The following is a 280,345-nucleotide window of genomic DNA, read 5'->3' on the forward strand; positions in this document are numbered from 1 at the left end:
CTAATTGGTCTCATTTGAATGAATGAAACCCACAAAATATTCTTACATTTGTTACATTTGTTGCTCTATATGAGTAAAAGTTAACACTTTGATAAATGTTATTAATGTGAGAACTAATGTAAGGTACTGACAGTGACACCATTGGAGATAAACAGAAAAATAAATATGATGCAGGAACAAGCTGAAGTCAGTGGTAACCTCTGATTGGGCTTCAACACCAACTTTTGCACTATCCTCACTCACAGTGCTTTTCCCTTTTTTTTCTCCACACATTTCTAGATTCCTCCAGAAGAGAAACTGTTTATGTGAAAATACACAAATCACCATCACCAACCACTTTACCCTGTCTGAAAGAGGCCAAAGAGCCAATACACAAATATCCGATGAGCGCTTGAGTGTACATAAATTTCCTGACTGCTGACGTAAGTCTGAGAGTTACTCAGCTGGGCTTGCATAAGCCGCCAATTCACCCCATTCTTCCGTCCATCTCTATCTTGTGGCTGACTCATAGATAATCGGCATGGAAATCAATACCACAAACACAAGAGAGCTATGAAACCGCCAGTCTGGCCTTGCATTGCCTAGGGCCTCTGGCAGGAAAGGCCATGTTGTTTGTGTCCTAGAGTAATGTGTCACAGTGCATGATCTAATTTGGCTAATTTCATACTACGTGCCAAAGCAATATTCTAGAAACTGCAACGAGCTCATTTTCCTTTGCACATCGCACCTTGACTTGTTTATGTAATGCAATTATGGCTGACATTACATTGTTCAGCAAAGGGCAACAGCATGCTATATCCCTTACTCTGCATCCCCACCTCTCCTTCTGCATGCTGTTATGGGCTGGTATGCGAGTACTTTACTCACTGCAGCCAGATTGAATAATATGCTAGTGCTCTGTTTTATCAGTCAGTGCATCAATACCTTGGCTCTAGACTGCTTACTGCTAAAACTCCTCCAAAGTACAGTAACAGTCTACAGTCATGGCTACTGACGTCTGGCAAGCCTCTGCACTGAGTGACAAATTTCACCTTTGTGACTGTAAGAATTAAGCTGAGTGGGAAGATGCTGCCGTACTGTATGAAGTTTCCTGTCGGAGCCCAGCACTACTGAAGGCTGCATCACCAACATCATAAAACCACAGAGGACGTCAGTGGTTACCACAGCCAATCATATTTCTCCTGCTGTCTCCATGGTGACCGTGGCATTAGATTGTTACTGTAGTAACAGCACCAGTGGTAACAGTCTACAGCCATGGTCGCTAGGGGGCAAAACATACATCTGAACCAGAGTGGTTCACATGAGGAAGTTTATGAAAGACACATTAGACACATCATACATCTAAGAAACAACAAGGAACTTATTAATCACAGTAATAAGAAGATAGATAGATAGATAGATAGATAGATAGATAGATAGATAGATAGATAGATAGATAGATAGATAGATACTCTTGAGCTGCATGTTTGAATCTTACCACTGTATGGCTTCTTATTAATAAATTATTTAAACATGAGCACACGCCACTTTGTGTTTTTAATGATTGGAGCTGCTTTTAAATAATCAAGTCAGAGCTCAAATTTAACCACACAGGGGTGACTTTTGGTTTAACATAAATTTGGTGCTTTGGGGAAGGACACAGGCTGGATAAATCAGTTTAAAAATTTAGTCAAATCAATCAGATAAGAGAATGCAATCACCATCAACTGTTTTTTTATTTAAAAGGTGATTTTTGTCTTTTGTCTCTGCGCTGTAGATCAACAAATGCTGGGGTTTTTTTTTCATCATCACAAAAATTTACTGTTCAGAGACCAAGACTCAGATCAGGAAATTAGCACAGTAATAGTAATCAATCAGATTTTAATATCTGCAGATGTAGTAATGTGGAGATATTAAAATCTGATTGATTACCTTTACTGGGCTAATTTCCTGATCCGAGTCTTGGTAAAGATCTGAATATTTCTTTCATGCTTTGCAGCATTTTTGGCAATTTAAAATTAGAAGAGGGTGATTGTAAAGGGTTCAAAAGAAGACTCTAAATCATGCTGTGTCCTTGGTGCCAAAACAAATGAGAGGAAATGAATAAAGTGAATGATGTGATGTAGGACTCCATAAATAAGCGTCATTCGGTGAATTGCGCTCAAGTGGCCTCATAATTTCATGGTAATCTTCTGTTCCACAAGGTAGTCTCAAGGTAAAACATGTTTCTTTTAGAGCTAGGATTCCAAGTAACAGAACGTGTTCAGGAAACTGGCTGAACAATATGCATGATATTTTCTGAATCTGACAGCTAGAAAGGATAAAAAAGGTATACAGTTGAAAAGATATCTCCACATTCAGAAAATATCATAAATATGGCTCAGCTAGCTTCTGTCTCTCTTTTTCTTTTTTTTAAACAAACACAACTCTCTTACAGTCTTGGAAAATAAAATGTTATAGTCTTTGAAATGAAGTGAATTTCCACTGGCCTTGTTATTTGTAGCTTATAGTGATATATTTCGGACCTTTACTAACTTTATATAAGGGCACAAAAAAGTGCAAAATTAGATAAACAGTAACTATTAATTTATTCCACCCAGAGAAATCACATTCAAAAGGATCACTTAAAGTATCAGAATGCAGTTTGATTTTGCCGTGTGGGCTTCAAATCAGAATGCTGTGCAAATATAATACAGAGAAACTGCCAGTGATGAGTAAAGATCCATATGGAGTCTGCAGGTGGATGCTAGAGTGGTTAAAACACCAGGCAGCAGTGACATGTCAGGGTTAAAGAAAGGACATTTTACAGTTTAAATATACTACCAGACTGGGAGGATGTGTTTGGTAACTTATGGCGTGACATGAAGTGAGTGAGTTATGTCGCATTGCTGCTCGAGACGCCTTCCTGAACTAGCTTGCAGACTATGCTCCATTTTTCATTTGTCAGTTATTAGTCATTCATGGCTTTGCCAGTCTTAGTAACTATTCAGAGACTTTTCGATCTCACATCTGCATCGATGACTAAGAGGTACAGCGCAAACAAAGACAGGTTGAAACTGTGTGGGTGTGTGTTAACATTCTTAATCTTGCCAAAAGTGTGTGTCCAAGGAAAACGACTGAGTTGAATTTAAGAATCTACAGGTGTCAGTTAGCATGTTAAACAGCTAAAGATCTTGACAATACAATAAGAACAGAACAATTATGACTTATTTAAAAGGGTCGCTACATAGGAGGCAGCATCTGCTGTTAGGTGATGATTTGGATTTGTTTTGCAGCCACAGGACCTGGGCACCTTGCAGGCATTGAGCCGACCGCAAAGTCCTCTGTATACCAAAGAAACAAATGTGAGGGCATCTGTCCAATAGCTACAGCTGAGTTGGAAATGAGTCATGCAAGAGGACAATGACTCCGAGCACAGCAGGAAATCAGAAATATAATGACTGAAAACAAAAAGAATCAAGGTGTTGCAATGATGCAGTCAGTCCAGACATCAATCTTACTGATATGCTCGTATTTTAAAGGTAAAAGTCATTAAAAAAATATTTTAAATAGAATTCTATTGCATCCATTAGCTGTTCTCCAAATCACTGTTAATGAGAAACTAATAAGTGACTTAGACATTTTTATAAAAGAAAATCTTAATAAAGCACTTATATACTTATATGCAGTGTTATCTTAAATTTGTCAAAACTACTAACAAATCATTTATGTAAATTCATAATAGATTAGCAGAAAAATAACAGTGATGTTAAATTATTTATTTATACATTCACTGGCTCTACTGAAAATGCCAAGATAAGAACTTTTGTCATGACAAGAGTTACAAATGCTTCTTTGTATGTTTAGATTTCAAGTGTTCATTCAAATATGAAATATTCTTATTTTCAGTAGCTACCACAGCTACAAAGAAAGAAACATGTGAGAAAAACTTAATAACTACGGCATGCTATCAAAACCAAAAAAAGTTCTTAAGAGTCGACTCCTAGACACTGTGGTAGTGATTTTCCGAGATGAACCAGCTGCACTCAGTCTGCTTTTGGTTCTGAATCTGCATGCTTACCACTGCCTTAATGGATTTTCCGTTGATTAACTTATAATCAGATGCAAATGCCATCCCACCAATAATTATAACAATCACAGCTTTCGCTAAGAAAGCATCATTAGCTCATGAATGGCACAAGGCAGATGGCTGAAGTGTATAAAAAAGACTCAATAATGTTCAGGGCGTTTTATTAATATTCACATCCATATGTTATATTATTAACTAACAGATACTGATAAAATTACATGACGTATGTTTGGGGCGAGCTACTGGATTAACATGTATTTAGACTGAACTGTAGATAAATTGGGTGTTGCTGCTCCTGGATGATCAAAATCTTGATAAACCATTATGAAATAATGTTTTCACGAAAAGCCAAAAAGTGTTTGAAGGTTTTTAATAGGACTCGTTTGTCCTCACAGCATGGCTATAAAAGACCTGGAAAAAAAAATCAACAAAAGAAAGAAGAAAACTGTAACAATTGGTACCTCATTCGTTCAACAGGTTTCCCCCACTAAAATGAATAAGAAAGGACTGAACGAAATGAGGACAAGAAAACACTCAGAATAGAGTGCAGGACGTGGACGTGTTGAGGAAGAAGGTGACTTTGTGACAGCCCTGTGCATGGGTGGTGCTTGGCCAGATGATCATGGACAGGCTGACCTCCCACGCAGAATTAGTCATCACTTTACACCACTTTTTTTTTTCTCCCACAAAAGACTCTTATTCAACCTTCTAGCAACCTTTCTTCACATTGCTGCACAGCCTTCTTGTCTCCCCCACACACAACGAGTCAGCTTTATTGTTCAAATTTCCCCAGGGATGCTGAAGGGTGATTTAATCAAGATGTGATTAAATAGATTGAAGAAGAGCTCAATCTTTTTTTGAAACCATTTTAATCAAACTAATTCAAAGAAATACTCAGAATTACAGCATTTGAAACTTTACATAATAAGCTGTTTTGACAAATTTAGCTGTTCGCTTTTATAATTCTGTCCTCAATAGAGCAGTAACCTTTGTTCTGAAGGATTTGCTTTCCTCATTGTATTACAGATTTGATGCTTCTTAGCAAAATCCAGAAATGGGAAACGACAAGCCTTGCTGCGTTTTGGTTTACACACGCTGTAAGGAAAATGATCCTGGAAATGTCCAGATTATGCAGAAACATCTTGCACAGTGACAGCATGCAGCTCTTCTTCCGAGGGCCATTCTTCTGAAATCGAAATCGCACGTGCATCATCTCACCACACGCATATTATTACACAGCAAACAACGAGAAATCAGCAGTCTCAATCTTCCAAACAGTTTTTTCACCTTCATGCCTTTATAAACAGTTTTTTGCCCACCTACGGTGTCCTGACAGAAGTAAATACAGGCAATGTAAACAAAATCATTTATTTTCTGTTCTAATGTAATCCAATAAATGGTAGAGGGAGAAAAGTGTGAGAGAGAAACAGGAAAAAACCAACAGAGACACAGGAGCAAACACTGGAACACAAACATCCATCTGGATTTTATATACATGCCCTCTACTGCCCCACCTCCCCCTGCCCACCCTCTAATAACATGCAGTATGTGTTAAACTGTACATCAAAGACAAACTGGTATATATATATATATAAAAAAGAACACACAAAATCAAACTTGCAAAGCAAATCTACTCCTCTTCATTTTTATTTTTGTTGTGGTACCATACACCATAAGCCTCTACCCCCCTCCCCCACTTACACCTGATTTCCTTTTTGGACAGAAATAAGAAGAAACAAATAAGCGATATGAAAAACACGAAAGATGAGTTTACTCTGTGAGTTACCTAAAACGCATTAAGGTGTTGGGGCTGGTGAAAATAAAGGTCGGATGAGCCATCTGTGACTCAGCCTTTCCCTAGATAAGAGAAACAATGACTAAATACATCACAGGTGCTGACATGTTTTTCTCTGCTTTCACATAGAGAGAAAAAAAATCCCCAAAACATTAACCCAGGTAGACAGTTCAGAGTTACTAAAAATGTGTTTTCAATCAGTCTTCGGCTTCTGAATGATGAGTGGTTGTCGAGAATGCATTAGCCGATGACTTTTGAGTCACATCACTGCGGGCTACACAAACAAATGCTGGGCACCAATGGCAACCAGCTAACCATCCAGTCAGGTTACATCAGTATCACTGCGCATGGTACGTGACCTGAGCACCTGTTGTCCAGGATAACTAAATCGTGTGGCCTGTGTAGTCATAAGACCCATAATAAATACATCATAAATTCTCCGTGGGACCAGACACTCGATGTTGACACAAAACAAAGTGCGATGGCAAGCACACTCAGGGCAGAAGGGATGCCAAGCAGGATGAAGGAGCGTGGAGTCAAATTCCCACCACGTCTGGAAAATAATTGCACACACCAGCAACCAAAGGCACACTGGGTACTTGCACTCAACCAAGTACACGTAATCACGTGTGATCATGCAGTGTAAAGTTTCTAGAATGAAAAGTGAAAAGTGACTTGAATGGCTTAAAAGAATGCAAATAAGCTGTGCAAACAGCGCCTCTGTGTGGTCACTCAGCTTTTGGCATGGAAGAGAAAGTACTTGAGGTAACAGGTCAGACTGGGAGAGGCTGGCAGAGCTGTGGATGAGAAGCTCATTGACTTTCAGGTCTACCTCCCCCACAGCCTTGCAGCTATGTGCACAAATTAAGCTATCACAATATGTTTTGAAACAGTTACAGCCAACTAGAATAATACAATCCCAACTCTGAAAATGTTGGCATGATGTTTAAAACATAAATAAAACCAGAATGCAATGATTGGGAATCTCATAAACCCACATTTTATCCACAAAAAACACATAAAACATGTAAAATATTTATACTGAGAAAATGTAGAACTTTAAGAAAAGTATTAAATCGTTTTTGACACTTTTCAAAACAGCTGGCACAGGCCTGTGTTTTTACCACAGTGTAGCTTTGCCTCATCTTTTAACAACAGTCTGTAAAAGCCTGTAAACTGAAGAAACCAGCTGCAGGCTTTTGGACAGGGAATGCTGTTCTGTTCTTGTAATATAGGATTCCAGCTGCTGAGACTGAGAGCTGATAACAAGAGGTTCACATTTCAATTTGAAATTTGATCGGTCTGATTTCAAAATAATGTGTCTGACCATAGAACCGTTTTCCACTTTGTTTCAGTCCATTTAAAATTAGCCTTGGTCCACAGAAGATGGCAGTATTTCTAGATCATCTTCATATTTGTGGATTGTGTGCCAAATTCTGTTCACAGAGTGTGCTATACCATCCACACCGTAACATTACAGTATCATCACTACTATCTGCTGTACCATTCCCCATTCACAGCCCATGCAGTGATTTCCAAAACACAATACAGGGTTTTAACTTCAACTTCATTGCCCTCCAAATCACAGCCATTCAAGTGCTGATTTTCTGGCTTGACCTTTGCGCACAGAGATTTCTCCGGATTCTTTGAATTTGTGTCAGTTAACTTTTTTTGCCATGTTCTATTGTGAATAAAATATGGATTTATGAGATGTGCTAATCATTACATTCTGTTTTTATTTACATTTTACACATTTTCACATATTGGGGTCGTAACAGGTTTGTGTTTTTCATCATTTCAGCTTCTCTTTTCAGACTGGTTAGTTTATAGAGAGAATTTAATTTCTCCTAGTTATTTGGACCTTTTACATATAAAACTGAGCATCAGCTTTGAACATTAAAAAAAAATAAATCGTAAGTCTTCATGAGGGAAAAGGAAGCAAAAGCAAAATGAAGTATAAGGTGCTTAAAAATCAAACTAGAAAGTGTCAAATTTCAAATGATATATTTAGTATGTTAAGTTCTTATGTAAATATACAGTGATGGGCATAAAGGTGATATTATTATCATTACCATAGTATTGATACAGCGTATTTCATGTAGAAGCTGTAAATGTAATTTGTTACTCAGTGAAGATTTAAATGCATCAGAAAAAAAGTTATTATTGATGATTTAGTTTGTTTGTTACAGTTAAATAATCAAACAATAACCTTCACTCGCTGATTAAAAATGATTTTGTTAGCTATATATGAACTTTATCTAGATAACTATTCCCTGTGTGGAAACTGGTGTTTTATAAAACTTGTAAATGGCTAATAAATACAGTGGATTGCAAATATAAAAATATTTCATTTCTTACTCTAAATTCCAACAGATTCTTCACATACCTTTTTTTAAGGGGTCTATAAGCAGGGAGGTGAGGCGGCATTACAAAACATTACAAAACCTGTGAACCTGGAGATTTTTGTCCTGTTTCACTAACTGCCATCATCATGAAGTTTAGATCACAAGTCTGATTATTGTCATGTCACACTTGGAACCTGAAGGACTCACTGTGTGGAGATTTCAGCAGTCAGTATTTGATGTCCTCATAATTTTTTAAGTTTACTTGATTAAGAAAGTAATCATGATGTAATTTAACAATTTTGTATTTAAATATAAGGGAGGCGTGGTGGTGGTGGAATGGTTAGCACTCTTGCCCCACAACAAGAAGCACCTGGGTCCTTTCAATGTGCAGTTTGCATGTTGTCCCCATACCGGGCTTCTCTCTTGATACCCCTTCACAGTCCAGATACATGCATGTTAGGCTAATCAGCAATTCGAAACCTGCCGTGTGTGTGAATGCTGAGCTGTTGTCTGTGTTATCATGCAGTAGACAGACTGACAACCTGTCAAGGCGGTACACCGCCTCTCGCCTTAGCTGTGAGTGGCCACATCACCTTTGTGATCCTAAATCAGATAAGCAGCAGAACGTAAATGGCTGGATATTAAATATTAAAATATACAGTTTTTCTAGCTCTTGTTTCTATTATGGTTAAATTTAAAACCATAAAGTTCAATGTATATGATCTGTATTTTAAACAATCCAAAAAAGCCCTTTTATTTATGTTGTAATCAGTAAATCATTTCTGATTTAAATCATGACAAATCTTTAGACTGGGATAACAAACCTGAAGAGTTATGAGAAGAGGAAAGGGCAGATTATTAACATTCTTCCTTTTTGCCTGTGAAAGAACAAACTAGAATATAAATCGAACATCAGCTGAAAGAGAGCTCTGCTGGCCAATAATTTATTCCCGACTGCTATGCATCACACACAGTACTGTGGCAAATACTGAGCTCTTAAAAAAATGTAGCTGCTAGCGGGACACGTGATGCATCCCGGATATGTCTGGCAGTATCGCTCTCTCTCACTGCCATTTGCTGCTGAAGTGATACAAAGGTGGAAAGCAGAGGGAGGATGTGATTGGAGAAGCTGGGTAGTTGTTTAGAATTAAAACTCTCCAAAAATCACCTGTCACACTGTGCTGCCACCTGGGGAGGGTTCTTGGGATCAGCTGAGGCCACGGTAGGCTCCTGTCAATCAGTTTTTACTGTAACGGCCAAACAGCAATAGGAGGATTATTTATTTATTTATTGACAGACTCCACCATCAATAAATAATGAGAACGGAGAGCAGTCGTGACTAGCTCTGCACGCATCTAGGAACTCATACCACTCAGCTTTAAAAACAGGCTCATAGCTTCAGAACAGCACTGCATTTAGGGAGAAAAAAACCTGCTCACAACAAGAAAGGTTTCATTTCTGATTTACTGTTTTCACAATTTCACCACAAAAAGAAGAAAGCAAAACAGGGTCAGGTCGCATCTCAACTGCTCATCATATCGGCAGAAAATCTATTTGAAAAAGAGGCTGAAAACTCCTCTGAAGTTAGACTGACTCAAATTCCAATTGTTCCTCTTCTGGTCTGACTTCTCTCTGCTTGTTAGCGTGTCATTCCCCTTGGCAGCCACAGGGGGCGCACTGGTTCTGCTCACAGTGCTTGGCAGGAATGGCTGGCTCCGAGCCTTTTTTCTGCAGGCAGGCAGAGGGATAGCATTAACACTTGGAGCAGTGACAGTACCTACCTCAGGAATACAAATGATAATACTTGGAAATGCAGCTACTGTATGATGTATCCGCAGAGCAGTAACTCAATCAATATCTATGCACCTTTCTTCCTTTTTAATAATTAAAAGGAACATCAAGGTCAAGGTCATAGCCACGCCTTACAAAGAGATGTTGAGATACATGTCCTGTTGTCACTGTGCCACTGGGTGTCAGTGTGGTGACATTCTGATAAAGACCATCAAGCATGAGTTGAACAGAGTGTAATCACTTTTTATCAGCGTTCCCCACCCGTCACTCATTCTTTTTTTATCTCCCAGCTCTATTCACCTGGGTCTGTCTACGAGCAGGCCTCACAGGTTGGTTGTCAGGGTGGTTAGGTGCCCACGGACCCAGGCTCTGATTGGAGTAGAAGTCCATGGGGTAGACTTCCTTCCAGCCCACCTCTTGTAAAGCAACAGCTGCCTGAAAGATACCAAGAAATACAGATGGCGAGACAGTGACAAATCAGAACCAAATCAAAAAAGGACAAGAAACGATGAGCAAAAGGTGCAATAATGGCACCCTTCAAGGTGTTATGGTACATGATTCCGCTGATGTTCACTGTCACCTAGTACTGTATCTGCAGTTTTCAGCGTTTTGGACAAACAAGCAGCAGGAAACCAAAGAGTGATGAGAAGACACAACAGACTGACTATACCGACAAGACAGGTGTCATAATAATAAGCTTGGATAACAGGCAGAGTTGTCATGTTATCCCTATGCAGCTGCACTGAACGCTACAACAGCTGTTAGAGAGGAACAACAACAGTGGCATGACAGAGCTGTGACTTAAGTGAAGACTGCTCCATATGGAAGAGAAATGCCTGTGAATACTGATTCCGAACGAAAGAAAAAGCATACATAACAAGCGTTCTGAATGAAAGAACAAATCATTTGACTGTTCATTTATTCATTTATCCGAGTACTCGTTCATCTTTCAAGCTGTTTAGATGCCAAGACCTAACTTCAGCTTTGAACTATTTGGAATAATTCCGATGATGTATGGAATTATGATGAGAAAACAAGTCATAGAAATTTTATAAAACTCCAAATACACCCGTTAGAGAATTTAGTTCAAAGGAGACATGAAAAATTCAGCTTCAAAGTGATGAAATCTTTCTTCTAGTGCGACATAATTCATCACTTGCGCAGCTTGTGACTGTCGTTCGTTAGTATAGCACGCACCCAAACCGACAAGACAGTGTTCTGTTCTCTTACGCAAAGGCTGAAGTTTCCTGAATAAAACCAGAAGTAAAAACACTGTTTTTCTTTAAAAGAAAGTACTGGAAACTTAATAAAGCTTCTTTCTCTTTTAAGATATAATTGCATCCCAGTTATGTTAACCTGTTGTAAAAAAAAATAAATCTCCTAAATATATGTTTTTCAGGCAAAATAACTTTCTTCATATCCAGATTTTAAAACACAATCTATCAGAAAATAAAAACACTACAGAGTAACCATCCCTTCCTTTCTCCAGGCAGCCTTCTACCAGAGTCTCCTCCTCTCGTCTACCCCTTATTCAATCACTTCTCTCTCTTTTCCCCACTGCTCTCGTTCCCCTCTCACACCAACTGCCTCTCTCTGTGGAAGCTAGCTTCTCTTGCTAATCCCTGCTCTGACAGGAGAGCCAAGTGTGTCTTATTGACTATAAATATAACATGAGACGCACTGAAAATAAATCTCATTGCTCACTTCACCCTCCCATCTCGTTCCTCTTCATCTTCCTCCTAAATGCCACAGTGAAAAGCATAGCGCACCGAGACGTGTAACACTCATAGGTATGAGATGCGGGTGAATTAAGACTTATCACAAGCGCACATATACAGACACAAGAGCAGCACCAAATTATTTAAATGCACAAACATCGTTCCCAAATAGCTGGCGGGGAGAGCAAAGCAAACTGTAGCACAAAGGGCTTAAGAAAACAGATTGCTGCTTTCCTCATTACAGCACGCGCCGTTATAGACCTCAGTCAAAAACAATGCAAAATAACCATTACTTCTTCTTCTAAGGTGAATGCTATCATTATTCTTAATGGCCCCTTTCTGAAATGTAAGTGCTTTCACGTTGTGTGCGGCGCACAAAGATGTGTAGTCTGAATATAACAGCAACCATTTCAAATCACAATCCAATATTCAAGACAGCAATTCCCCTTGCAGCCATTTCAGTATTCAAATCAGTGGCATACGTCTGAGGAAAAAAAAAAACCCCGTTGAACGAATTAATAGTTGACTTCAAGTGCTAACCAGTGAGGTCACATAAAAGCATAATGTGACATAACTGCCAAGCTCATCACAAAACAAGCCTGCTTTTTTTTTTTTTGCGACAACAGCTGCAGACAAACAAACACATGTTTTGAAATGGATCTTTATGGGATGCTGTCCGATCCATTTCTCTCCCTTTAGAAAAACAAGCTGAAAGGGGTGGGGAGTGTCTATATGGTTCTGCAGCCAGCAGGGGGGGCTAGTCTGCTACTGATGGTGTTTTATATGCGTGTGCTGGTGTGCTTTATGGCAGGGAGAGGAAGAGGGAGGAAGAACTAGACATAATTCTTCATCTACAGCACAAGCAAGGCCTTGATGAGTCTTATACAACGTGAAAAATCACTTAACAATGTAACTTTCTCCTTCTGCACTTTGATGAAGGCTTCAACACGACATCAGTCAGGTTATGTGCAGACAGGAAGGTCTGTGTGTGTGAAATGTGTGACACTTGTATGAAAAGCGATTAGCGGCTTGTTGAGAGGCTGTAAGGTTGATGCTTACCTCATATGGAGAGAGAAGGGGTTTGGAGAAGGCAGTGCCCCAGTCGATAGAAAGGCGTGGACAAGCGATCTGAACCCACCTGTAAGGAATAGGTGCAAATTTTAGCTCAAACGTACACCTCAGAATCAGTGCAAATGCGAGTGTAACAGTTAAGCAATAACGTTGAGAGACTAAGATCCTATTAGACAGGCAGAGCACATCTACAACTCCACACTGCATGTGGGTACGTGATGCAGTGGGTTAGTGCGAGGAGACTCCCTCCACCTGACCTCCAGCATCTGTTGGAGAGATCTGTCCTGATTTGCAACAGTTCTAAAGACAGCCATGCTACACCATCTGAATGCATAGTCAGAGGGAGGCTGAAAAGACAGGGATGAAGGTTTCAAGTGGTCTAGTGGTGCCGACTGGTTGCAAGAGGCAGAAACAGAGAGGAAAATAAAATACTGCAAAAGATGCAAACAGGGGTACAAAGAAATGCTGTGAAAGAAAAGAGGAAGAGGTTAGGTGAGTGTGAATAAAAAAGCCGCACCAGCCGGTCTCCACGGAGGTAGCCTACATTGCTCGCAGACAGGGTGGCGGAGGGATGGGGTGGGGTGGGCGTAGGTTTAGTGGTGAAGCGGCTGTGTATTAAAGAGATGGGGAGGGGGGTGGGAAAAAAAAGAGAGAGAAGGACACAGATACAGAGAGATAGGGAGAATGAGCAATGAAGATGAAAAACCGGAGGGGGGGTTGAAGAGGCGCAGGCAAGAAGAGAAGACAGAAGTGAGGCAGAAGAGAGGAAGAAGACAGGCAGGGAGGAACGTGTTTACTCTGGAAAATGCATAGGAGTAGGATGAGGAGGGTGTGTGGAAGTAAACAGCTGCAGGGAAAACTGAACAATGGGAAAATGGAGACGGAAAGTGGCTGGGGCTACGGGGGGTTAGCTTTCACAGATCAATGCTATTCACAGCTCCGTCTCTACTGAGGAAGCATAACATTCCCTGTCCCTAATCCTTATGATGAAGATCCATCAGGATGATTGATAAATACAAAATGAACTGCAGTGTATATAAAGACTAATGATAGGTAAACGTCAATAAGGACACACCAGTTTGAGATTTAGTTTGTGAGTGCTTGACTACTTTCAAATATATGGTACTGCGTCAAATTTCCTTTCTGTCTTTCCCTCATTTTCCAACTTTCACACAGTTTCTCGGCTGCAGAATTGATTGCACCGCTGACGCTCACTCCACTCTGCTTTCTGTCACAGAAATATTCCACCCCCTCTGGGCAAATGCATGGCATTTTCTCATTTTCAACTAACACTTAAAAAAAAAAAGAAGGAAAAAAAGGCTCCCCCCAAAGAGTGAATTCTGATTCATCCTCCTAATTTGAGAGCCAGCTGAGTCAGAGACATTTCAACCAAGCACCAATCTCCTCAGTCCTAAGTTGGCCAAGTTTAGATGGAGATTGGAATCTGAAATGTGACCTTTAGGTCTATCAGCCGCTATTCATAACCTGAGCCTTTAAACAGACAAACACTGCACGTGCATCAAAGCGGCCTTAGTGCAGGAAAACAGTGGGGGAAAGGGCTAAATATAGGAGAAAAACCAACAGTTTGTATATGTGTGTTTTTATATGCAACATGTTTTTGAATATGCAAATTTGCAGTGCAAGATTAAAAAAGAACACTGGAAGTGATAAAAAAAAGAGGGAGGGTGATTAATAAGCAAAGAGTAAATCCTCAGGGCTAACTCAGTGTAGAGAGGGAAGCAAGACAAAAAGCATGAAAAGGGAAGGAAGAAAGGATTCGTCCTTCATAGGGAGAAGATAGCTGATTGGCACATGAACTGAGGCGGGACTTAAAAGTGTTAGCAATGAGACTTTCTGAATGTTGCAGTGTGATAAGGTGCATAGTACCACTGTATTGTTCCTTAAAAGCAGTGGAAACAGTATTTGTAGCCGCTATCTTTGAAATCATTTTAGCAAGTGTGGAAGAGAACTGGTATCATCATGACGTACAGCAGGGGTGTCAAACTCAAATACACAGTGGGCCAAAATTTAAAACTGGAACAAGGTCGCGGGCTAACATTAATATTTATTGAAAAAAAGATCTTCCTCCAGATTTAAGAATGAATCTCTTCTTATGGACTCAAACAAGTTTTGCTGAAAAACTGAACATGGAACAAGCAAAGCTTAATACTAAACAATATATATATTAGCTGTATAATACCGGTAGGCCAGCTGTAATAATAATTTGGTATGGCTTCGCGGGCCAAATGTAATTAGGCTGCGGGCCAAATTTGGCCCGCGGGCCAGAGTTTGACACCTATGACGTACAGTAAAACACAAAGACTTTAAAAAACAGGAGAGTTACACAGACACTGAAAGAGGTGGGCTTTTGTCTCATTTGACCCTTGTTTCACAATTTTCTCGCAAACCAAGAAAAATCCCCCAAACAAACAGTGGAACAGACTGTGGGCGGGGTGTGGTTTGTAGCTCAGCTGCACGGGAGGGGTGGAGCAGTGGGTTTAGGGTGTGGTGTCAGGGGAGGCTGACCTACAACGCTGTTTTCCATCACCTGGTCATGCCTTCCCTATTTTAGTAGGATGCAGGGACCTGACAAGAGAGCTGTGTGCTGTAAGGGGACAAGGCAGTGCGAAAGTTGCGCAAGAAAAGGAAGTATGGCAAATAAAAGCACCCATGTTGTGTGCCTTGGGTACTTCATACCACAATGGGGCCAAAACCCAGTCCGGTGAAGGATGATGGACCGGCGTCTGGCACAGCCATTGGAGGGGCTGGCCCATATGGTGGTGGAGCTAGCTGCCATGCATATGGAGCAGGCGACGGTGCACTGGAAACAGTTTGACCAGTTGCAGCACCTGGCCGAGCACTGGACCAGAGTGTTGGAGGATCTGGTACCACAGTGGCCAGCAAGGTACTTGTGGCAGCGCTGAGCCTCCCCACAACGGTGAAGGTCAGCTTCCAGTGTGTTCGCCAGGCGATACTGGATTGGCTGGAGCTCGCACCGGAAGACCATTGCTGCCATTTCCAGGGAGACCTGATGAGGCTAGCAGATCTGCCCTCGCCAGGTGGCTGCAGCCTGGCCCAACCAAAGGAGAGGCATCGCTGCTGGATATGATCATGCTCTAGCATTTCACGAAGAGGCCCCCAGTGGACACAGCAGAGTGGGTCCGCTACCACCGACCAGTCGGCCTGGTGCGGTGACGCATGTGGAGGACCACCTGTCTGGGCAGCTGAGAGGATTGGTGGGGCAGCTGAAACCAGCAGTGAGTAGTTGGCTGGTCCCGGCTCCATGGAGGCAGCTGTGGAATGCATCACCATCGAGGCCCGCCACCAGCATCATCTACCCTTCACACCTGTCTGTCTCTTTGCAGGTCCCACCGGCTAAAGACGGCACACCTCACTCACCGGGAGCTGCATGAGGATCAGGGCAGGACTGCTGGAAGTGTTCCGTGTCGCCAGCCCTCCAACACACTCCCTCGGCCAGGCTATGGTGGACTCAGGCTACATACAGAACCTGGTCAACCAAACCCTAGTTTGGCCCGGGGCTTTGCTGGAGGCAAAGTGGGTGGAGGTTAGGTGTTTGCATGGGGACATGCACAAATATCCCATAGAGCCACTTCAAATTAATTAATTCTGGGGACAGGTTGACCCGGGGTTTAATAACCTTTTGGCATAGCGTGTGAGGATGCGTTTAAGGCCTTTAGCAGAGTGTAATGTCTTTGACCATGTGATAAAAACTGATGATTACATGGGGAACCCTGAAGCAGCGCTGACCTACCCGCATTTTGTATTGATTAAGCATAGGCTTTATCGAGTTAGTCGTGACACCCTCACCGAAGAGGAACACACCCAGTTGTTGGTGCCTAAAAGTCACCAGGAAATTACTTTCCAGGAGGAAAGTGCTTTGAGTCTTTCATACCACACAGACTTTTGTGGACAGTTGTTTAGTCAGCCTCTCTCAAAATGATCTGTGTGCTCTAAAAAACATGATGCTTTCATTACAACACAACATATAAAGTTTAGAGGAGCAGCATACAAGTGATGTATAAAGGTAAAACTGCCTGACATTTAAATCTGGATATGCTATGTGAGCTCCAGCCTGAGTTCATTGCATTACCCACTGTGGCCCATTACACCGCAGCCTCCCTCCACCTGTGTGGCTCTGCTTCAATTACACTCACAAACTTGACCTGCCAAGAGCAAGAACAATTAACCTTTCAGAACTCCAAGGAGAGAACAATTTCTTCACCTTTGATTGCAAACTAGCTAATTGAATTAAAATAAACAATTTCTTTTTTTTGTGGAGCCCCCCTCCCAGACCCCAAAAATATTCGAACAGAGATAAAAGGCTGAAATGTAGCGGATGGCATTTGCTGTCTGGCTGAGATAAGTGTGTGTGCTGTGCAGATGTCTGCACAACAGTTTAGAACCTGCTTGGGGACAGCCTAATTACACTCTTAAGAGCATATGTTAATGGTGCCTCTCACTTTATATGAGTGAGTATGTGTGTGTCTAATGACAAAGAAAGCCTGAGGGTGGGATCTGTACAGTGTGCTATGTTGGTTAGTGCTGAGCAGGAGTGAGTCTTTTACCGACTCACCATCTATCTTTCAATCTCCCTCGCTTTGTCTCTCTCTTTAATTCCTCTTTTAACACAAGCAGATTTGACACAGCTTCAAACACTTGGTGAATTGTATTGTCTATAATTGTCTCACAAACTATTTGGAGGAGCAAAGTGAAAAAATACTAGAGGTGAACAAACTAATGGTTTGATAAATAAATAAATGTCAAATTTATCATCAGAAGAATTCTACTTAAAGTCGTCACCCCCAATAAATATTTATCACCAGTAATATGGACAATGTTGGTAGCAAGTCATCTTCAAATGTCACTGTAAATAATCATTCTGTACATTCGATAATCTTTAATCCTACAACTGTTTACAACTTGCATAGTTCCCATTTCTGTATAGCTGTATATCCCAGATTCTGTAAAGTTATTTATTTCATATTCTGTATAGTTTTTCATATTTATATCCTGTTCATATCCTGTACATAGCTTGTACTCACTACAGCCTGTACATACTTATAGTTATAGAATATTCACAACATACTTCATACCGTGTACATTATAACATACCATAATAGACCCATTTCTGTAATATACTCACATATCTATATTATTGCTAATATATATTGTAATATATCTATATCACTAAAGCACTTCTGGATGGATGCAAACTGCATTTCGTTGCCCTGTACCTGTGCATGTGCAATGACAATAAAGTTGAATTCTATTCTATTCTATTCTATTTTTTAGGCTTGTTAAGGAACAATTTTATGATTACAGACAAAGCCACATTATTAAAAATGAAGGAAATGGCTCTAAATAGCCTACAATCATGCATCAGTCCTGTTTTTGTTCTTTTGCACTTGCTGAAATGCATCTGCAGCAACAAGTGTCCATAAAAAGCCTCCTAGTACAGCGTTCCAATCCCCGGCCCAGGGAAACCATCAAGCCTAAAATCCTCCACGACTACCAACCGGGTGAACTCCAGCTTCTATCAGAAATGAGTCTGACTTATTATTGGTGAATAAATGTCAGCAAACCATGCTGATGTGACAGGGTGTACAGGGAAGGAATAGCCCATAACCACCGGCCCAATAGTAACTGGAACTATTTAACCAAACATGAACTTTTTTTCTAGACAAGATTCTCGGATACCTTTTATGACCAGCACAGAAACTCAGGTTTTGTGTTGGCTCCAGCACTCGGAAATGATAAACAGCCCTAGTCTTCAATAGTACAAAGGCAGACTACTCCAGCACTATTTTCTGATGTATATACACTCCATGGACAGCTTATTAGGTGCACCTAGATAAAACTATTACAAACCAATAAAACAGCATAGCAATAAATCATCACCCTGTAGGTTAATAATATTCTGGTTTTGTCTCTAGTTCCAGACCTGCTGTAGTATGGCGCTAATTCAACTTCATGGTCACTTTGGGTAATAACATGAATTTGTCATCTATTTAAAGCAGTTTTTTTTTTTAATATAATTAAAGGAAAATAAAATCTAGGGTTTACTGATGGGATAAAAAATTGGTGTAAAACCATACAATAAATTCCTACCCGAGATACATGTGCAGATTGGACTTTAGTTTTAATGTTAGTGAAACAGATCTTGCTGGAAACCTTTTTGTCTGTAATGAGGGTTTGTTTTGGTTCAGTGAATCGTGCCTGAATTACATAATGTTTGAGTTGTACTCATACGTCAGTCTGAAGACAAGAGCCAAAAAAACAAATAAAAAAATAATATTTTTACTGTGATCGCTCGCTTTCCAAACACAGCCCCCTCAACTACCTCTGCATCTCTCTCTCTCCCCAACTCTCTCTCAGACCTTCTGTCCCTTTCTCACCCACTCCTCCCTCACACATCACACCTCTCATTACTCCACAGTGAGAGGCCAATCTGAGGGAGTGTGAGTGCTGTGCCTGTGCGAATGTGATTGGCGCTGCTGCACATCAGTGTTTCACTAACCCCTTATCCATCTTCAACTCTGCTCTTCTGGTTGGAAGTCAGATAAATCAGACAAACTGAACCTTGGAGCCAGAGTACTTGATATTTCATTGAATAAAACGTGAGGAGTCCATGTCTAAAAGACACCTGTAAGTTGCTGAACTGGGTTACAGTGCTACACAGCAGAAAATATTTCAGGACCTACCACTACAAATATCAAGATGTAAAAGTCAAGATCTTAGTGTATGAGAGAATGAGAATGTCTTTATCAAGTTGCTTCAGGTTTCTTGCTTCAGAAGTAAAATTCTTACATAAACAGAAGTAAAACCTAAAGAAAAAACCCTGAATCTTCATCAAGGGCAAGGTTGATGTACTTTCTACTTTAACTTTACTGCAAAACAGACTAAAAGTATGCACTTCAATGTATGATTTGTATATAAAGATCCCTTTTCAATTCACTTTGTGCCAAAGCTTAAATTTTATGACTCGTTCAAGTTCATTACATTGGACTGTTTGCTTTTATGCCATATGCAAAATCATGGACTCTTCCCAGGACTTGAATGCCAATTTTGTGTATAAAGCTATAAACTCTGTTTGTCAGCTCCCTGTTATAGCACCCACTTGCAAATTATGCTGACTACCCAATTAAGTGTGCAGTGATGCTTACAGAATACATTTCAAATGCTGTTGATTGCAAATTTTAGGTGACTACTAGCTGCTGAACACTAGATTTCTGGCAGGGTCCTTGATGTGAAAGATAAATTACCCAGCCTTTATATCAGAGAGACACAGCAGTGATAAAGAATTGGCAAATGAAGAACACAAAGAGCCAAAGGAGGAGTTTTAGGGATGTGTGTAGGTTAATTAATTTTTGGATTTAATGTTGCTGTATGGCATAGCACACGAACAAGGAAAAACAGAGCACAAAACAGAATGAAAAACAGTGCAAGAGAATATGAGAAATCATTTTGCTTCATCTGCTTTGGCTCAGCATTTCTAACTAAATAAAAGAACGCTTTAATTAGGGCACGCGTTAGCGCATGTGTAAATAAGTCCATATTTATATTTGTTGCAACGCATATTCAGGAATTTGGGTTTAAAGGGCAGAGTTTCAGATTTAATTTGAGAAGTTTACCCACAACACCACAGTGAGAAATTAATGGCTGTTTCATACATACTCATACTGTGTTTCTAGAGTGGTATGCATTCCCTTGACCATATATATGTCTTTAATATGTCTGGGCAAAAAATATATATATATATATTTCTTTTAAAATGTGACAGTGTCAAACAAACCATCAAATGAATAACATTTTGAAAAAAAAAAACTGTGTGTATGCATTATAATACTCACGCATCTACATCTGGTATCAGAGCCAGTTTGCTGGGAAAGATCTCCGAGAGAAGCACTCGAGTGAAGGACTTGCCCAAGGACTGGAGCTTTGACTCCAGGTGCTGGAAGAAAAAGAGATGAAAACATTTTGCCTTCTAGACATAAAATAGGCTGTGAAACTCAGCCACATATAATAAGGTATAGGTCACATGATTTATGGCATTAACATGTGCTGATAATCACTCCAGAGGTTTTGTGCTTTCACAGTTTCAGCTTGACTAGACTTTTTCATCTGAACATCAAGCTTTGAACTATTGCATCTCCGCCTATTTATTTTTTCTGCTAATGCACATTTACACATTGGAAACAACATCTTACACTCCCACCAGTATAATGTGATTCTTCCCTTCAATCTCTTTCCAATTAGCTCTGGCCTCAACACCTCAACAGGGAAGCTTACAGATTAGACCCCCAAACTATGTTCAGCGCTAAGTGCCTAGTGTACTATTCCAGCCTCTATACAGACAATCAATCTCTTCATCCTTTTGCCATGTGACCAGGCACACTGTAAAGATAATTCTTTATTGGGCACTTACAACTGAAATCCCATTCTCGCAGTCTCCACCTAGAGCTTAAAGCTGTAGGAGAGGGCAGGAATTTAGATTGAGCATTTGTGCCTCAGATTGGCTCATTTAAATGTTTTTTACAGTGTATGCATTCCTGTGGTGGATTAACTAACTCATCTGTCAATCTAATATAAGAAGACCATATGATCCCACTCCTTTGATTAGTAATAAAATTAATTACCATCCCCAAAACCAGTGTTTTCAGGCAGAGTCTTACATCGTCAGACATGGAAGTGTTGAATCTCGCAATCACTTCAGGCTTGGCAGTAAACTGTTAGATCGGGTGCTGAACAGTCTGATGAAACCTACACAATTACATCACCAGCAAAGCTGCAGTTCTAATGTGCCTGGTTTCTCTCCACTCTTTAAGTCCACCTGAAGATTCTGTCCATAGATTTGACAGAACAAAGGTTTAAAACAAATAAATAAATCAGCCCAGCTACAACTAGGAACACACTTTACTTGGTGAGGTATTGTACACAATAGTTTTGAGCTTTTTCTGCATGGAAAGTTTCCAACACAGTTAGCTACTGAATCATCAGTGTCCCCCACACCCATCTGGTAAAATTCACTTTGGCAGTTCTGGAAAAGGGCAGTCTAGCCAGAAGTTATAAAACATTATACCATTATAAAGACATTTTTCACAACAGAAAACTGACAGACAAGCGAGACAAAGACAGTGTGACTGGCGAGTAGCGGTGTCACATGTGGCTATCATTCCTCAGGGTCGGTGAATAAGGCCTGATGGGCACAAGCCCAGTCACCAGACCTTATAAAACATGTCATTAAATTAAACTGTTTAGCCAAATCAAGGAACTTGGTTCTTTTTCTCACTCTGTCTTTTTAGTTGTGGGTAGCGGACTGAGGCGTTACTTGGGAATCCAAAAGGCAGACAAACCAGAAGATATCCCATAAATCCTTCTTTGATGAGATATAGGTAAAATGTGACTGTTATCCGCTGTCCTTGGGAGTATCTTGCAACATTTAGATCACTGTGCTCTTATCAGATAGTTCTGCCCCCTTACTTGAGAGGTTATCTGACACTACACTTCCTAATCTTAAAAGATCTCTGGTGAGTTTGTATTCAAATCCCTTTTTTAAATCCACCCCCGAATGCAACACAAAGATTAAACTTTTCACTCTAGTTGACATTTATACATCAGTGCTAACATAATCTCTTGAGTCTGGATATTTGCGAACAAGTCAAGTCTATGCATGTACACTCGCTGAGGAAGTATTAAACCATTTACATCTAGCATTTAGATGGAGGCTCCAGTTTTTCATACAGCAATCCATACAGCACTGAATTATTACTGATTAAATTATGATTTAATTAGTAATAAGTAAAATTCAAAACAGTAGGGAAAAGAAGGGGAAACAAAACAAAGAAAAAGGAACAAACAGGAGAAAAACAAACTGGCAATTGAAGAGAGGGCAAAGCAGGAGGACCAGCTGCAAGTTAAGAGTGACTAGAGACCTTCACGCATGCTAATACATAATATTTTGTACTTGCAGAGACTGAGCTTCTCACTTATGAGTCTGCACCAAATATACCAGCCTTTGACTGTGTGCATTTACTATACTATTTATGAATTCTCATGCCAATAGTTCTTACCTACAAAGTGTGATGAGAGCATTAAACAGGTACCGATAGATAATTTAAAATCATTTATGTATAAAAATACCCCACATTTCACTGAATTATTACAATTAACCAGTTGAATACTGCTTAGAAATGCTTGCTGAACAAGAACGTGAGCTGCATTTCTAAGTGGCTGAATTTTCCAGAGTTAATTTATGCAAATAATGTGATGGGACTGTGCTGCAAAAGCTTTCACCAAGGAAAAGTATAGACTGTTCTTTATGCTTTGAGATGTTTATTTGTAGTTGTTTATTTAATGTTTGTATTGTGGAAGCAATAACAGAAAACGCTCAAAATCATACATCACTAGTAACACTCCAACACAGTCATGCTTGAAGCCAGCAGCGAGATCAAGGATAAGATTTCCATGGCTGTTTGGCTGCATCATCCTAAATTTGAAATAACAAGCTCCCAGTGTGACGACTTCTTGTCTTATTACTACTTCATGTCACCAAATCACTTGTCAAAAAAACTCGCGCTAAGAAATATTACAAGCCGTTGCACAAGTGGCCTCGGGACATGTAGAGTGTTGAAATGAGGATGCAAACTCACCTCCAGGACTTTAGGGCTGCCCTGTCGGCCAAGCGTGCCCAAGATCAGTCCCCATCTCTGGGCCAGTCGAGCCTTGTCAATAGCCTGGAGCCTTATAGCGCGCATGGCCTCGTGGTCGTAGTATTCCCTGGAGAACACCTTACTGTAGGGGTCGTATCTACAAGCATAGCCAGGCAGAAAAAGGCTGAAAATCACAGATGTGAACAGGACGTGTCGATACTTTTGAAAGAATGAACCTGATTACACATATTACAATCCATTGTTCTGGCATCAATCTCAAGGACATAAATGCACCAAAAAAAAAAAAAAAAGAAAAGAAAAAAGGTGAAAAATCCAATCACAAAAAGTCATCAAATACAACAGGAGTTAGTGTATCTGAGGGAAAAATAGATGTATTTTTGAGCATCTAATCTCCTTTTCTCTGGTACAAGGGGTACACTTGAGATTAGAATCTTGTTTATGAGAGAGACCTGTGATCTGTGCAGCAGTGCATATGTCTATAACAACACAATTTCACTTTGCATGCAAGCAAGCCTTATCAAAACAGAACTTGAGCTTCACATAATGTTATCATGCCACTGCGATAAGGTGAATAATCAGGACTGCAAGCAGTTTTTAAATTTAAACAGCACTAAAAAGCATCATAAGATTCTGAGCCTAGAACATAAATTGAGGATCCAAAAAGGTGATTATGAATGTTGATCGCTTCCGTACTTAAAAAAATGTTTTACTTTTTTCATTGCAATTATTACAAAAAGTTTATTTGACATCATTTGCCCCCAAATGATCAAACTAACACTAGTTCTATAATAAACACTATTTTGTATCATATAAAGAGAGATATACATGAAATATGTGACAATACCTGTAGGCAGGAATGTCTGGGTTTGCAATCATGATTGATTCCAGGTGAAATCTTCCATCTCCAAGATAACTGTAGAAAGATACCAATCAATTCAATGTTTGAGGTGAATGAAACGAGAGGAAAAATAAAGTGTGCAAAGAAAATTCCCTGAAGATGATTAAAATTCATTGTGCAGCCATAAGAAATGCTGACCTATTCTCTTATTCTCTCCATCAGCGTTTTCTCTCTGTTTTTTTTTTTTTAACATTGTCTTTTAATTTATGTCTGCAGCCTCTTAACAGAAGACCAAAGTGTTTTCGGGCAGAAGCCTTACGGCTTGGGTGGAGGGTCTGCCCACTTCTGCTGTTTGGGAATGTGACCTCAACGAGCGGAGCACGCTGTTTACAGAGAATACAAGCTTTCCCAATTAACCCGGGGTCTGGTGCTGGGGATTCGCCAGAGCGCAAGCAGACATGGAGTTCACAAACCGCAAACACTGAGTGACATGGAGGTGTCTAAAAATGCAAGGTCTCTTACATAAATGCCCCTTGGGGTCAGGCTGAGAACAATCCTGTTGTTAGTTTGAGGGGGACTCAGGTCAGTACCCCTACTTATTACTTAGCAGGTGTCTCAAAAGGCCTACTGTGCCAGGACGTGCAATTAAACCCACTAACTGGTCAGTGTTTAGAGTGGCTCAAAGCAGGCTGTGGGTGGTTTGCCATACAGGCTACCAAGAGACACGACTAGCTGAGGCTCTATTTGTTAGCAAGTGCATGGTTGTGTGTAAGCACGTTTGTCTCTGTTTGCATCTGTGTAATAACACTGAACACAAAATGAACTCAAGGAGAGCCTCTGTTGCACTGCCTCTCTTTGCTTAGAAACATCCAAGGCCCTCGTATAATTATGTTCCCAACAATAAGCCTGCTGCATTTCAGTCACGGTTGTCCTCAGCACTCTGCGGCTAAAAAAGGTTGGTGTGCTTTAACGCTCCCTATGACCACAGTCCTTCTATCTATATTCTTTATTTTTCAAAAGTGCTCTCACTAGAATGGCAGAATGCTGTGTGCCTGTGCGTTACGCAACTGCCTATTTTCACATTCACATCTTCATATTGTTCTATTATGAGTGAGAGCTAGAGGTGGCAGATCGAAATGGGCGAATGGCCATTTCAATACACTTTAAAAATACTTTTCATTATGGAAATGACAGAGACTAAGACCTTTTAGAGCTTCAAAATCACCCTTAAAGACTAATGCATCACTATTCATTCTTCATATTGCTCAAGCGGGTCAAAACTTTGATAAAATGCAATTACAGCTTGAGCACACACCACTTTTTGCGGGAACTTGCTCATTTCGAATTCATATAGGATGACTTGATATTAAATATTCATTTATTGCTATAATACAGGTGCTGAACAAAACCATGCACTGTAAAAAAGAAATCATATTAAGAGCAGATCTGCTCTGCTTTCGTTAGTGACAGTGAACAATCAAAGCGCTATTACCCGAATAATTCGTTAAAGTAAAAAGAGACTGATCAGCAGAGGGAAACCATTTCGCTGTAGCTGCACTTCTGATATAGCTTTCACATCAAAATAAAATGTTTCAGCTATATATTTTTAGACTGAAATTTAACACTAGGGGATGGTGCTACCAGTGAGGTTAAAGTCCTCATCATTGCTCATGTGTTCAATGTAACACGTGTGGATTAAATGAGAAAGAGAGCAACATACATCCCTCAGGTAGGCTAATCGATTTTCTCTCCCAGCACACCTCTGCACAAGCCAGCTGACACATCAAAGACAACGCACATTGGATTAGAAGGTGAAACACACTCTGACCCTTCCACAGCTTTCACGCATACAAAGAGACACACTGAAACAGACACACAGTACACATCACTTTTGTATCCACTTATGCATATAGCAAAGCCCGTCCTTGTGCAGCTGTTACGCACTGGGAGATTTTAATCGCATGGACAAACATTAGATGTGTGCAGATCAGACATATGGGGCTGTGCACCTCGGCATAATTATATCAAGGGAACATCATCTCACTGTGCACTACAAAGCATAAGATTTATCTACTGCAGACCAGCACCAGATGTATAGACACACAGTAGCTGCGGAGGTGTTGTTTGTTAGTTGGACCTGTTACTTTGCCAAGCGTTTTCCTCCCTGCAGCACAGGCAAAATAAGCATCACTTTGACACATCGCACATGAACGGTGTTTTTGTGAAAATACACAGGAAGTAGTCTTTTAGGGTACATGCAGCTCCTGACTGGATGCATCATCTTTTTTTTTCTGATTAAGATTAAATAAATGGGGAAAATAAGAAATTAAAACGGGCAATCAGACAAGCTGAAACTAATATATCAAGGAAACCTGTCAATCCTTACTATGGCAACGTATAGTAGGTGTTATATTTTGCTAAAGCGTTTCCTTAAATCTAAACTATAAAACATGTGAATATGTTGACTCTGGCTTGAAACAAGCCAAAGGTGTCTGAATACATACAATTCAAGCTATTCAAGGTGGCCGTTTCTGGCTCCTTATAGCTCACAGATATGGCTGGTTATCACAGCCAGCTCTGTCTGGTGTGACAGGCATTATGGCATACAGATTATTACTCATGCCACATGGGTGGGCATGGCAATAGCAGGCTTTACTATGGAAGGAAAGGAGAGAGAAGACAATGGCTGGATGAGCCAATGCTGGATCTCTGCAGCTATCTAATCTGTGCTAACTAAAAAAAAGGAACTGGGCAGACACTGTAAGGTGGGAGACAGGAGGAATAAGATTTCTTACACAATGGCATTGACATGGCGCTCCAAGCGAGGGGAGGTGCAGCCTAAAATTTCTCCTGGTGACAGAGGGCGACACTGTGGGACATGCACATCATACTCTGTCTTGAGGGCTGCACTCACAGCCTAGAATATGGAGGAAGGAGAAGAGATTATATTCTCTGTGCACGTATTTAATCAGGTTCTTCACTTTTGATGGTTCATTTTTACATTTTTAATAATGGAAAGATAACAAGAGATGCATTGAATATGAATGTGGCTGAGTCTGAACCTACAGAAAACATACAGACCAAACATTTTTCTTCATCTTCCATCAGACTCTGTGCTGTAGGACATTTAAGTAAAACAAAACAATAGATATTACATTAAAGCCAAGTCTGCCTTTTAATGGGTTTCGAGGTTTGCATTGCAATTTTACATTTGATGTAAATCAAGTGATATTAATGCAGAGACCTGCACTTTAATGTAGTGTCCATTGTTTTATTTTAAATTGAGCATGCTAAAGATATGAACCAGAGGAATAAAAACGTGCAACTGTCTGTGGTCTCGATTCAATGTATGCAAAAGGGAAAAACAGAATTAAAAGTCAGAAGATAGGGGATTACCCACTATTACCACTGGTGCAAATATATAGAATATTATAATAATATAATATTTTTAAAAGACTGAAAATGTCAACTTCAAGTGATACTGAAAGGGTCATGAATGATTTTCTGCCAGAAGTGTAACTCTTAACACACAACTGGTGTTTAAATCCTCATGCTTCTGCAAAGCACCAAAAAAGAGTGCTTTAATTTTTAGAAAAATGAACTAGTTCATGTGTACTCATTTAGATGAAAAGAGAAAACGAGTGAACAATTATTATAAGAAGAAAAAAAAAAGGGAAAAAGTGTGTGTGTTCTGAGGATAAACAAACGATTTAAGGCTAATTTAAGGCAGTCCACAAGGAATACGGGTGAACTTCTCCTGCCCGTACTGTGTGACCCCAACAAGCCTACACACATAAGACACGAGTGAGAGCAAGCATGCATACAAAACATAGAGACTTATGCAGACATATACACATAGGCGGACTCAAACATCCCATCATATAATGTGACCTGTTACGGTAGAGCTTGATTTAAAAATAGCAGTGGTTGCATTAGTAAACGTCCAAAGTGGTGCTGGTTCAACACAGCATATGAAAGCAGCAAAATGCATTATAGAAAAGGGAGGCAGCCAGCCTGAAAGAAGGCTGCTCGAGCTTAATACTATAGCTGCTGCCACTGCTTATATAAAGAGCACTACTGAGCACGATGCTGAACCGAGCGGCCTTCCGAGTTCATTGCACCTTTCAAATCCAAAATAACTGCTGCCGGATTTGTCAAACCCACACTTGAACTGAGCTTTAAGAGCGGCGTGTGAGCTTGTTCATAAAAGCCAGGAACTGCAAAAAAAAGTATACTGTACAAATGCAGAGATGTGTGTGTGTGTGTGTGTGTATTCCTGTACTGTACAGAAAAATATACTCTTTATGTAATATGGAAAATACAAGTGACAATAACTGTGTGCGTCAGCTCTCTCCGACGCGAGAATCACACACAAATGCACACAAAGTCTGACAGAACCGGCGCTTAATCACCTGCAGCGCCGCCACAAACTGAATAGTGCTGACGAGTGCAAGAGACTGTCCAGGAGAGAAGTTGAACTTGATTGTGTCCAGGAAGTGTGCATTGTCCATCTGGATATCCACAAACACATACAGCATCTTGATACCTGCAGTCGAGTCTATGGGGACTGCAGCAAGACAAAGACAAAAGAAAGACAGATGAATACTTCAGTCCTGCTTCTTTAGACTGCTGTATATGCAACATCAAAACATAAACATATATACACAGCAATACAGCTACACAAATAAACCGTATGTGAGCATACTGCAAATATAAAGATCCTACGGTACGCACCTATGTGACATAACTGAAACATGAGTGAGAGTCTAGCACGTGCAGGAACTGATGCAAAGACCTCAATTATTTAGGGAAGGAGAAGGACACACGCGATTACTATTAATGCCATTAATTTCACAGACCATTTACTACGCGCCCGGGCCTGTGAGACGTAGCGACAGACATGCTGAGTTAGATGCTGAATAAAGCAGGGGAGAGTCCAAGAAACAAGGGGGGAAAGGGTCTAGATAAGAACGAAGAATTATTGTTTGTGTTGATCATTATAATCGGTCTTCCTCTCGTGCTACAGTTAATTTGCAGATCAGAAGCGAGGGGACTTTTTTGTTACAATTAAGCAAATGGCCCATTATGGTTGAAATGCTTTATGAACAAGTGCAGCTCACTTGATGGCCTAGATTAAAGCAACACTGAGAGAGAGAGCGATATGGGAGCAAGGCTCAACAATGTGCAGATAATAGGGAGTGAATAAAGAGGGGATAGTGGGAAAACATAAGAGCCGTCTTAACAAAGGACTGAAGGCAGCTGTGATGGAAATGGGAGAATAATGAAACATTCCCATGAAAGTAGGCTGGAAAATAGAGAAATTTAATTTGGGGGTGTGGGCAGATGATTTTATAATAAACTGTATAAAGAGCAAATGCTTTGGAATGGGAGGCAGGAGTGGAAAAAGTAACAGGATACCGAGCGTGTGTGTTATGGGTATTTAGTTTGAGTGTGAAGGGTAGGTTGTCAATTAACTGGGAACAGAGGTGATGAATGGGCTCACATTTCAGCACCGAGTAAAGGAGAACAGATGGATAGATATTTAAAACAGTGGGGTTTGCTGCAGGCCACACGCTGAGTGAGAAACCAAGGAGTTAAATACATCATGAGGGGGAGATAGGTAAAAATCTAGACTGAGACCAACAACCGTCTGTTGCTTGTTTATAGACACTCCCAAAACATAAAAGGGCAGAGGAAAGTGACATCGATCTGTGTTCACATTAGCATGGTAGCCTGAGAGCACTTAGGTGCTGCAATCAGAGACACAGTCAATGAGACAGACACGACTCACTTGCACCATCACTGGTTTTTATCCTTTTCATGGCAATAAGCTCACTTAGCACAGCTGCTTATTAATGCCCATGAAAACAAACACAAATGCACACTCAAATTGAACAAAAGGGTGGACATAGTGCTATACTGGCTTGGTTACAAATGGTCTGTTAAAAATCAATATGTAAAAACAAAATCTATTCTGATATTGTACCTCTGTATAATTCATGAACAATAAGCCAATCGTTTGGCATATTGAAAATGTGGTCCTGAAATAATCTGGATTATCTATGTGGGGAAACGTGATAGCATTTAACTTGGATTGGAGAATGGATTTAGCATTTATATAATGAAATAAGAGACGCTTGCTATGCTATTATGGTTTAATAAGATATGACATTTATTTGACCCAAAAGTTGGTGAATTACATTGTTAAAGCAACCTAGCTTGATAAAATAAAGAACTGAGAATGGCACAAAATACACAAACGAGCTCAATTTAACAAGAAAACGGATGTGAGTGAAGAGGGCAATATATAAAAATAGAAATGTAATACAATATGGTACTGTGGCGTTGTAGAGGGCAGTCAAGGTTATATGTTTATTAAATTTATTATCTAAAGCTATTCACCATAGCCACAATCATCTGAAGACTTCTCTATTACCTGATGGAGCAATCCAAACAGTGTATTGATTCACAATGAATTCAAACATTAACAGCAGGACATGAGAGGGTTCTCACTTAAAGTTAATGTCATAATCTGATACTGCTGACAACATTTCAACTGCTCAAAACAATCAATACAGTCGTATACAATAACAATCCCACAGCAAGTGTCTACAGATGGGAACTGTTACCTGGGCTGTTATAAAAATGACAAAACTGTTATCCAGTACCACACAAATACGACTAGCTACTCTAAAATCAGTGCCATGGCCATGCTCTGAAATGACTTTAATAGTGAGGATCTACTCATGATGTTTAAGGAAGACCAGTAAAACTTTCCTGCCATTATCGGAGGAGAGCTTCTATCTCCTGACAGTTTTCCTTCCTGGAGTTCAATTTTGGATTCTATATTTTGATTCCAGTATGTTCCCCAGTTTATCTCAGGCTGTTCTGTTCCAACTACTATGGTATTCAGGTTAAACATCAACAAAAAAGTCCCCAAACTCATATCTGCAAACAATGTTAGAACTTTAAAACACGGTTTTATGATGTTGCCCATATTGTCCGGCTCAAACTGGAGGTGCTTTATGATGAGGAAATATGAGAGGACACCACTACTCTCAAAAGCAGATACTGCAGAGGAAATGAAAGGGAAATGAATGAATGCGGGAGAGAGAGTTCCTCTGTAAGTCAGACAAAACACCGTGTCTTTCATCTCCCACAGGTGGCTGACATCTTGGGGAAACAGTGCAGTGATGTCCTCACGACTGAGAGATGAAGGTCAGGAACGGATGCACGACACCACCATTACATTTGCATTCTCTCAGGATCTGCAGTCCATTTGGGTTTGTTTGTTTTTTTTAATCTCTTCCATCAATTAATATCTGATCTCCATCCCAACCCGCAAAGACTTTAACGCCTTTATCCTTGCATTTGCTGGGCTACTCTCAGCAGAAACAGGTACATATCTTATCTTTTGTAAACATACATGCCTGCATACATAATTGCTCTATGATAATCAAATTATAAATATGCCAACAGCACATACACAAAGACTAACACAATGAACACAATAAAGCCAAAGAGCGAAAGAGAGAGTTTTTCAGTAGTATTAAAATTCTGTTGGTCATTTCTGGTATTTGGGATAGGTGAGGTCGTTCTGGCAGAGATATATCAAAACTATTGATTTAACATTTCCTCCCATGTTCTGCGAAAGGCAGACAGTGGGGGCGAGGGTGAAGGTCCTCGAGAACTGCTTGAGGTTTTCAAAGAACGGCTCTAATGCATGTCCTCCATTGATCTGCTGAGTAAATGTGATGCCCAGGCTCCAAACATCTGATATGCTTTCCAAACTAGAGTTGGGAAGAATGCACCAACTAGTAACATTTTCCATTGATCGATGGCTTTGTCTGTGAGTCTGTCGTTGTTGGTATGTCTATGTTCTGAAGCTTCTTTTTTTTTTAATGCAACCCACTCTTAGTAAGTGGGTGTCTTCGATGCTAGATCACTTGACATTCTCTACACGAAGAGTCATGAAGAGAGAAAAAAAAAACAGAGACTCACTTAGGCAACTGTGGCCATAGTGCACCATGAAATCTGCTCCCAGGGCTCGAGCAGTGAAGTCATCCACACAGCAGGCGCCGTACGTCACATCCCCCATCACAAATGTATCTGCATCTGTGAACCTGGAATTTGGGCAGAGGCTCTAATCACTGTTGTTACAGACCATATATGCTGTTGCTTGTTACCATAGCGAATAACACACATAGCATCCAAGGCATGGTGTGATTATAAGCGAGCTGAGTAAGATCAACTCCTATCCACTTGCTGCAGATTGAGTAGACTATATAGCATCTGACAAAGCTACCAGTCAATGACTGACTCACAGTACATCAGGGTGACACACTGCTATTCTTTTGCTCCTTATAACTGGGAGCCAGCGGCCAAAGTACAGTACAAGCTGTCTGATAGTTAAAGCCCTGCCAGACGAGGGTTAATGGGTCATCAGTTAGCCTGGCCACAGACAGAACGCTAGACGAAGAGGAGAAGCACAAAAGGAAATGTATGACTGATACAAATAGATTAGAGTTTGCAGAGGTCTTTAACAATCTATTTCCCAGATTTGCTGTGAAGGCTGTGAAATACACAGACCATGTGGGCCCTAATGTTCCACTTTGCAGATGTAAAAGGAGAAAATAATCATGGCCTTCTTGAAAGGAACACTAACAAATTACACAGGCATCTGTGGACTCAGTACTGTTAAAAATAATTGCAGATTGTGCTACTGAAAAACAAGTGCCTACACATATCACCCTTTATGGGCAAATAAAATGCTAAGTAAACCCATAAAGACTAAGTAAAATGAATAAAAGCGGGTAGTAACAGCAAAAAAGAGCTAATGAACAGAAGCTTCAGGCATTGTAAGGGAGGGAAGATGGGTAGACAAGGGGGTGTTTGTAAAATGAAGTTGTTGCCAGGTATTCGTGGCTGTATTCTGACAGATTTAGGCTAGACAGAAGAGGTAGAACTGAGACGAGAAGGAGGACTTGGGGAAAGGAGAGGAAAGTGATAAACAGAAATGGCTGCACACAATACAACATCTGTAGAAACCCACAGATTCTTAGTAATACGTCTCCTGCTGCCCAATCTTTCAACCAACATCTACTCTGTTTATTCCTCGCTCTGCACCTCGCCAGGGGCTTCACACAAAGTTTCTATTTAGCCTTTCCTCTCTCAATTTCTCTCATGTAATCTCTAGTTTGTGCTCTCTCTAGGCCCCTCATCATTGTCCCCTGGATTTCTACGTAGTTCCTCTCCAAATGTCCCTGTCCCTTCTCCTATAATAGCAGCTCTCAAGTGAAAGGAGTACAGGCCAGCTGAGCCCAGGAAAACACAGACAGAGCAACTCATCTGATAAATAAATATTTGCATTCAAAGGTTTGAATCAGTGGCTCTCTCTCTTTCTCTGGGTTTTGATTTTGTCTGCATCCATCTGTTTGTGCACCATTGGATGTCTAGCCAATAGCAGGAAGGTAATTAAGGATCACTAAAAATGATACAATAACAGGGATCATTTAAGGTTTCTCACTCACTGGAAAGATTATTTTTCATAAACGTGCAACAACCTTTCAGCTAAAAATACTGTCCACCAGAAAAAGAAAAAAAAAGATTTCCCCTGCAATTCACTGCAGACCACGCAAAACCATCTACAATGCAAAACACAGCACTACAGAAGATTATTGTATCTAATCAGCCATCTATCTGCCAGAAATATCATTACTACACTGGCAGTGCAAGCTGTATCTAGTTATTTCCAGGGTAAGTACATTGAAATTTTATGGTAATAAATGCTAAGAATCTGTTTAAGAGGCTGATATGAGATGTGTAATGCTACTGGGACATGGACAGAGTAATTACTGGGAAACATATAGTCCCATATCCCAATGGGAGAGCGAAACAGAACGAAGACGCATGATGAGAAAAAACAGAGAGAGGACAACAACTTGAAATGTGTATCAGTGTAAATCACAATCATATTATCTCAACACAGGACACTACTGTACAGACATAAAGCCAAAATGTCCTTCGATCCATCCCTATTTAGATTTTTTCCACTTTCACATCCTCAACTATCACTCCTCTCCTCTATTGCTTCGCATACTGGTGTCCCGTGTCTTGCACAGTTCCGATTTCTCTCTGCATATCAGCAGTGGTTTTGCCTCATCTTGTGGTACTCAGTTCAGCCATTCCAACTGAAATGTCATTAAGATCTAATTAAGATGTCAGAGGAGCTTGTGAACTCTATAACAGCCCTTGTTAATTAGCTCTTTAGCATACAGCTCAATATGTGTGAGAAATTGCCAACTGATTTGAATCTCCGTTACAAAAACCACTGTGCTGGTGTGTGCTACAAAAACAAGCTTGAGTCTGCAGCAAGAATGGAATACATGCATCCAAGTACACATGTGCACACACGCGCACACGGTGTAAAAGTATTGCCAGCTGATTGTATCACCACTTATCAATAGTTTAAACAACTGATGTGTTTTTACATAAATGGCATTTTTCTTCACTGCATCATTGTCCTAATGCAGTTGAGTAAGCATAAAAGTAAATGCATCTTTCTGGTCTGTGCTCTGATGCCAATTTCCTTTTCCTGACTTTGACAGGAATTTCTTCTGATGTCACAATAAAGCAGAGAACTTGTCGGTACCAGTGCATTACACCTCAAAGATGTTGCAGCAGACAAAGAGAATGCAAAACTTCTCTTGTCTCTGAACAATTCGATTGCGCCACACAAAGCCATTCTGTCACAGATGACACTTATCTGTTCATGAAAATTACCAGACTAAATTAAACTAACAGGCTTCCACCATCTGTCTAGATAACATTTGATTTAAGGTTCTGAGTATTTTGCGATGTGTTAAGTTGCAGATATATTTCATTGACAGTTTTACTATTGGGCCCATTAGCCTGAGAGAAAAAACAAACGACTGTTTAAAAAATGATATATAAACAACTTTCCATTATAAAACTCCATTGTACCACAGCTAATATGTCAATGACATATTTAAACTCTGAGCAAGCTGAAAACTATGATTACATTATACATTTTATAGTATTAACACTGCTTGCTCTGGTAGCGCGTGTTAATTTCTATTTGTGTCTGTGCAGCAGATAAAGTGTTGAACCCATCACCAATTTTCAGTGTAAATATAATTCTAAAAGGTGCTATCAATATGAAATTTTCACCAGATGTTGGCAACAAACCATTCAATCCACATATGTAAAGAAATCAAACCATTGATGTCCATACATTCAGTTATGTGTAATGATGAGAAATGACAAAAGGGAAAAAAACTTTTGAATACCTGAATAAAGGGAGGTTTAAAAAGGCATGGGAAGTCACAGCACCAGCTGAAATCTATCAGTAACTAGGCAAAGTTGAATTTCCTGCAAAAATGCAGTGTGAATGCCGTGTAGTGGAATCTGAAAACAGCAGGAGAACTATCTGCTGAAAACACTTTGTAGAAACTGAAGTCTTTGCTGAAAACTGTTGTATATGAAAGGGTACACTGAACAATGTCAATAAAGCACACTGAGTGCAAGCAGAGAAGAAGTATGACAACCGCCACAGGTAGGATTCAAACCTGCACCACCAGGTCTCACGGCAGCTGCTCATCTCACTGAGCCAAACTAGTTCTTGTCCCAAAGACAGATATGGTGAGAGAAAAATGTGAAGGGTCCATTAGAAGCTGAATCATGCTGAAAAGAGGTGAAAGAGCTGAAATTTCTGCTGAAAAGGGGTGTAGAAGCTGAAATTTATTCTGAAAAGTGTTAAAAAAAAGTTAAAGTGTTTACTGAAAAAAATGTTGCCATAAGTAGGATTCGAACTCCGGCCTCCTGCTCTGAAAACGGCTGCTCATCTCACTGAGCTAAAACACGGCTCAGCCTGGCAAGCTAAACTGGTAATCACACTGATAATGTGGTTCCAGTCATTAAAATGGGCCCAAAAATGGCATAAAAAGCTTAATTTTCAAAAAGTATAAAAGTTATCAGCACCACAACATATAGCTGACATTAGCAGAATGAGCAGAACAGCTTAAAATTTGAATGGTGAAAATCGGATGAAAACTGAGGGAGTAGTGGCAAAGAAACTAGAATAAGGTAGAAGAATCCGGTCGTTAAGTGATGACGTGATGAATCCTACTTCCGGGCCTAAAGTAGTCTGCGTTTAATATGGCTTTTGTGTTGTTAACGTTATGTATTTTCTTCTATTTAATCTCAAAAAGCTCCTAAAACAGTCAGTCATCACTGTTGACCTCCCTCGGCTTTTATTACTGCTAATCATTTGTTTAAGCTCAGTTTTTAAAACCTTAGGATGTAACTACAGCCCAGCCCATGCAACAGTATATGAATGACTAACCTCGTATTATGGATGGATTATCTCAGTTGTTCTCCTGGCTGAAGTTTGGTCCTTTTACAGCATCCTGCCATGCGATTACATTTGTTCCTGACCACCGAGAACACTCACGTTAACTTTTATCGAGTGGAAAGAAAGTTATCTTGTTTATATTATGCTAACATAGCTGTGTCGCTAGCGGTCACGTAGCACATCATTATATATCAGCTAGCCCAACTTCAGTAACCCTACAAACGTCACTGCTGTTTAGTTTTCTGTCTTCATTTATGTTGGAAGTGATAACAGAGCTGTACGTTTTAATTTGTTTCCAAAACCCCGCAGTCAGGACATGCTATATTGTATTTAGATAGAAGCTAGCGAGCTAACTTCCTGCTAACTTCTAACTCCGTTAAATGTCATAAATTCCGTTTTCATGGATGCCTGGATGTTAAACTCAATTGTTACACCTGGTAGAACAGAACGCTGATCATTTTATTAAAGATGAAAGACTTTAGACCGTTTTTCAACTCTCAGTAATGCCATAGTGATCGTTTGATATATGGACCTGCAGCGGAGTTTAGGCCCAGACACGGCTAGTGTCAGACTTAACGACCGGATAAAGTTTAAAGAGAAACAGGAACACAAATAAAAAGCAATCCTGTCGCATAGTGCAAATTAATATCAGCTGGGTCAGTCCCAACTGATGCCTTTAAAGAAGTGCCTCGTTACCAAGGTATCAGACAAGAAACATCTTATTGTGGGTAAAACCAATGATCTCTCTCAAGACCTCACTGTTGAAAAACATAATGATGGCAATAGTTATGGAAGAATTTAAGACAGTGATCACTGTCAGGACCATAAATCTGGAAGTGCTTCCCGCAAGATTTCAGACAGAGGAGTCCCAATTCGTGCTAGTTAATCTTTTCTAGGGACACCTTGGGCCCCTTAGTATCAATTTAGAATAATCTAAAAGCAATAACCTACCTGAATATTGGTGACAACTATGTCCATATATAACCATATTTATAACCCATTTTCTGATGTCTGTTTTCAACAGAGTAACACATCATACCACAAAATGGGAGAAATGGGAGAGTTTCCTCATGGATGTAGAGTAACTGTGCCATCCTGTTCAATATGGACTCAAGTCTTTGAGGAAAATTTCTACCTTGTTGAATTTATGCCAATAAAAACTAAAGCAATTCAGAAGTCAAAACAGGGTCTAACACGCTAACATCAACATGTACCTAATAAAGCAGCTGGGGAGTCTAACTACAAAATTATAGCGTTTTCTATTATATTCTTTTTTTTTAATGTATTGTATTGTGATTGTATTGTATTGTTATCCTATATATTATCTATGTGCCCTAACTGTATCGCTAACTAACATCATTACTTTTCTGTTTTGAGAAACCAGTAAATTTAAAGGTAAAATATACAAAAAAAATTTTGAAATTTGACCCAGGGGTAATTAAAATGCTTATCTGCCAAACCCACATTTTCCAACTTACCAAGCCTGTTTCACTAGAATAACATGTATTCCATGAATTACTCAGCAAGTGTGGGAACTGTCAACTAGACTGTCAGATCTTTTTGTTTTTAAGGGTGATAATGTCCGTATTGTGTGTATGTGGGTGGGGTGCAGTAGAGTGGAGTGGGCTGAGGGTGGTTAACCGCTGAATTTATCACAGTCATCCATGATCATCAGGTGGGCTAATCCAATTTACAAATTTGCATGCCTCCTTATTTCCCTGCTGATGTAAATGAATTTGTTCAGCAGTAGCTTTACAAGAAGAGCAAAATGAGTAAGAACATAATGAAAGTTTGTCCAAAATTGCAAGGTTTTAAATGTTACATATTTTGTAGTAAAACATCAGTAAACAACAGTTTTTATGCTACAGAAAGGTTTCTTTCATTATTTTATTTTATTTTTTAAATACAGCTTATTGATTTAATTTAAATGGTATTATGACAGTGAACATCAGCAACCCAAAACCTGTTACTTTGGCAGGAGAGTTTAATAGTTAGCAAGGTCCTTTTGCAAAATAGAGTTCTATTTTTAATCTTCAGCCAAAGCCCTTGCTATAATAGGTGTGCATTCTCTCCTGGTGGGTGTGTGGGTTTCCTCCAGGGTCGCTGAATTTCTTTTACTCCAGAGAAATGCAAATAGATTTTGACTCTAAATTGCCAAGCGGAACTGTGAATATGTTGACCCTGATGTATTGGATATCTGTCCAGACTGTCTCACTGCCTTTCACTCGGTGTATGCTGCGGTGGACTCAATGGGATCCTCTAGACTGTGGTTTTCAGAAAACCAAGTATTACTATATGTTCTTTTGTCAAGGTGACCAATATACGAGTCTTGTGGTTTTCTATATTAGGATGCATTACAATACACTGCAAGCTGTACCATTTTCAGAAAAGCACTATAGAGGAATATCTTGGAGAGTAATATCTTTGCCACACTGAAACTAATCAGCAGCGTCTGGCAACTTTGTTTTCTTTGGCATGCACGTACTGAGCATTAACAGTACAACAAATACTTAATTGTTATTGAAAATAAACAGTTAGGCGGTTACTGATACAGATGGATATTAAACAAGATTACTGATTGATCTTAAAGAAATATAAAGGGCAGGTAAGGCTTAATGGCAGTGCTTTTCATTTTGCATCAAAATGGTAATCCTAATTTATAACCTTATAAACTGAAACGTGTTCATTTTTGAGATTTCGAGAATTGATATCCATTATCTCTAAGGGATAGCGGTGGCTATTTCTCAGCAGTATAACTATGCATGCATATTTCAATATTAATAGTATAATAACTTATCAACCAATATCAATAAGTGTCTAATTGATCAAAACACCCAACTGCTTCTCTGTTGTGTTTTCTTATACAGTGTCACTAAACATATTGTAATGCCCATGGTAATGAAAAAGCTGTTGCAGCAAAAACTGAAGGTGAGAACATTTTTTTAGCTTATCACAATGAATTATAATGTGCATCCAACCGAAGTCTTGTCCTTACATTGGTTATTATCCCAATAGAGCACATGTGGTTCCTAGAGTAGAACAGTAGGAAGGCCTATCAGCTATCAGGCTGCTCATCCTATGGAACCAGGTCCCAGTTTGGATTAAGGAGACGGACACACTCTCTAGTTTATAAAGATCAGGACTGAAAAACTTTCCTTTTGATGACGTATGTACTTACAGCTAGATCGGTGACCCTGAGCCATTTATTAATTATGCTGGCATATGCTCAGGTTACATGGGGTTACTTCCCAAGATGCACTTAGCCATTCCTTTCCATTCCTAATGCATTTACATGTCGCTACTGCATGTCAAGTTTTCCCTACAGTTTGCATTTTGTCCTTGTCCATGCTTTTTATTTGTTTTTGTTTCTAATATCTCTGTAAAGCACTTTGAATCACCTTGTTGTTGAATTGTGCTATACAAATAAACTTGCCTTGCCTTGTATTTATTTATTATTTATTTATTGTACTTGTCTTTCCCTTTCCATCACACCTCAACCGATTGCTCCAGATCGCTGCCCCTCTCTGATCTTGGTTATTCTGGAAGTGTCTCCTAGTTAAAACAGAGTTCTTTCTTTTCACTATCGCCAAGTGCTTGTTCACAATGAACTCTCTAATTGTCGGATTTTTCCTCCCAAATTCTTGGGTACTTACTCTTGCAATATGAAGCACTCTGAGACTACCGGCACTGAATTAGGAAAGGTGAATTGAATTGAATTTTACAACAGTTTTTTTGTCAGGTTCACCTTATGGTATGAAGACCAGCATAAAACCCTGCCTGTCTGTATTTACTAAAGCGGCTGAGTGTCAATTTTGCAACTGATGTGTGGAAATGGGATTTTTCCAGCAGGCCTTGGCATACATATCTGTAAACATTTCCCTTTCAAAGCACACAATATGGTGAAAATATGATTAAAATAAATTATAAAAACATAATTTACTAATGTCTGCACCAGACAACTTTCCACAAATTATGCATAATGCTAAGAAAAAAAAAGGCTGTAACAGCTTCCACTACAGGTGTAATTTCTTTGAAAGCCAGAGGAAGAAGTTTTGAGAATAAGCAGATAAATGAATGGGTGGATGGCTCAAAGCTTTGAAGTCCTGACCCTGAGTATAGCCAAAACCCCTATATGGTTTTCTACAATACTAGTATTTTGATGAAGCAGAACTTAACTGAAGTTAACAACAGAGGGAAGTGGGTAATTCCAATACAAAATTCATACATGTTTTAACTTAGATGTCTGACATGCCCATTACATTACATTAAGTTACATTTTACAGTGAGAGATGATCTTGTAGTGTTTCTATGTTTCAGTCAAACAAAGTGATTCTGATTTACTTGCCTCTCCTGGATCTGAACTGTCATGCTGTTACCGAAGGGAAACATATGCTTAAAATCAGCACTTACACTCTATTATTTCTGATAGTAGATTAACATTCTCCCTCATTATATCTCCTTGTTGTTGTCCTGCTAATTTGAACTGCTTTTATTTGAATGTGTCAGTCATGGCTGAAATAAACTGCCTGTGTCTTTGTCAGTGAACCACCCACAGATCTTTCCTCTCCCATCAACCCAATTCTAAAAACTGTATCCTAAAGCTAATGTGGCCTCATTAGTAAATCTGGCCCATGATCTATGCAAGGTGTGCAGAGGCACTTAGCTTATACCTTCATCTGCTATTTTCCATATAAACAGTAGGGTCAGAAGGCTACTCTGAATTAGCTGGCTCAACTCATAATAAAAGAAATGCCTCAATAAATTGTGTTTGAACTATATTGCTGGTTAAAAATGAAAGCAATGAGTGGCTGCATTTTACTAAATTTTATGCAAGACACGCAAGACACTCTTACACATACTAATAAATCCTTCTTAAATGGTTCAAGGCTTACCTGCCAGAGTTATTATAGCTTTGTATTTTCTACTTAGATTCTATTTTGTAATTCAGTTTAGTTTCAATTACTTTCCAGAATGGATTTTGTTATTTCTGTTTTTCTGAATTTCTCAGATTGTGGACTTCATAAGTTTTGGTAAATAATAAAAAATAAAACACTCAGAGATTCTGGTGAAATCTAGAAAGACAAGAGGAAGATCAATTGTTTGACTATCAAGAATTTGAAAATGCACATCACTGATCTTCATAATTCCCCCAAAAGAGCTCAAAACCTGAATCAAGCAAGAGTTGGAATATTTAAGTACAGATAATAAAACATTTTTTAAAGCATTTTAAAGTATTAATCACAAAGTTTTAACATAAGCTTTAAAGTATTATAGTATAATCCATAGCACAAAGGCATAGCTACCCTTACACGTGTTTGTGTTAACACATCTGAGCGATACAGCAGAATTAATCATTATGTAGCATGAAGAAAATAAAAGAGCTGAGGGTTGAAAAGGGCAAAGTGGTATTTTATCGGTTCTTGACAAACCTGTGCATTCCAAGTAAATGCATCAAAGAGGTCGGTGTAACATAACATGCATTAATTAAATAGGGTTTGGCTAAAGCATAAACACAGAACTTGCTCCAGACAGGATAGTCTGTATTGTTATAGTCTACCCTTGGAAACACTACAGTGCAGCTGCAGAATACAACACAGTAAGTGTCCATAGGGCTGTCCTTATGACTGTGTTACCATCGACATTTTAACATCTGAAATCTAATAATAGCAAAGGCAGCACAATGGCCTCATAGGAAACAAAGTGACAAGCAGGTTGGCAAGGTGGGTACAGGTGCAGTAACACTGCTCTTACACAGTTGCCACTGAGGGCAGACAGCACAAATGAGAATATGTGGTGCGTTTGCATCCCAAGACAAAACACACACAAGCTAATATGTGTATTAGGACACAAACTTGACTTTCCTATACACAGAAAACACGTGCATTATTTCCTATGTCTGGAAAAAGTGCATCTTTTAATTACATTACATTTCAGATATCTGCCCCCATTAGCCCATTGTTACTGTGTGAGTAAGCTTTGGCAAGGGGAAAAACAGACTGGCCCAGGAAAAGAAGCTTTTCCCCAAAGGCAGCAGGGGGGCTAACTAGAGATGAACCTCCATTATTTCTTAGTTCATTTTAGGCAAATGATGACAAACACGTGTGTTGAAAGGCAGAACGAGAGAACAGGAGTTCTTGCCACAGAGCACCAAGAGAGCGCAGGTCACAAAAGATGAAAATGATGATACTGACAAAGAGGAGATGACAGCCTATGTAAGACAGATGAGCTGTTTTCTGCTGGGCTCGTAATATTAGCAAATCTGATATCTATAATCTGCTTTCTGCACATATAACATAGATATCCTAACAAACTATTCCCTTCCAAAATAAATTTGGCATGGGGCTCTGAGCAAGAGGATTAAATGATTTCCACTCCTTTTGCTTGCAGTTGATGCCTCTCCCCTTACATATTTCACTTCATTTCAATGTCATATTGACACAGGAATCCTGGGCTGCCTGTCTTCCACAGAAAAAAAAATAGGAGAGAAAAACCCCCAGTAAAATATGACAGTCTAACCAGAGTCATTGAACATCTGCCAGGAATGAGTAAATAGAGAGAAGGGCAACACAGCAAATATGGGATGATGCTTAGACAGATGTTTTCAGTAATGCTATTAGATAATCCTTTAACTCCCTGCAAAAAACAGCATCATTACCACTATTTCTGTGAGTGTATCTCATCTATTTGTCATGGCATTTATTCAAAAGCCTGAGCCATGGGTCATTATGGAAAAGCCTACAGCTTTATCAAGATAGAGCCCCCAATCTATATAGCATAGCATTGCACAATTAAAGAGCTGCAATCCAATTTCATAAAAAGAAAAAAAATGGCAACAGCTATTGTAAGTGAGTGCTGTTGGGCTGGTATTGCTTAAGGAGGAAAGGAAAAAAATCTCAGGGCCAGGCCTATAACCAGGAATGCATCTAATCTCTAGGGATCTCAAAAGAAATAATACAGACAACTAAATTGAGTTTGATACAATGTTTATCAGATCTGCAGGGCATAAAGACAGGAATCAGTGTAAGTACTAAGGAGGACAGATAATAGGGTATTAAATTCCACTGCACTATCACAGGAACACCAAAGCTTCCTTGAAGACACAGATTACTGCCTGGAACTATGCATTCATCTCTTCTTCGACCTAATGTAATTAATCCCACCAAAGGCATTCATGGGAAGCCCACATGTAAAAAAAAATGTGGGGACTAAATCAAAAAATTTTTTTTAAATGAACCATTTCTGAAAAACATGCAAAAACATGTTAGAAGGTTACAATTCTAAGAAAAAAATGGAAGAAATCCTCAATTTATCAAAACTGGATTCTTAAATATCTTTGGTTTTTTTACCCAGAAATTGTTGATTACAGAGCACTCTCGCTGTGCTGTTCATAGTTGATTTTGGTTACAGTCCACTGAGCAAGTCCAGTAGGGTGAACACTGTGTATGACAACACAGGGATGTTCACTCAACACCTTTGCTAATCTAATTCAATATTTAATAAATCACATCACAAGCAAATAAACTATAAACATCGTGAAACCAAGGCTGAACCACATGAGTAACATTCGAGGTAATTTCCACAAGGTTTTCTAGTGCAAGAACAAAACTTCAAGATTCCAACATTTAGAAGACAACACAAACTCACCAGCAAATGTGTCTGAAACTGTTGAATTTGTTCCAGTCAAAACTGGTTGTGATATAACAGCAAAAAGTGATCAAACAGTCAGAGAACATCTTCTCTGCCTGTGCAGACAAGTGTAAATTCTGTTTCATTCATTGCATGGTGAACGGGAAGCTCAGCTGAGTAAGAAATGGACAACAGAGCAAGAGTTAGCCCTCTCTTGTGGAGAAGTTTATGTTTAATTTTGTTAATATGTTGATATAATAATATAAAACATAACAATAATAATAATAATGTATACTTTATAGATCCCCGTGGGGAAATTACTTTCTCTGCATTTGACCCATTCACTCAGTGAAGCAGTGGGCCCGGGGCAGGCACCCGGGGAGCAGTGTTTAGGGACGGTACCTTGCTCAGGAGTACCTCAGGGTAGCCGTTCAGTGGATTCGAACCCCTGACCTTCCAATCATGGGGCGACCACTCTACCTACTGAGCTATCCCTGCCACTAAAACATTTAATGAATACAAAATTTCCCTTAATAGAGCTGGCACAGCTGGCATGCAAAGGGTTAACTTATGTCACAACCATAGCTGGACTGGCCATCGGGCATACCGGGCATTTGTCCGTGGGCTGATGGTGATTTTTCGTTCTTATGATCCGACAGGGTTTTTTTTTTTTTGTTTGTTTGGTGTTTTTTTGAGGGGGGCTAACAATATAAACAATGAAAGGTGGTGGATTGGCCAGATGGTGGCCGATGTGTAAAAATAACTCAGTTGTTTGGTGGTGGTTATGGCGGAGCTTCCACAGAGGCCAGCAGGTGGATGAGGGAAAGGGGAGGCAGGAGGAGAGACCCAAGCCGGCCACCGTTCCGATTGTCAGGTGAACTGAACTTCATAACAGGTAAGAAATTATGAGCTGCAGTCTATCTGGGTCAGATATAAACCAAGTTTAGGTGTAGCTTATTTATCGCCCACGTTGTGCCAGAAAGAAGAAACCAGCGGAGGTCGCATTAAACAACAGCAGCACCTTTAAGCTTGATAAGCTGTTGTTAGAATTTATTTAAGCCACAACTGTAAAAGCTGCTGGCCATGATGTCAGCTGGTTATCTGGTGAGAGGGAAACATGAAGATGAAACCAGGAGATGTCCTTACTGAATCATCAGAGCTGAACAGGTGACGGAGAAACAGGTTTACCTTTTAGGTGACATGAATGAGTTGAAGGGAAGTTATGAACTGTTTCTGAGAGACAAATAACACCAGGATCCTTTTCTATGTAGCTGACAGCTGGTAACTGTGCAGGGGCGGGTCTAGCAAAGTTTTGCCAGGGGGGCCAGGTAGGGCATTATCAAGGAAAGGGGGGCACAAAGAAATACTTTTTTATTCTCATTTAAAATATCTAGCTTTTAATAAATAATTATCTGAATCTTACAACCAAAGTTTTCATCTGATGTAAAATGTATAGAAATCCTACATATGCCAACAAGACAGTGTACATCAAGGCTTTATGGCATTTCCTATAATACCTGGTTGACCGGTCTCTAGTCAAAATGCCCGGACGATTTTTTTGTCCCAGTCCAGCCCTGGGCATGACACGCAGTGAATTAATCTGAGAGGGTGCATTAAAAAAAATAAATGGCCGGGCCAGCGGTGCACATCACAAATTAGCTCGCATAGTTGTGCCGCTTCTTAATGACAGTACCTTAACTAACAACCCCAACTACCAGATTCAACTTGTAATTGGCTAAAAACAACTTAGCCTACAGGTGAGAGGGATGTTGCTAGCTGGCAGTTTTTTCAAGTGATGTTGAAATTTCCACATTACAACACTTCAAAAGCTTCAGGAGCTGTCGGCTCAGTGCCGCATTAGCACCGCGGAAACACACGGATACATCCGTAGACTCGAGACAGAATTCACAATGTGTTTTCGGGACTTTCAGGTGTGGACCAATATTTTCTTTCCTGATCAAACCAGAAAGCTTTAATAAGCAGCTGGATTTACCTCACATTAACTGGCTAGACACAGAGGACATCGAAATACAGCTGATTGAACTGAAAAGCTTGACTCAAAGTTTGCAGAACTACGAATGCAGCTGGAATCCATAGCTAAATTCTATTTCAAATTCAAATTTTATTTGTCACGTACACAGTCATACACAGTACGATATGCAGTGAAATGCTTAGACAACTGCTCGTGACCTAAAGAAGAAAAAAAAAAGAAAAAAAGGGGAAAAGGCTATGAATAAGATAGGAAATAAATATGAAAAATTAAAAAGGGTAAATTTAACTGGGAAAGAATAAGATAAAATATATAAATTAAAGTTGAAAATAAAATAACTGTACAACAAAATACACAATACACAGTATAGAACTATATAAGAACGTATGAAAAAATATAAATAAATAAATAAATATATACACAATAACAACAGCTGTACAAGTATTAACTGGAAATTAAGAATATAGTGACCAGTGTTGTGCAATCCACATTATGTCTTGTGCAGTGCAAATATGCTTAAAGTGATTTAAGTGATGAAGTGAAAACAATGTCCAGAATGTCCAGTGTGTGTGTAAGAACCATATGTGTGGGTCAGTACTGTGTGGTGGTGTGATTGAGAGACCGTATCGCCTGCGGGAAGAAGCTCCTCCTCAGTCTCTCTGTGTTGGTCTTCAGGGAGCGGAATCGCTTTCCTGACCTCAACAGAGAGAACAGTCTGTTGTTGGGATGGCTGAGGTCCTTCACGATCTTCCTGGCCTTGGTCCAGCACCGCCTGCTGTAGATTGAGTGCAGGTCAGGGAGCTCGGAGCGGATGGTGCGCTCAGCTGATCGCACAACCCTCTGTAGAGCTCGTCTGTCCTGCATGGTGCTGTTCCCGAACCAGGTTAAGATGTTTCCCGTCAGGATGCTCTCTATGGTGCACGAGTAAAAGTTCCTGAGCACCTTGGAGGGCAGTTGGAAGTCTCTCAAGTGTCTGAGGTGGTAGAGACGCTGACGGGCCTTTTTCACCACGGTGTTGATGTGAGAGGACCATGACAGGTCCTGCGTGATGTGAACTCCAAGGTATTTGAAGCTGTCCACTCTCTCCACTGGGCACTCGTTGATGACGGGGGTCTGGTAGTTCCTCTCCTGCTTAGTGCTGAAGTCCACTATCAGCTCCTTTGTCTTACTGACGTTTAGAAGGAGGTTGTTCCTCTGGCACCAGTTCTCCAGATTCCTAATCTCCTTCAGGTAGGCCGTCTCGTTGTTATCAGAGATCAGGCCCACCACGACAATGTCGTCAGCAAACTTGATGATGGTGGTGGAGCTGGTAGTGGCCACACAGTCATATGTGTACAAAGAGTACAGCAAGGGGCTCAGAACACACCCCTAGGGGGCTCCAGTGCTGAGAGTGGTGGAGGCTGAGACATGTCCGCCCATCCTTACTGCCTGTGGTCTGCCAGTTAGGAAGTTGGAGATCCACTGACACATAGATGAGCTGAGTCCCAGATGCTCCAGCTTGGTGGTGAGTGTGGAGGGAATTATGGTATTAAATGCAGAGCTGAAGTCTATGAAGAGCATTTTAACATAATTCCCCCTTCTAGTGTCCAAGTGAGTGAGTGATGTGTGGAGGAGATGAGAGATGGCATCGTCTGTGGAACAATTTGGACGGTAAGCGAACTGTAGTGGGTCCAGTGTGTCTGGTAGTGAAGAAATGATGAAGTCTCTGACCAGGCGTTCAAAGCACTTCATCACTACTGAGGTGAGGGCTACAGGGCGATAGTCATTGAGAGAAGCAGGGTCGGGTTTCTTCGGGACAGGAACAATGATGGACTCTTTGAAGCATGTGGGGATCACCAACTGAGATAAAGAGATGTTGAATATCTCAGTGAACACAGGAGCTAGCTGGTATGCGCAGTCTCTGAGGATACGAACTGGGATGCCGTCTGGTCCTGCTGCTTTCCTGGTGTTCACTCTCTTGAAGGCTCTCCTTACTTCATGCTCGGAGATGACGAGAACGTTTCCGGTGCTGGCAGTATCTTCCTGTCTGCAGCTGTTAGCGCCGCTAGCACTAGCATCGTTGGAGTCCTTAGCTGCAGCCTCGAAGCGAGCATAGAAAGTGTTCAGCTCGTCTGCCAGAGTCACGGCCGCGTTCGTCATACCGGTTGTTGGTGCTTTATAGTCCGTTATTGTCCTTAGTCCCCGCCACAGGCTCCTAGAGTCACTCTGTTGGAGTTGTGACTCTAGTTTCCTCCCGTAGCGCTGCTTCGCCTCTTTCACCGCCCTCCGCACGTTATATGACGCGGCTTTGTACGGGTCCATGTCCCCCGTCGTGAGTCCCGTGTTGTAGGCAGCGGTGCGGGATCTCAGAGTGTCACGGATGGTTTTATCCACCCACGGCTTCTGGTTGGGAAACGTTGTGATAGTCTTTGTCTCCACGGTATCATCCGCTAGTTTCCCGATGAATCCCACAACCGCTTCCGTAAACACGTTGACATCATCGTCTGAGCTGTTTCTGAACATGTCCCAGTCTGCGTCATCGAGTGCGTCCTGTAACGCGGCCACCGATTGATCCGTCCAGCGCGCGACCTTTCTCTGAACCGGAACTTCCTGTTTCAGCCTTTGTTTGTATTTTGGCATGAGGAAGATGGCGGCGTGATCAGATTTGCCAAACGGAGGGCGAGATTGTGCCTTGTAGCCGTCCTTGACCGTAGTGTAGCAGTGGTCCAGCGTCCTTTCACCTCTGGTGGGGCAGGTATGTGTTGATAAAAGTTCAGCGCTGCGCGTTTGAGGTTGGCACTATTAAAGTCCCCCGTCACAATAAGCACAGCATCCCGGTGTTGTGTCTGGTGCTGTGTGAGTGCCTCATGCAGCTCGCATAAGGCGGTGACCGTGTCCGCTTGTGGTGGAATATAAACGGCACTTATAATGACCGATGTAAATTCCCAAGGTAGATAAAAAGGACGACACATGATGGACAGTAGTTCCAGATTTGGTGTGCAGGAGCGTGTGAGAGGAACAACGTTCGCACTGTTGCACCAGTTGTTGTTCACCATTAAACACACGCCGCCTCCCCTTGACTTCCCCGAGTCTCGTGTCCTGTCCATGCGGTGAACCGAGAAGAACTCGGCCGGCTGGATGGCGTGGACCGCTGGGTTCAGCCATGTCTCGGTGAAGCAGAGGAGATTGCAGTCCCGAATGTCTCTCTGGAACTTTATCCTGGCCCTGAGGTCATCAAGCTTGTTCTCCAGTGACTGGACGTTGGCAAGCAGGATGCTAGGCAGAGGTGTGCGGTGTGCACGAGCTCTCAGCCTGTTCCTGACGCCGGCTCGCTTCCCTCTAGGCCGCCGCTGCTTCCCTTTGTTCTCCCTCAAGTTCTCACTCGGCCAGCTCGGATCCGGAGTTAAAAACTTCGAATTGTGAGTACATTGTACACCAATAGAAACAAGAGTGTCACTGTCATACCTAATGTACCCAATGGTGATGATTTTGCCGATTTAGAAACGCTGAAAACTAACTTAAAAAACAAAGAAAAAGTGGTCGGAGCAGTTGTGACGGCAGCCGACCTCACCGGCGCCATCTTGATACTAGCTGTGCGTGTTCATGGAGCTTGCCTTTTCACCTGCTGGACATCACTACCTCACAAGTTTAACTGCCTTCAGAATATTGCACAGGCCTTATTGACAGTATTTGGCTCTACATATCTGTGTGAGCAGATATAATTCTATATATATAATTCTATAAAGTTGTTCTATATAGTGTGTAACTGTTCATATAGAGCGTTATTAAATTTATTGTTAATGTAATCATATGGCACACTGACTTCTGAGGAAATTTTAGATGGCACTCGTTATCAGAAAGGTTGCCGGCCCGTTTTAGAGGTTTTCCAGCCATGCTAAACTTGGGAAAGAGCCCAGGGTATAACCCAGAACCTACTGGAGAGATTATGTTCAGATATCTCAACTGGCCTGAGAAGGCCTCAGGATTCCCCAGGAGGAACTGGAAAGCCTGACTGGGAAAGGGGATGTCTAAAATATCCAGGTTAGCCTAGTGCCATCACAACTAGGGCTGGGTATCGTCACTGATTTCTAGAATCGATTCAATTCCGATTCACAAGGTCCCGAATCGATTCGATCCATGATTCGATTTAATTCGATTCGATTCGATTTGAATCTGGGAAATTTTGACAGTCGGAAATATTATAATTCAGATCAGTACATTTACATATTTTTGTATCTATTAAAAGGAAGCTGACACATGCAAGACTTTATCAAAGGTGTGAGCATCACACCAGAGGCCTTTGTGTCAAAGTAGCTGAAGATAAAACACAGAAAAACATGAAGGTGATTTTCCTGGCCTGGGATTTTATAAAAATAATCTGCAGTACAGCAAAAACGAAAGAAACCCATTAATCAACACATGAACATTACCTCTGAAGTTACAGCGGTTTTATTAGAGACACGGCTAAGCATTTTGCATTTTGCTTAATTTTAAAAAGTTTAAATTTGTTCAAAATTGAACGGCAGAAATTAGGTTTACTTTTCGGAAGTAAGTAAAAGGGAAAAAAAAACGTCGGCCGACAGCGCTGTAAACAACGGTAGACTTGTGCGTAACAAGCAAGCGAATAATGCAGAAAAGAGAGAGAGAGAGAGAGAGAGAGAGAGAGAGAGAGAGAGAGAGAGAGCTGTGCATGAAGTGTGATTTTTATCCTGAAAAGTCAGCAAAAGTCAGAGGGAATTCATGACGATGTTTATGTGAAGCGTAGTTTGGATCTTCTTTTGCTGCTGGTTCAGTCAATATTGTTTGGAGAGAGATAAAACTAACAGCCATATGATCAGCGCAAAAAGGGCGTAAACACACAGCGCGGACCCGCGGATCAGAATCAGCGAGCTGTCGGCTTTCAGCCCCGACCGTCAGCTGAGAAAGGCGACATCTCACTGATTCTGATCCACGGGTCCGCGCTGTGTGTTTACGTCTTTGTGCAGAAGCCATGTACCTGCTCTCATTTACTGACTTAGCTGTTTGGTGGTTGTTGAAATTTTGTGATCTTTCACCTGAGATTCTGGCATTTCGGGCAAAATAAATTAATATTAAAAAATCGATTCAGGATTTTAATGAATCGATTTTACGTTATCCAAGCCAGAATCTATTTTAATCGATAAATCGATTATAAAAACCCACCCCTAATCACAACCTCACTTTAGATAAGTGGGCGATGGATGGAATGCATGTCAATTTTTTAATTTGAAAATAGGAAACAAAATTGAGCTACCCCAATCCGTCTGTCGATCTCCAGCTCCCTTCTCCCATCACTCGCGAACAAGACCCCGAGATACTTGAACTCCTCCACTTGGGGCAGGAACTCATCCCCGACCCGGAGTGGGCACTCCACCCTTTTCCGGCTGAGAACCATGGCCTCAGATTTGGAGGTGCTGATCCTCATTCCCGCTGCGTTACACTCGGCTGCGAACCGCTCCAGTGCGAGCTGGAGGCCCTCACCCGATGAAGCCAACAGAACCACATCATCCGCAAAAATCAGAGATGAGATTCTGAGGCCACCAAAGCGAAAGCCCTCCGCCACTTGGCTGCGCCTAGAAATCCTGTCCATAAAAATTATGAACAGAACCGGAGACAAAGGGCAGCCCTGGCGGAGCCCATCACCCACCGGGAACGAGTCCGACTTATTGCCGGCAATGCGAACCAAGCTCTTGCAACGGTTGTATAGGGATTGAATGGCCCGTAGCAATGGGCCAGACACCCCATACTCGCGCAACACCTCCCACAGGATGCCCCGAGGGACACGGTCGAATGCCTTCTCCAGGTCCACAAAACACATGTAGACTGGTTGGGCAAACTCCCATGCACCCTCAAGTATCCTCGAGAGGACAAAGAGCTGGTCCAGTGTTCCGCGACCAGGACGAAAACCGCATTGTTCCTCCTGTATCCGAGGTTCGACTAGCGGACGAACCCTCCTCTCCAGCACCCTGGCATAGACTTTCCCGGGGAGGCTGAGGAGTGTGATCCCCCTGTAGTTGGAACACACCCTCCGGTCCCCCTTCTTGAAGATGGGGACCACCACCCCGGTCTGCCAGTCCACAGGTACTGCCCCTGATCTCCACGCAACATTGCAGAGACGTGTCAACCAAGACAGCCCTACAACGTCCAGAGCCTTCAGGAACTCGGGGCGGACCTCATCGACACCAGGGGCTCTGCCACCAAGGAGTTGTTTAACTGCCTCAGTGACCTCGCCCCCGGAAATTGGTGGGTCACACCCCTCATCCCCAGACTCTGCTTCCTCCCCGGAAGACGTGTCAGTGGGATTAAGGAGGTCCTCGAAGTATTCCTTCCACCGCCCGACAATTTTCTCAGTCGACGTCAACAGCGCTCCGCCAGCACTATACACAGTGCAGGTAGAGCACCGCTTTCCCCTCCTGAGACGCCTGACGGTTTGCCAGAATCTCTTCGAGGCAGTCCGAAAGTCTTTTTCCATGGCCTCTCCGAACTCCTCCCACACCCGAGTTTTTGCTTCAGCCACTGCCCGAGCCGCATTCCGCTTGGCCTGTCGATACCTGTCGGCTGCCTCCGGAGTCCCACAGGCTAACCAAGCCCGATAGGCCTCCTTCTTCAGCCTGGTGGCTCCCTTCACCTCTGGTGTCCACCATTTGGTTCGGGGATTACCACCACGGCAGGCACCAACCACCTTGCGGCCGCAGCTCAATGCAGCAGCTTCGGCAATGGAGACGCTGAACATGGTCCATTCGGACTCAATGTCCCCAGTCTCCCTCGGAATGCTGTTGAAGCTCTGCCGGAGGTGTGCGTTGAAGATCTCGCGGACTGGGGCCTCTGCTAGACGTTCCCAGCACACCCTCACTACGCGTTTAGGTGCACCAGGTCTGTCCAGCGTCCTCCCCCGCCACCCGATCCAACTCACCACCAGGTGGTGATCAGTTGACAGCTCAGCCCCTCTCTTTACCCGAGTGTCCAGAACATATGGTCGCAGGTCTGGTGATACGATTACAAAATCGATCATCGACCTACGGCCTAGAGCATCCTGGTGCCACGTGCACTTATGGACACTCTTATGTTCGAACAGGGTGTTCGTTATGGCCAAACTGTGATTAGCACAGAAGTCCAATAACAAAGCACCGCTCGGGTTCAGATCAGGGAGGCCGTTCCTCCCAATCACGCCCCTCCAGGTCTCGCTGTCGTTACCCACGTGAGCATTGAAGTCTCCCAGCAGGACAACAGAGTCTCCAGGTGGAGCACCTTCCAGCACCCCCCCCAGGGACTCTAAGAAGGCTGGGTACTCCGAACTGCCACTCGGCGCATAAGCGCAGATGACAGTCAGGACCCGTTCCCCGACCCTAAGGCGCAGGGAACAAACCCTCTCGTCCACCGGGAAAAACCCCAACGTACCGGCAGCAAGCCGAGGGGATATAAGAATACCCACCCCAGCCCGCCGCCTCTCACCAGGGGCAACTCCAGACTGAGACAGAGTCCAGCCCCTCTCCAGGAGACTGGTTCCAGAGCCCAGACAATGCGTAGAGGTGAGCCCAACTATATCTAGCCGGTACCTCTCAACCTCACGCACCAACTCAGGCTCCTTCCCCACCAGAGAGGTGACATTCCATGTCCCTATTGCCAGTCTTGGCAGCCGGGGGTCGGTCCGCCAGGGCCTCCGCTCCTGGCCGCCACCCGGCTCACAATGCACCCGACCCCTATGGCGCCTCCTGCGGGTGGTGGGCCTGCGGGAGGATGGGCCCATGTCTCCTCTTCGGGCTGTGCCCGGCCGGGCCCCATGGACTAAGGCCCGGCCACCAGACGCTCGCCCTCGGGCACCCTCCCCGGGCCTGGCTCCAGGGCGGGGCCCCGGTAACCCTATCCCGGGCAGGGTAAACTGTTCCCTCGATATTCTTTTCATGGGGGTCTTCTGAATCGCTCTTTGTCTGGTCCCTCACCCAGGACCAGTTTGCCATGGGAGACCCTACCAGGGGGCAAAAGCCCCCAGACAACATAGCCCCTGGGATCCCTGGGACACACAAACCCCTCCACCACGATAAGGTAGCGATTCAAGGAGGAGTAATGCGGACGCTGCACCGGTCAGTCGTGGTGAAGAGGGAGCTGAGTGTAAAAGCGAAGCTCTCAATTTACCGGTCGATCTACGTCCCTACCCTCACCTATGGCCACGAGCTGTGGGTAGTGACCGAAAGAACGAGATCGCGGATACAAGCGGCGGAAATGAGCTTCCTCCGAAGGGTGGCTGGCCTCTCCCTTAGAGATAGGGTGAGAAGTTCGGCCATCCGGGAGGGGCTTAGAGTAGAGCAGCTGCTGCTCCACATCGAAAGGAGCCAGCTGAGGTGGTTCGGGCATCTGGCAAGGATGCCCCCTGGGCGCCTCCTGGGCGAGGTGTTCCAGGCATGTCCCACCGGGAGGAGGCCCCGGGGCAGACCCAGGACACGCTGGAGAGATTATATCTCTCGGCTGGCCTGGGAACGCCTTGGTATTCCCCCGGACAAGCTGGAGGAGGTGGCTGGGGAGAGGGAGGTCTGGACCTCTTTGCTTAGGCTGCTACCCCCGCGACCCGACCTCGGATAAGCGGATGAAGATGGATGGATGGATGGATGGAATTGAGCTACTACTTTTCTATAGCAAATAGAAAAATATGCCAGACATTGTGTCCACCTGACCAGTCTATGTTCATTTAATGGGGATTTGAAATACTAAGTTGATCCCACAAAACTTTAAAATATATCTTTATACATTTTTTTATTCCTCCCAGTTTGCAGATTATGCAACCCCACTGTGTGCCCTTCAACTGCCACAGCAATGTCAGTTTCATTACTGTAAAAGGACATTTTAAAAGCATGTGTAATATTCTTCTGATACATTCTTTCTAGGGTGTGCATAATATTACACGGCTCTTTGTGAGTACAATTACATGGCACTGCCTGGGACTGCGCCATATGAAATGAGAATGATTATGGCCAGTCTGAGTGGTTATGTTGGGGAAAGAACAGCGGGACTGTAACCTTCAGCACTAGGCATTGCTTATCTCTTTGACACACTGGGGAAATGTGCTAATATAATTACTTTATAAGTATAAAGTATCCATGCTAAGATAATCCCAGTGGTCTCATCACTGTCCTCACCCATTACTATCTTCACATTTCATTCAACAGTCAAAGGTTAGATTTTAAAAATAAACACTCCAACATCCATCTGGCTTATCAAGTCTTGTCTAAGTCCAAAATGGCTACTTCTTTTCTTGCTCTATCTGCAGATGGAATCAATTGTACTTTCATGACAGCTAAGGCAATTTCCAAGGTGCTATCTTCGAAGATCTCATATTACACAGTGTAAGTGTGAGCACCTATCAGGATTTCCACTCTAGGACATGATGCCACCTACACCGCACCAAAACCAGATGAGATGTGATTATGGTTAGAAAAGACAGAACCAGTAGTTTTTTTAGGCTTTCGTGTGCGTGTGTGTGTGTGTGTCTTTGCCTCTAAGGATCACATGGACATCAGTGTGGGTCTTCTAGTTTACCTTACCCCATACACCAGGGGTTAAACTTGAGATAAGTAATGTTGCAGCTTGCTTTCTTCAAATACAACATAAAATATTCAAACCAAACGCCTGTTTTCACATACAAAAGTAAGAAGGGGTACAGGGCGGGAGGTTTAGATTTTGCCGCCAGGATTATAAATTCCAAGTCTTTCTTTGCAGAGATGTCACAAGTACAGAAAGGTAGTGGATACTGAGATATTGTTAAAGCATATGTTTCGGGTAGTAAAGGTATAGATAGCAAGAGAGCTAATTAGACAGCACATGTCTTTATGGGGGGAGCTGCCAGCTAATTTATGAGAATGTCCTGTTTGAATATCTTATAAAGCTGAATAACAGGCAGAAGCTTGAATCACACAGAAACACAACCAGGGTGTGTGTATGCACAAAACCAGACAAATATGCAGATAAAAAAATAAAAAGTTCTGGCACATATACACATTCACTCACTCATCTATGCCCAGATCTGATGCTACAGCTCAGCTGTGCTGTGGGAGCTGTGAAGACTGTGACGATGTGAGGGCAAAAAGGCGTTGGAGGCTCCTACCAGGCTCCTTCCTAATGGTGGATTTGACATTTACCCTGGGAGGCTGTGGGCTGTGGCTGCTGCTCCCACAGAAATGATTCAACTTGTTGTGCAGCATGTAGAGCAATCTATTCTGATGGATGAAGATAGCTATGGTGAAGGAGCTAGAGATGTCTCAGGGCTCTGTGTGCCTACTGTACCTTGATTTACCAACAGACCACATCTGTCACAACTCTTACCCGAGCCATCTAACACCTATGTTGTCAGTTATCTACGTTAGTACATGATGGAGAAAGACAGAAAACATTCGAATCACGAGATAAGTGCCTTCCATCTCATGGGTTTATGCAACTTCTGCAGACAGCTCTACAATGAGCATCCCAGAACCAACTGTCACCACATCAGCTCCCCTAACTGGTCAGACCTGACTGAATCCTATTCTTGCTCAGACAGTACTGTTAGTGCACACTTTTTCCTGACATTTGTCTTTTGACTTCTTTACCTTTTCTGAAAAAAAAGTTTTAAACACACGCATCTGGAAAAATCTATCCATGTTAAGATGTGAAAATATATTCCATCTATATACCGTTTATAAAAAATAAATTAAGTCAATGTCTTTTTAGAAATTTGACATGTTCAAACACATAAGGAAACTGAAGGATGTGTGTGTGTGTGTGTCACTGTGAGCTAAATACTTACATTGGCATGCTAGCATTCACACTGCATTAGTCATTTTCTGTGACATCACTTTCTTCTTCTTCTTCTTTTTTTTATGAGTTAGACACCATTTATTACGGTGCACTGTTGTTACAAACTGCAAATCCCTGACTCATCACTGTAAACTAAATGCCGTGGTTGGCCATTTTTGTCAATGCGTAGGCTCAGTCACCGTTCTATCTTTATTTCTTTTGCCACTTTTGGGAACGCTTCCTTCATACTCATGTTTCTATAAATATGGACCTCATTAAAAGGCACTATAAAAACCTGGAACATTTTTTCTGTCAATCTGCATAAAAACCTGAACCTGAGGTAATCATTTTAAGGCAACTGCCAGGTCCACTGGAAATGAACATTTTGGTTACTGCCAAGATTTTCTGTAAGACGACACTTATCTTTACTGATTCCTTGACCTAATTTTTGCCTGTCTGTTTTTCTTCTCCTTAAGCATTATGCACTCAATTGTTTTTAACAGATGTTGTGCTATATGTCATTCTTTACAGCATGGGGGGAAGGGGGAGATGATGTCATGTGATCAGTAGAGTGCAAATCCTGATATTGTCCACTACATTTAACTTCAAATTAGGGCTGGGCCATATCATACCGTTCACAGTAATACCGGTATAATGTTGGCCAACGATAAGAAAATGAAATATCACAATAGAATATGGGTAAAACGCGCATGCGCAGTGCCTTTGTTTTCATACACACATGGCAGAAAAAAGCATGGTGGCAACGGAGAATGAGAAGGGCGAAAGCGGATCGTTGAATGAAACGGATGAACCAGAATTGGTTTGTAAAAATGCTGCAACTTCAGTGGTGTGGAACTGGTTTAGCTTTCGTCCGTCAGATACACAACAAAGCACTATTTTTGGTAACGCATGCTAGCGGGCCGTTGTTATTACCGTGTTTTTTGGAAAATAAGGCACGCTTAAAATTAATCCTTTGATTTTTCTGAAAATCGACAGTGCTCCTTATAATCCCGTGTGCCTTATGTATGAATTCTGGTTATGTGGTACATGGCGCTCGAAAATCTGTCAAATGTTTTAGTACGAATTTGCTAAACTACAAACCCGCACCGCTTGATGGATTGTCGGAGCATTACGGCTATCGTAGGCAGGAGCCTCGCGGAGTGATACGTACTGTGCTTCAACATAATATTACCGTATTGTGTGTGTATAACCTCTTTTTAAGTTTTGTGGATATTATACATGGTTATGCTGAGGATATGTTGGCCAATTTCCACTGGAAATGCCTTTTGGTTAAACTGTCAGCGAGGAATTTGCATTTGCACTGTTACATTTTTATATAACTTTAATGCACATAAAAAAACAGCTGCTTGTTTAAGTGAAAATACATTGGGGTTTTTTTGTTTTTTTGAACTAATAAAGTTGTGGAGTTGTAAAGTGTTTTGTCTAGTGTCAATTATATCGTCAGTTATATCGTTGTCGCAAATTTTCAAATGTATATCATGATAAATATTTTTGGTCATATCGCCCTGCTCTACTGCTCTACTAAATGTAAATAACGCAATTCTAGGCTTTTTTACATGACGCACTGCAGAATCACACTGGTTAAAGACTAGTATGCATAATTTGGATTAGAACTTCCTATGCCAAAACCAGATTTTCAAATGCAGCACTAGAATAAATACAGTTAGACTCCTAAATATTTGGACAGAGACAACTTTTTTCTCATTTGGGTTCTATATTGAACCAAAATGTATTGTACTGTATTGAATTTTAAATGAAAGAACTCAGATACAGTTGAAGTGCACAATCCCTTCATTTCAGGGACTCAAAGTTGGACAAATGAAATAACTGAAACTAAAATGTTAATTTCTAATACTTGGTTGAAAACCTTCTACTGGCAATGACAGACTGAAGTCTTGAACTCATGGACATCACCAGATGATGGGTTTCCTCCTTTTTAATGCTCTGCAGCAACTTTCAGTTGTTGTTGTTTGTTTGTAGGCCTTTCTGTCTGAAGTTTAGTCTTGCTCAATTGAGTTAGGATCAAGTGACTGGCTTGGCCATTCAAAAATATCCCACTTCTTTGCTTGAATAAAGTCCTGGGTTGCTTTGGCTGTATGTTCTGGATCATTGTCTATCTGTATTATGGAACGCTGCCCAAACAATTTGACTGCAATTAGCTGGATTTGAGCAGACAGTGTCTCTTAACACCAAAGTATTCATTTGGATTCTTCTGTCCTGTGTCACATCATCAATAAACACTAGTGTCCCAGTCCTGCTGGCAGCCATGCATGCCCAAGCCATCACACTGCCTCCACTGTGTTTTACATGTGGAATGCTTTGGATCATGAGCCGTTCCTCACCTTCTCCATACTTTTTTCTTGCCATCATTCTGGTAGAGGTTAATCTTGGTTGTATCTGTCAAAAGGATGTTTTTCCAGAACGGTGCTGGCTTTTTTAAAATGTTTTTTGACAAAGTCTTAGTGTTAGGTTTTGTATTGTTGATTGTCATTTATGCTTAGAAATATTTACTTATGTATGCTTAGAGTTTTATAAGTAGTTTTAGATTGATAGAGGTTTGATCCTTAATAGTCTGCAAACTTTGTGTGCATTAGAGAGCACTCTAGGAGCATGAGAGAGGTCGTACCTTGCCTCTGTCAGTGCGCCCCAGGGTGGCTGTGGCTACAATGTAGCTTGCCATCACCAGTGTGTGAATGTGTGTGTGAATGGGTGGATGACTGGATATGTAAAGCGCTTTGGGGTCCTTAGGGACTAGTAAAAGCGCTATATAAATCAGAATCAGAATACTTTATTCATCCCGAGGGAAATTAGGGGTTACAGCAGGCAGCACGCTAATGGCGCATGCGCACTCACAAAGGAACCTTCTGACCAACTTTACACAAACGTCACATTGGGCAGACATGTCAGAAGGTAGGCTGATAGGAAAAAAACAACGAAAATACACTACATGAGGTAAGAGGAGGAGAAAAAAAAAACTCCACTCAGACTGAGCTCCTAGTGGGAGAACAGTTTGATAAAAGAAAAAACACCTCAGCACAAAAGCACATGACTATCAATACACCATAGAAACACGAGACAAGCAACAGGGGCGGGTAAAGGGTAAGAGAGAGCCGGCGTAGACAGCGCATCCGGTCCTGCAGCATCTGTGCTGGTCCAGTTGACTGCTATCATCCCCGGTAGGGCACAAGCATCGAAGGCGTTGGAAAGGGAGGGGGATGAGTGAGTGCTTATCAGTGTAAGTGTGTGTGTGTGCGTGTCCATAGTTTAGCTGAGACAGTGTCCTTCGGCCTATCAGGCTAAGTAAACAGTCCTCCAGCCAATCCAGGTGTCCTTCATGGGGCGGGAAGAATAGTCATCACACAGTCGTTATCAGGGAGTTGTTTTGGTGGGCTCCAGCCTTGGGCCTGCAGCTGGGGCCGTGGTGTCCAAATGTTGAATATTGTTGATTTCTCCTTTGTGAGCAGCTCGAATTCTAGCACTCCGAGGCTGGTCTCTCGATCTCCCGTTGAAGAGCTGCGAGCCTCCCCATGATGGTATCAAACTTCTGTTCCGTGGTGTTGTCAGTCTTTTGATTCTGAGACCTCACAACTGCAGTGATCCGTTCCGCGATGTTTTCCAACTGTCGCTCAAGGGTCTCATTTTGAGCAGGCCTCTCTCTGATGTTTCCCCTCATACGCTCAATGGTGTTGTTTTGAGCCTTCACAGCAGCTGTAAGCGTCTCCAAGGTGTTGACCATATTACGTTCGTTGTGAGAGGTCGCACCTCGTCCCGTCGCTTCGAATCCAGCGGGCAGCCTTGTGGGGGTTTGAACAGCCGGTTCCGCTTTCTTATTTCTCTGATAAACCAGGGCTAAGCCAACGCCGATCAGCATGAACCCTGTTATCATGGTTCCGAATAGGTAGATATCTTCAGCGTCCTCGATCGACAGTCCCGCCAGGCACACGGTCCTCCAGTTCTCCACCCGTCCATCGTGTAACCGGCAGGGAAAGTCCCTCCAGGGCACTCAGGCTCTCCCGAGCCCCGACTTCTCGTTAAGGGTGTCAATAGCACTCAGAGACCAGTTGATCAAATCCATAATTCTCTTTTAGGTTTAGAGAACGAAAGTGAGAGACTGTTCCAGGGAAAGTAAATTCACACAAGACAAGACAAGGACATAGAGGCGAAGCAGGGAAGATAAGGGTGAGGAGGAGAGGAGAAAGTGCGACCGCCTTCGCTGAGAGCTCAAGAAAGAATGCTTAGAGATATAAATACAGGCCATTTACCATTACAGGCCATTTATTGTTTTATGGTAGGATTAACGTAGCTACGTCTGTTCTAGTCTAAGTGCTTTTTGTTTAGATGAACTGCTGGACTTCCTCACCGTGTTATCTAGGGTGAACCATCTAGGGTGAGGGGGAGACTACCCTCTTCCTGACCAAGGATGTACCCTTTTGTGCTTTCATGTTATATGTTATATATATTTGATCAGCAGGACCACACACACACACACACACACACACACACACACACACACACACACACACACACACACACACACACACACACAGTACTCTTTGTTTGTATGTAGACGTCATATGTTAATGACCCTATGCATATTCATGTAACCACAATAAAAGGAGTGCTATGGGGAACCTGGCTGAGAGTCTGACGGAGGTCAAGTGGTGGAACGACACTTGGCTCCAGGCAGGTCTCCCTCATGCATGAGTAACAAGAAGAACTTTGCCTACTTCGTGTCTTGCTTGCTGTGTAATTATATTGCCTTTAACGTTCCAGGGAATAGGTTCAAGCTACAAACCTATCACTTAGTCTTTCTATTCTTGAGGCTCATGAGAGGCTTGCACCTTGCAGTGAACCCTTTTTATTTTCGTGCGATCTTCTCTTTGTGGTAGACTTGGATTTCAATACACCTCCCTCCTGCAGAGTGTTTTTCACTTGCTTGGCTGTTGTCAATGGGTTTCTCTTCACCATGAAAACGATTCTGCAATAACCCACCACTGTTGTCTTCTTAGGCATCCAGGTCTTTTTGGATTGCTGAGTTCACCACCACTCTCTTTCTTTCTCATGATGTACCAAACTGTAGATTTTGCCACTCCTACTATTGTAGAGTGGCAAAAGAGAGAGAGAGATACCTGTGCATGAAGTGTGGTGGAAACAAAACAGCAAAAGTCAGAGTGAATTCATGACGATGTTTTTGTGAAGCGTAGTTTGGATCTTCTTTCGCAGCTGGTTCGGTCAATAATGTTTGGAGAGAGATAAAACTAACAGCTTTAGAACCAGCGCAAAAAAGGCGTAAACACAAAGCTCGGACCCACCGAAACATCAGAATCAGCGAGCTGTCTGCTTTCAGCCCCGACCATGTCCATGCCGTCAGGTGAGAAAGGCGACATCTCACTGATTCTGATCCATCGGCGGGTCGCGCTTTGTGTTTACATCTTTGTGCAGAATCTGTGTACCTGCTCTCATTTACTGTTTTAGCTGTTTGGTGGTTGTTGAAATTTTGTGAGGTTTAACCTGAGATTCTGGTGTTTCGGGCAAAATAAATTAATATTAAAAAATCGATTCAGGATTTTAATGAATCGATATCACATTATTCAAGCCAGAATCGATTTTAATCGATAAATCGATTATCAAAACCCACCCCTAGTTTAATTCAATTAATATCAATGAATTGAATGAATATTAATAAAAATCAAATGTTTGTTGGATACAAAAAATAATAGAATTGTTCATTATTTCATCAGATTGAAGCACACACTTAAATACTGCTTTATCGGAAGACCTTTTTACAAATTAGGCACAAACAAAATTATATAATGGATGTGTTTGAATTGTTCTATTTTATATTTTGCGATTAATATATAGTATAAGAACCTTGTGTTCAGACACAAAAAACTGAATGTTTCATTTTTCATTTCAGCTGTTAACAATAGAAGCTGTGTGTAAATTCCATGTATAGGAGATACACATGCTTTTTCCTTGTCTCTTTATAGTCATACACTGTCAGAAAAGCAGCTGAAGTAAATAGTGTTTTAAGTTCATGAAAGTATGTTTAAAACCTAGAACGAGACAGCTGGCATACCGTCAAAGGCAAAAAAAACGCATTGAACTGTGACAGGACATACTTCACTGCTGCCTCTAAACAAGTCTCTCTTTTGCTTTGAAAGCTTTTCTTTGCTCACTTCGCATCTGTGAATTCACATAGCTATGTCAACATTTGCAGAGTGTTGTAGGAAACTACAACGGGCCACTATTAAAGAGCTCTATTTTCTACAGATACAACAAAGTCAACATATGATTGGGATTAGCGTGGCCAAAAAATGTTGCATTCTGATAATAAAACCTAACTGATACAGAATTTATACAGAGAGGGTTTTTTTTTTAAAATTAATGACAATACAGGGAGTGCAGAATTATTAGGCAAGTTGTATTTTTGAGGAATAATTTTATTATTGAACAACAACCATGTTCTCAATGAACCCAAAAAACTCATTAATATCAAAGCTGAATGTTTTTGGAAGTAGTTTTTAGTTTGTTTTAAGTTTGAGCTATTTTAGGGGGATATCTGTGTGTGCAGGTGACTATTACTGTGCATAATTATTAGGCAACTTAACAAAAAACAAATATATACCCATTTCAATTATTTATTTTTACCAGTGAAACCAATATAACATCTCCACATTCACAAATATACATTTCTGACATTAAAAAACAAAACAAAAACAAATCAGCGACCAATATAGCCACCTTTCTTTGCAAGGACACTCAAAAGCCTGCCATCCATGGATCCTGTCAGTGTTTTGATCTGTTCACCATCAATATTGCGTGCAGCAGCAACCACAGCCTCCCACACACTGTTCAGAGAGGTGTACTGTTTTCCCTCCTTGTAAATCTCACATTTGATGATGGACCACAGGTTCTCAATGGGGTTCAGATCAGGTGAACAAGGTGGCCATGTCATTAGTTTTTCTTCTTTTATACCCTTTCTTGCCAGCCACGCTGTGGAGTACTTGGATGCGTGTGATGGAGCATTGTCCTACATGAAAATCATGTTTTTCTTGAAGGATGCAGACTTCTTCCTGTACCACTGCTTGAAGAAGGTGTCTTCCAGAAACTGGCAGTAGGACTGGGAGTTGAGCTTGACTCCATCCTCAACCCGAAAAAGGCCCCACAAGCTCATCTTTGATGATACCAGCCCAAACCAGTACTCCACCTCCACCTTGCTGGCGTCTGAGTCGGGCTGGAGCTCTCTGCCCTTTACCAACCCAGCCACGGGCCCATCCATCTGGCCCATCAAGACTCACTCTCATTTCATCAGTCCATAAAACCTTAGAAAAACCAGTCTTGAGATATTTCTTGGCCCAGTCTTGACGTTTCAGCTTGTTTGTCTTGTTCAGTGGTGGTCGTCTTTCAGCCTTTCTTACCTTGGCCATGTCTCTGAGTATTGCACACCTTGTGCTTTTGGGCACTCCAGTGATGTTGCAGCTCTGAAATATGGCCAAACTGGTGGCAAGTGGCATCTTGGCAGCTGCACGCTTGACTTTTCTCAGTTCATGGGCAGTTATTTGGCGCCTTGGTTTTTCCACACACTTCTTGCGACCCTGTTGACTATTTTGAATGAAACGCTTGATTGTTCGATGATCACGCTTCAGAAGCTTTGCAATTTTGAGACTGCTGCATCCCTCTGCAAGATATCTCACTATTTTTGACTTTTCTGAGCCTGTCAAGTCCTTCTTTTGACCCATTTTGCCAAAGGAAAGGACGTTGCCTAATAATTATGCACACCTGATATAGGGTGTTGATGTCATTAGACCACACCCCTTCTCATTACAGAGATGCACATCACCTAATATGCTTAATTGGTAGTAGGCTTTAGTAGGCTATACAGCTTGGAGTAAGACAACATGCATGAAGAGGATGATGTGGACAAAATACTCATTTGCCTAATAATTCTGCACTCCCTGTATATAATGATTTAAAAATCTAATATATAAGCTCATATTTTCTTTTCTTTCAGACACACAAAACTTTAAAACAGACTTCCCTAATATTTGTCATGTGAAGTCATTTATGAGTCCTTACTGAGATAATATTCCAATGTGGTTTAAAAGTTATGTGTTTTAAGGTCACAATGAGTTGTTAATTACTCGTTTATGCTCTGCTCCACTGGTTGTTGTGTTGGTGACGTTCCAAATACACGCTGCCAACAGGTATGCAGACTGCCCTATAGTGAACAAACTATGCAATATCAGTACTTGTAACATAGCTGAAGGGTGTTTCTAAGATCTCTTCTTTATTTTTAATATTTTCATTTATTGGTCATCATACATGTCAATATCAATATATTAGCAAATAACTAATATAAATAATATCTGTATATGTACAAAGACCTTTTAATTTTCTAACACCACCTTTTAAGATGTTCTGAATAAATTACATTACAAAATGCACATGAGGGAACAACAGTTTTCAGCCCTGAATAGTACAAGCTGGTTTCCTCTTAGGTTGATTACAACTCCAAGATCCTACGCCAAAGACAATGTGCCAATATATAGTCTATCTCACCTTGTATAATGCCTTAGGTGAAACCTAGGGCAGTTAAAGTTCACAAATGACTTGGTACTCAAGGAAAGGTTAATTTCCTCGAGTGCATAATAACAATGAAGGTGACTTGCATGAGTTACATTAACCACTCAGAGTATCATTTTGGCAGCTGGACAGTAAGAGGATAATGTTTAAATAGATTTTAATACTAGAGCCAAACGGAAACTCTAAACGTTGGAGGAGGGACAAAAATACCATTCTGAACATTAAGACGGATATGCCCACCAATCCCCAGTGGAAATTACACCACTGTTCATGGTACATATGAGACTGGCTGATCTGTTAACTCTATCAGAGAGCAGTGAGTCATTCATTCATTAACATTTCTAGGTACAGATCTCATCTAAGTTCTATTCATTCACTATTGTCTCTGATTTGTTGACTGTTGGGCTTTAATTCTTTTGAACCATTCAGAAACATGTAATATAGCAATATTTTTAAGGTGTTTTAGACACTGTAGTCTGTGGTGCTGTGTCTATCTATCCATCCATCCATCCATCCATCTATGAATTGTCATGCTACTCTTTTACAGTCACAGTGGGGCAAGCTAAAAGTATGCATTAATACAGTTTTGGCCGAAGTCTATTAACTGTGCCATGGGAATGGCCATAATTCAGAGCAGCTTGTCCTCATTAAGACTTAGCAGTCCATCCAGCTGAAGCTTCTTACTCTGAGGGCAGCTTAGGCCTTTCATCCCCATTTTCATATGGACCTCAGCCCTGTCTCACGAGTACAGGGGTGATAGTGATGGTGATGGCAAAGCTGCCCTGTGAGACCTCTGGTAGCCTTTAGCATAAGCTGTGTGACATGAGGTCAGCTGCAAGCTGTGCAAACTTCTAAAGGTTCTTGTCATTCATCTAATTTTGTCCTAGATTCATCTTAGGATGCTTATGGTGATTTGCAGAATTCCGATCAATAAAACATTTGTCCCGAATTGTAATTGCTATAGAGGGATTTCAGGTTATATTGCAATTTTAAGACCTTTATCGTGACTGTACGTAATTGCTGGGCACAAGGTTGTTGCAGCAGTAAAAAAGAGTTAAACCATGGCCACCTTACAAATGCTCCAATTACTATACAGAGTATCGACACACCAGGATCAAAGATTATACCCTAAGGAGCCCCCAGATGACGGTTCCTAGATTAATTGTTTGATCCAAAAAGCCTTGTGGCTATCACATAATTAAAACAAAGTATGTCTAAGAAGATTCTCAGTCAGCCAGATCAGGATATCGCTATATAGGGAAGTGGACTTCTTGTGTGCTATTAAATGACTTCTGGGAATCACCAGTTTCCTATTTAGACATAGAAAAACTGACAGATTCATGGTGACTCTGTACTTATGAGTCAGCCACAGCTAAGCCCTGCCTCTCAGGGTGAGATGAGATATTAAAAAAGTCAGAGTTAAAAAAACAAAACAAAACAGTACCTATTCTTCACAACTTTTTATGAATTCTGGTCATCATTCTCAACATAAGCGAACATTTAACCCGAGTTTTGTAAATATGAAGATATCCATCATATTTACTCTACCTAACAGAAGAAGAAATGTGAAATGTAAATGTAAACTCATTGCAATGTGACATTAACGGCATGTCCGGCATGTGCACCAGAGGAATTTGTAGACTTGTAGTACCTGACCACTACAAATAATGGCCAAAAAAAATAGTAGTCAAACTGCAATAACGTTGAAACCTAAGACAAAATCGCATTTTTGGGCTCCTTGTGACCAACATGGATGAGCATCGTTGAGAGCGTTTTTTTTTTTTAAGATTTTGCAGAGAAGACTATGTCAAAATAAGTCGATGCACTCAAATGATACTTGTCAACTTGTCAATCTGTTGGAAAGATGGCAGATACTCAGTACTTTGAACAGGCTCTGATGTTCATCCAGTAATCAAAGAACCCATCTGTTAAATCTGGAAAGTATGGAGCTGAAATTCCTACTAAGACAGCAGAGATAGAAGAAAAAGTCTCTGGAGGCAGGGAAACTATAGCGCAGAACCTAATGAAGGAAAACCGTGAGAACCATGTTGTACTCTGCAGCCTGGAAGACAAATGTGGATGGTGAGGAGGGGGTGAAAAATACACAGACACAAGAGATAGAGAACGAGGTAGAAGACAGCGAGAAAAGCAATTAGTGTCTTCTAATTGCTCTGATTAGAAGAGATGTGGCCGATTTGGTAGATTTATGATGAACAGTCATAACTTGAACATATAACTGGACTATATAGCTGTGTGGTTTAAATTTCATGAAGCACACAGTAGCAGCTCTCAGTCTGATAGCAATACGACTGATAAGATCAGATCCTATCATCAAAACTTCACTATCATCTTTCTTGTGATAAAAAAGTAAGAAATGTCTGTAAAGAGAATGACAGAAAGATAAAGCCGGAGTCTGGATAGAGGGAGAATGATACAGCAGGAGAAATGATGAACAAAAATGATGGTGTCAGAACAGAAAATGGAAACGACGTAAAGCAGAAACACATTTTAGCAAAGAGTTTTTTGCAATAATAATATAAAGTATGTCTAATTGTGAAAACCATAATAATGGTGCACCCTGCCTGAAAAATTTATGGTAAATCCTACAACTCTTCTTTATCTTGCCCATAACATAATGAAGCTGCCACTGGCTAAACACATATGAAAGGAATCCACTCCGAGTGTTTAATCATAACAGTCATTTTCTTAAAGAAGACACTTATACTAACAAATTCCAAAGCAGTGCTCTCACTTGAGTGTGCTTTATGATTTGTGTTTTCCTAAACATTGAATAACCAATTTTATTTAGCAGAGAGCAGGGTAAACCACAGGGTAGCTTCAAAGACAAACTATTAGGTCTAGTGGACATTATTGCTTAAGCACTGCTCACTGTGGGATGGAGGGGGGAAAAAAAGTTGTGGTGTCTGTGTGATTGAGTGCTGGTGTGTAATAGGGAATATGCAGGCTGAAACGCACTGTAATTAACAAGAATAATATCGCTTCCCTCCTCCGCTGTGGGCTATGAGCAAGGGAGGCTGTTATCTGCTCTGTCCTAAACCTGAGTAATGCCTTAGAATCTCTGATTGAGTCAAAGGTGGGGAATTATGATAAGGCTGTTGCTCTCCAATACCAAGTGGACATGATGCTGGTTTCTACACCAGCTGTAAGTGGAAGAGAATGTATGGATATTTTCTTATGAAGTGGTTACAGTGGACCTCGATGCTGTGCTAACTTTGCATTCTAAAACTTTGATGTAGAGGAATCACACAAAACAGAGTGTGAACATCTACACACTGGTGCATAAGTACTTTGACAACGACACTTGTTGTTTTGCCTCTGGATCAAACACGATATGACTGAAGTGGAGACTTTGACCTTTCTCCACCACATAAACTACAATTATAGTCATGTTTATATGGTCTACCATCTACGAAATAGGACAAATTATAGACAAAAAAAAAAAGCAATGGCTAACTGAAATTCCACCATCTTGATTATTCATTTCAAGTCCACTGTGATGGTTTATCGAAGCACAATTTAGGTATTTATTCCCCAAAACCTATGAGCTAACTTTAGGCTTTAAATAAGCTAACTGCAGCTTTCCAAACAAATCCATCTAAATTTGTTCTCAAATCTGACAGAAAGGTGAACACAGAAATTAGTTGCATGGGGCAAACAAGTGCAAATTATAACAGTGCAAAGTTAGAATGGCTTTTAAAACCACAACACAACACATGGGTGGGAAGTCTGAGATTGAAATTATCTTTCAAGCAAGTATGAAATCATTTTTTTAAATTTTTTTTTTAAATGTGGCTTACCGTTCAATGATGTCACTGATGATGCAGGCAAACATTTGCAGGCCCTCTGGAAGCTGCAAAGCAACTGGAGAGAGACCGGAGAAAGAAAACAAATAGAAAAGTTACATGCTTGCATTAGAGGGATGACAAGATGTTATTTGATACTTTCTCAACTGTACAGCTATACATAGCTGCTGCTTCTGGTTCAGAGTGCTCCACTGACAGCAAACAGTGACATTTCATAGGATTTGTCCTCTCTCCACAGTAGTGCTCTTGGTTTATTTTTGTGGGTGACAGGTTGTTGGAAATATAGTCCAAACCAATAACCCCAGGTCTGTCTCTGCAGCTCAAGGCCTGCTACTAGATCTTTTCTTTTTTTTTCCCCCACAAGGTGGGTGGATATGACTGGTTGAAGAAAAGAAAAATCACTTTTCTACAGGTTGATGCTTGAACAGGTGTTGTGATAAATAACTCTTTTTAAGGCTTTTTTACTTACAAAGGCTCTCATTTTTACACAGCCTGAGGTTGTTTTTTTACCCCAGCAAAACAATATCTTTATGTTCACCTGCATTCCTTACTTGGATTCACTGTCTATGCCACAATCCTGTGTATTTGCTGTCTGCAAATATGTGTATGAGTTTGAAGGCTGACATATATAAAGGGGAAACTTATGACACAAATGATCGGCAAATTGTTTTTGTGTTTTTAACCATTTCTTTTTTTTAAAAAGAGAGAGAGAAAGACTGGTGGAGTTTAATTTTTTTTTAATACTTTTAAGTCGAGTATTTGTTTGCACACATTAAATTTATTCCCAAATGCGAGCAAAACACTTGCACTTGCGAGCACTGAAGATAAAACGAATCAGTTAATTTGCACCGATACCTCTACTGATATGCTACACCACCTGAGATGATAGGGCAACATTTACCAAAGTGCCTAGTGTCTCATTTCAATCTCTGGGCTTTTTTTTTCTCCCCTCTTCTTAAACTGCTCTCTGGCTGCAATCAGTGAAATGAAACACGTTCATGCATATTCATTTTTTAAAAAATAAATAAGACAAATCAGTGTTATATGAGAGATTCTTAGCCACTAGAAAGCAGACACTTTTATTAAATGTACTCTGTCATAGACAAGGAAATTTGAAGTGTTTTTTTGTTTTCTCAATAATGATGACTGGACATCATACTAGACACAAGTCCAAAGGGGACTGAAATAAATTAGCTTAAATGAACATTTTGTAAGCTTTTAAACTAGAAATATACCAAACCTAAGAAGCAAAAGCATAAAAATCAATAAAATGTCAATTGTATCTGTTTTTGTGACATTTTTTTAATGTTAAAAACAATGACACCAATATACAAATTCTTATCATTTTGTTTTCAACAACACAACATTTATATTCAAAATATATCCCAGCCACTTGCCAGCTATATTAGAAACAGTTGTGGACTGTGATTACTGGTTACAGGGCAAATATACTTGGATTTACTTGGAAAACAAAGTAACTACAAATTGAAACTGGGATTTCTTGACAAACAGGCTGTGGTGTTTTTGCAGTACGTTTCCTACATAATTCACTAAGAATCCAATGATGTTCCAGTTACATTAATCCTATCATTTCCTCACAAAGCAAAAAAAGCTAACATGCTGACATCAGCAGAAGCAAACTCAAAGAGAAACGATTTTCAGTGATTTAAAAAAAAAAATGAGTTGAGAAGCCGACAGTTTGTCTGGATAAAGGATGCAAACATTTAATCTGTTATTAAGATGCTTGGAAACCAATTTTCTATTTATATTACAGCAAAGGCTGACTGTGATGCTGAAAGACTTGACTTGCGTATAGATATTCTAAAAATCAGGAAAAATGTGTACCTGTGATGGTAACAAAGGATTTTTTTTGTGTGTGTATATGTCTGTCTGAAAATTCTGAAACACAGGTGTTGGCTACAGTAGTTTGCTGTTTGGGATTATATTAGTCTACACTGTTTGTATACTAGCAATATCTCCTGTCAGTTGTTTTCTTTTTTATTTATACCTTTTGTGGAAGTTAATATTGCAGACATGCAGGCACAAGACTTCAACAGTTCAGTGTGAAGTCTCTGCCACCAAGTCTGACACACTGAGCGAGTATCTGGGAACAAAGGCGTTATTTCAATCAACCGTGACATTTTCTTCCCGTCAAACTCTGTCACACCTTAGTTCAATAAATCCATCAATGTCTCAGTGGAGAATTACAACTCGAAGACCTTGAATTCAGTGTAGAAATGTTTTCAGATGACTAGCCCTGAAACCATTTCAAGACTTCGGCGCCAGTGACGGCATTAAACAATAAAAGCTGGGACAAATAAAAGACTGAGCAGGCTGAAAGTGAATAGTCATGAGATGGAGTGATAGATAGAGCAGTTCTAAGGAGAAAGAGTCAGAGAAGTTCTTGCTGATGAAAGGTTAAGGGATCACCAAGTGTCATGCAGGCTGTGAGAGGCAGGTCATTACCCAGGAAAGGCCAAGTTTATTAACAGAGAAAGGTTTCAGACCACACCTCTGCCACAGCTGACAGAAACGAAGAGCTTTCTCCATCTACTCCATCAAATGAAAGGTGAGTCAGATAGAAGAGGTGTGTTAGGCTGTGTGAATGCATGTTGTTGTGTTACATAAAGATCCTGCCACTTCCCTCTTGCTCTCGTTTGGACATTCTTGACCAAATAAGAGTAACAACCCAACCATGTGGCCAATATAAGCGATCAAATAAGTATATTACAAGGCTAAATAAAAATGCAGTTCATATATACATGCCCCTTTCTTAACTTTCTCAATAGGAAAGAAAGTAAACATCCCCTTTATGAGTGAAATGTCAATCAACAATCATCTAATTTTGTATACCTATTGTTGCAACACTAATGGCTGCACAGGTAACTAAAAAGCTACACGTGGGATTATGTTAACAATCAAAAGTAGGAGGCAAACTGCGAAAGTGCTGGAAAGACCAATTTATCAGTGGATGGCAGAGAGAATGAACAAAGCCAAAGATTACATGAAGTTTTCACAACAACAGACCTGACCAGAAGGATAAAAACACACCATAGACTGGGTTTATCCCATAAAAAAAAAAACCATGTTGTATACATGTGATTATATGAGATGTCCCTGTGTTTCTATCTGTACAGTATAATGTTAAATTCCAAGATGAGTAGTATTAAAAATAGGAAACAAAATAAAGTTTTTTCATGAGTTTTTATAACACATCTGACTTGCCCACTTCATATTGAAATAGCACTTTTACTGGTACAGTTTTACATATCTTAGATTAAGCTGAGGTATGTAAAGCTTAGATTAAGCATAAAAAAAATATTGTTGACTAATAGTATATACATAGCAAGTGATTAATCTGGTGACTGATTTGTGTGATCTGCCCTCTATTGGCACTGCCATTAACGCAGTGGTCAGCAGTACTAAGAGTGTCTTCCATTGATGATTGATGATGAGGGAATGACTAACTATGTGGGTGTATGTGGGTATAAGGTTTGTCATAATTTGAGCAGCTATTCTTCACAATAAACAATTAATTTAAGTTTGTGCTACAACCCCAGCCCACAGAGAGCATCTTGGTTTTCACTTTGACTAGCTAAGCAGTGTTAATTTAGCAGATATTACCAGTTTACCATGACAACCCAAGCAGCTACATTGTAAGACGGAGTACTGTTAACCAGAACCTTGGGCACAATGGCATGGTCCTCAGCAAATGATATGGTTTCAGATTTATTAAAGCTGTAATTTCTTGTACTATTGAGAGCTGTAAAGTCATTAAATTTATGTAAACTGTATTTAAAGTGCAACTCTTAAGACTGCTTATATTTTACTGCTGCTTTATTGTAGTGAGACACCACTGGAGTTGTAGTAGCAGAATGGTTTATTTTGCTGGGAATTCCCCAGATTCATTTATACCTACAGTGTAATAGGTGTGTGAATTGTCTAAGTGTGTGAAGAGTAAATGGAAGACAGAAAGAAACATTGAATTTGAACACAATGAGCACAATTCCTCTGTGTGAGAACTCTGTGTCATCCCTTCAATAAAGGCAAAAACTGTTCAGACAAGAGGAATGGACATCTTGTACTTTTTAAGTTGGCATTTATTTTGTATTTAGTATTTAAAAAAAAACATTTTTAATTGGGGAAGGAATTAAAAAAAACTTTTAAACAAAAATTTAATTGCAAAATAATTCTCTAGAAATGAACTTGCCTACAGTCACAAAAAATAAGTATATCACCTTGATATTGTTGTCTACTTCAAAATATCTGGACCAAACAGTAACAAATATAAATATCTGATTTAGTCATTAATTCAACAATGATATCAACCGATCAAGTAAAAAAGAATATCTTTATCCTCCAAAGTCACTTCCAGCACAAATGGATTCATGCTGGTGTTTTATATAAATGTCCAGCAGCTTTTCTATTTCCCGGTATGCCTTGAATTTAACAGGCAAAATCTCTTTATGATTATGGGCTCATCCACTGTGACAACAACGGTTCCAAGCATACCTGCAGATCCACTGATTAAATTTTGGATGTTTCTGAGACTTTTCCTCTCATCAAAACGCCCTGGACAAATTGTCAGTTATTTGAAATGTACACCACTTTTAGATGACTTCCTTACACTGAAATGATTTATTTCAAATAACTCTTTTTAAATCCCTTGTCAGATGACAGACTCTTGGCTCGAGAGAAAATTTATACTCCTAAAAGATGAGAATTTTTGTGCAATTTTACAGCCAAAAATGACAAAATAAGTTGCTGTGACCCAAAGGGTTACTCTTTAGACTTTTTATTCCTGCAACATTGTGAATTCTGGGAGCATCTTGTGAAATTATTCTTCTTTTCTAGTCTGAACTACTGTAATTCCTTGTTCTAATGATGACCAAAAGCTATTTGAGTGGCCTCTAATTAATCCAAAAATGCTGCAGCTGGAGTACTAAAAGAAACTACATAGAAAGATGAATCATATTTCTGCTATTTGTTTCTAGTTTCTTTGCTTCTTCTTTAAAAAAAAAAACCAGGCCAGAAAGTCTTCATTGATCCATATTATTGCATTGGAGTTTTCAGTAGTACAATAAGAGGTGACTGCTTCAGCTATCAGGCCCCACTCCTGTTGAACCAGGTCCAGTTTAGGTTTGGAAAGCAAATACCAAATCATCAAGTTAAAAATCCTCTTTTTGATTAATCTTTTGCCTAAGCGTGGTTAAGATGGCCCTGAATTGTCCTGTACCTTTATGTTTATACCCTCAAGGCTGCAAAGAGACCTCCAAGCCTCAATTTTCCGCTGTTTCACTCTCAATACATTCTCACATCACTATTGCAGCTCAGTTAATGTAGTTTGTTTGCAAACTTTTGTTCAAAAGTGGGGGTTTTTTTCCATAAAGTATTAAGTGTTTTTATTTGCAAACAATAAAAAAAACATAACCTTTTTATTGAGCCGTAGCACAGATCACTGCTGTATAATGATGTGATTTAATTTCGCAATACACAAGCTTGGAAAATCAAGTTAAAACTGAAGATTATACTTTGTGTAAATTGGAAGATAAAGGGTTTGAGCTTTCACTTGAGAAAGCATTATGCCAAAAAAGAAGAAATTAGTTTAGACTTGAGAAAAAGAATTGTTCACAAAGCAAGCAATGGACATACAAAGTTATCACAGCATATCCGAGTGTCAAGAACTGGAGTGAGAAGTATAATCTTCAAAGAGAGCCACTTAGTATAGAAGAAGCCTGGTAGGAAAACTAGTGAGAGATGTGTCTAAAGACCTCAAAAAACTCCTTAGTTCAATACTGCAGCTTCCTGTGCCTGAACAGCAGACATTAATATAAGTGACTGCGTTATGATGTTGCAACAGTGCACAAAGCGACCAATGCGGACTGTATACTGGTGCTTTAAGGAGTTTCTGATCATTGACACCTAATAATGTGTTTTATAGTTGCCCATCTTCATAGATAAAGAAATACAAATGCTCACTATTGACTTCAATCACTACTACCCAACAACTTTCATGGAGAATGTAGAAAAAGGTGGACAGAGATGTACAAAAAGAATTTTAAAGGATTTTTGAATTTAGGCCTCATCTCGCTTTTGCAATTGTTGGTCCTTCAGCCAGCCACGGAAAAGACAACAGGCAAAACATACAAAGAGCTCAAGTTAAAACAATGCAAAATGTCTGCTGGAGTCTCTAAGCTTCTCACGCCGTTCTTGGATATCAGGTTTTTTACATTTCTCTCTTTAGGTGGTGACCTATGCTCCTTTTGCTGCCCAGGCCCAGTTTTCAACCTGCTACGCTGCCCATCGCATAATTCCTGTTGGGTTAAGTGCTGTTGTCTTTCTGAAGGACTAGTTTACATGCATATAATCCTTGTATCTGTGTAGGTAAATACAAATAGACATAAACACAGTACCATGAATTCCACATAAGCCCGAATGTGAAGCTAACATTGTTTGTGATTATAATTCAAAATTAATTCATAACCTAATTTTAAAGTTTAGAAAATTAATGACTGCAATGAAACCAGGATTGTTAGTTTTAAGATATTATCCTATTTTGCTTGAGCGTGCCTCTAACTGCAACATGGAAGATTACTGTAGAAACTAAAAGATGGTGTTAAATGCTTCACTTAATTCTTGTAGCTCACGCAAACATCAAAAAGAAAATGTCAAATGTACTCATTTAATTATATCTGGCTTTTTTACATGTTTATTTACATGGAAACTAGTATTTTACCCCCATCAAAAAAAAAAAAAAATCACATTTAACACAATGCAAAAATAATTACCAGGATCCACATACAGGAGTTAATTTATACTGAGCAATAAATCATCTGCTTCAATCCATTTCCTAACCAAAGTTAGAAAATGAACTATTCTTATCTATTTAATTTTATAAATATAATACTTGAAACTCAACACCAAAGACATAGTTGCCTCAAGTCACCAAGTTAATATGACCTGTTATTACTTTTTGGGTCTTTATTTTAAGTGAACGGATGATGCAATCGCAACAGCAGAAGTTAAAGTTGCTGAAAAACTAAATTGTTCACTTGCCTTTGTTTTCATTTAATGTATGATGTAATTATGATAGAAGACAGCCAACAGCCAAAGTTGCTGAAGAACAAAAATGTTCTGAAAATTGCATAACAGATTAGATTTATAAAAAAAAAAAAAAAGAGGCTGGGGAACCAAAATAAAATTTTATGGTATGATGCTCAGTTCTCAGTTTTAAAAGAACACTATGAGACCACTGCAGAGTTCAAAGGAGGACAAAGAAACAGATGGACACAAAGAGGAACAAAGAGAGACGGGGGTGATGAGGTGAGTTATGCCCTTTTCACAGTTCAGAGACAGAAGCTCTGATAAAAAGAAGTCACTTAACAGAAAAAGCAAAGAAAGCAGGCTGCAATAAAACAAACACTTCCCACGGGGACAAAAAAAAATTATATCCTCTTGGCATGCCATCTGCATACTACTACCCAAAGCATGAAGGAGTAGAAAAAATACACATTTTGACATGTATATTAGTGAAGGATCTTTTTTTTTAGGCTGGAAGCAAATACTGACACATTATTCCTATACCGCTGCACTAGAAAAACTGGCATCGGGAAAAGTCAGACGATACATGCAGCAATGCATGATGGTAAAACCACAAGTCTGTATGTGAAAGCATGTAAGAGAAAAAAGTATTGACATTTTTGACTGGCAATCTTAATCTCTAAATTGTCTGTGTGCAACAACTCATTTAAATTTGAATAGAGTACAATGCACACAAAGCACAATTTGCATTTTCAGGAAAACAAAAATTAAAAACCTTACCATTAGATTTGTTGCTAACCTACTAAGCACTGATAGAACTGAATGTATCTGCAACTGCTGTTTATGAGAAGTTCAGACACCCGGTGAAATGCAAACAAACTACAATGTAATTTTTTGCAAGTTGTTTAAACCATATTCTTAATAGAAACTTAAATCCCTATATTTGATCCCAGCAACACTTTTCACACAGCATAGATCTTTTATTAGCATGGACTTACAACATTACACTTTTATAACAGAATCAAGGGTAAAGATGGTCAGTAAGAAGTAAAATCAGAGGTGTAATATACATATTTACATGATATAAAGGTGATATCAATGATATAGCAATGCCATGTGTCATGTTCCATAGTACACGACAATAACACTAACCAAGACACATCTAAGAGCGAGAGCTGTGTTTCAGCCTCCAATAAAAACTTAGTAAAAAGGGAACTACTTCATCAGCCTCCAACAGAGCACAGCGCTTTGCAAATTACTCCATATGACAGGAAGAGCAAATGTGGATGGAGATTACAGATTTGGTTACATGATGGAAAAGCAGGGCTTTAAGCAACTGGTTAAAAAGTTCAACCAAAGCTACAAAATCATAGGCAGAAAATATTTCTCAGTTTTATGATGTGACAATATTGTGCATTCTCCTAACAAGTTAATTACTTTAGTCATTGTGGAAGTGTTAAGCAGTTATACATTTACTTAAAATTTCCAGGGAAAACATGACCTAGGCTACTTTTGTTCTCATATTTGACTATGCTGCATCACCACTGTCATGTAATGGGGCCATTATGCAGCTTTCGATTTTTGTAACCTTGCACTATGGCTGCCACAGCAAGGTGGAAGACACGAGTGTACGATCATGTTTTTACTACCATTTTATTGATATCAGAAACATACAGACAGCCAAAGGGAGATAATGGAACAGTTTGAAAACTTTGCAAAAAACACTCAAAGTCTTGGTTTCTAGTTTTGATTACTTCTATCAGCACTTATGTTGCGATATTATCCGAGTGGTGACACCTAGCGTTCAAGAGAATACCGTAGCAGCTTCCTGCGCCTTATTAGCAGGTATAAATACAAGTGACTGTGAAATGAGGTTGCGCTGACCGTAGAGCTGGGCGATATGAGATTTTTTCATATCACGATATGTTTTTTTCATTTCAGGCGATAACGATATCTATCACGATATAAGCCAAATAACTATATTTGTAAGATTTAAATGTGCCGTTGCTCACAAGTAAAATGTGAAATTATCAGCAGCTTGTTTTTAAATATTTATTTCCCATAATAAGTTCAACAGGGTAGATGTACTTAAGGAACATGAGACTTTTTCCAGATAAATAAAGGCAAATATTGCAAACTACACAAAAGGCAGCCGCTAAAGCGTTTAAGTTTCAAAATAGAACAAATGAAACAGACTAAATTGTCAATTCCACTTAGAAATAAAGTATTAATTCTAAAAATAAATCTTAGTTTGTGTTACAGAAGAACAGACAAAACTGACTAACTTTTGTCAATATCAAATAAACTGAGAACTAAAAGGAAATTCTCAATCTCTCCTTGTTGTATAGCTGAGCTTTTCAAACAGTTTTAACAGTTACTTTAGTCTGACAAAAGCCGAATGACGAATTAGCGCTTCCAGTCAGAGACTGAGGCTACGTCCACACGTACACGGGTATTTTTGAAAACGGAGATTTTCCGTTTTCGTTTTAAAAAATAATCCCGTCCACACATAAAGGCAGAAATGAAGGAAAACGCTGCTATGAACATGCCAAAGCAGCAGGTGGCGCTAGATTCCTAACCGTGCAGAAATGTTGGCCAATCAGAAGTCTAGAAGCCTCGGTGGGAAAAAGTAAACAAAGCTGGGGCATAGAAGCAGAACCAAGTCGTATGTGTGGAGGGACAGTAACTGTGTGTATATGTAAGCATTTAAACACTGCAGAGAGTACAATTAACAGTAACAGTATTGTAGAAATTCATTTCACCGAAACAATAACGTGGCGCACAGTGTGACGCATGCACCAGTTTATTGTATTTCCAGACTTGCTTTCGGCACAATTTACAGTGCACGCTACTCTGTTTTTTGTCAGACTTGAAATAGCCGAAATACCTTCACACTACGGAACTTCTATGGCTCTTCCGTTCGACAATCTCTCCGGCATTGGAACCATCATCTGTTTTCTCTTCGGTCACGCTCGGTTGATTTTTCTAGTCGGCACACTCATTTCCTCCATTACGCGCTGGCTCCATTACCCGCTGGCTGCTTCCCAAACAAACACACGTGCGGCTTGGCACTTGTGCTGTACCTAACAAGTCACGCGACGTGACGCTGCGGCTGTGATTGGTTCGGCTCTGCGCTACTGAATTTGGATCGGCTGACCTTTTTTTTTTTTTTTTTTTTTTTTTTAAGAGGACAAGAGCGGCGAGGTCTATCGCGATAGCTTAATTTCTCTATCGAGTAAAAGTTATATCGCGATACATATCGTTATCGTTCTATCGCCCAGCTCTAGCTGACCGATAAAAAAATAACACTGTTCAGTATTTTTTTCCTATATCATCAGAAATATTCCTGCTGCGAATTTCCTTCAAATATCTGATGTCATTTTGAGGCTATTGCATCCACCCATAAAAGACTCAATGAGACAGTCCAACTTAGGATCATAGGCTGGATGCTGTTCCAACTTAATTTTTATAATTTATACCAATACAGCCTGAATCTGCTGCCCACACATGAGAAGCTAAATGCAGCAGCATGTATATTACATCTGAAGGCATGCGGACCTTGTGTTGATGTATTTTCTTCAGTTCCCTACACTGATGCTGATTTTAATGACAGTAACTGTGGATGATGAAGGGAACCTTTTTCGCTTGTCCCAAACTGGATAAACCTGTATAAATCTTACACGTTAACAACTGAACAATAAAGTCTTCAAACTAGGTCAAAGCACAGATGCACCCAGGGACGACATTTTGAATGAAAGCATGCATGCATGGTATTTCTGTATATAAATGTTCAATGCTCTGCTTCCCACACGTTCTAAAAGCTTTCAAAACAGCAGTAAAGCAAAAGAAAATTCTTCTTTGTGGAATTGTTTCATAAACCTTTAGGTAATATTAGTCGTATGTTAAGCTGACAATGAAATGAAACAGACATAAAACAAATATTTTTCAGTTAAAATAAAGGAGGGCGCAATGCACAGTTGCTCGTGTCAGGATATGGAACAGATATTGTTCAAGAAAAGCATCATTTCTGCTCACGCTGGCCAATAATTTGGGCTACATATTAGAACCGTTTCTCTTATGAAATCCCAGGCTGTGTAAAAGACAGCTACAGATCCTTTACGTCCAAATAACTTCATCCAAACTCTGACCCAATTCAGCAGTTAAATCAGAAGCCTGCCATGCATTTTAAAAGCTTATAGCACAAGCAATTTAGGCATTTGTGAATCTGGGTGAGGGCACAGCTGTACTCAGACTGAATGTGAGAATTGTAACATTGTGGAATTCAACTACAGATTCTGTTTCCATTAAAAGCTTATGCAAAAAAACATTAAAAAAAAAACAAATAGGATGTAACAGAAACTCACCTCTCTTAGATTTTGCTTGTCTCACTCGCCAAACTGTCTTGTGGATCTCAAAGTTGTAATTCGCAGGCAGGGCTTTGATTGCCTCCTGTAACTCAGGGTCTTGGAGGATTTCATCTGGAATTTGATTGGCTACCCGCCGTGGTCCTCGAGCTAAAAAGAGAAAGTTAAATTATCGACCTGTTAGCAATGCGGTGAACACAGTCTGAAGCATATATAATGTACCTAGGTCTGTATAGAAAGTTCACTAAAGTTATCACAAAACTAGACTTTAAGTGAAGCAATACGCCAGTTTTTGCCTTAAAAAGAAACTACAGGAGTCCGTCTCTACAGAGTATTTTTAATAAAAGCAATTCAACACAGCAGGAAACATGCCCTTCTCAAAAACTTTATTAAAAGCGTTGCTGACAGTAATTAAAATGTGCATATCTTAAATCTGATATCATATCTTTGTCCTGTTTTCTATTACATGGAGTATTTTAATTATTTTCAAATAACTGCATTTAGAATTTATTTTAATTTTAAACAGTGCTTTAACCTCCTAGGACCTGGCGTCCACATATGTGGACATCACATTTTGGGTTATTTAGATCAAAATACTCAATTTTACACTACAAGGGCCTTACTCCACTTACGAGGACATTTTACTGCCACTGTTCTATCGAAATTTTAAACAAATATCCTTATATAGGGCTCTCATTTTTCTCAGAAACAAAAATAAGGTTAAAAAAAATCTGGTAATTCTTTGTTTTTACATTCATCGGGTGCCAATATGCCCAAATATCAAAGAGAAATTAAAAATGCATGCTTTGGGAGAGTTTGGGTCTTAGGAGGTTAAAGAAGTTGCATTATGTGCTCTCTTATGTTTGGAATTTTTTCAGTTTAGTTTTCTATTACTCATTGAACTTGCAGAAACACTGAAAACTGGGGAAGTTTAGAGCCAGAATTACAGTCACAATGTCCAGTATCATTCGAAAGTTTTGAGCTGCCCTTCGCCTTCTTATAGTTTCTAGGAAAGTGTGACATTGGTGCAGCAATTTGTTTAAAATGTGCAAACATTTTTTAATAAATAGCTAATAGCAAAGGCCCTAATAACAGAATTTAAAATATCTGTTATGTATAGACACAACACTGGCTCATCTCTTGAGTTTGGTGACCTTTTCATGCTTGAATGATTCAGAGGTCTGTGTTAAGTGGCTAAACAAAAGAGAGAAAAAACATTCCTCTGAAAATCGACAGAGACAATGAATAAGCGAACAATGTCCTAAACAAAAACTTTGAAAGACCTTCAAAAAAACCTGGAGAACTATTGCTCAAGTCCACTTTAAAAAATTACAAAAAAATATGGCTCCCTTACAGCAAAAACATAAAGAAATGATCACTGGCTCAAGACATACAACATTACCATATAATTATTCAACTTTGACACTGACTATTACTTGTCCTTATACTAAAGAACACTTTATTTTCCTAAATTTTTTAACAATAGATTTGACATTGAGTTAGAAATGTGGCATATTTAAAAAAAAAATGCAAAAACCTTTTGCCTTAAAGTGATGAATTAGCTTTTTTTTCCATTCTGTAGGAACATTTTCCTGACATGCAATAGGCCAACTTATCTTCTTGAAGATAAAGGTCACAGCAAATCAATACAAAGCTACTCTGAGTGATCACCTTAGTGCTGGGATGAAACAGCTCTAAAATTTGTGCAGTCATGCATCAACTTTTCATTTAAATCTGTCGTTTCAAGAAGAGGCAATTTCTTCTTGGCAAGATGAGTGACAAAACTTTTAAGGAAACACAACTTGATAACATCTAACCAAATCAAGAACACTCTGAAAGAAGTAGGCGTACCATTGTCAAGGCCTACAAACACAAGGTGGAAACCGCTGGGTTGTTTTTTTTTTGCTTTTTGTTTTTTTTTTGTGTCCCATTTGGATCTTTAGCCATCAGAATTGTTGTCTTAAGGCCAAGAAAGATGCCAAGCGGATTTATTTTACCAAGTGGATCATCATGGCCTTGCCATATTGGTCCATTTGATTGACCTTTATTATAATTATGAATTTATTTTATTTTCAGTTGCTACAAACGGGACAGACATGACTGGGGGATAGGACAGGGAGAAAGAATGAAAAAAAGAGAGGGATAGAAAGAAAACCAAAGGGGAGAAGAGACGGTGAGAAGGGGGGGAAGAAAGAAAGAAAAAACAAACAAAAAAAAAAAACACCTGGATCACCTGTATGGAGAAAAAAAACAGAAGAGAAAGCAAACAACAAAGAGCAACATAATAAAAAAAACGGCACCATCACAAACTAGCTAGCAGTAGATATCAGTAGATACTAAATAATAAACGATATTGTGCAGCACGCAAGATAGACAGCGCACAATGTGCTTTGAGGCAGCAGCCAAGAAAGCTGTAGTCCGCGTCTGTGAATACCCGTGTGTACACCTGTGTGCATACCTGTGTGGATCAGCATGCCAAAGGTTTCTCCATGTAACGATCTGCTAGGGAGTGTGGGGAGCCACAGCCCCGTCCTCCAGGGTATGAAGCAGGTATGGAGGAGATCAAAACTCCAGACATCCAGAGGCCCCCAGAACACAAGAGACCAAGGAAGACCAACAGAGGGGCAGCCGCGCCACTGTTCCAGTAAGAGCTGAGGAGAGTCCCAGATGAGGGCTCACTCAGCAGCCGCGGAGCAGAAGCCAGGGGGAGTTGCAGTGACGCGCCCGTGAGCTCCGCCGGCAGCCAGCCGTGCCTGAGTGACCGAGACCCCACCTCCGAAGTGGCCCGAGCGAGCCCCAGGCTCCAGGCCCCGATAAGCTGCCGCCAAGGAGTGAGCCGGTGTGCGACCAGTACAAATCCGGACAGCTGACCCGAACATTTAACTATCTACATTTATTTCTAAGGGTAAAATCTGATACCATGTGGTCTAAGGAGCTTGGGAAGAAAAGCGTCTGGACTTCTTTAAGTTGCTTGAAGACGTTTCACCTCTCATCCGAGAAGCTTCTTCAGTTCTGAAGGTGAAACGTCAGAAGTCCAGACGCTTTTCTTTCCAAACTCCTTAGACTACGATGACCTGGATGACTGAGAACCTTCACAGACTGATACCGTGTGCAGCACCTATAAATGGTAAAATGGTAAATGGCCTGTATTTATATAGCGCTTTACTAGTCCCTAAGGACCCCAAAGCGCTTTACATATCCAGTCATCCACCCATTCACGCACACATTCACACACTGGTGATGGCAAGCTACATTGTAGCCACAGCCACCCTGGGGCGCACTGACAGAGGCGAGGCTGCCGGACACTGGCGCCACCGGGCCCTCTGACCACCACCAGTAGGCAACGGGTGAAGTGTCTTGCCCAAGGACACAACAACCGAGACTGTCCAAACCGGGGCTCGAACCGGCAACCTTCCGATTACAAGGCGAACTCCCAACTCTTGAGCCACGATCGCCCCGTAACCCAACGCATTACAAGGCATCAGAGAAATTTCTATATCTGAAATGTTTCTCTGCAGACACTCAGCAGCGATCTCAGGAAGTCACATCGACAAGTGTAAACGTGGATGGGATGCTTAGTGTTAATATACAAATGCTTTACCACGTAAATGTATAATGAACACCTCTTTTATCTACTTAACGTCATACAAGCTGGACGCGCTACTCACTTTCTTGTTTGTACTATAGCCATATCTGTTTTCGTTGCGGAAACCGCATGTCTACAAAACACTCACACGAAACAGAATTTCTTCTATATGAATTAATTTACAGACGAAATTAATGTTACCTGGGGGCTTTTTGGCAGGAACAAGTTGCACTTCACTCGAGGGCGCAGCCATCTTTCTTTTCCTCCAAAACACACACACACACACGTGTGAGGAACAGAAAGGCGAAACCAATCGATTACAGAGAACAATGAGGAGAAGCGGAGCACCGATGCAACCGATTTAGCTGATCGGGACAAGAAGACAGGGTGACCAGACTTAATTGACCTGAAAACTTGTGTATAAAACTTTTCTATACTGCAGGTTAAACAGCAATAGCAAAGAGCAAGAGCCAATACTCGGAGTGGGAATAAAATCTAATGAAATAGAACTAATGTTATGGTCTATAACCTATTTCATAATAATAATAATAATAATAATAATAATAATAACACAATAGAAGAAAATATACAATAGAAAATATAAATAGATCATATAGATATAATATAAATAAATAGAAAATAAATACAAGGCGCAAAAAAATACTCAAAGAAAATCGTTTAAACAATTATTTCAATATCTCAGCTCCAAACTGCTTTAAACTGACATTTAAAATTAAATAAAACCACGCATATGACTATAATCTGAACCAAGAACTGAAAACATTCCTGACTTGCATTGCAATTGCACACACCTGCTGCTATGTATATATTTTTAGTATTTCTTTTAGCACTATTTATATTATTATATTACTATTTATTACCTTATTGTTAGGGCTGTTTTTGTTGTGCATCTGCACCTTATTGTTGTCAATGTCTACGCATGGGACAGTGTGAAACGTAATTTCAATTCCTTTGTATGGCAAGTACATTTGAAGAAATTGACAAATAAAAGTATTCTATTCTATTCTATAATCTGTGAGTACTTCGTGCACGTGTGTGTATATGTGTGTGCGTGAGAGTGAGAGAGGGGGGGGGGGGGGATCGGGCTGTTATCTATAATATATACAGTTGGGTGGATGAATTTCTTTAGCAAATGAGTTTCTTTTATAGCACATCACCTGGTTTTCCTGACATTTTGTATGCTGATTAAGATTATTGTCGGAGATTGAAGTTTTTGTTGTTGTTTTGGGTTTTTTTCTCTCCTTGTGTCATTTCATATGTTTTACGAAGCCCGCTGGTGTCAGGGAGCAGTGTGTCTGACAGGGGCAGAGGCACTGAGAGCGATGGAGCAGTGTGCTGCCCGGTGGAGGGAGGCTGAGGCGGTAACATACTTCTCCCTCCTTGAGCGCATCAGCAAGCCCTGAACCATAGGTAGAAAGCAGAGAGAGAGAGGGAGGGAGAGAGAGATATTCACAGACAAGATCACAGAAATGTAATAATTACGAGGGGAGAGCGGAAAAGTGGGGGATTTTAAGAAAAGCGACGCCATCAAAGTCTACACTATTAAGGAGGATTTGAAGAGTCTACGTTTATAGGCTAATCCGACATCAGAGGCGAAATGTGAATCCAAATAACTTATGTTAATTAGAGATTTTAAATATGGTGAGATTTGAACGGCACCGAAGCACCGAGAGAAGAATTTGAGATTGGCCACTTGAATTGAAATATCTGTGGGTTTTTTTTTAATCGGAGTCTTCCTGTGATCACCGTCGACTTGCCCCCCAGAACTGATTTGAAGCTTGCACGGTGATTCGGGTTTGAAAGGAGTTGGCTGTAAGGGGCTGTGTCGGACTGTACTGAGCGTTTGCGGTCATCACTCACATTGGAGTTAACATTATTTCGGACAGAGGGGGGACGCTTTTAGTTGGTCTGCTTTCCCGGTGATTTCTGCCTCATTTCCAGATCTGCCAGACTTTATGAAAAAGAAAACTGTTGTTTGTTAATATTTATCAATCCCGCGGCAGCCATCCTGCAACTACAACTCAATACAGTGGATCGCAAGAAAATCCAGAGGAGTGACAGCTAACACTCGCACGACGAGCCACGAAAGCTGTGGATCAACTTCAAAACTAAAAGGCACAAGTTCCAAGTCTGGAATATAAGAATAGATGATTCTCAGAGGACATAAGACGAAAAACACCTAGGCCTGCAAAAATGTTCAAAAGGGGTGAGTAAGTCTCAACTTTTGCCCCCCAAAATTAAGTCGTATTTTAACCACGACGAAGTCTGCTTTGTCGTAATGCCCCACGGTACGTGGATCTACAGCGTGCACTTTTTAGCGTTATGAAACAGATGTTTAAATATGACACAATCATAATGCACCACACTGCCCCGCAGATGTATTATTACAGCCGATGCGCCATTCTAAGCGCATCTTTAATTTGCAAAACACGCACTGAAGGTTTCTGGCAATGAAATATTCATCTGTGTAAGGATACACGGGGACGAGTGTGTGATATTAATACAGCTGATGCCGCACTGCAGTTTATGAGTTGTACCCGGGTCACAGGGCTATCTCTCCGAGCACTTCCCTCGGTTGAAGGATTATTATTTTGCTCTGTGTCAGTACATTTAGATGTGATGGATCAAATCGTAGTTCACAAGGTTATTCTCCGCTGGCTACACACTATATGAGCACTCAAGACCTTTGGCACTTAATATAAAAAGGAAGAGCTCCTGAAACTTTTAATATCGAGATCCCCCCGGTAGATAGCTATCGTGCTCTCTTGCTTTGTCCCTATCTTTGCTCCAAGGAATGGTTTCTTTCATTCAATGCTTCAACTGACCAGTCAGCTGTATAGCTGTCTGCACTAGATGTGTAACAGTAGGGAGACTAAAACCTCTAATGAGAATGGATTAGAGCACTATGCTCCCACTGTGCTTTTATTGAGGGAGTGGAATAGTGAAATTAAACTGTTTCTCATTTTGCTGTGGCCCCTGGAGACCCTTTAGGGACCCCTGGAGACCTCTAGTCTCCACTTTTCCAGCCACTGCATTAGGATTTACTTTTCTCTGACTTTGCCATGGCATACAGCAAATGGCTTGTGTTGTATTTTTAGCTATTTGTTCTGTCTTGTGATAAACTGTCTGTTTAGAGGGTTTGTTTCTGTCATGTTCCTCCAGGGCAGAGAAAAACAACATGTTTTTTTAGCTGTCATCAGATCGATTATTGCTGTTCCAGCAGTTGAGATGAAACACGCTGTGTTTATAGCTGCTTATAGCTCTGAGAAGAGGTTTAATGTCTAAGCTTGTATCCTGACAGTTTCTCATAACTGATGTGGCTACACACGAAATAGACAGTTCATTCACAGCTTTTATGAGAAGTGTTACAGCTGGATATCTGGGAGAACTGGCGTGAGTCATGATGTAGGTTCTACAAGAAGCTCTTTTCCAGAAGAGAGTTTAACACATGCACAAATATGTCTCTCTCTGTTCTAACTAACAAGCACACTGGTAAGTGCCGAAGTGATAACATGTAATTATAACGAGCAGATTCTCAACGAGAAGATTCCCCAGAGCACGCATTCATTTTTTTTCTCTTTCAGTGTATATAGCAAGGGTTAAATTAAGAACTGAACTGTACAGAGGTGATTGGCCTCTGAGGATTTGGTACTCATCCTACATTGTCACTTGTGAATCAGCTGTCCAGCCACTGCACAGTGGCGGACAGAAAATCACTTAATTCAAAACAAATGACTTGCCAACATGTCTGGGTCTACAATAGTGAAGCAGAGATGCGTCAGCTTTGGCAGGAACACTGCAGAAGTTCTGTGGTGAATTTGAATTTTTTAACCTAAAATAACACATTCCAGGGAGCCTGTCTGATGCACCGGGCACAGCATTTACTGTTAGACACCCACCATTCACATACACATAGAAGGAAAACATCTTAGCTGACCCATGTTGAGAGCACACCTCAGGATGACTCCATATTGTAGTTTGCTGTGGCTAATTACCATCTTAATGGAATGGGCACTTAGAATTTACAATGTTGATCTCATAAGCTTCAGGCAATGATTTTGTACAGGTTGTTTATTGTTGCAGTGAGGTAATATTTGTTTGGCTGTGCCCATACAAACAACAAACATGTCTGAAAATGTGCAGGTGTTATAGTGTATATTCAACTGAGACAACACGGTCCACATATCTTTGTTTGACTGCTGTTTATGATTCTGCTTTGTGTCTTTTCTGTGACTTCGAACAACTTAGAGCAGCTATGAGGTTGAGTCTGTATCTGGGTTCAGTACGTGTCTGCTTTTACGTAGCCATGCAATACATGTCACTCCATCTCTGTCTTGACTCTTCTGTCTTTCTCACTTGCACCGTCTTTCTTTTTCTTAAAACCAGTCAGCCATAGAGTGGACACAAGGGATGATCTGTCAGAACAGCTCTGAGATGGAAAGGACAAGATGTCCACTGAATATACCATGCCGCGGCATGCTGTAATTGCTGCTACATGTTATTCAGGATTATTGGAAGAGGCTCAGCTTAGGCTTTTTGAACTTGGGCATATAACAAATGATCCATGCAGACAGGCATAGAAAGGCATGCAACTTATGTACTTGCTGACTCACTTGTGGAATTATTTTAAAAAAAAATCTACTCGCTGTAAAAGATAAAGATGCACATACCCTTGTCCTTTCATAATTACACAGATAGATTTGTTTATGCTGCTTTAGCCCATTCATGATGCAGACCTGCATTTCATAGATTATTTCACTTCAGTAAGCAGCCATAAGTTTCTGATCATTTTGAAGTAGTATAAAAATCAATTTTCAATGGCTTGAACATTGTTGAGAATATCACAGGCAACATGAAATCACCTTTATTAATTAATCACGCACGTTAATTTTGCACTGCCATGCTATTTCACACAGGGAACTAGATGGATGTGTTTTTTTCTTTTTCTTTTTTAAACTGGTTATCTATGGCCAGGAAACATAAACAAAAAGGCTCTGTTAATCCCCAGTGCTTGAAAGAATGCATTATCACATGACAGGTTTGATGCTTTAGAGCATGAATTCTGCAAAACTCTGCCTGCATATGAACAGGGAGAGATCAGTGCAGGCAATATGTATGGATAAATAAGATATTGACATACTTCCCATTTTATTATGGAAAAAAATGAAAGCAGTCTTTTAAATGCAAAAGAAAAGGGTGACTCATTCACTTTCAGCATGCACTGATAATGCAAAACATAAGTGGGGCGACCGTGGCTCAGGGGGTTGGGAAGCGTATCTGTAACTGGAAGGTCGCCGGTTCGATTCCCGGGTTCTCTGTCCTGGTCGTTGTGTCCTTGGGCAAGACACTTTACCCTACCGCCTACTGGTGTTGGCCAGAGGGGCCGATGGCGCGATATGGTAGCCTCGCTTCTGTCAGTCTGCCCCAAGGCAGCTGTGGCTACAACCGTAGCTTGCCTCCACCAGTGTGTGAATGAATAGTGGCATTGTAAAGCGCTTTGGGTGCCTTGAAAAGTGCTATATAAATCCAATCCCTCATTATTATAAGCATATATAACTTAAAACAGAGCTTGTTTATAGTTTCTAGGAGTAGCTCTTCATCCTGTACTGAAAAGAGCCACCTACAAACTTTGTCGTGCTTTGAAAACTGCTATGCTTTGGCTGTAATGAAGAAGAAAAACATGCAAAATCACTGATAAATATGATCACTGTAATAAGTCTGAGGCAGCAGTCATTTACCAAAAACGTATTAGAGAAACACAGAAAACACAGAAAAAATGTCTTCAAAATCTCCTACTTATGTGTTTACACAGAACACCAATCCCCTCCAGACACCTCCCATTAGATTGCTTCCACCATTATTCCCATTTAGTATTGCACAAGTTTCCACAAAGTGACATCCTTTTCCCATTAAAATATTCCCAGAGCAACGTTTGCTTCCCCGAAAGCTTCGTAATTTGCACAAGGAGTTGTTTTTCAGAGCAAAACACTCGGGTCAGCATGTACTTGGTTCAGCTTGTCGTTTGGACAGGTTTAACACATCTGATCTTTTCCTGCTGTTCACCTACTACATTTTGTTGCATCTGTCTCTCGCATAGTTTAGCCCAGCACACATAATAGCAAACTGCATGAGGAATGGATTATGTGTTTCCTTGGAAATTCTATAGCATAAGCAGCACAAGTTTTACCTCACTGATACCTTATCTTTACGCTAATAATTCATGACCATATATTCATGTTCTAAATCTAAAACAGGATTTTCACTGTCTCCCGAAAACAACTCTACATGTGTGCACAAACACACTTGCAAACACTGAAAGTATGGTAAGGTTTCCTTTTTTGTGTCAGGCTTTCAAGATAAGACTACTTAGGAAATGCATTTGCACTGACTTCATTTAACATGATGAGCTTCTTTTTTTTAAAAATAGAATTTAGCTCAAAAAGAACAAAGGGAACTGGAAGAACACCACAGTGCATGGAGGCTTTACGCTGGTGAGGACATGCATTCACATCAGCAATTATATGAATAGTAATTAAATGAACATTTGAACATGGTAAACTCATAATTGAAAACAACAACAGCACAGTGTCCTCTTTAATCTCCCAACTACAGTGATTGACAATATATAGAGGGATAATTGCTTTTTTGATATGCTGTAGCATTTAGTAATCATATTTGGAAAATCAGCTGCAACTACAAGCACCGACTTTAAAGTAGCACATGGCCCATGTTATTTTCAGCTCTACCTAGCTGGGCTGGAGGATTTGCTATTAATGATTGCAGCACAATGAATATAGTGTAAGGGGAACACCTGTGGCCTCCGCTCTTTAGCTTTCCAGCTCTGCTCACTTATGCAGGTTATATCTTGTGGACCTGTGTCAGTGGAATCAGAAATGCTCTTTAGCCACAGCTCCAATAATGCCCTCCACAATATCAAATAACCACAGATGTCAAGGGGCTACTCTTTTTTTTCTTTTGGCAGGAATTTTTTTAACCAGAGCCTGGTATGACTCATAGACATCAAGTGCTATGCTGTTGATCATAAAGCAAAACATTAAAGGAAAAAGATGTCTTCTTGGCTTTTCCTGAATAAGAAACATGGGTTGTGCCCTTATCCATCACAAGTGATTTGAAATGTTTGCTCAGAAATGCCCATCCGTCATTGCTGCAAAAATGCAACCATCCTCAAGACTCAAAGATAGTTGAGAATAGATTCCTTGCTCACATTATCACCTTCCTAATCCGCTCACAGTGTCAGCCTTTTGCTATCACTCCTTGTCAGCTCTGCATTGTTGTACTTTTCAGCGTGACTTGTGTTTCTGTGCGGGTGTGAGGCAGTGCGGACTGATGTCTGAGGGTTTGGAGGAGAGCAGGTTTGAGAGAAGTGAAGAGGATAATGTAGAGAGGAGCAAAAATATAAACCTCAAACTGATCCTCTAAGTCTTTTCTAAGCTGCCTGAAAAATAGAAAGCAAATCTGAGCGGAGGACGACATTTCTGGTTCTCTCTGACAGTTGTTTAAGGGTGTAAATTTTAAGACCTTCTACACATCTGTTTAAACTCGCAGGGTAATCAAAACATGAAGTAGATGCGTGAAAATGAAATAAACCGAGAGCAACTTATTTTTGTGCCGTTTTGCATAAGCTTTGGTGCACGCTATGAAGGCAACGAAGAAAAAAAATCAATAAAATGGCCCATTGGTAGTCTTAAGACCTATTCTAGAAAACACAGAGTCTAGGGTAATTGACAGAGGAACATTACCAATTATTGGATAACTGAGTCACATTTATTATCCTGCCACAGTGCACCTCTGCATTCCAAATATCTGATTTAGCCAAAGGAGACTGCTCAAACCCAAAAGCCATTTATTTAGTGCCCAATACTCAGGAGTGCTTCCAAAAAAAGAGTCTGGCACGTGACATCTAACAGAAGATGGCAAATAATTAACAAGTGTTTATGTGTGTGTGTGTAGGTGCTGTGCCTGTTAAAGAATACAGCACTCGCTGGTGTGCATGACACTTCTTTGCTATGAATTGTTGTTGTTGTTTTTTTTTTCTGGGAGCCATTTCACACTTCCCTGTCAACCATTTCACATTGAATTAGGTCATGAGGGCTCTGAGTTCAGAAGTGGATGCTGTGCTCTTACGCAGCTGAGAACTCTCTTATTAATGCGGTCTGAAGCGACATCTGAACGATTAACTCCGCGCAACATTTTGAATATGAGTCAAAATTACAGAGTGTGCAAAAAAAGTCTGTCCATCTCTGTTTGCCCTTTAAAAAGTCACCTGATTCTTGTGTGAACGCCATTTCCTCACTCTTTGTGGTGGAAATGAGATGCAAGGTTGGTCATTAGCGGATGATAATGAGGTGAAAGAGACAAACAACCTAAGCCCTGTTGGTTTTTCTAATATTAATAATTAATTTGTGATTAAGTGGCTAATTGGAGTTTAAAGGTCAATGTCGTCGAGAATGCCATGGATCTTCGAAGACAGGAGGGAGGTGGGGGAGAGACAGAGGGAGACAGTCCAAGAGACTGTTGACAGTAATCCCAGGTGCTCTCCTGTTACTGTGACAGCTCTCCCCCTTCCTGAGCTATCCTCCCCAGGCGACATTGCCTTTGTGTGCTGAGGACAGCAATTCAGTTACACCAGCACCTGGGCATCTGCCCTTTTGCCATTGAGAGTTAGCAAGTTCTCAAAATGGAGTGGCATATCATCAAGACACAGCAGAGGTTAACAAGAGGGGAGAGGGGGATGTCTATCGCACATGTTCGTTCTTCTTATCGGAAGGGGAACATATTTGTGTTTTGTGTGGTTGAGATTAGAAACTATACGTTGTAAATGGTCCATTAAGTGTTTGTAACATTGGCTTGTAGGTGAGCTCAGTATAATAAGCCTGTGGGGTGATCGTGGCTCAAGAGTTGGGAGTTTGCCTTGTAATCGGTTCAAGCCCCGGCTCTCGGTCGTTGTGTGCTTGGGCAAGACGATTCACCTGTTGTCTACTGGTGGTGGTCAGAGGGCCGGGTGGCGCCAGTGTCCGGCAGCCTCGCCTCTGTCACTGCGTCCCAGGGTGGCTGTAGCTACATTGTGGCTACAATGTAGTTTGCCATCACCAGTGTGTGAGTGTGTGTGTGAATGGGTGGATGACTGGTTGTGTAAAGCGCTTTGGGGTCCTTAGGGACTAGTAAAAGCGCTATACAAATAAAGGCCAATAAAGCTACCTTGAGCAGGTCCTTTCTGATCGCCAATCGGTTGCAGAGCTTCTTGTGTTACATAAAATAATCTAATTCCTGGCATTGATTTATCACGCTTATTATGCCTCAGATTATTCTCACACTCCATCCATATCACCGTCAGAACTCATTTGTTTCAAGGTGCTTGACGTAAATACAATGGCTAATTCAGTTTCCCGAGTATGCAGGTTTGAAGATGCTTCCACATAAAACTTCTGGCAACTAGGGAAAATTAAAACACTCGAAAGGGAATGAGATGAGGACAGTAACAACCGTCATCTTTTCATTTTTCTCCTCCTGCCTCCCGTCTCTGGCCCAGTAGCCATCTCCTGTAGATGTGGCCTGCTCATCGCTGGCATTAATGAGGCAGGTTACTGTCACAGACACATCTGAGCTTAGTGCTTGTAATATCTGCCATGTCTGTGTTCTGGCTAATGTTATCTATGCTCGTAGGCCTGTCATGACTTTTAAGAACAGTCAGGGTTCAGGTAATTGCTGCAACGAACTAATTCAGGCCTGAAATGTGAATTCACACTGTGGCCTACAACTGCAGCACCACTTAAAGAACAGTCTCACGCTATCCAGTCACAGGATAATTTGGCTAATTATGGCTAATCTTGAAAGAAACTTAGCTTGAACCTTTATTTTGATTCATCTACTTTCAAAAATTGGTATATATTTGACTCTTATTTGAAAGCACCATTTTCTTTTATTAAATATTTCAAGAGTGAATTGATGTGATACAGCCTGGTACAAGATGTTGTCTCATATAATCGCTTGAGGGGGACAAGAGGATTTACTATAGAATCCAAAAAATAGTTGAATAGGGAAATGTGCGAGCATTATTTAAAAGGCAGGACTGAGAGACAGATGGAGTTGTAGTAATTACAGAATATAGGCCAAGGTCTTTTCTACAATCGCACATCTTTTTATATGCAAATCCCTGACAATTGTCTTAGAATGGTCTTAAATTCAGTCATTTACAGCAGCATAACCATGTTTTGACCTTATTAAGACTCATAGAAAGGGGATAAGAAAGGATTGGAATTACCAGATTCAATTTACCCTCCATTTTTTTCATATCTGGCTAAATCTGAGTCAAAAATGTCCTACTGCTTTTGCAGCAACCTTACTCAAATTGAAATCTATTTCTGGTGCAGAAAGGACCTCTCTTATGCTCCCTCCTTATGTACTGGAGTCCTTGACATTTGTCGGCTTTCCTTCCCTAACAAACACTGTTCTTCTGAATTGGCCCTCACTCATAGAAATCACTGAAGCCAAAAAGTGCTTGCATCATAAACACTGGGCAGCAAACTCACAATAGAGGAGCAAGGTGCCGTTTTGTGTGGCAGAGATAAGCGTTTTAATTATTCAAGTATTTGGTAAAGAGTATAGAGGACTAGCTAGATTTAAACGACACGCTGAGGTGGTTTGTGACACATAATGCATGCGGCGAATGCTTATAACATGTTAGTATTGTGCTGCATTGCAACTCCAGCCTGCTTAACTGTTGTTGCTGCGCCTTTTTTTGGGGAGAGGTGTGGCTGGGAAGACTGTACTTCAGGATGGGGGAGTTGAAAGAGTACGGAGGACTTGTGAAATTGGGAGCAGGTTGTTTTACATTCCAATCACCTTGATCCTGCTGGAATTCAGTTGTGCATTTTAATGAAGCAGTTTCCTTTGCACGTGGCACCGGATAAAATCCAGGTGCCTTTCTGTTTAAGATGAAACTGATTTGAAACAAGCTGCTCTTGAAACATCTCTTTGCTGACCATCATTTTGACACATCAAAGGGACAAATATCACAACATTGCGTTCTAAAAGCAAAGGCCATTTGTATAAAAACACTTTCAGATACGGATTTTTCTTTCTTTCTTTCTTTCTTTTTTTTTGGCCTGGGCAGCGCAGAAGCATATTTTCTGTTGGGATTATAATGGTAAGCAAAAGGGGAAAGCTCAGAGCTGTTTTTATGAGGTTTCCACCCATCTGCTGTGGTTGGCAAGGGACCTTGAAGAGAAGGCTGCATCCTGCTTTGCCCGCAGTCAAAAAAAAGAGAAGAAGCAATAAAAAAAACTGTCAGGCTAATAGAAAGCCACTACCATGTATGCTGTGTCTTGTAGATGCTGCTTCCAGTCAAGGCCTCAATCACACACTGCTCAATTCGCATGGGAGACCCGGGAACACAGAGATGCCACAGTCTGACAGTGAATACTGCAACTGCTGTGCCCCAACACCCCAGTATAACATCGCTGTCTAAGCTGTGTGTGCACTTCTGACAGCTCCAGCTCTTGCTAAAACTACAAATCACTTTATTCCCTTGAAGGCCAAGAACAGCCTATAGTTTGCCCTCAGCAATCATGCTAATATGTCCCCAGTCCGAATACACAGACACGCCTGACATTAACGTATTGTTTAGAAATAGAGCGTAATCTAAAGAGTAAATATAGCAGATGTCATCTGCTGCCGGCTCTCCGATGAAACAATAAACAGAACACGCTGGTGGAAAACGGACTTTTTCTGTTGCTGAGCTGGGGTTACATATGATTTATGAACCGCCACTGCGGTAACAATTCTATGTAGGGGGGATTGATAGCGTTTGGTACTAAAACTCCTCGGGCTGGGACATTAACTTAGCAGATTTGTCCCTGTCTTCACAAGCAGAGCCTTGTCAATTATTTAAAAGAGCAAAACAACAGCACAGAAAAGACAGCACTTGGTGTTTGGAGCTCATTTACACATCTCTATTCCCAGAAGTCTGCTCATGCGTTTAGGCCATAATAATTTGGTCTTTCATCCCTATGTGTCTATCTGCTAATTCACACCATTTCCAATGTGGGTCCCTTCGTCCCTTAAAGACGAGGGCATCAAGGGAAAACAAAAAGGTAGTGAGGAGAAGGTAAGAAAAAAAAACTATTATTAAAGACTTGTTTAGTTTCTCACTTCACAGGAGCAGAAAGAGGCAGACAACTTCATTATAGTAAGTGAGCGATCCAGGGCCAAAGAGAGAAGGAGAGAAAGTGCAAAGACAGGCATTAAGGTCCGTCAGGGCTCTAATGGAAGAAGCAGGTTTTTTGTGTCACAGCTGCACTCTCCAATGACGGATGGAGAGGTTAACAGTCACTATGAGTTAGGTAGCCCGGTGCACAACATCCTCAGGAGCTACATGACAGATAAATCCCTCTTAAAGCCAGCCAAACTGACACTTTAGGTTTTAACCCATTGTGATAATAAACTGTAGCCAGGACACTTTGCCCCCCATGGCATCTGTTATGCAGCAAAACATGCATTGTTTCAACATTTCTGAGAAATGTCATGCATTGTCTTTAAGAGACCTCAAAATTTACCAAAGCAGTCGAAGGTAGGTGCTTATATGCACTGGTAATAAAGCAGATCTCTAACCAAATGCATTCACAGGTTGTGTTGCAGTGGGAGAAACAGAAGTTCATAGATTCAATGACATTGTCAAAAAAAGAACAAAAACAGCAGAAAGAACTGATGGGATGGAGATTGGGTAGATGGAGGGAGTAAAGGGGGGGGGGGGGGGTGATATAGATGCTAAAATGTCTAAGGGATTTTGTGAGCCTAAGATGGTATCATTGAAATGAAAAAACAGCTGACCCCTAAAACTGATGCGCATTTCCATGGACCAGGGCATGTGAGACTGTTCTACTGGAGACGTTTATTACAAACATATGCTCATATGCAACCAGGTAATACACATTCAACCCCATGCACTAAAAAAATGCACACTGCTCAAAGACATTGAGATACATGTGTTAAAGTCATATGTAGAATATGTTATAATGGAGCATTTTGATGAGGTGTGTGAATACCTTTTTTAATTCCAGTCAAAAATTTTCACTTCAAACTTATTTATCTAAGCTCTATTGCCATTCATCTATCCATCCATGCATTTTGTGCCACTTATCCAGGTCCAAGTCATGGGGCAGCAGTCTAAGCAAGGATACCCAGACCACCTTCTCCCCAGCCGCCATCTTTCAGCTAGCCTTTAGATGTTCCAAAATCAGTTTGGGGAATAATTTCTCTTGGATGTTGTGGGCCTCCACCTGGTAGCACAGAAACCAGAAACACCTTACCTGCACAGGAGGTGGAAAGGAGGTGTCCCAGCCAGATGCTCAGGTGTTTGTAGTAGTCTTTCCTCTGAGTTTATCAAATACATGCTGCTCTTATGGTATCACTAAAGCAGCAGAATAGGCACGAGTATGTTCAAAGTTGAGAGAGTTCAGCGCATTTACAACAGCAGCAGTAACTTCAATATTTATAACTATTATTAATTATTGCCAGCACAAAGTCAGACCGGATCAAGCCCTATAAAAGGGGATCAAAGGCAACTATTGGCTTTATTCTTTAGCGTGAAATGATTAAACTATAGGACAACCTTTTTGTTTATTTTAAATGTTTTTTTAATCAAATCTTCTGTTTTGCATATAGTTTTCTACACTTTTATGAAAACTAAGCACATGTCAAGAATTAGTATACAAATCAATTTAAAGCAAAAAAAGAGCCGTTGGAGCATCACCTACTACGGAAGCTTAGAAGCTGTGGATATTACTGTCAGGCAAGGTGTTTCATTTAATTTCGCTTTGGTTATTTTGAGTAAAAAAGTAAATTTTTAATACTCCACAATTTGATTTGCTTGATGCATTAAGAGACTTACAAAATGCATTGCCATCATGCATAAACCTCAGGTAGCATTGTAAGAGTGATACCCATAAACAAAGGCAAAATAACTCTTAGTTATTCGACTGGAAAATTAGATTTTGATTTCTTAGGGATCAAAGAACAAAAAAAATTTCACAATCATCTTAATAATCATTTTCCAATTTTTATTTTTCTACAAGTAAGTTTGCTGCTTTCACGTTTACAAGAAAATAAGTTCATATTAAAGTGATAACTTGAGCAAATAAATAATATATAGAAAGCCACTGAAACTTTTTTAACTGCACTGGATGGATTGATTCATTTCAACCAAGTGAGTGTTGATTATTTGCTTCGTTGTATAAGAATAATAAGGACGTTATGGCACCTGAACTCTACTAATTTGTTTCTTTGATTAACCAGATGCTCACCTTTGCCATCCTCTGGATGTGACCAGAAAACAATGACAATGCTCTTTGTTTTTTATGATTCATTTTGAGACTTATCATAAGGATTTATACACACAATGTTCGTAGCCAAAACAACTACTCTTAACAAGATTAAAAATGCTTTACATACCTTCAGCCCAGTTCTGTCGTTGCCTCTCTTCTTGCGGGCTCTTTCATTATTGCTTTTGTTGGCATACCCGATTTTTATGGCAGTCAACATAAGCTGGCACATCTAGTGTGTCCCTGTGTTTTTAGGCAGCTTTATTGTGCAGCTCTTTCTGCAGTTTGGCTTCTTTGGTATTCAGATTCATTCCCTGCAGAGAACTTTGCAGAGAATTATTAGTAAAAGTGGCATCCATTAAAAGAAAAATGATTTTCCTTATTTTTTATTGTTTTTCTTTTTTCTGCTTAATTAAACAGCACAGAAACAACGTGCTCTTTACAATAGTCATTTAATTTGTAGGGAAGTAAATAGTGACAAAAAAGCCTCTGAAAAGGGAGAAAGATTACCTTTCAGTAACCCCTCCCTTTTCTAGAAGGAGAGCACTCCATCAGACCTATGTTTATTTCCAAATTTCACACCTTGTTTATGATGTTAATATCATCCTTTTCCCAAAGTCTCCACGCAGGACTAGCAACATGATGTGGCAGTGAGAAGAAAGCGCACCCACATCCCAATCTGTCAGCGCCCCTCACAACAGGCCCTGCCACACACATGCACACACACAGCACTGCTTTGCATCTGTCTCTAAGAATGCATACATTTAGTTGGTTTCTCATCTGTGCATGGTGCCTCAGCTTATGAAACCATGAGATGATGGCGCTATTATCCTGTTGATCGGAACAGCTCTTGGCACTGTGTGGGAGAAGTTGGGCGATCTGGCTGCAGGTGTACACGCACATGCACGCACATGCATATGTACGCTCTCTGTCTTGTGCTCTCTGTTGGAGTTTCACACTGCTGTTGTTACATCCGTATATGTATGAGCCCTCTTCAGCTCTCTGCCTCCCACCTAGCAGGTGCAAGCACTTCTATAGAACTAAACAGCTCCAGTTTTTTTCTCTCTACGGACTATTCATCTACTTATCGTGAACCACGTAGCCATCCTGAAGGATGTGATATTATCACGCATGTGGGAAACCAAACAGTTTGTACTATCAAGTTTGTGTGTGTGTGAGTATTCACAATTGAAAGTATAACAGCACAACTTCTTTGTTTTTGTTCATGTTTTTGTTTTGCTGAAGACCCAAGAGCTGTAAAAAAAAAAAGAAGAAAAAAAAAAAGCGTGCTTTAAGTACAGTTGGTGGTATGGTGGTTAGTCCTGTTCCCTCACAGCAAGACGGTCCTGTGTTTAAATCCACTATCTGGCTGAGGTTTTCTCTTGTGGTGTTTGGAGTTCCCTCCAGGTACTCTGGCTTCCTCCCACCGTCCAAAGACTTGCACTTAGTGGTTAAATGCTGATTAGAAATTGCCCATAGGTGCAAACAGCTGTCTCTTGCCAGCTGGAATAGGGATGGGTGGACTGTTTTAGTAAAGAATTAGTAGACAATACAACTAGAACATAATCCTTTAAAAGCAAATATGTTACCTGAGATCATTTTGTTGTGGCAAGTTGTCCTTAGCGTTCTGCCTTGTGACTCTAGTTTGTGGTATTAAAGATACAGAAAACCTCTTAATAATGGAATTCTTGATTATTATAAGCTGAAATTCACTTGGTAGAAAAATGAGAGACATTCTAGAAGTCAAAGGCATTGAAAACCAAATAATCCAGATACCTAATGGCAGTCAGGGTGCCGTTCCCTAGCCAGAAGAGGTCAGTGCATCCCTCAGTGGTAATGCCTTCCCAGACAATCATTGATCCACCACCAAAAACCAGTCATTCTGAACGATGTTACAGGCAGCATAACGTTCTCCAGAACTCTTCATGTCCATCAGATGCGCTCAGGGTGACCCTGCTCTGAGCTGTGAGAAGAACAGTGGGCCAGTGATGGACCTGCCAATTTTGGTATTCTATGGCAAATGCCAATTGGGCACCACAGCGAAGGCCAGTGAGCATAGGGCCCATTACAAGACACTGGACCCTCAGGCCACCTGCATGAAGTCTATTTCTTATTGTTTTGTCAGAAACATTCAAACCTGTGGCCTGCTGGAGGTCATTTTGTAACTCTGGCAGTGCTCATCCTGTTGCTCCTTGCACAAAGGAGCAGATGCCTGCCCTGTTGATGGGTTAAGGACCTTTTACGGCCCTTTCCAGCTCTTCTAGAGTAACTGCCTGTTTCCTGGAATCTCCTCCATGCTCTTGATCTTGTGTCATCCTGGAGGAGTTGGATTTCCTGAGCAACCTCGGTAGGGTCCAGGTATCACTTTATGTTACTAGTAGTGACATTAACCGTAGCCAAATACAAAATTAATTTGAAAGTAGTAAGAAAAGATCAGGAGGGAAAACCATTCCTGTTTAGAGTCTCATCCTTGCCCCTGTAGTGCAGCTGTTGTCAACACTATTTTATTAACACCAAAGCATTAACAACACTCTCTGCTACTTAACTGACCAGATCAATGTCCCAGAGGTTTATTTGACTGGATGCTATACTCTGATTAAAAGGGTTCCTTTGATTTTTTACTTATTTGTTTGTTTTTTTTGGGGGGGGGGGGGGGGGGGGGTATATTTTAAGACCTTGTGATGAAATACAGACAGAACCCAAGTTATCCAACTGAAAATAACAAACCCTGTTCTAGCGTCGTTTAAATGTTTTTTTTAACCCTGTGTCTGACATAAATCATAGCACATTTTTGTCAAACTGATTTCATAATTTACACTTCAGAAAACTTCATTCCATAATGAATGTTAGACTTTTTTATGAGTACAGCAGTTGTTGTAACTTAAGACAGAAGTAAGTAATGGACTTGTTCTATCCTTGTTTGTGCAAATTAGTCTCCTGTCTTGAGAAGCAACAAGTATGCAACATCTGTCTGGGTTGCTGATGATTCATTGCTCGGTCGGCTCCCTCGTTCTGCAGCCAGCTCAGTCCTGCTGTGTGTATTCGCTCCCTCTTCTTTGGCTTATGATTAATAGGACACGTCTAAGAAGTGTGCTTGTGTGTTAGCATTTGTGTTTTTAGACTTATGCTGGGCAAAGAAAGTGTTGTTCCCTGAAGAGTCTGTCGGAACATAAAGGCCATGACCTCTCAGCACCAGTTCTGTGACCCCCACATTTCAGCACGCTCAGCCCCTGCAGCCCTTTAAACACTCACAGATCCAGCTTATCTCCAGTCACAACAATAAAAAAGGTATTGTTGAAAGAAGATAGAAGTATTAACAATGAGGCAGGCAAGGTGTTCTTCTTTTTCTTTTTTTTTTTCTTGTCTGATCCTTGAGGAAAAGTGTTTTTTGTCTCATCCATCACCTCTTGCTGACTGCAAGAATTGCTGGCACTTTTTCATTCTGAATGCAGATACAAAGGAACAGACTAAACACGTAACAGAGGTCACGGAAATGTATTTTGTCACCACCGCACAAACCACACAAACATTATTACAAAAAGCATCCAAAAATTTGCTTTCTTTCTTTTGATTCTAGTTGTTGTTGTCCGATACACAAAGAGATAGCCTTTAACGCGCCATTACAATCTTATCCAGACAGCCAGCCATCAAAAGATAGGACAGCAGACATACCAAGTGGTGGTATTTGAAACAGGACAGCATCAACACAAATGATCGGATCTCACCACAGCATTTCCTCTTTCCTTCTGGCAGGGATTGTGTGTGCCGCCTCAAAATGAATAATTAATGTAAATTGGAATTGTTAGCAAGAGTGGCAAAATCACAAGGGCTCTAACTAATTGGCAAATGTTTTTTCCACTCTCTACCTTCTTGCCAGTGGTAAGAAATTAAGAATACCGGAACGCAATGAGATGTTGTTTGGGCCAAGTTCGAGTGAAGTAGAGAAAAAAAAATCAAATGCCCCAATTAATTCGACACAAACTTCATTTGGAATTTGACTTTGTACTTAAAGGAAATTCTTGTCTGATAAATTTCTTGTTCAAATTGAAAGATTAAACCACATTAATTGTAAAAGTTCTCAATTATAGTTTGGTGGCAAAATGTGTCCTTAGGCACAAACATAACATAGTCCATCACCCACAAAGAAAATAAATGCATATTTATACACTGATCTATTTTTATTTGTAAAATGCAAAAATATAAACATTAATGAGCCAAGACCATATATACAGCTAAAAGATATTTCTATACTCTGACATAGTACTATAGCGTAACCATAAAGCAGTAATTTAGACATACTGCCCAGACTGCTAGTTTTTATACAGTGTTGGATTCTGTTTCTCCCTGTCATTTCTTTGGCTTCCTTGCTTGCTGCAGAATTTTTTTCTCCTCTATTCATCCTGAATTATTAAAAGGTGTTGTGATTCCCAGTATGATTGTGAATCTGGGGCTGCAGCTCTCAACTGCGCAGTCACATTTGCTTGTTTTTCTCTCTCCTCACAGTGCTTTCCCCGTCTTTCCTCGTGCTTTCTCGCTTGGTTCACGAGCCAGAGCGTGATGATGCAGTCTCTATACCCCAAATCTCACCTTCAAGGGCAAAGGGGGAAGGGGGGGAATTTTAGATGATGAACACTCCGAAAGTCGTGTCAGCCCTCATCTACGGGGCAAGTGTTTTTCATGTGGATCTGTATTCAGGTCAGGGTGCTTTTCACAGGGTAGCGGAAAAGGAGGGAGGGATATTTTTCTTTCCCATCATGCACCAGCAGTAGGACCCAAATTGGCACAGGGGGTTGGACAGTTTCTCCAGGGATAAGCATGCTGTCTCTTGCCTGATTCCCTCTGAGGGAAATCTGCCAGGGATGTCCATTCACAGCAGCACACATGTCTGTTGTCTCCTCAAACCTAACCAAAGACTCAAGAGACCAACCCGTTCTTCCTCCCACAGCTGACCTGTCACCATAGCCAGTGACCCCGCCTCTTTTTCTTTCTGTTTTTTTATGCTCCTTCAGATTACAGTTGCTGCCAGATTTGATGTGCCAGTGACTCTGGCACTGAGGAAAACCACAGTAGTTGCCCTGTGAAAAGGTTATGAAAACAGCTGCTGGCAAATGAAAGATTCATGCAGTGTTACCATATATTTGAGTATCCCTGCCTCATCCTCTTCCTCTGTCTCATTCTCCTTCTCTCTTTCTGGACGATGCACAGATGACACACCAGTCAGTACAGCACTTGGGTCTGTGGCTCTTTTGTCTCTGATCTGTGGGAGAATATTAATGTAGTGTGTGCTGTCTGAGATGGATCAAACTATTCAGTAAAAAAGGAGGGATCTTTATCTGAGTCCACAAGCACTGGGTTGTAGGGATTTTAATGTGGCACAGCCTGGATGTACACTCTAATAGGACAGTGGAAAACATGAGAGGGATCCTTAGAGAGCAAGTTAGAGGAAGATATGGAGAGAGTTAGATATGGATGGCTAAAGGAGCCTTTTCTATTGCTGAAAACATTCCTAGCTAGTTGAGTTACTGAATTTGGAGCTTTTTTTTTTTCTTTCTTGCATTCAGTTCCTGGCTGTAGCTCAGGTAGTAGAGCTACCTGCTAATCGGAAGGTTGGTGGTTCAATGTTAGATAGAAAGCACTTATGTAGAAAGAGCACCGAAAATAAAGTGCTTGTGTGAATGAGGCAAGTTGTATAAAGCGCTTTGAGTGCTCAGAGTAGTAAAGCACTATATAAGAACCAGTCCATTTACCATCTGTGTTGCTCCCAGAGTACATGCATGCAACTCCTCAGAAAATGTTGCACTGTAACGAATGTTCACCATTTAATGAGCTCAAGATGTATCTGGGAAGAACATAGAATAGCAACATAAAACACAGACAGCTTTGTAATACTGTGTGAGACAACCATCTAAAGTAAACTAATTGCTTAATTAAAATACTCAGAAAGCCCATGAGTATTAGATTGCAAAGTTCTGTAACGCACCAAAATGATTATATTGTGCTATTCTGTAAGTCTGACATGAACTAGCACCCTCTTCAAACAGACACTTGATCTTCAATCTCATGCGGTTTTCTTCATACAAATCCTGCCTCGGTCCTTGGAAGTAAGATTTCTTTGACATCAGAAATATCATTTTTTGAAGAAAGCACAAAAACAACAAAAACAACTATTCCTCCAGCACGTTTTGTTTTTGTTTTTCTGTTGTTTTTTTGTAGACCACTGTCCCAGGCTGAGGTTTATGAAGGAGTAAAGATGGCACTCAGGAATAAAAAAAAAGTGAAAATTAAAAGTTCACTGAAAAGAAATGTTAATTAAAAATTACCAATTAAAAATTATATTGCCAAATGTAACTTTAATTCTTTATAGCATTGATAATAATTAGTAAACAAATCTATTACCTTGACCCATGTGATTAAATTCCATCCATCCATCCGAGATAAGATAGGCTCTCTAAGAAAAGAGTATGGATGGATTCAGTATGTTTCAGTACACAGTATGCATGCATGCTTTCAGCGCTCTAAAGGTCATAAGCATGGTTTCGGCCTTAAAAGAAGTAGTGCCAATTTAAAATATAAATCACATATGCTTGCTCAAGTGCTCAATATTAAAGATATTTTACAAAAACGAAGAGGGAATAAAGTTAACATTAAAGGCCGCGGGGATTATTAATAGTGGTTTAATGAGGCAGTAGGTAGATATTGTGGGACTATGTAGCCCAGAGTGCCTCAGGGTGGAGTCCTTTTTTCCAATCAATGTATGGTAATGAGTGAGAAACAGAGTTTGTCCAGCAGAAGGATTGGAAAATGAGTACAGGGTTCCAGGTTGTTAGGGCTGCTACAGTAAGGAATAGGCAACATAATGATAATGATTGTAAAAGACCACTGAAAGACTGAGTCTCCTTGTAGTATGCACCTGTGGTATTACTTATAATGAAGTACCATGGGACTGGGTGATAAAGTAAGACAAAGGATGGTGTTTTTAGCTGTGATATGTCATGAAACGTTTCATTCTTGTAGTGGGAATTGCCTGTGGCTTAACTATTTTGAGTGATAATCAACAGGCTTCTCAGACACAGCCATGCATTTACTGTAGTCTTTCATAGCGATATTAGATAGCATCTATTCTTGCTAGCTGCCAAAGGCATATTATTGTGAATACATTCAGCCTCTGCGCACATAATCACACCCCGGGAGGAGCAGAAGCTACCGAGATAAATCATCAGAGGACCAGCGAAATCAGAGCTCTGCAATGAAATCCAGTGGTCTCTCCTCCCCAGAGCGTGCCTCCAGGCCTGGATGTGTCCACACCGAGACAGTCTGTGATCAGCTTCAGTGCAGAGAAGACTATGTGGTGGTTGGAGTGGAGGCAATTTCAGATGGACATAGTATAAAAGTGGTGCAGAATAGAAAGGCAACATATGAAACCCTCAGGTTTTTGCGCTTAAAATTTTCTGTATCACTCTGCACTGTAAAAGCATTTAAAAACGATATCTTTCTTTTTTATGGGTATTATTCAAGCTTCTCTCCATTGATCTACACTGTCTTAAGTTAGCTCCCTCTTCTCTGCCTACCACCATCTCAACCGCCCCTCTTTTTTTATTTTGTCTCCCACACTATCATCCACTGCACTTTTCAGAGTGGAGAAAACTCTTGTTTTGACAGCTATGATAGCTGACTAAATGTCATATGTCTGTTCGAAAAGGTTCTGTGTAACATTTGAATTTATTGCACTTAGTTTCATTCTTCCTCCTATGCTAGGTTTTTGTGTGTATAGGTCGGCTTAGTGTGTGTATTTTGGCTACCGTTTTGTGTGCTTGTCCCTTGTCTCATCGTGAATACATGAACAATAATTTGTATCTTTGCATGTTTGAAGCTCAATTACAAATGGGTTCTTGTTTAGAAAGATGAATGGGGACTCTATGATTTCTGCCTGCAGTGTTGCTGCACCCATTTTTGCTGTTTATTCACGAGTAAGTGTAACCTTCCCTACAAAATAAATCAATCAAAAGCAACTCTATTGTGTGCGTGTCACACAATCAAGTTTAATGTAAGCACAATAGGCAGTTTAAATTCACACTCTTTGATGTGTCATGGGGGACAAGTTTAAAAGAAAAGGACTAAGGTGGAATAAATTATTTAGCTTGTGTAGAATTCATGGCAAATAAACATGTACTCACTGTTATTATAAATATAGCCACCCCTTCACTCATCAGGCCTTGAGGAAGCATTAGAGAACTATACCTACTGACATTAGTGAAGAGGAGGTATGTGTAATGTATGTCGGGAACAGCCTGAGTCTTTTTTTAAAAATACTGAATATATTGTTATATAGTACATAAATATCAGATGATAGAAGGCATGTTTAAGTAAAATCAGATCATTGGTCATGGTGTCTTTTTTTTTCAGGCTTACAAGGTTGGAAGGTTGGAATATATATATATATACACACCCAGCACGCCCCTGCGGGCGGTTTATCCTTCAAGCTCGGGTCCTCTACCAGAGGCCTGGGAGCTTGAGGGTCCTGCGCAGTATCTTAGCTGTTCCCAGGACTGCGCTCTTCTGGACAGAGATCTCCAAGCTCTGAGTACAAGATCCATAGAGGCTGGGGTCTATCACACCAGGCAAGACCCCAGGTGCAGGCTGTGTAAAGATGCCCCAGAGACAATCCAGCACATAACAGCAGGGTGCAAGATGCTAGCAGGCAAGGCATACATGGAACGCCATAACCAAGTGGCCGGCATAGTGTACAGGAACATCTGTGCCGAGTATAACCTGGAAGTCCCGAGGTCAAAATGGGACATGCCCCCAAGGGTGGTGGAGAATGACCGAGCTAAGATCCTGTGGGACTTCCAGATACAGACGGACAAAATGGTGGTGGCTAACCAACCGGACATAGTGGTGGTAGACAAACAGAAGAAGATGGCCGTAGTGATCGATGTAGCGGTTCCGAATGACAGCAATATCAGGAAGAAGGAACACGAGAAGCTGGAGAAATACCAAGGGCTCAGAGAAGAGCTCGAGAGGATGTGGAGGGTGAAGGTAATGGTGGTCCCCGTGGTAATCGGAGCACTAGGTGCGGTGACTCCCAAGCTAGGCGAGTGGCTCCAGCAGATCCCGGGAATAACATCGGAGATCTCTGTCCAGAAGAGCGCAGTCCTGGGAACAGCTAAGATACTGCGCAGGACCCTCAAGCTCCCAGGCCTCTGGTAGAGGACCCGAGCTTGAAGGATAAACCGCCCGCAGGGGCGTGCTGGGTGTTTTATATATATATATATTCTATATCTATAACTATGGCCTATTCTTGCCCTGGAATAACACTGTTTAACACTGCATTTCTAAAAGGGGATTGAATGGGTTTTCAAATACAATTTAGCAAAGCACTATTTTCACCCACATTTAGACACAGTATAAAAGCGAGTCCCTTTGGAGTATAAGTGGCTCCCACAATGCAATATAAGCAAAGCCAAACACATTTTATCAGTATCATCGGAGAACTTTACATTGCCCGTTCCCTGTAGAAATCCTCTGTCTATGTTACTCGCAGGTAGTTGGAAGAATTCATAGAGGTGCCATCATATTATCACTGTGCAAAAACACTTTGAATCTATTTTTGAATCTGGCAGAACCTCCTGTGTTTAAAGTGTGCCTCTTCACAAAACAGATAAAAAGAGAGATGCTGCAAAAGCAGATGATAGGTAACATTTCTCCAGAGAGGGAAATCAAGCATAACCGTCATTTTCAGTCTTGCACTGGGTAGGGATATTAAAAACTTTTAGCTCTGTGAGATGAGTTGGGACTCTTTTGTGACTGGAATGCACAGTTGACTGGCACAAGAATAAATCTATTAGATATTTTTCCCTGACTCACTAACGGTCAAAGTTGAATCAGCATTTTTGTGCTTTACTTTGACAAAAGTGGTTAATTATAGTTCTTAACGTTCTCCCTGAATTTAGAGTTTGACCCAACTAATCACAACGTAACACTCGGGGGCTGTGCGGCGCAAAATGGAGAAGGAAGCAGGGATGTGTCACCCAAAACTGTGGATGGAGTGTGAGAGACACTAGAATAATGTGGCCTGATGCTGCAGCCTCCTCAAATGGCCTGGTCAGTTGTCTCTACTGTGATATATGTGAGATCAAGTGCCCCCTCACAGCTGATAATATGACACTGGAGGACTACACAGGAACAAGAAGGAAGTCTGACGAAGAAAGGACGAAACTCTTATGCTGGTGTGTTACCATGACAACAACCATCAAGTGCGCTGTCAGTTGCATATGTGCAAGGTAAACTACAGTAACTTAACAATTTTGTCTCTTCAAATTGTGTATCTGACTCACACAAGGCAGCAAGTTATGCGATCAGGTTGCTAGAGCATTATAATTTCCCCAAAGTCTCCTACGGCAACCTCAGACAACCCCAAAATAAACAAATGAGGACTCGAACACAACTGGAGCTTGCTAAAAACATTTGATTTCATGATATAAGTGGATTATTTTATTGCTCTGTGTCTAAAGAGCTTCTGTGAGCTATGTTTTGTGTTTAGCTAAAGCTTGAACACATATTAATGAATTATTCGCATTACACAACAATGCAAGTTGCACACTCTTTTACCTTAAGTTACAGAATAATAAAGTTAGCCTACTGGTTCTGTTTCCCACCCTACATCAGGTTTTAGACACATTTCGTAACTCAGGAAAAATGTTCACACTACACAAACCCAACAGAGTTGTTGAGTTGTTTTCCTCTTCAGTGGAGGAAGAACTTGACCTTCTGTCTGTTCTACCAAAGCTGCTGAAGAGATCTTACAATACTCTAAGGAGCTTGGAAAGAAAAGCGTCTGGACTTCTTTAAGTTGCTTGAAGACGTTTCACCTCTCATCCGAGAAGCTTCTTCAGTTTTAAGGTCAAATGGTGGAGAGTCCCAGATTTAAGCTCTGTGGGAGTGTCCCACCAAGAGGGACAATGGACCCCCTGATGATCCTCTACCTAATCTAAAACCAATTCGGGCAGGGACTCTTCAGTTTTTGGTAGCCCAAAATAAATTTAAGTAGCCCGAATAAAAAAAGAGAGCAATTTTTTGATTGATGTTTTGTTTCCTGTTTTGTTTCCTTTACAATATTAAAGTATAATATTGTAAAGGAAACAAAACATTAATCAAAAAATTGTTGAAACACAAATTACAACATTGTATAAAAATTACAATCATCAACTCAAATACTTGGTTCTCATTGAACAGAAATTTCTATGAACTCGTAAGAACTGTGTAGGACATGAATCAGTCTGTGTCAGATCCTGAATCTGACATTTCCACTGAAGTCACGGGTAAGAGACAAGTGGAACCAAGATCTAGGCCATTTGCTTTTTGAAGTTTGCAAAGACTGCTAAATTGTGCCAGTGGTAGTTCACTCTTTGCAACATAGTACGCTGTTCTAAACAGATTTTTCAGGTTTATTTTTAGTATGTTATTTGCAATTGGTGTTTGTTCTGGAAAAGATATTGCAGACTGAGCAATAATGCATTTCTTGCATTTCTCATGGGTTCTAATGGGGGCCTTTCTTAAAATTACTGGTCCCAGTAACAAAGGCGCTTGTCGACTCAGAAATCGAGGGAAAACCAACAACACACCCGGCAGAACATTATGCTATTTACACGGGTGCACATAAGTGGTCTGCATGTGCGCATTCGCTGTCAAAATAAAAAACGTGCACCAGATAAGAAGTTGCAACGCGCGTTTGCGTCCATATAAAAAGCACTGTTTTTGTCTGCTAGAGTGGGATTTTCACGGCACATTCCGCACCACATCTCTGTGCGTTCATCATTTGTTTGATGCCAGTTCACCTCCTGCAACCACTTTTCCGTGAATACGCGCTTCTTTTGTGGTTCGGACTCCTTCTGACATTTCTTTGGAGGTGGAGGAACACCAAAGTACTGTAACTGCTTAAACGAGCTTCTTCGACATCTTTAAGAGTTCTAAACAAATGTCTGTCCTCCTCCAGAAAATCTTATGTACGCAAACGCGTTGCAACTTCTTATCTTGTGCGTGTTTTTTATTTTGACAGCGAATGCGCACCTGTGGACCACTTATGTGCAGCCCTGGTTATATAGCTCGTCATATTGCAGCCACAGAAATTCTTTTGTCCATGAAACCATAAAGCTGCACTTTCTTTTTGCCTTATAGTCTGATTTGTCATAACTTTTCCGTTTTGTGGTAAGCTTTTCTTTGGCTGTCACTTCTTCACCCTGACCTGTCTTATTTGGCTCAGCAGAACTAAAATATATATCCTGCTGCTTTTACACACACACACATAACGGTCAGCGATTCTCTGCGCGATCAACCTCTCACATGTTTAAGCTTGCTGCGGGAGATTTCACTTGTCATGTTTGCATAGTAAGCTAACGATTGATAAGACGATGTCAGAGGAATTGGTGCGCAAATTATCATCACTCACCAATCAGTGCTGTCGCTCTCTATACACAGTTCGCGCAATTGCAAAGTGAAAGCAAAAAACAAGCGCAAATTCAAACGCGATTTCAATATGTCACATATTGACAGTGGCTCACCGATGCCAATGACATAATTACCCAGCTACATTTCCGAAAGAATGCAAAAGCATTGACATATATTTTTCCTTCCTATGATAGCCCGACGGGCAGGGGAGAGATAGATTTTGGTAGCCCGACTGGAAAAATCGCTAGCCCCAGGACGTCGGGCTAGCGATTTTGCGAGCCCTGCGGTGGGTTACTCCCACAGAGCTTAAATCTGGGACTCTCCACCATTTGACCTTAGAACTGAAGAAGCTTCTTGGATGAGAGGTGAAACGTCTTCAAGCAACGAAGTCCAAACGCTTTTCTTTCCAAGCTCCTTAGACTACGATGACCTGGATGACTGAGAACCTTCACAGACATCTTACCATACTGTAGCAGCAACCCCACTCGAGATGTGGTTGTCTGCTTCCTCTCTGTTTAATTTGAATTGCATTGTTCACGGTCTGAACTTGTCTGTTGATCCTGCTTTAATTTTACAATTTCTGTAGCCAACAATGAAAAAAAAAATATTGAAAAGTTTGCAACGAAAAATTGAAATGTTTTCCTGCCAGCTGAAATGGTTTAATGGTTGACCCTGATGAGTGATTCGCTCTGTTGGATGTGATGGACCAGATGGCATATGTGGTGGCCTAGTCTTTGTCTGGCTGTAACGCCACAGGAGGTAATGTTTGGAGGATACCAGGAAGGAGAAAAAGGGTAGTGTCCATATTCAGGCATTGTGGATATGAAACTTTCTAGCTGTGTTAAATAGACAGACAGGGATTTATTAAAAGGAAGAGTGGTAGGCAGCTGAGACAAGCAAGACAAAAAATGTCTCTTTGTCTTTGTCAATTTTCTTTTTACTTTTAAGTACAATCTCAGGGTCATTTTAACAAGATAAAAACAGACATAAAGATTGTAAGCGGTCATATCTATGTATAGTACAACTAAAGAATATCCTTAAGGGACATAGTTATAGATTTTCTGTGTAGAAGTTAAGATGGATGCAGCAGCTAAGAGGTGGATATAGCCACTGTACAGTACCTGCAGTGGAGTGGAGTGCTTTAATATGCTATAATTTAATACAATTACCAAAACAGTTGCTACTAGTATGTTGACTTTTACTAAAAATAACTGATAAAAGAGCCTAACTGTAGATCTTATTTTCTCTAAGGAGCATTAGTTGATTACCTTTAAGCAGGTATTTTTAAAGAGTCTTACAAGGCAAAATAAATTTAAAACAGCAGGAAGCAGAGCAGGCAGAGTTAAAGTTAGCAAGGCAGTGACATCTCTCTATAAAGTGTCTTCATAAAGCATTTTCCTGTAATTATCTTCTGTCACGGTCTTTGCATTTAATGGAACCAAGCAACAACAACCTCCCCCCAACCCCACCCCACCCACCCACTGCTTGTAGCCTATTATTTTGCTGTGAAGTTGTACAGTGTGTGCAAGGATATAGAAAATCAGTATTTCATGAATTAGAGGGCAGCCTATCGACTATCTAAAGTAGGAGAGACGCTGCAGAGACACAATGTTGCTTGTCAAAGTTTAATCAGACTGAACTGAACCGAGTCAGCAGCTCATAAGCATATCTGTCACCTATTTACGTTAAAATATATTGGAACAGATTTAAGCCTGACCACCTGAATTGCGGTGTAAACACGCTCTGCAGTGCTCTTTAAGAGCAATTTTATTTTTGGTGTCGTTAAATATATAATAATATATTATAATTAGTTATTTGCAGACTGCGTGGCACTTCAGTTCGTTACTGATACTGGGTGAGTACGTAATGAAGATGTGCTAAAAGACGAAATTAAAGAGTGGTGCTTTTTCTGTTGTCTAATCACTCCTTGCTTGTGTGTGAATGCACATCAAACACTGCCTTTTATTCTCTACATCCTCTCCTCCCATCTTGATTCACTCCTTCCTTTTCAACATGACAGCAAAGAAACAACAAGCGATTTTACCGAGCAAACCCTAAACCTGTTTACCCCTCAGTCCTCCAGGGCACTCCTACAGAGACTACAAAATTTCTGCTGATATATAGTTAGCATCCAAGCCATTCAGTTTAGAAATGTTGCCACGGCTCTCGTAAGAAGTGTGGGCAATAAGAGACCCACAACAGCTTGTGTGAAAAGGCCATACCAGTGTGGGTGATACATTACAGCTCCATATACTTTCCCCTCATGGAGTTCTGCTGTATGTGAATCTCTGTTTATGTATAGTAACATCCAAACCCATGCATCTAGATGATGTGCCCTTGTGAGCTATAGAGGAAGGAGACTGCACAGAAGTGAAATAAACCTGTGATAGCAAATTCATGATAGCAAATTCAGTCTGTTGTGGGAAAAACGTGGCCTCTTGTGACTCGGGGCCAACTAATAGGTTTTGAAGTATAAACAGAGTAAGGTTGGGAGCTGTTATGAGTGGTGGGACATCAGGGCAAAGATTGTCAAGAGGAAAGAAAAGCAATCATGACTAACATTAATAAGAAATGGCAGCGGCGCTACAACAACAAAATAAACCTAGAATTGCAGCAACCATGTAAGTGTATGATATCAGCAGGAATAAGGGAAAAATAAACATGCAAAAAAACGTGTTTGTCAGAGCACGCCAGTGAGCGAACACATGATACCTGGGGCAAATGATGGCGGGTTTGCTGGTGTAACAAATGCAAGGACGCACTGGCAGTTAAAACCCATGTTTTAAACAAATTGACACTCTCTTTTTTATATGTGTAAATTTATTTTAATGCATTTTTATCTGACTGGTGGGATGTAATTTGCATCCATTACCAAAAGCGTTCCTTATAGCGTGCTCTTTTTCATTCCTCTTGCTTTATCTCACCCAATTTCCAACCTTTTAACACTGTCTGTTCTAAGTGTCTCACCAACCACATATTCAATATTCTAACATATAATTCACAATCCATTTCAGAATCAGACAATATGACACACGGGCTCGGACTATCGAGAGGTTTTGTGATGGAAAAACCTTTGCACAGTAATTTTCCTGCAATCACAGGAAATCAGCCAGGTTGGGTGCACAGAAAAGCTCACTGTCACTGCTATACTTGACCCAGCATCCAACGTGCTGTCTTTACATATTCTCTCTTCCCCCCCCCTCCCATTTTCTTTAGAAACGTTATATTCTGAAAAATTGTCTGCACCGCGCAGACCCACCAGAGCCTTTGAACGCAGCCCTTCAACAAGATGCAGTCAGGAATACTTCAGTTTTGAAGCCTCATTCAAAAAGTGTCTGTCATTTCCATTATTACCTTAGAATATTGCAGTCTTTTGTAAAGTGTTCAGTGGTTTTCCTTGCATGGAGCCCCTAGATTTTTTACTGAAAACTTGTGGTGTTGTTGATGGTACTTCATTTTCAATTCTCTTGCTTTCATTTAACAAAGCTTGTGACCGACCAACCTGTTGTACCAGGGTGACAAATGGAGGTGTTCTTTCTGATAAGTCATGACACACTGGTTGTATGGATGCATAGTAGCCTCTCTTGGGAGCTTTGTGTTTTGCATTGTTTTTGTGAGTAGCTGATTCGTTTCCGTTCATCTTTTTTGTCACACTTGCTGGTCGGTTGCCAAAAACTACTCTGTCCACTATTCACTTTGGGAGTCAGGGGCCTTCTCATTACTGTACATGCACTGGCTTGTTAAGTAACTGTCAGTAGAATGAAACTAACACAAAGGGAGGAAGCAAATCTGTATAAAGTCCTATGGGACACGTGATCTTTGGAAAATGCAGTATACAGTACCTGCCAACTCCACTGGCTGAACTGCAGATCCAAAAGATGGCAGAGACTCCGCTATGTTTTACTGATGGTTGTAGACACTCAACACACACTATTTCTCACCTCATTTTGTCTGTGCATGTTGATGATGTCACTGGTTTTAGTCTGATCTTGTAAATATAGCATATGTCAGCCTTTTCTTCTCGCTTCTCTTCGTTAACAATGGCTTCTTGCCAGCGCCCCTTTCACTAAGACTGTTTGCGATGAAGCTTCAACAAACAGCCAAAAATCCAAATACATCTCTCAGTTCAGTGTTGGGTCTTTGAGTGATTTTTTTCCCCCTAATTCTTAACGACATGACTTTCACATGCTATTCGTCTACTGTTGATAATTTTTTAGGCTTGTCACTCCCTTGTTTATCCTCCACTTGCTTGTTTCTTCAGATTTTTTGGCACACTGCGCACGATGCTGAGGTATGCCAAGTTGAGCCATGCCAACTAAAGAAATTGGAGTAAATTATATCTTTTTGCGGCAGCTAGTAACGAAGAGCTTAAAGTTGATACAATTTGTTAAGTTATGTGCAGATACAACACTGGTGCATCCTTTAACTTTAATCTTTTTAAATCTTGAATGATTCATATGTCAGTGTTAGGCATTCAAAAAAAACAAAAACAAAAACCTTTCCTCTGAAAACCATCTAATAATGGTTAGGTACGAAAGCTAGAGTGGAAATGAGTGGAAAAAAACAGCCAAAGGTCAAAAGAAAAACATCAAAAAGAGCTATTGCTCTAGAGCACTTTAACAGATTACAACACAGTCTGGCTCATTGGAAATAAAATATAAAAAATGAGTCTGAGCACAAGACTTTTGCACAGTACTGTACATGTTTGTAGTTAACTTGCACAAAACAAACCAAAAGACTACATCATGCAACATCATGCAGTTTCATTTCAGGAAACAAAACAGATCCATTAGGAATCAGCTTTTGTGATCTGGTTCTGTAGATTAGGATTAAAACAACAATTAACAAGCAATGAGCACTTATGACAGCAGCAGACAGGCAATCAGCAGAAGGCACCAGATGGAGGAAAACACTGCAGTCATCATGAAATTCATTAATAACACTTTCACAATTATCCATGGCACATGATTAATGGCAGCAGAGTTGAAATTGTTTTGTGGCCAATGGTTTCACTAAAAAACACAAGTTGCCAGCAGCACACATCTGATTTAAGGCATTGATGCAGATACACGAACACGCACCGACGCGAGCCTGCTATGTATTACACTCACAGACTTTGACTGTTCACAAGATCATTTTCTCACCATCTTATGATAAATATGCCACTCAGTAATGCCTGTAGCTCTGCAACTCAATGCTTGCAATCTCAGCTGGTCCAGTTTTTTTTGTTTTTGTTTTTTCTTTCCTCTCTGATATATCCTTTTTTCCCAGATTTATCATTGTTCGCTTCCAGCCACCCATCCCTTATGACACTAAGTGGAAGAATAATGAACCCTCTGCCCTTTTTTTGCCCCTTACATTCAAGCTCCATGGCAGCCGCTCATTTGCATTTTCTCTGTTGTTGTTTGAGAAAAGGAAAGGAATTAATTTTAAGGAAAGCAATACAGGTTCTCAGATTCTTTATCTGTGCTCAAGTGATTGAATGAGTCTGGAACCCAGCTGAGCTGACCTCGAGACACTCTTATATTTGTGTCTTCTTTACTCCACTCTCTCACCTGCTCTTTACTCTTTAAATGGCCTCTTCATCTCTAAACCTAGGAAGTAATACTTTGTCAGTCTTTCTGAGAGAAGCCTAGTTAAGTAAAAGGAAGGGGAAAAGAAGTAAACACACAAAAGGTAAAAAAAAAACCCAATTAGTAATAATAATACATCGTGCTGGTGCCAATGAGTTCTTAGTTTATAATATTAAGCCTGTTTTCCTCTTGAAGAGTGTTGATGTGTAAATGCTTCATATTCATTCTCTTAATGCTTTTTGTGAGTATTATATAACAGAAAAACAGACAAATCCAAGCTTGAATTTTAAGTAAGAGCAATGCAAGCTTTTGCTGTTAGTGAATCACAGTGTCCAGAGGAAATGCCTTGATTTTAAACCCCATTGTGCACATTGTTAAACCCACACTTTCATTAAAATAGGAGTGCTATGGTACAGACTGCCTTTAGGGGTTGAGGGTGTGGGAAGCTCAGCTCTTTGTAATAGTGGGATCTGTGGTGTGTAGACTGTGGATGGCTGCCTTCCCTGCAACAGGCATCATTGTTTTTCCCTCTGAATTGGAGTCATGTGGTGCAAGCTTTCTTTTTCTTCCCCTCTTTCTATTATTTCCTTTAATTCTCTTTATTTCTCCGTCTCCTTTTCTCTCCTTATATACCGCTATGCTATTAATAGAGAATTCAGCCTCTGGAGGATGTAAACAGGGTAGCATGGGAATAGAAGGAACAGTGGGTGTGTAAGGGTGAAAGTGAAGTGGTTGAAGAGACCAGAGCAAAGTGAAAAATGAGAGAGTTGAGAGTTGATGAAGTGAGGACAGTGAAAAGGACCATAGAGCTGGAATGAAGAGGAATAGCTGAGCTTTGCTTAAAAAGGGAGAAAAGCTACACAATGTTACACAGAAGAAACAAAGGAGACATAGATAAAGTGGAGTTAAAGCGTGTCATACGGGGGGGACGGACAAAACAAGAGAACGAGAGTGAGGGAGAGGGGACACTTGAGAACTCTAAATCCATTTTCAGTTGTGTGCTGGCAGGCAAAAAGGAAAAAACAATGAATTCAGGTGGGACCTGTTTGTGAGGACAGACCAGCCCCAGTCTCCAGTGTCATTCTGTAACTTTAAGCATTTTGTTTTGGGCCCCTGATGTTTGTATTTTCACAATGACAGTCTCCAAAACAAGCTAAAGGAGACATTGGAATATCTTGCTAAATAAAAAGCATATTCATTTATTCACCTTTAGAGTGACACGTTCAAAAACATGTGGTTAGATTGGAAAATTTACAGAGACTACCCTTTTTCCTTTTATGCCTTATTTTCATGGCTTTCTGTTGGAGTGGAAGTAAGTGTGACATGTGTTTCTATCAGCCTTCTCTGCATTCAGTGTTTTTGCTTTTCTGTCACCTAAATAGAAACCCTTTTTACAGTATTTCATCTTCTGTTTATTATTATTTATCAGACACTGTTTCAGCTTTTTCCTCGTTTCCTCAAATTGAAAATGTGCACAAAACCAAGCTGATGGAAACATATCTGATCTTGTTATTATTATCTGAGTGTTGTCAGGTTTCACAATTTCAGTAGTGATTTTAGAGCCATCAGTGTTTGGGGTCCATTTTCCAAATGGAGAGATTTAAGCACATCAGCAGCCTTAACAAAAAAAAAAAAAAGCTCCTCCACTGCTCAATTTCACGGCATTCGAACACTTGGGTCTGCAGGTAATTGAAAATAGCCTGTTGTTTGACAAGCTATAAAACTATTCACAGTCATTACCCAGCCAATGAAAAGCATGTTTTCCCAATTAGGCTGCTGATAATAAAGTCACCTGGCTTGAGGTTCAGATTTCTTTGTGGTACTGAGGAAGGCAGGCAGGCCACATGTGAAGGCAGTGATTGTAGTCTGACCTCAGAGCCTTTGCTTCTCTCTGGGGCCACAGCTCCCACTGGGCCTTAATTACAACTGCGTGCAGCTCTCAAACATTGCCATATCTGATTCCAGATTAAACCACCTTGACACCCCTAATTGAAATGAGAATAGACTTTCTGTGAACATGCGCCTGGCTTAGGCTGACTGATGGTAATACCAGAAAATCACAATGGATATATGAATTAAACTGCTGATTGTAGACCTGAGATGCTTATTATAGATGCCACAGTAGCTTAACCAATTACCTGCTGCATGTACGGTGGATCATATCATGATAACCTGGAGTCCCACAGCTAGAGTTTGTAGGTAAGTAACACAAAGGGAAGATAGAAGAGGTTACTGTGCAATTTTCTCTGTTAGAAACTCCAGCTGGGTGTGGGCACATCTGTGGTCAGTTAGCAGTGCTGTTTTTCTCATCAGACTGGCTCACAACAGGGACTTATTGGCAGTTTCGACCTTGTTGAGGTTTTTCTCCCTTAGTTGTTGACTGTGCAAACCTTTCAGTGGGTGGATTCCTCCATCTTCCACCTTTTATTTCACAACAGTGAGACGTGACTCAGCTGTGTCGCAGTTGGATCAGTTGTGGAGATCCTGTGCTGAATAAAACAAGACAGACAATGTCAGCATGCAGCCTGGTACAAATTGCTTTACTACCGATCTTTGCATTCTTAACATAGCACCTGTAGCAGGTGCTATGTTAAGAATGTGTGTTGGACCACCAGGTTTTTTCTGAGCTGCAATTCACCCCTGCACTTGATTGGCTATTGATGACATGCTACATAGTATGTAGCTGAGATTTATTGTTTGCTTTTGAATAGTAGCAGCAGATGAAATAAATATATTCTTCTTCTACAGAGTGTAAGTCTTCTATTGTCATCCTTCCTCTTTTAAATGACCTTGAAGAGGTTCGGACCTCTTGGATCGACGTAGAACCTCATCTACAGCGAGTTTATTTTATATGCAATGCAAAATATTAATATAAAACATTCTTTAGTGCCTAAGACCATCATTGTAAATGTGAGGTACTGTTAGAAAACCTACAGCACTATGCTACCTGTGCGTTTCACATAATTTACCATAGTGATGTGTTCCTGGCACGACTGTGGAAGTGTGCAACTGTGACAAGTAAAATAAGGTATTTCAGCTTTAGCAGCAGACTCTTCTGGCCTCCCAACACCTCTTTTTTCTCAGGCTTTGTGTCGTTAGCTTGGTTTTCCTTCAAATGAAATCAACATTCTTGAATCGTGACATTTAAAAAAAAAAATAGAAATCTTCTTATTCATCGCTGTAAAAATAGAAATAAAAAAGCATCCAGGGTCTTTTTTCATCAATTTTAGCCATGTGCTTCTTTAACCATAACATTTTTGTGCTTATTTTCCCTAAATTGTGACTAAAATTTACTTTGTAAATCCTATTCTTCATGGATATTAGTTATTCTAATTTTTATTCATGCAAAACATCCATTTCAGAATGCTATATTGAGTTAGTATTGAAAGTTTGCCCTGTATTAGCGCACAGCATTATTTTGCTAAATTAGTAAAGGCCTCATGTTGCACAGCACTTTGCTCTTACCTCTAGTTCCCTTTTGTATTGAGTTAAGATGGTTTGTGAAATGCTTTAACACCCTAGGAAAGAGTGAGTATGCCTGCTCATTAAGAGATGAACTAGCTACCTAGGGAAAATATGGTGAATGGAAGAAATCCAAGATATTCATATGCAAATTACTGAATCCTTTTAGCCATGCACACTGGTTGAGCAGTTGTGGCACTGTCTTCCACTAATCACCAGTTAAAAATACTTTGTCGGTTTGGAGAAGATACTTTTTAAACTTTCAAAAATTACAATCAACCGAATTGTACGTTTTGAAAGGCCAGTTTGTCTGTATCTGAATAAAAGTAAAACCGACTCTGACTGGAAACGTTTCTCACATTCAGAACTTACATTAAAGAATATTTTGGCCTTGCAGAGTGAACGTGCAGCAGTGGGTGTGTTTTGGCCGAGGCTTCCAGTGTGTCTACTCAAAAAACGAATGAAAAACTAAAATAAAATGCCCTGCCCTTTCTAATGGCACAGTGAATGAGTATTCAAAGAGAAAAATAGAATAAGGAGAGCAAAAGATGATCCCTATTAAAACGAGATTTAAAACCACGAATCAAAGACAAACACAGAAAAAAAGTGAAGCTGGTGAAATAGTCACTGTTGAAACCGGCACACACAGATTCTGACAGTAATTAATGTACTTTTGGATTGCAAATGGTTTGCCTGCTCCTGCATTAACCTTCGTCAAGGCGGACACTGTACTAATCTCTTCTCCTCTCTGACATTCAGGCTGCTCCTGATGAATATAAGACACTGAGCTTGTCAGTCGGACATAGACTGTGATCCAGTTACTGTGAACTGAGTTTGTCTAAGTGATTGTTCAGACACAGAGCAAATGGACAAATGGAGGCAATTCAGGCTGGGCATTTTGTGTTAATTCACCCTAAAAAAAGGTAATGTGCTCACTGTAAAGACAATAGCTCTACCTGCTAACCATCCCACACATTGAGTGTGCATTGAGTGACACCATCTGATCTTTTTCATTTCTTTCTATCATGTTTTTGTACATTATTTGTTGACATTGTGACATATCAGGATCCATCTTAATTCGACCTACTAGGTTTGACCTACTAGGCTGAATTCACAGATTTATATAATCCGTCTCACCTTTGAAATTCACTGCACATTCATGCTGGACACACCTAAATACAAAACAAAGACCAAAAAATACCCACTTTGACCAATTCACCTGAATTTTACAACATTTTCCCCACTATAAACCTCTCCCCAGAAAAGACATTTCTATTCCCATTGCACCATGTTGTACTTTTGTAGTTCAACCCTGTATCCTGTACCAAAGTACAGTGGTGTTTGCTTGAAATGTCTCTCTGCATCTCTATTTTTCTTTCTATTTTGTTTTTTTAAATCTTATTTTCTTCACATCGAACCTTACCAGCCCGATTTCACTTCCACTTTGTCCCATACTGACACTTGCTCAGGAACCTTAAGTGTTGCATTTTAAAGCACCGAATATCCCTTTGGTAGCATCATTTTGTCTTCATGCAGGATAGTTTAATTGATTTCGATAGATCCCTAAGCATCTAAAAACAGACGCTAAGAACACACAGCAAGTAAACTCTGCCAGTGTCTCTGAATGCATCACTGGAGGAAATGGTGAAGAAACTTGTTACCCAAATGGGCAAAATACTGAATTTCGCATTGCTCCTGAGAGCAAGCGAGCACTTTGCATGGCAGTCAATAATGTGCAACTGTGTGTGTAAAGGGCTTTGTTGAACTGAAAAAAGCTAAAAAGCACCACATGTGAGTTCAGAACAGCTTACATTTTTTAAACCTAACCAAGTAGTTTTTAGTGCCTAGTCTTTTTGGTGCCCAAACAAAACAGCAGCAAAAAAAGAAGAGTCTAAAAGCACAAGTCCCGGGTGGGACTGCTGTGTTCGCGTTAGAAGTTCTGTGATTTATTGCATCCGTCACACCACCTACTTTCCTATGTGTACTTTTTGTCAGTTGTTATTCATTATCAGCCACAAAAAAAGGTATTCTGGACCAGTATACTGCATGTTGAATAATCACACTAAATAGGTACTCGGTGTGTTAAAATGTGAGAGGAAAGAGTCCTGACCATGCATCAGTATGTGACAAGTACAGGGAGAGAATGTGTTGTACCTTTTCATGTGGGGGAAGCAAAGCAGTAAAAAAAAATCTATTTTTTAAGGGTTGTTCAGCAGTTGTTGGGATGCTTGTGGATATAGGGATGTTGATGGAGAACAAAAATATTAACTTGTATCTCTCTGTGTGTATTTATGTGTGTAAAGGAAAGATCCATCCATTCGCCAACCCCTTGGGGCAATCAACGTGGCAAAAGTGCTTCAGGACTCACTTCCACAAAATCTATTTTCCTTTAAGAAGAGGTTGATGTGGCCTATGCATGTAAATACAACAATATGCGTGGATAAGGGAGGGGAAGGGGAGAGAGCTAGGCACGTCATTGGATTAGGGAGGGAGAGAAATGTTGAGAGGGATAACAGGGAAGAGAAGCATCAGTGAGAGAGAGCCCTTTCATCTCTTTCTGGCGTCTTCAAAGACAATGAGCCTCTCCCACTGCACTCTCTGTTGACATTAACACATGCACACGCGAGCACACACTATGTCAAACATCTGAAAGCACACACACAGTGCGGATACAGATGTATCTCTCCTCGTCTGCAAACTACGTTACCACATGCCCTCTGCGTGCGTGAGTATCGCAGGTGACGCTGTAATTAACCCAAAGAGTCGTCGCACTGTTGCTCTCCCGCAAGTGCTCACAAAGATCTGTATGGCCGCACATGAGTGCAAGCAGTTGACTTACAAATGGCGAAGATTGTTAACGTACGTGTCAGAGTCTCTCTTTCACTCTCTGTCACTCGAGCGCTAACTTCATTGATGGGCGAGTACATCAAAAGAGGAAATGTTTTGAAATAAACTCAGAATGTGGGCGGGAGGCAACACAAAAGCCGGCTCAAGGATGATGTGACAGACATAAGAAGAATTATATCAGTTTAATATTGTTGTTTTCATTGTTTTCATTTTCACTAAAATGACACCATGTTAGCTGCTTGACTTTGTGTTAATAGACAATTGTACATAGTTGATGCAGTATTGCACCACAAACTGGACGCAGCTATATGGAACAATGAATCAGTAATAAATCAAAGCAGCAATCACACAACTATAACTTTGTAAAGATGCCAGAAACACAAAATATCATTAATTGTCTTTAATTTCCACAAATTTCTGGGAAGAATATTTGTCTAAACCAGTGGTGTCAAATATAAGACCCAGGGGCCAGAATACTGTGGGAAAGGTCTCCAGTTCGACCCATTAGACATGTTTTTTTTTTTTACAATCAAGCAATTCCTACAACACCAAAGTATTTAAGTACTAAATAAACATTTTTTAACAGCGGGTTGTCAGGATGTTTATTTCTTAAAAGTTAAGCCTAAAGAGTCGTGCCGACAGATTTCTTTCATTTCTTTGTCATGTAGAAAAACTGAGCTGTAACGTCTTCAGAGTGACAGGCACTTAAGATCAAAGTGGGCTGCATGTGGCCCATGATGTAAAAAGAGTTTGACACTCCTAATCCCTCAACACCTCACGATGATCAGCTGGAACCTAGTTTGAGGAGAGTTAACCACAATTGTCACTTTGGAAACTGTAAAATCAAGACAATGGGTTAAAACACAAACAACATATTGTAAAGCTAGCAATACCTCAAGAGTTGGCTGAATTAGAAACACAGTTAAATATCAAAGTAATTTAAAAATTGAAATTCCAGAAACAGATGCAGGCAATAGAGGTGGTGAGTCTAACCTAGATTAAAGGCTTGGGCTAAGACCTTAATCGGTAACAGGTTACTTTACAATTTAATAATGGATTGCATTTATATAGCGCTTTATGAGAACCTCAAAGCGCTTTACAATTCCACTATTCATTCACCCTCACATTCACACACTAGTGGAGGCAAGCTACAGTTGTAGCCACAGCTGCCCTGGGACAGACTGACAGAAGCGAGGCTGCCATATCGCGCCATCGGCCCCTCTGGCCATCACCAGTAGGCGGTAGGTGAAGTGTCTTGCCCAAGGACACAACGACTGAGACTGTCCGAGCCGGGGCTTGAACCGGCAACCTTCCAATTGACAAGACGAACTGCCAACTCTTGAGCCACGATCGCACAATCAATTTACAAAACCAGATTCAGCTATAGGCTTTATATTCTAGAAATTATATTATGGAATCATGTCATGTGAGCACACAGACCAGGTGCAGGCAAATGAACTCTCAATGTAGTGAATGCAAACCAATCTATGCGTGCTACATAGAAGTGCAGCAACTCTATTTACTCAAATGCTGTACTACATCTGCATGAAATAATGCATATGTATCTCAACACTCAAGTGCAATTGTTTACGCCCCTCACCCACTTTTTTTTTCTTTGTGTATCTAGAATTTTATTTTCTGTGCAGTTAGAAGTACTCAGAGCTTGTTATTACGAGCAAAATGTCCTCTAGCTATATATGTCTCTCTGGTTGTCTCCCAGTCTGTCTCTTCCTGTCTGTTTCTACTGCTGATGAAAAAGTTGAAGGGTGCAGGATACACATGTATTTATGTCTCCATGTGTTTTACTGCACATACACGTCTTTAGAGGGTGCGTGTAGTTCATTTGACAGACAGAGAGTATTTTGTGGTGTTGTATTGGATGTGAGGAGATACGTGGATAGAAGAAAAAACACTCTGCTTTTTTAAGATTGTGTGTATCTTAAAAAAGAGCAAACACAGCGTTTGGTGATGTAAAGAAGAATTAGCCTGTATTTTTTTCAGTTGGGGTGGGAGGGTTCTTCTATCTGTCTGCAGACAGCTGGACTGCAGGTAGATAACTGCGGCACTGGACTGATTTTTCCTTTTAGGCATACTTATGCAGTGCTATGCAAAAATCTTGAGCGACCGGTCATTTTTTATACTTTGCTTCCAATGAGCCAGACTTCCTAGCAATTTTTGAAGTTTTCAAAACAGTAGTTCTCCAGGCTTCCTGAAGGTCTTTCAAAGTTTTTCCTCAACATTTGGCTGCTTTTTCATTCATTCCTTCCAGTCCTTGTATCTGGCCATTTCCAAAGGAATGTTTTGTTTGTTAAGCCACTTAACAGTGACCTATGAATCCTTCAAGCATAAAAAGGCACTTAATTCAAGGAATGAGCCATTAGAAAAGATCCAATTTAAATGGTGTCTTTAGCCACTTCGTTACTAGCAGCCTGTCACAAAAATGCATTCTATGTTCCCAATTCTTTACTCTATCTACAAAAACTGCCAAATCCCCCCCCCAAAAAAACCCAGTTTAACATGCATAAAATTATATGTTTGCTTCAACAAGGTGACAACTAAAGAGCTAAAACTTGGCATATTTCAGCATGCTGTACAGTCTGTGCTTAAAACATCTGGGAAAACTGGACAAGTAAAGGGCAAAAGAAATGTCAGGCTTAAAAAACTATCAACAGCAGATGAGCAGTGTCTGAAAGGTGTGTCCTTAAGAAAAAAGGAAAAAAATACAGTAAAGCTCTGACATAGAATCTTCAGTTGATCCATCTACTATTCACTGAAGTCTCATTAGAAATGATCCGCGTGGAAGGGTGGCTGTCAAGAAGCCATTCTTAACAAAGAAAAACGGGGAGAAAAGCCTGAGGTATGCCAAATTACACAAGAACTGGACTGAAAATCAATAGCAACAGGTCTCGTCCAAATTTAAAATTTCTGGTTCAAAGTCAATATACATGGAGACGGTCAGGAGAGAGGTAAAACAGTGAGCGCTTACGGCCATCTGTAAAATACAGTGGAGGCTCTGTCAAAGCTGATGGAATTATAAACACAGAAACGTGTAGTCAGATTTTGATGCACTTTGCAATACTATTTGGAAAGCATCTGATTGGCTTCATCTTTCAGCATGACAATCCCAAATGCACAGGTAGAAAAAAGACACAATGGAACACTATAACACCCCAGAGCCTGGACCTCAATATTACTGAAGGAGTGTGTGATCATCTTGACAGAGAAGAGAACAAAAGGCCATCAACAGTTTGTTTTTTGTCATGTGGCTTAAACAGCTAGCAAAGGTTTAAACTGACCCGACTTTAGCAATGTATAAATAAAGGGATGTTGTATTTATAGTTGGTCATAGAACAAAGAAGATATGGCAGATTTTACAGTAGAGGTTTACAGAAAAAATATTTAAACCGTGACTACCTTTTGTTTTTAGTTAAAGAGAACCAGACGAGCTTGTCTAATAAGATTCAATGGTAAGTCAAGGACTTACAAAATGTAATAAAAGTGCAGTATCAAATCAAGGCTACATATGTAAAGACAATAGCAATATAAAACACATAATATTACCCTGATTAAGACAGAACTGCAGATTGTGCAGCTGCATTCTGTCTACCAGAAGCATGATTTGCTTTTAAAAGTGATATATATGCTTTCCCATATTTGCTAGAGAGGTCTACCTTTGCTGTACACCCACATAAAGCCCACATTAGCATTTGAAGCATGATGGTATTGACAAAAACTCAAGTAAGTTGTGTAAGAGCTTCCCCAGCTGCACTGAAGTGTGCCCAGGGCTGATGGGCACACGCCAGCTCTTAGCCCTGTCAGTTGGCGTTGTGACTGGTGTGTGTGAGTTGGAGGTAACAAGGTGGCAGCAAAGGGACCTGGGTGAGCAATGAGCAGTGAGGCGCATGCAGGCCATCTGCAGTGAATACTGTGTTACTGCCCAGAGGTCAAAAGCAGAGAGGGATGGAGACCACAGAGCTGCTTTTATTTCTTTGGCCTAAGTGACCTGCAGTATTTCCTCTCATACAGGTCCACATATTCCACTGATGGCAGGATTATTTGTCTATGTGATCCTGCAAGTTATCGGCATCTCAGGGTCTGTGAAGACTAACTAAATTCTGTCTCTCAAAATGGACTCTGAGAGAGTCTCAGCTTACATATACGGACCCGTGGCTTAGCAGCAGCCTGAAAAAATATCGTAATATTTCAGAAAATCGAATGTACTCGTCCTCCTCTCTGAGAGGATGAAAAATAAACTGTTGTAGGTTTGATCTCTTTAAATGCACTTATCAATTTATAATAAACACTCTTTTGTACACACACCATGATGCGGATACACGGACACACACAACATGATGTTGATAAATGACTTTGATAACCAGGAGACAGTAATTCTCCAATTTCACTGTCATTTTAATCAATGCTTAGAGAGTTTTCTCCAGGTCTATTCCAGTGTAATAATCTCAGATATCTGTAATTGCTGATGGTAATGAACAGTGATGCTTGAGTTCAGAGGGTTCACTGTATAGAGTACAAGGAATTTGATACATAGCTGATGCAGTGGTAAATAACTGAGCTGCTGGTGATGTTTCAGGGAGGGATAGAGACAGTGATTATCTCTCGTAGAGGAATGCCAGGAGGTTAGCAGGATGGGGCAGATGCTGAAGATAGGGTGCCACCATCAAAGCAGAGATCTGTGACTGTTGTTATCACAAGCAGGGTTCCAAAACCTTTCATCTGTCCATACCCATTCGTGTTGTCCCAGATGGGCCATGCCCCGGCTAAGTCTATTTGCTGTGCAAACCATCCGTACAAGCCATGTCAGACAAGAGGGACTTCAAAAGGTAAAAACTCAAATGCAGTTTTTATCTGATTCTGAAAGCCCACAGCTACAGTCCTACATTCTTTCCTGTGACCCCAAAGGAAAGAATGAGGAAACGCCAAGATTAAATGACATAAAACTGACTTTGTTCAGTAAATCGGAATAAAGGAAAACAAATAGCATACAGCGCATTATAACAATAGATGTAATGAGAGCTCCAGGTCGGCACTTGTGCCCACGTAGCTTTAGCTTTGCATCAGCCCCCAGGAAAACAAAAGCCTTGTCTGGATCTAATGGGATATTCAGATTGACTACAAATTTCAGACCTCAGTCTGTATGGTGGAGAGTGTGACATACAGCATATTTCCCATTACCACTTTGAGTCCTGTAATTACCCGTTGTCCCTTCTGAGAGGCTGGCACACAACTGTGCATGCATAAAGCAGCCCCAGCAACCCCACTCAACTGTACTTCCACTCTTATCTGCCCTCCTTGGCATGCAGCATTGTTCATATCCCATGGAGAAGTACAGTATCTATGTGCTACATGATTGTTAATCTCAAGGAGGCCAAACCCAGTCATGTAAGGCACACAGTGGTCTGGAGAAAGTCTTATTACAAAATGCGATCGTGAGATCTCAGGAAATTCTTTGACAGCAATTCATCTGTCTGTGAGTTTGAAATGTTTGCCTCAGGAAACAGCGTGACAGGTTGGGCACAATTATCTTATGTTCAGTTTGTCATCATTCAAACACAGCCTTCACCTCTCTTTTTTTCAACCAGCCCAGACGTTAATTTCTAGAGAGTATAACTCAACAAGACAGAGGCCTGTCTTTGCAAGCTCACATGACAATAGCCCAACGTTTTCTCTGATTAAAGGTCCAAATCAATACTAACCCTCTGGATGTTTATTATCTGAAGGTAGATGTAATATTCAGTTTCTTAAACAACAATCAATCTCAAGTGCTTTTGCAATCATATAGCAGGTTTAGCAGCCCCCCCCCCCCCCTCCCCCATCCTCCCTCCTCCCACAAAGAAATAAAACAAACAAAAAAAATCACAGAAGAGCTCTGAAGTAGCCTTCTTCCGACAGGTAGGAGAATGTGTGTTTCACTAACCGGCATTTAACTCCATATGGCTGAGTTTGAAATCTAGTTTGTCCTGGAGGAGGGTAAACAGAGCGGAACTGACCCCAAAATGGACTCATCATAAGTGTGATGGCAACAGATGAGGGAGTTTAGTCCACATGGCCTCCTTTTGCTCATTAAACAGACCTGCACCTGTGTTCCTGCTGCACAGCACATCTGTCAGCCATGCCCTGGCTCCTCCTTCACTGTTCTCACCACATGTTTCTCATGGGATCATGATGCACCCCATTCATGAATACTGACACACATATATTACTTTTAATCCTCTCTATCAGACTCTGGGTGCACCAGCTTCTCGTCAGCACTCGCCCAAGCATATAGCACTGATTATAAGTATATAGAGTATTGTGCAGACTCCAGTTCTTCATGCTAAAGGATAGACAGTCAACAAAATGTTTCATATCTCTAACACCGCAAGTTTCTTTATCACAGTGAGTCTCAGATCCTTCTTTTCAGATCTTTCTTACCTGGTCTCTTTCTATAATCTACACTCTGATGTGTATACACCAAGTGCCATTATCACTATAAAGCAATATAGTGCTGCATTTCCATAAAGGTGTTGCTAAAAGGGTACATCTTTACCCAAACACTGGGATTCACATTCAGTGCTTTTATAACCACGATTGTGTCTTTGAATTCCACTGTTATGATCACATTAACTGACGCTGTGACACTGTCCCTTCATGTTGATGATATGGCATGCTGAATTAAAAAAAAAACAGGAAACTACTGTGTGAGAAGTTGGAACTATTTGTTTAGAGCACACTGTGATTAACTGAGTCTGTGCTTCGAAGACACCTGCAGCTGCAGGGGAGAACTTTGTGACTAACCTGCACGTTGTAACCACATTTTCCATTTAGGGATGATTTTTTTTTATTTGTACAAGGAAGAAATGATTACTTTATTTGATGTTATCTTGAGGAGTGATTCACAGTCTGTTTGGGGCTGTTAGAAGACATCCCATTTGTGTTGCACATGCCATCTCAGCTTATAAGAACAATGTCTATATAGGGCACAATGTTAAAATGTCATAAGGAGGAATATAAGAATAGGAATATTATACTTTTTTCTCATGTGTTATTGTAATTGTTGCGATGTTGGGCTCTAAAAAGGAATACTCAGTATGTTCAAGTAATCAACATTATTCATTTATCCACTATTACTAAAAAGCTCTTTGGTGTGGCCCCGTCTGCTCCTGTCTTACCATCTCTCTGAACTTAGACCTTTTACTCTAAGAAGAGAGCAATATGGTTCATAACTTAAATGAAATGCATGTCCAGCATTATTTCAAAGAATGACGTATTTGTAGTCCAGTTGGATATTCACATATGTGACTCAAAGTGAATGCTGTCTGGATGAGTCGTCTTCTTGTTGAGCAATAAAGAATTTTTTTTCCCTTTTGTAGCATTGAAATTGGACCCCATCTTTCTTTATTTAATCCAATATGAACTGAGCAATGCCAAACTATCTTAACTTTTTTTATACAATTTGAACTGTGTAATTCCTTCCAGACCTATAGTGGCGTGTTTTTCTGCAGTCTTTGTTTTCCACCTGCCCCTCTCGTCTGTATTTGTGTTGAGCTTACTTGCGTTTGTTATGGATCCTTCTGTGTTTGGGTACACAGGATAGAGCTTTGCAGAAACATACGTGATCTGCAGGAAACTTATTTTTGCATAACAGGAAACAAGCAAAAATTTATGGTTCAACTGTCATAATAATGTCAGGAGGAGCAATTTTTTCTTCCTATTCTGCTTATTTCCACTGGGCTTTGCAGTTGATGTGAGAACTACATTAAGACAGCCAGGCAGACATGTTTATTTTTCATTTATGCTGGCAACTCTTATCAAGGGCACCAAACAATGCAGTCTGCATTCCTCTGTTCTTTGTCTCACGTGGGCAGAGGAAGGGAGATACTAATGAGAGAAGAAAAATGCAACACAAAGACGATGGCTGCAGTTTGGCCTGTTAGAAATGTGCAGGTTTTTTAACATCATTAGCAGAAATACTGTGTATGAAAGTGTATAGAGTCGTGGTGGTGGTAGCTATAATGGCTTGCCAGCGACAGTATTAAAAGTGCCTTATATTGTGTAGGTGTCCTATAGTTGCACAATGTGGCCTACCACTACACTGGACCTTTTTTGGCACATCCCGCAAATGCTGAATTACTTGGATTTGAGAAATTGTAAAGCCGGGTTAATGCCTCGGCTATATTGCTATGTTCCCTAAGCCTTTCCTGACAATTTCACGTGTGTGTGTATGTGGTGGGACACACTGTCCTGCATTAGGGGTGTGCTTGGTATCCAAGGGGGTTTAGGCGGCTGATTGACGTGAATGCAAGGTTTCCTAGTAAAACACTGTTCAGTGTTATTGAGTTGACCTGTGTGTTAAATGCTGTGGCTGATAGGATTATGGTCATGTTGATGTGTGTTTGTGAGAAAGATAAAATTATGGAGAGTTAGAGAAACAGCAAAGGCAAAGTAAGAGTAAGAGAGCCATTTCAGGATGTTGCAGTAGTGCAGTAGTGTACAATATTGCACAGTTGTGGCTTGTGGTAAAAACAGTAACATAAAACTTCTGAATCTGAACAGATGACACACGGAGCTGCTGAAATGAATTTTGTTGCCTGTTGGAGTGATGTGATTCGATATGAAATTAAACTTTGTTTGCTCAAAGGAAGAAACATGATTTTGGTATTAATATATAAATAAAATTCCTATGAATGTGACAGTGGGGAAAACACTTGTAAAGTATGCTACAATTGTGTCAAGTCAATATTTATGTGCCAGAGCATTATTCTGTGTACTTGCTCCAGCTGACATTTAATAGTCCTGAAATGTGTGTTTAGGCAACTGAAGGATTGAGGAATGAGGGGGAAAAAAGGAAGATGGAGTCGGAGTAGCAGTAGAACAATCCAAGATGATGCAGTGTACACAGTTGCTTCTCAGACTCCATTAAGGCTGATGGTGCATCCATAAATCTGTGTTTTTCCTGCTTATGCTCTTTTCCTCATTCGATACACAAAGTGACGTTTGAACCTGACACATTTAGGCCATAGCTGGTTTAGGCTTTGATACACATATTTCTGTTGTGCACATATTTTTCTCAACACTGACTCACTGAAATAAAGCATTGCACTTCTTATTCAGCACTATGAAAGGACAGGACCCCAAATCCTCTGTGAAGCTGTCCAACAAAGACAGGGAAGCTCCTGCATGACTCTACAGCTTTTTTTGTTTGTTTTTCCCCCTCTTTCTGCAGCCATCGGTACACAATGTATTCATATTCTGCCAGGCTGAAGATAACTGTCGGGCTAATAGTAAAAAAAAATTGAAGGGTCCTGATTTTCTCCTTTCTGTCTTACCCAACTTTGTTAGAAAAAGAGTATCTAAGCCTAACAGTAGAATTTGCTTAACACATTACAACACTTAATATGCTGACACAAAGTCAATCACTCAGCATCAATACTTTTGCTTAAGGAAGCAAACTCTTTACAGGGGTTCAGCTTATGGATCTGTACACTAATGTCATTGTTTCAGTACAAGAGTGACCCCCAAACTGTGTTGAATCCAGACATTTAAAAAAATTTATTCTTTTTGTCCTACAAGCAGAACACAATACTAAAGCTAATACTGAACTTGACAATGAGTGATGGCCAAAAATAAAGGTAGTGTACATTCTATAGGGGAGCCGAGCATTCAGCAGAACAGGAAAGAAAAAGGGACACAAGCAAGAAACAAAAGGATAAAAATATCCTTTGCCCTTGAGAAGAATGAATAGATAAAAAAAAATGACAGATGGACAAGAAATTTCTTTTAAAGATATTAGGATGGGACACAATAGCAGTAAGTAAATGTCAGAGGGAAGCAGAGTGCAGGAGATGAGCAGTGGTCCAATGGGACATGTAACACATGGCTAGATATTTACTGGATACAGTCGTTTGCGGTGTGCTTCGTTTGATGTTTTACAGGCTTTCAGGACTATAGTTTCAGTAGTGGTTATGGGCACCAATGGCAAGCATGGCAAATCTTGTTTATGTCTGTATTTATTTATTTAATTATTTATTTTTGCTGACAAATTACACTGTTTATCAAGAATGCAGAGAGAATAGACCATGTGTCGTTACTGGTGAAAATTGCTGACATTGTTTGAACTCTACAGGCTGCATCGAACATCCAGTTCATTACAAGTGTTACAGGTCACCATTAACAACATCACAATCTCACAGCAGAATGAGTGACCCTCCATAATGGATGTCCATTAGGTAGCCTTGCACTCTCCAGGGTAATGGAAGAGTGGACAGGGGACAGAAACATGTATTAACTCCCAGTGGATTGATTCTCAGTATAGGGGCAGTGGGAATGGGGTGGGCGCTCCTGACATTTTATAGCACCCTATGGATGAGGCAATAGGGGTGAGAGATGTAGTGGTACTTTGGTACGGGGTGATGATGAAGTGACCCTGGTGCGAACTGCCGCTTCTTCTCCACGCTGCCCCTTTGCCACCCGCTGTAGCAAGGATTAATGAGTATGAACTGGTGAGGAGACACTGGGCTAGATTACAAACATACCACTTTGTCTTATGTGCAGCAGTTCCACAAAGTGTAGCACTGCTTCCCTTAATTGGTTGCAATCCCTCCAAAGCTCTCTGCACGACCAGCCCATGTTCTGTATTGTTCTGAGGGTGAAGGGTTGGAAGAAGTAGGAAAGAAGAAACCCTGGGTAGGAGAGTAAAGCGCATGTGAAAAAAACAAACAAAAAAACCCCCCAGTTTTGTCTTTATCGTTTTCTCACTGCTGAGCATGCGTGTTCATGTGTGTTTTCCAAAAGCTGAATATGAAACATTAAAACTTTGGATGGCCTAGATTCAATGTTTTTTTGCTGTTTTTATTTAAATTATTTTTAAGTCAGTCCAGAAACATGAAAGGTTGAGGAAAAACTGTTTAAATTCAGCTTGTTTCTTAGCGCTGGGCTTGATAAGACTATTTTTGTTGGTGATAGTGAAGGAGGGAGGATTGATTGTGTTTGCAAACTATTTGAATTACTGCAAACAGTTAACCACATCAAATGAGGATGAATAGGAAAGAAAGATTAGAGGAGCGGTGCTGGCATAGATTTTAATAATTCCTCCGTTCGAGTAGCAGGTGCAATTCATACACAGGTGCTCACTTTTATTAGATCTCAGTCTTGTATCCTAGCAACCTGGCTCTGGGAATAGGCGGGTGCCCCGCCCATGCCCCAGGGGCTGCTGGGATTGAGATTCTGATTAAGGCTTTAGGCCAGTCGTAGAGGGGATTGCAAATCATCAGTGCAGCTCTTAAGAGTTGTGGGAACCTGGCAGCCCTGAAGCCTTGAGGGTCCAAAACCAAACCCAGCAACGATTCGGGAGAAACCTTGATGACTCAGCAGGCTACATTCTTATTGCCTCGTGGCCTGATGATCATGCACTCTGTGGAGAATTCACAGAATCAGGCGAGGGAGCATGTTTGAGCATATTCATACACAGCAGGTTTAATTGTTGAAAGTCCATGAACTTGTGTTTGTTGAAAAGCCTTTGAGCATGAGGCTTTGTTTGTATATGAATGTATTCAGATTCTTTAGTGTGAGGCTATGCATGCAAGAGTGTACTCTCCTGTGAGCACTGTGCATTTATTATTTTTAATGCGATTCCTGAATCACAGTGGAAGGCTGCTAATGAAGCTCATTGGGTGTCTGGGCTTTAGTAACCTACTCCTGCTCTTTAGTGGCTGCCCCCACCCTTTTTCTCACTACTTTCTCCTTACTTTCTCAGTAAAACTACATGCTACAAAAATGTACAGAGATCTGGAGGAAAGTCAGAAGAAGAGGTATTCGAGTGGTAATAAAAGAAATTACGCTGGCGTCAGAAACAGAAAGGGACATGTTTGAGGAAAACTCAGGTGGCTAAATTGGCTGAAATAAGAGAAGGGAAGGGGAAAACAAAGAAGCTGTGAGATACGTACTGAAAAAGACATCAGAGTGAGAGTTAGTGAAAGGGCTGCATGATGAGGAGTGTGAGATAGTGACTGAGAGAAGAGGCGAAGGAGGTAGATAATATGCTGACCCACTTTGCAGACACCATGCTGAGATGCTAACCAGTGCTGCAATAAATAACACACGGCAGGCCAGCAGAGCTTAACAGCTGCTTGGTGGCAGACTGTCCAACCACTGCCCCCTCGTCCCCTGCCGTTGCTGCCCTACAGCATCCACTCTTCCTCTCATACCAGCACCTATTATTTTCAACACTCACATTTTCATACTCTGAAGAACTGGGACATTTTGTGTATTTGTCTGAAAAACTGCAACATGCCTCAGGCATGTGAACTGATGTGCGTTAACTACATAACTATCAACATAACTATGATTAGTCTGTAATAAGCAGATGCTTGATCACTGAGAGTGATGTGCATGTTCAGCAAACCTCACTAACCTTTATAATTCACAACAAAAGAAAGCGATAAGGAAAAGGAAAGATAGTGCATATTGTATAAAGAGAGTTTATATTCCTGATTATACAAATCTTAGGTAAAATGTCAAATTGACAATAAAATAATATTGTGCTGATTGAAGTGGGAGAAAAACTGTTACTGCTTTACTTTAGCTCAGCGTTTTTGCAGAGGTTAGGAACTCATTGGCCAAATAAATTCTTCTTTAGTGTCAACAATGTTACCTTAGGGGATTATTGATTTGCAGCTTTTATGTACCCGAGTCTCCTGTGAACAGAAAGGTACGTTCATCAGCGACCGTGGCTGAAGAGCACTTGTTAGTTGAGGCACGTTATTTGCTTGAATTTACTGCAAAGTACAGCTGGCTGGAGATCTAGTGGATTTATTCTAAGTGATTACCTTTATCTTATGATGATGCATTTCTATCCTGATAGGAACTATCTCAGTGACAATGATGCCCTCATCCACGTTTGAGGACAATGGAAATTATGCAAATCATATACTATAGCCATCATCGTCATCTGACCTCAATCAAACTGAACGTTTATGGAATGGAGTTCCATCACTCCATCAGGACTCCCAAATGTCCGTATTTATCAGTTTTGTAATATCATATCAATATCAACGGCATATTAAAGATCTTTCAGCGTTATTTAGGGGGCCAGTGCCTTGTTGTTATGTTTTCCCTTTAATCCGATATTTTTCTCACATGTGTATTTAATGGAATACGCATAAAAAATCTCTATAGTGTTTACTTTATGAAAATGTATGTAAAAGTAAAACTTGAACAAAGTATGTAGACACCAAAATCCAATTCTTTGAGATCTACCATTACCACGGGAATTACTAAGCAGCCTACAGCCTTTTCAGAAGTTTCTGGAATCTTACTAATGTTACATACATTCAGCCAAAGAGTGCTAATGAGGCTGGGAGGTGTAGCTTTAAGTTGATCATAATGTGCTGGTTGTGAGTTGAGGTGAAGGCTCAATTATTGTATCTTAAATTATAATTGTATGCTTTAGCATTAGGATTTTCTATTAATAGACCTTAGCCCCCTCAATGAAATCCAGTAGGGTTATCAGCATCTTTTAACTCCCCATAAAGGCTTATATGCCAAAATGCACTGGAATTTTTTTTTTTAGGTGAAATGTGACCGTGCCATGAAAATAAAAAAAAAATAAAAAAAACATTATTTAAAAAGAGAGTGACTTAGAGTTCTTTGATGTTTAAGCTTATATACCAAAGAGCACCTCAAAGAAAAGCAAACTGAATCCAGGAAGCACTTCTTGTCAACTAACTGTTCAAGGGTTACCTGCATACTTCATGTGCTCGTCTGGATGCTTGCTGCAGTTACATTAACACGTGTGCCCAGCAGCAGCAGTTAGCTCTGTCTCCATCAAACCTTCCTCAGTATAGAATGAGATTGTTTGCAGCTGCTCCTGTACTGAATTTGTCATCAAACACACACACACATACACACAAAAAGCACAGTGTACTCAGAGGCCTGTTCAAAGAAAAAGCTCAAGGGACTTGTGTTTCTCTATCTGTGTGTGTGTGTGGGGGGGGGGGCTTGTGAGCATGTGAAGCCACTTGTCCTTGGAAGGGGATTTAGCCCTGGTGCTGGCAATCAATCAATAAGTGGTGTTGGAGGAAGGGGTCATGGAGATATAGCCCTTCTCTCTCTCTCTCTCTCTCCCTCTCTCTCTCTCTCACACACACACACGCACACACACACACACACACACACACACACACACACACATACACACACACACGTACTTACCAATAGGAGGCTGGCTTTTTTGTACATCAAACAGAGGTGGTTCTGCAAATAGAAAAAAATTTGATTTACACAAGATCAGATGCATAGCCAAGTTCATTTCTAGCTAAATTCCGTGCTTGTGCTCAAATGGACACGTCAGATTATTTCTGATTCTCATAAGTAAAATCTTCTACATCACATGGAAATATTTTTTTCCTTTATTATTTAATCTAAATACCACACATAGAACCACATCTTCTTTTTTTTAAAGAAAAGGTTGAAAGTGAAGGAAAACCCTTCTTCCCCCCCCCCCCCCCTCTGGAGTGGTTACTTTGAATGTTTATTCAACAGGATTAGCCTTTTAAGGAAAGTTCTGACATTGCGCACACTCTTAATAAGAAAGAAGATTTACTGCCAAGAAACACTGCCTTCCATTTATACTATAAGTTAATTACTAACCTTTGTGATAACAATAACACGATACATGGGAATACAATAGGCAATCTGAGATATTGTTACGCTGAAGAGAAGTGCTGATGAAGATAATCTCTGTGTTATTAGATACTTTGTATTATTAGATTGGAAAAAGAGAAGTGAACAGAAGGAGAAAGAAGAGAACTGGAGTGATGCTTCGGTGAAATGTCAAGCATGAAAAAGCTGGTTGGGTGTGGGCCTTTAATTAATCCACTTTATAAGGAGAACTGTTGTCACTGACCCACACACAAGAGCGTCATCAAAGGCAAATCCACTCCGCACTCACTGAATTAATTGATTTAGTCACATAAACGCATAGTGTTAAATGAAAACAGTGTGTTAATTTGCTAAAAACTTTGCTGTACGACTCCTCACATAAAAGCTTAAACTAGCGAGCTAAAATAGGGCCTTTACTGCTTAGGTCTGAATTCTTGTCAGCTGTCGCCCCTGCTGTGATAGGATCTGATCACATTAAATTGATATCTTCTGATCTTAACTTCTTTTGTGAGTGTGCGTGTGTGTGTGTGTGAACAAGACAGAGAAACAGGCATTGCAGCTTTGTATTGCTTGCCATTGTGCTCTCTGGCAGTCCCCTGTTGGCAGCAGCCACAAAACATTAAAATTATTTTATCCAAACCAATGTGGCACCTCCTTTAATAAATGGCCATCTGGTTTTAAACGATGAAAAAAAGAAACTCAAGTCTTCAAGCTCACATTTTATATAGAGAACCATTTATTTTCTTGTGTTCCTAGTGGGGAGGATATGGAAAAAAAGAGCACAGCATCTCTTACTCTTCACAGCAGTGTGTCAACATCTTTGTGATGGATGACCAGATATAACATATGGCAGTCTACATCACTTTTGATCTGTACATTCACACTGAATCTAAAAAAAAAAAAAAGAGTTATATATAGACATGATTCTTTCTCTAGTTTCCCTCCACTCTTATTATTCATTGAAGGAGATGCAGGTATTTTTGTTGCTGTTTATGCATTGTGACATTCTCTCCTGATGGGCTGGCTCAGGGGTGGAGATAAAGTGGATACAGATGACATGGCTGACTGTGCTGGAGGTGAAACACCGAGAGAAAGTGATGTAAGGTAACTTAAAGTCATCAGAAGGCCACGGCTCTGCAGAATGATAAACGATGCCATGCCACCTGTTTAATGCACCATCGTTTTTGGAGGGCTCTCGTTTGATTTATATGCTGCATTCCTTTTATGGCATTTTGTTCCTTTCATCACGTTCATAAAGGTGTTTAATGTCAACAACATGCATGCAGCATCTTCTGACAGTGCATAATGGTCCCAGCATGGTAGCCTATGATGCTACGTCGAAGTTTGCAGATCTGTATGTACATATTTAGCCATCTACTGCCACTTGGGGGCAGTGTCAAAAACATTTCAAACAAAGTGGGCAATTTTTCTTTATGTTTTAGCACATTGTTGGTCCTTTAGCATTACTCTTCACTCAAAAGACAGAAGCAAGAAACTTTGTTGATTTGGAGTAAAAACAAGAGTTAAATTAAAACTCTCCACTCCACTTTCTATGTTTGATGTGTATTCGCTCTTCTTTCTTTGGTAGTAAACCCTGCTGTGGTCATTCCCTTTTCCCTATTCAAGCTGATTTTTTTCAGCCAGTCAGCATGGAGAACAGGATGCAAGCCCGTCTCTGTGTCCTACATGTTGCTTGAATACCCATAATCCTTCTCTGTGTAGGCTGAGATCTACGCAAACAGGCGCAAATGTAGGACCGTCAGTCCGTCTTAAGGTGGTTTTCTGTGAAAAGTACAGAAATGTGAGAGCCTAAGCTGAGAAAGATAAGTAACTTGGACTTATTTATTGTTTACCCTGAACAGCAGGCTCAGTCATCAGGAAGAGGTCTCATTATGTGATTTGGGTGTTGGGGCGATCGTGGCTCAAGAGTTGGGAGTTCGCCTTGTAATCGGAAGGTTGCCGGTTCGAGCCCAGCTTGGACAGTCTTGGTCGTTGTGTCCTTGGGCACTTCACCCGTTGCCTGCTGGTGGTGGTCAGTGGGCCCGGTGGCGCCAGTGTCCGGCAGCCTCGCCTCTGTCAGTGCGCCCCAGGGTGGCTGTGGCTACAATGTAGCTTGCCGTGAATGTGTGTGTGTGAATGACTGGATATGTAAAGCGCTTTGGGGTCCTTAGGGACTAGTAAAGCGCTATATAAATACAGGCCATTTACCATTTGTGAAATGTTGACCTTTTACTATACACATCATTATATTTCTTTTCTCAAAATGCCAAAATTCGTTATACTACCACTTTTTTTTTATCAGTATATAAGTACTTAGTCTTAAGTTTAGGCCTGGCATTGTATTATTTTACTACTGTACTTTGTTTAATTTGTGAAGTAATACAGATACACGTGTACACGTTACACATATTTAACAAATATTAGCTGACTATTGTAAGCGGGCATCTATCTTTTTTTCCTTCCTTTTCTTATTTCCCTGTTGTACTGTAACTTTCAAACAGAGAAGTGAGCCTAACCGCTCTAACACATCTTCAAATGAGCTAAGATCTTATAATAATCTGAAGGTGGCACTGCTGATTGCGATCATGTATCTGGTAGTTCTATGTTTAATGAGGCAGGCCCAACTGGAGAGAAGGGAATCATCCGACAATACCTGTTTCTTTTGTGAAAAGCTTTTCTGTAGCAGTTGGTTTAAGTCATTCTGGGAAATCACAGACTGAAAAGGGAACAGATGATGCAAGTTGAAACTGCAAAAAAGAAAAGACAATTACAATGTGCTGTTATAAATGAAACATCACAAATTGTTGATATATAACCATGCAAAGAGCAGACAATGATGGATTTTTACTTTACTGTAAAATTGTGTGGCAATGAAAGGAGCAAGAGGAGTGACTAAATATATCATTGCCTCATTAGAATAATAAAAGAACTTTCTCTTTCTTTGTTTCTAGCAACCCAAATAAACATATTAATAAATTATCTCCCCAACCACTGACCAGGGTCAGCTTAAATAATAGATATACTTGAATAAACCTTTAATGCCCTAAAACATGAGGAAAGAAAAGCATTACTGGTGAAATGATAAATGCAGCATAGACGACTGATCCAGAGGGGGAAGTAGTGCTGTTTATTTGTTAAGGCTCATGCCTGGTGCCTCGGGGGCTTCTGGCTCGAGCTTGGTTTTTCCTTCTCATACTGGAGGCTATTCACCCCCTCTCTGACTTTGGAGGTTACCTTTACAGGATCATTGTGGGTAGAGATTTTTTTTTTTTATCTCTTTAAATCAGATTTCCTGTATCAGTTGTTTTAAAAGTGATATAGCACTTCCATAGAGACCATTCAAAACATGCCAAACAGCCTAATCTGTGGACTAGTGAAGCGGGCTTTCTTTTTGTGTAAAGAAGTAGAAATACATTCGGAAATTGTTCGCATTTAGTCAGTCTACTGTCATCTCAAAGAATTTCCTGTCAAAACTCATAGAAACACTTCAGAATGGCTACTTGGCTTAACCGCCTCATGCCTGTGTGGTGTGTGGTATCACTTGGGTAATGTCTTTGTCGGTAAGAACAACAACGGTTCAAACCTCTAGCTCAAATTAAATTTACTGCTCAAGCAACCACTCTCACAACATGATCCATTCTTCCATTCTTAACAATTTGAAAGACAATGCTTCCCCCTGCAAAAAGAAAAACACAGAAAGAAAGACAGCTATAGTTGGCACTCTTGATTTAAAATGTCTAGCAGTCTTGAGAGTTGGTAATAAAAAGCACCGCTCTATATACAGTAAACAATATGTGCCATGATTAATATTAACAAATATAAATCCACAAATGTTTTTACACAATCTGAAGCCACTGTTTTCTATCCTGCACATTTTATGTTACTTTCTTGTAAGCTGCAGTGTTTTTCTCTGAGCTCTTTCTGTTTCATTTTTGACAACATTGGAAGCCTCCGACTGGTAAGACTGCAGGTGAATAACATAACAACATCTGACCATGGAAAATACAGTTTAACAGTAGCTTAGTTTTTTATGAGCAACAATAAACACAGGACAAAATCAAAGAGACGTTTTATTTTACCATTTGGCTATCACAAATTCTCTGTGCAGACAGCAGTCTATGTAGTGATAAGGTTATGCCTTATATGCGCTAGCTTGCAGTACAGGATATCATCAAGGGGTCCGTCATTGCACAACTTTGCACAAGCACAGGTAGACTTTATAGTCAGTGGGTTGTGAAGATCTTGAAAGCTTAAAGCTCTCTTCTGGGAACTAGAAGAAAAACCTGTGGTATCTGCAATGCCCTTCTACTTTTGTAATGGACCAGACAGCCATCAGATGTAAAGGAAAGTGCAGCTGAGTATAAGGCTCCTTGTAGACCACTTAATGGCCTATCACCCATTGAGACCTTGAGATTTTTGTGGTGGATTTCTGCTTGGGCAATGGGCAAAGGTTGTAGCAGGTGATGCTCTGAGAGTTGATTGAGAATGCATGATATGAAATGATACATAGTTATGGAATGGGTATAAGGGACAGAAACCACTGACGTCAGCATAAAAAAGAGTGGGAAAAGAAGACGAAGGAAACTTTGTCACATCTCCAGCCATTAATGCTTTCCGTTGTTTTGGCTGAATGATAAAAGCAATGTGAGTCTTAATGAGAAACAGAAGGATAAAAAAAAGTAATGAATGTTTTATGTGACCTAGAAACAACCAAAACTGTGTGTTTTAAGATCCAAAATGATTAAATTATACAACATCGCTGCACATGCTGCCAAATGAGAAATGAAGTGGCCACACAGCTAGAGAGATGAACTAACAAAAAGAAGGTTAATGACCGTGACAAGCTAAAGGGGGAAGAATTGAATCAAACACATTGCTTTCTGCCATAGCAGAGACTGTTAATGACCCTTTGAGGAAAGCAGTGAACCCACTATTGCCTGAAAGTGGCACAGTGACTAATAGCGCCATGTGGGTCCCAGGTGGGTCCCTATGTGTAACTTTATGACATTTAGCAGGACAGTGCAGAGAACGGTGGGCATGCTGAGGGAACTTTTTCTGGGTGAGCAAATGGCAGTTTAAAAAAGTATGTTGAGAGTCAGTGTAGGCAAATTGTGGTACATTAGAGTTTGCAGTTTTAAATGGACTGATTCTTAAATTGCACTTTTCTACCCCACTTGAGCACTTAAAAAGCTTTACACAATATGACCCATTCACAGAAAGTGCTTTGTATCTAACATTCACACTCCAATAAAAGCACTGGGAGCAACTCAGGGTACAGTATCTTGCCCAAATATACTTTGGTATGCAGAATGGAACATCCAGGCATCAAACCCCCAACCTTCTGATTTGCAGATGACCTGCTCTGTCTCCTGAGCCACAGCCACCCCAAATTATATGCACGCTTTTCTTCGAGGGAGATTATCTGTTAACCTGAGATTTAAACGTGGTGTAAATTCAACGAACTCAGCAACCAGCTAATTCTGCAAAATAACAACAAAGCGGTCATTAGATGTTTGCATCTTTCTACTACAAAAACAGCAGTAGCAGAGATCAAACCAAAGATAAAAGTCAGAGTGAGTAGTATACTTTGTTTCATCTGGTGGCCAGAAACACAGCTTCAAATGAATTATAATGTTCCTTACATTACAACTTTCAATTTTGCTGGCAAAAACAACAACAGCATAAAAAGCTTTCACAACCTGAGTAAAAGAAGTCTTTTCTTCAAAGCAGCAGATGGTGTGTGTGTGTGTGTGTGTGTGTGTGTGTGTGTGTGTGTGTGTGTGTGTGTGTGTGTGTGTGTGTGTGTGTGTGTGTGTGTACTGGGTTAGGGGATTTTGTCTAAATGTTATAATTGAACTGTACACCGGTTTTACACTCATGGTCAACACTTTTATTCAACATTTCTTCTTGCTTGTCAAATCCAGGGAAATACATTATCCACATTGATAAACAACCATAAACAGATTTGAGTGTGTTATGCGCTCTGAGTAAGTAACAGTATCAAAAAAAGCAGCCTGGTGAAACAAGAAAAAAATGTTTGGGTTCATTTATTTAAAAGCATAAAGTACAAAAATATCTGCTATCCCTTTTCAGCATCTCAGTGTTAAACAGCTCTATTTGAGAATGAGAGACACTCTCGAGACTTATTATCAGCCTCTGTGGAGCTGTGATCTGAGGATATATTTAAACCTTTGATAAATAAACCAGTTATTTTCTGGCTTAGGTAAACACAACTTTCCAGTATACAATTACGTCATGAACAATAAAATAAAATGAGATCTGAGGTCTATAATGCAAACCCAAGTGGACCACGTGGATATCTGGATGTAAATATTTATATATCATGTCCATGTGTTCATACATTTATGTATATATATATATCCAAGGTCACTTGCAGGCCCAGCTAAAGCTGTTTGACTGAGCAGAAAGGATTCTGACAGCAGTATTTTGTAGCTTTAACTAATTCCAGTTCTACTGTCATGCTTAAATACCTTTTCCATGTACCTTCCCGTCATTCTGGAAACACTTCAGAGGGAAGAACAGAGAGCCATAGATGGAATACATTCAATTTTTTCTTTTTTCTTTCTCAGTCTGCTAATCTGAAGCGTTGCCCTCATATAATGCAGACTTTTTTTTCTCTTTGACTGTACAAGTGTAAAAATAACACATATTTTCCGAGCTGCATTTTAATGTGGCTCCTTGCACATTCATATCCATTTGGGATTTGCCTTTCTATAGTTCTTTTAAAAAAGAGGAATCTATTATTAAGTCATGATGGTACAGTGAATATCGCAAGTCGTTCTCTCTCTCACACACACACAAACACAATCAATTTTAAACTGCTAAAAAAATCACTTTGAAGACTCTGAGTCCTTCTGAGCAAATTGTGGTTTGCAGGTTGTCCACCTTAGCTGGTGCTGTTCATAATGATGAAATATGAAAAACTAAATCCAAACCAATTTAAAGTTTCTTAATTAGAGTTGGAGCTAAGGCGTGGAACATCACTTTTTCAAAAGATATTCCTTTATTTGGGTTTTTGATGATGGTGGTAGAAAGTACTGTCTAATACACTTGTTCATGGTTGTTCACTAGGTTAGGATGTGGTGACTGTAAAAGCCACAGTGTAAAACCATTCAGTGACCCCTTGCTTACGTTGTTTTCCTGTGTTGGGGAATTGGTGTTCTTGACATGACTACTGTTATCAGGAAAGAAATGTTTTCATCTAGCCATCCATTTTCTTAACCTTTTATCCAATTTATGGTCATGCAGTAGCTGCAGCGTATCCCAACCGACAGACAGACAGTTTAGGATCACCAGTTAACCTGACATGCTTGTCTTTGAACTACCGGAGGAATCCACAGTACTGAAGAAAAGGGGACAGTGCTATTCCTCCTGCAGGATCAGCTGGAACATGGGTTTCTTCACTCTCCCTTTAATTTCTCAAGAGGATGGATGGATGAATTTTTAAGAAGCCATATATAGCCACCAGAGACAAATTCAGTCAATTCAGCTTTGGTCATATAAAACCTATGTGAATAAATGGGAGTTGATAAAAACCTCCTAACAGTTATGCGTGCTGCTTCAAACTCCACAAATCTACATCTGGCTTTGTTTACACTGAGTGATAAGGACTCCCACAATCGCAGTCATCATATAAGCTCATTCAGGTGAAATACCATGTTGTGGGGATATTGCCAGAGCTTTTCCAGTCACATAGTGCATTGTTTGTGTTTTTATTTCTCATTGTCTCTGTGGAGGAAAGATCACTTCAAATCTGAGCGATGCCCCACTTCCCTATCAGACGCAGTTTTAACCGACTCCAGCATAGAGTCAGGATGACTTTAAGGGCTTAATTAGCAGTCCAGAGTAGTTATATAAGGAAATAAAATATGTGGCGTTGGTATGTTTCATTTGCTAAGAGCAAAATCTTTTCGCTCTTATCAAGGACTCTTCAATTCTAATAATGCAGCATCCAGAGCTCCTCAGTGCAGCTTTGTAACTACCAAGCTTTTCACTTTGTTCTTTCTCTTGTTTTTTTTTTATTTTTATTTTTTATTTTGCCCACCTCCACCATTCATCCTTACTTTCACTTAGAGGTAGTTGGCATGGTGACCATCCATCTTTATTGTCTCCCCATCAAACAGGACTCCCCTGCAGGCCCCGGCTCTTTGTAGCTCAATGCCAGGCGCTGTGCCTGTTTTAGCTATCCTGATATCTGAGTGGCCTTGCTGGAGCTGAACGTTCAGCCTCCCACCCCCTGGGCAGCTGCTGGCCCTGATGCACTACTGCGGGTTGGACTAAATCTAGATCTTAGTATGGATTCCCTCTGATCTTGCACACTGTAGTTGGAGTGTTTCTTAGTAGAGACCCTTTTTTTTAAATTCCCAGCCTTAGACAATTTTTAAAAAATGGTGCTCAACTTGCATTCATGAAATACATGTGTTCACTCGGATCAGTATAACAGAATTTAGATTTTTCCTTGAAGTGTCTGTAGAAAAAACATGTGGATGTGTGTAAATATTGCAAAAGCAATTTAGTTTTCTTGTAAAAGTTCATTCTGTTGCTCTCTGACCTCCATTTCTCCTGGCATTTCCTTCCCTATGCGGCGAGAGCAGCCAAAACACTGAGCCAAGAAGACTCTGAATTAATGATGCAAAAATCTCTGACTGGTGCTGTAAGTTTGTTACACTGGCCACTGAATGGACAGACTCTCGTATGTAGCCCAGCCATGATATCCATGCAACTCATCATACACTGTCACATTTCATACCTCAGCTGTGAAGCCGTATGGCTTATCTGGCAATGCAGGCTTTTCATTTCATTGAATTAATTCCTCCATTTGCTTTGTTTTGCAGGGTGCTCACATATTCATTTATTCACAATGGGATGTGTATCGTGGTAAGCGGATGCCTCGTCATTGTCATTCAGCTAGAGACAGAGCACGTACTTAACAAGGAAAAGCTCGTTAGATTAATTTTGTTTTCCTTTTTTTTCCAAGCACGCTACTCTCTCCCCATCCATTTGTGTAATGTGAACGCAGAATGACTCTGTGATGCACCATATCATGGCTTTTGAGCTGACACCATGTCACCAATAATAATGGCATTACACTAAAGATTAAGGAGTTGAGCCATTTGTTGCCACTGTAAAGCCCCTTTGCTGATGTTTTTCAGTCTTGCAGCAGCTATTGTGGAAGTGGTTTTGCAAATGTTTCCAGCTTATTTAGCTTTTTTCCATCCTGACATCCATTAATCCCTCCAGTCTGCCCAGTAATCTTACACTGCCACTGCTGTGCAGACTAAACATTACTTTCTCCACCAACTTCTATACTGTATTTTATTCTCTTTATGTCCTCTCATATATATTTTTTCATTCAGAAAAAAGGCCAAGCAATCAGAGGAAAACCCAGCACTGTTATTTCACTTTTTTGATCCAGCTAAAATTGCATGACCATAGTCACAACCAGTGCCATCCAACAGCAAAGCTTTAAACTGTGGCCTTCACTTTCTTTCAGTGCTATATCCCGACATAACACCTACAATAAGTGCAGCTCACATCCCCCATTAATCCCATGATCCTTCTTACTGTCACACATGAGTAAGACTTTGAGGGCATGTTTTTCCCTCTCACATGGCCGAAGTAGCCAAAAAAACATTTTTCTCCTGGTGACAGACATAAAATGCAACACTATCCACTGAAGATCAAAGTCAACATAAACCATAAAATCATCTGCAAACACAAACAAACAGAGAAACGAATGAAAAAACACCAAAACATGTTTAGATTGCACTTAACCCTTTACAGTTACAGTTGCACCTCTCAACATCTAAAAACCCAGGGTCATACATGTGCTCCGAAGCAGTATGTAAGAGGTAGAATGTAGATAAACCAGTAGACTTAGAACTTTGCCTTTAGGCTTTTCCTGTTGTTGTTGTTGTTGTTGTTTTTAACTTAAAACTTGCAGGTCATGATACTGGGTTTTGTACACAGTATTTTCTGTTATGGACCCAGTTTCCTGTTTCATATTTTCTGTTTGACGTTGTTGGAGTTTTCAGTTTGGATATTACCTTTGCCTAGATTATGTTTTCATTCTGATCTTGCATAGTCTGATTCTGTGATATCTCCCATGTTTAGTTAGCTTTCTCTTTGTGTTTGCTTTGCCATGTCTCAGTGTTCGTTTCCTATCTTATTTTGATAGTCTTTTGTCTTGTGTATTTTGTTCAGTTTTGCTTCCCTCCCTGCCTCCCTCATTAATTGATTCTGTTCACCTGTGCCTTTTTTCCCCCAGCTGTCTCTTTCCCTGATTACCTTGTGTGTATGTAAGCCCTCACTTTTCCTTAGCTCTTTCTTGCATCATACTGTTTGTCTGCCTAAGTGTTTGCCTCGTGGATTACCTGCTTGGATTACTGTTGAACCCTGCTTCCTTCAGATGTTTTTTTGCTTGTTTGTTTGTTTATTAAATCCTGTCCTGGAGTCTGGATTTTGGGTCGAGATTTTGCATAACCATGACAGTTAGTAAATTATCCACGAGACCTTCACTTATTTTGGGGGAGCAAGACACCATTATATTTAAACTCTTCTTTGGCTCATTTATATAGAAATAGGAATTAAAGATAAAATCAAATGTCTTTTGCAGATTTTTGGTGTATCTTCCTTTAAAAGGTAAAACAGTGAGCTGATGATAAGGATTTCAAGCTCACCTAACTATACTTAACGCTGTTATGATCCATAATATAGAGGGGGTTCTGAGATTTCCCCACAGACGAAAGAGAGCTGAAGTGGATACTGATGTGCCCCGTAATTGAAATTAACAATCTCATACACACGGATCCTCCGAATCACGGCATAATTGCCTCCCTCATTAAAAAAACATGTGTTGCGTCTTTGTGATCTGCACCAGGTTTCATATTAAACTGGATTATTGCCGCTACCACACACAGTAAATTATATCGTTCTTCTTCTGTCAGGTCTGGTGGCATAGTATATGCTTTAAGTGAATACGCTTTATTGCAGAGGTTTCGCTCTTCTGAACTTCAATTCCTCTCACTGTCCAATTGCCCCTTCTTATAGAGCCTTGATCATTAGAAAATTTAATTAAAACTCTTGAAAAAGGGGGGGAAAGGAAGGAAGAAAATTTGAATCAGATGGATTATCCACAGTGGTGAATCTTTGTTCCAGAGTGGGGGGTGATTCCAGACCCATTAGCTAAGTCTATTTAATGCTGTGCTGAAATATGGCTTCACAGTGATTCAGCAGCCATTATACTGCATTGCATTGTCACATGTAAGCATGGCAACCAAGCATATATATCAGATAAATATATAGGCTTAAATCTGATCATTAAAATAAGGCTGAAATATAAGACTAAAAGTACACGTAACCTGGTGTTGTATATCATTTTAATATTTTAAAGGTCCAAATGTAAATGTTTGATACGTAAACAACTGGACAGTCTTCTCTTAATCTAAAAGCAAAACGTTTTCATCACTGTTCTTGTGATGTCACTCGTCTGCATTAAACTCCTAAGACCTGAACTCTTCCACAGCATGCACTTTTAATTTCTCTTTGATATTTGGGACCTAATGAATGTAAAAACAAAGAATTACCAGATTTATTTTTTTTTACCTGATTTTTGTTTCTAAGAAAATTGAGAGCCACATATGAGGATATTCGTTTAAAATTTCGATAGAACAGTAGCAGTATAATGTCCTCGTAAGTGGATATCAGGCCCTTGTAGAGCAAAATTGACTATTTTCGTCTAAATAACCCAAAATGTGATGTCAATATATGTGGACGCCAGGTCCTAGGAGGTTAAAAATGAGAGTCAAAAGAAAATATTACTGTCCAGTATTGAGAATGTAAGTGGACTGGTTCTTATATAGCACTTTTCCACTTTACCTGAGTACCCAAAGCGCTTTATACAACTTGCCTCGCTTACCTTTTTCTACGCAAGTTCACACACATTCAGACTCCAATAGTTGCACTTCAGTGAATTTCGACTTGGGGTTAATATCTTCCACAAAGATATTTGGCGTGCAGACGAGAGCAGCCAGGGATCGAACCACCAACCTTCCAATCAATAGATGGCCCGCTCTACCTCCTAGATGTAATATCCTTGTTACAAATTCTTTATTGTGCAGGTGTGCACCTAAAGACTCAGGAAGTGAAAGATAAATGTTATTAATAATGATGCATGCTTTAGCTGAAGTGTTGAAAACAGGTGCCAAGAAGAAATGGGTCATCACCACTTATATGTGTTGATAGATTATCTCACTTTCATTCTTTTCTCCATCACAGTATGACTGCTCCATTTGAAAAGCTGCTCATTATTTAATAAAGCCACCTTAGATCTCAGTACTTATCTTACTAAGCTGTATATCAGTGGGAAATTGTCTTTGTTGTGACAAACAAAAGTTGAACCACTTTAGTTTTATACTTCACACCCATTGCGAGTAATTCACATTTTATAGAGAATTTCACATTATAACCCCAGATTTTAAAATTGCTTTGATAAGTCAAGTTCACTTAAATTTATCATTTTGGAAAAGCTCGTCTAAGAAAAATCGTCTTCTGTTGACTCATTGGCAGTCTTCAGTATCCAAATAGTGACACAAATCAAGGAAATCCATTTTAAGAGCTTGGAGGAAGGCTTTTAAAATCCTGCAGAATGACAAATCTGGCCTGTGACGATGAAGTTTAGCTCGAGGCACATAATCCATTTGTTCCCCAAATATTCTCTAGAAATGCTTTTTCATACTTACTCCAAAGTTATGCTGAAAGTCGACACAGTTGACAGCATCATTTACAGCCAAGTTGCCGAAAAAAGTGACAGGATTATCACAAAAACATTTACAAAGGGCTCAGGTGTCTAAGGATTTAAGATTTTAACATCTCATAGATAGTCTTTAACTTTGAAGATGTCTTTTCATATTAATATCTATATAGTTATTTTCAGTAGCATGTAGAGAGGGAAACGATACCTTGAAAATGTTTTTTCTCATTCGTCAATAATAAATGCTGAGATGCAGTAAAGTGGAAATAGTTGCAATAACATGACATAAATGAGTGTGATACCATCTATAAGTAGTTTTTTCCCTTAATTTAAATATTTAATATTATGTTCACAGTTTTTTGGTTAATTAGCATTGTAGTAAATCCAAATCAAACGTGCTTCTAAAGCAGGCATATTGACTCTCAGCCGTTTGAGTATTTATAAACATGTCAAAACAGAAATTATGACATAGAAACTTAAGAAAAAATATTTACCATTTGCCATGATTTCTTGTTAAGCAAATACATTTGAGCAAATTTGTCATAGTCACCATATTCATCTGTCATATGTCATCTTTCCATTCATTTTCTTAACCACTCATTTGACTAGAGGGGTTGGAGCATGCCCAAGATGACAGTGGGTGAGAGATGGGGTACACACTGGAAAGGTCACCAGTCTGCAAGGCAACTGACACAGATGGGAAGACAGCCATTCACACTTGCATCCTAAGGGTAACTCAGAATAATCAGTTATTGAACATGCATGTTTGAGCTGTGGGAGGAAACCAGAGTACCGAGAGAAAACCCACACAGGCACTGGGAGAGCATGCAAAACCATGTGCACTCATTTGAACAAAAGGTCAGATTTCCTTGAGTTGTAATCTCCCAGCTGAAGCTGAGTTCAAATGACTCAGATCGATTCAGTCTTTTTTATCAGAGAACCCTTCAAGTAAATCAGGCTGTAGCCATTGTTCTCCTGTAAAAGGTGCACAATGGCTACTTATTGAGTAGCACTGATACTGACAGATTGTTATTTTAAACTGCTTGAGGGACTTTCTTGGCGTCAAATCACAGCAAGACTGAAGCAGGACAGTGCGTTGGACTCATTTGACCATAACTGCACCGTTTTTTTCCAAAGCATGATCAGCCAGACCAAAAGTAACCACACCATCAAAAGATGTTCACTGAGAGACAGACATGCAACTTCATCAAAGATCCAAAATTGGCCAAAAAAATAAATAAATACATAAATAAAAACACGACTGTGTTCAACAGAAGCTCTGTCACTTGGTGCTTTACAGGAAGAGAAACGAGACCTTGTGTGATCAAAGTTACAGCAGCATTTAATAGTGGACGGCTTCTGCTGTGAAGGATGGATAAAGATAGTGTTTGAAACCTTTGTGGAAATATGTTGGTGGGAATACTTGTGTCTTTGGATATTTTTTTAATTTACTTTTGATTATTCATCCATTGATCTGAGATCCACTTTTCACTTAAATGCTAAACTGATGTAATGTGAGATGATTATTTTTAATGGATTTTATTTAATAAATAAATAAAATAAAGAAATGCAAAAGGTTTGTCAATATGTTTCACCTCTTTATTGCTTTACTGCATCAACCATGAATCATGTGGCAGCACTATATCTTATCTTTTTTCCATCTTGCAGCCCATGGGCCTATGCACCCTTCCAGTTTTCTTTATGTATAGGCTCAGCTTAGTACAGTAGTATACTATCCCCTGTGCTTTCTCTTCTTCCTCACTTTATCTGTTACTCTGTGCATCCTGCTATTGAGATTCTGCTCACACTGGCCTGTCTAATTAGAGTGAGGCAGCGAGAAAGAAAAACAGAAGCTCTTCTTTTTGCCTCCTTCCACACATCCTCTACCTCCTTCCAGCGCCTCTAGTTTTCTCTGCCCCTCCCTCCCATTCTTCAGTTAGCTGGATGACTCGAAGATAGTGCTAATTGATTTGTTAAAAGCCACTCGGTTTCTAATTGCATCTGCAGGACTTCCCAGTGACAAAATGAAACAAGACGTTTTTTCAAAAAGTTTTTGAAAAAGTTTTTGAAAAAGTTACAGGACTTGCGTATTAATGGCGCTCCTCCATTTCAGTCGATACCTACAGGTGTAGGGTGCAGCTGTGCATGGTGGCAGACATTGTGAGATAGTAATGTGAATAATTCATTTGTTTGGAGTAGCCAGTCTAGCTGCTACATTTCCCTTTACAGGTCTGTGGTTCGCCAATCTGTTTATTTATTTAAAGTCATACTGCATATTGGGCCCGTCCACATATGAGCTGCCAGCTCTGAGAATAAATTATACACCACCTATTGACATTCTCAAAAATGATCAGTGTAGGGCTCAAAGTATAGGAAAGAAAACATGATGTGTACAGCCAGGAGATTTCGCTGAGAAACCTATTCCCTCATATCTGCATTACTTTGTTTCATCTATCTATCTTTGTGTCTGCATGCGCATGCTTCCTCTGCTGTGGAGAATGATCAATATTTCAGTGAAGTGTCATTTCGGTTCCAGGCCTGTTTATTTCCCCTGTCTCGTTCAGGGATTTGAGATAAGCTGCCTCTTGTGAGTTCATCCCTATAGAAGCATGTGCATACATGCGCCACAGTGGTCATATATGTATGAGCACACACTTCCATGCGACAGGAACATTTTTCCCACCTCAGCTAACACAGCTGGGCCAACAAATTGCACCACACAACTCTCCAAATTACCCAGCTGCCCCATGCGTGTTCCAGCTGCCCCAGCGTGCCATGCTCATTTATAACAGAACCTATGTGGCAGGCTCCAGCAAGGTCCATAGACACACACACAAATTCCACTCTACAGAAAAGCATGCATTTCTCCATATGTGTCTGTCCTGCTGGTGACTTCCCAGCAGTTAGGCTTCGTTTCAGCTGGGCTGGTTCTCCCTCACAGGCTGCCACCTGCTGCCACATACACATCCTGATCAGTCACTGTTAATAAGAAAATTCAATCAGCAGTTCATCACACATTTCTTACCACACTTTCTTACCAATTTCCCAAAGTCTGTGAAAAACAACAGCAACTAAAGAGTAAAGAGAGAAGGAGATTCTGGCAATAAATTCCACATTTTCAGGTCTGTACAGTCAGGTATCACCATCTTGAATTTAAAAATATCTTGGATCTATTCCCTCAATTACATGGATGCAAGCAAGCTGTCAAACCCACGTAGCAGGCGCCGTAGATAGAATTGTGTTGTTTTGTTAAAGAGAACAGATTTAGCGATGTTCTTATCCTTGCCTTGTTTTTGTTGTACAGAGGCTTCTGCCTAATGATCTGCATCAGATTAGGAAGACAAATCATTAAACACAGCGGTTTGTTTCCATCCTTAAATTGACCTCCTTAGCCATGCAATGGAGTGGAAACCATGTTTTTGAAGCAGACACTTTTTAGATTGTATTCCTGATATAAACCTTTTCCCCTTCACTAGGGGAATTTCCTATCCCCTGCGCTACCTTCCCCCCATTCGCATGAATTTTTATTGTCTCACCTCATTAAAGCCATTTTACACTCTTTGCTAAAAAAAAAGTGTTTTTCTAACTGTGTTTTATCATAGTTAATTTCAACCTTTAATGTCATCCATAATAACCTGTTCTGCTTCTGTATTGTGATTTGCATCCTTGTATCTTTTTTCAAAACGTATTCTGACTGCAACCTTTTGCTGGATTGTAGCTGAGCGGTAAAAAAATCAGTCATCGTGGGCTTGTTTTTGGTGATAACATGGAGCAGGCGCTGTACTTTTTATGGCTAAGACACATTCTGCCATGGCAATTACCACTAGTTCATGAGCCTTCCTTAGTCATTTCTGCAGGACAAAGTGTGCAGGAAGAAAGACGAATTTATATCTCAGCAAATGACTGTACAAAACATTTTGAATGCTCTCTTTTTGCTTGATTGGGGATTTTCTTGAGCGTCTTCTCTCTATGTTGGAGCATGGCCCAGCTCACACGAGATATAAATGAAGCACTTTAAGAAGGTTTCTCCTTTTAAATTCCACTCTGCAGTTTCTAGTTAATATTTTAATTAGCTCCCCACATTTCAAGACTCACTGTGGCAACACCAGGATGTTTTATATTATGCCCGGCTAAGCCAAACACTTAGCAGCGCTTGAGTCATTGAAATGCCGAAATGGTTCAGGGATAAAATTAGGGCATGAAAGCAAAACAGGAGAAGCAAATAGTTATCAATAAACAGATTTGAAACAGCAGATGGGTCTCTTGGAGAGAAAGCGAGCAGAGATGAGTGACTGCCTGTTGCTACTAAGCGCATGTAGAAAAAGGGAATGATTTTCTTACCAAGTTTATGCTAGTTTTACATTAATATCTACACAGCAAAACATCATTTCTTATGACCAAAAGAGAATGATCCAATCTTGTTGTTAAAAGGCACTGAGAGCACAAATATAACTGAGGTTGTGGTCTCCCTGGCTGCACTGCAGTTGCCAGAAAATGGTCCTCTTATAATGGCAAGTGTTGTCATGATGGTGCAAAGCATTTCTGTGCAGCAGAAAGATAATAGTAGTTTGGAGTGCATCACTTGGCTGTGTGATCGGTTCAGTAATAAAGTTCATTCAAGAACCGTGAAGTTGTTGTTGTCGTTTTTCTGAGTTTTTAGCAAATTTTAGCTTTGCCTTTCAAGGCAGTTATTACACATATTATTTGCAACCCTAATGTTGTTTTTGGCATAGAATTGAGTTGTCAATATGTTGGTGTTTTAGTGGAGTTTTAGAACAATGTATACACAGAGAGCTCTAACCAGAAGCTTGACCTCCTATTAAAAAACCCTTCTGACTTCAGGGACATGTAATGCTGTATATAAAAATGTACATTTGCTGAGAAATAACCACTATTAGCCATCAAAAACCATAAATTCCTTCTGTCTTTCTTCCTGATGTTGCACTTCATTAGAGTTAGCAATTTAATACTTGGCTACATAATTGTTTTTAAAGCTTAAAGTAAATGACAATTATTATCCTTATGATTATAAGCAGAAAGTTATTTGGGTCTGGCACCTAAAATTTGCCATGCTTAGTCACATTTAACATAGTAATTATCATAAAATAATTTATTTCACTGAGCCCTACATTTACATTGATGTTTATTCTTTAAAGGCACTTACACAGACAAATTACATAGACCTGAACCAAGGGCATTTTAATACGAGTGGGGGAAACAACCTGACAAATTTCTCCCTTTTTAAGCTGCAAATCCAATTCTAATCAGAAGAATTATTGACCCCTGCAAATAAACACTTGAAGTGAATTAGCTGGCTGGCAGGGCGAAGTCAAGTACATCCGCCAGACAATAATTATTGGATTAACAATGGATTCCAGTGTGTCTTCCAGTGCAATCATTAAAAAGGTTAATTGAAGCCACTCTGAAATGCAAAAAGCTTAATAGCACGTTGGATTGCTATTTCCATTTACCTTTGCAAAAACCACCAGATTGATGCAGAAAACCTTATTATCGAGATGCATTTTACATTATAATGGAAGAAGCCTTTTCAGTTAAATGTTGTAGTGTTGTTTCTAAAATCTATACATTCACACAAGTGGAGTTGTGCTTTGTAAGGCCAACACACTGCTTCTGTGAAACCAAACATCTTTTTGAGGATGATGATGATGAACACATCCTAAAAAGAAAGTCTCAGATCGTTTATGTTCTGTGGCTGCCCACAATACTCTGAGTGTGCCCTAGGGACGCTCAACTCCATCAAACAGGAGAAACAAACAGAATCAGCAACAGACTGTCTGCTCCTTTGCCTATTTTGCACCACTATGCCTCCTTACTTGAATATTGTATATTGTATATTGCATAGCTTTTTTTTTGTTACACGTAAAATTGTATTGTATTTATTTAAATTTTTACTTTTTAATTATTTTATTTGCATTTTTCTAATCACTAGGGTTTGAGAGTAACGCAATTTCTATTCTCTGTATGTCCTGTACATGTGGCAGAATTGACAAATAAAGTTGACTTGACTTGCTGTGTAGTAGAGTATGTCCTCAGCTGGTGGAGCTGAAGATTTGATGATGTGGGTGTTTGTGTGAGTGTGTGTCTTTGTGGAGTAAAAAGTGATGAATGAGAATTGATGCTCATTAGTTTTTCCTGACAGTAACATTGGAGGGTTACACCTGTAACATATTTCTGATGGAAAATAACATTCCTGTTTTCGAGGGGTGACCGGCTTTGAAAAAGAAAAGGCAACGTGCAGTCGTAGTGAATTCTCTGACAGCTGACAGACAGCCTGAGATAGTCTCACGGTTTGTGTGTGTTGGGTTAGATGAGTAAAACAGGATCAAAGAGCTGTGTGGTTTCACTGGCAGAGAGAAACACACTTTACCAGCGTGCTTCTCCAATCTCTACATTCCCTGTTGTTACTGAAGCAACCAACACACATGCATGCAATGACTGTGGCCAAATACTGGCTGTGCTGTGCTGGGCTATTTGGTTGCTGTGCAGAAAGACAAACAGGCTGAACTCCTCTGGTGTCCATCCACCAGACCAGAGCAAACCAACCAAGCCCAGCCGGCCGCTGCAGCATTTCTGTGCTTGTTTGGTCCCCCTCAGAATCTGCTTCATCTGGCAGTGACCCAGCACCAGAGCCACCTTGCCATCATAGGCAAATGTTCTAAAAGATTGATGAGCAGCATGAGCGTGCAGCCATCACGCAGGTGCAGGGACAAAGCTAATGAGCTCCCAGACATACAGAGACTAGACCTGTTTTGTCCTAAATCAGCTGATTCAGATCTACTCTGCTCTATACAGGCTGCTCTCTTGCCAGTCTCCTCAACTTCTTTAGGGATTTAAACAGATTTGAACTGTGATTAACCCTAATTCAACCACAGAAGGTCACTGCGCAGGGTGTGTGAGATGTCAGTCAGATCTCTAAGTTGTTGTAATGTTCTAATTGTTGATACAGAAAAAAATATGGTTGAATGTAACACTTAACCTTACATGGAACTGAGTTTTGATAGTGAATCTTGGTTATAGGTGCATGTTTTTCAGTTATATATCTTAAAATTGTTCAACTAGCAAAAAATACTTGTAAGCGTCTAACAATCCTTTTCAATGTTAAGCAATTACAACTTCATGCAAAAGGTGACTAAAGGGAGAAAAATAATTCAGGGTGTCCTTTTTGTAGGAAGCTTCTTCCCATTAAAGGCTATAGTATGATATCAAAAGACTGCCACATTTTAAGGTTTTTTTTATGATAATATAACTGTAACTGATAGCAAGTGCTCCCTGAAATAATGGAAAAAGCATGCCACATTACACACTGTTCCCACCTTGCAGAGTAATGGATGATGTGGGTCAACTTTTACCAGACTTGATTGAGTAAAAAACCAACCACCCATGTGGAACACGGGTACTATGCAAAGCTCAGTTAAATGAATTTCAATCTGCAACCCTGGCTCTTCAACCTCCCACCCACCTTTAAAATGGATCCAAAATGGCCAAAGGAAGTGTTACAGTGAAAAATCACAAGGCTGCCAGATACAGCAGTGAGTGATGAATTTCCTCATCAAAGCCTCGTCACACCATATGGCAAATCTCTATTTTGCATCTGACCTTCTACTGTTAAATACCTTGTTTCACTGCATCAAGGTAAGCAGATAAAGGCCTTCACTTACACTGCAGAAACTGCCATCAAACGCTTCTGGCGATACACAACAATGTGTATGCATAAAGTCAAAAAAGAGGGGGAAAAAAGAAATTCTTTACATTAAATCATTATACGTCCTTGATCAGTGCTGTGCCAAGCTGTTGATGGTACTTGTGAACTATTCACCACTATGACACAGGGATTGCCATGCATATTAAAATAGATATTGTAGATTGGACTATATTAAAAGCTACAGCAGGAAATGTTGATCTTTTGATTGTCTCCAAGCAGACTTCATCCTGGTATATTGGTCAGAGCTGAGCACTTTTTAATTCAAGATATAATCTTTTTTCATTAGAATAAATTATACCCTGAAGACATCAAACTAGGAGGAGGTCATTTACCAACTGAAATCTGAGAATGACCCCTCCTGGGTTCAAATGAAAACCCATTTAGGAAGATTTCACTAACAGTTTTGTTCTCCTTTCCTGCGGTTAAATGGGTCCAGTTTCTTAAAGTTCTTCCACTTATACACTTTCTATAACAATATGTATTTTTGTATGAGGGAAATGGAGTGTAATGAATGAGGAAATTTGGTATATTGATTCACCAAAGTGTTCTTACGCACACCAGTTCTTAAAAAAGCATCTGAAAGACAAATAAGTCTTGAGTGTTGATAAGAACAAAACAACAACAACAAAAACCTCCTAAACGTTGTACTGGTAATTATTTGATATGAGATCAGGTACCAGAAATAAATCCCCGCACCCACCTACATAAATCCACCCCACATAACCTACACAGACTACTGGGGACCATGGCTGGACAGGCTGGGTGTGCATGGGTGGCTTTGGAGAAGTGGTGTTTACTAGAGTGGGCTTTGAGAGGAGGGATTAGTCCTTTTCCACTTAAGCAGTGGGCAGTGGTTTCTGGCTCTGCTGCTGGAGCAGCCAGCTCTCCACTCAGACAGATAAGGCAAGCAGAAATGGCTCCTGAAGCATCTTACTGCATATGCTAATACATACTGGGATATACTCTTATAAACATATGTGCATAGGCAGAAAATGCAAGTATGCATATACGTATGCACCCAGTATGTATCCAGTTGTTTCAAATTGAATGAGGAAGCTTGTTTTTAAAAACTCTTGTTTCAAATATATATATTTGGGTACTCCTCAGATGCATGAGAAATAATTACAACACATACGTTGAAGCTCATAAACATGAATTAACTGGCTTACTTGTGGGAGGGATTAGAGACAAGTGGAGTCATAAATGGAGTAAGAACAAACCGATAAGGAAAGAGGAAGAAAGAAGAGTGGAGGCGCGAGACGTGTAAGGAAGGCAGAATAGAGTTCCCACAAAGTAATGTGAGAGCAGAGGAGGTTGTGAGAGGTATGATGCAAGGGACTGGATCTTTCTAACGGTAATCGCTTAGCTACCCAAAGGGGACAACTCCCTCTTTCCTGCTCTCTCTCTCTCTCTGCTCACTCCACTGTCAGCACGAAGACGAACAGGCGCTGGATTGAAATGTAAAAGAGGCAGAGGATCAGAGACAGGTGGAAAATGAGAGGAGCAAAGGGCAGAGTAGGGGAGAGATGAGGCAGAAATGGTGCCAGTTCCTCCACTTGCACACGGTAGAAGCTGAGCAATTGTGGTTGTGTGGCTGTGTGTTCTCCTGCGTGCACATATGTCTACTCTTGTTTATGAGCAAGTCTCCAGAGACACGGTGTAGATTATTGTTAGAAAGGATCTATTCTATCGAATCACTCCACAAACCCCCTTCAGGAATTGTCACTCGTGAACATCTCCTGGGAAGACGGGAGAAGCAGGATGAGTGAAAAGTAGAATGATAGCCATCAGTAATATAAACAGCTGGGGGTAATGCTGCGACGAGGATGCATTCAGTGCTCTGACTCCCCTGCCAGCCAGCTCAAGGCTAAAGAGTGCTACACTATGTTCCTACTATGTGAATAATATGCCCTTACACATAACAGACACAGCACGCAAAGTGAAACTATGAAGTGACAGGAATTCGATCAAGGTCTAAAATAATCATACAGATTACATAAAAGAGTGGTAACTATTGAAGCCATATTGTAGATAGATATTAATGGAAAGAAATATTTTAAGGCTTATATTTACAAACTAAAACACGAAACTAATAGTATGATAGCTAAGTACTCATAGCTAAGTACTTTGTATAAGAGGAGGAATGTTGAATTTATATTAAATTAAACACTGAGAGGTTAATTCTACCATTTCTTTTGGAAATTGCCGGCCAGCTCTGCCTGGCTCCGTTTAAAAGGAAATCAAGCTGAAGCTCTGACAATCAGCAATCATTCTATTGTAAGGCAAATGGTGCATAAGGACACACTCCTCTTCTGTGGGCTTGATGCATGTATCATATGCAGGCATACATTTTTAAATGTTAACTAAATGAATTATTCATTGAGCTAATTACAGCCATGACTCATTAACATACATGTGGACTATGCCTGATGGTATTCAAAGAAAAAATGGCTATGAATCATGGATCGCCCACTGTGAACACACATCAATCAGCAATGCCTTGTTCAATAAATAGACAGTAATTGGGCCCAAAGAAAGTTAGTTATTTGCAGCCAGACCTTGTTAAATTTGGGGAAAAAAACGAAGATTTTAGTTGGTCCCCAACTGAAAGTGATGCTTTTTAAAGACTACATCAGAGTTTTGGCCTAATTCAAACAAATGAAAATATAAAGTGCTTATTATTTTCTGCCTAAGTTTTAGCCTGATTTCCCATTTCCCAGGGAAGTTACTATACAATTTATAGTCTTCATGTCACAACATGCAACTTCCAAATACAGCTAAATACAACAACTTTGTATGCTGTCATATTGAAAAACAATTCTGTCTTTTCTTTTAATCAATGAAGATTTAACTAAGATTTTTTTATGGAATACAGCATCACAGTAATATAACATAAACATCATCATCATTTAAATGTACAGTGAATCAACACTGTCTTGCAAAACTCTCTGAAACAACATTTAGAAACTGTCTTTGCTGTTGCACCCAGAAATTTAAAGCCTTACCGACTGACATCTGATATTTCAATTGTTTCTTACTAAGAGGAATCCTTTTTCTCTGTGCTCGAAAAGAGACTGCCTAAAAAAACAACACTCATAACTTACCGTAATGTGAGTTTTCTTAAATTCACCAGTGGCGCAGCTGTTAAAGATAGCCCCTGCACTTTTGTCACATAAAGAGTTACTAAACATGTTTTTTTCCACTGCCGTGGTCCCATCTGTTAATTCTGATTTTAACAGGAATCTAAAAACACAGTTGCTGTCTGAAAGATATAAATAATCAAGACTGAGAAACTCTGAAATTGATCACAATAATGTGAATTTTTCTAAGCATCGCTTTAACATTTTAGCAGAGACAGTTACCATAATGGGCCAATGTTCTCTTCATCTCTTTAACACTCTTGCTACCATCTTATACACATCTGGGGAATGGAAAGAGGCTTCTCCTCCAGGCTCATCATTAGTGCCAAACATAGGGACTGGTTCAGTTGATCAGATTTTCCCTCTCTTCACTACACATGTTCTCACCCATCTCTTTTCTAGCATTTCCAGCACCAGAAGTTTCTTGCCTGACAGCCACTGAACAAGGCAGTTCTATTTTCAGACGAATGCCTCTGAGAAGTCATCAGAAATAATGACAGGAACATTTAATAACGTGAAGAGGACGATGGCTATAATGCTTCATAGCAGCCCCAGGGAGATAATGTAACCCCAATCATAAGTCCAATGTAGCAAATAAACAATAAGGAGCATGTGTAGATGTGTACATTGCGTGCAGGGGGCTCTTCCTGCTGTGTAATGCTTTTTCTTAAAGCGAGGGGGTCTAATGAACAGGTGTGAAAAGTGTCAGTGTGTTTGTGACTATGTGTAAGTAGCCAGCATGCATTTTGGTATGCTTGCTCACATTTATTGATCAGTAGCCTTGGACTTCCTGAACCCTTTTAGCACCGACAGTCAGGTGGCTCACTCTCACCCAAACAGCCCCCAATGCTGATTGAATGTCAGTGTTGAGGTCGCGCAGCACTGCGGTTCTACTTGACTTACTATGGTAGCATATCTTGGAAGTATTTTATATTTTTAATTTTCTGTCTGTGTCATACACACCCATTCTGCACCACTGCATGAGGAAACACTTTAGCAGTGCCATCCAAGGCTGCCTTCATGCTCAATAAACTAAAACAGAGGAGATTAGAAAGCCAAATTGCACGTGTGCAGAGGTGGCAAAAGAACAGACATACTGCACTGAAATAGAAGTACAGATACTTGATTTTAAAATACTCTGGTAAAAGATCCACCACTGATTCAACTTCTCTAGTCAAGTGAAAGTGAAAGTTACTTAAGGAATAAAAGTTACCAGCAGCTCTTTGGAGAACATTTCTAGCAGCTATTTTTTGTGCAAAGCTAACTGAACCTCCACCTGCCATATTAATCTAATTACAAACATAAGTATTAATACAAGTGAATACAAGCTCTATTTCAACCTAAATTCTAATTCTAATGAATTTACACACCTTGAACATCTGTTATGTTGAGCACAAGCAGAGGAGAATAGAGGATTTTTTAAATAAGAAGCTCTATTTGCTCTTGCCTACACTGTAGATGAGTGACTTTGCCTGTAAACAGTAAAATGAATATATTTAGAGATTAAAGTGGGATTTTGAAAGTATTTTGTAGTGGCACAGAAGAGAAGACTTAAGAATAATTTACAATTATTCCTATTGTGACTTGCAGTACAGTTTGTGTATAGACTGGAATCAGCTGACCTGTGCTTCTGGTGCTTTTTTGTGGATTTATGTAACTGAACTCAGTAAGATGCAACAAGATATTACACAAGCTATCGCGACAGATTTCCAGCCCATAGACAGTATAAAGTCAATATATAGTTACTTATATAAATGTCTGCTAACCTTGATGTTGACTATGAACACATACAGCTACTCTGCACTAGTCCAACATAGTGCACTACTGTAAAACTTCACTACAGTTAGCAGAAACTAGTCAGCTTTAAATATCCAGTTTATCAAATACCACTGAGCAGCCCTTACTATGAAAGGTAATCTGTTTTCTTCCACCCCTGCCCTGCCTTTATTACATCTTTCTCCATCTCTGAATTAATTATATTAATTTGGACTCTTTTGTCTTGCTGGGAAATACAGCAGCTGCACCTTCAGTTAGCAGATAAAACTGCACAGAAACAATTTGTGTGTCTGCTAAGATTTGGTAAGCTGACAGCAACATTGCATGTAAAGTTACTTACTCCCTTTACTTTCACTCCTCCTCTTTAGCACTAGCTAGATGCTATAGTACTACGACCACAAGCTCTGGATTGTTCCACCCCAATTTAATCTCTGAGTACAGAGGTACAAATGATACATACATTTTATATGTTTTGCCTATTTTATCTTGACAAGTGCAATAAGTGCTGGTGATGGATACACCAACAGGACTGTTTAAGTTATTGATCCCTGCATTTAGGTTCAAATCGATTGAAATCAGTTGAATTCAGTTGATCGGGCATTGAAAATTTAAGGAGTAGAAAGCAGAGATATATGTGTAAAAGTGTGGGAAGTAAAAGAGTAAAACGTCAGAGAAATAAATACTCAAGTAAAGCAACAATACCTCAAAATTCTGAAGTGCAGTAATGATGTATTGGGCTTTGTTACTTCCCACCTCTGTACATGTGACATTGCATTTCCCAGAACCTGATGCATTTCTCACTCTACCTGGGACTGCATAAGTCTAAGGTTAGCTCATGTTGCTCTCTCTTGCATTTTATGGTTGCCTTTTCTGTGTTGTTTTGAGCTTAACTGATTTATGGTCCCTGTCAGAAAATAAACTGTCACTATTTCCATGGCTTCCAGTCTTGTTTATTTAATTGGTCTTGATGGGCTGGCTTGGAAGCCCTATTTCCCACTGCTTGTGAGTGGAAGCCTACATGTTGAAAAGTAATTTTATTGCTAAGTTGCCATGAGCCTTCATTTCTAGAAGAGCTCATTTATATCTATCAGTAAAATAATTTCATTTATCATCTTTGAGAAACGATCAAGGAGGAAAAAACAGTAAAGCTCCTAAGGTGTTAACTTATTATCAGATCATTTTCAAGCTAAATCAGTGTTAGCATTTTGTTGTAAATCATTTACGAATCATTACAGAATGAGCTGATTATCTCCCTTCTGTCTCGTGTTAATTTTCTATGCAGTATTACATGAAATCTCACATTTAACAAATTTTTATGAAACCGTTTAGAGTCATTTAGCTACATGTGTTACCTGGTAGATTTTAGCAGTGCTTAAATGCATCATATCCTCCCTATGATGAAACTTTGCAAGTGAGCATTGAAATGACTTCCAAACCTGAGGCAACATTTGCCACTCTATTAACTGTAGCTGGCAACTACACACCACAAACATCTCAGCCAACAAACTCTCTGGGATTCAAAGTGGGTCTTTTTTGTGTGTGTTTTTTTCTGAATCTTCAAAGTACTAACAAGCTTATCACAACAATCTAGTCCAGATAAAAGTGAAAACTAACTCCATTCTTTCAAATTGATGCAACCCAATTCTGTCAGCTCAGACTTAGCTATGTCTGTGAATCATTTGAAACATATTCCACAACTATAGCATGCAGCAATCAACTGACACACAACATAATTACAGATAGAGCTGAAAATAACCTGGTTGACTGACGTAAAATGTCTGATGGGAATGATGGGAAATTGGTAATCAAAAGTTTGTGTGCATGGCACATTTGCTTATGAGTGCAACCCTGGCAGACAGGGCAAAGAGCTACCCCTTTGGAGCCTGTTTCCGCTACTCAGGTCTTATCATTTCTTTGTCTGTTTCTCCCCTGTTCTGGTTTGATTCACAAACTCCTAAATCATCAAAACTAATGAATTTGACTGCCCCATTAGCTTTATAAGAAAGTCCTTTAACAGACTTTAACGTACACAGTAGACCAATCTAACAGCCACGTTCAAAGTACAATGCCACTATGATGACCAAAAAGATGAGACATAGTGATTATTTAAGATTAAGGTTCTAATTAATCTACATTGTTTGTATCGTGTACCCCAGCACACACCAAGTATCAGCTGGGACTGGCTCTAGCACCCTGGCTGGACGATGGATGGATGGATTTCAGTAAATCAGTAATTTTTATATTCACAATATAATCATGCTAAGGCAACCAGATTAGCTCCCATCCGAAAGGCTTCTTCAGTACTGACTTCTGAGGAGTTTAAGGCATGTAACCTCACATCTGACCTCAACAGTTTTCAAAAAGCTAATAACCCCTGGGAGTACTTACCAATTAGTAGAGAGAAAGCTTTCAGTTTTCAAATTCAAGCAAGTCCAGCTGTCTCGGTGTAGTATTTAAATATGCTTACGTAATCGCGAGTACCAAAACTATTTACTTCAGGCTAAGTATTGCTTTGTCTATGTGTGCACTTTCTCAGCTCCACTGAGAGGTACTAAATCAGGTTTTACTGTCCCCGCGCAATGTCCAGTCTTTCTCCCCATGCCTCCTAGGGGATCCTTCGAATAGCTTAGACCTTTCAGGTTTAATTCTGTTTGGATGAGCAATGACATCGGGCCATTTCAGCAGCTGTGTCAGCCTCACTGGTGAAGGCGACTGCAAAAGAGCCATTGGGAGAGGATGTTAAAGAGCTACACTTTATTTTTTCATATCTTGGAAACTCTTATGTACAAAGACACTCACACACAGCCTCTTGCACATACGGAAGGATGTTAGCCTAGCTCTAAGCTCGATGTCACACTAACCAGTTTGAATGAAAAACCCCCAAAAGAAAACGATAAGAGAACGTCCCCTGAATTTGCACCAAGGACAAAACTGTAAATTGCTTTGTATTCAGAGGAAAATGGTGGCTATACTGCCTATGAAGCTGTGTGTGTGTGAATGTTTGTGTAATTTATTTCAACTCTGACAGTCTCCAGACCTTGGAGGACATCAGCACACATACTGTACATGGTTTAAAGGTGTCCTTGCTTCAGTAATGTTGGGCATTATCAGTGCCAAACCAGCCACTGTTCCAGACCGTCTTCCCACCCAAAGCGCCAATCTGCCAACTTTTGCTGGCTGACTATACTGAATAAAGTCTGACAAAAAAGAAAAACAGCAAACAGATTTTTAGATGCACAGCCTTTGGTTTTGCATCCCCCTTTTATCAGTAGGATGTTTGTGTTCATGGATGACTGCAGCAGAGGTCACAATCACACAGAGAAATAAAAAGCAGGAGGATGACTAGAGAGAGTAGAATTTGTTGTGCTGTGTGTTATATTGGCAGGCAGGTCATTTAAATATTAGGATTTACCTTGATAAAGACAAGCGCAGGAATTAACTGGGCGCGTAAGAACACAAATGGAGCAATTAAAAATGCAAACAGAACATGGGATGCAATTAATTCTATTAGGAGGACATTCCCAGAGGAGTCGCGATAAAGCCACTTACGGATGTGTCAACAGAGGCGTCAGCAGAAACAGGAAAGAGATACATTTGATTAGGGCCCAGCCTTGGTTAACCACACAAACACTTGATATTTAGTGAGGCGTCGAAACTGTCTGTTATCTTGCAGAATCAAACAATCGCAAGCTTTTTTTTTTTTTTTGTTAAGAAATATATGATGAGAAAGTTGTTTGATTTTATAGAAGATAAAATAAGCCTGAAGACAGTGACTGAGGTGCAGCTTGATAGTGCTGAAGGATACAACACTTTTTCCTCTGATCAAAGTGACGACAGCACAATGAGCGATTACTGTATAGCTCAGTGAACTAAGAAACTTATTGAAGAGCACTTCTTACAGTTCCTCGTTTGAAGTAATAATTGAATTATTACGTTCACAGTGTTCCATTTGCCTTCTGTTAATTTTACTTTACTATAATTTCTTTTTCTGCCATCTCTGTAAGTAAGGAGAGGAACTATAGCACAGCAGGGAACTATAACATGAGAATTGGTTGTGTACAAAGGCCACATCTGTTTAAAAATAAATGTGCAGAACAACAGAGGGCTGAATTCTAGCAGGCTATCTGCATAGATGTCTTGTTCTGTATTGATCTTGATTTAGCAAATAGCCCTGTGGCTGTGAAGAGGTACAGTGAGAACTGTGGAAAACGGTACATTGATTACCACAACTAGTTTCAGTCTAGATAAAGCAGTGGAATGCTAATAAATATCTGCATGAACTCTGCCTTTTACCATGGGAACGTCAAACAAGTTTTGTTTCTAAAACAGGGGCAGGTATATAATATAATTCTACGTCATGCAATATACCCTTTGTAGTGTGAGAAAATTAGCATTTCTTAATAGATGGACTTTTAAAATTACCCTCCATTTCTTCATCTGCTGACAGTCATGCACACTGATAGGAAGATGCATTTATTCAATTACCACAAGCAAAATGTTAGAACCTGTAATTGCAGCTAGCAAAGTTTAAATGTTATTGAAGTGAACTGTCCTGAAATTAAAATTTAAAACAGATGGAGAAACATGCCTAGTAAGTCTCCACAGGATGGTTTTGTACATAGAAAGAACATGGCCCTTAAAGCAGCAAGTCTGACTGGTAAGAAGAACAGAAGTACGATCAGGAACCTCACGACTATCTGACCCTGCTCTTTGATCACTGGGTGGTGGCGGGGACTCTGTAAAATCTTCCAGCAGGGCGAAAGAAATAGCCCCTGTCAAATCCTCTGATATAGGCTGAGTTTGCACCTAGAAGAAGTCGGGGAATGATGAATGTTTTAGAAGCTAGCACTCCAGGAACTGGGATTTTACAGGCAATCAGCTCTGGGTTGAATTGAACCAGACAGTCACCAGGGAGACACCAATCTCAGGAGGAGCAAATCCAGACTACAGACAGAACAAGAGATGCAAGGCTCTGCTTGCGCCACAGTTGCCTTACCAATCTCAAGAGATTTCTCAAAGCAGAGAGTTGAGGCAATTATTAATTATTCCTCCTCTTTTAGAAGGAGAACTAAGAAAAAATGTTGATAAAATGTGTGATAGCAGAGAAGACTGAAGGAAACCATCTTGACTAAGCAGTTTTATTTTCAGTTTTAAGGCATAATCAACTGCAATAACTTTTGAATAACTCGAAATATAAAGTTTTTCCTATAGAGCAACCAGAGGAGAATATATATATATATATATATATATATATATATATATATATGTATATATATATATATATATATATATATGTAGCGGTTCCGAATGACAGCAATATCAGGAAGAAGGAACACGAGAAGCTGGAGAAATACCAAGGGCTCAGAGAAGAGCTCGAGAGGATGTGGAGGGTGAAGGTAACGGTGGTCCCCGTGGTAATCGGAGCACTAGGTGCGGTGACTCCCAAGCTAGGCGAGTGGCTCCAGCAGATCCCGGGAATAACATCGGAGATCTCTGTCCAGAAGAGCGCAGTCCTGGGAACAGCTAAGATACTGCGCAGGACCCTCAAGCTCCCAGGCCTCTGGTAGAGGACCCGAGCTTGAAGGATAAACCGCCCGCAGGGGCGTGCTGGGTGTTTTTTTTATATATATATATATATATATATACATATAAAATATATAAACAAACAAAAAACCGCCCAAAACAATATTTTTTGGTTGGCTCAGGTAGTGCTGTGCTTCCTGTGACTTGGCTCTAAATTTGTGTTGCTGAGCAGATAAGAGTTGTTACAGTAAGCTGAAACTTTTTCTCACTAGTTGATACCAGAGATTTCTCAGAATCAACTGTTTTTGACACAAATAATTGTGTTATCCTGTTAAAATTAACACCATTTATTATAAATTTACAGACAGGAAGGAATTATGTTTGCTGCCCAATGTTAATATTGCTGTTTTATTATTAGCCAGAGCCTCTACTTGCTACCTTAATATTAAAATAGCAGATGGCAAACTTGCATTAACTTGCACATCAAGCAATGTTCGAATTCAATATTGCCTTACTGACTTCTCAAAATTCCTCCTAAAGTGTTGCTTAGTGTTCTGAATGTCAACTGTTTCAGCTGCTATTGAGGGAAGGAGCTGTAAGCCTGCTTGTATGCAGCATTACTGCGTAGTGGCTATGTTGGTATTGATACTGTTGCAAAGGGGCATCTAATCCAATAATAGCTATTAGTATCTGGGAATCAATTTTTTCACAATTCTAATATAAAGTGCTGTGCAGTTGTTTTATATTGTCTCAGCATAATTTGATAAATCGATGTCTCAGTTAATACCACCTGCTTTTGTGACTAATACAAATATGTAAGGCATATTGCTGTGATTCATGGCTATTTGATATAAAGTGTGAAATAGCTGTAAAAGGAGGGGAAAAAAAGGAATGACCTTGAGCAAGTCCTTGGTCTTGGATGTGTTTTCTTTTTCCTGGTGAAATTGCTCCACTGCACATCCGTCTTGAATTTTTCAGTAGGACCAAGATTATGCTTGCCACATGTTCACTGAGTATATGCACTGCTCAGTACATCCATCCATGTTCCCTTTTTTAATAATTTCATACACTCTGCATAAGTTAAGACATCCTTCAACCCTTAGGTTGTCTTTTGTCAGGAAGCCAAAACATGTGGACATGCTTGTCTTATTTACTATCTTTTCCCTGTCACTTAGGCACTGTTAACACAAACAAGTTTTAGTTTAAAAATGCACAATTTTTCCTTAGTTTAGCCAGATTTTCACTCTGCTTCTGAACTTCAAAATGTCTAAAATTGAGATTGTTTGAAACTACCAAATCTGTGTATGTTTGAAAACATCAGTACTGTGTTTTAGTCTTGAATAGATGAATTATTAGTAATAATGTCACAGACATGTATTTGCTGTCTGATTGGGTCTTAAGCCTTGATTACATGCCACTGTGGTCACGGACAGCTGAAGACCCAGTGGCCATAAAATCATTCCTGTTATACTTCTTTGAAGTCCATTGCCTGGGGCACATGCGTAGTTGGTGCATTATGATGTGAATCCTTCTCAGACAAGCCCACGCGGTCACAAAAAACAGACAGGCACGTAGATATCATATGGACCCTCACGCTCACCATTTGAGAAAAAATTTCATCACTAGCATACTCACAGACATACTCTCTTATGATTTGTCCCAGCAAGTCCAGTCAAGTCACCGGCCTCATCTAGGATGTCACGCTTCTCTGTGACAAATTGAGTCATCTTGCCTGTTCTGCAGGACGATGACAGTAGTAAGATAGTGGCACTGGCCTGTAATGATGCCCAGTTCTTCCCACAGCTCACTGGTATCAGAGTTGGCATTTGCTTGGTCCTGGAGCTCTGCTGAGTAGGCCAGCTGCAGCAATAAGGCACTGAACGAGGCACTGGTGGTGATCAATTTATATGACTTGCCCGCCAGGGAGGATTGTCAGCATTCGGCCTTGGAGGGCTGCAATTGACAAGAGGACATAGAGATTTTCTATGAAAACATTTGAGATGAGAAGCCACAATGTTTTTCACTGTGTAAATTTGGTAAATGCCTTTCTCTATCATCTCAACACAATCAAATGCTGTTGTTCCCTTCACAAGCTTGCGTGATGAAAATGGCAACGCTAGCAGTACATGACTTCATCCATGCACTCACTGAAAAACTGCAGCACCTGCTTCTTAGTGCATTTTTCTTTTTGGAGCATCTTACACTCATTTTGTGAGGTGGAGATCTCAGTGTGTGCCATTGGATTGTTACCTTTCCAGCTGCATGTTTTGTAGCATTGAACAGCTCCACTAGGCTGCCACTAGGCTGTGTGTCACGATTATATTTTATTGACCTGCTGCGCTGCAGAAATGTCTTCTATAGGAGGCTAAGAAGGCGTTGTTCTCTTTGTCCAACGTGAGGTGTTCCCACGCTTCTTTGTAGAAAACGTTCATTAGCTCCTCATTATCCTCAGCATCAGCCATTAGCAGGAGGACCACATCCATCTCACACTAGGCCCCACTTGGTGCCTAGTGTGGCAATCTCAGTGTACTCAATTGGCACCTAGTCCGAGGACTTCATTGGGTCTTTTTTCAACAAGCCTGGTAGGCTAGCCTGTGATGAAGGCTTTTCAGAGTAAAAATGGGTGCAGAATTCACATGAGCACAGTACAGCAACAGCAACAGCTTAGCTGTGCTGCTACTCAAGAAAAAGCACATATCTAAGAAAAAGCATAGCTAAATATCTGCAACAATGTTTATATGGATAGAGATTCTCATTCACATTTTTTTTACATAGAAACAATAGCATGTATTGTATCACAGAAAATATGCCCATGCACTCAAACTGATACTGTGTTCTAGTGCTGCAGTTCTTTTAACTCAGCAGATTAAATATTTAAAACAAGATTTTTGGTCTTACTTAATTGCATGTCAACATGTCCTCCACTATGACTCAAACTGGTTTGTGGAATCAAGAAGCAAGTCTGTCTTGGGTCAGTGATGTTTTTACAATGCCCAACAGACCCTGGAGATAGATGGGTTAAACATGAGAATATTAAGTGTGGGAGTTTCAGTCCTAACAACACTATTACTAATTCATTCACTGGGTTTTAACATACTGGGCTGAAGTTGCCCTTCAGATGCACTTTTACTTGAATTTCTATCCTAAAGGCATTCCTCACACATAATAGACTACTTGCACTAAGGCATGTGACGTATTTCCGTTTCCAAATAGTACCGCTTGTGCGTTTCCGGTACGTTTGCTTATCTATCGGTAGCTATGCTAATGTCGCTTCAGAATGAGTATAAAAAGGAAAGTATTTAAAACAGAACATTTTCAAAAACAGGAGAAGAAATACTCCGAGCATTGCTGTGTCCCACTTTGTTCAGCTTCAGCCAAATTTAACGGCATACTAAGTTTTCATGCCTTTCCGACCCATTCCGACTTGAGAAGACAATGGCTGGTAAATATACGCCGGGATCATTTCACGATTACCTCTCACACCAGGGTCTGCTGCAGACACTTTGCCAGTGATCAACTCATAGAGCCAACAACCCTCGATGGTCGAAGGAGGCTTATTAAAGGTGCTGTACCAACACTTTTTGAGTGGAATGGCTATAAAGTTGAACCACTGCGGCGTAGTGTTTGGGAGAGAACGGAGCGACGCCCTGAACTAGTTCCTCCTGACGATCAAGAAGAGCACAGTCTTACAAGAGATCATGACTACTGCTCAGTCCCTGAGCCGTCTGCATTGGACATATCAGCATCAGCTGCAGAAGACCTGTCCAAAGACGTGGAGACTCTGAGGAAGGAAATACAGGAGTTACGTGTCCAGCGAGAATTTGGGTTACAGCGTTTTGCTGGCTCCGACACTGACATCCGATTCTATACCAGGTACATCTAAGTTCTATTCAAGCTAACTGTTTAAAATATACCAAGGTCACCATCAGTTAAATTTCGAAAGTTTTTCCAGTCTTAATGAAAACAAAATAGAAATTTACTTTTTCTCTGCTGATTGTATGTTTTATGTAGATGCTTTAGTATTTAAACGATATCCTAATGCTACAGGTAAAATACAACACCAAATACTCTTAATCAGACTATTTTATACAGCAATGCCATTAGCATATTTGTCACAGATCACATTATTTTTATGTCAGTGTGTAATGTTAATTAATGATTGACACGATGTATGTCTCTCTCGTGAATAGATTTCCAAGCTATGATCATTTGATGGCATTCTGGGTTTTGATTGAGCCTTGCATCTATAAAATGATCCGGGTTTCAAGAGCCAAGTCAGCTGCCAATCGGAACGAAGAAGTGTTGACACCTGCACGCACATCAACAGTAGGTTATGGGTTTGTTGGTAGTTAGAACTAGAGGTGTAATGTTATTGTATTTATGTACAATAACATTACATTATGTACAGTAGCATACATACACAGGTGTATGTATGCTAGACTCAGTATCCTTTACATACATACACCTCATACACCTGTGCACTACAGCACCTCATTGTTTACCCCATGGTACAGTATGGTATGCCTAACCATTACAAAACATTTAGCCAAGAAAAGAATAATTTTACTAGTTCATAGCTTAAGGAGTAACATTTTCCCCTTTGTTTTCACCTTCCAGAGGCAGCTGCTACAGCCAATTGATGAGTTTTTTCTTTTCCTGGTTTTCCTGTCAGTTGGTTTGAAGGAGAGGGACCTGGCACACCGATTTAACATACACCAGTCCACAGTGAGCCGCATTATTGCAACATGGACAAATTTTCTTGCCACTGCACTGGGGTCTCAGTGCATCTGGCTTACACGTGAAGAAGTGCAAGCTTACCTCCCTGAGGAATTCAAAGATTTCTCAGACACCCAGATGATCCTTGACTGTACAGAGCTGAGGTGTCAGACACCATCCTCACCACTTCTCCAAAGTGAAATGTACTCTTCGTACAAATCCCACTGTACGATGAAAGCCCTGGTTGGCATAGCTCCACATGGTCCAGTGACATTCATCTCTAATCTGTATGCTGGTTCGGTTAGTGACAAGGAACTATTCAAACAATCAGGCATTGCTGAGAAGTTGACTGAAGACATGGCAGTGATGGTAGATAAGGGCTTCCTAATCACCGATTGTTGTAAATGCAAAGTGTACTGCCCACCTTTTCTATCTAAGCAGAAGCAGATGCCAGCATACCAGGTTAAGGAGACGCAGGCCATAGCCAGACTCAGGGTACATGTGGAGCGAGTCATTAGGAGGATCAAACAGAACAAACTTTTTGATAGCATCATTACCATGTCACATGTTTATAATATCAACCAACTGTTTGCAGTGGCATGTATGCTGTCAAATTACCAGAACACAGCATTAGTTAAAAAATGGGTTAAGTGAGACAAGATGGATTTTTCCCAAGACACCAGTGCCAGTACAAGTAACTTATGGAAAATGACCTGCAGCTGAGGCCACTACAGTTGAATTTCTTCCTTCTCAGCTGACAATACTTGATTACAGAACTGGTACTTGAGTGCTGATAGTTGAGTTTCAGTTATTGATAATTCAAATTCATTGCAAATGTTTAATGTTAATAATACTGTTTAATTATACTACTATATTACTATTCAGATTCAACAAAACTATTTATCAAAATTATAAAGTAAATCACTAAATCGTTTTAAAACCATAAGTGACATTGAACTTTTGTAACATCAAAAATACCATTTGTCATTTTCTACAGTTCAGTTGTGTTATTGTCTAAATGTATATCAGTATGCTAGGCATGGAGTTTTAAATACTTACCATGTAAATAAGTTCTGCACAAATTCAATGTTTTAATGTGTGTTTTTAAAAATTAAATTGATGCCATTGCTTAAATAACAGTTTATTGATGTCACATAAAAGTAACATGTAACAACAAAAGAATTCATGAAATATATTGAAAATAAAACATCAGTTATTTTGTTCCAGCCAGCCTGAAGGATCTGTTTTTCTTTTTGCTGTTTTCACTGTTCATTTTTTCAAACAAAGGTATCTTGGCATATATATGTAAAAAAAGAAATAGTCTGCCTTTTCTCTGATTGCATTGTGCACATCTGTATCCATGTATATTCTTTGCACTAGGTAGTCCTCTTGTGCCCACACAACAAAGTCACACCACTGCATCCCACTGATGAGCAGTTGTCCTTGCACCTGCCAGTAATATGCGTGGCTCTTTTTTAGTTTAGGGGTACCACATTCCATCTGCACATATTTGCAGTCAATAAAGTTTTGTACATTGGGACATTTGAATTCGATGAAGCCAAACTGGGGGTATTCATTGGGGTCAAAAACAACACCATCAGGAGATGCAGCAAGCCAGGGGGCAATGGGGTGAATGACCAGACCACAGGGTGAGTAGTTAACATTCATTAGCCTACTATACTCTGCTGCTATTGCAGGCTCCATCTCAGTTCCTCTCCTCATGTCTGCTGTCTGCCTTGTTCCCTTCAATATACGCTCTGCTAGTGACTCGGCCGAGCTCTGGCCTCTGACGTGACACACCTCCCGAAACCTAGAGGCAGTCACTCTGGGCCTTCGGAGCTGATGCCACTCAGACGAAGAGCTTTGCTCACGTGTAGCTTCCTCTATTTTGTGAGCCATTTCCAGAGTTACAGACAAGCTTTTCAGATGCAGAAGCTCTTCTTCTGAGCACACAAACACACAATCTGATGGCAAGATGTCATACCCCTCCAGAGGCAAGTGCGGTGTTGGTGGTGCATCGCGGTGTAGTGTGATGTACCGGGTTGTCAAAACCGGCTGCTGATATTACAGAACACGGCCCTCCTGCACCAGCCCAAAGGCACTTTCCACAAGGGGCTTGTCAGGTCTCATGTTCATTGTGGTCACAAGTGGCCTGTCCTCAATATTAAATTTTGCATATGCCTCCGTTATTCTGAACAAGCAGGGATCTGGTAACGGACCCACCATGCCTCTGTAGAAGCCACTCCTAAAGAAAACATCAATGACAATAATGTAAAGGAGAAGGTTATTATACTGAACAACAACTAAACTAAAAACTAAAAGGTGTAAAACAGTGGTGCATAAGTTAGAGACTGGGATGTATATGTACATGACTGAGTTAGCCGTCTTCAGAAAGTGTAATGTTGTATGTAAATTAATACCTATTCTGACACATGTATGTATAAAAAAAATAGCAACATACATTTGTAACACATGAAACCAAATTTTACAAATGTAATTACCGTACTCCAGTCTGGGCCATCCTATTTGGTACTGGCTTAGTGAAGATCATGGAGTTGATGGGTCCTGGCTTCACACCCTAACAGAAGACACATTTACTATGGATGGTGTTGCTGTTCATATGTAAACATGGACTAATTCAAAAACTTTAACCTCATTTAAATTACCACTGTCCGTGGCTTGTGCCATTGCTGTTCAGATTCCGTGCAGCTATGCACAGGGGGGACAACCGGCACTCTGAGTTGTGAGTAGTGTGCTGTTTGGAAGAGCAATGCCACTGTGTGATTGCACATAACAGCGCCTGCCACAGAGGAGCACTGGCTATGTGTCAGTATCACCGGCGATGAATCCAGAAGCTTAATCTAAGAAGAAAGAATGAAAATTAAAAATGTAACATCTTCATGGAAGAGCCGAACAGGAACATAGTTCAGTGTTATGGTTACGTACCCTCCTGAATGCTTAGTGTTTCCTTCTCTCCCTATTAAAACAACTTAACCATGCTTGATAACTGTAATAACTTAGATTGTGTATATTTGCAGTATTAACTTGTTGTCAAATGTTTCTGATCACCCAAACACACGTTGATTTAACTATCTGACTAGTCAAATTAGGAGTGATAAAGCAGGGAGACAAGGAAAACATTCAAGTTGATGGGCCTTTAGGAATGAACTTAACTAATGCTTAAATGAACTGAACCCCACAGAACGGGGATTAACAACTTTACACAGCTTCCTGCCTACACTTAGTCTGTGTGGTGCCTCACTCTTCCTCATCGACCTGTAGCACAGGGCTCTCACACCGACCTCCCCTGACAACCTGTCTTTATTGGACACTGAATAAAGATACAAGTACCATTAGCATTATTTCTGTATTACTCATTTCAGCATGTCTTAAACATATATATTTTACACTTAGCAAGAGTAGCATTAGGTAGTTAACTACCTCCATAGTTAGCCAACTACCTAAAGCTATTATAACAGTGTCTAACAACAAAAGTGACATTAGTTAAGAAAACCTCAACTATAGTTTAGGACGACATAAAACACCGTTTAAGAAAACATGTAATGTAGAGAACTGACATCAAATGAAGGACATAGCGGAGTAACGTAGTGTTTGCATTTGACGTTAGCTAGCGTTTCTTTGTCAGTTAATTTACGTTTTCTTACCTTCGTAGTTGTGTATATATGATGCAGCATATAACTTAAATCCTTTATCTAATTTGCTGGCGGGGGTAGTCGTCACTCTGCAAATCCGATGAACATCGGTGATGTTCAATTTTGGGAGCTCTTGTAGGCAGCGAGTGTAGAACGTCGCCATGGTTTAACCGCACCGGAAGCACTGGAGCAGGACTACATAGAACGCGGAAGTGTTAGTGCAAGTAGTCCATTGCATAATTCCAGCAGGACATTTTGCATGTGGTGTATTGATTGTTGAGCAGAGTGCCTGGAGGGGTGACATTCATCTGTTACAGTATATGTAGACTCAGGGGCTATGTAAAGGCTAAATCTTTGTATGTACGTCTGTTTGTTTGTGTATTTGTGGCTCCAAGGAAAACGACAATGCCCAGCTGTGCTGCATGCGTTACCCCAGGTGATTCATCGATCGGTGATATAGCAGAGCCTAGCTCAACAGTGAGTGTCTAGACATGACAAAGAGGTGAGGAATACAGAGATATAGAGAGACTGAATCAGAAGGGGGGGAAACGCAGCAAACATGTGATGCTGCAGGTAAAGAGATGCATTTAGACACTCCAAATGTACTGCAAACTCAACATGCATTACTTAAACAGAGACTCGAAGACTGACACATAATTATGCAGTGTCACCTGAATTTCTCACCTCCTACCATGAAGCTCTTTCTTACATAAGCTCATGCTGCTCTGCAAAAAAAAAAAAAATCCTAATGGCTACAAGGCCATGAAACATATAATGTCAAGTTAAACACATTAGAGTGCACTCAGGTCTACTAAAAAGGTCTGATCTGTAGGGGAAGAAAGAGGAGAGTAGAGCAGGATTTAATTTTTTAATGTATTAATTTACTTAATTGATTAATTTATTGCTCATAATGTTGGCTTAAAGCAGTAGTTCTTAAAGTTGTAATCACCAATTTAGGACAATTAAATGATTTTTGTAAATGTCGCCTACGCACATAACCACATTGGATTTTAAATCAAACAAGATGTGATTGAAGTGCTGACTTTCAGCTGTAATTCAAGGGGTTTAACTGAAGTATTGCTTTAAATCTTTAGGAATTACAGACATTTTTATACATAGTCCCCCATTTTTAAAAGCTCAGAAATAATTGGGTATGTGGAAATAATTTTAATAATAGGATTCCCATGATTTGGATCACAAGCTGTTCCTCTTCTTCCCCATACTTTTCTAATCATTCTGCTTCCATAGAATTCCATAGAATTTATATCCAGAACTGTGCAGGCTCTTTTAAACACTTTCTATCAATGTCTAATCAGCTCTTTTTGTTTATGAGTGTAATCAGTGTAATGTTTACACCTTATTGTAAACTGTGTCTTTATATTCAAGAAGGTGGCTCTTGAATGTAGACTTTGACATCATATGGCATCTCTGTAATAGTGTTCTTGACTTGGCTAAATGTTGTGAAGGGGTTTTGCTTAACTGAAGAAAGAATTCTGCCATCATCCCCAATAGTTATCTTCTGTAGTTTTCCAAGACTTTTGATGTTGCTGTCAGTTAATTTTTCTTTTTTACAATGTGCCACATTGTAGATTTCTCTGATAGGTTTATTTTGGGTTTTCATCATAATGACGGCCTCCTTCACTTGCATCGACATTTGTTTGGACCTCATAGCGAGAGTTTCAGACAGAGCCCAAATGAAGTTCATTTTTGGAATCGTTTCCAAAAGTATTATCTGCTAATTTGTAATAAAATAGGGGAACTGTCCCAACCTGGCCATGAAACTGCTTTTCAGTTAATCCTATCCATCCATCTATCCATTTTCTACCACTTATCTGTGTACAGGTAGCAGTCTAAAGCTTCCTTGAGCAAGGGCAGTGCAAAGGCAGTGTTTGTTGTCAGATGCAGGCAGTGTCAAAAACATGTAGTAGGACTGGACTGTGGGCTTCTCTTGCTTGTGCTATTGTTGGTCCATCAGCCAAATGTGGAGGATATCAAAAATTCCTGATGATTTTCACTGTTGCTCCTTTCCCTGTTTTGGCCCACTTGTCAACCAATAAGCATTTTACCTATGTATAGGTCACCCACATCCAAAAATGTCCAGTTGGGATCATGGAAGACAACGGTAAATGGGATCACATTTATGGTGTGTTAAACGCCTTCTCCTTTTACTCTGAACAGAAACCATATGCAAACAGACACATATGTGGGACCATAATTTACCCTTAAGAGGAGATTATCAGACCACCCTTTTCCCTGCCACCTCTTCCAGCTCTTTCGGATACCAAGGTGTTCCCAAGCCCTCCAAGAGATATATTTTCTTCCTTGTGTCCTTGGTCTGTCCAGAGCCTCCTAAACATTTAAAACATTTCTTTTGCTTATGCCTTGGATTAACACTCTTGAGTACTGATTGTGGTAACATACATAAGCAAAAGCACAAAAATTGGTATTTATGTGGTATTTAGGTCACTTTTTATGGACCTATCTGTGACTTTGTGAGTTCTCATAAGAAGAATGTGCACACAGAGAAGAAATTACTGTTTATAATGTGTTTGCTTTATTTATTTATTTATTTTTTGCTATCAGGTGCCTTTTAAATTTCTCTAAACTATCTGTATTTGTCCATTTTTCTATGCTGTCGTATTACAGTATGACATGAAATTTTAAGGAACTAAATGTACAGTAGTGCACTCTTTGCTTGACACATAAAATGGTACAAAGGTTCCCCACTGGCCTTGGGCTCCACTTTAAGAAACCTGGGCCTGGAGAAGTAGACTTGGTTGAAATACTATCCATAAGCCCATAAGATAGCCAATGGAATATGGTCAGCTATGGACTTGTCTAATGCACACATCAGATCATCACGTCCATGCATCATTCTGAACCATAGGCTATCCACTAGCCATTCCCATTAGCCTCCTATATTAGATTTCCATTTGATTTGATGAGAGTTTTCTTTTTTCTTCTTCTTCTTCTTCTTTTTTTTTTGAAGCGAAAGAGAGCCACTCTCCAAACACCAATTTAAAGAGGGATAGCAAAGTAATCAATTCACAAACCGGAGACTGCAGACTGAATTACCTGGATGGTGAGCCTGGTGGTGGTAGGGATCAGCAATGAGAGCCAGTTTCACACCTATCCATATCAAAGGCTTTAAGGGCAGGAGAAGAAGCTGTGAGTTCCTGAATAGTAGCAAGGGATCAGTGATGATTAAAGCTAACCTGAGCATAGCAAGAAGGCAATACAAAGAGGCTATGTGGAACTCACACTTATTTTCCTGATTGATTTTCCAGGCTTCAGGCTTTGTATGTCCACCTTCTTCTTCTTTAAAAAGGTGAAGCAAAATCTCATTTTGCTTCGCCTTGTTTTGACTAGCAGAGAAAGACTCTTTTCACTATCTTTTTTAATGTTTGTCATTAATGTTTGTTTCAATTACATTTTTTTTTATTTCAAAACTTCAACTATAGAGATATTGTTCTACATTGGAAAAATTCTTAAGGGCCACTATGAGCTATGTAGTCGCAATCAGGATTCATTGTTAGATCAAATATCATAACACCACAAGAGAGATAAGAGAGAGTGGATAAAGGTTCAGCCGTAAAATATTGTGCTTTATTCTAACCAAGTACTTATAATCAACCTTAATAGAGACAGAAATAAAACTGGATCAGAGATGTACCCACTTTAAGCATTTACACTGTCAGAGAGTTTTTGGTTGGAAATAAAGCAGCACTTCATGTTTACATTAGTTACATTAGTGCTCTGTGATCAAATACAATCAGCGTGGTTGAGCAATTTTTGCCAAATGTCAAATGTTTTCATGTGTTTTTTAATTTAGGATTTATTCATGTTAAACTGTACTTGCCTCACCCATCTGTGTGTGTGTACTGGGTTCTGATTTGTAATGAAATGGAAAGGATATATGTGCATGTCACTGGCGTGCCTGCTGGAAGACCTCAAAGATCTTAATACCGTTTCCTTCATTGCCCTCTCTCTCTAGTTTTAGTTCACTGCAGTGTGTAAGTTATCTATAATTTCAAACGTCCAGCTATAAATCTTCATTAGTGGTTAGAATAAAGAAAGGATTTATTTTTCTAGTTCTTCAGAGCAGTTTTGCCATGTAGAAGAATAGGGCTGAAGTCATGGGGCAAAAACTAATCTGCACCTTGCAACTGACTAAAGAGTATTATTAATGGCTTTTACTCTAACTTGGGTGGGGGAAGTGCATCCCCAACCCCTATTCATTTCTCTATGAGACATAGACATTCAGAGCTCGTTAGCAACCAGGGTAAGGTAGGTAAACAGACTCCAGATAATATCTCACTTTTCTCTGATTTCTCATTATATAGCACAATGGGCTGTTAGAAAGCTTTTTTGAGAATGCGCTGGACATATTTGCTTAGGTCCTAATAAGATAACAAGCATCGTCAAAGGTCCTGTTATGGATTTTATTGCATAAATAGTACTATTATTTAAGTACTCAGGATAAAATGCTGTAAAAACAGATTCCACTTATATTCTTTTTTTTTAATTTGGAGTATGAAAAAAAGCACTTTCTGACTGAAAGTGACATCCATCACTGCATATTTTAAAAGTCACAGCAAATTCTGTAAAAAAAAAAAAAAGAAAGAAAGAAAGAAAGAAAAGAAAAAAAGTTAGCCATGCATTAAAATTGTCCAGTAGGTGCTTTAAAATAGACACACACTGAATCATCCAATTGACACTCTTATCCCTCCAAGCTAGATAGAGCCGGGGCTGGATGTAGACATTTTAAAATGCCAGCCTATCTTTGTTTCCATCTTACAGAGTCCTTATTCAGACCGTACCACAGGAAGTCCATTACGCAGTGATACCCACTGTGGATGTGTAGCCTATCACAGAAAATTATTTCAAGTTCACAATTCAAGAACTGGTGATGTATTGTGTCAGCACATTCCTTTCATACTGTATATCAATGAATTCCATCCCTGTAAGTTTCACTGTATCGCTCCTGAAACATTTAAAAGTGGAGACACTGCAGAAATAGCACCGTACCAAATGATGTTTATCACAAGCGAGCATTTCAGCACACAATCTATATGGCCATTCTTTACAGTACTGTGTCTGTGTGTGTATGTGAGAGAGAGAGAGAGTGACTGAAAGAGAGACATTTCCCTCCCTTGAGTATCAGATTCATCTCATCTCTCTTCATTACCATTACACATCCATCCACTGTGAGCTGAACCCCTGGCTGTGGTACTTCACACAGTATTACTTCGCAGTCCCCCATGTGCCCTGGCAACTTCCCCATGCCACTCAGGCCCAATCTACCCATATTACTTCCCCTCAGGCTTCATCTAAGTGTGACTGATAGGGCCAAAACAGGAGAACAAACAGCAGGACTAACTTCCAATAGGATTAGGAGCTGTGAAGCATCAGCACACTTCTTTCTCCCCCTCTATTCCTTCCACAACAATAGACCAGTCCATCCCATCTGCATGCATCAAGGAATAACTTTAGAAAAGTTGCTATGAATGAAATAGACTTAAGTCAGTGTGGGCTGGAATGAAAGCCTTAGAGCCAAAGCAGATTTTATTAACTGGTCAACAACGCTACTCAACAAATTTAGTAAAACTGGAGAGAGAACCACTTTCTGAAGGCTCAGAGCCTGTCTTGCTTCTTTATTATTAACGCCCACCAGTGACGCCATGTTTCAGAGCAAGTGCATGCTGTTACAAAATGAGATCGGGGTTAGATTTCATGAGGCTCCTGAGTGCTCTTACTGTACAGCCCAGTGCTGCTCAGTTACGGGTCATTAGGAACGCCTGCTCCTGCCGTGCACCACACCAGCCCATTATCTGGCCGCCTGGTGCAGGGAGCTTGCTGGGCAAGGCTAAACATTGGTGAAGAGTTTCTGTCCTAGACAAGAAATTATAAGCTAAAGACATACTGTACAGCGAGGAGTAGTAAATTAGTATTATCTAAAAGTGTACAGAAAATATAGATGAAAGAGTTCACTTTTACTCTGTTTGACACTGTATACACATTTTCAAGTCCATGAATCGTAAGGAAAATCTCATCTGTAATACTCCACTGAATGTCTTAGTACAAATTAGCAGTTCAAAAAGATTTTAAGAGCTGGTAAGAATAGTTAGAAGCCATCTCAGCAGGGAGAGAATTTTAAAGAAGTAGCCTTAACCTAAAACAAACAAATGCTATTTGTGATATCACTAAAGGGTCTTGAAATGGGCATTGTGCATGTCTTCGTCTTCTTCTTCTTCTTTTGGTTGCTGCCTTTAGAGGTTGACCAACTGCCTTGATCTCACACTATCCCTAACATCCTCTTCTGTCACACCAACCCTCTCCATGTCCTTATTCACTACATCCATGAACCCCCTCTGTGGGCTTCTTTGCACATATCAAAAGCATCTTAGCTTTGCCTCATTTGCTTGGCTTTAAACCATAAAAGTGCCGAATAGTGTGGTTTGCATAGACATTAAAAAACATGTTTTCAGCACTGTGTGAAAAAGCTGTTTCAGACTCTATAATTAATTAAATCAATTTGCAACACTTAAAATCAACCATTTATTAAGTCTTGTTAGGGCCTGGATTTTTTGATTTTTGATTTAGTGTAATTTATGTTTTCCAAGAAAAACAACAACAACAACATGACAACAGACAAGATTCTAAGACACTGAGACTTTAAAATGAGGCTTTAAAACCCAGTGAGTGAAGTCATGGTGATCACATCTGTCTTTACTGGAGATAACTAAACAGATGTCTCTGTTATCTTATCAGTGATGATTGTCAGAGGATAGAATTTTGCCAGATGGTCAAGCGCGGATATAGTTGATAAAAAGAGATGGAAGAAGTGGATGAGGGTCACTGAGTTTCTCAGTCAAGGCTCTGAGATCTCTTTCTTCACTCTTTAAAGCTTTGATACATTTTCTTTCTGGTATATCCCCAAAATATCTATACGTTTTACTCTGACATAATCGTTACACAGTCAGTGTTCTTATATTGTAAATATCACTGGCTTTAGGGCTAGCATATTATTCAATTTTCATTTTTCTATACTATAATGATAAGATGACATTCCTATTAGAGCAGGGTTTTAAAGTCAAATACATTCTTTAATCAGGCAATTGCTCAATCATTAAGATCTTGTACACATTTGCATCGTATGCTATTTGACTTTTTTCAGCTCTCCATTGCTCTAAGTAATGGTCCCAGTATCACTGGTGTGTCTGCAGGGGAAGCACAGGCAGCAGGAAGCTTTTGGCTATTTTTAGCATGATTATCTCATACTTCCTTTCTGTGAAACAACACAAGATGTAATAGGTGAATCTTTCCTCATATTTGATATTCCTGGGTGTATTTGCCGGTGAAAAGGTTGTGTAATTGCAGAGAGCGCAAATGTATTGTGTGCTCAGGTGCAGCAGTAGGAGATTTGGCAATAGAAGTGTTATTTTGAATGCAGTATGGCACAATTTCAAAAATTATGTAAAAAAAAAAAATGTTTAAAATGTACAACTAACATCTGTTGTTTTAATGCCAGCAAACCAACCTATACAAGCAGGTAAGCATGCTGAGATTTATATTTATCATGAGCTGTGCAAAACCTACTTTACAGACAGTGCACAGGCAAAAATCATGCTCTATCAACTGCATGCAAATGAGCTCTCTCCACGGGAGCAACCTTAGTAAGTGTGGGTTTGAGGGCTCCATCTCTTCAGCACTGCTGAGTTCATGCATGATTGAGAGTATTTTAGTTCATGATGCTGTGGTTTCTATTCTCGTTAATGGGAGGACACATATCTAATAAGACTAAGTGTGTTTTGTCCTCTGAGACATCATAAAAAACTGGTGAGGACTTTATTCAGTACTTATCTTGTTTACATTAAGCAGTTAATTGCACTTGAAAGTTGTATACACATGTATACACAGTCTCTATACTATACTCTTTTATATATAGTTGTATGTAACTCACCCTTTAGCTGGTTCACACTCACATCACCACCATGACCAAGGATCTATACCCTATGCAAAATACACTTTATAGATATCCACTGTAATACTTTGCATGAATTGTTTTTCCATCTGAATGACCTGCACAAACATACTTTTGGCCAGAGAGGATTCTGAACTGATGACAATGAACTAACCATTTGAGATCAGCAAGCAGGAAATGACCTAATAATAACATCATTCAAATGCAGCTTTATAGTTAATGCACTGGTTAGGCTGCTCAATGCTTTTTATTAACATCACTCTATTTATCAATAATTTATTAGATGTTGCATTTAAAAATCAATGCTTGAACTGTAAACTGTAACAAAATGCTACGAGAATGACAGAAACTATTTTTAGCAAGCTAAAAAAAATTCCCCACAGATTTTTAGAGGTTGAAACACAAAACTCGCGGTGGATGTTACCGAGATATGTCACTAAGGATTATAAAGTTAATTCAAAGCACAATTATGCGTAAGCGATACCGATGCTATTTCACTTGGATTAGCTCATCATAGTTGACTACAAGGTATAAAAGATGACTGGTTACGAGAAGCTCACAAAGGTGACAGCCTGTTTCTCTGTCCTGATGGTAGTAAGATATACTCACTATAAGAGCATGTCATACATCACTGAGGATCTCTCTCCCTTTTTCCACCACTCGGGATGCACTAAATTGTAATGCAATGCAATCTCTTCTGGATACTGATATAGTTCCATGCCTTAGCAAGAACTAATTTTAAAAGAGATCTTCCAATTCAGTTTTTAGAAGAATGGAGTAAAAAAAGTGTATACAAACATACACATACACACAAACACACCCCAAAAGAGCAAAGAAAGCCCCCAAAACAGATGCTTCTTTGCAGATATCTTTGAAATTCATTCAAAAATCTGCAAAAATCATTCACTGACTCAGAAACTGCAATATAAAGACGCTAACACTTCAGCTGAGGCTGTGCAGTAAACAATGGGTCATTAGAGGCAATTATGTCCAGCCTGTCTTCTCATCACCAAATTATATTATTGTATCTTTGATGGGTGGTTGAATGGATAGACAAATAGGGAGGGTGGGGGATTGTGTGGCATGTTGTGGCTGCATGTCTGTAGAGTGAGTTCTCGTGTTTCTCTTTCATTTAGGCCTTTAAAAAATATATATCGAAAATCTATAAGAAAATGTTCTGCTTGTGTCTGCAACACATGCTGCTAAGAGCATCTCTGTGCTGACCTGCATTACGCAGTTATATTTTAAGGTCTTTACTCTACCTCAACTCTTGATCGGCAAACTGCATTCCTGCACTGGTCTTCATACTGGGGACCTCAATTTGAAAGGGGAATTTGAGGATTATCTCCTTAGTTGTTATACAGTGAGGCTAGATATTAAGTGGGTTTATGAGATTCATGAATCTCATGCATCTTCTCATTAAAGTGATGTTAAAGTGCAGAGGTTTCAGCATCACTTTGTCAGATAACAAGAGAACGTAAAGTATGACATACTTGTCAAATGCTGAATTACTATTTGTCCATCTTTGCATTTTAATATCATGTACAGTATATTTCAACAAGAGAAGTGATTAAACTCGACATTGCACATGTGCCAAAGGTTATGAGAAAATTCTGTCTGATTTAACGAAAGTAGGAATTAAAAAAAAAATCCAATAAAGCTTAGCCGTGCCCCAGAAAGAGAAGATGCTAAACAGAGGCTGGTTTTTCATTTAGACTTTGCCTCTTTCTCTCCCTCCCTTTTCCTGTTCCCTTATTACCCTGCAGCTCAGAGAGGAAGGGAAATTATTTTGGTTGAGCCAGCACTGTAGTAAGGACAGACTGACTGAGACCTGTAGCAGGGGGCTGTGTCTATGTTTGAGACTGAGCTGGAATAGAAAGGTCTAAAATGGAGAGAAATATTATTTCAAGCATCTCTCTGACCTCAAATTCAACTGCAGCATCGCTGTACATCGCTGTTTCATTCATGAAGATGTTGCCATATGTGTGTGAATGCATGCATTGGAGTGCTTGACCTCACATGTGCACACTGCAGTGGATGCTTGGAAATGTCCTGTCCCTTGCGGGTGATGTGGGGACTGTTCACAGATGGCTGCCAGTGAAACTCAGTCTTAATTGTGGTCCACACCTGTCCTCTCAGGGGTAATGACAGCGTCTCACTTCGCTCTCTACCATTTGATGTGTCCTTCCGCTATTTTCCACACCTCTGTCCTCAGTCACTCCCGATGATTTTCTCTTCCCCAAGTGGAGCAGGTGAGCTTTTTTGGCTTTCACCGCAACCTCAACATCCCCACAGGCATCTCTTCTTTCCTGGTATGACAAGAACAACAGCCATGTCTATTCATCACCTTATTAACACTGACATAAAACTACTTGTTTCCAAGTTGTATCTTCTTATAGCATCCTAATTATGTGAATGAAAATGACACGCAGCATGGGTGTTGCTATTGAAAATACTGCACCTTCAGAAAGATATTATTATAGGTGTGAAATGAGAACAGTCTCCTAAAGGTGACAAATATCACAAGCAGGTTTTTCCCAAAGAATCCAAAGTTTAATTACACACAGATATAAATATCCCTTTCTCTCTAGCAACTCACAATCGACTCTGTACTTAGGCTCAATTTATGCACAACCAAAGCAACAAAAACTGATGGTGCTGCATTAAACACTGGGTGTATCAGTCCCATTGATCTGAGTCATTTTTCAGTTTTAGATTCCTGGTTTTCACAATGATTCTGGTCATGTTAAGTTTCAGTACTGTTGCTGAATGGTTCTTGATTTTATTTTCATTCTGCTAGTGCCAATAGTGATGGGATTTCCGGCTCTTTTTAGAGAACCGGCTCTTTCGGTTCGGCTCACTAAAAAGAGCCGGCTCTTTCGGCTCCGAACCGGCTCTTCAGGTTGTTTTGTTGCTTTAATTTATTTATTATTAACAGTATTATAAAATTATGCACAAAAGGAATTACTAACGTAAAAAAAGTGGTTTTATTTATATATGTTTATATATAAATATATGCGGTGGCCCCTAGAGACAAAACACGTACAAACTCCAAGACACATTTCTAGCATGAACTGAACTTCCAAAGCAGAGCTACTAGATCACTTAAATTACACAATTGAAAGCATGTGTGTATTGTTTGTGTATTTATACACAGGCACTCATATATATTCAAATAATTAAAAAAAAAATGTTCATTTACCTGTTACTACCACACAACAAATCCAGTCATTGGTACTTGCTGGCTTGTGTAGCCACTCGGTAACAAAAGTTCAACACTGCCCCCAGCATCCTGGAGCACTTCTGTTGTCTTTTGTACGTGTTTTGAGTTTTTATGTGCTTCTGAGTTTTTACGTGTTTTGGAGTTTGTATGTGTTTTTACGTGTTTTGGAGTTTTTACGTGTTTTGGAGTTTGTACGTGTTTTTACGTGTTTTAGAGTTTTTACGTGTTTTGGAGTTTGTACATGCTTCCGAGTTTGTACGTGATTTGAAGTTTGTATGTGCTTTATCTCTAGGGGCCACCGTAAAAATACTTTTGTTTATTCACTCCACATAAAATGTAATAAATAAATCATATAATACAAAAATCAACTATTCACATTTCAACTTTTAACTATTTAAATTTTCAGCTTTTTCCTTTTACAAATTTAAAGTGAAACAACACAAAACACTGCAAACCACAACACAATTAAATATAAATTAAAATATGAAAACAAAAAGAAACATGCACATTCTCTGTCAAATGGACCTGCATGAATAAGCTTTCTGAATCCTTTATCATCTGCAACTGAAAATAGTTGTGGATGATTACTATACCTTTCTAATGTGACGTTGTTGTCCCTGGCTCTCTTTCTCTCTCTCCCCCTCTGGCTCTGTTCCTGTGCTACTGAGTTTAACTACTGCCCCTCCCCCCTCTGCCCAGCGTAAAGCACAAGGCTCGCATGCTGAGTGAAGCAGAAAAAAAGTGCGAGAGAGAGGGTGAGAGAAAGAAAAAAAAAAAAAAACACACGTGACGGCTCGCGATAAGGAGCCGGCTCGCGTCGTTTACGTCAAAGAGCCGGCTCTAAGAGCCATTTCGTTCGCGAACGACCCATCACTAAGTGCCAAGTGTCAGTATTTATGATTTGGGGTTTGTGATCTGGTGAAGTTTTTGAGTTGTGGTTCTGGTTAAATGTTCCCAGTGTTTATGGCTTGTTAATGGCTTATTGCAAATTCATTTGTGCATTCAACGCAGTGGTAGCAAGCCTTTTGTGTGTGGGACACTCACTGGAATAACAGTTCAAGTGGCTTTATAATCCTATGAACAGTGTTGGTCAAGTTACTTGAAAAAAGTAATCAGAAACTAATTACTGATTACTTCCCCAAAAAAGTAATCCCATTACTTTACTGATTACTTATTTTCAAAAGTAATTAATTACTTAGTTACTTTTAAAAACACGATTTACAACCTGAATAGGTAATAAAGCAATAGATCTGTCAACCCAATCCTACTTTTTCTGCATAATCCATCATACAAAATGTAATCAAATGGAAAAGTCTCTTTTTTTTAAACTTGTTTTTGTCACGGGCTGCGACGGCAGACCGTGGAGTTGTAGGGAAAGAAGGGCCCAAATGCAAGACTCTAGTGAATGACAGTGGATTTATTTATGGACAGAAACGACAACTACCGTATTTCCCGGACTACAAAGCGCACCTGAATATTAGCCGCACAAGCTAAAATCAGGGGAAAATCCTGTTTTGTACATACATTAGCCGCACCTGACCAAAAGCCGCAGGTGTTTCAATGTTGACTTATCATATGTAAGAGAATATGCACAAAGCGAATTGTCAGGAAAGAGATGGCTGTTTGGAGACACATCCCTTTTATTAATATTTTGAAAAACAAGTTATGAGTACATATTTGCATAACTTTTTAGGTATATGTACAAGTAGCGGTAATTACAAGTAGGAAACATGTACTGTGCTTCATAAATGAGTAACAAATGTAGTACATAACAATAACCTAGGGCACACCAGAAAAATAGATTGGACTACCTTTTAGGCTCAGGTGCAGTGACATGGCTTTAACAAGAAGAAAAGTCAGTCATTCACCACCATCTTCCTGCGCACTAAAACCACCAAAGTCCTCTTCTCCAGTGTCGGATACGAACAGGCTCAGGATGGCTACGTCATCCACTCTCAGCTTCTTTCCTTTGTTGTCAGTGTCAGAGTCGAACACCCTCTGAAGGGCCGTCGCGGTGTCCTCCTCTCCATCATGCAGCAGTCCAGCCCTTCGAAATCCGTTGGTGATCATGGATGTTTTTACACTTTTCCACGCTGTCAGATTCCACCGGTGGAGTTGGGCATAACTTGCTTTTCGCACGTTTATCGCCGCACATCATCCACGACTCCCGCTGAACGCATAGCACTACTTTGAAGTTTATTTTTCGCGCTACTTTTACGGCACTATGTTGCCTGGCGGATGGACATGTGACCAACATACCACTCTTGAACCCGATACTGTGTGTCTGATCACATGCTGGTGCAAAAAGTAGCGGCTTATAGCCCGACAATTACGGTATATACAATCCAAGCACTGTGACTCCTGTGGCGATTCCTCTAAGAATCCCACACAGTGCACGTGTCCATAGCAGTGAAAAGGTGACAACTCCAAAAACCCGATTCCACTCCATGATTTCCCCTCGTGACGACGTTCCTGACTCCCGACTCCTGGTGACACAAAAACACACACAGCTCAGCAGGCAGCCTTTAGTAGCGAAGCCGATCTCAACACACTATTCTACGGAGGTACTTAACAGGTTCGACTTAGTATAATCCCGCGCCGACTGGGGCTCCGCCACCTTCATAAATAAGGCGCCCCTCATGAAGCCATCAGCTGCAGCTGGTGAGGGCTAATGGGCGGCAGGTGCGGCAGTCCCCAGTGCGGGAACACTTCCGGGTCGCAGTCCCCTCAGCGACCCCAAAACATCGGGGAGCACACAGGGAGAAAGGACAAAAAGGGAGAGAAAACCACCAAAACATAACATATGGAAAAACATATACAAGAAATACATGAGCTCTGGGTCATCAGACCCAGACCATGACAGTTTTATCTGTTTTAATCTTTTAACTTTATGCATCAAGCAAAAATGTAATTATATGCAACATTCTCTGACTTGAAGAAATTAGTTTAACATTTAAACCTATTTTCTGCACATTCCAGAACATAAAATAAAATATTTTTTGTGTTTACACTCAGTCTTTCAAATAGGTGCAAGTAAAACACAGCAGAAAGTAAATAAAATCAAAGACTAGCAGTCCTGTTGCTCTATTTTCACCTGTAAAGCAGGAGTGGGGTAGGCGGAGGTGTGCTCTGGTGCAGGTGTGGCGCAGCGGTCAGTGGAAGAATCCGCGAGTTTCTCTGTGAATTTCCCATTACGTGGTTGCGCACTCAGAGCTTGTTTAGGGGTTTTTTTCGGAGTAAAAAGAAGTTTTCTTCCCACGCACAGCGGACACTAATGTTTTTGTCACTTTTTATGGAATCAAACTCAAAGTAAGGTCAGTACTTCCAAGCTTTAAACGCTGCACGCTCATACTCTCTCCCGCACTCGATATATGATCCATTGTTGATCTGCACACAGCTGTTGTCACTAACGGCGCACTCGCTTACGTCACTGTCATGAGACATTCTCGCAAAAGATCACGGTTTTAGTAACACAGTAACGCAGCGTTCCTACGGGAAAGTAACGGTAATCTAATTACCGTTTTTGCAATAGTAATCCCTTACTTTACTCGTTACTTGAAAAAGTAATCAGATTACATCTCTGCCTATGAATAGGGATCATATTAAACTTTTCTGTTTTGGCTTTGCTGACAAGTAAACAACTGTTTGGCGTCCTGAATTGTTCTGTGCTGCTTGCCTTTTCTTGGGAGTGGAAGAAGTGGGGAGTCGCACTTCACGTTATATATATATAAGCAATCCCTAGATGGGGGCATGCCAACTTCCCAAACCCCTGTTTGAGTTCTGTTTAAACACCGTTAGCTTATCTCAGTTCGAGCAGAATAAAATATTTAATTTTTTAAATTTATAGATTATTTAGTTACATTAGAGGCAAAGATCTTTTGTCTGTCTTGTATCTCAATATTTCACAGTTTCACAATTGCTCAGCGATCCTTCAAAGACCAGCAGGAGCTGCAGGAACCTGGACAAATATGGGGAGTACACAAGCAATTCTTCTGATAGTGTCAGGGTCCCCCTTGTATAAAAGGATACTAGCAGCAGCCAGTAGAACCTCTCAACCACCCAGTAATGCACCTATGATCTGAATTTTAAAATCCTACAGTGTGTTGTTTTTCTTCTTGTCACCTGGTAGGGTGATAACAATAACCCATCAGTCTTTTACTGCTGAGGGGTAAAAATACACACAAGTGTTGCACATATACTCATATATTCCCTAAAACCATAATTTTCCTTGATTTAACCCAAACTCTTGGATATTAAATCCATCTTATCAGATACAGGTCAACTCGAACCAGGAGTGGCATCAATGTACAAACATCTGAAGCATCTGAAAAACAGTTTAAAGTTTTAAAATATTCTATTTTTTTGTATTTGGCTCACTTTATAAAAATTAGTAGTATTTTTAGTATTTTTACTGCTCTCAAATGTCAAATCTGGTCAAATTTGACACAGACAATATGTAAGGATTAAACCTGCCTACATGTGCTGTATGCGGGTCCTCTCAACAACCAACACATAGTGCTGGGAGCCTTTTAGTTTATCAGCAGTATAATTCACAAATACCAAAACTTTTTTGTGCCTGAAGCGCATCAACTGATAAAATTAAGTCTCTGACAAACTGTATACTATATATATATATATATATATATATATATATATATATATATATATATATATATATATATATATATATATATACATACATACATACATACATACACACACATATATATATATAAAAAAAAACACCCAGCACGCCCCTGCGGGCGGTTTATCCTTCAAGCTCGGGTCCTCTACCAGAGGCCTGGGAGCTTGAGGGTCCTGCGCAGTATCTTAGCTGTTCCCAGGACTGCGCTCTTCTGGACAGAGATCTCCGATGTTATTCCCGGGATCTGCTGGAGCCACTCGCCTAGCTTGGGAGTCACCGCACCTAGTGCTCCGATTACCACGGGGACCACCGTTACCTTCACCCTCCACATCCTCTCGAGCTCTTCTCTGAGCCCTTGGTATTTCTCCAGCTTCTCGTGTTCCTTCTTCCTGATATTGCTGTCATTCGGAACCGCTACATCGATCACTACGGCCGTCTTCTTCTGTTTGTCTACCACCACTATGTCCGGTTGGTTAGCCACCACCATTTTGTCCGTCTGTATCTGGAAGTCCCACAGGATCTTAGCTCGGTCATTCTCCACCACCCTTGGGGGCATCTCCCATTTTGACCTCGGGACTTCCAGGTTATACTCGGCACAGATGTTCCTGTACACTATGCCGGCCACTTGGTTATGGCGTTCCATGTATGCCTTGCCTGCTAGCATCTTGCACATATATATATATATATATATATATATATATATATATATATATATATATATATATATATATATATATATATATATAGTGTCCCTTAATGGAAATGATGGAAAAAATGACTGATTTAAATGCAGAATAAAGACGTTTTAATGGTTTAGCAAAAATGTTGAAGTAAATGTTAGTTGTAAAGTAATTTTATTACTACATTAATTATCGTATTATATCAAGCCAAAACAGAATGTTTTGGCTTGATATAATATAAAAAATGAAATTAATAGTTAAAAGAGTTTCATTTTTAGACAGTCTGTAGTATTCAAATGACTCATTATGTATTTATTTAATTCTACTGTGATTCACCAACATGGTTTTAGTGAAAAATTTAGTAAGTTTGGGATTGCATAAATCTCACAAGGGACACTTTTTTTAAAGCCAGACTGCACAGCTATTTATAAGACACTCCTTTTTTTATTTTCCTTGTATAGGTTCTTTGTGCAATGGCTGTTTCCTCCATTTACATTTAATAATCAGGTTTCCATTATAATCAAAGGTAATCCCTTCTTCCCACATGTAACTGTATCATCTGCCTGGGGACGTGAGCAGAAATCCAATTACCCTAGGAGCTATACATAGTTTATTTAACCAATTCTGACATATCTTTGAGGTCATGGTGTAAATCAAACTGGTTAATAGCATGACAATATTGGCTGATTCCTTTTTAAATGTGCTACAAATGAACTGGTGCATTTGGGTAATTTGCTAAGGAGAAAAGGCCTGGTTAATGCTAATAGGTGCAGCAGCTCCTGCTGTCTGGACAGTGGTTGTAAAACGTCTGTGTCCTCTGTGGTGCTTCTTGAATTACTGAGTCTAAGTGTGACTACTATATCGACAGAAAGGAGAACAAACTAATGTTAGTCTTGCCATGTCTTGCCACAGCGCTGCCTAAAAGTCAGAAAGAAAATTAACGGCTGTTTATTATTAAGGGATTTAATAAGCTCCCATGAGCAATATCGACACCCCTTTGCTTTAGACTGTATCTGGCCAAAACAATGTGACTGGCCTTCATCTCATATAAACAAGCTGTGTTTAATAGTATTAATAAGCCAAGAGTAAAATGCCATCTGTAAAGTAGCCATTTGTAAGGCTGTCAGCTCCAGTCCAGCAGGCGTACACCAGCCATAGTTTAAATGTCATCTGTTGGCTGTATGCACAGCCAGGGCAAGCTGAATAAAACTTCAGTCAGTCCAATAAACGGATAGTATGATATGGCCTCTGATATGGCAATCAATAGACCCTGTCTGTTGAGGGAATACTGTGTTCCTCTTGGCACCTAGGTGGGTTGGGTATTGCCGTAACCAGAACCCCATGCTAAGCAGGGTGGATTACAGTAGGCAGGTTGGGAAGAAGGCATAACAGAAGCTGAGACCATACTGAGTCACAGCTTACAGAAACAGCGTGGCCCGATATGGCCCGTCTAGCTTTTACTCTCTCCCTTTGCAGACCTCACACCCATAATGCTGACACATGTATGCAGGGATTTCCAGGAATAATCTGCCCTGCTTTCTGCAGTGCTTCACAAGTCACATCTTTTCTGGTTTCACCACCACCCCACACACACACACACGCCACGCCTGTACTGATACAAAGAAACACAAATGTGCAGCCATACACAAACATATGCATGCTCATGTTCATGCTATCGTTCCAACTCTTTCATCACTGGGTTTATCCCTTGCTGGTGTTTTTTAGCCAGTGTCGCTGCTCATAGCTGTTGCTCCAGCTGGGACCCATCCATCCCGACTATCCCTCACATCCATCTCAGCCTCTGACTACAAGCCAAGAGGGAAGAGCTGCCTGTCAGCACAGGGCTTCGTACAGGGATTCATAACCTCTTCAATGCCCTCTCAGTTTCCCCTCAATGTCTTTTTCCAGACAGGCCTTCTAAAGTTTCTGTCAGAGGTCCATGGCCAAAGTACAGTCATAGTGAAAGAGGCTGTCAACGAGGGGGACTAGGTCTCTTGGCTCAGACACAGTAAGACAAAAAGATGGACAGACATACACAGAGACAGCTCATCTCGATAGATAGTTCCCAAGAGAAAGAAAAAGCATAGGGACTCATTGAAGATAGAAGGTGGGGGTGACTGAGATAAAAGTGTTGCAGCGGTGCAGGAAGGAGCAAGGAGGCAGGTGGAACAGAGAATGGGAGGCAGGATGGAGATGAATAGAGACAAGGCAAGTAAACAGACAGGGGCAGATGAAAATATCATGATAGATGGTGGACAGCAAGACAGGAGAGAAAGAAAACCTGCCCTGTACTAGCCTGTCTCAGCCCTGTCTGAGAGGGTTCATGTACGCTGCTCACCAGCACTTGCCGTGGAGTTAAAATGGATAAAAACATAAAAGATGAATCACTCTGTCATAGAAGCTGACTACAGTATGTATTCCTATACATGTAAGTGAAGACTTACATGTATATTATTGCAGAAACAATAATCTGAATATCACAGTATTTGTGCTGTAAAATCAAGTTCCTGTCTGAGATCTCAGACTGACATATAGGCATAATAAAGTCAGCTTTGAGGGTGCTGATAAATAGCAAATGTAACATAACATTGACTAAAGCTAGAGCTGTCAATGGTGAGGCATGAGGCCTTGGCACAGCCTGTCAAAAACAATTCACAGCAACAAAGAAAAATCTCAATCAAGGCAGTCTTTGGTTATGGCAAACACAAGCCACTTCCATGCTGTGTCATCAATCTTGACAGAATGCAGAGTCATTAATAAAAATATAAATGGAAAAGGGGAAAAAAACACATGTAAGCTACAATCTCACACATGCATACATTTGCACACACACACAGAGGCACTTCAGCACGCTGAGTCAAGCTTCCTCTACAGCCTCAGTGGTCTCTCAGTTCAATTAGTTGAGCTAAATCCATCTCTTGTTCAATCCCAGTACCCACGTCAATCTCACAGTCAGGACCTGTCACTGCCCTGCTTTCAGCCTGTCAGTCCCAGTACACACATATATTCACTCACATGAAAGCCAGAAGCACACATATACACCTGCATAACCATTCCTTCCCCCATCACACACACTGAGCACCGGAAAACTTTGGATATTTCTCCAAAATCATTAAAGTGAGGAAGTATTTCTATGGCATGTATGATGAGTGTGTGTGCAGTAAATACATGTTGAGGATAAAGAAGTGCAGCATGAGTGAGGAAACCACACTAGAATTGGTGCTGGTGCGGAGATATGGCAAAAAGTCCCTTCGAAGATGCAGCATTGCATCATAAGAATACATGGTTTTATGCTAAGATAAGATAAGTTAACCTGGTGTTGACTTTAAACAGAGTGACATAAATCCAGTGCTTGCTTTACTGTGGTGGGACGTTGTTTGTGGCACAGCTGGAGGGAAGGCTGACACACTGGAGGTCCATCAGCACATCACGGCTGTGTGTGAGAGGAACAGCAACTGGAATAAAAAGGTTAAAAGAACAAACGATGTGGTTGGGTCCGTCATTCGTGCCACGCTTACCAATTTGTGAACATGTACATTTTCTCTTGGCTAGATACAGCTTTAATCACCATCAAACAACTTATAATAAAAGCAACAACTAGTGCCAGTCCCTCTCTTTGGGTTACTTATGACTATAGTTGCCAGCTTTTTAACTATCAAATAAGGGACACTCTGGCATTGAACAATGCACAACCAGCTGGGCATAGTGTAAATATTCACTGTATGTGACATTAGTAGAATAAGCGGCAAACCAATTTTGCTAATTTTACGAGATGTTCCAGCTAAAACGGGACACTTGGCAACCCTACTTATGACTTTCGAACCCTCAAACTCACAGTTCATAAATTTGTCATATTTACTCAATATAGAGGGCAAGTCATAAGTGAGAGAGATGGAGAGCCTTGGAAGTGATTTTCTGTTCTATTTTTTCTCTTTTCATATGACCCTTTTTCAGCAACTGCAAAAGATATAAAAGCAAAGTATCTGCAGATAAAACCCAGGAGTTCAGAGGGACATATTTGATATAGAATAAACTGCATGGTGGCTGTAAATGTTATTGTGCCATTAATCAAAGTGACAGCCCTCGTGCCCATCACACATACGAGAATCGTCTTTGGTGACATAAGTAGGTGGAACAGACATAGAATGAGCAACTCCTTTCAGTGGATGACAAAAGTGCAACTGACCCCTTGCTTCTCATCTATTTCAGGAAGTGCCGGTCGGGCCCGCGAGCTGTAATTTAGCCAGAGTAATGCATCTGCAATTTCATGCTGGCTTCGCTATATTTTGAGGACAATGCAGGCAGCGTGTAAAAAATTAAATAGATAGACTCCTGTGTCATCATGGATTTGTATGGGGTTGTCGCTGTAGTTAGAAGCTATTCAGGAGGATTGTGTTTAACAATTCTGTATAAGCCCTCTGCTGTTTTTGCTGAGAAAGGAGTTGACAGAAAATCAATCAAGGGAAGCATGACTACAAATAAATATTTTCGATGAGAGACAATCTTTCTGCATAAACACTACTTAATGCCCCAGAAGCAGAAGGCAGGCATTATTTATTCCTAAATTACCTTTCCAATTGTGCAGACAGGAAAAATGTTAGGCATCTGCTGGCCAGTGTCATCTATTTGGATGTGTATATATATGTATATTTTTGACAGTTCTGAAGTTATGATGACAACAATGTGAGTAAAGAGCCATTAAAATTATCAGATAAGTTGATTTTGATAATTATATAAAGTAACCAATTAACAGTTGAGATGGCTTTAAATTAGCTGGTGTCCAACTAGTCAGGTCTTCACATTAGTGCGATTCCATGATTGTTGTGGGAAAGTCATGCAGTCAATTTTCTAAATGGCTAAATCCTCAAGGGATTCACTAAACACTAACATCATTCATCAAGAGGCATAGTGAACAGAGAAAATCACATTTATGAGTAGAGCTACGACAACCCCACAGTAACTCAACGGAGTGACCTTCTGTCAAAAATCAGCATCCCTTTCAACAAATCTTATTCTACTCCTTTTCTATTCCATTTTGTTTTCTTATCAATTCTGCAGCTCCTTCATCTGCTACCAAAGATTGTACGGACATTGTCCCTCCTGAGGAGGGATTTGAAGAGCCTTTCTGTCTGCTTTGGGAGCTATCTGGTTCCCTATAGGAGCACCCTGTTATTTTGCCTCCTTCTGCTTTTATTGTGCCACCATGCAACAAACAAAAAGATCAAATATCGATCAGCCACAATGACAAACCACCTGCTCCGGCAGTAATACAAAAAAACCTATGCACTGCACAGCTTTCTAATAAAAGAGCTTGATTACTAGAGCAGACTTTTACACATGCACAAACACACAAACATGCACTCTCACTCGGTCACATAAACAAACCAGAACACAAGACAGATGAGCTTTTGAGAAATACCTATACAGGATTATCTTCTACATTAGGTGGCATAAGTAATGCAAAGAAGCAAGAAAAAGAAAGTGAATTATTGATGTTCTAATGCAAATTATTGAAAGATTTAGAAAAAATAAGAGCTGAATCTGTGCTTCTTCTAGTGAAGACTTTACATTATAAACAATTACATACAGTGAATGCAGTCTAATCAGTCTAGTGATAAATGTGGGTAGCATGCTCAGCCCACAAATCTGGTATATCCGCTGATGAAAGCTGATCTTTATGCCACGCTGCACCAGCTAATGGCTCCGCTGATCTTCTACACTGCTTTTCTCCAGGTGTATCATCTTTGTTAGGTTATTTGATTACTCTAAATTGCTCTTATGTGCAAATGGACGAGTGTGTGGTTGTATTTCTCTGTGCGGATAGGATGCATCGATGAAACTTCACCAAGCTGTTCATGTATAAGGGACCGGAGAGGGACTCAGACACAGTGTTTAACTTTAAAATATATATCACCAGGGTTCTAATACTAGAATTTCATCAGTGAAGCTGAACCACTTTAAATTTTAGAATTAAATTGTTTCCCAAAAAGATGTTATTTGGGTGGATAAAGATAGAATGAATCCATTAAGAACCCGAGTATGTATATAGATCTTCTCAAAGACATTCTGCAAGTCATGTTGTTGCTACATAAAGTGTTTTAATTTTCTCAACTATATATGTCAATCTATTACAACTTCCATTAGCATTCATATCTTTTGCATGAGAAGCACATAATCGTTTCCCTTTTCTGCTACCAAAACTAAAAATAGATATTTGCAAAACACACAGTGTCTGGGGCAGAAGTCTGTTAGTAACACTAGCTTCTCAAGGTGACATGAATTCCTGCATTTTTACCTCTCACTCTTCCTGAAGGCTCAAGTATAATTGGACCAGCCAGCCCTGCCCATCCAGTCTACTCTTATGCTGGCTATAACTTCAGTTTTACACTCCTTGCACCTCTCACACACACTTTCCCATTATTGCTTTAAGCTATCTCAACCTTGTATTATGCTTCATGTATCCATAAACAGTGAGCCATTTCAGCAAACAATATTGAGCTGGATTTCAGTTGCCTATTTACAAGTATTAGCAATAATATGAAGTGTATTAGGAATAGAAACGTGGAGATGAAGGTGGGTTTATTACTGTCATTCCCTGAACTCTTGCCAGGTAAATCTCTATAGTGTGACAGATTGAATGGAAAGGATGAGCACTGAGAATTTCTATGAGGTAGAGTAATTAGAAATTAGGAAAGATCCATCTGGCGCATGTGGATCTGTAGGTTTATGCAGCTTGGATAAAATAAACTGAACCTGCATTGTTCTTTTGTTTAAGTGGGTCTAGCGCTAGACACTGATGAAAAGGTGACTGTTATCAAATGCCACTGTGCAGGATAGCTTCAAGTTTGGTAATCCTTATTGGGATACAGCCTCTCTTGGGGGTTCATCTGAATCCAGTCCTGTCTTTAAGGCATATCAGAGTAGGGCAGGTCTCTGTCTCACAAACCTATCACCTGCAAAGTCCCAAATCCTCATTCTAACAAAAAATAATCTGGCAAAATATCTTTCATGGCCTTTGGAGCATTAGGATTACATATTTAATCTATAATTATCTTGTAGTTAAATCAGTCACAATCTCATTATGGGACAAAAATGCCCTGCTTTTCAGCAGCCAGTTTCCCTAGGAGCTTGAGTCTTTCTGTATTCAGGTCCCACACTCATAGAAAGGCTGAGTAGTAGCTCTGATTTAAATCCTGACAACTCACTTTGGAGAACTGCACCTTGCCAATGAACAAGTATTTGAGACAATGGGATAAGCATGAAAAACCCAGTATAAATCCCAGTAACAATCCACCCATGGTCTGCCCCTGACAAATATGATATTTATTATACAAACAACAAATAATAAGAAGGTGAGATAAGAGTTGAATGCATATGTTCAATATGTTAAAGTTACTTCATGTCAGTTTTGATGACTAGCAGAGCTATGAAGCTATTTTTTATAAAACTGAGCTCCTGTCGCAGTTATGCACAACACAATTTTAGAGTAGTCTGCATCAGTGCCAGTAGAATTACATAATTCAATCTGATACCAAAACAAAGCGATCATCCCGTGTACTTAAATGTAAACTCCTTTATTAAAAAGTCATTTTAAATCCCTGACACAGTGATGGAATTTTAACATTATATTTTGTTGATACTGAGCCCTGCTAATAACTATTGCCGTGATGGCTGTAATGCCAAGCCCCGAGGACTAAACAAACAAAAAGGACCCAAATGTATTCAAATACTGATGATGGTGAGGAAACAAAAAACCCTGAAATACAAAAAAAAAGAAAAAAAGAAAAAAAAGAAACTTATGTTGCCTTAACTTTTTTTATACCAGAGGTTTGGTATATATGTAAAATACAATACAATAAACTTAAATAAAATAGTTTCATGTTTATTGAATCTATTATCTTCCTAACTTGTGTAGATACTTTGTCAGGACCCAATTGTAATTCTATTATCACTTGTCAACCTGCATGGGTGTAGAGTACAAAGTGTACTAGGGTTAAATAGGAGTACTTTAACATCTGAAATAAACATGCCTACACAGCAAACATGCCCACAGTACGATCACTAGTGACATCACCCATAACTATGTTTACTAAGGACATGTAATAATGGCAATGATACATTGTAAAAAGTTGTGTTTCAACCCAACCCATTTTTCCCCCACCTAAATCTGACCAAATGAGTTTAGTCCCTAAACCTGTCCAAGTAGTTTGATGTCTCATTAAAAACGAATCAAACAGCAACCAAAAAGGTTGAGTCAAAAAGCTGCAATTAAAGTGTCCCTAGACAGAAATCTAAGGTTGAAGGTTGTGTCATTTATGTGTTTCTTCAAATTAGATGCTAAATTGGTATCCCAAGGTCTGTGAAATATGATAGGAATGGGTCTCTGACCCAGCTTCACTATGCAAGGAGCGAGAATGTGTCGGTTTATTCTTTTAGAATTTCCCACAGCCTTCATTTGCGTAAACTACTGAATAAATGATTCCCCTACAATAATCTGTGTTTCTGAACTTCTCAGCTAATCACATCTCAGTTTTTGGCATTAGGAGAGCTGCAGCAATGACATGACGTGTGGTCACAAGAAAGCTTTGCTTTGTTTTGAAGCAGTCACAAAACAATAAAAACCACATTTAATTAAGAGAAAGAAGAACAGCACTTAATATGAAAAAATGCGACAAACCACTACAGGTTAGAGATGAAAAAAAAGTGGTTTGTGGAGCTTCTCTGACTTGATTTAGTGTTCTCATATTTATCAAATAAACATTTTTCTTGCAATGTCTTTTTGATGTGACATCCCTTTCCTTTGTAGAGTTTTTTTTCCCAAGTCCTCCTAAGCTTTCAGTGTGCGGTGATGGTACAAATTTCCCGAAGGAGCATGAAAAATGATTCACCCACTATTCCTGAATCATTCATCACACAATAGTTTCATCAATATAGTTTATCATCACCACTGTTTGCTGAAGGGCGGTAAGGCTAGAGAGACAGAGTTGGTACACCAGCAGAATGTATTGCGACAGAACGTTTAGGATGCAAAGTAAATTTTGAATATGTTAATACAGACACATACAGCATAGGGATTATTATAGGCATATTCTGTATTCCTGTACATTTCTAGGCCTGCTAACACTCAAATAAGTGCTTTAAAAAAGATGAAATTCTTTGTAATAAGGGTCTTTAGATTTGAGGACTTTGTTGTGCAAAATGTAGATCATTTGAGCTTGATATCATTCATTAAGTGTAGAGCTATGCGATCAACATGATTGGAGTCTAACGAAAAATTCATTTCAATGCTAGCTGTAAGGAACAGCACTCAAATTTGTATCTGGACAGAAATTCCTCACATTCATTGCATCTGCCATCACTATAAAGATAAATTTGGCAAATGTGGATTGTGTCTCAAAAAGCCTTCATTTTTGTCAGGTCTGTTCACATTAGTAAAAGGTTATATTTTATTTTTGTATTTATTTTATGCGTGCATGTGTGCCCCATTCTGAATGTGGTCAGTGCTTGAAGCTGTGAGAAGGGAGGATTGAGGAGCAACAACAGTGCTATCAAGAACCAATCTCAGTTAGATGAATCTAGGCCACACAAAAAAGGCTGGATAACAAATACTTGTCTGGTAAGTCTGCTGTTATACATGCATGGATTCAAATGTGTTTTACCTCATTGTCAATTACTCCTTTACACATGGTTCACTGGTGCCAGTAATGATTTGATTGCTAGTAACAATTTCTACTATACTATATTAAATAAATGTATAATAGGGCTGCTTTTCACCACAGGTTGCTGCAAACCATTTGTTTCTTCGTTTTTATGGCATTTATGAGGTGACTTTGAGTCCTGGATATAGGTTCTACAGTTGCAGTGGGCAATTTTGGTATAATAAAATACTAAACTGCAATTCAATGTCAGTGAGAATGGCACTTAATATTCCCAAACACTTCATTACATTTCTGTCAGTCTTCATTCTTTACCAACTCTGAGTCTGGGTATCAAGGTCACTGTGTTCAGCTCATTCAATGCAATGTTGCTGGCAGAGCACAAGTCCACAGATCGGAGCTAGCCCATTTATCAGTGATAGAGTACGGTGGCACTGCTACTGGATGGAAACCTCTCGGTGTAAATCTTCTTGTTACAATGATAACTGGCCGACTTGTATATTGGAAATGTAAATGTAGGCATTACTGTATTTCTTGTACCTATTTTCATAACACCAGAAGACAGAAGGACTGTTTAATCTGATGTAATATGATAAAAAATAATGATGCCCTGTTTTGAAGCCAGTGTCGCAGAGAAGCTGGCTGAAATTTATGGTAATGTTTAAGGCACCCATTCATCTTTGGTGGCATTAAACTGTTATATGTTGAACCAGTGGTACAATGTAACAAAGCAGATCTACAAATAGTCAGGTTGTTTTGAAGTACTGACATTTTATTTTCTTCCACACTATATCTTATACGGTGTGTATTCAATTTTAGTTGTTTTTAGGGCATGCCATAGCATAGGAACTGCAATTTTTTAGGTTTTTAATGTTCTTCTCTTAGCAACTGGCTTGGTCAACACACTGAACTGGGTTATGTTCTTGTACTCCTACCATTTTTATTCTATACACCGCTGCATGATACATTTAAAGTACAAAGAAAGTTTTTTACATTACAAAATTTCAGCCACAGATACCATTTATATTGAAAAAATCTTTTCTATAACTTCAGTTAGTTAAACACCCAAGACATGTGCATATTGGCCACTAAATACTTTTACATTTCAACAAAAAGTATTTTTACATAGTCTACATTACCTATATTACTGGGCTGCTGTGATCTAACAATATTAACCAGCATATTATTTCAGGTTTTTCTTTTTTCAACTAGGAAAAATGTTTAATATGTTTATTATCTAGGCTAGCGTGTTAGAACATTGAATAATTAATTCAATTATCTACCTTGTGATTTCTGTGGTGTGCTATTCTCATGCCAACAGTACAACAAATCATGTGAAACTTTTGGCTGATTAAGAAATGCCGCCTCTAAATTCATCTCAGTAGTTTAAATCCCTTATTTTAGTAATTTTAAGTTAATTATAAACTATACAGCTAACCGTAGTTTTAGCTAACAGCTAATGTAATCTGAGATCCTTGGAGAGGTCTCTTCTGGCCTTTCAATGTGTTTAAATGTGTTGTTCAGCTCTGAGACACCACATGAACCAAAATATACTTTACATATGAAAAGGCAGATAATTGCCCCATATTATCTGTTGTGTGAGCCAAGCTATAAATTAACATTCCACAGCGTGTGAATTAGTGCAGATTTTATTTCAGATTTAGCAAAGTCGGTGGGGATTAGAGGGTAAACCGAATGGAATAAAGACAGCATAATGCAGCTTTTAGACAATAAATTAATATAATATCGTAAAACAACTTCATTAGAATTGGCTGATGACTTGATAAAAAATAGATCTCCATATTTCTCAAGCTTTTGTTAGCATAAGAATTATAGTAATATAGTTATGTCTATCGCTATTTAATATATACACATACAACATCCAGCACATTCTCCTACACTTCTGTAAAGTCAAATAAAGATGATCATATTTTACATTAGCACATGATATGCATAAACAAAATGGGATTACAGGCCTGGCTTGCTGCAAGTGGCAGCTGCCAGCTGAGAAAGCATTTGACAGCTTGCCCCAATGTTACCTAATTAAAGAAAAGTTGCTCTTGAATTATTATGTTACGTTCTCTTTTCACTTAGTTCATGATGTGATCACATCAGCCTTTACTTTCTCAAATGCATTTGTTTAATCAAATAAATACAAACTTGTTGACAACAGAAAGCCCATTTTCAAATATTGTTCTTTTTAGCAAGTGTGTATGTTTTTATTTTTTAATTTAGCAATATCTCTTAAATTGGAAACACCCTGTCTCAGAGTAATGCTGAAAAAGTTGTTTATGCATTTGTTACCTCTAGACTGCATTTCTGTAATTCATTATTATCAGGTCGTCCTAAAAACTCCATGAAAAGCCTTCAGCTGATCAATGCTGCAACAAGAGTACTGACAGGGACTAGAAAGAGAGAGCATAGTTCTCCTATATTTGCTTCTCTTCACTGGCCCCCTGTTAAATCCAGAATTATCTCTTCTCCTCACATACAAGGTCTTGAATAATCAGGTCCCATCTTATCTTAGAGCTCAGTAGCATGTCACCCCAGTAGAGCATTTCGCTCTACGACTTGTGATTAGGATATTTAAAAGTAGAATGGGAGGCAGAGCCTTCAGCTTTCAGGGCCATCTTCTGTCTGACCTGCTCCCAGCTTGGATTCAGGAGACAGACACCCTCTCTACTTTTAAGATTAGGCTTAAAACTTTCCTTTTTGACAAAGCTTATAGTCAGGGTTGGATCAGATACCTGAATACACCCTTCCAATGATGTACTGAGCGTTTTTTCTTCTCTCGCCCCTTTTCCTAACTATGTGTTTACACACCACCGTGCATTTAATTATGAGCTAGTATTAATTTCTGGCTCTCTTCCACAGCATGTCTGTTGTCCTGTCTCACTCCCCTCGCCCTCAGCCAGTTATGGCAGATGGCTGCACCTCCCTGAGCCTCGTTCTGCAGGAGGTTTCTTCCTGTTAAAAGGGAGTTTTTCCTTCCCACTGGCGCCAAAGTGCTTGCTCATAAGGGGTTGTCTGATTAATGAGGTTTCTCTGTATTGTTACACCCCGGCCTAGGCAACCGGGGTGCAACGTAGAAAAACAAAGATAAAGAAAATAAAACCACGAAGGCTCTCCACCAAAATCCCAAAACGAAAATATCCCATGACGAAAAATAATCCCCAAAACGAGATTTAAAGCAAGATACCACATTTATTTACATCACCAAACACAAGACGTCAAACTATTTACAACGGGGGGGAAGATCGCGACCATGACATACAGAAACACAGGGCTTAAATACATAGACGGAGCAATTAGGGAATGGACCACAGGAGGGAAACACAGCTGGGGCAAATAGACCTGACGAGACAGGGAAAATGTAAACTGAACACACTAAGATAACAACAGACCTTCAAAGTAAAACAGGAAACACATGACAGTCACGCAAAAACAAAACACTGACAACACCGAAACGTAACATTTCCCCCCACCCAAAAATCAAACATGTAACCCCAAGTGAAATGTTTGATCAAAACCGGATGAAGGCTGGTGGAGGCTGGAGCGGTCCCACGGACCCTCCAGCAGACGACGAAGGCTGGAGCGGTCCCCCGGACCCTCCAGCGAAGACGGATGAAGTCTGGAGCGGTCCCACGGACCCTCCAGCGAAGGCAGACGAAGGCTGGAGCGGTGCCTCGGACCCTCCAGCGAAGACAAACGAAGACTGAAGCGGCGCCCCGGACCCTCCAGCAAAGGCGGATGAAGGCTGGAGCGGTCCCACGGACCCTCCAGCGACGACAAAGGCTGGGGCGGTCCCACGGACCCTCCCCCCAGCGAAGGCGGATGAAGGCAGACGAAGCTGATGGAGGCTGGAGCGGTCCCACGGACCCTCCAGCAGACGACGAAGGCTGGTGCGGTCCCCCGGACCCTCCAGCAGAGGCGGATGAAGGCTGGAGCGGTCCCTCGGACGCTCCAGCGAAGGCGGATGAGCAGCTCACTAGCTGCACACATGGACACGCAGCCCACCAGCTGCACACACGGACACGCAGCCCACCAGCTGCACACACGGACACGCAGCCCACCAGCTGCAGAAGGCTGGAGCGGTCCCTCGGATCCTCCAGCGAAGGCGGATGAAGGCTGGAGCGGTCCCTCGGATCCTCCAGCGAAGACAGACGAGCAGCTCACTAGCTGCACACATAGACACGCAGCCCACCAGCTGCACACACGGACACGCAGCCCACCAGCTGCAGAAGGCTGGAGCGGTCCCTCGGATCCTCCAGCGAAGGCGGATGAAGGCTGGAGCGGTCCCCGGGCCCTCCAGCGAAGACAGACGGAGGCTGAAGCGGTCCTCGGACCCTCCAGCGAAGACAGAAGGCCGAAGCTGTCCCTCCTTCGGACCCTCCAGCGATCCCGGACGAGCCCCCATATGTTACACCCCGGCCTAGGCAACCGGGGTGCAACGTAGAAAAACAAAGATAAAGAAAATAAAACCACGAAGGCTCTCCACCAAAATCCCAAAACGAAAATATCCCATGACGAAAAATAATCCCCAAAACGAGATTTAAAGCAAGATACCACATTTATTTACATCACCAAACACAAGACGTCAAACTATTTACAACGGGGGGGAAGATCGCGACCATGACATACAGAAACACAGGGCTTAAATACATAGACGGAGCAATTAGGGAATGGACCACAGGAGGGAAACACAGCTGGGGCAAATAGACCTGACGAGACAGGGAAAATGTAAACTGAACACACTAAGATAACAACAGACCTTCAAAGTAAAACAGGAAACACATGACAGTCACGCAAAAACAAAACACTGACAACACCGAAACGTAACAGTATTATTGTTGTGTCTTGACCTTACAATACTCAGTGCCTTAAGGCCCGGGTGTTGTGATTTGGCACTATATAAATAAAAAGGAATTGAATTGAACTGATTTATAAGAGTGAATTTGGGCTCAACACTGTACCTTACTGTAACAGCTCCAGACATGCTTTCGATTGTGCTGGCGATTAACTAGTAACATGTAATTTATCTGCATGATGAATAAATTACAAATCACATGTTATTGCCAATAATTGTAATCATCACAGTAACTGATAAAACTTTCATTATTGTTAATAATAATATGTTGAAAGGTTTGTAATATATTTGGCAAATATATTCTTAGATGGGAGAAGTGGGGGCTTACAAGTTAGAATTAACATTCATTCTGCTGCTCTGATTATTTTTGCCTTCGAGTAATGCCACTTTTGGCATTTTTCCCAACAGCAAAGCTGTACTCAATTTTTGAGGATTAATTACTGTAATTGGATCCATTTTTTTATAATTTGAGCCACCTCTGATACAAATCATATCACATTGCTCAAAATAACCAAAATTTAAATTCTGATATAGTCATATGAAAAGGAAGTTTTCAAAGCCACACCCACCTGTGGAAAATTAAGTACACCTCATAATTCAGCAGCAATAACTTGAAGCCTTCATTTTCTGTATGACTTGATCAGTTTCACGTCTTTATTGAGGAGTTTTGGCCCACTCGTCATTCCAGTGTTGCTTCAGTTCATTGAGGTTTGTGGGCATTCATTTATGCACAGTTCTCTTAAGGTCACACCACAGCATTTTCATTGGACTGTGGTGTGGACTTTGACTGGGCTCAATTTCTTTTTTCAGTCATTCTGTTATAGATTTTCTGCTGTTTTGGGGGTCATTGTCCTGTTGCATGACCCAACTTCAGCCTAGCCTTAGCAGTCGGGTCTCCCATTTGGCTGTGGAATAATTTAGTACACAACAGAGTTCATTGTCAACTCAATGACTGAACGTTGCCAGGGTCGGTCCTGTGGCTGCAACAGAAGCCCAATTCATCACCCCTTCACCACCATGCTGACAGTTTCTATGAGTAGTTTGTGCTGATGTGCTATGTATTTCGGCTGAGCATCTTCACTCTGGTCTTGTATGTCCAAATGACATTGTTCCAGAAGTCTTGCAGTTACTGGCAATAATTCAAAACAAGCAATAGTTATTTTCTAATCCTACTGTCACGAACAATAACATTTAACATGCTGAGGCCTTTAGGACTGACATGTAGCTCTTGGGTTTTTGCAGTTCCTTTGAGCATGTCATTGATTTGACCTTGGGTTGAATTTGGGGTGACATCCACTAAAAAGATTTGTGTTAACACACCTGAATGTTCCAGACCACTAAACTGCCAAAACTTCTGCACAAACTACTCATAGTTCACACTTGCTGGTGATGAACTAATCAAAGGAATTAGTTTTCAACATGACTGTAAGAAAGAGGCTCAGTCCAGAGTGTAAGGCTTTTTTTTGTTGTATTTTTATACAGCCTGTAAAAATGCTGTTAACAAATTCTCAGTGTCGAATCTTGGCAAATTAAAAAAAAACTGTCTGAAATCATTATTAGATCATTTGGAGGTTTGCACTGCCTGCTTTGTGTTTTTATCTTCTTTTTTCAGCTGAGTTTCAAGTGTTTGTTGGAAAAATAACCAAAACGTAATCAGATGTAATAAGTTACATTATCTTGATGAAGCAATTCGTTTGGGCACATTATTGTAATTGTGATGGGAAAACCAGTAATCTTTCAAATGCTGCCAACTACATTATTATTTAACAACTCTGCAGTTATTACCTACAAACTCACACATAGTGTTTGCAAACTGCTGAGATAGACTGACTTTGATTTGAGCGTGTCAGAAAACACTTCTCTACAATCTGACACTTTGCATCAGACATGTTTTAGCTAGCACATAATCTTGCATCATTTCAACTCGTTAACTCACAGACACGTTACATGCTGCATTCACACACTTCCTTAAGTGAAGGTGTAGATGCCGTATGCTGCAGTGCAACAGCTTTCTATTTCATCGTTTTTTCGAGGTCTTTAAAGGCTCTTTCAGGCCTCTCTGCATGGAGCAGCAGCAGGCAGAGCCAGTACTGTGAAATGTGATGTGAAAGCTATTGTGAAGCCATGCAAGTTATATTAATCATTATAATGATATATTATGAAAAGAAGCAATTACTCTTTGAAGAGCGTTAACCATATTCCTTTCGGAAAGTCTGGAATTTTTACCTCCGTATTCGTATTTCTATCAGTGCTTAAATCAAACACAGACACCAGAACCATAATCCTGGGTTAACAGCTGTCTTGTGTGCATCAGTTATTGCTGCTGCTTCTTATATTGCTGCTGACCCCAGCACTCGTGTCTGGGGAAATGAAATCACAAATCAATGCAATCCTTGCTTTCCCTTGAGAAGTTGAACCAGGGAAAAATAAAATGATTGAATGATTTTATTTGATAAATTGTAAATACTTTCATCAAATGTACGAACCAAAGCTTCTGGACGCTAAAAATCATCACAGGGCTTATATATAGATATATATTTACAGGAATCAGCGAAAATGAGAAGATGAGCCATTGTCAGTTGTTTCTCACTATTAGAATTTTTTTTAAGTGTGCAGACTGCTGGGTATTTTGCAATAATGTGTTTAAGCTGACACTTAAAATCGTCATAATGTTTCCACACTTTTAAAACATTTTAAAACGTTTGCTACTTTTAGCTATTGTTTAAAGGTCAAACAGATTTTTTTGCAGCTCAAGGAAAGAAAAGTGGGAAATGGCATGGTTAAAAAGGAAATACAGTGCTCTTTGGCAAGTGGTTCTTTTTTCTTGATATCAAGGTAATTGTGATATTGAATTTAAAAAAACAAACAAAAAAAACAGAAAACAGAACTTCAAGTAAAAACTTTGAGTGCCCACACAAGTTCATGCATTTGTGTGCTTGTGTATTTCCTTTTGTGTGTGATTGTATGCTGTGCTCCAGGAGGCTGGCTTCCAGCTGTCAGGAAGTGCAGCCTGCAGTCAGTCAGGGAGAACAGGTCTGTGTAAGCTGCCAGTCAGGCCCAGCACTGCAACTGCTGTCCCCGCAGTAATGATGATGGGAGAGCACATCGACCACTACGGGAGCTCATTAAGGGGAAATAATTGGAGTTTGTTAAAAACAAAAGTCTTCGGGCTGGGGAGACAGGTGTTTGTCCACATTTGGAAAGAGTCACTTGCTTTCCTATTTTCACCTGCCAGCTACCAGAGATGTTGGATGAATGCATGGATGAGTGGATGGATGGATAGGTGGATGAATTGTTGCACACTATACCGAGAAGTCTGAGACCTTGGCAACATTGTTTAGCTAAACATTCATGCCAATAAGCTATCTGAATTTGAATTTCAGTTTGAACAACCATAACAGTTCTCAACTGAAACTGTCATTGTGCTGCCCCATTCAGCCTCCAAGCTCTCATCGTCTAACAGAAATATCAATAAAAGAGAATACAGCCTCTCATACACAAAATCCTGAAAGCCTCTTCTGATTCCCTGCTTTTACACTGACAATCATCATAATTATTACTGCTCTCACAAATAAGTGAGAGTTGGGAATCATTTAATGGTGAAATCTAAAATTAAACACAACACATGTAAACACTGCCATGGAAGGAAAAACATGTAATTATTGGTAATTATAGTGCCCGTTTCTACCACAGCAAATTCAGTCAACCTCCAGTGCTGAAGAGGAAGCTGCAGATTGCGAGAGCTTAGATCAAATACAATTTTTTTTTCATCGCTGTAGCAATGCCAGCAAGTAAGTGTTGTATATGCCTTGGAGTTTTTGATATAAGAATCTCTGGGTTATTATTAAATATTAATCAGGAAGATGACAAATCTGTCCATAAAGAACATGAAAACAGCAATCTTTTTTGATTTGATAAAACCACACAAAATTTCAGTCCCATGAAGATGCTTTTAAATTGGCATGGAGGACCGAAATTCTCTTTAATGTCTGGGAGAGGAAACTGCATATCATGCGGTGATTATGCTGCCTTCTCCTGTGTTTCCTATGTTCCCCCCTGAGCAGTAGGGGCTGTATCCTCTAGATGCCTGACTCTTGGAATTTAAGCTTAAACTTTTTATTTGAATCAATGAAAAGCATTAGGCAGTAATATTTGTAACTATTGACATACAATTTGATCTAATAGGAGAATACTAGAAGACAAATGCTACTGACTATAAAGATGAAGTCTTGATAAAAACTCTGTTAAACAGAATAGTCAGTCAAAGGTGTTTTTGTTGTAGGCAAAGGCTTGTTTTAGACCTGGGCCTGTACTGGACTGTAAAGATTTGGCTCTTAATCATTTCGGTTATAAAGTCACGAATGGATGCTGTCAACTTGTCTTTGAATGCAAGCTACTTGTGTGCAGTGTCAGCAGGGTCCATACCGGCGGGAGTTCTGTGGCCATCAGAGATTGCAAGAAAAGGGCAAATGAACTTGTTAAGTCCTGTATCTGCAGTTCTGTGCATCGCCAATTTTTCGTGCTGCTACTTTCGTCTGTGTAATTAGGACACTAGATAATGGTATTGTACAAAGTAAACATGAAAACACGCTGACAGATTTGATGTTACTGGTGTTTTTGCTCTGCTGCAAACATTTAAGCATTAAAGGGTTCGTCCGAGCACGTTTGTGTGATAAGCAATTTTGGAGATGAGCAGGGGATGTCATTGCACAGAATGCTTAGCTGTAATGGAGCATAGCAGCACTACTGTCACTTTCTCAGCTCATAGCGCCTAATTTATAAAAGGAAATATAAATATAATGGTTTGAAGGCTACAAATGTAAAAATATCAAGGAGCAATGCATTTACAGACTTTCATGGGGGATATTAGAACTGTTCCTTATGGTGATTGCCTCTGATAAGATTAAATGTCCAACCTCTGGCAAATGATCAGAGCTATGTGACTGTAATTACTGCAGCAGTTTAGCTTTTAAGTGTTATGGGGATGTAAGAGGAGCCAGAGTTGGAAAGAAAACAGGCTTTGTGTCCACTGAATTTTGACCAAATTATGTTCTAAAAAGGAATAAGCCTAGCTCAAAAAAGCTGCTGTCCGGAGATAATGATAGCCTGTCACATTTTAGGGCAGCAATTATGCAGATTTTATTCTGAAATGGCTTCCAGAGCAAAAAGTCACTCAATAACAGATTCTCACTCAAACATGACCAGATATTCCCTGCATCAGTAGTCTCTGATTGGTGGTTAGCACAGCAATATGGCACAGCATCACAAAGTGACTCACTATAATAGGCCTGGAAAATCAGCCACTCCATGATAAAGAGAAACTCAAAATTCCATCACAAGTACCTGTACCAACTCATGCATGGCATTACGACAGATGGTACATTTATATACATGTTATGAGTTCATTACCTCAATGTCATAGTGTTCTCTCCTCAAAGTGAGAACTGGCTGCGAGTGTATAGTATAATAAGAGCCACGTTTACTGGTTTATCAGGTGTAATTGGCTGATCTCAAGTGTTTTCGATAATCCAGCATGCCTAGAATTTTTTGAAAATAAAAATCTGGGTCGGTTTTTTTTTTGTTTGTTGTTGGGTTTTTTTTTTAATTTATTTACTTATTTTGGGGGGGGGGGGGGGGGGTTAACCTGCCAAGGGAGCTCACACTTCACTTGCTGATTTCCAGACTGTCTTTCACCAGTTTTCCCAAAAAGAGAGAGTAGTGCTCAGCTCAGTCAAGTGCAGCAGCATCTATGGCAGAATTTTTTTCCAGTTGAGGAAATACGAGAGTCACATCTGTAACCCTAAAGGTGACATGTTTTGTGGCTGCATTTCAGTTTGCTTTTTTCAGGCTGCTGCTATGAAGAGTTTCGCATCTCCACCTCAACATATTTCTCTCTGCATGAGCCTTGAACATCGGTGCAAATGGTTATTCATGAAAGAATAATTCGCTATTTGACAGTTTGAGACTGAAACTGAAATGTTTATCAAACAATGTAGATATTCTGATGTCAAGCTCTGAACCCACTGATCAAATGCCACTCAGCAGTTTGGATTTTTCAGTTCTGAGAGTGTTTTATTCGGACTGCCATATTCTAACTTTTCCTTTTCATCATTCATATTTAGATTTAAAGTGAGCCCATATATTTTAGAATATGTATGTGTTATCTGTTAAGGATTTAATTGTTTAACACTTTCACAAAAAGGTTTTATCTAAAAAAAAAAAATTCTACTTTTGCTCCTTTACATATCAGTACAGGGTTTTTCTTATAGATCAGAGCATTCAGCAGCTAAACTACACCAAAGCAAAGTCTCCACCATGATCAGCTACATTATTAAATGCTTCTTATGTATTAATGAATCACTATGAATTATTCAGTAGCTCATTATATAAGACATTACAACAATGCCAAGGACAATTTTGCTGCATTAAAGACTATATTGTTTATGTTTTGGAGGGCTATTTTGTACACTTTACTTCATTAAGTGCATTTTTAGCTTTGTGTTAAAACAAAATCGTTGGCATTTTTTACTAATAAGAAACAAATCTCAGTTAGCAGTGGGAGGTGAGGAGCAACCTTGCTGGCCCATCAGCCAGGTTTTTCATGTGATGAGGAGATGTGGCCTGTCATCAAAGCGCAGCATGAAAAAACTGACCATTTGAACTAAGCAAAGAAGCCAGTCATCTGAAAGCAAAGCTGAGGCAGATGTAGTCATTGGGGAAAAGAAGGGGAAATATTTGGCAGTTATAAAGCCACTAAAAAGGAGAGGTTCTTCAGGTGGAGGCTAGTTAATGCTTAAAATTATATTTGGCAGTTCAAGGCAGATAAGTCACAACGTAATGAGATGGCTCACACACTCATATTTCCATGTTTTCCCAGCATACCTAATTTTACTGGAACTATTTCTGCAGCAGTTCACAGGGGGTCATTTTTATACCTACAGGTAACTTTCTTGCTCATCTGTGGTTGCAGAAAAAAAAATATGGAGTCCAAATATGGAGCAATGCTATCAACACTCACTAAAATGTCAAGGTCAGCGATTGCTTGTGTTTGCCATTTGTACATCACAGGGGTTGCTACAGTGCAAAAAAAACCCCAAAAAAACAGGTTATGCAGTTTGAATGTAGACGCCACGGGCAGTTAACTATGTTTCAACCAAAAAGGTAAGATAAAGTATGTGCTTTTGAGGTAGAGGGTTATCATCAGTGAAGTAATACATCAGTAAAGAGTTGCTGACATAGGATTTTCATTCAAAAATCACTTCGTCTACATGCTGTGAAAAGCAGAAGGTATATTTCTGGAAATAACTTGAGATTATACCAGAAAGACAAGAAGAACTAAGGGAAGGGTTAACTTTAACAATAACAAGCATTCGTTAAAGTTAACAAAATTGCCTTTCAGAGTTTAAACTGTCACATAAATCAGCGTCTTTACATATTCATCAATTAATGAAAAATGTAAGCAATAGGCAAATGTCAGCAAAAGTTTATAAAAGGACAATCCAAATGAGTTGTTAAACGAAAAACACAGAGGATCAGATGTCAGTGTGGTATTTAAGAAGGATTAATTAACATGAACTCCCACTAGCTACATGAATGATCTACTTTGCACAAATGCTGTGGACAAACAGAAGACTGACTGCGAGTCTGAGGAGATGCAGACAAGACATGAGTGATATAGCAGAGCAAATAGCAGTCACCGAAGAGAGAGAGATGCGACAGATGGCAACGTAGTCATAGCTCGGGCACTCAGGCAGGAAAAGACGACACTCTGGCAAGTCACGAAAGTATATAACAGCAGTGGGCAGCTGCATAACAGAGTATTTATAAGGCTAGATGGGACAGACTGTTTATCCAGCCTGACATGCACAGTTTTAGTCTTTAACACAGTCGGGTGTCACTTGGGCAAAGGGTAGTTGTTACATGACACCTGATGACACACATTTGTGTGGTTAGGAACATGATTTATGAGATGGCTACTAAGATGCTTCAGGCAAAGCAATAGCTATCAAATTACTTTTACATTACAAGTCATATTATATTACTCGCTCACTCACAACAGAGTCTATAAGCAAGAATATTAGTATATAAAACTAGTAGATGAACATAAAAAATGGGATTGCATGTTACAGTTTAAATATCACAGAAGCAAGTTGATAAAGCTCACGTAAATAGTTTTTTACCTACCAAAAAGCTATAATAAATCTTAAATCACAGTCAAAGTGAGATCTATGAAGAGCCAGTTCTTGTAGTTGTACTGAACATTAAGTAATTAAGTTAAGTTTTTACAGTTCACTTTGTTCGTACCCTTTGCTAGTACAGATTTTGACACACTTCTACGTATATTCAGAACTGCGGTCATGTCTTCATGAACTCGATTCAACAAGGTGCTGAAAACATTCCTCTGAGATTTTGGTCCATCGACTTAATAGCATCACACAGTTGTTGATTTGATTTGTTGGCCATGATGCGAATCTCTCATTCCACCACATCCCAAAAGTGTTCTATTGGATTTAGATCTGGTGACTGTGGAGGCCATTTGAGTACAGTGAACTCACTGTCATGTTCAAGAAACCAATTTGAGATGAATTGAGCTTTGTGACCTGGCACATTATCCTGCTAGCAGCAGCCATCAAACAAAATGTTCTAAAGGGATGGACATGGTCAATAACAATACTCACGTAGGCTGTGGCGTTGTACTGATGCACAGTTTGTACTAAGGGACACAATGTGCCACAAAAATATCTTCTGTACTATTACATTAGCACCACCAGTCTTAACTGTTGGCACAAGGCACGGTGGATCCATGCTTCATGTAGTTTACACCAAATTCTGACCCTACCATTCAAATACTGGAGCAGAAATTGACTCTACAAACAGTCTTCCTTTATCCCAGATTTATTCGTTCCATGTGAATTGTAGCCTCCGTTTCCTGTCTTAGTTGCTGCGGTAAACATGTTCTTCCAGGTTTGATGTGGGAATTGAGAAATGCTTTTCTGCATACCTTGATTGTTATTTAAGTTGCTGTTGCTTTCCTATCATCCTGGAGCAGCCACTAGTCAACAAGGCATTTTTACTGGATATTTTATCTTTTTCCGACCATTCTCTCTAAACCCTAGAGACGGTTCAGCAGGAAAATCTCAGTGGGTCAGCAGTTTCTGAAATACTCAGGCTAGTCTGTCTGGCATCAACAACCATGGCTCAAACAAAGTCACTTATATCACCTTTCTTCATCAAATGCAGTTTAGGGAAGGAGAGTTCATCTATTTTATTGTCTCATTGCATATTTGGTTTAACAAGCAACTGAGCATATGCAAAGTACCTAATCAAGTGGCCGGTGAGTGTATGTGGAGTTTAGTGTACCCAGAGGCACAGATGGTATGCTTTTTAAAACATATAGTAATTCCACAGCTACAAAATGATCCATAACATATTGGCCCTACAGGGAGCTGAACAGAGGTCCCTCTGCTTTTTCAGCAGTGAACATGAATGTGTTCATGACTCACACACATCATCACCGATGACTGTGGAGCTGTTGGACTGTAAAAATGTAAAGTGCTCTGAAATGCCATTCAGGGCTCCACTCTATGTCCCACAACACATCAGCAGAATTCTTCTTACTCCACAGTCCCAGCACCATTATTTCTGTCAGAGAAATATTCTTCCAATTTCTGTTTTGTCATTTCTAACTAGAGCAATTCACTGAATGCATTCCCAAAGCACCAAAGAACACGTCATAAAGAGAAGCAGGGAGAAAGAGGGGACGTATACAACAAAAATAGAAAATTAAGAAAAAAATCTCCACAACTTAACAGGGAATAAGTCTTCTTGACTGAGAAGCATTTGCTCCACAAGTTTTTCACCATCACTATTTCTCAAACTTCCCTGGTGTCATTAGTCTCTGTGCGAAGAAGGGAGGGGAGGCTCATTTTCTCTTTCCCTCCAAGTATAGGGCGCAGTGCATTATCTCTCTGCAGATTTACACTTTCAAACATGTTGGCTGTCGTTGGTGGAGGAGCAGCCTGGGGATAATAAAGTTTGGGTGGTGAAGGCAATGAAAGTAATGCCATTTGCTGCTCACTCACTCATTTGTCCAGTAACTGTGTGCGTGTGTGTGAGCTAAAAATCCCAAAATTAGTACACCACTTTAATATTGCTTCTTTGACCATGCCCAGTTTCAAACTGGCATTGCATTTGCAATATGATATGCAAGTATCAGCACAACAGTATTGCAAACTTTTTGGGGTTTTGTTATATTTAAACACAGAAAGAGATGTGAGAAACCACTTTTTTGTTGTATAGTGATGGAGGGCATGGGGGATCATTATTTCTTTCATTATCGCATTCATTTTTTTCGGTTTTAGCCATTTAACCACGTTCCATGGGTACTTTCTACACCATACTCTTGTTTCTTTCGAAGCTACATTAACATCTCATTGTCATGCAGCTGTAAACAGAGAGAGCTCTGAAACTTGTCATGGTGCTCAGGGAAGCACTGGCATCTGATATTTGAGATTCTGTAGCTGAAAAGCATTGCTCGCAAAGTTTTTTTTTTCTTTTTTTTCCTTGTGAAACCAAACCTGGAGGACAAACAATGAGCAAACATGGCTGCTGCTGGAAGCATCATGTAAATTTAGAAAGTTCACTCTTGAGTTGTGCAGCCTGGTCTCCTAGTAGCACAGAGGCATACTTTTTTTTTTTTTTTTTTTTTTTAATAAATAGGACAGGGGGAATGAATGAGAGAAAGAGGGCGAGAGAAAGAAAGAAAACCAAAGGGGAGAAGAGACGGTGAGAAGGGGGGGGAAGAGAGAGAAAAAAAAAAAAGAACTCCTGGGTCACCTGTATGGAGAAAAAAAAAAACAAACAAAAAAAACAAACAGAGGAGACAGCAAACAACAAAGAGCAACATAATAATAGAGAAAACAAAGCACCATCACAATAAACTAGCTAGTCATAGATATCAATATTTACTAAATAATAAACGATATTGTGCAAGATAGACAGCGCACAGTGTGCTTTGAGGCAGCAGCCAAGAAAGCTTTAGTCCGCGTCTGTGAATACCCATGTGTGCATACCTGTGTGGATCAGCATGCTTGCATTCCAAAGGTTTCTCCATGTAATGATCTGCTAGGGAGTGTGGGGGGGCCACAGCCCCGTCCTCCAGGGTGTGAAGTGGGTATGGAGGAGATCAAAACTCCAGACATCCAGAGGCCCCCAGAACACAAGAGACCAAGGAAGACCAACAGAGGGGCAGCCGCGCCACTGTTCCAGTAAGAGCTGAGGAGAGTCCCAGATGAGGGCTCGCCCAGCAGCCGCGGAGCAGAAGTCAGGGGGAGTTGCAGTGACGCGCCGGTGAGCTCCGCCGGCCCCCAGCTGCGCCTGAGTGACCGAGCCCCAGGCCGAGAGGCCGGGGGCACCCCACCTCCAAAGGGGTCCGAGCGAGCCCCAGGCCCCAGGCCCCGACAAGCGAGTGAGCCGGTGTGTACCCGGACGCCCACCCCCAGACACAAAGAACCACCAACACACCGACACCTGAGGGAGTCCGCCACCGGCAGGGGAAGTGGTGGTGGGTGGAGATAGGCCTCCAAACCTTGGAGGGCCTGAGGACAGAGGCATACTGAGAGCTTTCAAACCATTTTGACACTACGTAAACACATGACAATTTAATACCTGTGGGTTACTGAAAGGCAGAAAGTCAAAGAAAAAAATTCAAGGTATAGTCTGAATTAAATGGGCAAAATTCCTGACATGGTCCGTAAACAGTTCTAAAGGGGCATTCATGAGTCGAGTGAGAAAATAAATCTTTAAAAACTCCACCTGCTTGTCATTCAGCCTGGTGTACGACTGCATTAAGAAGCCAACTTCTTAAAAACATCTTCACCTGAATAAACACATCACATTCAAAGACACACAGTCTGGCACTTAGGGCAGCTCTCAACAGAACACAAACATCTTGAGATGTCGGATGGAATAGTATGAGAATTTTGAACTCAAGAACTTAAATAATAAATAAAAGTGAAAATGTGTCTAATGAATATCACTTGAAAGCAGTTGCAAAGTGAATGTGAGGAGGTGAACGGAGAAAGTATTTTACCTCATTTCAACCCGTTCATATTCATTTCTTCAGCTTCAAGTGGCTTTCTATTTCAGGAAAGTGAGGTGTTCAGGTGATTCCATTAACAAGTCAAGCTGGGCAGATTGTGACAGAGTTTTTGTTGTGGTGTGGCACCAGATCACAAGCTGTGATTTGGTCTGGCACACTTACTGCATGTCTCCCAGTTCACTGTTAGCTAACAGTTGGCAGTTCGCTAACAATGAGGAAAAACAAAACTTTGTGTGAAAGTTTTTATTTCTCAGATTTTTTTGAATTCTCCTTTGATATGCAAGTCATGAGCACTTGTACCAATGTTCACATTAGGAGTAGTTATATATTTATAGCTAGTAGCTTTAATTCAGTTCAGATAAACAAAGATTTTATTTTATTTATTTATTTTATCTAAATTTTTTGGGATTCTTTGACTTGTTTGGGGTTTATCCTTTATTTTAGCACACTCTATGGGTAATGCTCTATGCCACAGGTGGCTCGTATTTAATTCAGACTTGTAATTTGTTTGTCAGGCCCCGATGAAGCCTTAGAGTCGATACATGTTTTTAAATGCACAAGGAATAAATAAAATGTATACTTTCACTTGAATTCTTGCGCTTTCATGGTATTCCATAGTCACTCGTACACCGCGGGACTTCAGTCTACTGAAGAGCAGCCTGTCAGATCAGTCATCAGAGCTGCCTCCATCTTCATGTAAATATCTGAAGAAGACTGATTTCAAGCACTGTGCACCTTGTTTCTGGAATGAGTTGCTGCTTTTGGTGTGAAAAATGAGGTCATGCACGTCATTTCACCAATGAGGATTTAACAACATTATTACCTGACTGTGTACAGTTATGAGGTTGTTTGCATAAGCTGTCCTGTTGCTATTAATATCTTATCAAACTGCAACTGCATAGTCTTGAGGAGATAATTTTTTTAATTTAAAAAATAAGAAACATTTTACTATTGTGTGGTTATCTAATTAGAAGATAATATTTAATGGCACTGGGTTGATTAGTTTACATGCAGTATATGGGTTAGGTTAACCATGTAAAAATAAGGGCTTGAAAAACTGTCAATTTCAGACACATCGGCTTCTGTTAAAGAAAATACTGTAAGCTGTGCTTTACTGTAGAGATTTCGAGACTGACACTCCAAACAAATAACCCAACTGTACAAAGCATCTCAGCACACTGAATTTAGTGGAATTTGTCACAGACTTCCTAGCAGAAGACATCCACCTTCAGTACTTAATAGAGCGATCTAATAACTTGGTTTCATACTTCTGAAAAAAGAAAAGGAAGATAATATGTCGTTGTGTAGGAAGGATTCATTAAATCCATTGCAATGGTCAGAGTAAGACTGAAGTACGACAGATTTCAACTAATGGGGAAATGGAATTAATGTGCTGTATATGAATTATTGCATGCTGAAACTGATAGCTATTAATATAATCTACATTAAGTTTCATCATAATGCCAACTGCTACTAACAGTGGAACACATGGAAAAAGAGTTTGCTGAAAGCAGATGTTAGAAAACAAAATGCAAAAGATTAAACCACACAACAGAAAACACAATGTAATATTCATGCAATCATAAGAGACGTGCAAGCTAAATCAGAAAGCCAAAAGGCGAATGAGACTCCCTTAGAAGCAGAGGTTTAGTGTTGCACAGACATCCAGTGGCTCAGTGATTAATCCAGTACACAGTATATACCATATTTGCCTAAGAATAACTGACATGTTACAGTCTTTGATTAAACCTGCGATATTTGCTGCACACAGATCCTGCCAGCAGCATACTATAGTACACTAGTAAAACTTGGTTGTTTGATCATGATGCTGTATTTTTCCCTTTGAAAATACAGTCATGTTATTACACAGCAGTGTGCGATTGAAGTTATTAAGTCTCATCTTACAGAGTTAGATCCACAGTACAATATCATCAATATACAGGAGGAACCGGATGTACACATTTTCAGTTAACCCTGAAAAATGATCATTTATGCTAGTGTGAGCAGGGTATTTCCAATGAGTAGGAATAAATGTGTTATATTTCATTTTGTTTTTCTCTTATGGGAACCTAAAATTATCGCTTACATGTTTTCTTGATTTTCTCGACAAGATAACCACAAGGTGTATATTAATCAGCACCACGATCACTTGAGGCTACATAAACTCCCCACCTTTCTACCTTCAACCCACCTAGTTACCCACCCACGCATCCCCTTTTTAATGCAGCCAAATGTTGCTTTCTTTTACTCAGGAATCATCGCTATAAAGAATTGTGGGCAATTCCATAAGGGTTGCAAAAAAAAAAAAAATTCAACACTGGCTTGCATCTTGTCATGTTTGCAACCTTGAGAGATTTTAATGGCAGAACTCTGTCATTTTTATGTCCTTTTTTGTTCACTCTTCCTGCTATAAAAAATGTAACTCACAATCCTCACATGAAATTTACACAAAATAGTCAAATATTCCACGATTTTCTTAGTTTAATGAGCGTCATCACTTCATGGATGCCTCTAAAAAACAAAGAGGTTGATAGTCAGTTCATCAGCGCACATGGCAGAGTGAGTGTAGAGCATTCACATCCAAAATAAACTTTTATTGTTGGTGAAAAATTAAGCACAGATCTCAAATAAAAGACTTGCACATTCTCTTGATATTTATTGCACTGTGAAGCTATTCTATTGTGCAGATCTTTTGTCTGATTCTGACACTGAATTCTTTCCTTTTTTTGAAGCAGCAGATTGTTTCCTTGTAATAATGACATTGGGACAAAAAGCCCATGAATAAACCAAACAGACAACGTGTTATATTTGTCTCAAGTTGATGCGTTTTGATTTGGATGGTGGCACTCAGCCTCAAGCTCATTCGTTATTGAAGGTATTTAAAACAGGTAACAAATATTGGACAGCTTGTTTTGAAAGAAAGAGGTAAGGGTCCTCAAAGAGCAAGGTGCTCGATTTTTGCCACACATTACTCAAACAGAAGTAAAAATGTAATTTGGGGAGTACTTTCAGATATGGACAAAGACACCATAGTTACTCTGCTGAGTCTTTACTGGAGCAGATAGGTATTTTGGATTCATTCAGTATAAACTGCAGTGTCAATATTTATGGTAATGAAGGAACACAGCGCTAGAGTGAAGCTAAATTGTGTGATTTTTATAGTGCTTGGGCAACAATAGAGGTCATGCTACAGAGGAACAAGCTACACAAACAATGTCCATTCATTGTTGTTTTCTGCTTTTTCAGGGAATTTATTTACAGTAAGAACTGTGGAATATTGCAAGACTTACACTTTTAGTTGACTTACCCTCAGAAAGGACATGACAAGGTTTTGTTTTATTAAATTGTATTCATATTAAGACTGTTAAAATGCTATATTTAATCCAAGTGGTGAAATACTTTTGGCACGTAATGATTTTAGCTGTTGTTCCCTCTTTTGCAAAATGCATTTTAACTCTTTTAAAAGCACCTTACATGCCTCACATTTGCTATTTTTTCAGCATTGTGAGTTAAACAGAAAGAATCACTTTGGCAAACTCCGTCTATTTGAGTTTGGGCTTTTGCCATTACAGCTTTGCATGGCTGACTGGGGCCCAGTTTAACCTTTGAAACAGCCCTACCAACGATTCTGCTTCAGGGTAGAGCAAAATAGGTAGGTGAGAGGCAATGACATGGTGAGGAGCTAACATCTGTGGTGGTGAGGGCAGAGAGGTGTGAAGATAATAGCCCCAATGGGGAGATATGCAAGGCAGGGGTGCTTTATGAGGCTCGGTCAGTCTGCTGTGAAGGAGTCCTGCATTGCACACAAAAACCAAAAGAGTAATCTCTAACTTATTCCACAGAGGAGCCTTTGGATCACTGTCTTACTTTCATTTCTTTCCTTTCCTACTGTCTCTTATCTTTTTCCATCTCAAATTCAATTTTCTTTACGTCCATGGCTATAATTAAATGCAATTATTCTTGCAGACTATATCAATTACAAGTGCATTTCTGTTAAACAAACAACACTTTTTTCAATTTAGCTTAACATCCTCTTCTGTCCTTCTTATGCTTTTCTGTTTTAGATTGTATGCAGATGCTTCTAAATACACAGTATGGAAGTAATCTGTAATTACTCGGAGAAAACCCACACATGCATACCAACACTCACAAAAGAATGCATTACAAAGAAACCTGTTACTGTAATTATATTTTGCCTTTAACAGACGACGTTTGCAATATAACTTTGCAGTTGCTGATCAGTCACAGTAACAGTGACTTCCTGTATATGGAGGCAGTACTGCTGATGTTGCCTTTATTTTCTTAGACATGTGACTGAGGATCAGTTTTAGCTGCAACAATTTTATGAAAACTGATCTTTGTGCTGTTTTTCACCAACATCCCAGTTAGCTTTCTGATAAAAGAGGTGGGCATACAATAAATATGAAGAGAGGAATATTTATAAGCATTTTCTATAACAACTCAACAATTATGTGGTAATAAGGTGGAAACACAAGATAGTAGTAGAGAAATAGCAAGTTATTACCACTTAATTACCAAGTAACTTATTATTATGCTATTAAAAAATTATCATATAGTATATAATATGGGTAAGGGGGTCAGAAATTGTGGGTAATAATGTGGAATCAAACATATTCCTATGAGGCAAAACAAATGAATAATAGTGCAGTAATGCTAACAATATTATAACTTGCTAGCATTAAAACAGCTGTGCATTAGAATTTCTATATGCAGACTTGTGGTAGTAACCTCATAATACTAAGGTTAAATTGGTTGATGGCACTATAGCCATTTCTTCTAAAAAGCGCCAGGCAAATACTGTTATCAGATTTTGGAAAAACTGAATACCACACACAGGATAAGGTGCTTTATAATTGTATTCCTCCTTTACAGCTCACTTAAAGGTGGCTTAATTCAACTTAGCATCCATAGGTTTCCCCTCTCTTCTTTCTCTGTCTTTACACTGTCTCATTGTCTTTCATTTTTTTCTGCCTTTTTTCCTTTCTTTGAAACTCCACCCTCACAATTTCTTGTGTAAACAAACCCCTCACTGGTTTTCTCTCTCTCTCTCTCTCTCTCTCTCTCTCTCTCTCTCTCTCTCTCTCTCTCTCTCTCTCTCGCTCTTCGTCCTTGACTTTAGTTTTCCTTATCCATCTTCAAGGAGAGATGGAGGGAAAGTGGCTGGAGGGAATCATGTTTCATCATCCACCCATATGAACTGAGACAGGGCCTGACATCTTCTTTTGCAGCTGTTCGTCTGAATATCATTGTTGTTTATAACTTGCTGCAATATTCAGTGGAAGGCTCTCTGTTTGGTCACATGTCAAAAGAGTTCAAGGGACCAAGTCATTACATGCAACAAAAATTAGTCTCTGGCCATCACTGTGGGGGTGGTGGTGGGGGGAATAAACCACTTATCTGTGGAACGTCTGCAGCAAAGCACTTGGCTTTATAAGGAGAGAGAGGATTGGGAGCACTCACTAGTGAGTGGTAGTGTAGTTGCATGCAGACAAGCAGCTGAGAAGGAGGGGGAAGCACTCACAAAGCCGAGTGTGGTTTGCCTCCAGAGGGTTCAGGTTTACAATGGAGAGCAGGAAAGCAAAACAGAAACTTGAAATGGCAGAGTTGTGGCAAAAGCAGCAGCTCTCTTGACATGATGAAACACCAGCATGTTTTCTGAAAAGACGAGGCGATTTTTCATGATCCTCAGATTTCACTTCATAGGCAACTGGCAAAGCATATGGAGTCAAGAATGAATTATTGTGTTATATATTTTTTAGGGTTTTGGCAATGGGACACTTTGAAGTGAATCTTTGGTTTGGTGTTGTGTTTTTTTTTTCTTTCCTTTTTTAACTGGCTCACTAAATCCCATAAGCTGCTATAGTATCTCTAACAGCCAGACCGTGCTTTCTTTAATCATAACTAGACAGTGGCTGTGTTTTATCCAGCAAAGCCTCCTGCTTTGTAGTTTTGGGAAAGAACAACAGAATCAATTAAACAGCAAGGGGGACATGGCATGAGCAAGGAGGGGAGTAAATAATTGCAGAGACAGGTCGTGAAGAGGAACAGTAATTAACTATCCATTTATAAAAATGCAAGAGATAACATTCATGAGCTGTCACTGTTTACTCAGGACTGGAGGGACTTTATAACTGTCTCTCAGGAGTGAAGCATCCATAAACAGGCACAGGTACTGTATGTGTGCATTTGATAAATGGAGACACACAAGTGACTCAAGGGCAACTCTAATACGCTGCAGAGAATGGAGCGAATGAAATGATAAGTTATCATGCTCAGCTGGAGCTAGACTATATGAAACCAAAGATGAACTGAATGAAGACAGAACAGTTTGAATAAAAAAGTGGAAAGACCAAGATAGAATCCAATCAGGAGAAAAACGGGTCTAAATGTGATTCGATGAAAACTGAACTCAACAAAGTCTTTTTCCCCTCTCATGAATCAAAAGTTACAGTAAATGCTGAGTGTGTTTGTTGGGGGAAAGTGTTGGGGGCCTTCAAGGTGATAAGGCCTGTAGAGGCCGAGTACATTAATGAATTGACATTACCCAAGGATCAATGGTGAAGCTCTCAGGATTTGAAAAACTACACTTAATGAAAAGGGATTACTCTCTTAAGATCAAGGTCCTCCACTTCACGTCTTCCCCTCGCTCCTCTTCTTTGGCTCTTTTGTATTCTGTTCCAAGCTCCCCCGCCCTTTCAGAACAATAAACACAAACACAGGCTCTCATTTGCATTATGACAGGGTTTCCCCAATCAACTGGTTTTAATGAAGACTTTTGCTAGAAATGTACCATTACTGCATCTCATCTTTTTTGCACTGCATTGCTGTATGAGCACACTTTGTTAATTATAGTTCAATTGAGTCTATATTGGAAGTAAAACAGATTTTATATTTTACCTGGTTTTTGCTCACTAGGATATGAAATGTGCTGAAAGTTTGTACTTTTTTGTTTTTCAGTGACAGTGTGTGCAGTCACCTTAATCACAGCGATGATCGATTCTAATAGCAGCTCAGAGCTAAGGAAAACAAATCATGCTAAAATATATGGAAATTAGCTTCAAAAATGGTTCTGAAGAATCTTTGGTGATTTATAACATAGGTTCCCAACACACATACAGTAGTTTCAGGACTTATTCTTTGCTATTGTATCACCTACGAAGCACATTAAACATTCGGGGGATTTTAGTGTATATTAATAGCAAGGTGAATTATTACAGTGCAGACGTTCTTTGCAAGTTTTTGTGAATGTTTTGGTATATACATTCATAGCCATTGTTTTAGTAGTCGGTTGAACCCCTTTTGCCTTCAGAACTGACTTAATCCTTCATGGCGTAGACCCAACAAGATGCTGGAAACATTAACCTGAGATTGATGTGAATTGCCCATTTTACCACATCCTAAAGCTGCTCTTTTTAATTGGAATCTGGTGACTCTAAAAGCCATTTGTGTACAGAGAATTCACAATCATGTTCAAGAAACTAGTTACGCTGTTTTGAGCTTTCTGACATGGTACCATATCCTGCTGGCAGCACACTAAAGAGATAGACATGGTCAGTAACAATACTCAGATAGACTGTGGCGTTTAAATGACGCTCAGTTGGTACTACGGGGACCAAAGTGTGCCACAAAAATATTGCCCACGCCATTACACCAACAGCAGGCTGAATTATCGATACAAAGCAGGATGGACCAAGCTTTCATGTTGTTTATTTCCAAATTTCTACGATCCACATGCTGCAGCAGAAGGTGAGATTTATCAGTCCAGGCAATGTTTTTCTAATGCTCCATTGTCTAATTTTGTTGAGCCCATATCAGTTGTAGCCTCACTTTCCTGTTCTTAGCAGACAGGAGCTGCACCCAGTGTGCTGTAGCACATCTGCTTTAACGTTCAGTGTTTGGGGCATCAGCTTCTTATCAGCTTTCTGGTCATCATGAAGACATTTTCACCCAAAGAACTGCTGCTCACTGGACATTTTTTTTTTTGTAAACCCTAGAGATGCCTGTATGTTACAATCTAAATACATCAGCAGGGTCTGAAAAACTCGGACATGCCTCTTTGGCACCAACAACCATGTCAAATTAACTAAAATCCTCTTGCTATCCCATTCTGGTACTTGAATTTAAACAGGGCACCTTGACCATCTCTACATGCTTAAACGCATTAAGCTGCAGCAATGGGATGGGCTGATGCGCATTAATAAACAGTTGAGTAGGAGTACTTAATGAAGTGGCGAGTGAGTGTATTTATCTTATGGGTGGAAGGAACAAGCTATGGCTTACCTTTTAACAGTTTCTTTCTTTTTTTTGTCCTTTTCTACATTTGCTTTTTTAATTAGATGGTGACTTTGACAGCGTCCTGATTTTGGTATTTTAATGGTCACACCCACAAATATGTGAAATGTTGAGGAAAACCAAGGGTTTAAGCAGCTTTTTAGGACTTTCATTCTGCTGCTACAAGGCACTGGCTTTCTCTACTGAATTTTGGGTGTTTACAATTGTATTCGCTAACTTCTGAAACAGGCTGCTTTTCTAAACTCGCTCGCATAGAGCGTTTGGCACTCTAAATGCAGAATTTGAATGGAGTTTTCATTTGCTTACTTGCTCATTTGTTCATTTGTGTTAATTTGTAAACCTAACACAGTTGACCTGTATCAATTTATGTACTTCATGAGAGTGAGCACCTGCACATTCATTTGTACACTGTGTGTACACAGCACTTAATATAGTGTGCGGTACACTCATGCTTGTATTGCGTACCACGTCTGCCTCTAGATCGTCTTTCAGCTCTGACTTCCACCGTGTTTCATCCTCGCATCTGTTGGTCATCTTTTGAACATATGAACCACATTGAATTGTTGTTCCCTGTGCAGGCTTTTTTTTTTTTAACTTTATTTCTATCTAAAGCTGTTAGCTAGTTAGTTAAGACTCATGAAACTCGGTGTGTGTGTGTGTGTGTGTGTGTGTGTGTGTGTGTGTGCGTGTGTGTGTGTGTGTGTGTGTGTGTGTGTGTGTGTGTGTGTGTGTGTGTGTGTGTGTGTGTGCGTGTGCCTCTATGTACATGGAGCACCAAACTCTCACCTGCTATGAATAATTGATCTGTTGAATCTAGGGCGCATGAGGTTTGTATGCAAGAAGGCAGCTGCTGCAGCAGGAAGGTGCCTTACAGTTTGTTTTAAAAGAAACATGTAAGGGCTACCAGGATGTCGAGATTAGTGAACTAGAAAATGGCACGGTTGTCTGTAGACATGGATGTATACTGGCCTGATGACTCCAAAGCAGAGCTATGCGACTCTAAATCATTAATCAGAAAAAAAAGCTTTTAGTGGCATGTACTGTAGCTGGAATGGGCTATACAAAAATATAAAAGGAGAGGTATTGTCATTTCTACATGTGTCAGCATGGTGCAATCAATCACAACAATTGATGTAAAAAATCTGAAGGAAATTTTCAGGACTTGATTGTAGAACAAAGGTTCTTGACAATTGGGGAAAAATGTCTCGATATTTGTTTATAAATAGCAACACAATGACAATTTGATAGGTAAAAACAATCTGAATATTTGTCCGGTAAACACGAAATTACTCCTGTTAGTGTGACATTGTTAAGTCATCCAGTAAACTCACGTTACCTGTGCTAAGATTATAGTCTTTCAGCTGACAGGTATGTGAAATGAAGGGGAGTTTGATGTAAAACTCCAATCAAATTGAGGCAAATTGTAGGGTACATCACCGTGCTATTAGACTGATTATAAATAATAGATTTTTATATTTTGTGTTGCTGTTTGAATTTGAAAATGAGAAAGAAATCACTTTTACTTTTGGCCCACACTGGTCATTCCACTCTGCTTTTCTAAGCACTGTGTTAATTTATTAACTCCACAGGGAAATTTCAATACTTTGCATTCCCCTTCTAGAGAAACATCAAAGCACAGGGTCAGTTAAAGAGCATCAGCCCTGGAGCTGGTAATGATTCAATGCCTTGTTCAGTTTCTTCATTGGGGAGATGCTTGCTGACACAAGGCTTGTAAGCAAGTCCTCCGGTACATAGAGTAACTGCAAGTCCTGTAGACATGTTTTCCCATGTGCACTGGCACTCTTTAAAAACAACCTCCCACTTCTCCAATTACATCTTTCTTAAATTAGATGGAGTCGGCAGATTAACTTATTGTTCGAGACTCTTTTGTCATTTGCTCCTTCTCCGTCTGCCGGCTCACTGTCACACAGTATCACTACAGCTGAGTTGTCACTCTGACAAAGACATGCAATGATTGGCTATGCTGCACTCTGTCACTGACATACATGCGCATGATTGAACAAGACACAGCAACTGGACCACCCAGGCTGACTGACATCCACCCAGTCAGCTGTTAGAAGCTATAAAGTCAGCAAAAAACTCTGCAAAGAATTATTAAGTGCGCGGCACAGGAAACTGGAAGGAGTGTTATAGAGCCTGTGTATGCTAAGCTTCAATTGCTTGGTGCATTTATTTTTAAAAAGCCAACTATTTTATCTATTTGTTTAATCAAAGAGAAATCATAATTTAAATTAATTTAGATCCACTCTTCCAACTCAAAATATACTTGCGATAATGAAAGAAAATTTGCAATAATGATATTTATGACAATGTTTTATCAGTGATTGCAGCTTGCAGCCTGCAGCATTGATTAGTGCAAACAAAATGAGGGGCGCTTTCCACCCTTCTTTTCCAATCAGCTGCTGTCATTGATGATGGACTACCCTTTTCAAAGTGAGAATCTACTGCCACGATTTGCCAGCGGCAGCATTATAGTGCAATTGTAGTGATACAGCATTTATACAGTGACACAGCATAAGCCAAATAACAAAAGTAGCCAAGGTTGTGTTTTCAGTGGAAATTTTAAGTAAACACATAACTGCTTAACACTTTACTTTAATGAGGACAAAAGTGACTTAAAATAGTTGCACGATCTTGTCACATAATAAAACTAAGAAATGATACATGTTGTGTTTTGGGTCAAAGTTTTTAACTAGTGCCCAGTGCTCTAAGTGCCCCTTTATTATCATGTAACTACTTCAGTAATTTGCATCAACCTCCTTATTTCTCCAGCAAAGTTAGTAATTTATTTACTTTTGGATTGCACATCATCAGCTGTTAGTATCTCCTCAAATACCTTCATAGTCTGGTTGTTCTCAGTGCTGTGTATTATCCTCAAATAGTGAAACAAGTTTGTTGTTTTCACCTTTAGCAGGAATAGTTTTCTTGCATATGTTGCAAAGTATTGTTTTCTTTTGAGTAGCTCCGTTTTTAGGTACAAAATCTGTATCGGAGACTGACATGTGGTTCTCGATCTCGGACGTTCCTGGGCTTGTGTAGTTCCCTGTGGAACATAAGTACATAACGTCACTGTATCACCGCTAATGCTTTGGTTATGTTTGTTTGCTTGCCTTTAGGAAAAATGTTAGGTGTGATCAAAACGTTTTGAGAGGAGATCAACTAGAATAAAAAAAACCTTCAATTATTTCAGTTTGGCTGTTCTCACATTCAAGACCCTCTTCTTGGGCATGTCCAGACAACATCCAGTGCAACTGCTTTTCCAGACTGGTCCCACTGAGGCAAAATCAAAAATAGCATCCAGTCCGGAAGTTTATGAGAATGTCATTTTTAAATTGAGGAACACACAAACAAAACAATGTGAGATTGGAAAATGCAAATCCAGTAATGCTGTTGATTGTTATGAATCTCTTCCCCACTGGCATTCATCTAGTATTACTTTTAATCATCCATTATATTATACCAAACTTCTCAGAGCTTTGTAAGACTGTTTTAGCTGATAAAATAACATAAGGTAAGAAGTACTACTTTAAGTAAACAAAAATATTTGATTCAGTTCACAGCAAATTTTACTTATATAGCACCAAATCACAACAACAGTTGTCTCAAGGCGCTGTTATATTATTCATTCTGTTATTACTAAAAACAAATTGCAATTGGCTTATTTACACATATTACCTCTGTGTGTTATTAAGAAAAGTTTTGTTGTCTTATTAACAGTAAAAGCAATGGTGCAATATTTTTTGGTTTGGGTTTTTTGGTTATACTGGCTAACATCATTGTTTATGAAGACATGGTAAAGAAAGCTTCAAATTAATTAAAAAGGTCTTCTTCTCTGGGATCTCATATGTACAGCTGTACTTTCATTCAGAAATAAAATTTCAGTATCTTGTGAAATAAGACTGAAGAGGTATAGATATCCATTCATATCCATTTATACTGCGAATCACACTGTAAAGATTTCTCTGCATTTGTAGCGTTAGAGGCTGTAAACACCTCTGAGAGCCAATATAAAGTATAATTATTAGCCACTCCACCAACGGGAATTGTGTTATAAATGCTATCACTTTAATAGAACTACAGTTTGTGAACTACATATGGATATGCTTTGGATGATTTATATAAGTTTGGCAGAACCATTAATTTAGTTTGGGCAGTGCAGTGCAATATCGCCACAGGGAGTGCAATATATTTGAATCATTTTGCTTTGTGCTGTCATGATAAATGAAAGTAGTTGGTGGCTGATAGTGTTGCTGTCAACAGTCGTGATTTTTGGCTAGTGTGCCTGTGTAAGAATATGCATGGATGGTGTGTACATGCTGTATGCATGCATAAGTGTATGTATGCATTTGCAGCTGTGCATACATGCATGATGTATGGCATCAGTGGATTTAAGAGAATAATCTGAAGGTGTGAAGTGTAAAAGAGCAGGAGGTACAGATGCTGTTTAGAGTCCAAGCGGAATTAACTCTTAAGTCAGTTAATTAACATGTTGGTATTAAACATCTGTGGATAGCTCAGCCATCAGCCTTGCTCCTCTTTGCCTGGCTTCTTCAGCATCTCCAAATTCCGTCTTTGAAATACACAAACTTTATATACTCAAACACTCTCCACAAATCTTTTCCGTTAGTCTATACATGCGCTGTAAGATGTCGCTTCTTTAGAGGAGTTATTTTTAGGACCTCTGAACTGAGAAACCCTGTTGCCACTCGTACAATGTCTGCCTACTTTATGTTTAACTTCCCTCTGGTTTGTCTGCTCCTTTTTTATGTGCTGGTGTGCTGTGTAGCATCTAACCAACATTCTCAGTTGCAACTGTCTGCAGCAGGGAGTAAAAGTAAGAGAGGCCTCTGTCATTGTTTTATAGATCTATCAAGGGCCACACAACTGACCTGCCAGTACTGTTAACAATACCAGACAGCCATAATATAGCACTTGGCAAGTTAGAAATATCAGTCAAGAGGGAAATACAATGGTCTGTATAACCCTGACATAACTTGGCAGCTTGTGCCAGCCTGCTATGTGACTGGGCTTCAGTTCTCACCTGCTCTCTATACTTTTACTGTTCTTCTCTCTTGGCAGGGATGTAATCAGAAACATGAAGCCATTCTGTCCCTTGAAAAGAAGCCAAGCAGACAGAAGAGTGATCAAATTATAATTAATGTGCAGGAAGTGGTCACACTGTGGAAGACTGTTGACAGCTTACAGCTTCACAGCACACACTGTGCTGATATGCATGGAACAAATCACAGGAATAAAACATGGAAAAGAACAACCAAATGTAAATCAACAGCAAGAGCCCTGCTGCTCTGAAAAACAACTTGTGGAATTTAACTTAGTCCTCTGAATATTTTCTGAAGATCTCGACACTCCTAAAGTCTCATTATATGAAGTGATGAGGTGAATTAAGGTAAAAACTAATTGATTTCCTGCATAAAATCTTATGCAGTTAATATTCTCCTCACACACACACACGGGAAAAGATACCTCAGTTTGTTGATACCTCTCCACCAGAAGAATATCATGGCGATACTCTGTATTTCTGCAAAAAAAAAACCAATTATATTCTGCTACATTTCTAAAAGGTCTGCAGCATTGTCACTGTTCTCACCCATTTTTATTTCATTCACCAGAAGAATAGTCATGCAACCTTATGAGGCAATATTGCCTGTAGTGGGGTCGGGAAATGGCAAATGAGACAAAATCTATAACATTTTGCAGTCAACTGTAAAATAGAGAAAAAAAACAAATATTCCCCGGCAAGTGTTGTCGGTCACAGCTGTTGGCAGGGGCGTTCATGTGTGAGTTTGCTGTTCAGTCAGAGAATAATGCCAGTAATCAGTGCTTTTAACAAGTCAACAGAGAAATACTTTAAAAATGCTAATGAGAAAGAGCTTGAGTGAAAGTATAATTTTTGTGCCATTACGGCTGTTTCTTTTTCCTTGAACAGTAAATACTTGCATGTGTGCTTTTGTTCCAGCTTTGCTAATTAAAATAAATCAATCAATCACTGACCCACACTGAAAATGTCAGGAGCTGACGTTCTGCTTGCTATGAAAGGCTTATGTAAGTTAATACGAACAGAAACGATTGAATGCAAAAACACAATTTAAAGAGGTTAAGTTTCACTGCGGCCTTGTGTCTTAAGACTCTTGTTAAAATTGTTTAATGTTTGCAAGTCAAACCATCTAGGAAAAACACACACACATATATAAGAAGATGTGATCATTTATTCAACAGTCCAGTGCACTGACTTATAATTATTGACCACTGTATGCATGACCATGATTGCAAACATGTTTTGAGTGCTAAGTGAGCTGAGACATTATTTAGAACCAGCCAATAGTAGAGGCAAAAACACCAGAGAGCTTATCAGGGTCTTTGGAGAGACACAGGAAATTGAGTTTGTCCAGTCTAATGATGGGCAGAGTCTCACGGCTTTACAGACGTACTATTTCTCTCCTATTAGCAAAGATGTGTTATTCATGAGGGCAAAGCTAGTGTGAACTACGTTTCATTGATATTCTACACAGTCACTTCTCATTGTCTGGCAAGGGACCCGTGCCATTCTGTTTTATTCATTCATTTATCTTTTTCTATTTCTAACCCTCAAAAAAAAAAAAAGGAACTTGGTGATGACGATGGTCAAGGGGTCAAAAGTGATTGTCTCTGTAAAGAGCTATGGATACCCTTTCTCATCAGTGGGAAACTTTATGGGAAAATTGGAAGGTGAAAGACCTGTGATGCAAAGTGAAGTGTTAATAGACAGGCCAGACTCCTACCAGAAATAGCTGTGCTTTTTCCTTTTCCAAAAACACATTATCTCTCTTTCAGAGCTTTGCCTTTTTTCTGCCAAATTCCAATAGGCACTATTGGCATATATATGCACTGTCATGCCCAAAAGCTATTTATATAATACAATATGAGCTGAAAGGCGTATTGTGTGAGCACACAATGCAGTTATGATAAACACTAATTTTTTTACATTTAACGTCAGCATTCCCACATAATGCTTATTTGTTCCTCTGTGCTGAAAACCAGTCTCCCTATTGAAAATCTCTATAAGCAAGAGTAATTCAGCCTTTTATGCTTGTCATGCTGACATGATCTGCCATGTCGCTGAACCGGCTACACGTGTTATGTGATGTGGCATTGTGTGAATCAGTCCCTTCAGTATTTCACGTAGCGTTTAGTGGCGCAAGTACAATGCATGTAGAGATCACTGAGCTGGCAGGTATTAAAGTCTCCAGTGGAAATAGTGGAGATGCACGTTACGGCGGCTGCAAAACAAAGCACAAATGCCCTGAGCGTAACTGGAAACACTGAAAAAGGTGTTTGGAGCTCCCCAGAACCTAAATATGCATGGAGAACAGATTATACCAGATTGTTTCACCATCAAAAGGGCATCCACATTATACAGTATGTTCATGTAATTTAAAGCCTCATCTGGGCTGACATTAAAACATTTTATTCATAGGGGAGGAATAAACATTGCACCTTTTTCTGCAAAGTGGTAAAGAAATAAAGAAACATTCATTTTAGGGCAGGGTAAAGAATCTATTACTTTGTCCTGACAAGCTGAGGAGAGTGAGAGGCGAGGAGGCACATCCTTATGTGTCCAACATGATTAGCAGATTACTGATTCAAATTGTCTCCCTATCAAGGCAGCATCTACATTCTCATCCCCTTTCTTTCCCTGTGTATCAGACTTATCACTGTCTTTGGACTGCTCAGACAATTTAGCTGAAGACATGCATGAAGTAAGGTGTTAATGGAAATAGTTTAAGGCCTCAGAAAATAGTTATTTGAGTGATAAGATCGGTTTTATGAAAAATAGAATCCCTTGGATGAATTCCTGCAGCGAGCCTAGTGAAATAAGTATCTAATCTGAGAAGGAATATAAAAGCATTAGAAGGATGACATTTGTTTTATTGTGTGCGTTCTTCCTCAAAATGTGTCTTCTGTAAAGGTCAATTTACTAATAAAATGTGACACCCATACCAAATGAAATGATTAGAAGGCCGCATCTCAAGTTTGCGCTTGTTCCTGCATAATGCAAATTTTCCTGAAAGCGTGGCTGGAGAATTTACTGTGTCTTGTCTTATTTGTCTGATAAATAAAGCAAACCTTTATGTTCCCAATGGTAATGCAAAACATTTCCACCTATTTACTCAGTCAGCGGGTGCCACGCTTGATACATGGCCACAGAAATGGAAAGTAGAGAGAAAAAATTGAGGTATAAAAAAAGCCTGCAGAGTGACAAATAAGTGGAACAGTTCTCTTGTTTGTTATTGATTGTGTTAAAAATCCGGTAGCCCTGATGCAGGTCATGACAGTAACATCACAAGTCTAAAAAAAGATTAGGTTTGTTGAAGTTATCTCACGGCATGTCTCGGTCTCTAAAATTATATTCACCTGTATACCAGCACACAGAAACACGCTCTTACACTCAACCTTTTTGACTGTGTTCAACTGTGAAGAATCACCTCATTTAGTGAGCACATTTCTGGTTCAGGAGGATGCATGCATTTCCATTGTTGCCCAGTGGCAGGGCTTAACAAATAGGATTAGATCCGTGCCCGAGAGAGCACACTTGTGTTCAGGTGACACACCGCTCCATGCTTCGGCTCTGCAACTAGACACAGAGAATTACTGTTAAAGGTCAGTGGAGTCAGACGCTGAATGTCACAGCTTAGCCACAGTTTGGCAAGAAAATACATTCAGATAAATAGCCCCTTCTCTTGGTAGAGAGTAATTCTGCCCCTGAATTTCCAGCATAAAAGACCCAGGATTATAGGGTGAGTTAAAAGGCAACAGAGGCATATCGATTAGAGGCAGTGAATCACAGCTCCACTATGCTGTGAATAATAAACTGGGTAGAAGACAGCCAGGGGTTTTCAGATGGAACCTTTATGACAGGCTGTGAGTTGTGTTCATTTTAGATGAGACCTCAGATAAGTCACATCTCCCATCTCAAGGATTGCAGGAATCATGTCACTGATCAGAAAGCGCCTCAGAGTAGCTTACTACAAGTTTAAATAAGCATTCCACACCCCATTTAACAACACAAAGTGACTGATCACAGCCTGACAAAGAAGTGCCAGTGAACTCAGCAAAGGGAGTGGACTCTTGATAGCATATCTCCCAAAGGTGGGAGAGAATTGGAAAGCATCATTTCTGAAATAGCTGCATATGTGTCGAATCAGAGAAGTATTGCACCAGAGATTCAGTCAGTTTCACTGAGGCATCTTGTGACTCAATGGAGCAGGTGTTATTGTTTGCCGTCTTTAATAGACTCCTCATTGCGGGCCTAAACAAACTTATCTGATTTGGGCTGCAAACTGTGAGCGAGAAGGTCCATATGCGTACACACTCAGTGCCACGAGTGAAAAAATCAGAGAGCTGATGTAAGCGCAGTGTTAAAACAAAGCACATAATGGACTTAGGATGAGCTACGCATGTCTTTGACTGGCACAGAAACAGATGATGAAACAGTGGAAAAGTCACAGACTCTGTGTTATTTTTTCGTTGCCTGTGTTGTATAACTTCAATATGATGCTAATTTTTACCCAGAGAACTGGTGTGGATATAGAGATAGCAATTTTTGTCTGTTTGAACGACCAGCCTTTTGGTCCACGATGAAATATGACAAGCAATATGTTGTAGATTGCCAGCCATTTATTCTACAGATATATTAAAGGTCGAAATGGGACCTTAACTGTCTTGCTGAAAAATATAATGTGATTACAGTATTGCATTACTTTGTAATGGTTTACACCCAAAGCTGATGGTTTTATATGCAGTATTTAAGTTTTTTAAGTACTGAACTAAATACAGAGGTTCTAAGTCACAAGTTGCAGTTATTTAATTTTTCTTTGTTGTGTTTCTTTGTACGTGTGTGTGTTCAAACTGCAGGCTGTGGACTGGAGTTCCTGCTGGTTCTCTGTGGGCTTGAGTTTTCTTGGTCCTGCCCCCGTCACTGTATCTGCTACACTGCACCCAGCACCGTCTCCTGTCAAGCCCACAACTTCCTGTCGGTACCTGATGGAATTCCTCCCGACAGCGAGCGCATCTTCCTACAGAACAACAAGATCCATCGCTTACTACGAGGACACTTCAGCGCCAACACCGTCACTCTCTGGATCTACTCCAACAATATCACATACATTGAGCCATCGACCTTTCATGGCTTCACATTGCTGGAGGAGCTGGATCTAGGAGATAACCGCCACTTGCGGTCCTTGGCTGAAGACACTTTTCATGGGCTGAGTCGGCTCAACGCACTTCACTTGTACCGTTGTGGACTCGGTTCACTTCCAAATAACATTTTCCAAGGTCTCAGAAATCTTCAGTATCTCTACTTGCAGGTATACTTTGTACACAATTTGTCTTTTACGTGTTCATTTCTTTATCACTAAGACTACTAATGCTGTTCATTTTATATAAATGCACTCAAACACAACCCACACAGAGTAATCATGCGATGTCAAGACTTTGATGAGTCAACTAAATGACAAGCTAATCTTGCATTGGTAGGGTTAGGAATGCTCTAATTGAGTAACAGGGGGCTTACTCTCTGAGACACTTGAAATTGAAAAGATGAAAACAGATTGATGAAACTTCTTCATAAAGATTTTTATTTCCATGTGTCTTTCCAGGATAACCACCTGAAGTACCTGCAGGATGACACATTTATGGATCTTCACAACCTGAGCCACTTATTCCTGCATGGAAACCGTTTGTGGAGCCTTAACCAGAACACCTTCAGAGGTCTGCGAGCCTTGGACCGTTTGCTTCTGCACCAAAACCAGATAGAGTGGGTTGACCGTTTGGCCTTCCATGACCTAAAACGTCTCACCACCCTCTACCTGTTTAACAACTCCCTGATAGAGCTGTCTGGACAGTGCCTAGACACGCTGCCTGCCCTGGAATACCTACGTCTTAATGACAATCCTTGGTCATGTGACTGCAAGGCCCTGTCATTATGGGAGTGGTTAAAACGATTCAGAGGTTCAACATCTTCCGTTGGGTGCCAGTCACCAGTTGATATGGTTGGGAAAGACCTCAAGGAGCTCCGAAAGGAGGACTTCCCCAACTGTTCACCAACTGTTCCAAGCTCAGAATCCAGGGCCCAGACTAACAATTTATCTGGGACAGTGAATCCATCTATGAATCGTGGAGTAGCACTGGGTTCCGGAGGGCAGACCAACATAGTGCATCCCTCAAGACCTGGTCGTTCTCGAAACTGCACAAAGCCTCGTAACAGGGTGAGCAAAGGGAAAGGTGACAACGAGGTTCACCATTCAAAGGAGGTCATGGCAGACAAAGAAGATTCCTCCCCAGATTTCACAGAGGGGGGAAAACATGACCACACATCCCCAGATGGCACAGTCACAAGAAGAAAGCACAAGTGTACTCCCCGGACCACTGTTCGCCCCCCTAGTGGGGTTCAACAAGCCAACAATAGGGCAACCTTATCCCAGTCTTTACTACATGCCAACGCCCTCTTTGTGGCCTTGATAGTGACAAATACTGACTACATTCTCCGCTGACCTTCAGAGGGTTTAGGCAATGCTAATCACAAAAAATAAGTCCTCAGATCCTCTCTTGCTCCTGCACTACAAAGGCCTGAGTGTCTTTTTATGTATGTGTGTGAATTGATTATATGTGTAAACGTAGTGTAGGGAGCTTACCTGTTCAAACTGAAACAGGTATCAAAGCATCAAACATCAACAAGAGCAAAACTCACAGCACAAAAATGGGAGAGACTGAGAATGATAGGTGACATGACGGAAATGCAGACCAAGCTTGCACTGCCAACACCAATATGATTTAATCACTGTACGTATTTGTGTCTTATACATTTTAAGTTTCCTTTTAAGTAAGCTGGAGTTCTAACAACCACAATTTGGTGAAAAGAGAACAAAGAATACAGTGGAGCTTGCAGGGTAAAACTTGTTAGCTAGTTGGCTCTGAAATGGATAAGACAGGTCTTCAAGTGCCCCATTGAGCTTTATGTTTGAGTATAAATGTGAAGGCAATGAACCTGTAAAGCCTCCAGTGTAAGTTTTATCTCACTCTCATCCTATCTGACAAATGTGTTTTTCTGTTGCATCCTTCGCCAACAACAGGTCCAAACAATTCGATGTGTTTATCATAAACAAAGAGGTAAAGTGTAAGCATGGCAATAAATTGTGAGTCGATATGAAACACAGGGATTTGCCATTCTCACTACCAAGTGAAAATCTATAGCCACAGATGTTTTTATGGCCATAAAAAGTGCAACCAGTAAGCTCATACACAATACGAAGCCGTAACTAATTCTAAAAACTTCTCTCTACATAATGCTGGGTTTTTTTTCAGGTACTATACCTTCTGCCTAACATTTCTACACAACTCTTTCTGACACCTTAGTTTACACCACTTCTCTATTTTTGTGCAACTGAAGACTAAGCTGCTAATTGTTTCAAGATGATAAGGACTGCCATCCGCTGTTTTCATTCGCTTGGAAAGCACTGCGCGTCTCTGGGAGATCAAGCTGTGAATAATGAAGAGTTTGTCTATATCTTGTGTCAGATGTTGTTCATTTTATTTTATTTTTTCCTAAGACACGAAAAGGACCTAGAAATGGATACCCGCTGCAGGGCCCACAGGAGCCTTTGAGGTCAAGGGTCAAATGGGGGCTTCTCTGTTTCCCAGTGAGGATGTGTTAAATGATCCCTCTTGAGTGAGGACATCCTTGCCTCATTGAGAATATGAGGAACACATTTTTTTGGAATCGCTTACCTTCAAAGGGACACAACACAACTCTGGAGAAAAAATGTATGCTTACATTAAACGACTCTTGCGATCAATAAGTGTTTAAAAAGAACAATTTGAATGGAGCATGGCGAAACTAGGATCATGCGGTGACTGATGCGATTGTTCATGGATGTAGAGAGCAAGACAATCGCGTCTGAAGTAACAAGAGGATGGAGTAAAACGCAGATTGGAGATGGACTATTACAGGACATGCTGTACCGCTGGAGCTGTTGTGCCTGCCTAAAAAAAAAAAAGTACTGATAAGACAGTGTCCATATCAGTAATGTGAACTGTACCAGTAACAATGGAGATGGGAGGACTTCTCACAGTGCTGATATTAATCATTTACTGTATTACTATGACAAAAAAAACAAAACAATATCAGTGACATCAATGATGATAACAGGGTTTCTCACTCCTCCTGTCAGGAGGAGTATTTACATTTTTTATTTTCTGGTGACTTGTTTATTTTTCATGGTATATTTTTAGAACCTCTTATTTGTTAATGCACAATTCCTCACCTCTTTCTTGTTCTGCCGTATGTCTATTAATCATTCTTTTTTCTTTCTTTGCCATAATTAAATTGTTCAGTAAGTTATCATCAAAGAACAACAGTACAAAAATGTTTATAAAGATATTAAAATCTATATCTTCTTATGTCTACCTCTGCAGTCTGCGCCTGTTTATTTATTTGCAGTTAAGACTTGGCTTGTTTGGATGAAGTTAATTTTATGCTTAATCCCCCTTTCTTGGCTTTTTCCTTTTAATTTGTTTAAAGCAGAAATTGATTGTGTCAGCAAATTTAGCGTTTTCCTCACCCCACTTACCACTCTGTCTATGCTGCGCTTTGCAATGTGTCTTCCTTGATCAGGCACTACTGGCTAAACTCTAGCTGCCTCTAACTACTAGCTCTCTTCTGTCTGTAAACACTAATGATTGGTATACAGTATATGAATGTACAGAATAAATATTAACCTGTAATAGGATTGACAGGTGGAGGGAAAGTGTGGCTAACTTCCTGACAAAAGGAAAAAAAGAAAAAATCAGATATGACATTCAGGCTGTAATGTAATAGACTACAGTTCAATAAATCATATCAGAGCATTAGGGATATTAATGAAAGTGTCTCGTAGAATCTGTAGCTATTCCAGGTTATCATTATTATTAGTGGGCCTATAGAATAGAGCTTCTATTTCCTCTCACTGTGATAGAAATTGATCCACACATGAGTAAATTTAACTTTTTTTAAAATTCCAGTTGAATTAAATTCCTGTTAAATGATAAATGAGTGCAGAATGAGTGGTTGTATGCATGAATGAGAGCGTTGTACAATTATATTTAAATTAATAGCAGGTCTGGTGTCTGGTTTTGATGCTCTTTTACCTTCCACTTCCACCAGTTGTAACCTTCAGCTCATTTGAGCACCCACACATACTTAACAGGCACTCCTACTCTGCATCTTACAGTGAGTTTAATTCATTTAAATAACTCCATCTACATTTTGGTTTTATAAAGATTTTGCCAAAACACTGAAAATGAGATAAAGAAATTTGAATAATAGAGTTACACCAGATTTTAATCACACAAAAAAACATGCACAATTTCGAGTTTTGGTCATGACATAAGAAGCAAAGGTATTATTAATCATCTAAATGTTCTCTTTAAATGAAACCAAAAGCATCCAGATGGACACTGTGCATTTTCTGGACTCCAAATCAAATGATAACAATCTAGTAGAAAGTCAGCCAAATTAATTTTTCTCTTTTCCATATTCATGTTTGAATGAACTAAACATGGTGAAAGATAAGCAGGAAAAATACGAGGGCTCCCTCTTTTCATTTGGAACTCTTGCTGAAGCCAATGGGCTGTGGACTGTCTAATAAGCTTCTTCTCATGCACACAAACAGCCACTAATGTTTAATTTGGTGATCGTACTAAAGAGAATTAAGCAAAGATGTGCATTTGTTTTATTATCTGCTGTGCTTCTAGCTTTGTTAACTGGAATATTTCCATTTTATAAACATTGTGTTGTAGCTTGTAACTGACTAGAGTTTGAATGAAAATGAGCTTTATATGGAAGCTGAATTTGCTGTTAGAATATCTGAAAATAGATTCATTCTATAAAGCAAATTGCTAACTATTTTTCAGGGTATCTGGTAAATTAGTATTTTTAAAAGTGGGATTTCATTCTTATATATATATATATATATATATATATATATATATATATATATATATATATATATATATATCGTTTAGTATTAAGCTTTGCTTGTTCCATATTCAGTTTTTCAGCAAAACTTGTTTGAGTCCATAAGAAAAGATTCATTCTTATATCTGGAGGAAGATTTTTTTTTCAATAAATATTAATGTTAGCCCACGTCTTTGTTCCAGTTTTGAATTTTGGCCCACTGTGTATCTGAGTTCGACACCCCTGTGTTAGCAGGTTTGTTGAGCTGTCCAAAGTAAACTAGTGAAATTGAGACATCTTAGCTGTTTGCCTCAACTTTTGTTAAAATGCCACCTATTGACCTATTGGATATTAGATAGCAGAGTAATATGATTTTGTTTAGAACCACAGATAAATATATAGTTCTAATCAATGAAAAGGATGAGCATCATGAAATTTTTCAAAATTTTGGGAACTAAAAGATGAATTAACAGATTTTCCATTCTTTATGCTAAGCTAAGGTTATTGACTATCGGCTATAAATTCACCATATGCACTTTTATTCTACATCTTTTATTCTAGCTCTTAGCAAGAATGTAAATTGGAGTATTTCCAAATTATCAAGATATGTAGTTTAGGTGTTTGAGACCTAGTGTAAGCGCTCACGCCTTCTGATTTGAAAACTCTCTCTAGATGGTCCAAACTACTGACAGCTGTCAGCAAAAACAGCTCAAAACATTAGCTGAGAAAGTTGTAAGAGCTGGGAAATGGTGCATGCAATTATTGAACAGCAGCATTTTCATACAGAATCAGGCTGACAGAGATTACGTCATCTCCCACAGATCACCTGTTGTAGCATGTCTTATCGCAAAACTTAAATCATTTCCAGCCTCTAGCGCAGATGTTCTCATGTGATAATGTCTTAATTACGCATTTATTACATGAATATGCAGAACTCGTGGGTTAAACCACAACAGTTTTCAATCTTGGCACCTAATTTTCTAATTTCACCTACAAACCTGTGCGTGCATGCACATGCATGCATAAGATATTACATCAACAATATCTGTCCACAGACATGCAGACACAGGGGCAGACTGTAAAAACCTGCCACAGCAGTCAAAGCTGCTTTTGTGCTACTTCCTGCCGGGTGTCCAATGGATCATAGGATGCCATGATTAAAAACACGCACACACATACACAGAGCTACAAGGTGAAAACAATAGCAGCAATGCTGTTGCAGCTGGTAACTTAAAGCCCTAAAAAGAATGGCTCTACAAAGGTTTTAAACCAGTGATATCAAAAACAAGAAAACTCTCATCACAACTTGGACTTAGGATGCCATTATTTGTCAAATCTAACTGTATTTATTTAGACTTATGACACAGATATTTTACTCTGATATGAGTGAAATAAGGTAAGTGTAATATTTTGATTCTCACTGAACATGCTAGTTGTATTAATTTCTTGCTCTATTTATTTAGCAGCCCTAAGTGCAGACAAAAGTCAAAGAATTAATGACACCAAAACCAGATAAGTACTGTGTGAGTTTTACATCAAATTGTTTGATTTTCTGCAACTTTGAGATAATTTTGTATCTGGCTCACTCTCATCTGAGTTGACCCACTTATTTGGAAGGTGCATCAAAGACGCGTGAATAATTGTAATTGTCTCATTGCAGAGGAAATCTCAAAGCAATCATACCTAATTCAACTGGAAGAGCCTCTGTATTAAAAAAAAAGGTAGGGCACCAACTGTAGCATTAGAAGCTGGGGCCAAAATGCTGCTGCATAATTAAAACACAAGATGAGGAGAAATAAGTTCTAAAATGTGGAATCATTAACAAAATGAGAGAAGCTTTGGGAAAGAGCAGGAGGCTACAGTACATCAGTAATTGAGCGGTTAGAGGGAGGGGAATTGGCTCAGATTCATGGGGGAGGAAGTGACACATGAAGGGAACACAACCAGACATGATATCACAGCAATGAAACAGAGAAGAAAGCAAGTGGGAAAAACAGAGAAACAGTGGAAAAAACAAATAAAAGAGATGTGTGTTATTTCAAAGAAGCCCAAAAGTCTTTTTTTCCAGTAAACACACACACAGATACAAACATAAGAAACACCAATCCCTTATCACACATCACCACAACACACTGCTGGCCCTAATATAGCGCCAGTATAAGAAATGTTCTCATCACTTATTCATGCAGGAAAGATGTTGCTTGTTGATTTATCCGTGTCGACAGTATTGTGTACACAACACAGAAAACAGGTCAGAAAAACCTGCACCCCCCTTTAAAAAAATAACAACATCCTTTGACTATCTGTGCCCATTTCTTGGTTTTTAATTGACTCGCTGTCACTGCTGTGTGGCTTTAATTAAAACCATGCAATTAGAAAATTGAAAAGGAGATGAAGAAACTGGGTGAGCTGGAAAGAGAGACGGCACACTAGGGGATGTGATAATTAAGAGCCGGAAAACACCACAAAACGCCACAACACTTGCACCTTATGAGACTCTTCATTCCCCCGTCTCCTCCGAGTCCCACTCTCCCCGCTCAATCACAAAGCTAATGTCACCTCTTTCTCCATAAAAAAAAAGAGAGAGAAAAAAAACGTTTTTATTCTGGCTCTTTTATTTGGTCTATTTATTTAGCTTAAAATCCCCCCAGAGCAGTGGCGTGCTCCAATTCTCCAAACCAGCCAGCCTGCATACTAAACTAAGAGGACTTGAGCAGCCCAAGGCCACAGCACCACCTGCATGGATTTGAGGCTTGCTAATCCTCTCTTATTTGACCTCAAGTCAGATGGAATATGCAGAAAAATTACTGAAAGTCAGCATGACATGTTTCTCCATAACAATACATCTAGGTTAAATTATTTTCTGTTGCCAGGTAGGGGAGGGGCTGGTTGGGGGAGTGTTTCTTTTCATGAATCATATTTCCCTGGTGTTGATTTTACTGGGGTGAATTCTCTGTTGTGTACAGTTGTGCCCTAAAGTTACCCTGAATGTAGTTGCTTTCCAGCTGAACCGTGCATCATCACAGTTTAAATGTCCACTCTCAGAAGTGCCGCATCACGAAGAAGCCAGTTCTTTGGCAGCCACATTTCTCATGTGGTTTAAATTTGATGTGCTTCCACTTTATCTGACTGACTAAACTCAGTCTTTCTGTGAATGCAGTCTATATTTTTTACATATTGAATACAACGCACATTCAAAGGCCACTTCATTAGGTACACTAGATCAGCGGTCCCCACCCAACCGTTTTTGCGCCATGGACCGCTTTATGTCCGACAATATTTTCAGGGACCGGCCTTTAAGGTGTCGTGGATAAATACAACAAAATAAAACCAGTACTGGTATCCAACAAAAGGAAGATTTATTCATAACACACGATAAAAAACCCAGGAAAAACCGTGTTAACGATAACAACAATTTTACAAAAATAACGACAAAATAATAACAATAAAAACCAATACAAATGCTGAAAACCATCAATTTCAACACGCAAGCCTCAACTCTCGCGGGCTGGTATCAAACAACTCACGGGGCCCAGGGGTTGGAGACTGCTGCACTAGATCACCTGGTGCAAATCATCAAATCAAATGTTAGCAACTCAGCAACAGTGTTGCCAACTCCTCAGTAAGGAAAATTGCTATTGGCTGTACCAAAAGTCGCTAGAAGTTGCTAAATGACATCATCGCCTAATTTGCATAATTGGTCATGCTAATGTAATTGTAACCTACATTGTTGGAGAGAGAAATAACATTGTGGAAGAGACAGAGTGAGTGAAAACGTCTTAAATGAATTCAGAATTTATTTAGAACTACAAATTAAATTTCTTTTAGCAATTATTATTTTTTAATGTCACAATTTCAACCCTGCTCCTTTATTCGGGCCTGGACTGGCAAAAGTGACCCGAGATTGGCACTCTGGTGGTTCATTTGTGTGTGTGTGTTTATAAGTAGTTTTAAACCTTGTGATCCACAAAACAGCATAACAGTAAAGGAAGAACTGACTGCGTTACAGTCAGTGCGGGAGCAGCGGCTTCGCTCATGCGCAATTCATTTGCAGTTTGGACGCACAGATGTGAACATCTCCTGCCCTGATAGCAGCGGGGGGAGGACTATCCTCCGCCCGTGAGCGCTTTGGCACGGTTGAGGTGCCCACGGCAGCACCGCTGCTTGTTGAGAGTAGGAGCGATACACGCTTTCACGTCAAAAAGTCGTCATAAATAAGTCTCCAGTAACACCAGGAAAAGTCGCCAGATTTGTCGCTAGTCGCTTTTTAGAAAAAAAGTCGCTAAGGGGGTCTGAAAACTCGCTAAATATAGCGACAAAGTCGCTAAGTTGGCAACACTGCTCAGCAAACATGACTAAGAAGAAGAACTCTCTTAATGTACAACACGTCAAACTTTGAAGCAGATGAGCTACAACAGCAGAAGACCACACCTGGTACCACTCCTGTCAGCTAAGAACAGGAAAGTGAGGCTAAATTCCCACGACACCACCAAAACTGGACAATAATGTCAATGAATCTCAATTTCTCCTGTGACATTATTAGGTTCTGATGGTATAGTCAGAACTTGGTGTAAATGACATGCAAGCATGTCTGCATCCTGCCTTGTATCAACAGCTCAGGCTGGTGGTGGTATAACAGTGTGGAGAACATCTTGGCACACTTTGGGACCCTTACTATCAACTGAGCATCATATAAATGCCATAAAATACCTGAGTATTGTTGCTGACCATGTTCATCCCTTTATGGCCACAGTGTTCCCATCTTCTGATGGCTGCTGCCAGCAAAATAATGTGCCATGTCACAAGACTCAAATCAACTCAAACTGGTTTCTCGAACACTACAGCACGTTCACTGTGCTCAAATTGACTCCAGAGTCACCAGACTTCAATCCAGTAGAGCACCTTTGGGATTGGAAGATTCATATTAGGGATGTGAAGCTGTCAAATGTGCAACTTTGTGATGTTATTATTTCAATATGGACCAAAATCTATAAGTAATGTTTACAGCACCTTATTCAATTTGTACCATGAAAAATTAAGGAAGTTCAAAAGCCTAAACTGTGTGCAAAGTGGTACTAGCTAGGTGTAACTAATGAATTGTCAGATGAGTATATGTGCTCAACCTCTGGTTTGTTCTTCCTGCTTTCCATCTCATTTACAATTAACCACACACCATCGGTTGAGGAGGGCTGAGAACCAGAGACATGACACTTTGAGCATGAAGCAGCCGTGGAGCCTATCACTGCTATCGCTCCTAGAGGGGTCCACAGTCAAAAGGCTAATGACACACACACACAATTAATCACTTCTTTAGCAGCTCTGACAGAAGGAAAGCTCCTCTTTACAGCCTCATTTTAATCTCTTCTGGTCTGCTGATGAGATGTCCTTTTGTGTATTGTACACTGAATACATGGAGATAATTGTAGCATTAGAAAATGCCAATTAAGATATTAGAATAAGCACAGTTTCTACATCTTAATGAAGTACAAAGGAACTTAAACATGCTGCTACATGGTTTGAAGAAAATGTATAATTGTGTTTCCTAATTATAATTATTATTTCATCTAAAATGTTGGAAAGAACCATCAACCACTGACCAATTGAAGGTTTGTTATTGGAGCAAACAACTCATTCGACATACATGTACACCTATTGCCATTTTCATTTATACAGATTTGTACTTACTGGAAAAGCCATTAATGAGCTCAATCTGTGCATTTTTCTGTTTCTAAAATCCTGTGAAAAGATAGTTTTATGACAGTGATAAACCTGTAATCACAAGAGGGGAGAAAAGATACACAAAACAGAAGCAGGATAAGGCATGACAGATTTTCACAAAGTATAGAATGATATTTCTCATTTCCCAGAGATAAAACAGTGGAAAAAACAAAATCTTTCCTTAAGCAAGAATTTCAATTACATCATACCTCAGTTATCTGAAATATTAGCTCCGGAGTCCATAAACAAACAAAAAACTACTCATTTAAAAACCAATTACACATATTATTTTCTGATATTTGTCGGCACTTACTGTAAAGAGATCTTTAATATCATTCCTGGCATCTTCTGGAGCCACTTACCCAGTTTGGGATTCACCATCCCGAGTACTCCGATTACCATTGGGACCACTGTTGCCTTCACCCTCCACGTCTTCTCAAGATGCTCTCTCAGTTCTTATTATTTTTCGAACTTCCTTTCTTCCTTCTCCAAACTTCCTTCTTCCCGATGTTGCTATCACTTGTTATAGCAGCCGTCTTCCTCTGCTTGTCTACCACTACTATGTCCGGTTGGTTAGTCATCACCGGTTTGTCTGTCTGTATCTGGAAGTCCAATAGGATCTTAGCTCGGTCATTCTCGACCATCCCAAATGGCATATCCCATTTTGACTTTGGGACTTTTAGACCCTACCGAACACAGATGTTTCTGTATGCTGTGCCAGCCATTTATTTATGGTGTTCCATATGCCCTGTCTGCTAGCATCTTTCTCCCTGCAATCTGCTAGATTGTCTCAGTGGCATCTTTGCACCTCTGCATCTGAGGTATTGACTGGTGTGGTAGACCCCAGCCTCTATCGATTTTGTGGGCAAAGCTTGTTCCTGTGCTGCCGTGATTAGTGCTTCTCTGCTGTCTTTCAGTCCAGCTTTGTCCAGCCATCTACTTTACTAAGCATGTGATCAGTTGTGGCCATCTTCCTGATGTACTGTGGATCTTTGTTTCATGCTGGATAGTGGTTCTGACACTCATTAGTCCTAGGCCTCCTTCCTTGCACTTAGTGAACAGTTAAAAATTTGAAAAGTAGGTTTGCTTTGTAAAAAAAAAAAAAAAAAAAGGACAAGCACATTAGTCTGCCTCTGCCATGTTTATTTATTTAACACAAAATAAGTGAAAGCTAAATTGTGTGGGTTATTTGTTGGTTGGTTATTTGATGCTTGTGAACATCTGCACAAGATAAATGCATCTGGTTCAAAGAACTTTGCACTTTCCCTATAAAATATGCCAGGTATCATTATTGTCAGAAAAATTCCTAGAGAGGTAATGTCAACTAGGGGTGGGTTTTAATAATCGATTAAATCGATTCTAGCTTGGATAACGTGATATCGATTCATTAAAATCCTGAATCTGTTTTTTTATATAAATATATTTTGCCCAAAATTCCAGAATCTCAGGTGAAACGTCACAAAATTTTGACAACCACCAAACATTTAAAACAGTAAATGAGAGCAGGAACACGGCTTCTGCACAAAGACGTAAACACAAAGCGCGGACCCGCGGATCAGAATCAGTGAGATGTCGCCTTTCTCACCCGAAGACACGGACACGGTCGGGGCTGAAAGCCGACAGCTCGCTGATTCTGATGTTTCGGCGGGTCCGCGCTTTGTGTTTACACCCTTTTTGCGCTGATTCTAAAGCTGTTAGTTTTATCTCTCTCCAAACAATATTGACTGAACCAGCAGCAAAAGAAGATCCAAACTAAGCTTCACATAAACATTGTCATGGACTCCCTCTTACTTTTGCTGTTTTGCTTCAACCACAATAAAATCACACTTCATGCACAGCTCTCTCTCTCTTTCTCAGTGTACTTCAAGAACAGTTTCCCGTCTATCCCCGAAATCTGTTTTCTGCATTATTCACTTGCTTGTTACGCACAAGACTACGCTGTGTCGCTAATAAAACCGCTGTAACTTCAGAGGTAATGTTCATAAGTTGATTAATGTTTTTTTTCTTTTTGATGTACTGCAGAATATCTTTATAAAATCCCAGGCCAGGAAAATCACCTTCGTGTTTTTCTGTTTTATCTTCAGCTACTTTGACACAAAGGCATCTGCTGTGATGCTCACACCTTTGATAAAGTCTGGAAAGTGTCAGCTTCCTTTTTATAGATACAAAAATATGTAAATGTACTGATCTGAATTATAATATTTCTGACTGTCTGAGGCAAAATTTCCCAGACTCAAATCGAATTGAATCAAATCGAATCGTGGATCGAATCGATTCAGGACCTTGTGAATCGGAATCGAATCGATTCTAGAAATCAGTGACGATACCCAGCCCTAATGTCAACGCTGGGCCCACACAACCCAAAGTGACTGCAACTGTATGATTTGTGATAGTTTTTTGTGTTAGTGTTTAATAACAATCAGTCGTCCCGCCTTTAGAAATAAATCGTTCATATTATTCAAATAAACATAAAGAATATCACATTATCTTGGTTTTAATTTTAGCAAGACCGCATTGTTTGTATATCATTGTGCATTATTGTGTTGCAATATGTTATAATTTCAGCTCCTGGTGAACTACAGGGCAACAACATATAGCTGCTTTCTTGACATCTGAGCAAAAAAAAAAAAAAAAGACAAATTGCTGCTTTTTCCTCCATATACATCCTGTGCCCTGATATCTCCCAGTTTTTAATTTGAATAAAACTCTGTTCTGATCTACTGACAAAGTGGCTCTCTGGCTCTTTAACCGCTGGGTACAAAGAGAATGAAATATGCTGATGTTGTAGTGATTTTGTCACTCACCTTGAGGCTAGCCAGTGACAGACCCTCCCAAACTCACTTAATCCTCTCTGCCTCTCTAAGTACTGAGAAATACCACGGTCTTACCAGAGAAGCCAGGGTGCTCCCCTGTGCTTTAACAAAGCAGTGTTTCATATGCAACGAAGGGTGGCAGTTGCAGCTGATGGACCAGATCACTGGGCCAACTGCAAAGTCTAATTATCGCTGCATATTCTGCACACATTCAATACAACACTGGCTAAAGTCTCAAAGCCAATACTTTGTGTGAAGCTGTGTGCTAATTATGTACAACAATATAATAGAGGTTAATAATCAAAGGGTGTTTTGCTTCTTTCACTCTGTCTTTAAAGACAACATTGCAGTTTGCGCAGATTCAAAAATGACAATAGACTGCAGCATCAACAATAACAAATAAAACATACAGAAACAAAACCAAACCACCTCCTGTGTATCAATTAAGCCTCATTTTCAAAATACTAATATAAAATAGGAAGTGCAGGAGCACATTAACTCTGTTAATCTGCAGAGGCTTTTCTGCTACCGTTCCAAGATAACATGTCACTAAGTTTTGCCACTCCAGCAAAAAAAAAAAAAAAAAAGACATGAAATGCTTGTCCCCTCAAATTCGCATGCTCCCACTCAGTGGGAGGCTGCAGGGGGGCATCTGAGGTTGACTTCAAGCTTGTCTCACTCCTTCGTTCTGTGCTCCTGCCCAGCGGCACAAGCATCACGCTGATAAGCACACACCCACACTAACACATAACACTGCACATTACAATAACACAAACATACACTTAACAGCACATATTATTACATGTGATGCTCATCGCCCTTCTCTCCCTGAGACACATATGCCAGCATACATGGGTGGTATCAGTATGCCTGTTTGGCTTCCAAGTAGGTTTGTACCACCCACACAAGTACCAGACCCCAGCTGTGTTTACAGAAAACAAACCCTGCTGATGAACTCAGTCTGTGGCCAAATGCCAGACTTTGTTGTGTACGAATACTATATCAAAATGTATACACAATATGTACAATTTTTGAAAGCAGTTGGTTTGGTTAATATTAAAAACTGCATGTGAAAGATAGATATACCTACTATATCAATCACTGCTACGTTGCCATTTTTATTTGAAGAAACTAAATGTCATAAGCAATTGAGGGCAGTGCATGCTCATATAGTAATATAGTAGAGACTTCAGTATTCACTACAGCTGTAAAATTAATCTTTTGCATTCTAGCCAGAGAATAAATTGAAACGATAGCCTTTGGGTGTGAAAAATGAAACCAATGCCAAAGTACTTTTAAAAAAAAACCTTGGATATTTGTGGCCTGTAGATAAGGTCAGTATAAGTACATTTGTGGTCAGAAGTCTACATACACCCATCATGGGCATGAAAGTCATGGCGTTTAGGGCCTTTTAATGTTTTCCTTGAACTGGTTTCTTTTTCCAGCGCTGAATGATTGTACAGCATATATCTTTATTTACTTTAAAAAACAGTGCAAAAGACTGAATGCATTTTATTTTCTCTAATCCATACAGGATCAAAAGTATACATACAGGCCCAACTATATACATACACTTCCACTAGTAAGTTGCACCCAAACTAGAAGTTTTTAATCTGGTTGTTAAGTGATGACGTATGAACCCTGCTTCCGGGTCCAATCTACTCTGTGCTTATTAGGGTGTTGTGTTTTAACATGTTTTAATTCTTTGTATCTTGTTCTATTTAATCTGAGCAAGCCCCGAAAAAAAGGCAGTGATCACTGTCGACCTCTCTCGGTTTTTATTACCACTATTCATCGGCAGCACGCTTTAAAGCTCAGTTTTTAAAACCTTACAATGTAACTACAGCCCAGCCCATGCAGCAGTATATTAAGGACTAACCTCGTATTATTGATGGATTATCTTAGTTGTTTTCCTGAGTTTGGTCCGTTTACATCCTGCTTACTTTATATTTTTACATGCTGTAGTGCCATTTTTGGGAGCATTTCAAGTTGCTATACATCAATACAACTGTTATAGCCCATATTTTAATAATATGTATGCATTAAGTCCATAGTAACTACATTAATTGCAAAAAAGTGCAATAAATTACAAAGAAATTGAAAATCGTTTTTGATTTTTTTACATATACTTCTGCTTGGAGAAATTTAAGAGGCTTATCCCTCAAAACTTCAAATACAAAAAAGTTGCAAAAAAAGTTTACAACAACAGGAAATTTATTTTGAGTGTCTTCATAGTTTTATTTTTGAGATACACCAATTTTTATATACTGCAGGAAAAACGAAAAACAATCCTATGATGCAAATTTGCAAAGAAAACAGCATATGCATCAAAATAAACTATTTTAAGCAGTGCAATTCGAGTTCTAAGCATCCCAGAAACTATTCAGAAAAGCATAAAGTCAAACATGACTTATAAAAACACCAGTATAGGCTCTTAAGGCCTACAAGTAAAAAACTACATTTTCCGCGAAAATGACGTCACTTCCGGTTTCGGGCAGGAAATGGTGGACATGCGATCGTTCGTGCTGACGTCTGTTTCAATGTGGGAAGTGTTACGAACAGCTGATCAGATCGGCAAAGCGTGTTTCTGGAATATTGTGTTTTTGTTCCTGCAAGTGCTTTTCATGCAATTTTTGCAAAGCTATATGTGGAAGGAAACCGTGAATTAGGACAAGCTGATGGCATAAGATGTAAGTACAACTCCTCCGGTTTCATATGCAAAAAAAATTATTGCGCTAGCTTATGCGGTTGCAGTGCTATTGGGATTTAAAAATAGTTACCCAAAAAAGAGCGTGCCCGCTCCGACCGACTTCAAAGGGTTTAAGAAATCCCTCAGTCAGAACATTGTGAATCATCATTAGATGGAAACTAGCAAGCTAACTTCAAACTCTGTTAAACTTCATAAATTCTGTTTTCGTGGATGACTGGATGTTAAACACAATTGTTACACCTGGTGGAGCACACTGATCATTTTATTAAAGATGAAAGAATTTAGACAGTTTGTAACTCTCAGTGATGCCGCAGTTGTTCGTTTGACTTTGGGACATGAAGCGGAGTTTGGACCCGGGAACAGCTAATGACATCGGATAGCCATCAACAAGCTTCTGGCTGGGGATCACATCACTCATGAAATGATCAAGTTAATTGAAATTGACTGGTGTCCTGACATGGACCTGCCTTTTAAACATTGCCCAAACATTTTCATGAAAATTTGGGTTCATTAGATTCCAGGAAAGCTGTTCCAGAAATGTCATGTTAGCCTGCTTTATCCATTTCAAAACCAGTTTTAGTGTGTGTTTGTGCTGGGACACTCAACTATGTCCAAGTTTCAACCTGTTGATTTGAGGTGACGTTGAAGATTTTGGTAGTCATCCTCCTTCATTATTCCAGCCACTTTGTGCAATGTACCAGTGCCAGGAAAACTGTTTACGGCAATATTTTTTCATGGTTTTGATGGTCACTGTAGTGGCTATATTAATTTCTTAAAGTTCTCTTATATTTAATATAACCACACTACGGATGGACAAGCGCCTGTTTTTATGCGTTGTCGTTAGCAACAACGACGGTAACAGCATTGCGTGTCCGCTTGTTTATGTTCCACATAAACCTTTCACAATAAAGCTCAAGATCCTGTTGAGACTTTTCAAAATAAACTGAATCACGTGAAAGAGCAGATTATTTACGGATGAGAAGCAAAAAAGAGCCATCAGGTGCTAAAAAACGTTAGAACAGGCTTTTCCCCGCAGCACGTCGTGTAATAAATATTCACAAAGAAAACGGCAGCTGTTACAACTTATGTCTAAAAATGTATCGTTTCATGCATCGGTTAAAACACTCGACTCCAGGTACATGACGCGCAGCTGGAAACAGTTCCCGCAAGTCGAGCTGCCCAAGAGTCACAGAATTTACAGAAAATGTTACATTTTTGTGATTTATATCGTTATCTGGACGATAGAATTCTTATATCGGGATATGAGATTTTGGTCATATCGCACAGCCCTAGCCTGTATGTTTTGTTTTTTTTCTTGTGTGAATTAATTTGCTTATCCCCGACAGTACTTCAATACTTTTGTGTTTAGTATGCTGTTGTGTCCCATTCAGAATGCAGACAGAAGGTAAATAATGATAAAGGAAAGAAAGACAGCACTTTGTTCGCACTATCTTAGGCACTGCTGCCTCTCACATTAGGGAAAAGATCTGTATTGATTTTCTGGCAAGTGAATCAGGTTCTGCTTTAATTGGATGTGTGCATTTGCAGTTCTTCAAGCTAATTGCGCAAGGCTATTGCTTCTCAGGGTGAACTGCTGAGAATGGACCAGCATGATAGGTTTTACAGGCACTGAAATCTCTACCTTTGCGTAGAATAATCACTTTAGGTCTGCCAAAGAGGACAGACGTTGTTTTATCACTAGTGTGTCTCAGGTGTGACTACATTAGAATCCCAATATCATCCCTGGAGGCATGAATTCTGGTCAATAGCTGATGAGTGATGTCAGAAAATCAGCCTGGTGGAAGTAGGCTGCTGCAGGTGCTAGAATTGATTACTTCAATTTTATGTATCATTAGCTCTGTTTAAAAGTGTGACCTCTTTCTTTTCTTTTTTTTTTTGCACTTGTATTACCCATCCTCTTTTATTTTTTCCTACCATAAGTTTGCATTCATAAGCCCTGTTTTTGTTTTGTTTCTTCCTCCCTGCATTTGCAATGTAGCTTCCACATCTCTTCTTTATTGCCTTTTCTGGCAAGTTGCTGATTTTGGCCAATAACTGTCCATCACTGCAATAGCATGTAACTATTTTCAGGAATTTGTCTGTATTTGTGTACATTCAAGGATTTTGAATGTGAGACATGTAGATCTTCACCTGAAAACAATAGCATTAATAGCATTGCCAATGGTCAAAATCTCCAATGCAACACCCGTCCCACGTTTTATTGAGAGGGGCCCTGCGTTCCTGTTGTTGCTTACTACTGATACTCCCTTTTTGATGCTTGTGACATCAATGTGCAATAAAATAGACTATATGGAAATGAACCACACACAAGTGTGTCAATTATAAAATCAACTCCACTTTAGTGATAATTAGTTCCAATAACAAAAAAGAAAATAAGTAACATTAACAAAGGTTGTCGAACAATGGTAAGGTATCTAATATCAACTGAAACCAAATAATTAAATAATATGGTGGGCCCACACACACTCGCACCGACACACACACCTTAACTGCAACAGTATTTCTGTGTTAACAAAACACCTCGTTGCAGGCTTGAGTCGTGGCTCGGGTGCGCTGGGAGCTTGTTGCCAAGCAGCAAAATAAAAGCACAAAAAAACAGTACTCAGGCCTTCAGGCTGTTCAAGGGGATAGTTGGGGCAACTGGGTCAAGGCCGCCAGCAGGGCGCGGTCCAACACCCAGGACAATCTGATATCCTCGTGTTGGCGTTGTTCCCACATCATCATAATTAATGTTTTTCCAGGGTCCACATTACAAGTGACCAATCACCTTCTTGTGACGTTATACTTTTGCGACTTCGAAAAATACCCGCCTTCAAAAACAAATGTTCTTCGAGAAACCGCCTTTTGTCCGCCGATCCAGCAATTTGAATTCCACTCAAGATACTTTTCTTTAATAAACAGTAAGCATTATACATATATTTTCCTTGAAATGGATAGCTGTTTGTTTGCTAGTGATAGCCTACTTGCGAACCAGTGTTCTCCAGACAGAGAATTGCGTGTCAATGTATTATGATATATAATAAATGTACAGGTGAATATAGCTGTCATAAAAATGTTGTCAGGCAAAATTGCAGTAGCTTCCCTGACCATTTTACAAACCAACTAAAAGCATGACAGTTGGCATTTAGCTGGGTTAGTTGATTCTCCACGATATTAGCATTTGCTAAATACATGAGTGCAGAGCAGGACATGAGCTAAGCAAACATGCTAGGCTAAGTTAGCGGCTAAGCTAGAGGCTAATCGCAGCTAGCCCATCTTACACGGTAACTTAAGACACAAGTTTCAAACACAATTCACAGATTCATATTTACCTCGCGGTAGGGTACAACAGCTTTCACACTCCAGTTAACTGATCGTCATCCTGAAAATAAAGGTTTGTTGCTTGCCTATGAACTTTGCCTCCACTCACACTGTTGCTCATCTCTCCTCTCTCTCTTCCCGCAGAGTGCACACTCCCTACCCTCTACCTGAGCTCGCTTGAGGGTTGGCCAGAGCTGTAGTACATACCAATAACTTTGCAGAAAATAATGACATACACCTCAAAATGCGAATAAGAAGGGTATGCATCTGATTGGCACACATCAGATACCTTACAGACGTTTGTGTACATTCTTAAACACTGAGAACATTTCCATTCAACCATCAAAATTAATGAACTATTTATATAGGCAGAGTTACATATGGTTTTAAAAAGGTTGAAAGGTTTGTGTAAAAATAAAGACTTTTACATGAGTCAGGAGAGACCTCAGTAGTGTTACCTTGAGAGTGAACTGGGAGTTGCTTGATCCTTCTTGATACCTTTACTATACTATATATAAAGATTAAGATTAAGCCTGCTATATATTAAGACGTATATGCTTCCCCAGTATAATCACACCAAATCAGCTGTCTGCACTGCTGGCAAGGAAAGTAAATGTCATTTAGCGTCCTGATAAATCTCTCCATGTCAGATATAACTGATAATTACGAGTGATTAATGAAGTGACCTCTGTTACTCCATGAGATTTAAATGTGCACAACAGGCTTTAGAGATGAACATTGATTCTGCTGTTGTGTGCTGCTGCCAGGATTTAATAAACTCAGATGGAAGACTGTTAAGCTGCTGGAAGCAACAAACAAAACTTCAGCTCCTGCTGAAACTGGGCTTTGATAATGAATCCTGCATTTTGCTATAATGGGTTGTGAAGAGGAGTTAAATACCTGAATATCTTGGACAGCTCCCACAATCATAACTACTGTGTGAATGAGGTATTTACAGTGGTTGTCACACTTTATTATTTATAATTTGTACTGTTAAACAGCACCAGCTGTTTGATGTGTAGCGGTTTGGTAAATTTTGATGTGTTTTTGTAATGCTCACTATTTTGGATGTTAAGCTTAAGTTTCCCTCCTCTGTGGTGGGACAAAGGAACCCACTCAGGGTTAACAGTCACCTTTTAAATCTGTGCTCCCTGTAGCACCTCATGGCACAGTGCAACCCCTACTGACCGTGCCAATAATGTGCCTCTTAGCTTTGGAAGAGCACAGCTGGCAAAAGCAGGTGCACAACTAACATGTAAGGGAGTTCTCCATGATCCCTGATGTCCATTAATGCACTAGTTTCTTCAGAGGAATTCCATTAGCCCAGTAGATTTCTAGCAATCCTCAGCGATGCTTACCTATGTCTAATATAAAAGACAGATAAGATTTTTTTTTCAAAATGTGACCCTTGAATATTTTTATAATTTTTATAATTTTTTAAAGATATAGTTTGATTCTCTAATGTGTTGTTATATGTTTAAAACTAAGTTATTTTTGCCTCTTTTTCATATTTACTGTAATTGTAAAAATTTTGTTTTTTATCACTGGAGGTTTCTTGTCTTTGTTTTTCTTTTAGTCACACAACTGTTTCACTATGGGGCAGATCAATTTAAAGTTCTCACTGCAGCAGGGTAAATTGATTTACTGGGAAGTGATTGATTTACTGGGGGCAGGTGGCTAACTGCCTAAAATGAAAACATGTAAAGAAAAACAATGAGGTAAGATGTAGTGACAGGTAAATGGAACGAGTGATGGGAAGGTAGAGACAGCATAATGACTATGAACAATGGTGAGCATTTTCTCCAACATTCAATATAATTGGAAGGAATGGTGAAATAATGTTTGCGGAGTGTGTTGTATAAATGTACGTAGCAGAGTCCTTTGCTATCTCCCTCAGGGTTTGAGCTGGAAGATCAAGCTCCAATGTCGCATCCCCAAAGCACTGACAACGAACGGTGAGGCAGCGCTGTGTGTGCCTCTCCATCACGGGGGACTAGTGGTACTGCTACTCATGTCAGCATGCCTTTTTCTCCTCACTGCTAAAAATAAGATGTTAAACCCTTTAAAAAAACTGCCTCCCATCTCACTTAGTTTTTTCTAAGTTGCTTCAACGCAGAGACTATAAAAGATTCAGTCTTTCCCATCAGCTTTGGAGCAACACTTCTCTACCCCACAAACACTGGGGAGGGAACTGTCAGATTCGAAAAAAGCTCTGTTACACATTGAAATGATTACCTCCGTAGAGTGCCACATCAGTCAGAATAGAAGGTGATGAGCAGAAGAAATAACTTTTCAAGGTCTTTTCATGAAGGTGGGTTTCTGATCAAAGAATTCAAAACATTGCAGGATGACTGTGATGCCATGAATTTGTAAACCCAAACCAGAAGGAACACAGACTCCAATGAATACAGGTGGGGGAGGGAGGTGTTTCTGCTCTCTTTGGTGACTAACAAAATATTTTCAGGTCCACCTAGGGGGTCTTTGGTTGCAGTCAAACTTGATTTCAAACATTTGCAACCCACACTGTATGGCTGACTGTTGCTACCGGTCAAAGTGAAATGTGCTACCCCACTCTATACCTACATCAGACAGAATTGTCAACTGATTAAACTCTGTTTCCGTCTTCAGTCTGCCACTGCATCCAGTCTGGTAGATTTCCCATGGGGATTTAATTTTGGAATTATAGGGAAAGGTATCTGCTTGAGTATAAAGTCGTTTCAAGCTTGAGTTTTAAGAGATTAAAGAATTACAGTAAAGATAAAATACAATACCACGAAAAATAAGGATACGTAATAGTGCTGCACCTTTGGTCCCCACTGTTATTGTTCCTGCTTTTTAGCTCTACTGCACAACACTTAACAAATGTGCCAATCCCAAGCATGATACTTATTAGCCAACCGTCCTCCATCATCACTTACTGGGGGGGATTAAAATGGGCCGGAACCATCTAGAATGGTGTTCCGGTACTTTGAGTTAATGACTAATTACAGTGCAGTGAAAAAGTATTTTGTCCTCTTGCTGATTATTACTTTATTGCATATTTGTCACAGTTATATGATTCAGATCATCAAACACATTTTATTTCCTAAGTAAATTAATTTTTAAAAAGCACTTTGAATTGATTTGTGTTATCTTTATCTACATAGCTGGACTGGCCATTGGGCATACCGGGCATTTGCCCGGTGGGCCGCTGGCGATTTTTTGTTTTTATGGAAGGGTATAAATAATGAAAGGTGTTGGATTGGCCAATTGGTCATGATCGACTCTGGGCTGGACCAATTACAGCCGAGGAGGTCGGATGCACCCTCCCCCTTGTTTAGCAATCTTATAGACGAACTAAAGAAAATGGAGAACAAAAAAAGGAAAGGAGGTGCAGAAAAAATTAGGGCCAAAAAGAAACAAGCCCTTCAGGCAGACGCTGCCAAATGTGTAAAAATAACTGAATTGTTTGGCGGTAGCTATGGCATAGCTTCCACAGATTTAGCAACATCAGCAAGTGGTGGAGGCCAGCAGGTGGATAAGGGAAAGGGGAGTCAAGAGGAGGAGAGACCCGAGGCGGCCGCCGGTCATAGTGGCAGAGGAACTGAACTTCAGGTAAGAAGTTATGACCTGCTGTCTATCTGTGTCAGATATAAACCAAGTTTAGTTGTAGTTTGTTTTCGTTGTGCTGACTTTTTACAGTCGCTTAGAATAACTGGTACTGCGTACTAGCTAGCATGACGGCGTTTATATACTGCTGGGCGGGTGCTATGAAGTTACTGATAGTAAATTTTATTTTATGCTTAAGGTTAGTTTCTCAAACTCCTCAAAATCTTAACAAATTGTGCCAATCCTTACACGTTGCACCAGGCTGATTTATCATCAAAAGCAGAGAAGTCTGTGACAGAGGAGACAGATGAGCAGCAGAGAGAGATGGAGCAAGAGAGAGAAATAAAAGAGCAGGAGAGAGAGATGGAGATGGAGAGATGACTTTATGTCATCCATGAGGGATGCATTTGACATATGTTTCACATATTATAGCCCAACAAGTTACTTATAGCAATTTAAATATACAATGACTATTAATTGCCTTTGGTCTGGAGCTCCTTGCAAGACCTTGTCACATGCAGTTAGGGTGGTCATGAGAAAGGAGTTGGATAAGCAGATCTTGTTGATGATCCAAAGGCAGCTGGGACCAGAGCCACAAAGAACACCATTGGTAACACACATCATCAGCTGATATCTTGTAGGATCACAAAATCCCCCTGTTCAAGAAGCCACATGTACACACCTGTCTAAAAGTTGTTAGAGAACATTTAAATGATTCAGAGAGGTTTGGGGAGAAAGTGCAAACCAAAACTTTGCTCTTTTGCATCAACTTGGCCCGTGTGTTTGAAGGAAGAGAAATGATCCAAGGAATTACATCCCCACAGTCAAGCATGGAGATGGAAATATGCTTTGGAGTTTTTTTTTCTGTGTCACAAGCAGACTTGACCCCACTGAAGAGAAAATGGATGGGGTGACGACCATAAAATCTTCAATGAGAACTTTTTCCCTCACCCAGAAATGAAGATGGGTTGTGGATGGGTCTTCCAGCATGACCATAACCTAAAACATACCACCAAGGCAACAAAGGGAGTGGCTAAAGAAGAAGTACATTAAGGTCAATGAGTGGCCTAGCCAGTCTTCAGGCCTCAATCTCAAATCTGTGGAGGGAGCTGAAGCTTTGAGTTGCCAAGCAACAGCCAAAAAACAGATTTAGTGAGTTTGTGTAAGGAGCAGAGAGTTAAACTCCCTCTTGATATGTGTACAAACTGGTGACCAACTACAAGAAACGTCTTCTCTGTGCTTGCTAACAAGGGTTTTTCCGCCAAGTACGAAGCCATATTCTGCTTGTCGATCAAATACTTATTTTACTCAGTGGCATGCAAATAAATTTTTATGTGATGCATTTTTCTGGATTATTGGTTGATTTTCTCTCTACTAAAATGAAGCTACCAAATCTCACTTTAATCCCTTCTGATAGGACTGAGTTGATTCTTCACTGCATTCATGTTACAACCAGTGTTGGAACATGTTCCAAAGTTATTGTAATCACATTGCATTTTTCAGTACGGTAATACATTACTGTATTAAATTTAGTAACTACAGGTAGAGTTATGTTGTTACTTGCTTTACAAAGGTTCTTTAATTATCTGCAGGATTGCATTTTGTTTGGACTTTGTGTTCATACTTAAACACCAAAAGAAAGATGGCGTCGATGTTCTCATCAGGAATCAGTAGGATCAATAAAGTTTTGATCCAAACAACTCTTCTTTCTCAGTATTATAAAAAGAAACTCATCAAAAACGTTCTTCATGTCCTCTCCAGACCCATCACATTTGATTCAATTTGAACTTGTCAGATCAAACGTGCTTGCCCCTCCTTTCCTTCACACACACACACACACACACACACACACATACACACACACACACACACGTAACAACACACGACAAGAACACAAGATAGAGAGGCATTGCCTTTAGTTCACGGTGTGGAGAAGAAAGCTGACATTTGAGTACAAGTATCTGTCCTGCTCAGACATGCAGTGACGCAGATGCACACTGTCCACTCCACTCAATTAGCAACATACTCCTGTAAGACTTTCATCTGCTTTAAAGCCCGGACAAAGCAGCCGCTGTGGGCACACACGTTGCTGTACAATTCTTCCTCTTTTCAGAAATGTCTCATCTTCACCAGAATTAGTGAATTCATCTCCAACTCTGAGCTCCTTCTTGCTCGTATATCAGTGAGTCCTCGGCAACACACTCAGCCCAGATTTGCAAAATATGATCATCTTTCAATCTGAACGACAAACACACTTGCCACTCACATGTCACTGATTCTGGTCAGTGGATGGAGCAAAAATCATAAATATCTCACAGCTGATGAACATTTATTGTGAAACTGTTTTGAGATCAAAGTTAATTGTTGCACATAATGACTCATCTGTTGTCTTGACAAGGCTAGAAGATGAAATCAGTAGACATCGAGAAGTTCAATAAAACCACGATTGCTTAAAGTGTTTCTTCCCAAATAAATAAAAATATCTGTTGTGAGTCGGCTCATTTTTTGACTTATAAACAGGGGCATTTATTAAATAAACAAATTAAATGTCATAGCAAGCAACTGGTAAACAACAAAAACACAACGTTATTAATGGAATGGGGTGCCTTCAGTGATATTGTTTTTCATATCAAATAAATAGTGATGGGCAGTTTCCATAAAATACGACAACAGGCAGTGATGAAAACAAAAAACAAATGCATTACAGGACAAAACAGGAGTCTCATTCACAGCTGTGTGATGTTAAAAACTGTAATAGTTTAGGTTTGACTTTATTGTCTACCACAGTTTATACCTGAGAGACATCAAGAGGTACTTTACTTTAGTGCCACACTCAGGTCAAATGTCTATTCTCATAAAGCATTAAGCTTTTTTCTCATCATGTGTCACCAGCACATACATTCAACATGACAGAGGCCACCAACCCAGAGGTGAGAGGTTTTCTCTCTGCCACTTATTAATCCAAATGTTCCCTATTCAAAATGTACGGGGTCAGAAGGGCATAATATCCATATGGAAAAGGAACAGAAAAAAGGGTTTTCAAATTCACGTATTTTTCACATGGGTATTTATTTTACATATCCACCACCTGAAACTATGGACAGGACTGAAAACTGAAATAGAGGGCTGTACACTAACAATTTTACTATATTCCCAAATGCAAATGTAGCATTTTCTTTTCTTGGAACAACAACATATAATCAAAGAGTGAAAGACATTATTTAGTTTCATGTGGACCTTTCACAAAACACAGTATGAGTGTGATGTCCATTTATGCTGACTTTAGAGGCACCTACCCTTCCTGTACTTATTTCATGGACTCTTGACAGCAGAAAGCAAGGATTAAAAAATTCTCTTTCAGCAGTGGGGGAACTGGGGGGAAAAAAACAAAGCCTCTATGTTTTTCATAGGAACTTTTTTTAAACTTCACCAGTTCTGCTGATTTATTTTTCCATGTTTTAAAATTCAGGAGCCTTTATTTTGTGGTTGTGTGTCATGAAAGTCACTAAGATGCAGTTTTCAGTACACTGTCAAACCTTTTGTTTTTTCTTTGTTTTTACTTGTTTTTTGTCTTTTTGTGAAATTCCATCAACCAAAATTTTTGACTTTGAACTTACAACCTCTCTACTTTTACAAGTTTAATTCTAAATGATGTACTTTGCTGGAAATTAGCTAATTAATTGGATAGACACAAGTTGAGTCAAACAAATTAATTCTAATTTATTTTTTGAACCACAGAGATATCAGCAGGTGTATTTGCCACGGCTGGCGGAATGAGCCGTGTGGTGTGGAGGAAAGGGAGGACCCAAAATGCAGCAGTGACTGATGATACGAGTGATGTTTATTTACAAAGTGACAATGGCAGAAACAGGCAGTGAGGCATGACAAAACGACTGAAGAAACCTAAACTGGGAGAACTAAATGACAAACCTGAGACCATACAAAAGGGGTGCGGGGCAGAGAGACGCAGAGACAGGAACACCATAGAACGCAGACGAGCCGACAATGAACACAGACCAACACCGAACAAAAACAAGCCCCAGCGAACCAAGTGACCTGTCCAAAACAAACACATGCTGGAGCACAAGGACAAAACACAGTTCAGGAGGCCGGCCCGGAGGCTGACACAGATCCAAAAGCCGACCGAGCGGAAGGCAGCGGTGGCGGAGTGGAGGCAGTTCAGGGGGCCGACCGTGCACACAGCAACGGCGGCGACGGGCAAACAGTTCTGGGGACCGACCGTGCACACGGCAACGGCGGTGACGGGCAAACAGTTCTGGGGGCTGACCGTGCGGACGGCAACAGCAGCGTGGAAACAAGTCCGGAGGCCGGCCACGTGGAAGGCAGTGGCGGCGTTCAGGAGGGCGTTCAGGAGGGCGTCCACGGTGGCGGAGATGCCCAACAAGCGGCCTGGCAGATGACCGACGATGTGAAGGTGGTAGTAGGGGACCTGAAGGCTGCGTGGCCCCTGCAGCCCCAGGCGAAGCGGAGGCTGGACCAGACGAGGCGGGGGCGGAGGCTGGACCAGACGAAGCTGATGAGGACGCTGAAGCAGAAGCTGGACCAGGCGAGGATGATGACGCTGGAGCCGGACCAGGCGACGAGGATGAAGACGCTGGAGCCGGACCAGGCGACGAGGATGAAGACGCAGAGGCTGGACCAGACGAGGATGCAGACGCAGAGGCTGGACCAGACGAGGATGCAGAGGCTGGACCAGACGAGGATGCAGAGGCTGGACCAGACGAGGATGCAGAGGCTGGACCAGACGAGGATGCAGAGGCTGGACCAGACGACGAGGATGAAGCCAAAGCAGATGCTGAAACCGGACCAGGCGAGGCCGAAGACTGAGGCCGCAGCAGGCGAGGGTGATGAGACTGCAGCTGGTGATGAGACTGCAGCTGATGGCTGGACGGGCTCCTCGGGCCCCCCAGCTGACGAGGCAGAAGGCTGGACGGGCTCCTCGGGCCCCCCAGCAAAAACAGTCTCAGACCCAGTGGGCACTGGAGCCCCTGGCACACACAGAACAGAACCAGCAGGCACACGGGCCTCTGGCAGGAACGCAACAGAACCAGCAGGCACACGGGCCTCTGGCAGGGACGCAACAGAACCAGCAGGCATGGAGACCTCTGGCAGGGACAGAACGGAACCAGCAGGCGCACGGGCCTCTGGCAGAGACAGAACAGAACCAGCAGGCTCACGGGCCTCTGGCAGGGACGGATCAGAACCAGTAGGCACACGGGCCTCTGGCAGGAACAGGTCGGAACCAGCAGGCACACGGGCCTCTGGCAGGGACGCAACAGAACCAGCAGGCACACGGGCCTCTGGCAAACACAAAGCAGACTGCAGCTGCACTGAGCAGTGACTCAGCTCAGGCAGCGACAGTCCGGTGCAGTCCTCAGCTGGCTTCTTAACCTCCAGGGGTCCAGAGTCGGCTGGGGGCTGGAACCCAGCCTTTGGGGAGGCCCTGGAGCAAGTAACAGTCTCTAAACTAGCCAGCTGTTGAGGAACGATTGCATTTTTAACGTGTTTGTCTCTCTGCAAATAATACGTACTAGAAAAAGAGTCAAAAATGGCAGGCACGGACGCAGCCTCCCGTACAGAGGGAGTCTGTGAAGACGGAGACGGCATGAATGACTGGGCTAGCGGAGATACCAGAGTCCGAGTTGCTTGCGGCTGTGCAGCTAAACGAGGTAAAGACAGCTCAGCAGGAGAATGAGCAAGCAACACACAGTTCTCCTTGTCGTCTGCTGCACCAAACAAAGTCCCTGGATAAACTGTTCCACAGTCCAAGACAGAAAAAGGGTCCTTCTCACTCACCACGGCCGGCAGTTCTGAAGTTCCAATATCCGGCTGTGGGGTGACGCGCTGACGCTTCCTCCCGGGCAAAGCCTCCGGCGGGCCGGGCAAAACCTCCGGCGGGCCGGGCAAAACCTCCGGCGGGAGAAGCTGACGTGGCTGTTCCGGGGCGGCCGTAATCCGCTGCTGCTGGACAAAGTCTGTGGATTCCCGAGCTCGCACCACCCCCCGGGCTTTATGCAGGTTGCAAATTAAGCCTGAAACTCCCTTAAGCTGGCAGAGGTAGGGATTTTCTTCCAGGATTGCTTCGATGGCTTTTAACCCCACCACTTGTGCCCTTGCGTTGGTGGTGTGGGTTACCCAGTCCATCAGGCGTCGGATGCGTGCGAGGTCGCTCTCTCCAGACAAAGCTGCTGGGTCCATGTTTGGTCGGCTCGTACTGTCACGGCTGGCGGAGTGAGCCGTGTGGTGTGGAGGAAAGGGAGGACCCAAAATGCAGCAGTGACTGATGATACGAGTGATGTTTATTTACAAAGTGACAATGGCAGAAACAGGCAGTGAGGCATGACAAAACGACTGAAGAAACCTAAACTGGGAGAACTAAATGACAAACCTGAGACCATACAAAAGGGGTGCGGGGCAGAGAGACGCAGAGACAGGAACACCATAGAACGCAGACGAGCCGACAATGAACACAGACCGACACCCACTAAATATACACACACACACACAAGGTAATCAGGTAATCACACACAGGAGGGAAGAACAGCTGAACCTAATACACATGAGGACCGGAGGACACAAGCTGAACACAATGACAACAGACACAGACCTTCAAAATAGAATAGGAAATCCAGAACATGAGCCTTCAAAGTAAAGCAGGAACACACAGACTGATTTACAACACAACACGGGGACATGAACAGAACACCAAGGACAGACACAGGTAGGGCTGAATACACACACCAAACTACAGGTTCAACCCTAAACCAATACAAAATCAGAATAAACACAAAGCACAAAAATGAACTTCAAGGAAACACAAAACGCTGGGCCAAAATGACCCAGGACCATGACAGTATTGTATTGTATCTTCCCCTGTGCCATCATTGCACAGTCAAGTGAAGCAGTACTGACACTCTCTATTGTTCTTCTCTACTGCTGCTTTGCTCATATGTTTTCATTTGTTCTATCAAATGATTACAACACAGGCCATCTAAATTTCACTACAAACCTATCAGTGCATGTATCTCTGCATGCTTGCTGTCACTTCCAGCATCAGTAAAATAACTTTTATGCTGGTCCACAAAAATGTATTGAAAGTCATATTTCTCCACATCATGAAAGAACATGACCACGTTTGCGATGATATTGTGAATTTTGTTAAATTATTTCCTCCCTCAACCGTTCAGAGAGGTTGAATTTTGTTCCACAACCCAGCTCCTTCTTTTTGCATGATTTTGAGAGCTGCATCCTGATCTGGAGGTTTTGAGGTCTACCTTAGGAGTGCATGTATACGGTCTTCTAGTAATTTTATCTTCAGGATCATTTTCATGCAAGCAACAGGTATCCAACAAGGTTAGTACATAAGCCATAAAGGGTGCAAAGGTTGTGTGATGTTAGAATCACACCTAGTGTGTTAAATTAATTGCCAACATTTAAAAAAAAGCATACATAAAAGGGTTAGTCTTGAGAAGTCAAAGACTAAAACACAAGCAGTTCAACAACTTAAATAAATCTCTTCTCAAAAATCAAACTGCAAAGAATTTGGAAAGTTTCATCGTCTATAGAAGGTAATATTAAAAATCCTGATCTTGATAAATCTGTGTATACAGGGGACAAGGACAAGGCAAAACTAATATTGAATGACTGTGATCTTCAGGCCTCGGGGTGACATTTCATTAAAAACAGTCACAGCAAATGTGTGGATAATTTCTTGTTGGAGGGGGGAAAGTTCTGCACACTGCTATCTGCAAATGATCACACACTGCAGTGGTTCCTATTTTAGGACAGCCTTTGTGCACTGGTACAAACAAGCAGAAATGTACTAAACTGTTTGTACATTAGAACAGAGGCACATCATGTTCTGTTCAATTAACTACAATTTGAATTCATTTAAATAAAAAAGAAACTAGGAACAATAATGTTTACGAAACTGTAATTGAAATTGAATGTGCTAAAGCATAGGACCTAATGAAAAATACTTACAGTATAGAGTGTATGTATTATAAAATGCTAAGTATATCAATATTAATTATATCTTAGTTACCTCTTTGTTAATGTGGCCACAAAACACATACACATGTGCATGAAAACATTAAATCCACTGAAAAATGACACAAAACAATCAATGGCTGCAATAATTAAGGGACGGCTTTTGGCAGCATTTTCCGAATCCTACAGTTAAATGCTTTGGTTAGTGAGGGAGGATTTACAGTAACAATACAGGTGCACCCAACCCAATCAAGCTGCCAAGTGGCTGCCAATAAACCCAGCCTGGGCTCAGCTCCCCATTGATCAGCAGAACTGGTCGGGTCACTGTGCGAGTACGCCTCATTACTAGAGGTGGCCTTTTATATTAGCTTTTTTGTAATCAAAGAGAAAGCAGAGAAAGGGAGCCAATGGAACAACAAGGGCATTTACAAATCATTTTATTCCTTAGCTCTCCCCATGGGACAACATCAACAAATATGTGTGATGAAATGCTGAAAGGCTTTTTTTTTGCATTCATTCACTGTTTAAAAAGACACTAATAATTGACCCTTTTAGGGCTGTTTTTGTTAATAGTGGTCTCTGTCGGGTTTCATCTCACCCTCATCATTTAACTGTTCCTTTGGACCCTCTTCACTTGCATCTTGGCATTGACATCCCTTTATTCAAACATAATAACCCATTATACATCTCAAGCCAATCATTCCATTTCTACTTATCCATTTATCCATGAGAAAGACATTTCAAGACATAATCAATTTTTGCCAAATCAATAACTTGAAGAAATGAAATGGGGACTATATTCTCACTGAGCTGTCATTATGACAGTTTGCATTACTTGTCGCCATCATCTGCTGCTTGATGGTATCCAGTCAACAAGTACAAACATGCAGAAGTATAAGATGCACAGTTAGCACAGTGCTCTGCCATATCGGTCTTTCAAGGCAAAAACCCTGATTTTAATTACACACCACCTCGAATGATACAGCTCAGTGGAGCTGAGTTCGCTGCTCCAGTAAGCACAAGGTACCCTTTTGCAGAATCAACATTCCTTGAAACCCAATAAAAAAGTAATTTCCAATTATTTAATCATATCTACAAATGTTGACATTTGTCATTACAACTGCATTACCATGGCAAATACAAAATGCATTTGCATTTCGCTCTCAATGAGCGATGTAGCGTTACAGCTGGAGCTTTAGCCTCCCATTTCATGTGTCATCCTGTAAAACAGCTGAGCTTTAATTGGAACCGAGTCAAACAGCTTTGAGTGTTGTATTTACTAATGCAGTGTCTCGATGAAAGATAATGGTTCGGGCAATGTGAGTTAATAAAGGCTGCAGATGTGTTAAAGCCTGTAGAATTTAAACATTTTTTAAAAAGAGCTACTCTAATAGGTGCTTCAAAAGAAACTCTCACATAAGAGCTTCTTTCCTAATTGCAATAATGGGTTGCAATAGTTACAGTAGGGGGCATATTAGCTCATTGCTAATATGGTACACAAAATACAAACAAAACTGCTAAACCTGTAGTTTGTCTGTGAAATGATACAGCAGACCTGTTCAGTGTAAATATAGGTATTATGTTGGATATACTAGAAGTTTTGGCTTACTGTTATCATTAGCACAGCTAATGAAATATGCTACAAAATGTTGTACCCACAGCCCTCTAAGTCTCTTTAGCAGCATTTTCCAGAAAAATCTGTCATATGATTTGGTGAAGAGATGATGTCCCTATAGGCTCCCAAAGTCATCATTAAGGATTAGACAGCCTGACAGATATGTCAATATTTGTAAGGCCATTCAATTGCAAGAGGTGTTCCCATTTATCCTGAATGATGCTACATCAGCCCCATAAGACAAATCTTGAGTGACAGGTATTTATCACTGAAAGATGCAACTACTAATTCATCAGACTGGATTTAGAGCAGTTTGATTACAAGTAACATGTTCCCTGAAAGCAGTCCTTGATGGCTTGTGGATTTCCATGCGACCCGTAGAATGTAATTGCTCTTGGGTCCTCATATAAATCATTTTTCTTGGCTCTGTAGTAGCAGAATTAACTCTTTGTCATTTTTGAGGCTGTATTCTGCAGCAGTGTCGTGCTGGATGGCACTTCAATATGCCACGCTCAAACGTGTTCATGCATTTTGTCAACGTGCATATAAAAAGGTGGATAAAACATTGAAAGACCTCCTCAAAAGACTTTTTTGCTGCTTTTCTGATTACTTCTTTTCATCGGGGTCAGTTCACCAAATCAAAAAAAGAAAAGAAGAAACATTTTTTCAGGTTACTCTTTGCAGTGCCTAACCATGCAGACACTCTTTCTTTTATTACACCCAGGTTTTAAGATGTTTACTGCTCAGATTTATGCTTCACCCTAGACTAATGGAGTTGAATGGAATTATGTTTGTGGTGCTCAAAAAAATGATGGTAAAATTCAAACTGAGCATCAGTGTGCAAAAACACTGTCTGGGTTACACTGTTTAATCTAGAGACCTCGCTGTGAACTGCTTTATTTTAAACCAATCTCTTTTGAATAACATTGTCTGTTCACTGCAAAGTCTGTCGATAGAGTGTCACAATAATAGGCCTGCACACTGTGCACATTCAAATTAGCTTTGAAGTAAGATTATTCTAGAGTTTAAAAGGTGCTTTTCTCCACCAGCTTCGAAATGAATTGCTGAAGCTCAGTTTGACATACTTGTACAGCATTACATCATAATAGTTTTCTTACATATACACCTAAATATGCAAAACTAATTACTGATTATTAGTAAGTTGCTAAAATAGATACATGCTATTTTTAAGAACAATAGTGAGGTGTGTCTGCTCATAATTTTTTGAAAAAGTATCTCTGGCTGAAACTTTAATGGCTTACTAACTTCATATCAGCATTACAGCTGGGTGTGATCAGAAAGGTGATTTACTGTGTTGTAAACACACCAAGTAGTGATGTCACCGTGTACCTGTACAACACTCCTGCAAGGTGAGAAGTAAACCACTGGAGATTTAACCTGACGCACCAGATGGTTTGTTTTTCAGAACCATCTGGCAAGTCATCCTTTTAAAATGTTTGGAAACTTGCACTGGCACTTCCATACTTGACATGCAATTGAATGAATCATTTGTATTTTTTCACCATAAACCAATAATAATACTATGTAGTTAGCATGTCGTTAGTTGAATCTGGCTGTTATTTGACAAAGCATGCAGATAATGCCAAAGTTGGAGTCTCCTGGAATCATCTAGTCTTAAATATATATTTGCCTCACAATGTAAGAACAGTAACAATAAGAATAACAAAAGCAAGTTTTTCACATCTCAGAGAGAACAATTGGAGTTGCAAAGTGGGTGGAGGTACTCCAGCTTCAACCCCATTTTACCACAGAAAATGTTACATGACTCACAGTGGGTGCGTTTTGGAATAAATGAACAAACGTCCCTAGCTGAATAAAAGTCCTTGACGAAGCAAGACTTACCACTGGGCAGCTATTTTGAAGCTAAGTAATTCATTTCAACGGTCACTAGGACAAAAAAGAAAAAAAAAGAAAATGCATGAACAAACCAGTCCATCTAATAAAATACACTTTACTTTACTGAGCACTCAAAGTGCTTTCGGCTACACATGACATTTTAAACACACATTCATGCTGTGCTTTGATTCTGTACACTTCATCAAATTGATTTACCTTATATCCACGGGTAATTTATAATCCACAATTAACCTAACATGCATGTGTTTGGACTGTGGGTGGAAATGTCCACATCGACCCCCTGGATTGAAACGGGTCACAGGTTTCCTGAAGTCCACGGTCAGTTCTTTGGTCTTTGTCACGTTGAGCTGCTGATGATTCTGCTCACACAACGTGTCATAGGAGTCACCCACAGCCTGGTACTCCACCTAATCACCCTGATGCATCCAACCACCGCAGAGTCATCAGAAAACTTCTGAAGATGGCAGGTCTCTGTGCAGTGGCTGAAGTCTGTGGTGCAGAGGGTGAAAAGGAAAGAGGAGAGGATGGTCCTTTGTGGTGCCACCGTGTTGTGTGTCTGACAAGGTGATCAGCAATGTTGAAGATGCACAATCGAGAACAAAAGAGAGGTATCCACCTGCATCATTATCAGACTTAAAAGTTCAAGTTCCAATTTCAGATTTTGCTACACAAAAGCAAAAATAATACAATGCTGAGAAGACTAATTATATATGATGCACTTAAAAAGATTCATTTTTGAAGTTAGTTGAATTCAGCAACTACAGCATGTGTTGTCAAGTGCAAGAACAAATGACCTACAAAGTCCTGCTATAAAAGAAAATGTTTAGAAAATGAAGGGTGGCACAGTGGTACAGCGGTTACAGCAAGTTCAAATCCAGTCTGGGGCTCGTCTGAGAGGAGTTTGCATTTCCTCATGTGTGTGTGGATTCTGGGTATTCTGGCTTCCTCCCACAATCCAAAGACATGCGTGGGGGTTAGGTTAATTGCCAATTCTAAATTGATCGTGGGTGTTAATGCGATTGTGAATGGTTGTCTGTCTCTATATGTCTTAACCCTGGAGCAGATTGGCAGCCTGTCCAGGGTGTACCCCGCCTCTTGACCTATGACAGCTAAAATAGTCTCCAGACCCTCTGTGACGCTGAACTGTATAAGTGGAAGAGAATGGATGGATGGAAAATATGAAGACAGAATTTGACAATATAATAACTAACCAACCTTTTTACCAATACCATCTTAATTAAAATTCACATATATTGTATTATGCAGTACATAAAATGTTTTACAAAATACAAAATGTATTTCCCTCACACTTAATTTTTTTTTTTTTTTTTGCTTCATTTTGACTTGCTTTTGGAAACTGTCCATCCTTCCCTCTGACATGAAGCTTTTTTTTTTTTTTACTGCACTGTAAACAGAAAGGCAGTCAAACAGAATCATCAGTGACTGAAGCATTTCTCCTGGTGGGCTTATTCTTTATCAGGATAACTCAGGTTATACAACATGGCAGGGGCCAGTGGCAGGCCCTCTGTCTTTATACACAGTGTAAACCCCCGTCTTAAGGGGTTGTTGTTGATTCCAGAACTGACAGGCATGAAAGAAGGGATTTAGATGTTGACCCAAACATCTCTCCACCTGACTTTGAAGCCTGTGAGTAAGGCCCAGTATCACACAATCCCGCCACATTGCTTTCTTCTGTAAAGCTTCCAGCACCGCTCCCAGTCAAAGATGTACCCGCAGGTTCCAATGTAACATTTCCCTCTGCTCATCTACTTTTGTTACATTCCCTGTGTGGCTCAGTGGTGCAGTGGCTGATGAGATAAACAGTCCAGATACTGCCCAGACACACAGACCATTAAATGTCCCCCAACGGATACCTCACCATGAAAGTCGAGCACCAGTAAGGAAACATATATGTTGCTGCTTGGCCAAATCAACACCTCAATTAGGCAAAAAGCAATGACTGCTAGCTGAGGCTACTACTGGCCTGAGGAGATGTTCCCACCCACACAGCAGTGTTATCTACCACACTACAGACATGCATGCATGGCCTGGAGCTTCGCAGACAAGACACACAGTTGGCATTGGAAGTTCTTGTTTAATTATAGCTCTTCACAGTAATGCTGCACATTACCTTAATGTTTCCTCATTAATGGTTGTCATAAAGCATCCCATGGCTTCTCTTGTAACCCATATTTTCAGTTTGTTGGTTTTATTAGTCAAACACAAGGCACAATGGCTTGTAAGTAATGATGTGAAATGATAGCTGCAGGGTATTTGCTGAATTAAAGCCACCGAGTTGGCAGGGCAGAAAGTGAAACACCTTGACAGCTGGGTAGTGTGTGTGCAGTTCAGTATCTTCTCTTTTTTCCCCCACACATAATAATGTGAGGCTCAGCCACAGAAAGAGCAGACTACACTTCCAAAGTCCCCTGCCAGAAACACAAACAAGAGTCACTGATCTTGTCAAGACCTCTAAATTATCAGCTCTGCTTCTTCTGCATTGATCTCTCTTTGACAAAAGAGCTGACGCCACGGTATGTGACACAGAAATGTTTTTTTTGTGTGTCCTTCACAAATGAATATTACAAGGATCTCACAGTAAAAAGATTATTTCACCAAACTACTTTCTCAATGTCTCTTTGTAGAGGTCTATTTGTTAAGTTTGCATGATATGGTGTGGCATTTCACTTCACTAACTGCGAAGACATGCATCCTCTCGGTAATAAGCCCAAGACAGCACATTTTTGTAGGAATGCTTTAAATGAGACAGTCATAAACAGAACAACACATTTTAAAGAAAAGGAGCAAAAACTGAGATTTTCAAGAGGATTTTCTTTATTCATTTAACTCAAGCCTTCATTCATTGCCAACACTCCTTTTCCATCGCTTTCAGATAGTAAAGGGTTTCTTCAGTTTCAGCCTTGTCTTCAAGGGGGTTGTAAAAAGATGTCAAAATATCATCTCCTGCAGGAAGTGTGCAAAGCTGCCTGTGCAGGCATTCTGTCAGCTCCCGAGACAGCAAAGTCGCTCTCCCTGACTCCTACTTTTTTCATCTTATCCCAGAAACAGGAGAAGGCTCCACTGACAAGTAAGTAAGTAAATAAGCCAATTTTGCCTTGCTTTCTAGTTGTCCCTCCAACTGTGTCCCTCTGGCTGATCCGGTTTAGCATCTGCCAACAACAAAGAGATTTGCGAATATGGAGCACAGTGCAGATACAGGAGAAAAATTACTCTGTCACCACGGTGCATCATCCTAAGCATCCAGAGGGACAGACTACCGAGACATATTGTAGCAGGGCCCGAGGCTACGGCCTCCACTCAGTGGGTCCGTTTGGCCTAGCCTACTTGACATGGAGATATAATCTGCATCCCGGAGAGACACAGAGGAGCAAACAAATTTTGTTTTCTCAACAAGCATCAAACAAACATCTTTGAATGCATGAGTTCCACTTGGACTCCCACTGCACTGAGGCGATAATGTGACCAAGGACAGATATTGAGAAAAGATAACAATGTAAGAGAAAATTAAAAAATAAAATAAAATAGAAAAATAAAAAAATAAAAACAGGAAATGCTAAAAGTGAATCTCCACACTGAGGAATTCTATAAATATAGAAAGTACAGAGATGAGGAAAGAAGCATAGAGGATGGGACTGAGTGAGTTTGAAGTCATGTAGAATCCCCTTTCTCCAGCTTGCGTGTCCTCAAAGCACATGCAGACGCACACAAAGGGACAGAGTAGAGGTCACACACTCAAGCCTGAAGGCAGCAGCATTTCTTAACAATTAAAGTCCCAGTGTATGAAAGAGTGAAAATTAGAGAGAAGAAAAGAAAGGAAGGGAAAGTGAGGCACAAAAGCAGCATAAGGAGGAACCAGTTACGTAACTAAAAGGCCTGTCCAATTCCTACTCCACAGGGACATGTCCCTGTATAGAAGCTGGAAAGGATGGAAAATGGAAGCAGCGAGAGATGGAGAAAAGGGGCTGAATGGAGAAGGTGGATGTAGTGATGACGTATAAGTATCCAAGAACTGGACTTTACAGTACTGGCATCACAGTAAATTACTGTTTACAATGCCATCGGAGTTTATTCAAGGAGACAAGTGTTTCCAGAGGGAAGACAACAGACCCACACGCAGTACGTTCTCACTGCGGTTAGACAGCCTCTGACAGGCTCCAACACTTCTCCTTGGCCTGTCTAATCACTTGTGATCTTGACACTTCAATGAACTCTGAGATGATACCACTCCTCGATATTCACTGATGAGAAGCCCTTATTCAAAGTAGTGGGTCATCCAATTAAAGAGAGCCAAGACAAGGTCACCAGCACCTGTACATACAGAATGAAGACCAGTGCATGGCATGTCAGTTCCTTTGTGAGTTTTACAAAAGAGCAACATGAAACTTCAAAGTTATTTTGAAACTGGAAACCATACTAGAATAGTAATTCCAGTGACGCTCAGAGTCTTTGATGTATTTTTCTTTTATTTATTTTTTTCCTTTTTTCCTGCTTCAATGTAATGAGTAGATGGAAAATATACTGGCATGATTCAAAATGCCCCTGTGGTGCTGATACCTTCCCTTCAAGAAAAGACAAGAATAAATAAATATAAAATGACTGACAGGACAATCCCACCCCACATCACCACTGTCTCTCCTAACACATATGGAAAGAAAGCCAAAAACAGTAATTATATCAAAATGTTGCTGCTTTAAACACATCAGATATTCTCAAGTGGGTTCCTATTTGAAGAAACAGAAGATATATTTTGTACGCTCAGTAATTATGTTGAGAGATTGCATAACAAACCTTAAAGGATCATTAAAAAAAAAAAAACAGCCAAGGAAGTCAGCCACTCAATGATAAGATTTACTGACAAACAAATCAATGTAGCTGAGGTCTTGACAGAAAGTGAGTGCCTTTTCTAATTATTTCTGAAAATATGTTTCCCATCTTTCTTTTTGTCACTATTCAGGCTAATATCCATAAAATACTGTGCACAAGTCTTGAACCATTCCTCATTTCTTTATATATTTTCTTTAAAGGAGCCAGACTTTCTTCTGATTTTTATTGTGGTCTTAGATTCTCTGAAGGTCTTTAAATTATTCAGAAAAAAATGTAGCCAACTCAAGAGATGAACCAATGTTGCTCCTACACATAGCAAGGAACCTTTGTTACTAACAACCTGTCACAAAACACATCTTTTTAAGAAGTTAAATTTCTGAAAGATTACAGTTTTACAGTCACAAAATAATATTTTCCTACCAAGGTGATTCCCTAAGAGCCGTTTCCTGGAAACTTGGCAAACCTCAGCAGGGTGTGCTGTGTGTCCCTCAAGAATGTGGACAAGTGGAGGACAAAAGAAGAGCTATTTACAACATATGAACTGTATTTGGAAGTCACGTCCTTATAAAATGGGGGGGGGGGGGGGGGGGGGGGGATCCAGCAAAGATCAGTCACAAGACCTGAGAAATGCACCTGACCCTTTAGTAACCAGTAGACGGATCAACTGAAGGGTCATCAGGAGTTGTATCAGCCATTCTTAATGAAAAGAAACCGAAACAGCTGAGGTGGACTATACTGGCATAAGCAGAGTGGAGGCTCTATCATGGTTTGGGGTGGCATTTCAGCCAGTTCTGTTGGGGATCTTGTCAAAAATTGATGGAACTATGAATCCAGCAAAGTACAGTCAGATACAGTCAGAAACTTCATTTTTCAGCATTACAATGATCCAAAACACACTGCCAGTACAGTAAAAAGCATACCTGAATAGAAAAACATACAGTGGAACACTATCAGTCATGGATTGGCCTCCCCAAAGCTCAGACCTCAACATTGGGAGGGATTGTGGGATCATTTTGGTAGAGGAAAGGACAAAAGGCAGCCAACATCCAATAAAGAGCCGTCTTTAATCAGTCTATAAGATTAAAGAAATGACAAAATGGTTCAGGCTGTGTTGAAGATAATGTTTAATACCAAATATTGATTTTCAAGCTTGTATTGTAAAAACTCTGGTTTTGCCTTACATAGTGTAATTCCATGTATGTTCGCATGTTTCGATAAATCACTGTATCCATTTCCCATTTTCCTAGAAAATATAAAGAGATTAGGCTTACAGTATTATTCAGATGTAACCTAGTAAATTACAACTGCCCAATGTACTTTGATGGCTTCTTGAAAAAAAAAAAAGAGAATTAAACAAATGTCGTCATGTAATAATTTATTAACATTGCAAAGTGGTTTTAAATTGCAGGGACTGATGAAAGCACAATGATATACTATACAGCCTGGCAAGCTTTGTCTCTGTTGAGTGACCCATTCTTGACTGTGTTGGAGAGCAGAGCTGTTTGCAGCTAATGCATTCACAACCCGTAGGTGTGAAAAGTGTTGTTCAAAACAAGTGAATAAATTGAGAGAAATCTGTGTGGAACTGGGGACACAAAGTCAGAGGAAAGTAAGCACCTTACAATTCATCTATATAACATTAATTTTTAATGACGCAGACAGCATCCTTCACACATACCAAATCGCCCAATACTCAGCTCTGAAGTATCCAATCATTATCACTTACATGTTGCAAGCAGTCTCCTGAAAGATTTTGCCAGACAAAATTATAGAGACCAAAACTATAAAACCCAAACTAGATGATGCTACCGTGCTCTGGAGAATTTACAAAACAGATGTGTCCGCAGTCTGCAATTCTGTTGAGAATATTTGTGTGAGAAAAACGGACCACAGAAATGAAAAGGATTCACTGAAATTGAATCAAAGTGCATTTTCCAGGATCCTGACAATGATGAGGAGTCACTGCAGAAAACAATACAAACTCACTGCTCGGCCTTATAATCTATTTCTTGTGAAGACAAGCAGAACTTTATCTATACCCAAATCCAATTAAAGTGGAAACAGGATTGGGGCCCAAGACACAATTGTATCTACAGATTCAATCTGCTCTGCTTTTCAGAACAACAGTGGATTATTACTTTATTTGATTGCAACAATTATTGTAACGATCGGCTTTCCACCTGCCAGACATTTTGACTGTCAGTGTAATTTTCTGCACCCTATTTGAAGACTGAACACAAATCCTGGCAGAAG

The 280,345-nt window shown here is 40.1% G+C and overlaps 3 protein-coding genes and 1 pseudogene across 4 annotated transcripts; 2 read left to right on the forward strand and 2 right to left on the reverse strand.

The window, feature by feature from the left end:
• Window positions 1-9,634: 9,634 nt before the first annotated feature.
• On the reverse strand, window positions 9,635-84,760 carry dph1 (diphthamide biosynthesis 1). The gene is made up of 12 exons (XM_085430415.1): window positions 84,671-84,760; window positions 80,884-81,033; window positions 69,473-69,536; window positions 32,299-32,420; window positions 28,710-28,864; window positions 27,093-27,214; window positions 24,304-24,372; window positions 23,439-23,595; window positions 20,640-20,740; window positions 12,757-12,835; window positions 10,280-10,414; window positions 9,635-9,916 (listed from the first exon to the last, which is right to left on the reverse strand). Exons 1-12 carry the CDS (start codon window positions 84,720-84,722, stop codon window positions 9,836-9,838), a joined length of 1,287 nt encoding a protein of 428 aa, XP_085286541.1. The 5' UTR covers window positions 84,723-84,760; the 3' UTR covers window positions 9,635-9,835.
• Window positions 84,761-85,826: 1,066 nt separating this feature from the next.
• On the forward strand, window positions 85,827-242,066 carry rtn4rl1b (reticulon 4 receptor-like 1b). The gene is made up of 3 exons (XM_085430418.1): window positions 85,827-86,696; window positions 238,518-238,969; window positions 239,261-242,066. The coding sequence occupies exons 1-3, from the start codon at window positions 86,684-86,686 to the stop codon at window positions 240,152-240,154; spliced, it is 1,359 nt and encodes a 452-aa protein (XP_085286544.1). The 5' UTR covers window positions 85,827-86,683; the 3' UTR covers window positions 240,155-242,066.
• On the forward strand, window positions 171,943-174,689 carry LOC146694297 (uncharacterized). The gene is made up of 3 exons (XM_085430417.1): window positions 171,943-172,620; window positions 172,938-173,073; window positions 173,365-174,689. The coding sequence occupies exons 1-3, from the start codon at window positions 172,025-172,027 to the stop codon at window positions 174,115-174,117; spliced, it is 1,485 nt and encodes a 494-aa protein (XP_085286543.1). The 5' UTR covers window positions 171,943-172,024; the 3' UTR covers window positions 174,118-174,689.
• LOC146694298 (uncharacterized) lies at window positions 174,686-177,797 on the reverse strand (annotated as a pseudogene). The gene is made up of 5 exons (XR_014914874.1): window positions 177,129-177,797; window positions 176,703-176,794; window positions 176,130-176,324; window positions 175,965-176,041; window positions 174,686-175,708 (listed from the first exon to the last, which is right to left on the reverse strand). The product of XR_014914874.1 is annotated as an uncharacterized LOC146694298 (transcript).
• Window positions 242,067-280,345: the final 38,279 nt, after the last annotated feature.

Source organism: Copadichromis virginalis, linkage group LG14 (genome assembly GCF_057382275.1).
Source record: "Copadichromis virginalis isolate Kocher_CV1m ecotype Utaka linkage group LG14, C_Virginalis_male_GT1.1, whole genome shotgun sequence".
Classification (NCBI taxonomy): Eukaryota; Metazoa; Chordata; class Actinopteri; order Cichliformes; family Cichlidae; genus Copadichromis; species Copadichromis virginalis.

What these genes read in the sequence shown, in the direction of transcription:
- dph1 (XM_085430415.1), bottom strand. Translation starts at nt 84,722, where the DNA reads ATGGCTGCGCCCTCGAGTGAAGTGCAACTTGTTCCTGCCAAAAAGCCC. An exon ending in AGTTTGTGGCGGCGCTGCAG is followed by an intron (nt 27,215 to 28,709) that starts GTGATTAAGCGC and finishes TCCATATTCTAG; the next exon opens with GCTGTGAGTGCAGCCCTCAA. An exon ending in CTGCTCGTAGACAGACCCAG is followed by an intron (nt 9,917 to 10,279) that starts GTGAATAGAGCT and finishes GCCTGCCTGCAG; the next exon opens with AAAAAAGGCTCGGAGCCAGC.
- rtn4rl1b (XM_085430418.1), top strand. An exon ending in TTCAGTATCTCTACTTGCAG is followed by an intron (nt 238,970 to 239,260) that starts GTATACTTTGTA and finishes GTGTCTTTCCAG; the next exon opens with GATAACCACCTGAAGTACCT.
- LOC146694297 (XM_085430417.1), top strand. Translation starts at nt 172,025, where the DNA reads ATGAGTATAAAAAGGAAAGTATTTAAAACAGAACATTTTCAAAAACAG. An exon ending in GACATCCGATTCTATACCAG is followed by an intron (nt 172,621 to 172,937) that starts GTACATCTAAGT and finishes TCTCGTGAATAG; the next exon opens with ATTTCCAAGCTATGATCATT. An exon ending in CACCTGCACGCACATCAACA is followed by an intron (nt 173,074 to 173,364) that starts GTAGGTTATGGG and finishes TTCACCTTCCAG; the next exon opens with AGGCAGCTGCTACAGCCAAT.